The 288,358-nt window shown below is 44.9% G+C and overlaps 9 protein-coding genes and 1 pseudogene across 16 annotated transcripts; 6 read left to right on the top strand and 4 right to left on the bottom strand.

Moving 5' to 3' along the window:
- The first annotated feature begins 23,144 nt into the window (after nucleotides 1-23,144).
- On the top strand, nucleotides 23,145-31,783 carry LOC121567372 (protein fosB). Of its 2 annotated transcripts, XM_041877376.2 has the most exons (6): nucleotides 23,145-23,395; nucleotides 23,612-23,793; nucleotides 25,297-25,683; nucleotides 25,892-25,999; nucleotides 28,648-28,992; nucleotides 30,017-31,783. In XM_041877376.2, exons 1-6 carry the CDS (start codon nucleotides 23,332-23,334, stop codon nucleotides 30,068-30,070), a joined length of 1,140 nt encoding a protein of 379 aa, XP_041733310.2. In that variant the 5' UTR covers nucleotides 23,145-23,331; the 3' UTR covers nucleotides 30,071-31,783. The 2 variants fall into 2 exon arrangements, with proteins under 2 accessions (XP_041733310.2, XP_041733309.2); XM_041877375.2 differs by having other exon boundaries at nucleotides 28,648-31,783.
- A 2,951-nt stretch (nucleotides 31,784-34,734) lies between these two features.
- Nucleotides 34,735-39,199, top strand: c6h19orf47 (chromosome 6 C19orf47 homolog). Of its 2 annotated transcripts, none has more exons than XM_041878792.2 (8): nucleotides 34,735-34,784; nucleotides 36,022-36,109; nucleotides 36,312-36,426; nucleotides 36,746-36,827; nucleotides 37,016-37,141; nucleotides 37,336-37,407; nucleotides 37,738-37,811; nucleotides 37,915-39,199. In XM_041878792.2, the coding sequence occupies exons 1-8, from the start codon at nucleotides 34,766-34,768 to the stop codon at nucleotides 38,431-38,433; spliced, it is 1,095 nt and encodes a 364-aa protein (XP_041734726.1). In that variant the 5' UTR covers nucleotides 34,735-34,765; the 3' UTR covers nucleotides 38,434-39,199. The 2 variants fall into 2 exon arrangements, with proteins under 2 accessions (XP_041734726.1, XP_041734725.1); XM_041878791.2 differs by having other exon boundaries at nucleotides 37,336-37,482.
- A 9,391-nt stretch (nucleotides 39,200-48,590) lies between these two features.
- On the top strand, nucleotides 48,591-80,856 carry ttc9b (tetratricopeptide repeat domain 9B). 2 transcript variants are annotated; one of them, XM_041877377.2, is made up of 4 exons: nucleotides 48,591-48,745; nucleotides 48,871-49,327; nucleotides 79,246-79,428; nucleotides 79,732-80,856. In XM_041877377.2, exons 2-4 carry the CDS (start codon nucleotides 48,946-48,948, stop codon nucleotides 79,824-79,826), a joined length of 660 nt encoding a protein of 219 aa, XP_041733311.1. In that variant the 5' UTR covers nucleotides 48,591-48,745; nucleotides 48,871-48,945; the 3' UTR covers nucleotides 79,827-80,856. The 2 variants fall into 2 exon arrangements, with proteins under 2 accessions (XP_041733311.1, XP_045072958.1); XM_045217023.1 differs by having other exon boundaries at nucleotides 48,591-49,327.
- Nucleotides 80,857-88,390: 7,534 nt separating this feature from the next.
- On the bottom strand, nucleotides 88,391-119,689 carry LOC121568443 (mitogen-activated protein kinase kinase kinase 10-like). Of its 4 annotated transcripts, none has more exons than XM_045217021.1 (13): nucleotides 118,612-119,689; nucleotides 118,224-118,306; nucleotides 116,656-117,684; nucleotides 95,452-95,632; nucleotides 95,057-95,205; nucleotides 94,267-94,442; nucleotides 93,853-94,099; nucleotides 93,442-93,564; nucleotides 93,057-93,195; nucleotides 92,772-92,884; nucleotides 92,374-92,612; nucleotides 91,596-92,133; nucleotides 88,391-91,015 (listed from the first exon to the last, which is right to left on the bottom strand). In XM_045217021.1, the coding sequence occupies exons 2-13, from the start codon at nucleotides 118,282-118,284 to the stop codon at nucleotides 90,615-90,617; spliced, it is 3,396 nt and encodes a 1,131-aa protein (XP_045072956.1). In that variant the 5' UTR covers nucleotides 118,285-118,306; nucleotides 118,612-119,689; the 3' UTR covers nucleotides 88,391-90,614. The 4 variants fall into 4 exon arrangements, with proteins under 4 accessions (XP_045072956.1, XP_045072957.1, XP_045072953.1 ...); XM_045217022.1 differs by having other exon boundaries at nucleotides 119,449-119,689; XM_045217018.1 differs by having other exon boundaries at nucleotides 118,224-119,689.
- Nucleotides 119,690-120,227: 538 nt separating this feature from the next.
- On the bottom strand, nucleotides 120,228-123,791 carry LOC121568236 (WD repeat-containing protein 87-like). Its single transcript, XM_041878793.1, has 5 exons — nucleotides 123,631-123,791; nucleotides 123,035-123,419; nucleotides 121,872-122,840; nucleotides 121,470-121,722; nucleotides 120,228-120,736 (listed from the first exon to the last, which is right to left on the bottom strand). Exons 2-3 carry the CDS (start codon nucleotides 123,290-123,292, stop codon nucleotides 122,538-122,540), a joined length of 561 nt encoding a protein of 186 aa, XP_041734727.1. The 5' UTR covers nucleotides 123,293-123,419; nucleotides 123,631-123,791; the 3' UTR covers nucleotides 120,228-120,736; nucleotides 121,470-121,722; nucleotides 121,872-122,537.
- A 922-nt stretch (nucleotides 123,792-124,713) lies between these two features.
- LOC121567374 (signal-induced proliferation-associated 1-like protein 3) lies at nucleotides 124,714-228,667 on the top strand. Of its 2 annotated transcripts, XM_045217012.1 has the most exons (24): nucleotides 124,714-124,847; nucleotides 142,268-142,392; nucleotides 179,061-179,178; nucleotides 190,617-192,306; nucleotides 193,791-193,921; nucleotides 200,225-200,413; nucleotides 200,605-200,779; nucleotides 201,257-201,360; nucleotides 207,474-207,631; nucleotides 207,724-208,306; nucleotides 208,687-208,785; nucleotides 208,884-209,059; nucleotides 212,288-212,542; nucleotides 218,209-218,367; nucleotides 222,534-222,658; nucleotides 223,929-224,044; nucleotides 224,149-224,603; nucleotides 225,495-225,728; nucleotides 225,915-226,077; nucleotides 226,230-226,413; nucleotides 226,744-226,893; nucleotides 227,226-227,352; nucleotides 227,871-227,952; nucleotides 228,244-228,667. In XM_045217012.1, exons 4-24 carry the CDS (start codon nucleotides 190,707-190,709, stop codon nucleotides 228,385-228,387), a joined length of 5,409 nt encoding a protein of 1,802 aa, XP_045072947.1. In that variant the 5' UTR covers nucleotides 124,714-124,847; nucleotides 142,268-142,392; nucleotides 179,061-179,178; nucleotides 190,617-190,706; the 3' UTR covers nucleotides 228,388-228,667. The 2 variants fall into 2 exon arrangements, with proteins under 2 accessions (XP_045072947.1, XP_041733313.2); XM_041877379.2 differs by lacking the exon at nucleotides 142,268-142,392.
- A 9,370-nt stretch (nucleotides 228,668-238,037) lies between these two features.
- On the top strand, nucleotides 238,038-240,129 carry LOC121568444 (glutaminyl-peptide cyclotransferase-like protein). Its single transcript, XM_045220922.1, has 7 exons — nucleotides 238,038-238,058; nucleotides 238,144-238,263; nucleotides 238,462-238,678; nucleotides 239,375-239,508; nucleotides 239,580-239,672; nucleotides 239,762-239,876; nucleotides 240,008-240,129. Exons 1-7 carry the CDS (start codon nucleotides 238,038-238,040, stop codon nucleotides 240,127-240,129), a joined length of 822 nt encoding a protein of 273 aa, XP_045076857.1.
- Nucleotides 240,130-248,944: 8,815 nt separating this feature from the next.
- On the bottom strand, nucleotides 248,945-249,957 carry LOC121568445 (annotated as a pseudogene).
- A 7,767-nt stretch (nucleotides 249,958-257,724) lies between these two features.
- Nucleotides 257,725-266,957, bottom strand: six5 (SIX homeobox 5). Its single transcript, XM_041877380.2, has 3 exons — nucleotides 266,266-266,957; nucleotides 263,406-264,898; nucleotides 257,725-261,034 (listed from the first exon to the last, which is right to left on the bottom strand). The coding sequence occupies exons 1-3, from the start codon at nucleotides 266,955-266,957 to the stop codon at nucleotides 260,343-260,345; spliced, it is 2,877 nt and encodes a 958-aa protein (XP_041733314.1). The 3' UTR covers nucleotides 257,725-260,342.
- Nucleotides 266,958-274,230: 7,273 nt separating this feature from the next.
- On the top strand, nucleotides 274,231-288,315 carry LOC121567376 (tubulin-folding cofactor B). The gene is made up of 7 exons (XM_041877381.2): nucleotides 274,231-274,408; nucleotides 274,652-274,822; nucleotides 274,972-275,115; nucleotides 275,482-275,578; nucleotides 279,239-279,430; nucleotides 286,232-286,304; nucleotides 286,475-288,315. Exons 2-7 carry the CDS (start codon nucleotides 274,703-274,705, stop codon nucleotides 286,587-286,589), a joined length of 741 nt encoding a protein of 246 aa, XP_041733315.1. The 5' UTR covers nucleotides 274,231-274,408; nucleotides 274,652-274,702; the 3' UTR covers nucleotides 286,590-288,315.
- The last annotated feature ends 43 nt before the right edge of the window (nucleotides 288,316-288,358 follow it).

Below are 288,358 nucleotides of genomic sequence, written 5' to 3'. Positions count from 1 at the left end.
ATCCACACTGATATGTCTGCCAGAAATGCAGAGTTGCGATTCGCCACCTGGTTATCAGAAGGGGGAAAGTAGAAAATGAATTGTGTGTCGTCTGCGTAGCAATGATAGGAGAGACCATGTGAGGATATGACAGAGCCAAGTGACTTGGTGTACAGAGAGAATAGGAGAGGGCCTAGAACTGAGACCTGGGGGACACCAGTGGTGAGAGCACGTGGTGCGGAGACAGATTCTCGCCACGCCACCTGGTAGGAGCGACCTGTCAGGTAGGACGCAATCCCAGAATGAGCAGCGCCGGAGATGCCCAACTCGGAGAGGGTGGAGAGGAGGATCTGATGGTTCACAGTATCAAAGGCAGAGGATAGGTCTAGAAGGATAAGAGCAGAGGAGAGAGAGTTAGCTTTAGCAGTGCGGAGACCCTCCGTGACACAGAGAAGAGCAGTCTCAGTTGAATGACCAGTCTTGAAACCTGACTGGTTTGGATCAAGAAGGTAATTCTGAGAGAGATAGCAGGAGAGTTGGCTAGAGACGGCACGCTCAAGAGTTTTGGAGAAAAAAGAAAGAAGAGATACTGGTCTGTAGTTGTTGACATCGGAGGGATCGAGTGTAGGTTTTTTGAGGAGGGGTGCAACTCTCGCTCTCTTGAAGACGGAAGGGACATGGCCAGCGGTCAAGGATGAGTTGATGAGTGAGGTGAGGTAAGGGAGAAGGTCTCCGGAAATGGTCTGGAGAAGAGAGGAGGGGATAGGGTCAAGCGGGCAGGTTGTTGGGCGGCCGGCCATCACAAGTCGCAAGATTTCATCTGGAGAGGGAGGGGAGAAAGAAGTCAAAGCATAGGGTAGGGCAGTGTGAGCAGGACCAGCGGTGTCATTTGACTTAATAAATGAGGATCGTATGTCGTCAACCTTCTTTTCAAAATGGTTGACGAAGTCATCCACAGAGAGGGAGGAGGGAGGGGGAGGAGGAGCAGGATTCAGCAGGGAGGAGAAGGTGGCAAAGAGCTTCCTAGGGTTAGAGGCAGAGGCTTGAAATTTAGAGTGGTAGAAAGTGGCTTTAGCAGCGGAAACAGAGGAAGAGAATGTAGAGAGGAAAAGATGACAGGTCCACAGGGAGTCTAGTTTTCCTCCATTTCCGCTCAGCTGCCCGGAGCCCTCTTCTGTGAGCTCGCAATGAGTCGTCAAGCCACGGAGCAGGAGGGGAGGACCGAGCCGGCCGGGAGGATAGGGGACATAGAGAGTCAAAAGATGCAGAAAGGGAGAAGAGGAGGGTTGAGGAGGCAGAATCAGGAGATCGGAGGGAGAAGGATTGAGCAGAGGGAAGAGATAATAGGATGGAAGAGGAGAGAGTAGCGGGAGAGAGAAGGCAAAGATTGCGAAGGCACATTACCATCTGAGTAGGGGCAGAGTGAGTAGTGTTTGAGGAGAGCGAGAGAGAAAAAGGATACAAAGTAGTGGTCGGAGACTTGGAGGGGAGTTGCAGTGAGATTAGTAGAAGAACAGCATCTAGTAAAGATGAGGTCAAGCGTATTGCCTGCCTTGTGAGTAGGGGGGGACGGTGAGAGGGTGAGGTCAAAAGAGGAAAGGAGTGGAAAGACGGAGGCAGAGAGAAATGAGTCAAAGGCAGACGTAGGGAGGTTAAAGTCACCCAGAACTGTGAGGGGTGAGCCATCTTCAGGAAAGGAACTTATCAAGGCGTCAAGCTCATTGATGAACTCTCCATGGGAACCTGGAGGGCGATAAATGACAAGGATGTTAAGCTTGAATGGGCTAGTGACTGTGACAGCATGGAATTCAAATGAGGAGATAGACAGATGGGTCAGGGGAAAAAGAGAGAATGTCCACTTGGGAGAGATGAGGATTCCTGTGCCACCGCCGCGCTGACCAGATGCTCTCAGGGTATGCGAGAACACATGGTCAGACGAGTAAAGAGCAGTTGGAGTAGCAGTGTCTTCTGTGGTAATCCATGTTTCCGTCAGCGCCAAGAAGTCAAGGGACTGGAGGGTAGCATAGGCTGAGATGAACTCTGCCTTGTTGGCCGCAGAACGGCAGTTCCAGAGGCTGCCGGAGACCTGGAACTCCACGTGGGTCGTGCGCGCAGGGACCACCAGATTAGAGTGGCAGCAGCCACGCGGTGTGAAACGTTTGTATGGCCTGTGCAGAGAGGAGAGAACAGGGATAGACAGACACATAGTTGACAGGCTACAGAAAAAGGCTACAATAATGCAAAGGAGATCGGAATGAAATTAACTAAACATCTGGGAAAGCGAGAGAGTGGGGCCTCCCTCACGTTTCACTGAAACACTCAAATATAACTCTCCCAACTTCCACTTTAGAAATTATAATTGTTGTAAACTACAGCGGTTCAATGTTTTCTAGGAATAGACTCTAACTTAGTTTATTCAGCTAGCTAACTTGGTACAGTATTCTTCCGTGAAAACGATCCAGGGCACCGAATCCTATGATGCCATAGCCAACTAGCATGCCAGCCTCCAATAACACTGTTTAGCACCAATACTCGGTTACAACAAACCACCAGTGTGTTAACACACCAAACAGATCATTCGTGTCCGTGTCTAACGTTGTGTAAAGTTTTGGGTTAGTTTTGACAGTTTGAGTGAGTACTTCGTCAACTTATTCAGCCAGTTAGTTAGCTAGAATAGTTAGCATACTAGCTAGCCATTGCTCTCTGCCAACGAACCAACCCCTCCTCCCACGGCACGAAACACAGAGAGAGCCAAGCTAACGTTAACTAGTCACCCATGTCCCGAATTCCCTTGAACGACTCTGGTTACCAGTATGTAAAAACAAAACAAAAAGAAATGTAGGTTATAACTTACCCTTAGTAGCTACTGTTAGCCAGTTAAGTGCAAAGCTAGCCACTGAATCGATTCAGACAATTCGCGTCTGTCCCAACGGAGAGAAAGCATCTCCAAATATTACAGCTAGGTCGTTCCAGCTATTGTTTAGTTAGCTATCCAGGTAGCAACAAGCTAGCTACATTTCGAGTACAGTAGCTACTAACTACCTAACGTTAACGCTTCAGATAATGAGGTTAGAAAAACAGCTGAATGGTAGGTAGCTAGCTGGCATAATTACAGGTACTCTTAAGCGTGAAATAACATTGGCAACAACTATCTACAGTTGCTAATAGTTACCAGTAGCTACCCGCTAGCTAGCTAGCTAGCTTTATTGGTCCTGGTAGTAGGTTAGCTAGCCTTGTGCTTCACCGGGCTCAGCCGAATACAATACTTACCTACAATGACTACCTAGATAAACTACCTACAATCTAAATACATGGTTTAAGCTTTACTCGACACCATGTAAGAAGCCAAGCTTACCTCCCGCTAGAGAAACACAACTTCACCCGACCAGTATCCTGTTGATCCATCATTCCTTCAATTCTGACCAGTTTCCCAGTCCCTGCCAATGAAAAAGATCCCCACAGCATGATGCTGGCAACACCATGCTTCACTGTGGGGATGGTGTTCTCGGGGTGATGAGAGGTGTTGGGTTTGCACCAGACATAGCGTTTTCCTTGATGGCCAAAAAGTTCAACTTTAGTCTCATCTGACCAGAGTACCTTGTTCCATATGTTTGGGGAGTCTCCCACATGTCTTTTGGCGAACACCAAACGTGTTTGCTTATTCTTTTCTTAAAGCAATGGCTTTATTCTGGCCACTCTTCCGTAAAGCCCAGTTCTGTGGAGTGTACGGCTTAAAGTGGTCCTATGGACAGATACTCCAATCTCCGCTGTGGAGCTTTGCAGCTCCTTCAGGGTTATCTTTGGTCTCTTTGTTGCCTCTCTGATTAATGCCCTCCTTGCCTGGTCCATGAGTTTTGGTGGGTGGCCCTCTCTTGGCAGGTTTGTTGTGGTGCCATATTCTTTCCTTTTTTAATAATGGATTTAATGGTGCTCCGTGGGATGTTCAAAGTTTTTTTTATAACCCAACCCTAATCTCTACTTCTCCACAACTTTGTCCCTGACCTGTTTGGAGAGATCCTTGGTCTTCATGGTGCCGCTTGCTTGGTGGTGCCCATTGCTTAGTGGTGTTGCAGACTCTGGGGTCTTTCAGAACAGGTGTATATATACTGAGATCATGTGACAGATCATGTGACACTTAGATTGCACACAGGTGGACTTTATTTAACTAATTATGTGACTTCTGAAGGTAATTGGTTGCACCATATCTTATTTAGGGGCTTCATAGCAAAGGGGGTGAATATATACGCACGCACAACTTTTCCGTTATTTATTTTTTTAATTTCACTTAACCAATTTGGACTATTTTGTGTATGTCCATTACATGAAATCCGAATAAAAATCCAATTAAATTAAAGGTTGTAATTTAACAAAATAGGGAAAATGCCTAGAAGGATGAATACTATTGCAAGGCACTGTATGTTTGTGTCTACGTGTGTTTGTAATTCCAGAACCTACCAGAACTCTCTGTCCTCACTCTTTGTGAGATCAATCCTTTTCTTTTCATCACTATCCACATCATCCCAATCTTTACTCCTGCAATTACACACACAGGATTACTCATCAAGATCTCATAATTTCCCTTTGAAATTTGACTTATTGTGGAAGAACGTCTATTTTTGATGCATTCATTCCGTGTTGTTACAGGGTTAATTGCGTGTGGTTACAGGGTTAAAACAGAAACAACTCAAAGGTTAAAAGTTTAGGCATTAATTCCGAGTGGTTAAGGTTAGGGCTTTGGTTTGGGGAAGGCTTAAAACAAAATAATATAAAATGAATTGCTATTACCATCAAGTATTTTCATAGCTTGCTAGAGCATTGTGAACTGCGGTGGCGCAATGGTCCGAGCAGCAAGCTTCAGCACTGAGCATCACGAGTTCGTGCCCGAGGAAGGCATATACAGTGCATTCGGAAAGTATTCAGACCTCTTGACTTTTTCCACATTTTGTTAGACGGAAGCCACTCCTCATTAAAAGGCACATGACAGCCCGCTTGGAGATTGCCAAAAGGCACCTAAAGGACTCTCAGACCATGATAAACAAGATTCTCTGGTCTGATGAAACCAAGATTGAACTCTTTGGCCTGAATGCTAAGCGTCATGCCAGGCACTGCTCATCAACTGACCAATACCATCCCTACGGTGAAGCATGGTGGTGGCAGCATCATGCTGTGGGGATGTTTTTCAGCAGCAGGGAGACTAGTCAGGATCGAGGGAAAGATGAACGGAGAAAAGTACAGAGAGATCCTTGATGAAAGAACCTGCTCCAGAGCGCTCAGGACCTCAGATTGGGCGAAGGTTCACCTTCCACAACGACCCAAAGCACACAGCCAACACAACGCAGGAGCGGCTTCGGGACAAGTCTCTGAATGTCCTTGAGTGGTCCAGCCAGAGGCCGGACTTGAACCCGATCGAACATCCCTGGAGAGACCTGAAAATAGTTGTGCAGTGACACTCCCCATCCAGCCTGACAGAGCTTGAGAGGATCTGCAGAGAAGAATGGGAGAATCTCCCCAAATACAGGTGTGCCAAGCTTGTAGCGTCATACCCAAGAAGACTCGAGGCTGTAATTGCTGCCATAGGTACTTCAACACAGTACTGAGTAAAGGGTCTGAATACTTAGGTAAATGTAATATTTCCGTTTTTTTATTTTTTATAAAAACCTGTTTTTGCTTTGTCATTATGGGGTATTGTGTGTATATTGATGAGGGGGGAAAACAATTTAATCCATTTTAGAATAAGGCTGTAACGTAACAAAATGTGGAAAAAGTCAAGGGGTCTGAATACTTTCTGAATGCACTGTATGCTGGTGACTAGTTTATGCTGGTGATGCCGTTTTACTGGTGACCAGAATACCAGCATAAGCTGGTCACCAGCGTGCCAGCATCAAAGTGCTTAATTTTTAAGACAATACACTACATATATCATAAGGCCTTTATTTGAGGGCCTAGTTTTTCCCTAACACAGTGGCCACATCAGGCCTGCAAGTCACATTATGCTGGCTTGCAAAGTGATGTTTAATTCCTATCGGAATCCAGCCAGACTGGGGATATCCAACAGGAGCTTTTATTCACCCGCAATCTGTATTCAGAATGACTGCCAGGGTTAGAAAGATGAATAAAATAGTCTATCTAAACTGGAACAACTAACAGATTGGATTAGTTTTTGACCAATCACATCAGATCTTTTTCAGATCTGATTGGTCAAAAGACCAAAAAGTGAAAGAAATATCATAATTGGGCTGCCTGTCTAAACGCAGCATATGTTTGAGCCAAATAATGTCCGGTCCGGACCAGACCAAATCTGAACTAAACATAAACGTCTATGATTGGTTCAAAATAAGATGTCCAAAAGATGTCGGCATCAGTCCTGCTAGACCAGGGGTATTCAACTCTTACCCTGTGAGGTCTGGAGCCTGCTGGTTTTCTGTTCTACCTGATAATTAATTACACCCACCTGGTGTCCCAGGTCTAAATCAATGTCTGATTAGAGGGGAACAATGAAAAAACGCAGTGGAACTGGCTTCGAGGTCCAGAGTTAAGTTTGAGGGAGGTAGACCATCCTGGACAGGCATAGACCAGCTTGGTCACCAGCGTACCAGCATCACCAGCATACCAGCATAAACTGGTCACCAGCATACCAGCGTGGTCAGATCAGCTTGACCAGCTAGAACCAGAGATGGGCAACTCCAGTCCTCGGGGGCCGGAGTGGTGTCACACTTTTTCCCCATCCCTAGCAAATACAGCTGAATAAACTAATTGAATTCTAAACTGATTAGTGATTAGTGGATTATAGATCATGATTAGTTGATTGTTGGAGTCAGGTGTGTTCGCTGGGGAAAGAGCGAGACACCAATCAGGCCCCCAAAGACTGGAGTTGCCCATCCCTGAGCTAAACCATACTGGTCAGACCAGCTTGACTAGCATCAGAACAGCACTGACCAGCATGGACCTGATTGAAATGTGTACTGGTCTATACTGTTTTTCTTTCAGCAGGGACTCCCCTCTTGAATGGATAATAACACATTTCTCTCTCCTCCCCTCTCCCTCTTCTTCCTCCCTCCTGCTCGGTGTGCAGTGTGATGGCCAGGTCATACAGGTGCTGTGGGAGAGGTTTGGCTCTGGGGAGCTGCACCTGCCGTTCCATGGCTTTGTGGCCTGTGTCACCAGGCTGCGCAAGCTATTCGGTATGTCAACACACACACGCACATTTCTACACACTTAGGTGAGTTGTGTTTTGTTGCAGGTTTTGATATACAGCCTTCCTATTGTGTCTTTGTGTCCCCTCTCCCCAGCCCTGTATAAATCAGAGAGCAACCCAGAGGTCAAAAACAAATAAATCAATGCTGTGAGTCCTTGACCATTAAATCAACCAAAACCCTGGACCTAACCCTAACCTTAGCTTCATGTCCACAACCCGGAAGCTTGAGACAAGATGGCGCCGGAGGGGATGGCTGCCGTTTTATGGACTCTTAACCAACCGTGCTATTTTCGGTGTTTTTTCGCATTGTTTGTAACTTATTTTGTACATAATGTTGCTGCTACCGTCTCTTATGACCGAAAAGAGATTCTAGACATCAGAACAGCGATCACTCACCTTGAACTGGACAAATAATTTTTCTTTAATGAGTCGGATGAGAGGGATTTGCTCCAGACACCCAACAGGGCCCTCATCCCCGTCATTCGCAGTAGAAAGAAAAGGAGCTATCGCGGAAGGAGATTGGTGTGCTTGGTAAGGAGCCGGCAACAAGTGGCTAATCTGCCTTTGCCATCGATACTATTGGCCAACTTACAATCGCTTGATAATAAAGTGGACGAACTACAGGCACGAATATCCTACCAACGGGACATTAAAAACTGTAATATCTTATGTTTCACCGAGTCGTGGCTGAACGAACACATGAATAACATACAGCTGGTGGGTTATACACTGTATCGGCAGGATAGAACAGCAGCCTCTGGTAAGACAAGGGGTGGCGGTCTATGTATATTTGTAAACAACAGCTGGTGCACGATATCTAAGGAAGTCTCGAGGTTTTGCTCGCCTGAGGTAGAGTATCTCATGATAAGCTGTAGACCTCACTATCTACCAAGAGGGTTTTCATCTATGTTTGTCGTAGCTGTCTATTTACCACCATAAACCGATGCAGGCACTAAGTCGGCACTCAATGAGCTGTATAAGTCCATAAGCATACAGGAAAACGCTCATCCAGAGGCAGCACTCCTAGTGGCCGGGGACTTTAATGCAGGGAAACTTAAATCTGTTTTACCCAATTTCTACCGGCATGTTAAAAGTGCAACCAGAGGGAAAAAAACTCTAGACCACCTTTACTCCACACACAGAGACGCATACAAAGCTCTCCCTCGCCCTCAATTTGGCAAATCTGACCATAATTCTATCCTCCTGATTCCTTCTTACAAGCAAAAACTAAAACAGGAACCACCAGTGACTCGGTCAATATAAAAGTGGTCAGATTAAGCAGATGCTAAGCTACAGGACTGTTTTGCTAGCACAGACCGGAAAATGTTCCGGGATTCTTCCGATGGTATTGAGGAGTACACCACATCAGTCACTGGCTTCATCAATAAGTACATTGATGACGTCATCCCCACAGTGACTGTACGTACATACCCCAACCAGAAGCCATTGATTTCAGGCAACATCCGCACTGACCTAAAGGGTAGAGCTGCTGCTTTCAAGGAGCGGGACTCTAACCTGGACATTTATAAGAAATCCCGAACCATCAAACAGACAAAGCGTCAATAAAGGACTAAGATCGAATCGTACTACACCGGCTCTGACGCTCGTCGGATGTGGCAGAGCTTGCAAACTATTACAGACTACAATGGGAAGCACAGCCGCTAGCTGCCCAGTGACACGAGGCTACCAGACGAGCTAAATTACTTCTATGCTCGCTTCAAGGCAAGTAACACTGAAACATGCATGAGAGCATCAGCTGTTCCGGACGACTGTGTGATCACGCTCTCCGTAGCCAATGTGAGTAAGACCTTTAAACAGGTCAACAATCACAAGGCCGCAGGGCCAGACAGATTACCAGGACGTGTACTCCGAGCACGCGCTGACCAACTGGCAAGTGTCTTCACTGACATTTTCAACCTCTCCCTGTCTGAGTCTGTAATACCAACATGTTTCAAGCAGACCACCATAGTCCCTGTGCCCAAGAACACTAAGGTAACCTGCCTAAATGACTACCGACCCGTAGCACTCACGTCTGTACCCATGAAGTGCTATGAAAGGCTGGTCTTGGCTCACATCAACACCATTATCCCTGAAACCCTAGACCCACTCCAATTTGCATACCGCTCCAGCAGATCCACAGATGATGCAATCTCTATTGCGCTCCACACTGCCCTTTCACACCTGGACAAAAGGAACACCTATGTGAGAATGCTACTCATTGACTACAGCTCAGCGTTCAACACCATAGTGCCCTCAAAGCTCATCACTAAGCTAAGGACCCTGGGACTAAACACCTCCCTCTGCAACTGGATCCTGGACTTCCTGACGGGCCGCCCCCAGGTGGTAAGGGTAGGTGACAACACATCCGCCACGCTGATCCTCAACACGGGGGCCCCTCAGAGGTGCGTGCTCCGTCCCCTCCTGTACTCCCTGTTCACTTATGACTGCATGGCCAGGCACGATTCCAACACCATCATTAAGTTTGCCGATGACACAACAGTGGTAGGCCTGATCTAATCAAATGGCTACCCAGACTATTTCCATGGGAGTATTTGCATTTGCATGGGACACACAGCACATTATATTCTACTATGATAGACAGCGCTGTCACTCTCTACTGCCATATTGTGTTATAGTGCCTTACATTAATTTGCATGGATAGTACCTGTGGAGTTATTCACTTCTAATTGTAATCGATGTGAACGCAGGTACTGTATGTATCTCTCAATGTAAATTTACACTGAGTATACAAAACATTAAGAAGACCTTCATAATATTGAGTTGCACCCCCCAACACTTTTGCCCTCAGAACAGCCTCAATTCATCGGGGCATGGGCTCTACAAAGTGTCGAAAGTGTAACTCAGGGATGCTGGCTCATGTTGACTCAAATGCTTCCCACAGTTGTGTAAAGTTGGCTGGATGTCTTTTGGGTGGTGGACCATTTTTGATTCGCACAGGAAACTGTTGTGTGAAAAACCCAGCAGCGTTGCAGTTCTTGACACAAACCGGTGCGCCTGGCACCTACTACCATACCCTGTTCAAAGGCACTTAAACATTTTGTCTTGCCCATTCACTCTCTGAATGGCAAATATTACACAATCCATGTCTCAACTGTCTCAAGGCTTAAAAATCATTATTTAACCTGTCTCCTCCCCTTCAAGTGACATCAATAAGGGATCATAGCTTCACCTGGATTCACCTGGTCAGTCTGTCATGGAAAGAGCAGGTGTTCTTAATGTTTTGTACACTCAACTATTTCAGCTAAGTATTTTCAGTATTTCAGTTATATATTTTCAGTATTACAGCCAAGTATTTATTTCCCCTCTTTCATTGTTTAACTTTTAAATAGTGAAAATGTAGTTAAACCGTTAGAAATTATAATGAAAAAACGCAAAAAAATGTAATGTATCCCAAAATAAAAATAAATAACAATATGAATCCATTTTGTTTATATTAAATTATTTCTGTGTTTATAAATGCATCCCAGCCTCTCACACACACACGGTGAGTACGGCCTGCCCTGGTGAGGGAGTGAAGGTGTTGTCTTTTTATTAAAATTTTTATTTCACCTTTATTTAACCAGATAAGCCAGTTGAGAACAAGTTCTCATTTACAACTGCGACCTGGCCAAGATAAAGCAAAGCAGTGCGATAAAAACAACAACACAGAGTTACATATGGGGTAAACAAAACATAAAGTCAAAAATACAACAGAAAATATATATACAGTGTGTGCGAATGTAGTAAATTATGGAGGTAAGGCAATAAATAGGCCATAGTGCAAAATAGTTACAATTTCGTATTAACACTGGAATGATAGATGTGCAAAAGATGATGTGCAAATAGAGATACTGGGGTGCAAATTAGCAAAATAAATAACAATATGGGGATGAGGTAATTGGATGGGCTAATTACAGATGGGCTGTGTACAGGTGCAGTGATCGGTAAGCTGCTCTGACAACTGATGCTTAAAGTTAGTGAGGGAGATAAGAGTCTCCAGCTTCAGAGATTTTTGCAGTTCGTTTCAGTCATTGGCAGCAGAGAACTGGATGGAATGGCGGCCAAAGGAGGTGTTGGCTTTGGGGATGGCCAGTGAGATATACCTGCTTGAGCGCAGACTACGGGTGGGTGTTGCTATGGTGACCAGTGAGCTAAGATAAGATGGGGATTTGCCTAGCAGTGATTTATAGATGACCTGGAGCCAGTGGGTTTGGCGACGAATATGTAGTGAGAGCCAGCCAACAAGAGCGTACAGGTCACAATGGTGGGTAGTATATGGGGCTTTGGTGACAAAATGGATGGCACTGTGATAGACTACATCCAAATTGCTGAGTAGAGTGTTGGAGGCTATTTTGTAAATGACATCGCCGAAGTCAAGGATCGGTAGGATAGTCAGTTTTACGAGGGCATGTTTGGCAGCATGAGTGAAGGAGGCTTTGTTGCGAAATAGGAAGCCGGTTCTAGGTCTAACTTTTGATTGGAGATGCTTAATGTGAGTCTGGAAGGAGAGTTTACAGTCTAACCAGACACCTAGGTATTTGTAGTTGTCCACATACTCTAGGTCAGACCCACCGAGAGTAGTGATTCTAGTCGGGTGGGCGGGTGCAAGCAGCGTTCGGTTGAAGAGCATGCATTTAGTTTTACTAGTGTTTAAGAGCAGTTGGAGGCTACGGAAGGAGTGTTGTAATGCGTTGAAGCTCGTTTGGAGGTTTGTTAACAGTGTCCAATGAAAGGCCAGATGTATACAAAATGGTGTCGTCCGCATAGAGGTGGATCCGAGCGTCACCAGCAGCAAGAGCAACATCATTGATATACACCGAGAATAGAGTCGGCCCGAGAATTGAACCCTGTGGCACCCCCACAGAGACTGCCAGAGGTCCAGACAACAGGCCCTCCGATTTGACACATTGAACTCTATCTGAGAAGTAGTTGGTGAACCAGGCGAGGCAGTCATTTGAGAAACCAAGGCTATTTAGTCCGCCAATAAGAATGCGGTGGTTGACAGAGTCGAAAGCCTTGGCCAGGTCGATGAAGACGGCTGCGCAGTACTGTCTTTTATCGATCGCGGTTATAATATCGTTTAAACCTTGAGCGTGGTTGAGGTGCACCCATGACCAGCTCGGAAACCGGATTGCATAGCGGAGAAGGGACGGTGGGATTCGAAATGGTCGGTGATATGTTTGTTAACAGATTGTCTAGCCCAGCTGATTTGTAGGGGTCCAGACTTTTCAGCTCTTTCAGAACATCAGCTGTCTGAATTTGTGTAAAGGAGAAGCGGGGGGGCATGGGCAAGTTGCAGCGGAGGGTGCAGAGCTGGTGGCCGGGGTAGTGGTAGCCAGGTGGAAAGCATGGCCATCCGTAGCAAAATGCTTGTTGAAATTCTCAATTATTGTAGATTTATCGGTGGTGACAGTGTTTCCTAGCCTCAGTGCAGTGGGCAGTTGGGAGGAGGTGCTCTTATTCTCCATGGACAATACAGTGTCCCAAAACTTTTTGGAGTTAGTGCTACAGGATGCAAATTTCTGTTTGAAAAAGCTAGCCTTTGCTTTCCTAACTGATTGTGTATATTGGTTCCTGACTTCCCTGAAAAGTTGCATATCGCGAGGGCTGTTCGATGCTAATGCAGTACGCCACAGGATGTTTTTGTGCTGATCAAGGGCAGTCAAGTCTGAGGAGAACCAGGGGCTATATCTGTTCTTAGTTCTGAATTTTTTGAATGGGGCATGCTTATTAAAGATTGAGAGGAAAGCACTTTTAAAGAACAACCAGGCATCCTCTACTGACGGAATGAGGTCAATATCCATCCAGGATACCCGGGCCAGGTCAATTAGAAAGGCCTGCTCACTAAAGTGTTTTAGGGAGCGTTTGACAGTGATGAGGGGTGGTCGTTTGACCGCGGACCCATTACGGATGCAGGCAATAAGGCAGTGATCGCTGAGATCCTGGTTGAAGACAGCGGAGGTGTATTTAGAGGGTATATTTGTCAGGATGATATCTATGAGGGTGCCCATGTTTACAGATTTTGGGTTGTACCTGGTAGGTTCGTTGATAATTTGTGTGAGATTGAGGGCATCTAGTTTAGATTGTAGGTTGGCCGGGGTGTTAAGCATATCCCAGTTTAGGTCACCAAAGCAGTACGAACTCTGAGGATAGATGGGGGGCAATCAGTTCACATATGGTGTCCAGGGCACAGCTCGGGGCTGAAGGGGGTCTGTAGCAAGCGGCAACAGTGAGAGACTTATTTCTGGAAAGGTGGATTTTTAGAAGTAGAAGCTCAAACTCTTTGGGCACAGACCTGGATAGTATGATAGAGCTCTCCAGCCACGCTGCACTCATCATCTCTATTCTTATCATACTGACGCCACGTACAGCGTCAACACGCACTCACCTCCTCCGCTACGTTCCCTCGCTCCCTCCCTCCTTTGCTCCATCCATCCCTCCCTCCCTCCCTCGTGCTCTCTCTAGTAACTCTGTCTCAGTTTCAAGATCTCTGATACCCTCTGTGCTCTCAGTCACAAACACACAAACATGTACGCTCTTGTCCTTTCTCCTGATGCTCTTATAAATATAATATTTGCTCACACACAGCTTCCTGTTCATCTTTAGGTGACTACACACAGGTTGTCAGGTTGCCCGTGGCAACAGTCCATCCACCTAGGACAGAAAGGGGAGGTAGTAGCCAGATGTGTATGTGACTCTATTTCTCTACTCTACCCCTCCCTTTGCCTCTCTCTCTCTCTCTCTCTCTCTCTGAATTCTGGTTCAGCTGACTGAGTTTTCTGTATGAGGTGAATTAGTGTGACAGCAGTGGTCTCGCCCAGGCTTTTAAAACAGACATCACTGGGCCCAGGAGACATAATACAGATGTACCAGGATGGGGTACTCCTCTCTGTGTCTCTCTTTCCAATAAAAAACAAATACAACACACACACCCTAGGGGCTGTATAAGTTCAACCCAGTGAGATAGCATTACAGGTATTCCCCCCCACCTGCTCCATGCACCAAACCCCCCGGTGAGGTGCTGATTAATGCTATGACATAGGCTTGCCGTCTGTTATTGGAGGTGCTGGTATTGCTGTGCTGTATTGGCAGGGGAGTCTTCAGGAATAGTGCTGGAGTTGTAGTGTAGTGTGGGGGTGTTTTCGGCTGTACAGCCGTGGTGGCTGGGGGGGGTTGCATACGGAGGTTGCCAAGCTGCAAGTTTAGCCCAGGCTCATTCGCTCACGCATAATGTGATGAGGTTAGCACCATCCCAGTCGTCACAGGGAGTTATTTAAAGATGTGTTTGTGTGTCGGCATGGGAGTGCATGATTTACCAGACGAGGTGATTGAGATGTGGAGAGCTGTATTTACATTTACAGTACGCCTCCTCTCTGCCTCCTGCTTCTCATCGCACTGTTGCTATTTATTCGTCAGACTGTCACCTATATCCTTGGCAGTTTACTATAAATTGTGCTGTAATAGTGACAGGTGGGCCTCAGTCACTGACTACTAATTGAAACAACAATTAATTGTGAAATGTGAAGCAGATATAACATGATCTAACAGTGTATTAGTACAGCATGTGGTCATAGATGCTTTCACTTGAGTAAAATTTGTGTAAATATTTTGACAACTAGATTTGAATGAGTAGCTATAGATTAATTTCTTAATCTTCATAGTCAGGATTAGCCCTTATTTTGCATCACAAGCCAAATCAGTTTTAAAACCATGCTAAAGTCATATAATTCACTTCACTGGTATATACAACCCTGTTACAAAGGGATAGTTCACCCAAATTACATATTGGTTTCCTTACCCTGTAAGCAGTCTATGAACAAGGTAAGACAGTAATCCATGCTTTGGTTTTGTTTCGCTGGCAACTGTCTCCAGGGATCATTTAGCCACAAAATGATCCCTTAAGCCTTTGTGGCCCAAAACCAATGCAAGTCAATGGCCTAAATATTAGCATATGAACATCTGTTTTCCCATGTCTCAATCAGTCGGTGTCTAAAAGGTAACGATGGAAGGATTCAGGATGCAGACACTGCAGCCCTCGAGGATTGGAGTCATGTTTCCCTGCTCAGAAGTAACTGCACTGTCACATTAGGTTAACGATTCTAGGTAATTCCTGTGCTGCAATATGATTTCCATGCCCTGGTTTGCCTGGATAGGTTGATGCAGAAGGCAGAAGCAGTGGGGCTGTAGCAGAGGAGGAATGGGGGGAGTGGAGGGAGTGTGGGGGGGGGTGAAGGGTGAGGATCAGAGGTGGGGGGTAAGAATCAAAGATGGAGTAGGTGAGAGGGGGGAGGAGAGGGGTGCTGAGTTGTAGGAGTGGGTGACGGGTGAGTTGTAAAGGAGGTTGGGTGAGGGTTGAAGAGCAGAAGGCAGTGTGTGGGTGAGGGGGTGAGGAGCACAGGGGAGTTTAGGTGAGAGCGGTGAGGAGGAGAGGGGTACACTCACTATTAGCAAAAAGGGTTCCAAAAGGGTTCTTCGGCTTTCCCCATAGGAGAACCCTTTTGGGTTCCAGGTAGGACCCTTTTGGGTTCCAGGTAGGACCCTTTTGGGTTCCATGCAGAATCCTCTGTGGAAAGGGTTCTACCTGGATCCAAAAAGGGTTCATCAAAGGGTTCTCCTATGAGGACAGCTGAATAACCCTTTTAGGTAAAAAAAAATTAAGAGTGTAGGTGCAGAGTTTTAAGAGTGGATAAGAGGGGTGAGTCGTAAAGGAGGTTGGGTGAGTCGTGAAAAGGCAGTGTGTGGGTGAGGAGCAGAGAGGAGTGTGTGGGTGAGGAGCAGAGAGGAGTGTGTGGGTAAGAGGGGTGAGTAGCAGAGAGGAGTGTGTGGGTAAGAGGGGTGAGGAGCAGAGAGGAGTGTGTGGGTAAGAGGGGTGAGGAGCAGAGAGGAGTGTGTGGGTAAAAGGGGTGAGGAGCAGAGGGGAGTGTGTGGGTAAGAGGGGTGAGGAGCAGAGAGGAGTGTGTGGGTAAGAGGGGTGAGGAGCAGAGAGGAGTGTGTGGGTAAGAGGGGTCTGGAGCAGGGGGGAGTGTGTGGGTAAGAGGGGTCTGGAGCAGGGGGGAGTGTGTTGAGGGGTGGGGAGCAGAGAGGAGTGTATGTGGGGTGCGAAACAGAGAGGAGTGTGTGGGTAAGAGGGGTGAGGAGCAGAGAGGAGTGTGTGGGTAAGAGGGGTGAGGAGCAGAGAGGAGTGTGTGGGGTGAGACGGGTAATGACTGGAGATGGGGCGAGGGGGATGATGGGAGCACATGCAGAACTCTGTCTTCACATGTGTTGTGTGAAATCATTCCTACCCCTTGTCTCTCTCTCTCTTTCTCTCTCTCCCATCCATTCGAATTTGATCTTTCTTTCCTCCAATGTCTCTACATTTGTATTTTCTTTATTTCCTTCCCCTCTCTCTCCCACTCACTCACTATCTCCCTCCCTGTAACGTGCCTTGAAAAATAGGGCATCCTTTATATAAGTAAGAAGGGAAGGAGTTAGGGGAATATGGAGGGCAAGAGATAGGTTGAAACAAAGACAGGAGAAAAATAGATGGACGAAGAGATACGGTGAGCGAGAGAAAAGTGAGTGGGGGGAATAATCATGACATTCAACCCTCTCCTCTTCCCTCCCTCTCTCTCTTTCCTGCTCTCTCTTCCTCCCTGTCTGGCAGTTGGCCTGTTGAAAGTAGTCTAGGTTCGACGTGCTGTCTGAGTCATGGAGAGCTGTGGAACACTAAAACCCACTGATTGCATTTAACTTTGGGTACCCAACTCCCATGCAGGGCATGATTCAATAGAACTAGCCATGCTAATTTCTGCTGCTCATCGCTGACGGCTAAGGATTCACGCAGACAAAAAAAAGGAAGGCAATTGAAAAAGGAGAAATTACGCAGTCGACAATTATAGACACAGGAATGTATTGGCAGGCATCCTGTCTATATTTGTTGTGCATGCTCTTACAAATAAAAGGGGGGAAAAAAGGGGGGGGGGATTAGAAATTATGCAAACAATTACATTGATAGAACCTACAAGCTATCTGCAATATTAAAGCTGATCAACCCCCCCACCCCAAAAAATAAAGATTTATCAATTGTTTATGTTATATTGTTTTTGTGCATCTGTCACACCCTGATCTGTTTCACCTGTCTTTGTGATTGTCTCCACCCCCCTCCAGGTGTCGCCCATCTTCCCCATTATCCACAGTGTAGTTACTGTGTTCTCTGTTTGTCTGTTGCCAGTTTATTTTGTTTCATCAAGTCTACCAGCGGTTTTCCCCTTACTCCTGTCTTTCTCAAGTTCCTGTTTTCTAGTTTTCCCGGTTTTGATCATTCTGCATGCCCTGACCCTGAGCCTGCCATTCTGTACCTTGTCACACCACCCTGGATTATTGACCTCTGCCTGCCCTGACCCTGAGACTGCCTGCCGTTCTGTACCTTTTGGACTCTGATCTGGATTACTGACCTCTGCCTGCCATTGACCTGTCGTTTGCCTGCCCCATTTTTGTAATAAACTTGTGTTACTTCTACACTGTCTGCATCTGGGTCTTCTCCTGAAACGTGATAGTCAGTAAGAGTTAATGACTCTGTCTGTCTGTCTGTCTGAACACACTGACCACAGAGAGACGCAGGAGGAGCAGTGGAGGGATAGGCCTAGTTAATCAAGTTATTTCAGTCCTAGCACTTGCAAATCCTGTTTTACACTCCCTGGTCTTTGGTCCAAGTATAACACAACCCAGACAGCTGTAGAGTGAGAGAGAGAGCAGGAGGGAGAGAGAGAGCAGGAGGGAGGTAGTGGGATGACCTCATTCTGCTCCTAGCCGTTCCAGATGTTTCCAGACACGACTGAATGTTTCGCGAGATCCTGCCACACAGCGGAGGGGGACAGGGGTTCCCCTTCTCCTTTCCAAAATAAACAGAGTGCAGAGACATTATACATACTTCACTGTAGTTATGGAAGTGGGAGGTAGAGAGTAGAGACATTACTCTTTCCTGAACTAAGCAATTGTTTTGCTCGGTACATACCTCAGATAGTTGTAAAAATAGGTCTACACTAAACGGGGAGTGTTCAACATAGTGGTAATATATTGTTATTTGACGTACAGTGCCTTCGGAAAGTATTCAGACCCCTTGACTTTTTCCACATTTTGTTAGGTTACAGCCTTATTCTAAAATGTATTTATTTTACATTTAAAAACTTTCCGAAGGCACCATACGTATTAAAGCAACTGTAACCAGAAAAAGGGTGAAGTCAAGAGGTTTTAACAAACAGAAAAAGGAGAAGTCCACAGGTTCAAAAGTTTAAGGGTCATTGTGAGCTCAAAAGAGTTTCGCTCAAGCGGCCAATGTTATTAATTTCAGATCTGCTATATTTCAGTTAATATAACAAATACAAGTCATGTTTGCTTAGGCTGAGGCAACGACCCATCTATGCTGCCAATAAAGAATTACTGGATTTGACGGACTAGGAATGGAGAGAAGGAGAGGTTATAGGGGCTGGCGTTCTCCCTTATATCAGCAACAGCAGCTGTCATACAACTGTGTAGCCAAGAGCTAACCCCATTCCAAGCAATAGCCCCGTAACCTGCCTCAAAGTTATTAACTATTCTGCTGAACTTTTGTATTTTGTCTCGCAAGCTAAGTGAGTAGCTGCAGCAGACAGACAGAAGAGGAAACGGTCGAGAGAGCTTTGGAGATAAAGTCAAATATATTACTGTGGTTAACAAGGGGAGGGGTGGGGGGGATTTTGTGGTGTGTTGGGGAGAAAATAATTCAGGTCAAACTTCTCTCAGTGGGAAAAGTCTGTGAGAAGGGTTATGCAATGTTGTCGGGGTGAGCAGCCAGAAGGGGTGTAAACAACACCATTCTGGAGTGGGACGGGCCTGGCTGTTGCCTGGTAACAAATATTTGGGCAGGAAGACTGGGCCAACATGCCCCGCCCTCCAAGGAAACAAGGGCAGGCCTCACGAGCAGAGTGCGAGTTAGCAGCTTCCCGAAAATACGCAGGGACGAGCAAAACTGAGCACACTCAGGCACAGGACAGATCTACTGGTTCATTCCAAATTCAGTACCTCGGTAATGCAAAATGCATGAACTCACAGACACTGATAGAAAGTGTAAAATCCCAACAGTTACGCAGGTTTATATAGCACTTGTAACACCACTGTGGTGTATATGGCTACACATTTGGCATTTGGGCTACCTGATATCAATGAGACCAATGGGGGCATAGCCAAAGGTACCAAAAGGAGTATACTGTAAAACTATAACGTTAGGAGAATAATAAAAAGTCAAATGCATGGTGGTTCATCCTGCTTTGTTTCCCACATTGCAAGTCTCTAGTGCACACAAACAGGTCATAGCTACAGGTCATATACCCTGATCCAACGTGTGTGTGCTTTAGCAAACTCCTTAGACTAATGTTGTTATGGTGCCATAAAAGAACCATACAAGATCATGGGACCAGGCTAAACAGGTAACACGTTGCAGCTAAATATGGCTTAGGGACCATTATTGTTTTGTTTGCTTATCGTCTACAACACCAGTCACCACATTTCCAGCACCTAAATGAGAGGGGGAAAGTCATGTGATTTCCTGCTTCTGCAGGGTGGTGCATATATGAGAAACAACTAAGCATAATGAGGGTAATTTGCTTATCAAATCTATTTGAGATGTTTATTTGATTAAGAACAACAGTTTCCCTGAGTAGCTTACAATACAATTTCAAAACAACACATTTAGCCTCAGGCATTTGCTTAAGAAAATTATGAATGATAGTCAAATAAATACTATGACCTTGTGGTATAGCAGTATTCATATGGTGAATAATAATATTACACAATAAGTGGCAGTCAATGTTGCAAGCTCATTCATTTTGCACCACATAGACTTCTAGCAGATTTCTGTTCTGCACTTCTCCATGAACTTCAAAGCCAACACATCTCACATCTCTATATCAGGCAGCAAGATAAATGTCCCTAACACATAACTTTTGCATGAAAATGAGCATTAACAACTATTGGATGCAGATGGCAACTGAATGGCTAACTTCCTATGAGGAACAATATACACTATTTTTCAAGAATTTATTCTGACCAAAACATTTAGCCACGAGTCGCAACCAAGTGGAATCTCCTGAAAAGCAAGTTAGTAGACAAGTTAGCTTGCTGTATCTCGGCTACAGGCTGCGCTGTTCTAGCTAGTATCGCCAAACGCTTAGCAAGACTACAAAGTCAGATATATGCATGCAAAATCACACAACGATTAACTTCTATTTGAACGGAGATGGCAGGGCTATAACACCAACTTTAAAACACGCAAAATACGCTGTTAAACGAGAGAATTCGTGGACTTGTGGAATCCATTTCAGTCAGCCATGTTATTCGTGCCTCAACTACGGCTCTGCCCCTGCCCTGTCACTAAAGAACTGGTTACTGCGGAAACTGGTTACCAAGCAACAACAACAAAAAAAGACTAAATTTGTAGCTACGTTTATACGTCAGGCGTGTTGGAACGGTGTCTCCAAGGCAACCTAATGCTGTACTGTATACACATGCAGCAGACTCGTCGTGGTGAGAAAGGGATAGCAAGCACATGGTCGGTCTGTAAAACCGTTCTAGTCTTTTTTTAGCCGTTATATAACATAGACAAGACTCTTTAGAGTGATTATATATGTATGCATGCTATTAAACATGCTGTACACGGCTGGGCGTTCCTTGTGTGTGTCTAGCTAGCCTCAGCTTGCAGTGCAGATCTGTTTACTGACAAGTGAATTGCTGTTTGCCTGATGCAGATGTTAACTTTATTCCTCAATTCAACGACCTTTTCCTTTCTTAAACAGCTTAATGGTGGTCTTGGTTGTTGTCGTTCTTACAGTCAGTGCCGTTAGAATGTGAAACTTTAGGTAGGCTATTGATTTCAAAAATACCTGTGCCCCATTGATGTTGTAGCCCTCCAGCCCTATCTTCTTGATAACTTCCCGGATTATGAACCCCCATCCTCTAATATAATGAAACACTTGCTGCTCTCCTGTGTAGGTAGATAAATGTATTGTCAAAACTCAGTGGTATTGTTATGACCTCAGAGCTTCCCATGAACCATCTGTCCAGATTACTCATTGCGATTGATCACTGACAAAGTACAGAACGTTCCTTGTCGGTGACGTTGTAGTGCTGACTAATTGTTGTTATTCCCACAATTCTCTGTCCTTTTACACACCAATGTATGCTACAGCATGCCTGCCGCCGTGACATTTTACGACATTGCAAAGCGGATCATTTGCACAAACACACACACATATACATACATACATACACACACCTACACCTCCTCCCACCTGCCATATTCCCATTGGCGTCTGTATTTTTATTGATTTATTTTATTTAACCTTTATTTAACTAGTTAAGTCAGTTAAGAACAAATTCTTATTTACAATCACGGCCTACCCCGGACGACGCCTGTAGGTAGGGAGGAGTAGGCTACAGAAAATGAATAATTTTTCTGTACAATTCGACAGAGGATGTTTGCAGTGACAGCAGTGTATGGCGACGATTTCCGTCACTGCTGCCCACTGTCCGTGTCGGAACGCTCTCCATCTCAATCTGTTTACATATTTTCTGGTAAAACGTTTGGAGGCTGTTGAATAAAGAATAGCCCTCGTTGTTATTCTGGGAACTTGTGTGAGAGAAAAAAATTGACAACAGAATCATTGATCAGCGACGCCCTCTGCACATTTTGCACCCCACACTCATGAATAACACGTCTATCTTGCCTACTTCTGCATGAGTGCATAGCTACTCACAGTCCATCGATTAGTTACCTGAAGATACTCAATTCATACAAAAACATGTCGAATGGAAGTCCAAAAACGCTTGCTTATTGCTTCATATGCTTAGGCTCGACCTTCTCCATTTCAGTCTAAAAGACCAGCTCATAAAGAAATGTTAATGATATCTGATGATCCGCCACTTTATGCTATGATAAAGAACAATATATGAATGTGTTCAAACTTGCCAGCGCAAAAACCTTTCAAAATCCCAGCAGCAGATGATCCCGTTCTAGAACGAGGGATTCCACGACCTCTCCAAGAAAGGGAACTCCCGAGGGCGTGTCCGTGAGAAAGTTTACTCTAGGATTTCCTCTCTTTGCCTGGTGGGTTTCCTTCCTCTTGTGAGCGATGTCAAAGCAACATAATTGCGTAAGAAATCGACAATGGAATGTGCATATGTTTACAATGGCCAACCGGTCTAAATAGGCCTACTTGAATATAGTGCCAGTACGAAGTAGCCTGTCCCATAGCCTACTTTTCAATTATGTTGCTCAATAGCCTAGAAGTAATTTCAGTAATTTCCCATTTCATTGTCACAGGGTTATAGCCTACAGTATATACTAGGCTATATATCTGCTAACCTACATGCTAGATCTATATTCATGTATATATTCATTTATCTCTTTAGGCATATGCAAAGAATAATAATATGTATAGGCAGACAGTCTCTTACCTGTCTTATTATTTAACATATTCATTAGGCAATGGGCTAAACTAGCCCTCAAAGTTTTACTTGATCTGGAGCTTAACTCTACAATATTTAGGCTGTTTACTGAGTCTACAAAATAATTATTACGCTACATGAGCAGACACCTCCAAAACACTAAGAACAAGTGCATTTAGATTTTCATTTAATTTGCTTTACAATAAATAATTTGACTAAGTGCACACTAAAATTGTCATAACTTGTTGTTTCATTAAATGTACTATCAGAAATTGTTTCTTGGTTAGAAATATCTCGTGGCTGTGATAGTAACATTTTCTATTCTCCTCTGCTGTACGGTTTCTGTGGGAGAGGGAATCCCTAGCTAAACGTCATTACCAAGGATACCAAACAAAAACACAACCCCATAAATGGGCACGTACGTCAGCGGAACTCCTAGGCGGGACTTCGTATCCTTTACAATGCTTCGCTCGTGCTCCATGGATTCATTCTTAAGATAAGACTCGCTTCTGTGGACTGTGACTCTATATCGCTGATCAGTTTACACATAGTGGACTTTTACATGGATCTATAATTGCACATTGTAAAAAGGGACAAAGGACATATTTTAGCGGATTCTGAATTGAATCAATGAGTTTTTAAAAATCCGGAACGTAAGGACAGTTTCCATAGCAGGGAACTGGATTGCCTTCTTCATGAAACTTTTTTGGAAAGAGACCAAAAGCATCTTACCGGAGCACAGTAAGGAACACATTAACGGTAAAATACTTTCTAAACATGAATGTTAGATAATGCAGCAACGCGGTTCTTATTACGTGATTTCTGATATACATGTAGGCTACACATAAAGCAAGGTTTCCAGTTATGCATATTTACTGTTGACCATATCCTAGATACATGAGACTGCAATTTAATGACATCAAACTGACAGCTGTCTCCCCTCTCCCCCTTGCCCTTGTGTATGCGCTCGAACAGCAGGTGACATCACACTCATTCCGGGAACTGAAGGTTTCTCTCTCGGCTCCGCTCGGGACATTTTCCAAGGGTTCCCCGGTGACTTTGATTCTGTCTCCCGTGGAAGTTCGTCCCCGTCTATTGAGTCTCAGTACCTTTCCTCCGTGGACTCCTTCGGGAGCCCGCCGGCCAGTGCCTCACAGGTAGGTCCAATAAGTCAACCAATGATGAGTATCAGGGGAGAAAGGGAGCTTATGTGTCCTTTTCCCCCACTTTCCGAAGTTGATTATTATAATATTGAGGCAACATTTAATTTGATAGATGTTTATATAATAATGCATGAAGTCTGATTTATGTTGTATATGATGATGTGGCCGTGGGCTGTATTCCAGGAATATAGGTTAAGATTAAAATGGAATGATGCTTTACAGTTCAGTAGCATTTGCAAATGCTGGTGCGGTTATTCCTTGTCGCATTATAGTTATACCATGCAGAGTTTGGATTTATCAACCTGAGTATCATCATAATTATAAGCTTGTTATTACATTGTTTCTATGAAAGGGAAAGGTCCCTTTCACGTCTGATCAACCATGCGAACAAAATGCTGCCGATGTCCTTGAAAACTACAGGCACTTGAATTTTATTGTAGTAAAGGCTGGGCTGCCGGCATGTTCTCTGACTCAGGCTGTGCCACTGCTACTAGCAACGTGTCTTGTCTTTGGTGGTACGTTTACAGCATGCCGCGCAACGGATGACAACGGTTTGGCACTCCTACGTACGCACAAAAAGCTCCGCCTTTGCTCGCTTCTTTCCATGCTCCCTGTTCTCAGGACTCGCTGTGACGTAAATGCGTTCTATTTTGGAGTGTTACGTCGCGTTGCTAAGGGAACGCCGGGGGTGTGACGGGGGAGGACGAAGGAGGAGGGGGGACTTATTCAAGCGAGTTGATTGGTTGAGACGGCCTCTTCAAAGCTGCATGTCCCCTTGCCTTACACTTTTTGATATGCATATTAATGCGACTCCACTATGGGATCACTGCTCGCCTCAGTTCTAATTAAAGCAGAGAGAGCCAGGGATAGATTTGGGTCTATTCTTGCAGTGATCTATTTATAACATCTGTTGTGCAGGAATTTTGGGAGACTCGAACTCTCACTGGCATTCTATCATTCCATAAGAGTGAACTGTACTGATACACTGTATTACTTATTCTAAGCTTGTATGAGCCTTTATGATGTTTTTATAAGGGTTATAAATGTGTTATGTCTCTATATGTAGCAAGTGTTCAACGGACAAATTGGTTTTTATTAAGTTAGGATCATAATGAGATCATGACATTATAAGGGGGACATACATGCTTATGACTAGTCTTACAATGCATTTATAACAGTATCATAATGCATTATACCTGTCAGCTTCTTATCCACATGGTAAATGTTTGCAATGGTGGCAGTTTATTCAACGTTTGTTTATAGATGACTTGTAATTAGAATGGGTGTGTCAAACTGTACCCTGAAAGTGTGTGTCTTATGGACGTCAAGGCTATGCAATCTTTTGCTATGATATCTTATGTTCAAGGAAATCAACATCTAAATAGTTCACAAAGCAATGTTTAAAGAGAAAGTCACTTGTTGTCATTGCATTGTATAGCAGCATCACATTTCTCTGTCTGTGTTCATGCCTAACCCCTCCATCTCTGTGTGTTCCAGGATTGTGTGTCTGCTGGAGGCGGGGTAGGGGTAGGCAGTGGTTCCGGGGGCAGCAGTGGAGGAGTGGATATGCCAGGCTCCTTTGTGCCCACAGTCACAGCCATCACCAGCAGCCAGGACCTGCAGTGGATGGTGCAGCCAACTCTCATCTCGTCCCAGGCCTCTGGCCAGAGTGGGACGGGGACCTCTACTATGACCCAGTCTGTGTCACTGGTAGACCCTTATGATCAGCCAGGGCCCAGTTATTCCTCTGGCTCAGGCTTTACTCCCGCAGGCTCTGATACCCCGGGGCCAGGCCCAGCCCCGGGCCCCATCCGCCAGTCCAGGACCCGTAGCCGCCGCGTACGAGACGAGTCTGTGAGTGACGATGGAGATGTTGATGTGTTTGTAAGTGTGTGCCCTGTGTGTCAATCTTTATTTGTCAAATGGATAGACAGCAAGAATGAACACATTCACCATATTTTTTATGATACTGTATTTGATGATACAGCTGTGTCATTCTAAGCAAGCGAGAGTCAATGCAAATGCATTAGAGAGAAAGCGGCAAAGACCAAGTTTGTGTTTATTTTGATCCCTCCTTGTTATTTTCCTCCAGTTGACTCCAGAGGAGCAGGAGAAGAGGCGTGTTCGACGCGAGAGGAACAAGCTGGCAGCCGCCAAATGCCGAAACCGCCGGCGCGAACTCACTGACAGACTGCAGGGGGTGAGCTTGGCTGGGTTCTTACTGTCAAAATGACTTATGGTGATAATTATATACAGTGTGTTACGCTTCATAACTAGGCTCATGATAATGACTGTGTACGTGAGTAATAGTAACACAATTTTATTTAAGGGGCTGGTTATTAAGAGAAGGGGGTTATTAGTTGAAGAGAGCGAAGATGATTATAGTGCTTGTGACAGTATATTGTGCCTACAGTTGGTATAGTCTAATTTACCAGTCCTATCATGGGCTAAAGTATCTATTTCAAGGGGGAAACATGTACAGTGAGGGAAAAAAGTATTTGATCCCCTGCTGATTTTGTACGTTTGCCCACTGACAAAGAAATGATCAGTCTATAATTTTAATGGTAGGTTTATTTGAACAGTGAGAGACAGAATAACAACAAAAAAATCCAGAGAAACGCATGTCAAAATTGTTATAAATTGATTAGCATTTTAATGAGGGAAATAAGTATTTGACCCCCTCTCAATCAGAAAGATTTCTGGCTCCCAGGTGTCTTTTATACAGGTAACGAGCTGAGATTAGGAGCACACTCTTAAAGGGAGTGCTCCTAATCTCAGTTTGTTACCTGTATAAAAGACACCTGTCCACAGAAGCAATCAATCAATCAGATTCCAAACTCTCCACCATGGCCAAGACCAAAGAGCTCTCCAAGGATGTCAGGGACAAGATTGTAGACCTACACAAGGCTGGAATGGGCTACAACACCATCGCCAAGCAGCTTGGTGAGAAGGTGACAACAGTTGGTGCGATTATTTGTAAATGGAAGAAACACAAAATAACTGTCAATCTCCCTCGGCCTGGGGCTCCATGCAAGATCTCACCTCGTGGAGTTGCAATGATCATGAGAACGGTGAGGGATCAGCCCAGAACTACACGGGAGGATCTTGTCAATGATCTCAAGGCATCTGGGACCATAGTCACCAAGAAAACAATTGGTTACACACTACGCTGTGAAGGACTGAAATCCTGCAGCGCTTGCAAGGTCCCCCTGCTCAAGAAAGCACATATACAGGGTCGTCTGAAATTTGCCAATGAACACCTGAATGATTCAGAGGAGAACTGGGTGAAAGTGTTGTGGTCAGATGAGACCAAAATCGAGCTCTTTGGCATCAACTCAACTCGCCGTGTTTGGAGGAGGAATGCTGCCTATGACCCCAAGAACACCATCCCCACCGTCAAACATGGAGGTGGAAACATTATGCTTTGGGGGTGTTTTTCTGCTAAGGGGACAGGACAACTTCACCGCATCAAAGGGACGATGGACGGGGCCATGTACTGTCAAATCTTGGGTGAGAACCTCCTTCCCTCAGCCAGGGCATTGAAAATGGGTCGTGGATGGGTATTCCAGCATGACAATGACCCAAAACACACGGCCAAGGCAACAAAGGAGTGGCTCAAGAAGAAGTACATTAAGGTCCTGGAGTGGCCTAGCCAGTCTCGAGATCTTAATCCTATAGAAAATCTGTGGAGGGAGCTGAAGGTTCAAGTTGCCAAACGTCAGTCTCGGAACCTTAATGACTTGGAGAAGATGTGCAAAGAAGAGTGGGACAAAATCCCTCCTGAGATGTGTGCAAACCTGGTGGCCAACTACAAGAAACGTCTGACCTCTGTGATTGCCAACAAGGGTTTTGCCACCAAGTACTAAGTAATGTTTTGCAGAGGGGTCAAATACTTATTTCCCTCATTAAAATGCAAATCAATTTATAACAATTTTGACATGCGTTTTTCTGGATTTTTTTGTTGTTATTCTGTCTCTCACTGTTCAAATAAACCTACCATTAAAATTATAGACTGATCATTTCTTTGTCAGTGGGCAAACGTACAAAATCAGCAGGGGATCAAAAACTTTTTTCCCTCACTGTAAGCCTATCTACTGTATATCTACAGAGGGTAGTGCGTACATCACTTCCTGCCATCCAGGACCTCTATACCAGGCGGTGTCAGAGGAAGGCCCTAAAAATTGTCAAAGACCCCAGCCACCCTAGTCATAGAGTGTTCTCTCTGCTACCGCACGGCAAGCGGTACCGGAGCGCCAAGTCTAGGTCCAAAAGGCTTCTCAACAGCTTCTACCCCCAAGCCATAAGACTACTGAACAGCTAATCATGGCTACCCAGACTATTTGCATTGTCCCCCCACCCCACCTCAACCTCCTCTTTTACGCTGCTGCTAATCTGTTTATTATCTATGCATAGTCACTTTAACTCTACCCACATGTACATATTACCTAAATTACCTCGACTAACCGGTGCCCCCGCACATTGACTCTGTACCGGTACCCCCTGTATATAGCCTCCCTACTGTTATTTTATTTTACTGCTGCTCTTTAATTATTAGCTATTTTTATTTTTTACTTATCTATTTTTTACTTAACACTTTTTTTATTTTCTTAAAACTGCATTGTTGGTTAAGGGCTTGTAAGTAAGCATTTCACTGTAAGGTCTACACCTGTTGTATTCGGCGCATGTGGCAAATAAAATTTGATTTGATTTGATCTAGAAAGATAGCCATGCATCCACCTCCACAGACATAGAATTAGAACATCTGTATTGTCTAACCCTCTACCCCCTTTCACTCTCTCTCTCTCTCTCTTTCTCTCTATCTCTCTCCTTTCCTCCCTCCCTCCACAGGAGACTGACATCCTGGAGGAGGAGAAGTCTGAGCTGGAGGCTGAGATCTCTGAGCTGCAGAAGGAGAAGGAGCGCCTGGAGTTTGTCCTGGTGGCTCACCAGCCCAGCTGCAAGATCCCCTACCAGGAGCAGCAGGCCTCTGGCTCCACACAGCTCCAGCATCAGCCCCTACTGCCCCTACAGGACCCCGTCTCCATCGTGGGCTTGACTGTGGAGGACACTTTCTACCTGCCTCCCGCCTACACCTCGCAGCCCTCCTCTTCGCAGCAGCAGCAACAACAGCAGCAGGTTCAACAGCAGCAACAGCAGCAGCAGGTTCATCCGCAGCCGGGGATGATGCAGGAGGTAGCGTTTTCTAGTTCTTTCTATGGCTCAAGCGAGCCTGCGCCGGGTGGGCCGTGCCTGGTGGCCGACGGTGGGGGTGGTGGTCACCATGATGGCGCGGCCGCTGGCAGCTACAACCCTTCATACACATCTTCATTTGTGTTCAGCTACCCAGAGGGAGCCTGCGGGGTCAGCGCTAACCAGAGAAACAGCAGCAGTGAGCAGTCCTCTGATTCCCTGAACTCACCCTCGCTGCTCGCACTCTGACTGACCGACAGACACACACACCACACGCACCCCCCCCCCTGTGTCAATCACTTACATACGGCGAAGACCAGTGGCTCATGGTAGACGAGGTCAACAACATGCACAAACATACATTATATGATGATCCATACAAACTCACACACATTCAGACCAAGTAAACATGAAATCAAACCAAGTTTGGCCACATAGCATTTAGTGCATATAAGCCACTGTTGTCCTTATGAGAAAACTAAACCTAACTAATCAAGTATTTAAAGTGAATTCAAATTTAGTCTAAAATTCTGGGCTCTGAGTTGTCAGTCAATCTGTAAAACATCCTCTGACATCATACCCAGCTTAATTCACAATGAATCTTTCAACGTCTTGTGACGTGCACGTACAGTGCATACGGTAAATAGTAACACGCTCACCTGCGATCCCACAAGCACACTTATCCTCCCCTTCGTTCCCTCTGTAGGTCATCCCTCTCTCACTGCTCCTGCTCTCATCTGTTTCATCCCTCTCTTCATGCTGAATGTATTTGTGCAAGCTGAAATAGGGAAGAAGGACTTAGGTTTGGGTCTTTTTTTGTGAGGCCAGACTGCTGAGCTCTTGCTCTCCCCGCCGCCTTCTTCATCCCCTCGGTTCCTCTCGCTTCTTCGTCATTAGTTGTGACTTGGAAAGGAGAGGGCGTCACAGCCTCCAGCTATCTGGCTCTTTCTCCTTTTATCCTGCCGTCTTCGTCCATCTCTCCATCTTTGTTTCTCTCCTCTGTGTCTCTCTCTCTGTCTCCTTGAAGTATTCGAACCCTGAGAGCACGCCGAGCCCTTCCAGCCCCTGGGACCTTGACTGAGCGCCGGCCCACCTCACACGTCCCCCTCGTCCCCCCACACGGACATGGACGCACCACCCACTGAGGAGCCCTGGAGTGTTCCGCTCAAAGCAGACAAAAGCAATAAAAAAACACACACACATTGAAAAGACACCAAATTTGATGGACACAAATGCAAAAGCTGTCACTATTGTCTTTCTTCTCCTGAGCCATTGTTGGATGTTGAAATGATGGAGATGAAATTAGACTTGTGTTGTGATGGTGAGATGAGGATGGAGGGAGAGTGTGAGAAGAGGCTTTAGCCGAGGTAGAGGTCTAGAGGGAGAGCTGAAACTTTGGCAGAGAGAGGGAGAGGATGAGCCCCATGTACTCTTAAGCCTAAATTGAATTTAAAAAATCCCCAAAACATCCTGCGTTTGCCAACTGTATGGATGGGTTACCTCTTATCTGCCTAGTTCCACTGCCGTACTGCAAAGCCTCTTCACCCTGGGTCCACACAAATACTCATACCATTGGTTTCAAGCATCTGAATTATCCTCCATTTGTTACTGATACTCTTTTGTTTAATGTTCTTCACCCTCCTTTATCACCAAGTATTTTCTGTTGTTGTGTTTAAGTCTTACCTTTGACAGATAAATATGGTGAGAAAAAAAATTTGAGAGAGGAATGTACTTTTTGTAAAGAGCTTTTGTCAGACATGAGTCTGTTGGTAACCAATATGTTTTTAAAAATAGTATTTTTAAGGAATATTCAACCAACCTCTGAACATTGGGATGAGTGGCCTCTGTGCCTCCCCTTGTGGGAGGTGCATTTATTGTGAGTGTATCCCACTCTGAGCCACTTGGCCCGCTTATTTATTTATTGATTGAGGTTGACATGATGAGAGAGCACAATACAGAGCCGGATACACAGAGGAGACAAGACGAGGTGGTGTTAATGAGTATGTGTTCTTCATTTGCCTGTGAATTTTTTCCTTTTATTTTCAAGTGATGTTTGTTATGTTTTATGTTTTTTTAGTTTGTTTTGCTTTGTCCTCCGCTCTTACCTGTGTTGTCGCTGCCAGAGGTTCTTGTTCTTTCAGGGGAGGTTTTTCCCTTAGTGTTACTATTATTATTGCATTGTAACTATTGTGTTATTCTTTAATTTTTTATCTTAGTTTTGGCAACTTCAGAGGCATGTTGTGCACTATAAACATGTTTTTATATGTGTCAAAAGTATACTTAAAAAGCATATGCATATACATACAGAAAATTTATATATTTAAGTGTATGTACAATGATTGTGAAGTATGAATGTTTGAAAATATAAATGGGATATTTTTGTCAATTAAGAAACAGAGGTGCAGTTGTTGAGGCTGGTTTTAAAATTGATATTTTTCTAAAAGAACAAATAATTATAAAAAATGACAATACTTAACCATTCCCTCAACATGACGCACATTATCACTGCCTGTGCTCATATGTTTTATATATAAAGCACATTATTCAGGATAACTATATCTAACACATGATACTGTATGTATTGCAGTCTGTCAATATGATGAGATTATTGAGGTGGTGCTATAGCCTTGGCTTTTACATTTGCCTGTTCGTTTGTTTTTCTCTGTGAGGTTAGTCCCAATACCTACACCGCCAAAGCTTAATGTCACCACTTAGTCCCCTTCGGACACAAAATGAGGAAACTAATATGAATTGAATGTCAAAATACATATTAAAGTATTAATTTTTAATTGAATGTTTTTGCTGAGAACAGTCTGTTAGAGTCCAGTTTGCATTCTTGTTCAATAAAGTAGCTTATTATCATGTGATTCAATCAACATACATTTTTGGAGAGCTTTTCGAGAGTTGCTCTCATAACAAAAATTCACCTCACAGTAGTTATTGTTGCATAACTTTAAATATCAATGGAGGTGTGATAGATACACAATTGTTTTGCTTATCATTAGATGGGCTAAAGTCTTAGTTGTGAATTGAAAAGAGGGCCCATCCATTTTGATTGTGAAGCAAAACATTTGACTTAAGTGCCAGGCTTCAAGTGGTAAGACAAGGAACAGGCCTCATATGCCTTTTTTGAGTGACAAACTTCCATGCCTTTTCATTTCCTTCCATGAACCTACCATGGCATTGTTGATGACGTGTGAAAGTGGTTTACACTGATAGATGGCACGGTCTGGATAAGTATGGCTCATGTACAGAATGGTTTTGTGGTGGTACTTATAGTATATCAGATGAACTTATCATAGAACATCCTGTTCTGGCAGGTTCACTTACAACTTATCAGTGTTGAGGTCCATGGTTCCTGTTCCATCAAAATCATTGGAAGAGTCTCCAGAGTTGGACAAAAATAACAATACCATGGTTCTTCCACTGAACGAGAGCATGTTTGAATATTCATGCCGTTGATATTCTTATTATTTCACACCCTAAACAGTGTTGCATTGATTTCTTGAATCCCAACCATGCATTCTCTCAGAGAATGTTATGTCATTTTTGTCTTACCCTGTAAACCCGGTTACTGGTTTGGAAGAATACGCACCTATGTTAGCATTGGACAGATCAGGAAATGAGGTCCAGTTCACATAGGTCAAGTTTTCTAATCTGTACGATCCAAGAGTGTCTGTCTGCACTGCAGATGCTTGCTCACTGTCAACCCCCCTCCTCTCCTACCCTTCTCTCTTTTCTCATCTCAGGAAGTGGCATTTTCTGCAGTGTCCAGGCTGGTGGCCAATACTGCCCTCACACCACCTCCCTCATGTGATCTGTTTATTCACACCATCACTGGAGGCCTGCTGAGAGAGAGAGAGAGAGAGAGAGAGAGAGAGAGAGAGAGAGAGAGAGAGAGAGAGAGAGAGAGAGAGAGAGAGAGAGAGAGAGAGAGAGAGAGAGAGAGAGAGAGAGAGAGAGAGGAGGATTGAGGTGGCAGAGGGAGAGAACTGAGAGGGTGTCATCTTTGAATTTCCTTTTCTAACAATCAAAGTTGAGATGGGCCATGGACATATGTAGCAATGATGAAATAAACTCTGTAACCTTGTTGTATCAGTGAACCTGCCTCCATACAAATATCTGATATGACTGACTGAAACAGACAAGAGGTATTTTACCATTTGCGTGGTTGACAAATGCTTTATTTTTCCATGAGTTACAAATTTGCAATGTTATGTATTGAAATTGAAACTTTGAAATGCAACACTCATATCCTCTGGGATAGACATGTAGTAAATAATCTGAAGAGCTTCATTTACACAGTGCCGGAAGTCTTCTGGCACTTTCTTTCTTCTATGCTATGTCCAGTGTGCTCATGTTTTGTTGTGATTTTCAACCCCTGTTATAAACTGTACTGTGACGTTTAATTCACATAGCCCAGTATCTATGTTTGGGCCAAGAGGTCTTGACCTAATTGAGTGGAGGTTGAGGGGCAGACCTTGATTATAAATATATGAATCTTAAAGAAATATTTATAACCCCTCAATTTCTTTGCATTTTCCTTTGATGCCTTGTGACTGATATTTTTGTTATTTCCTTCAATAGAACCTTCGTCTTTTCCTCGAATGCCTTCTCTATAAAGTTTATTTCTGACTGTATATGTAAACATATGTTTGTCTTTTTCTGTGAAGCAACGGTTGCATTGTTGTGATCAGCAGTGACTAATGAAAATGGACACAGACATTTTACGGGAATTTATACTCAAGACATTTTGAGACTATTTGTAACAGGTGAGGCCCAAAACTAAATAGGTTTTATTGGAGGATATTGAAAGGGTGCTGCGTCAGTGGTACAAATACCTTTACTCAAGTGATAGATCTAATGATGGTGCATTGATAACTACACATTTGTCCTTGTTCAATGCATAAAATAAGTATAATAATTGATAAAATGTAATGCTCAATAACTTTCTCTTGCATCTGTTTCTGAATTAATTAATTTAACCTCTGACTATATACAGTACTGTCTATCTTTTTCAAATGGACCAAATGTTATGACAGTATATCTGTCATATTTCTCTCTCTCTCTCTCTCTCTCTCTCTCTCTCTCTCTCTCTCTCTCTCTCTCTCTCTCTCTCTCTCTCTCTCTCTCTCTCTCTCTCTCTCTCTGTGTCCACCCCATTCTAACTCCTTTCCCCATTCTCTCTTATTTTACTTGACGGAGGGGAGCTTTACTCATTGTTGTTGTTGATAGACTGTGAAAGCTGAGTGAGCTATCCCCTCCATAACTGTTTATATTACCGTCCAAATCTTTATTGTCGAGAAAATGGCATTCAATAAACAGCAACATATTGTCAAGGTGATTTGTTGTGTATGTGTGTGTGTGTGTGTGTGTGTGTGTGTGTGTGTGTGTGTGTGTGTGGAGGCTGGTGGAAGGAGCTTTGGGAGGATGGGCTCATTGTGGAGGATGGAATGGAATAAATGGAACGGAGTCAAACGTGGTTTCCATATGTTTGATCTGTTTGATACTGTTCAATTTGTTCCATTCCAGCCATTACAATGAGCCCGTCCTCCTATAGCTCCTCCCACCAGCCTCAACTGGTGTGGCCCCATACCTCACCTCTATCATAAAATGTCATGTCACTGAAATGTCTCCAAAAAAGAACGAAAATTTATGGCTGTAGATTGAAGGGTTACACTGCACTCATGTGGTGAAAATATGCCACTTCATAAATGCAACGGAAATTACGTCACAAACGGAGCTTTCTCCTGGATGCAGCTGTTCTTCTGTAAACATGGCGTCCGTAACTACAGGTGAGTGGCATAAAAGGGCCAAGATGACGTGGAAGATTGCTTATAAAGACTCAAAAACATTTAATTGTTAACAATTATTCTTAGGATACGGAGTAAGGATGTTTAGTTATTTTTCGGAATGTAGAGATACCGTTTTCTCAATGTCTACCTAGCAAGCATAGTGTGTACGGTCAAGTGCCGACTAGAATGTAGCTAACGTTAGCCGGTTAGCTAGCTAACGTTAACTATTCAAAATTGCTCGTGCATCATTATTGTTTGTAGTAAAAAATGTTTTACCACGAACATAAGTGGGACTGATTACTAGATAATCATTGGCGCCACCGAGTTGGCTGATGGGTACGAAGTTGTAGCTAATCTAGCTAACATTTTCATTCACAGTAACTAGCTAAATTGGCTAACAAGTCAACTAGTAGTAGCTAGTTAGCTAGCCCACATCCACACACTACACATTTAGCTTGCTGACGTTAGCGTGCTGCAGGGGAGGGTAGGTAGATCGCTAGTCCTAACAACTACCGAAAGGTCGCCTTGTTACATTATCATACGTTTCGTGCAGGCCATCGTGACATTAAACCTAGACAGAACGGTTGGTTAACTAGTTTAGTTAGCAAGTAGTGACATTATGTGTTCCAGACGAGTAGCCCACACACTGCAACCAGGGCCCAAATGTTGGGACTGACTTTAGCTGCCTGTTGTCTCTCCCTCTATTTAGCTAACCAGAGACCACTCAGTTTAATTCAAAAACCATTTTGTTGTCCCTGATACTGTAAAATGAAGTCCTTTCCACCTCACTGACCCGCTTTGACGGGGAAAGTATTGCTCTGGTGGAAACACTGGCAATATCAAATGTGTCTATGAACCCCAGTGTAATTTCGCTCTCACCACAAGAAGCACCATCATGGTTTTATAAATAACACCCAGCTGGCAGGTCAGCATGTGTTGACTGACTTCAGCATGCGGTCCGGTCCCAAGGGTGTCCACTTGGCATTTTCCATTGGATCTCACTGTAAATGGATCTAGCCTAATCAGATGGCTTTAAGTTTGAACTTTGAAGGTCAATACGTTTGATGGTTTTTAGTATTGCCATTAAAAAATATGTTGGTCAAAATACATGTTAAGATGATCACTTTTGTAATATAGCTCTTAAAAGTTAAGACACACTTCAGCAATTCAAGTCAAGGTGTTTGTTTGTATCAGCTACTTGAACTGTTTTTGACACCCCCTCCCTCTGTCTTTTCAGCCACCTCGGAGTGGATCCAGTTCTTCAAGGATGCTGGGATCCCTGCTGGTCTGGCTGTCAACTATGCCGTGTCTTTTGTGGACAACAGGTAATAAAGGCCATCTTAACTCCTTGGCCTGGAACAGTTTACCTCAAAATGAAAGATTGTCAGGCATTTTTATTTGATTATTGGTATCCAAGTCATGAATAATTACCATCAATTTAGAACAAATTCTCGTCCATTCTTTTATTAGTAGGAATGAAATATTTATCTCGCTCTCCCCCCTCTCGTGCGCTCTCTCTCTCTGCAGGATCCAGAAGAACATGCTGATGGACCTCAGTAAGGAGATCATGATGGACCTGGGCATCACTGTCATCGGTGACATTATTGCCATCCTCAAACATGCCAAACAGGTCTACCGACAGGTAAGGAAAAGGCTTATGTAGAGTATGCTCTTATTCAGAGCCACTGGGAATGCCTTGAAGATCGACCAGTCTATTGCGATCGACAGGTTGGTAGACCACCGGTCTAGAGAAATGATGGGCTGAAAGATACCATCACTCCCTGTTGTATCATTAATTTAAAGAGCTTTCGGCACATCCTGGGAGCACTTTCTCCAATGCAGCACTACAGCTCATGCGAGAGAGATATGGTGCTTTGCCAAAAGACTTGCTGCTTTTAATGCAGTTCTGACAGCAGTTACTCCAGTGCTGCCTGTCTCCCCCCTCCCTTTCCCCTCTCCAGGACATGTGCAAAATGGCCACACAGGCCATAACCTCAGGACAGTCCAGCGTTCAGACCGAACTCCGAAGAACTGCCAACACCCGTGAGTATTTTAATTCCAAATCAATGAACCGTTATGAATGTCATACCAGTGATTTGCCTTTTATGTAGAGCTTTTCTCAAAGGGATTAACACTGTGATAAGTCACCCCTTCCACCACCAATGAGTAGCAGCACCCACTTGGGTAATTCTGTCCCAGAATGCTCACCATATGTTTATAATCCTCTGCAGCCGCCACGCGTATGATTGCCAACGCCTTGAGCCACGACTCACCGCCAAGCACACCAGCCCATCACCCTGACAACCGGGCAATCTCTGTGACCGTGTCGAACAAACAGGCCAAGAGTGGCAAAGCAGGTAGCTACCCACCTGTTCCACCCTCTGTGTGGACTGGCCTTCTCTCACTCTATCTGCTGTAGCAGGAGGCGCAAACTTCCTAGCATAGATGTGTCACACTGACTCTCTCCGTCTCCCTCCCACAATATCTCCCTTTTTCTTCTCTGCCTCTCTCTCTCTCCCCCCCATCCCCATCCTTTCTCTCTTTTTCCCAGTGCTGAGCCGGCCTGCTGACGAGGGGAACGGTCTGCCAGTGAAGCGTCGGCGTGTGACTGCAGAGATGGAAGGCAAGTACATCATCAACATGCCCAAAGGCACCACGGCACGCACCGCCCGAATCCTGGCCCAGCAGGCCAAGAAAGGTAGGGCCTCACCTTCTGGCCAGGGTGAACCAAGAAGACTAATCATTCAACCTCCTTTAATGCTCATCCCACTAATATTATGGACAGATGCATCTAAAGGAAATGGGGCTTGGAATGTCTTTCTCTTAACATGATAAAGATTTCCCCTATCCCTCACTAGAACCCACCATCCCCCTTTTTCTGTGTGTCTCTTTACATTTCTGTGTGTGACAGTATATTTCTCTTTTTAACTCTATCTCTCTTACCCATAAAAAGGGAACAAGCGGATGTCTGTGTTTGAGCGACTGGGAGCCGAGTCCAAGGCAGATACCACCACAGGCAGCAGCAAGGTGAGCCCTCTCTTTTGACACGTTACATGTGTGTCTAATGTGAGTGACATTGAGTGTTAGGTAGGGCATGGCCTCTCTGCTCTCATGGTCCGTCTCTCTCCAGGCCACGGGTGTGTTCAGTCGTCTGGGCCGAGCAGACGGAGCGGAGGAGGAGCAGGGAACAGCAGGAAGGGTTGATGGAGACGGAGCAGAGGAAGAGGAGGATGGTAGTGATGGAGAGGGTTCAGTCCTACAGTACGCTGGCGTCCTCAAGCGACTCCCTCCCTCCCAGAAGAAAGAGCCTGTGGCCCCCAGGCTGGCCCCCACCACCCTCCGCCGCCTAGGAGGGAAGTTCAAACTCCCCCCCACTGACTCTCCCTCCTCCTCTTCCTCCCCCGATGGCCTCCCGCCTGCCAAGCTCAGCGTGCTTCAGAGGCTGGGCAAGCCCCCTGCCTCCCCACCGCCCACCGACACCCAGGACAGCCGGGTGACCAGCACCAGAAATAAGGCCCGGCCAGGCCTGGCCCTGGCTAGCCCCAAGGTCAGCAGCAGCACCAGGGCTGGAGGAGGGGAGAGTTTTGGGGCTCAGATGGACGTAGGGTCGGTCAATGTCTTTAAGAGACTGGGCAGCAAGAGGACCTAACGCATATCAGGCCATGTCTAGACCTATACCGTTTTATTATTAGCATCCATCCCCCCTACACGCTGGAGTCATGAAAAGCATTGTGTTATTATATCCAACCTTAGAGGTTTGAGACGACCACTGCAATTGGCCTGGGTGAATGAAAAGTTTGGATGTTGCATCATGTTTTAAGGGAATGTTTTGTACGTTTTTAGTTTCTATAGGCATGAATTGACCCATCCAACCTAGCTACGTTTTTAGGTTAGACACATGCAGACAAAGATAGTCACGCATGGTGCGATATTCAAACTCTGCATTTTCTCCACGCTACTGCTCCTCTCCCTCTGCTAAACAAGGAGATTAAACCCTCTGTACCCATCTCCAGCTTTTTAGTTGTATTGTGGTATTCTATTTTTATGGCATGGCACCAACTAAGCCACCTATAAAAACAAATAGAGAGTTGCACACTATATATATATCTCCCAGTGATTCACTGGGTAAAACACCTATGTTTTGGCATCACTGACCCTGAAGAAGGCACAGTGATGCCAAAACGTTGGTGTTTTACCCAGTGAATGACTGGGTGTTTATATACACTACCGGTCAAAAGTTTTAGAACACCTACTCATTCAAGGGTTTTTCTTTATATATTTTTCTCTACATTGTAGAATAATAGTGAAGATATCAAAACACATATGGTAGTGTTAATCAAAATAGATGTTATATTTGAGATTGTTCAAATCGCCACCCTTTGCCTTGATGACAGCTTTGCACACTCTTGCATTCTCTCAACCAGCTTCACCAGGAATGCTTTTCCAACAATCTTGAAGGAGTTCCCACATATGCTGAGTACTTGTTGGCTGCTTTTCCTTCACTCTGCGGTCCGACTCATCCCAAACTATCTCAATTTGGTTGAGGTCGGGGGATTGTGGAGGCCAGGTCATCTGATGCAGCACTCCATCACTCTCCTTCTTGGTAAAATAGCCCTTACACAGCCTGGAGATGTGTTGGTTCACTGTCCTGTTGAAAAACAAATGATAGTCCCACTAAGCCCAAACCAGATGGGATGGCGTATCACTGCATAATGCTGTGGTAGCCATGCTGGTTAAGTGTGCCTTTAATTCTAAATAAATCACAGACAGTGTCACCAGCAAAGCACCATAACACCACCTCTTCCATGCTTTACGGTGGGGAAATACACATGCAGAGATCATCCGTACAAAGACACGGTGGTTGGAACCAAAAATCTCAAATTTGGACTCCAGAACAAAGGACACATTTCCACCAGTCTAATGTCCATTGCTTGTGTTTCTTGGCCCAAGCAAGTCTCTTATTATTATTGGTGTCCTTTTAGTAGTGGTTTCTTTGCAGCAATTCGACCATGAAGGCCTGATTCACACGGTCCCCTCTGACCAGTTGATGTTGAGATGTCTGTTACTTGAACTCTGTGAAGCATTTCTGAGGCTGGTAACTAATGAACTTATCCTCTGCAGCAGAGGTAACTCTGGGTCTTCCATTCCTGTGGTGGTCCTCATGAGAGCCAGTTTCATCATAGCGCTTGATGGTTTTTGCGACTGCACTTGAAGAAACTTTCTTGAAATGTTCCGTATTGACTGACCTTCATGTCTTAACGTAATGATGGACTGTCGTTTCTTTTTGCTTATTTGAGCTGTTCTTGCCATAATATGGACTTGGTCTTTTACCAAATAGGGCTATCTTCTGTATGTCCCCCCCTACCTTGTCACAACACAACTGATTGGCTCAAATGCATTAAGAAGGAAAGAAATTCCACAAATTAACTTTTAAGAAGGCAAACCTGTTAATTGAAATGCATTCCAGGTGACTACCTCATGAAGCTAGTTGAGAGAATGCCAAGAGTGTGCAAAGCTGTCATCAAGGCAAAGGGTGGCTATTTGAAGAATCTCAAATATAAAATATATTTTGATTTGTTTAACACTTTTATTGGTTACTACATGATTCCATGTGTTATTTCATACTGTTGATGTCTTCACTATTATTCTACAATGTAGAAAATAGTAAAAATAAAGAAAAACCCTTGAATTGAGTAGGGGTTCTAATAATTTTGACTGGTTGTGTGTGTATGTCTATATATATATATATATATATATATATATATATATATATATATATATATGTGTGTGTGTGTGCAACTCTCTATTTGTTTTTATACCTTACAGTTTATTCACAGTTAGTCAGCACCTCTACACAAAATACCTTTCTCTGGGTGTGCGCCAGCTCATGCTTTTTTACCAACTAAGCCACCAACACAGTGGCCTCTTGACCTCATATCCCCCCAGTTGGGGATTACAGCCTTCCATCCTTTACCCCCCTCTGGAAGGCCAGTTATTGTGACATGTTGATAACATCACATAGAGAGCTAGCCTGGGAACGAGTCTGTTTGTGCTAACATTCCACTCCTTGTCATGCTATGTTTATTATATGACACAGAGTACAAGGAGTGGAATGTTAGTACAAAACAGGTCTGTATTTTAGGCTTACGGAGAGCTGCTTCTAGAGAAGTTGGCTCGTGATAAAAGGGATTGTGGGAATGCAGGATGTAATGTTATTCACCATATCACCTCAGCACTCACCTCACCTCCACTGGGCTGTGACTACCAGGTACAGGAGAAGTACAGTCCACTTAAGACCTTAATGCTGTAACTGGTCCTAGACTGGACAACAACAACAACAGGCAAACAGCACACAAAGCAACCTCTTAACCCACAAGCAAGAGCATCTCATCACCTCATTTTAAATATAACTCTATTTGTAGAAACGTGTAAATGCATATTGCGTGATGGTACCTACCTTTGAAGGCTCCACCACCACATTGAACCTCTGTTTGTGTACAACCATCTGCTTGAAAGCCAAGAGATTCAGAGTTGTCTGTTCACAGAATAGGAAGTTACCCACCCTTGACCTGGAAGTAGATGTTATTGTGAGGTTTTTCCCAGGGCTTATTCAGTACATTGCAGATAGAAATGTAACGTATAGAGCTGACATGATGCTTTTATTGACAGAGAATAATGTTAGTTCTGCACCATACATTTCTATCTATACTGAACAAAAATATAAATGCGACATGCAACAATTTCAAGGATTTTACAGAGTTACAGTTCATATAAGGAAATCAGTCAATTGATATAAATGTATTAGTCCCTAATCTATGGATTTCACATGACTGGGCAGGGGCGCAGCCATGGGTGGGCCTGGCTCCGAAGTGGGTGGGCCTATGCCCTCCCAAGCCCACCCACTTGGGAGCCAGGCCCCGGCAATCAGAATGAGTTTTTCCCCACAAAAGGGCTTTATTACAGACAGAAATACTCTCAGTTTCATCAGCTGTCCGTGTGGCTGGTGTCAGACGATCCAGCAGGTGAAGAAGGTGGATGTGGAGGTCCTGGGCTGGCGTGGTTACACGTGGTCTGCGGTTGTGAGGCCGGTTGGTCATACTGCCAAATTCTCTAAAATGACGGAGGCGGCTTATGGTAGAGAAATGAACATGACATTATCTGGCAACAGCTCTGGTGGACATTCCTGCAGTCAGCATGCCAATCGCATGCTCCCTCAAAACTTGAGACATTTGTGGCATTGTGTTGTGACAAAACTGCACATTTTAGTGGCCTTTTATTGTCCCCAGCACAATGTGCACCTGTGTAATGATCATGCCGTTTAATAAGCTTCTTGGTATGCCACACCTGTCAGGTGGATGGATTATCTTGGCAAAGGAGAAATGCTCACTAACAGGGATGTAAACAAATTTGTGCACAACATTTGACAGAAATACGCTTTTTGTGCATATGGAACATTTCTGGGAACTTTTGTTTCAGCTTGTGAAACATGGGACCAACACAAGTTGCATTTATATTTTTCTCAGTATAAATGTGTTATGTTGTGCTTTCCTGAATTAGCCCCTGGTTTGCCATAATTCCGCATGGTAGAGGAACTGATATGTAATGTCCCCTTGATATTAATACAATACTTAGCAGGTGTTCACCCAACTCCATATGTCATTTTGAGACTTTGTATCTTTTCTTTTTTTATTATTAAACTTCACACCTGAACTTTGCTACACTGTATATAGATTTAGAAAATCATGACAAGAAAAACATCCAAGGTTTTATCATTTAAAAGATGTAATGCAACAAGGCACCATGCCTTGAGGAAGTGATCTTAAACATAAACAGGAAAATGGCGGTAAAAGTCTCGCCTGATTTATTTTCCCTCCCTATTTGAGCCAGCTACTTCAAGCAGCTATCCCGTCCTCCAGGATTTCAGTCCTACAGTGTGCTCTTGTACTTTGGACCGTGCTCTTTTAATGAGATACCATGTCATTGAAATTGCTGAGATACCCTGTCATTGAAATTGCTGAGATACCCTGTCATTGAAATTGCTGAGATACCCTGTCATTGAAATTGCAAGTGAGAGACCAGAGTCAATATTTGGCTTCTCGGGGGAATAGACATTGAGCTGATCATTTATCTATTGATGAGTTCAATAATATGTTGTCTGGAGTGGTGTGTGTGTGTGTTAGGGGGGTGAGTCAGGTTGCTCTCCATGTTGTCAGTGTTACCTCCCTGGGTTTTGGCTGTCTTAGCCCCCACCCTCCCCCTCACACATGCAGGAGCACAGCTGGTACCACTAACCAGGCTTTGACAGTGACAGACAAAGAGGAGAGGTGGTGCGAGTGTGACAGCCTGTCCACTCTTCTCCCACTCACAGTTTCAGACAGACAATACTGGAAGAGAGAGAATTCTCATAGACCTTCACTTCATGTGGGGGTTAAGTCACTACTTTCACCTCTGATTTGAAGCACCCACCTGAAATCCAGAACCTGTTTGCTAACATTCCACACCTTGTACGCTGTGTCATGTTTAGCATGACAAGGAGTGGAATGATAAATCAAACTGACTGGTACCCAGGCTAGCACCCACCTAGGTGATGCACAAAAAAAAACATTTTTGTACCAGAGTCCTCACCACTCATCAGCTGTTACATCCCTGTTAGTGGCGCCGACGAAGATGTCGGCCTCGTGACTAGCTCTTAGGAAACTTTGCAGTATTTTGTTTTTTATGTATTATTTTTTACATTATTAGCTCAGACCAGGAATAAGACTTTCCCGAAGCAGATCCTTTCTTTGCTCTCCCCAGGGCAACTAAACTGATTCCAGCGGCTGACCCAAAACATCGTCGGCGGAGGAGAGGCACTCGGAGCGGCCTGCTGGTCTGACTTAGCACACCACCCACCGCTTCCAAGTATTCTACTCGCTAATGTTCAATCTTTGGTTAACAAAGTCGACGAACTACGGGCAAGGATTTCTTTCCAGAGAGACATCAAGGCCTGTAACATACTCTGTTTCACGGAAACATGGCTCTCTTGGGATATTCTGTCGGAATCGGTCCAGCCAGATGGGTTCTCAGGTCATCGCGCAGACAGGAATAAATATCTCTCTGGGAAGCAGAAGGGCGGAGGTGTGTGTTTCATGATTAACGACTCGTGGTGTAATTGTAGTAACATAGAGGAACTCGAGTCCTTCTGTTCACCCGACCTAGAATATCTCACAATCAAATGCCGACCGTATTAAATCCCAAGATAATTTTCTTCGGTTATAGTCACGGCCGTGTATATCCCCCCTCAAGCCGATACCACGACGGCCCTCAAAGAACTTCACTGGACCTTATGCAAACTGGAAACCACATATCCTGAGGCTGCATTTATTGCAGCCGGGGATTTTAACAAAGCAAATTTGAGGACTAGGCTGCCGAAGTTCTATCAACATATCGACTGTTGTACTCGCGCTGCTAAAATCCTCAACCATTGCTATTCAAACTTCCGGGATGGTTATAAGGCCCTCCCCCGCCCTCCGGCAAATCTGACCACGACTCCATTTTGCTTCTCCCTTCCTATAGGCAGAAACTCAAACAGGAAGTACCCGTGCTAAGGACTATTCAACGCTGGTCTGACCAATCGGAATACACGCTTCAAGATTGTTTTGATCACACGGACTGGGATATGTTCCGGGTAGCTTCCGAAAATAATTTTGACATATACACTGAAACAGTGACTGAGCTTATCAGGAAGTGTATAGGTGATGTTGTGCCCACTGTGACTATTAAAACCTACCCTAACCAGAAACCGTGGATAGACGGCAGCAGTCGCGCAAATCTGAAAGCGCGAACCACCGCATTCAACCATGGCAAGGTGACTGGGAATATGGCAGAATACAAACAGTGTAGCTACTCACTCCGCAAGGCAATTAAACTGGCAAAACATCAGTATAGAGACAAAGTGGAGTCGCAATTCAACGGCTCAGACACGAGACGTATGTGGCAGGGTCTACAGACAATCACGGACTACAAAAAGAAAACAAGCCACGTCGCCGACACTGACGTCTCGCTTCCAGACAAGCCAAACACCTTCTTCGCCCGCTTTGAGGATAACACAGTGCCACTGACGAGGCCCACAACCAAGGACTGTGGCCTCTCCTTCTCCATGGCCGACGTGATTAAGACATTTAAGCATGTTAACCCCTGCAAGGCTGCCGGCCCAGACGGCATTCCTAGCCGTGTCCTCAGAGCATGCGCAGACCAGCTGGCCGGTGTGTTCATGGACATATTCAATCTCTCCCTTTCCCAGTCTGCTGTTCCCACATGCTTCAAGATGGCCACCATTGTTCCTGTACCCAAGAAAGCAAAGGTAACTGAACTAAATGACTATCGCCCTGTAGCCCTCACCTCTGTCATCATATGAAGTGCTTTGAGAGACTAGTCAAGGATCATATCACCTCTACCTTACCTGTCACCCTAGACCCACTTCAATTTGCTTACCGCCCCAATAGATCCACAGACGATGCAATTGCCATCACACTGCACACTGCACTATCCCATCTGGACAAGAGGAATACCTATGTAAGAATGCTGTTCATTGACTATAGCTCAGCATTCAACACCATAGTACCCTCCAAGCTCATCATTAAGCTCAAGGCCCTGGGTCTGAACCCCGCCCTGTGCAACTGGGTCCTGGACTTCCTGACAGGCCACCCCCAGGTGGTGAAGGTAGGAAACAACTCCCTGTTCACCCATGACTGTGTGGCCAAACACGCCTCCAACTCAATCATCAAGTTTGCAGAAGACACAACAGTAGTAGGCTTGATTACCAACAATGACGAGACCGCCTACAGGGAGGAGGTGAGGGCTCTGGGAGTGTGGTGCCAGGAAAATAACCTCACTCAACATCAACAAAACAAAGGAGATGATCGTGGACTTCAGGAAACAGCAGAGGGTGCACCCCCCTATCCACATCGACGGGACCGCAGTGGAGAAGGTGGAAAGCTTCAAGTTCCTTGGCGTACACATCACCGACAAACTGAAATGGTCCACCCACGCAGACAGTGTGGTGAAGAAGGCGCAACAGAGCCTCTTCAACCTCAGGAGGCTGAAGAAATTTGGCTTATCACCTAAAACCCTCACAAACTTTTACAGATGCACAATTGAGAGCATCCTGTCGGGCTGTATCACCGCCTGGTATGGCAACTGCACCGCCCACAACCGCAGGGCTCTCCAGAGGGTGGTGCGGTCTGCCGAACGCATTACCGGGGGCAAACTACCCGCCCTCCAAGACACACAGCACCCGATGTCACAGGAAGGCCAAAAAGATCATCAAGGACATCAACCACCCGAGCCACTGCCTGTTCACCCCGCTATCATCCAGAAGGCGAGGTCAGTACAGGTGCATCAAAGCTGGGACCGAGAGAATGAAAAACAGCTTCTATCTCAAGGCCATCAGACTGTTAAATAGCCATCACTAGCACATTAGAGGCTGCTGCTGCCGATTGAAATCATTGGCCACTTTAAGAAATGGAACACTAGTCACTTTAATAATGTTTACATATCTTGCACTACTCATCTCATATGTATATACTGCATTCTATTCTATAATATTATTCTGTATCTTAGTCCATGCCGCTCTGTCATTGCTTGTCCATATATGTATATATTCTTAAATCCCATTCCTTACTTTTTTGTGTGTATTGGGTATATGTTGTGAAATTGTTAGATATTACTGCACTGTCGGAGCTAGAGGCACAAGCATTTCGCTCCACCTGCTATAACATGTGCTAAACACGTGTATGTGACAAATAAAATTTGATTTGATTTGATTTAAATAGAAGGGAGAAGTGATCTTTCGGGGCGTAGGGGACAGAGCAGCTTTGCCAGAGGGGAAGTCCTCTGGGTCACTGCTGCTTAGTAACCAGCACAGTCCCACATCAGTTGATGCTGGTCATTAACATAGGCACAGTACATTCATAATAGATGAGTGTGGCCGAACAACAACAACTATGGATTCTATACCAGTGTAGGTTTGTCTCCTGTGGAATGAATGTAGGCTAGGCTATACAAAAGGGCACAATACTGGTATTTCTGTGGTTCCAATGGAATCTGGTCACAAATCATTGAAATGTACACAATATCCCCTCTCATCCTGCTACCTATCACGGTCTTCAGGAGAAAAATAACAGAAGAGTGGCATGGTGCCACTGAATTAGCATAGGTAGGTACACTACATGACCAAAAGTATGTGGACACCTGCTCGTCCTACATCTCATTCCAAAATCATGGGCATTAATATGGAGTTGGTCTCCCCTTTGCTGCCTCCTCTCTTCTGGGAAAGCTTCCCACTTGATATTGGAACATTGCTGCGGGGACTTGCTTCCATTCAGCCACAAGAGCATTAGTGAGGTCGGGCACTGATGTTGGGCGATTAGGCCTGGCTAACAGTCGGCGTTCCAATTCATCCCAAAGGTGTTCGATGGGTTTGAGGTCAGGGCTCTGTGCAGGCCAGTCAAGTCCTTCCACAGTGATCTCAACAAACCATTTTCTGTATGGACCTCGCTTTGTGCACAGGGCATTGTCATGCTGAAACAGGAAAGGACCTTCCCTAAACTGTTGCCACAAAGTTGGAAGCACAGAATCGTCTAGAATGTCATTGCATGATGTGGCATTAAGATTTCCCTTCACTGGAACTAAGGGGCCAAGCCCGAACCATGAAAAACAGCCCCAGACCATTATTCCTCCTCCACCAAACCTTACAGTTGGCCCTATGCATTCGGGCAGGTAGCATTCTCCTGGCATCCGCCAAACCCAGATTTGTCCTTCGGACTGCCAGATGGTGAACAGTGATTTATCACTCCAGAGAACACGTTTCCACTGCTGTGAGCTTTACACCACTCCAGCAGACGCTTGGCAATTGCGCATGGTGATCTTAGGCTTGTGTGCAGCTGCTCGGCCATGGAAACCAATTCATGAAGCTCCCGACAAACAGTTATTGTGCTGACATTGCTTCCAGAGGCAGTTTGGAATTCAGTAGTAAGTGTTGCAACCGAGGACAGACAGCTTTTACGCGCTTTGCGCTACAGCACTCGGCGGTCCCCTTCTGTGAGCTTGTGTGGCCTACCACTTTGCAGCTGAGCCGTTGTTGCTCCTAGAAGTTTCCACTTCAAAATAACAGCACTTACAGTTGACCTGGACAGCTCTAGCAGCATACATTTGATGAACTGACTTGTTGGAAAGGTGGCATCTTATGGTGGTGCCCCGTTGAAAGTCACTGAGCATTTCAGTATGGTCATTCTACTGTCAATGTTTGTCTATGGAGATTGCATGGCGGTGTGCTTGATTTTATACACCTGTCAGAAACGGGTGTGGCTGAAATAGCCAAATCCACTCATTTGAAGGGGTGTACTCATACTTTTGTATGTATAGTGTATATGGAATAGTCTTGAGTTCATTGATTTCATTTTCTCAATTGACAAATCTTGCCATTTGGATCAGAACCAGAGGGCATAGGCCTACTACAATCAGGTTTTAAAACAACAGATTTGTAGAATAGATTTAGCCTCTACCCGCGACATATTCATACATAGTCATTTCAACTCCTGGTTATAAATGTTGGTGTGCTTTTAGTTTTTATTTTCCGTTTCTTTCCACAAATCCATCGTGACTCTTGAGTGATCATATAAATCCAAGCGAAGATTGCTTACTGCTTTGAGGTGCAAGATCAGATTGAACTTCGCTGGTGGTGCAGGAGCACCGCACGACTCCTCTCTTTCCCACAATTCATCGCGCGCGAGCCTGCGCCGGCTGTCTGTGGTGCTGAAGCGGCGCGTGCCGGGGGTTCGAGCGCAGACACAATCGAGGCATCCTCTCGCGCGATGGTCAGAGGAGCTCCGAAATAGAAGAAGAGTGGTTGTAATTCAGGAATCCAAGCCAATTATTTGTGATTTTTATATAAAATACAATTTACGGTAGTCTGAATTTGTGTAAGCTGTTTTGATTGCTTATAGCCTATTTGCGCGGTACGTGTTAGGTTTTTAGATAGCCCTCACCCTATATTCTCTCGCTCTCATCTTTATTGTTGTTGCCTACGGGCTTTCTTTACGCACAGCTCCAGTCCTCTCCGAGAAAATAGACCCTCGCGTCGGAACAGCATGGCCGGGTCCAGTCGCACCCACTGAGAGAGATGGAAGCCAAGCAGCACTCCATAAAGAGCCTGAAGAGCTACCCAGAGGCGGGGGGCCGGAGCCTGGCGGCGGCGGCGGGAGACGTCGGCGTTGGAGGTGGTGGAGGGTCTCGTGCCGGCTCGGCACAGATGGAGATGGAGGCAAACATACAGAAAGCCATTGACTTCAAGGTGGAGGGCCACCGCTGCTACAAGGAGAAGAAATTCCGGGAAGCGATAGGGAAGTACCACCGGGCTCTGCTGCAGCTGAAAGGGGTACATTTAGTTGATGGAACCTCGGGCTCCGAGGTCAACCTCCTGAGCCAAGCCGCGGTCAAGCTGACGGAGGAGCAGCGGAGAACTGTGGAGATCACGGAGATCGAGTGCTACGACAGCCTGACAGGTGAGTAGGTAGCCTAGTCGGTGTTTTTGATCGGCGTCGCGCGTCCACGCAACGGGAGAGACCCCGGCTCTTGAGGGGCTTGAGCCTGGAAGCTCGTGTTCTGAGATTGAACCACGGCTGCCATTGTTCGTTTCGGTTCACCGGGTTAGGAAGGAACGAGTTTAGACAATTAGCCAGTGTCAAGCATAATTTCCGCTGCTGTGAGGCCTGTATGGGGATAGGTTAATAATAATTGGCTTAATAATACATTCATAGCTCGTGCATTGCACAATGGACAGCGCCATGGTGCTGAATTTAGACGGGTAGATAGCGAATGTGTCCATATTTTTCATTGTGTGATATTCCTGCCATTTCAACGTGAAATGTATGGCCAATCTTGATTAAAGGTCCAATGCAGCCATTTTCATCTCAATATCAAATAATTTCTGGGAAACAATTAAGTACCTTACTGTGATTTTTTTATACATTTTAGTAATTTATCCAGAGCGATTTACATGAGCAATTAGGGTTAAGTGCCTTGCTTAAGGGCACATCGACAGATTTTTCACCTAGTCGGCTCGGGGATTAGAACCGGCAACCTTTCGGTTACTGGCACAACGCTCTTACCCACTAAGCTACCTGCCGTTTTCAATAACAAATGTAAAAAATAAAGAAAAATAGCTTCTTAGCATAGAGCAATTTCTCGAGCAATAATTGTCCTAGGACTGACTGGAATTGGACTGAGTTGGGAGGAAAAAACAGAAAACTAGCTGTTATTGGCAGAGAGTTTTGGAACTCTCTTTGTTATTGGTCTGTTAACTAATGTCACCAGGCAGGCCAAAACTCCAAACAGGCTAAAATTTCAGGCAGTCTTTTCGAACATCTCTTACACTAAAAGGGCATTATCATTTTCACAATTTCACAGTATTATTCCAACCTCATAGTGTGGAAATATATATATAAAACACTGGAAAATCATGTTTTTGACTGCACTGGGCCCTGATGATTCCTTTATTAGTAACTGGCACACAGGTTAATTATAATACCTTATCATTTGTGTGCTAGACTCGTTTTTGCCTCAAGCCATACCTTCCTCTTGCGATTCTTATCAAGTTTTTTTTTTCAATATCAGACTCTCTTTGTTGTGCTCCATTGAAGTTTATTTTTGGTTCACTTGATTCCAAACCTTCTCCCACAGTTAATTCATTTGATAGCCATGGGGGAAACCAGTGATTTGATGGTGATCAGCTGTTAATGTAGTCAGTGGAAAGGCTATATTAACAGGAGTGTACATCCTGTGGAAAAGGGACACAAATACACACAGTGGGAGCCTGGGGTTATATGCTGCCATTTCATCCAACACATGATGTCTCCCACAGTGCCACTGTGTTGTTACAAAAACAGTTCACCTGCTCTGAGGTGAGAAAACATGGTGTGGACAATCCCAGTTTACAGGTGAAATCTGTCTACATGGATCCTAAAATTACCTCACAAATACAAGTAATATGCCACTATGACTGCGTTTACACAGGCAGCCCAATTCTGATATTTTACCCAAATATTGACAAAAGAGCTGATCTGATTGGCCAAAAGACCAATTAGTGAAAAAAATCAGAATTGGGCTGCCTGTGTAAACGCAGCCAATGAATTGAAACTCACAACAATTTGTATGGTTAGAATAATTGACAATATTAGGACTCTTTTCTGGTCAGCATCATCATGTCTGGTCATCAATGTTAATCCCTCTATCAAACCATGCACAAGTGTCAGTTAAATAGGCTATGTATGTGTCATGTAATTAGAAAAGATCAACTGATATCTTACTCAGATAAACTTAATATCTCTAACAATGAGATATGAGTAAAGCTGAGCTTACATATATTTGTTATTGGTAATTCTTTGAATAAGAAATAGGATAATCTATTCAACAGATGTGAGTGTGAGAGAATGTAACCTGCCAGATAATCTATGAAACAGATGTATGAGATGTGATTCTAACAGATACAGTAGTCTGTCTGGCAGATGTGAGTTGGCCTATAGGAGATTAGATGTGTCAGTGGGTCTAATGATGACAGGATAAAATATTGTTTACCACTGTGATAGTAGTCTGTCTACATGAGATTATGGCTAAGGTGTTATATAATGCATTGTGAAATCTATTTGGTGAGTGATATACTTTATGGTGCTGTCTTATTCATTTTGTTGACTATATCTATGAGGATTCAGCACCCTATTATTCAGAATAATCTCTGATTCAGCATGCCATTTTAAGTAAAAGATATTATAACAAACAGTTAACATGAAAATATAGAATGGTTAAAGGCAGGTTGGGTTGCTGTGGTGCTGGCTGTGTCTCTCTGTCCTGGCTCCGCTGGGTCCTGGCTCAGCTGGTGTGACAGGCTGAAGGTTGGCTCTCTCTGCCCCGTCTTATGGCCCTCTGTCTGGGCCCTGTGGGGAAGATACCCTGGCGTGAAGGAGAAAAAGAGTGGGAGGTCGGGGGATGGGAAGAGAGGGTAAAAGAACGAGAGGGAGAGTAAAAGAGAGAGGGGGAGAGAGAAGAAGAGAGGAAGAAAGAGAAAAGGAAGATGGAAAGCGAGGCAGCTACGAAGAGAGGGAGAGAGTGTGAGCGAGCGATAGGCGGCGTATTTTCCATGGCAACCATCACTGGGCTTTTTCCTGTTTTATTCACCTCATTCTGCTCTCACTTCTCACAATAACAAAGACCCATACACACAGGGATTGTTTGATATTTCGTGACCTCTCCCCCAATCTCACAGTGTTGAAAATAACAACAATGATAACAGTAATAGCAGTGATGGTGCTCATAGCCCACATTCTCTCAGTGGTGTACATTTTTCAGATAATGTATTTGTGATTATTTTATTTTAGAATGAATAAAAAGACATTATTCGTACACATTTCATAAGACTGGAGACCTCTCCACCCTACCAACGGTCTGGTTACCCAGAGTCCTGCTGGACAGAAGGTGGCCCCTGTGGTGTTGAGTGAGGCAGTGTTTTGATTGGCCAGCTGTCTTAGTCTCTGACGCATGATACAGAGGCAACAGAGCGGACAGCCTTACCCTCAGCTCCTCTGTGTGTCTATGTATGTGTGTGTGTGTGTGTGGCTGTGTGTGTGGGATTCCGTTTGTCTCAGCAATTGTAGCTCTGAAGAACAGCAGCTAACCAAGGGGGTATCTGATATGGGGGAGGGTGGGGGTGCATAGCTTGCTTCTCGCCCTGTCATTCTCACAGTGCCCATACTGACATTGCTGTGTGTGTGTTGTCTGTTTTTTGTGTAGGGATGTGCAAGCTTATGTTGTTTTTACCAGATTCTGTCTGAGAGAGAGCCATTGAGATGAATGGTCTATTTGCCGTCGTCCTTGTTAAAAGAGCCAAAATCCTGTTTCCCCATGGGTCTGTGGGACTGTGTCTAAGTGGGTTACACCAGGCAGTCTGTCTGTAGCCAGTCTGGAAATGGTGCTGCAACATGTTGGCCAGAGGGAGGTATTTGGGATGAATCATGTTCTGCAGGCAGCACACCCACCCACCCAAACCACATACTGTGCTCACAGATACATGTGATAACAGCAAATATGCGAACATTTTCCACTGTTCTTTTCATACTTGGCACTCAAAGCACTTGAAAAAGACGTTGAAACGACGTTGAAAAGGCGTTTTGAAATACGTATTTTCAATGTCTTGTGCTCACTGGGGAGGAAGAATATTAAAACAGCAGGAAGCAGTTGCTGCATTATTAGATCATTTTAGACAATACAGATTGCTTATTCAGATAAAGAGAGATCTTCTACAGAGCACAGATGTCAATTTAAAAAAATGAGTCAGGTCCAAACTCCTTTTGTGAGGGAGATTGAGCCATCTTTTCCTTGTCTCGTTTCCTCTGATCTCTGACTCAATTATTCCTTTGCTCCCTGTGATTGGCTCGATCGGTGCGTGAGTCATGAGTCACAGCCTTGGGTTGCTGCAGCAGCAGCACAACGTTATGAGCGGAACCACTTGTTACGTAACACCCAACACCTGTTATTCACCCATCAGGACGTTTCGTAACACCCAACACCTTTTATTCACTCATCAGGATGTTTCGTAACACCCAACACCTTTTATTCACCCATCAGGACGTTTCGTAACACCCAACACCTTTTATTCACCCATCAGGATATTTCGTAACACCCAACACCTTTTATTCACCCATCAGGACGTTTCGTAACACCCAACACCTTTTATTCACCCATCAGGATGTTTCGTAACACCCAACACCTTTTATTCACCCATCAGGACGTTTCGTAACACCCAACACCTTTTATTCACCCATCAGGATGTTTCGTAACACCCAACACCTTTTATTCACCCATCAGGACGTTTCGTAACACCCAACACCTTTTATTCACTCATCAGGACGTTTCGTAACACCCAACACCTTTTATTCACCCATCAGGACGTTTCGTAACACCCAACACCTTTTATTCACCCATCAGGACGTTTCGTAACACCCAACACCTTTTATTCACCCATCAGGATGTTTCGTAACACCCAACACCTTTTATGTACTGTTCTCAAATGCTCTTCTTACTGCCATGATGATCCAGCAACATCCACCCACTTGTGTGTGTGTGTGTGTGTGTGAGAGCTCTACTACTGAGCAGCAGATCCACCCATAGCCCTTTCAGGAGACTGGCTTTCTTTTAGACACAATGCATTAAGCCAAAGAGCTGCGATGAGGGCATGATGGACACTTTACAAGGTTTAGGCTGTGCATTATTTCATCGATGTCCATTAACATTTTGCTGCGGTTTGTTTATACTAATCCATCAGGCTCCTAGAATGCTCATGGGGTTCATTTACAACTAACTGGAGGTAGTGGGTGTATCAACATCACCTCCATTAGCTCCATCACTGGCCAGTGTGTGTGTGTGTGTGTGTGTGTGTGTGTACGCATGCTTGTGTGTATCCGTGTCTGATGTAAAGGGTCAATATTTCTCACCACATCCATTTCCACTCAGGGCTATTACATTGAGGTCATCAATGAACTTGTGACTCTTGACTTGCAATTACAGGCCCCCATAGTAACAAGACTTCAATGAGCGTGTAGGTACAGTATCATCAGCATCTGTTTCTCCCCAGACAAGGAATAGACAACCAAGAAATGAGATAAAAGTCAATTTACTGGGAGTTCCATTTGGCTCCCAGTGCCTCTACACATCCCCAACAATCTTGAGATTTATGACATCACTCTCTAATCATTCCAGAAGGGAACAGGGGTATAATACTGTTGGAGGCTGTATCCCAAATGGCACCCTATTCCCTACATAGTGCACTACTTTTGAACAGGCCCTGGTCAAAAGTAGTGCACTATATAGGAAATACAGTGAGGGAAAAAAGTATTTGATCCCCTGCTGATTTTGTACGTTTGCCCACTGACAAAGAAATGATCAGTCTATAATTTTAATGGTAGGTTTATTTGAACAGTGAGAGACAGAATAACAACAAAAAAATCCAGAAAAACACATGTCAAAAATGTTATAAATTGATTTGCATTTTAATGAGGGAAATACGTATTTGACCCCCTCTCAATCAGAAAGATTTCTGGCTCCCAGGTGTATTTTATACAGGTAATGAGCTGAGATTAGGAGCACACTCTTAAAGGGAGTGCTCCTAATCTCAGTTTGTTACCTGTATAAAAGACACCTGTCCACAGAAGCAATCAATCAATCAGATTCCAAACTCTCCACCATGGCCAAGACCAAAGAGCTCTCCAAGGATGTCAGGGGCAAGATTGTAGAACTACACAAGGCTGGAATGGGCTACAAGACCATCGCCAAGCAGCTTGGTGAGAAGGTGACAACAGTTGGTGCGATTATTCGCAAATGGAAGAAACACAAAAGAACTGTCAATCTCCCTCGGCCTGGGGCTCCATGCAAGATCTCACCTCGTGGAGTTGCAATGATCATGAGAATGGTGAGTAATCAGCCCAGAACTACACGGGAGGATCTTGTCAATGATCTCAAGGCAGCTGGGACCATAGTCACCAAGAAAACAATTGGTAACACACTACGCCGCAAGGTCCCCCTGGTCAAGAAAGCACATATACAGGGCCGTCTGAAGTTTGCCAATGAACATCTGAATGATTCAGACGAGAACTGGGTGAAAGTGTTGTGGTCAGATGAGACCAAAATGGAGCTCTTTGGCATCAACTCAACTCGCCGTGTTTGGAGGAGGAGGAATGCTGCCTATGACCCCAAGAACACCATCCCCACCATCAAACATGGAGGTGGAAACATTATGCTTTGGGGGTGTTTTTCTGCTAAGGGGACAGGACAACTTCACTGCATCAAAGGGACGATGGACGGGGCCATGTACCGTCAAATCTTGGGTGAGAACCTCCTTCCCTCAGCCAGGGCATTGAAAATGGGTTGTGGATGGGTATTCCAGCATGACAATGACCCAAAACACACGGCCAAGGCAACAAAGGAGTGGCTCAACTCAAGAAGAAGCACATTAAGGACTTAATGACTTGGAGAAGATCTGCAAAGAGGAGTGGGACAAAATCCCTCCTGAGATGTGTGCAAACCTGGTGGCCAACTACAAGAAACGTCTGACCTCTGTGATTGCCAACAAGGGTTTTGCCACCAAGTACTAAGTCATGTTTTGCAAGTCAAATACTTATTTCCCTCATTAAAATGCAAATCAATTTATAACAATTTTGACATGCGTTTTTCTGGATTTTGTTGCTGTTATTCTGTCTCTCACTGTTCAAATAAACCTACCATTAAAATTATAGACTGATCATTTCTTTGTCAGTGGGCAAATGTACAAAATCAGCAGGGGATCAAATACTTTTTTCCCTCACTGTAGGGTGCCATCTAGGATAGTCCTCGGTGCTATATATTACAGCAGAGGGGGTGCTATCTATCACAAGGCCTAGCCTACTATACAGTCCAGTCAGCCCCCTCTTATGAAACCAGTGTGGAGCATCAAAAGTCCCACTACCAGTAACGTCACTAGAGGAGGAGATGGAGAGGATGAAGTGTATGGAGGAGGAAGAGGAGGTGTTGGAGAGGAAGAGCGAGGGATAGACAGGGTATGAGGTGTATGGAAGAAGAGGAGGAGGGTGGAGGGGAAAGTATAGGGGGAGGGAGAAGGGAAAGAAAGGGTGAATTTTATGGGGGAGGAAGAGGAGGACAGAGGGGGAGAGAGGAAGGTGAGGGTGAAAAGAAGGAATGGGGTCGGGGGGTGTTTTTCCTTGGTTCGTATGTTGGCTGTTCAGGGGTTGCGCGGTTGTATGAGAGCCATGGGCGCGTTGTGCCAGTTCTGCAGATGGCATGGCATCGCTGTGGGGGCTCGACTGGGCACGCTGTACTCTCCTCTTTACCATTCCATTGCAGCCAAGAGAGAGGGAACGAGAGAGAGAGAGACAGAGAGAAGGGGGGAGGGTCAGGGAGCCAAGAGGAAAGGCACTGAGCGTGAAGAGGGGGAGGGTGGGTGAAAGAGAGCGAGAGAAACTGGACAGGGTGTTAAGGGAACTGTTAAATATGAAGGGATTAGAAGAGGGATAGAGATGGAGATGGAGAGAGAGAGAGGGGGAAGAAAAGAGTGAGTTGACTTGGGTGGACCTTTTTGACCTCTGGGAGGAGGAGGGAGTATGTTACGTTGTTCTTCATTGCTACATTTGCATATCATTTTTCATTGTAAGTATGGTGATGAGAAATCCCATCCAAGGCTAACGGTATTATATCATCGCCCTGGCAGAGCTAGAGTGCTCTTGTCATGGCAGTAAATAAGATCCAGTCATCTGCGAAGGAGGGAGGGAGGGAGATAGAGGGAAGGAGGGTGAGAGAGAGAAAGAGAGAGATATTGAGAAAGAGAGAGAGAGATGCAGAGAGTAAAAACATACAGAGTGTTCTTGGTCAACAGCTACCGTAATGAGAATTTTGTAAGAATAATTTGTGCATATCTAACACACTGTGCTCCAGTGGACAGGAGAGACAACTTGGTATTTATCCAGAAAGCTGCATGTTAATATAGGCGGGGTCCACACTATGTTCCCTCAGCCCTAGTTTCCCTCAGCCCTATGTTCCCTCAGCCCTAGTTTCCCTCAGCCCTATGTTCCCTCCGTACCCACTGACCCAATTTCAAATGGCACAAATGATTATTGTTATAAGGTAGAAAATGCGCATTATTTTAGTATCTACATATACAAAACATTAAGAACACCTGCTCTTTCCGTGACATAGACTGACCAGATGAACCCAGGTGAAAGCTATGATCCTTATTGATGTCACTTGTTAAATCCACTTCAATCAGTGTAGATGAAGGGGATGAGACAGGTTAAAGGATTTTTTAGCCTTGAGAATATCGAGACATGGATTGTGTATGTCTGCCATTGCAAGGGTGAATGGGCAAGACAAAAGATTTAAGTGCCTTTGAACGGGTTATGGTAGTAGGTGCCAGGCACACCGGTTTGTGTCAAGAACTGCAATGCTGCTGTCACGACTTCTGCCGAGGCTGCCTCCCCTCCTTGTTCGGGCAGGCTTCGGCATTCGTCGTCACCGGATTACTAACCACTTCCGCCCCAATCATCATATCAATTGTCTTGTCAATCACACACACCTGGTTCTATTCCCCTAATTAGTCCATGTATAAGTGTTCCCTCTGCCCCCTTGTCCTTGTGGGTGATTGTTTGTTGTGGAGGTTAGTAGCTCGGTGGAGCTCTTGTATTTGGTATCGACGGGAGTATTTTTCCCGTGTACCTTGTATTTTCCAGTGCACCTGTTTTGTGCCCTGGAGTGTGTTTGACGCCTTTCTGCATAAACCTGTATTTCTCAGATTAAAGCCTGTTTCTGTGATTTACCCCCCTGCGCCTGACTCCTTCAACACCACCTTATCACAGCTACTGAGTTTTTCACGCTCAACAGTTTCCTGTGTGTATCAAGAATGGTCCACCACCACCCAAAGGACATCCAGCCAACTTGACCCAACTGTGGGAAACATTGGAGTCAACATAGGCCAGAATCCCTGTGGAACGCTTTTGACACCCTGAGGTTGTTCTGAGGGTAAAAAGGGGGGCCCAACTCAATATTAGAAAGGTGTTCCTAATGTTTGGTATACTCAGTGTATATGGAACCTACAGATATGTTCAATTACTATGACATTGACCTTTTGTCAGTATTACAGCATTTTCTGAGATTTTCTTTATTTTTATCTACTCAAGTAATTTTTTATAATGATTGGCTAACATATGTACAATTATATGGCCTACCCACTGGGCAAAACTGGTTAAATCAACGTTGTTTCCACGTCATTTCAACCAAAAAATTCAATGTGATGACGTTGAATCAACCTGGAAAAAGTCATCAATGTAAAGGGAATTTCATATTTTTTTCACCCAACTTTTAACCTAGATCTAATGACAAGGTGAAATGTTTTGTTGATTTCATGTTGCATTCACATTAGTTGACAACTCAACCAAATGTAAATCAAACCTAAACGTTGAACTGACATCTGTGCCCAGTGGATATGACCCACTGAAATATTGAATCATTGGTGAACGGAAACACATTTCTGAGTTGAATAAGTGGTTATTTATCTCTGAATTTACAGAAGCTATTTCAATCATATACAGTGGGGAAAAAAAGTATTTAGTCAGCCACCAATTGTGCAAGTTCTCCCACTTAAAAAGATGAGAGAGGCCTGTAATTTTCATCATAGGTACACGTCAACTATGACAGACAAAATGAGAAAAAAAAATCCAGAAAATCACATTGTAGGATTTTTAATTAATTAGCAAATTATGATGGAAAATAAGTATTTGGTCAATAACAAAAGTTTCTCAATACTTTGTTATATACCCTTTGTTGGCAATGACACAGGTCAAACGTTTTCTGTAAGTCTTCACAAGGTTTTCACACACTGTTGCTGGTATTTTGGCCCATTCCTCCATGCAGATCTCCTCTAGAGCAGTGATGTTTTGGGGCTGTCGCTGGGCAACACGGACTTTCAACTCCCTCCAAAGATTTTCTATGGGGTTGAGATCTGGAGACTGGCTAGGCCACTCCAGGACCTTGAAATGCTTTTACGAAGCCACTCCTTCGTTGCCCGGGCGGTGTGTTTGGGATCATTGTCATGCTGAAAGACCGAGCCACGTTTCATCTTCAATGACCTTGCTGATGGAAAGAGGTTTTCACTCAAAATCTCACGATACATGGCCCCATTCACTTTTCTTTACACGGATCAGTCGTCCTGGTCCCTTTGCAGAAAAACAGCCCCAAAGCATGATGTTTCCACCCCATGCTTCACAGTAGGTATGGTGTTCTTTGGATGCAACTCAGCATTCTTTGTCCTCCAAACACGACGAGTTGAGTTTTTACCAAAAAGTTATATGTTGGTTTCATCTGACCATATGACATTCTCCCAATCCTCTTCTGGATCATCCAAATGCACTCTAGCAAACTTCAGACGGGCCTGGACATGTACTGGCTTAAGCAGGGGGACCCGTCTGGCACTGCAGGATTTGAGTCCCTGGCGGCGTAGTGTGTTACTGATGGTAGGCTTTGTTACTTTGGTCCCAGCTCTCTGCAGGTCATTCACTAGGTCCCCCTGTGTGGTTCTGGGATTTTTGCTCACCGTTCTTGTGATCATTTTGACCCCACGGGGGTGAGATCTTGCGTGGAGCCCCAGATCGAGGGAGATTATCAGTGGTCTTGTATGTCTTCCATTTCCTAATAATTGCTCCCACAGTTGATTTCTTCAAACCAAGCTGCTTACCTATTGCAGATTCAGTCTTCCCAGCCTGGTGCAGGCCTACAATTTTGTTTCTGGTGTCCTTTGACAGCTCTTTGGTCTTGGCCATAGTGGAGTTTGAAGTGTGACTGTTTGAGGTTGTGGACAGGTGTCTTTTATACTGATAACAAGTTCAAACAGGTGCCATTAATACAGGTAACGAGTGGAGGACAGAGGAGCCTCTTAAAGAAGAAGTTACAGGTCTGTGAGAGCCAGAAATCTTGCTTGTTTGTAGGTGACCAAATACTTATTTTCCACCATAATTTGCAAATAAATTCATTAAAAATCCTACAATGTGATTTTCTGGATTTCTTTTTCTCATTTTGTCTGTCATAGTTGACGTGTACCTATGATGAAAATTACAGGCCTCTCTCATCTTTTTAAGTGGGAGAACTTGCACAATTGGTGGCTGACTAAATACTTTTTTCCCCCACTGTATTTGGCACAAATACTGTAAGCAAGGCCATTGGACTGACTAAAAATGTCTAAAGAATATGTCCTTGGCAGAAGGTCAAGGTCATAGTAACCGGAAATGTACAGTTGAAGTCGGAAGTTTACATACACTTAGGTTGGAGTCATTAAAACTCGCTTTTCAACCACTCCACAAATTTCATGTTAACAAACTATAGTTTGGCAAGTCGGTTAGGACATCTACTTTGTGCACAGACAGATTATTTCACTTATAATTCACTGTATCACAATTCCAGTGGGTCAGAAGTGTACATACACTAAGTTGACTGTGCCTTTAAACAGCTTTGAAAATTCCAGAAAATGATGTCATGGCTTTAGAAGCTTCTGGTAGGCTAATTTACATAATTTGAGTCAATTGGAGGTGTACCTGTGGATGTCTTTCAAGGCCTACCTTCAAACTCAGTGCCTCTTTGCTTGACATCATGAGAAAATCAAAAGAAATCAGCCAAGACCTCAGAAAAAATATTGTAGACCTCCACAAGTCTGGTTCATCCTTGGGAGCAATTTCCAAACGCCTGAAGGTACCACGTTAATCTGTACAAACAATAGTACGCAAGTATAAACACCATGGGACCACACAGCCGTCATACCGCTCAGGAAGGAGACGCATTCTGTCTCCTAGAGATGAACGTACTTTGGTGCGAAAAGTGCAAATCAATCCCAGAACAACAGCAAAGGACCTTGTGAAGATGCTGGAGGAAACAGGTACAAATGTATCTATATCCACAGTAAAACAAGTCCTATATCGACATAACCTGAAAGGCCGCTCAGCAAGGAAGAAGCCACTGCTCCAAAACCGCCATAAAAAAGCCAGACTACGGTTTGCAGCTGCACATGGGGACAAAGATTGTACTTTTTGGAGAAATGTCCTCTGGTCTGATGAAACAAAAATAGAACTGTTTGGCCATAATGACCATCGTTATGTTTGGAGGAAAAGGGGGAACACTTGCAAGCCGAAGAACACCCTCCCAACCGTGAAGCACGGGGGTGGCAGCATCATGCTGTGGGGGTGCTTTGCAGGAGGGACTGGTGCACTTCACAAAATAGATGGCATCATGAGGAAGGATATATTGAAGCAACATCTCAAGACATCAGTCAGGAAGTTAAAACTTGGTCGTAAATGGGTCCTCCAAATGGACAATGACCCCAAACATACTTCCAAAGTTGTGGCAAAATGGCTTAAGGACAACAAAGTCAAGGTATTGGAGTGGCCATCACAAAGCCCTGACCTCAATCCTATAGAACGTTTGTGGGCAGAACTGAAAAAGCGTGTGCGAGCAAGGAGGCCTACAAACCTGACTCAGTTACACCAGCTCTGTCAGGAGGAATGGACCAAAATTCACCCAACTTATTGTGGGAATCTTGTGGAAGGCTACCCGAAACGTTTGACCCATGTTAAACAATTTAAAGGCAATGCTACCAAATACTAATTGAGTGTATGTAAACTTCTGACCCACTGGGAATGTGATGAAAGAAATAAAAGCTGAAATAAATCAGTCTCTCTACTATTATTCTGACATTTCACATTCTTAAAATAAAGTGGTGATCCTAACTGACCTAAGACAGGGAATTTTTTACTAGGATTAAATGTCAGGAATTTGAGTTTAAATGTATTTGGCTATGGTGTATGTAAACTTCCGACTTCAACTGTATATTCAAGGTAATGACCTAGAGCCTATTTGGTCGCCATTTTCTCAGGTTAAGCCTAACATTTCACAAAGCTACACACGCAATGCTGCAATTTGTAGACTGCTGGCTGGTGGCAATAATGTCGTTACTTTTTCAGTAATTAAAGTTGGAAATTCAAACATTGCAGATTGTCAAATGAATTTTAGATGCAACAGAATACTATTCAGTGTCACGTTGTATAATGATTAGAAGACATGCCACAGGAATACGTATTAGGGGTTTTATTTACTCCACCCAACACAAGCTACGTCATGAAAAACGACAGGGACGAAGCCCAAAACAAACATGTATATATGTAACAAAGGGATGTAACCCAAACAAAAGAGCGAGGTGTAACCTCTACACAATACACGGGACGAGACCAGTAATAACAGGAGCACAATACACGGTACTCACGAGACCTTGTGGACAATAATCCACAAGGCCAATGGGGAACAGAGGGCACATATACTGTATACACATACCAATCAGGGGGAATGGGAACCAGGTGTGCGTAATGAGACAAGACAGTCCGGGGTTGGTGGTAATGATCCATGTCAGTGACGCCTAGAAAGCCGGTGACGTAAGACCTCCGGAACTGGTGAACGGAATGAGCAGCAGTACCGGGGGGATCCGTGACAATCAGCTACCAATTTTTTATATATAGAATATACAGCTGTCCTGTATAGGCTACCTGAACCTGCATAACATGAGCCGTCCTTGCGGTCTCTCCCATCTTGGATAGAAAGTTGTTGTGGGTAAAACCAGTCTATCAATGCCAAATACACTGAACAAAAATATAAACGCAACATGCAACAATTTGAAAGATTTTACTGAGTTACAGTCCATATAAGGAAATCAGTAAATCGGAATGCATTCATCAGGCCCTAATCTATTCACATGACTGGGAATACAGACACCTTTAAAAAAAGCTAGGAGTGTGGATCAGAAAACCAGTCAGTATCTGGTGTGACCACCATTTGCCTCATGCAGTGCGACACTTCTCCTTCACATAGAGTTGATCAGGCTGTTGATTGTGGAATGTTGTTCCACTCCTCTTCAATGGCTGTGCGAAGTTGCTGGATATTGTCAGGAACTGGAACACGCTGTCGTACACGTCGATCCAGAGCATCCCAAACATGCTCAATGGTTGACATGTCTGGTGAGTATGCAGGCCATGGAAGACCTGGGACATTTTCAGTTTCCAGTTATTCTGTACAGATCCTTTATTTTTATTTTATTTTATTTTTTTAGTCATTTAGCAGACGCTCTTATCCAGAGCGACTTACAGTTTAGTGAGTGCATACATTATTTTATTTTTATTTTTTCATACTGGCCCCCCGTGGGAATCGAACCCACAACCCTGGCGTTGCAAACGCCATGCTCTACCAACTGAGCTACATCCCTGCCGGCCATTCCCTCCCCTACCCTGGGCCAATTGTGCGCCGCCCCATGGGTCTTCCTTGCGACATGGGGCTGTGTATTATCATGCTGAAACATGAGGTGATGACGGCAGATGAATGGCACCACAATGGGCCTCAGGATTTCGTCACGGTATCTATGTGCATTCAAATTGCCATCGATAAAATGCAATTGTGTTCGTTGTCCGTAGCATATGCCTGCCCATACCATAACCCTACCGCCACCATGGGGCACTCTGTTCACAACGTTGACATCAGCAAACCGCTCGTCCACACGACGCCATACACTCTGTCTGCCATCTGCCCAGTACAGTTGAAACCGGGATTCATCCGTGAAGAGCATACTTCTCCAGCGTGCCAGTAGCCATCTAAGGTGAGCAGGTCAAGACCTTGGTGAGGACGACGAGCACGCAGATGAACTTCCATGAGACGGTTTCTGACAGTTTGTGCAGAAATTCTTTGGTTGTGCAAACCCATAGTTTCATCAGCTGTCCGGGTGGCTGGTTTGAAATGATCCCTTAGGTGAAGAAGTCGGATGTGGAGGTCCTGGGCTGGCGAAGTTACACGTGGGTTGCGGTTGTGAGGCCGGTTAGACGTACTGCCAAATTCTCTAAAACAACATTTTAGAGTGGCCTTTTATTGTCCCCAGCACGCTGTGTACCAGTGTGTGTAACGATCATGTTGTTTAATCAGCTCCTTGATGTGCCACACCTGTCAGGACGATGGATTATCTTGGCGAAGGAAAATGCTCACTAACAGGGATGTAAACAAATTTGTGCACAACATTTTAGAGAAATTAGTTTTTGTTGCGTATGGAACATTTCTGGGATCTTTTATTTCAGCTCATGAAACATGGGACCAAGACTTTACATGTTGCGTTTATATTTTTGTTCAGTGTACATAAGAAGCATTAGGCTCTCGGTCTGATATGATATTTTGAACACTTGAGTAAGCTCCACTCATTGCACTGGCGCCGTCCTAGCCTTGACCACGGCACTTGTTCACCGATATCCCCCTTATACTTTCAATCAGTTAAATTTTTTATTTTTCAAGAACTGGGGCCCTTTTTCAGTCACATTTCTGGAGCCCAAGAAACAAACACTTAGCTTCCTTGTACATATGGAAATTAAAAAGGTTTGTGAATGAATTACTTTTTGGAGGGAGACTGTAAAAATTATGTATTACATTAAAGAAAATAGACATGGATGACAGGCGCATGGACAAAACAAAAGGACAAAATGTTAAATAAAAGGAAGAGAATGAATAAGATTGAAAGGTAATATCTACTGTAATCAAAAACGGTTTAATGTTCTTAGGTTAGTGAATGTGTTGGTCTGTGTGTAGAGCTCTGTGTTTACCAGCCAGTGTGGAGTGGGATGCTGCTGAGTCATGTAGTGGACACTTTCTCTTTGTGTGTGTGTGTGTGTCTGTGTGTGTGTGGCCTGGGCCTCAGAGTCCTGGCCTGCTCTCCTCTCCTCTCCTCTCCTCTCCTCTCCTCTCCTCTCCTCTCCTCTCTCTCCTCTCCTCTCCTCTCCTCTCCTCTGCTCTGGCTCTATCCTCATTGGCCTCTCTACCTCCACATGTTTGTCCAGCTGTGTTCAAATCACTTCAGCTTTCCAGTAGTTACTCCAAATGTTTGATTGACAAATCCTGGCCTCTTCAAGTCTTGTAGCTAAAACAAGGCCTTCACCATATTCATGAGTACATTGGGCAGCATGGCTGTATTGTAGTTCAGTGTGAGTGTAAGCTATGGTCCCAGATCTGTTTGTGCATTTGCCTACTCCATTGTCATTGTCAAGCCAAACAAGGAGTGGCAAGGAGTGTCTGTTAGCACAAACAGACTGGTACCCAGGCTAAGTGTAACTGGCCGTGGATCAAACCGCAGTCATTAGTGAGATGCAGGCGCCGCGGCGGCCACCAAGACAGACAGACAGACAGCGTCAACCTGCTGCGCTAAAGGCAAAAGATAGCATCTGTCTGTCTGTCCTCAGAGACGTTATCCACCTAGCCAGGCCAGCCTTCTCTCTCTCTCTCTCTCTCTCTCTCTCTCTCTGCTGCACACTGATGTCCAGTTAATTAGCTTGCTGAAGGCTACAACAACATCACAGTACCACACCAGGGACCCAGACAAATATAGTCCCCTCTGTCTGGACAACAGAGCAACACTTCAACATACACACAAACACACACACACAAAGAAACACTGCATGTAACCACATGCAAATGGGGAAATGGGCAATGAGCATGGCACAGATGTACAGTAAAGGCATATGAGTAGGGCTGTTGCGGTGACCGTATTACCGCCACACCGGCAGTCATGAGTCATGACCGCAGTAAAATTCCACGTGACCGCTGAGTCACGGTAATCTCCTCTAATGTACTCTGGACATGCGTTGGTAGTACCCAACTCGCTAACGACCATCAGGTCGCTAATGGTCTGGTATTTAGGGTTCTATTGTCCCCCTAACCACTCTGACATCAGTGCAAATGCTATCGAAAATCACATCAAACACTTATCATCAAAACAGTATGTGCTTTTAAAACTCACCTCACTGTGATGATCAATTCAATTTGAAGAAAGAAGTTCAATGGGTTGAAACTGAGTGGAAAACATGGTCATTGTGGATGCTGTTTCAAAGCCTAAAGCAAGAAAATGGACAGCACTTTGTAAGGTGAAAAACTCTGAATTAAAATAAGGATTGTGCCGCTATATAATAAATAGCCTACCACATATTACACATGGCAGAAAAACATTTTAAAAATATGATTTAAGATGTCTTTGGTGCATAATTGGTCTAGCCTATACTAGAATTTGTATTTGATTTTTAATAGCCTAGTAACAGGGCATTTTTTATATTTTCATAATTAATAGGCTGACACATTACCTTTAGCTACAGAATATCTCACCACCATGCGTTTCCATCTCCTCCCCTCTCACCTTCATTCCTTTCTCCAGCGTGCAGAGAGAGGGGCTGTCAATAGTTTATTGAAATATGTTTCGTTGTGAAAACATGTTACTATCGATGTTCCCGAACAGATTTTACGTGGTTTCCCAATTTAAGCACTGGGTAGCTGCAGGAACAGGGTTGGAAAGCCCATGGCATACAGAGTTTGGGAGGAATATCACCTGTCACGCAGCGAGAGGCTGCATGCTCCTCAAACAGTGGTTGATGTGTGGAGTGAAATAACCGGAGTAACCTACCCTGGCATGAGTGAAAAACTAACTGGCGGGAAAGTGACCTCCATTCCCTATTCCAGTGTAAACAGATTTCATGAATTTTTTCCCCTGCCCATTTGATAATGGGCCATTCTAAATCAAAACTAATTTTACATATTAGTAAAGACAAGATTACATTTGTATATTGTCTGATGGGTGAAAATATGATCACTTGGGAGAACAGAGCGCAAGTTCTTTTTCTCTCGACTTTCTCAAATCCTTAATAGCCTATAGTCGCGTCATGCAGCCCATATATGTTTTGATTTCAAAGACATTCTAAGGTTTGTATCATTCACAATTAAATTTGCCAAATAACTCTAAATGTAGCATATAGGACCTGTTTCAAATGATCACTTTTATGCTCAACATATAGCCACTTCATATGCGCACTCGCTCTGGAATGGGAAAATATCCTTTCTATTTTATTCAGCCAAGTTCAATTATATTCTTCTTACTATAAAATCAGCAGTCTTTTGTATGACAATAACCGGCTGACAAAATGTCATGACCGCCACAGCCCTACATATGAGAGCACTATTCACATTGGGCATGCTGAGGTCATCTTACTGCTGTTGAAGTCATTACAAGGATAGCTATTTCAATCGTATGAATATTTCAATAGATTAGCTATTAATTGAATCCGCTATTATTATGGGTTATGTACCAATGTAGTGGATAGGTGGTGTGGGTGGGTGAGGGTTGGGGGGTAAGGGAGGGAGAGTGGCAAGAGTGCAGGGTTGTAGGGAGGTTAGGGGGGTTCTTGTATCTGGAAACCAAGCGCAGAGGGAGCCACTGCGTCTGATTTAGGCTAAACCCATCTCTCTCTCGGTGAGGGATCTGACAGAATAATCTGGCTACTTTATTTCCTTTTCACTCCCAGGATTGCTGTTGCTCTGTGGCTAATCTATGTGTCACAATAGCTGATGTGGATGCGGTGTAGGAGTCAGGCGCAGGACACAGAGGCTCAGTCAAAATGACTTGACTCAGACTGAATAGAGAACAAAATCAAACGGCCTCGAAAACACAGGAGGCAAAACGATTACGCAACACAGTGCGTAAAATACTCGTTCCACAATAAGAACGTACAGAGACACCAACGGACAGGGGACAATCACACACAACTGCAAACAAAACTAAAGGAAACTTATAGGTGACCTAATCAATACATAACATGAAACAGGTGCACTAACAAGACAAGACCAAACAAACATTGAGACATCAAGCGGTAGTAGCTAGTACTCCGGGGACGACGAACGCCGAAGCCTGCCCGAACAAGGAGGAGGAGCAGTCTCGGTGGAATTCATGACAATACACCCCCTTGACGCGCGGCTCCAGCCGTGCGCTGACCCCGGGCTCGGGGACGACCAGGAGGACGTGGAGCAGGGCGCGTAGGATGACTACGGTGGAACTCAGTCAGGAGAGATGGATCTAAAATGTCCCTTCTAGGCACCCAGCACAGTTCCTCCGGACCGTACCCCTCCCATTCACGAGATATTGTAGACCCCCCCATCCGACGTCTCGAATCCACGATGGACCGGACTGAGTACGCCGGAGCCCCCTCGATGTCCAGTGAGGGCGGCGGGGTCTCTCTTATCTCACTGTCCTGGAGTGGACCAGCTACCACCGGCCTGAGGAGAGACACATGGAACGAGGGGTTAATGTGATAGTCATTAGGCAGTTGCAACTTGTAACACACCTCGTTCAATCTCCTCAGGACTTTAAATGGCCCCACAAACCGCCGGCCAAGCTTCCGGCAGGGCAGGCGTAGGGGCAGGTTTCGAGTCGAGAGCCAGACTCGATCTCCAGGGGCGTATACTGGACCCTCACTGCGGTGGAGATCGGCGCTCGCCTTCTGCCTGCGGATGGCCCGCTGCAGATGTACGTGTGCAGCGTTCCACGTCTCCTCCGAGCGCCGAAACCACTCATCCACCGCAGGAGCCTCGATCTGGCTCTGATGCCATGGTGCCAGAACCGGCTGATACCCTAACACGCACTGGAAAGGGGTCAGGTTAGTAGAGGAGTGGCGAAGAGAGTTCTGAGCCATCTCTGCCCAGGGGATATACCCCGACCACTCCTCCTGCCGGCCCTGGCAATATGATCTCAGAAACCTACCCACATCCTGGTTCATTCTCTCCACCTGCCCATTACTCTCAAGGGGGGGGTACTGTCACGAATTCCGCCGAGACTGCTCCTCCTCCTTGTTCGGGCAGGCTTCGGCGTTCGTCGTCCCCGGAGTACTAGCTACTACCGCTTGATGTCTCGATGTTTGTTTGGTCTTGTCTTGTTAGTGCACCTGTTTCATGTTATGTATTGATTAGGTCACCTATAAGTTTCCTTTAGTTTTGTTTGCAGTGGTGTGTGATTCTGTCACAATAGCTGATGTGGATGCGGTGTAGGAGTCAGGCGCAGGACACAGAGGCTCAGTCAAAACGACTTTACTCAGACTGAATAGAGAACAAAATCAAACGGCCTCGAAAACACAGGAGGCAAAACGATTACGCAACACAGTGCGTAAAATACTCGTTCCACAATAAAAACGTACAGAGACACCAACGGACAGGCGGAGAATCACACACAACTGCAAACCAAACTAAAGGAAACTTATAGGTGACCTAATCAATACATAACATGAAACAGGTGCACTAACAAGACAAGACCAAACAAACATTGAGACATCAAGCGGTAGTAGCTAGTACTCCGGGGACGACGAACGCCGAAGCCTGCCCGAACAAGGAGGAGGAGCAGTCTCGGCGGAATTCGTGACACCATGCAAATATGTTTGATGTTTGACCGATTTCCAAGGACGAAGGACTGCAGGGATGTAATAAGGGAACCAATGTGCAGTTGTTTTTTTACGGGTGGGGGGGGAAGAGAAGCGCTGTGGCGCCTTCCGGGGATGGCAATTAGAGAAGCATGGAGGAAAACACCTGTTTCTCTGCTTGTTTGGCAGTCTTTAGCACTGCGTAGACGCTGAAGCCTCGCTGTGGATGTCACTGAGGCGTACACGTACACAGAGGCTCACATCGAAGCACTCAGACAAGAACAACAAGAGGGTCTAATGATAAGTGATTATATGTGTGTGGGTGTGTGTGTCTAATGACGATATGGGTCTGCATTAGTCTCACTACTGCAGTGACACAGCAACCCAGGAAGCTCATTGGTATAACTGGAACTAGTGATGTAAATGATGCACCTCGGTCCTCTACTTTGCTTAAAATGTCTTTGCACTCAGAGCTATCAATCAATGAGCATTCAGGACTTGAATAAATTAATTTTAAAAAATTATGTTTAAATTCTTCCTGAATCCTTGACAGGGATGTTGGGGCTTAGATCTGATCGGGGTTTGAATTACGTTTAGAAGTGTAGAAATATCAATGTGATCAACTTCATAGATAATATACCTTATAAGTGGAGGCTCCACCTTTTTAGATAAAACTATACTAAATATAATCACATGTCACCAAATAATTGATTAAAACACATAATTTGGAAAGAAGGTCTACAGTAGCCTCAACAGTTAGCTTCCGTCCTCCTCTGGGTACATTGACTTCAATACAAAACCTAGGACAACTTATGACAACTTCCGGAGGACGTCCTCCAACCTATCAGAGCTCTTGCAGCATGAACTGACATGTTGTCCACCCAATCAAAGGATCAGATAATTAATCTAGTACTGAAAGCATAAGCTACAGCTAGCTAGCACTGCAGTGCATAACATGTGGTGAGTAGTTGACTCAAAGAAAGAGAAAGACAATAGTTGAACAGTTTTGAACAAATTAATTCATTCCTAAATTAAGAAGAAGCACGAGAGAAATATAGTCTTTTTTTTTCACTTACTTAGCTAGCAATTTCAGCTAGCTAGTTCAGCCTACTGAAACACCATGCTCAAACAGAGGAATGCTATGTTAGCTAGCTGGCTATGACTATCCAACACAACACTGGAACTCCAACAAGTCAAGGTAAGCTTTTGGTTTTACTAATTTATTGCAACCGGGGCCTGACGGTGTAACTGCTTACTGACTGTACACAGTAACGTTACTGCATGATTGTAGCAGGTTTGCTAACGCGTTAGTTCTATTAGCTATTATTTATATATTTTTACCTTTATTTAACTAGGCAAGTCAGTTAAGAACAAATTCTTATTACAATGACGGCCTACACCGGCCAAACCCGGACGATGCTGGGCCAATTGTGCGCCACCCTATGGGACTCCCAATCACAGCCGGTTGTGATACAGCCTGGAATCGAACCAGGGGGTCTGTAGTGACGCCTCAAGCACTGAGATGCAGTGCCTTAGACCGCTGCGCCACCCAGGAGCCCAAGAGATTTCGTCATTTTTTTAGCTAGACCGCTGCGCCACCCAGGAGCCCAAGAGATTTCATCATTTATTTTAGCTATGCTAACTATGACGTTACTTTAGCTAATATGGTGACAACGATGTAGGCTTTGTGTAGCGGTTTGGCTTGGAAAGGTTTTTTCGCCTGGTCACATACAGCTGATTTGTTGTGCATTGAAGTCCACAAGCGAAGGGACAAGGTGAGAGGAGGAGAGCGCATAGATACGAGAAGGAATACAACGTGGCTGCTATGAAAGTGAACTGTGTTTACGCGTGATCAGGGGTTTATTCATTCCGCCGATTCTGTTGAAAAAAGTTTCTTAAACGGACGCAAATGGAACAAAACGGGGATAAACATACCAGAATTTGTCCAATAGAAACTATTGTTTGCAACTGTTGGACTAATGATTACACCCTATATCAGCTAGATGCAGGGAAGAGTGTGCAAGGCGGTATTGAATGTCACTGTCCATGTGTCACTGTCTGTCACCTCTCTCGACCTGTGTGCACCTACGTTGTAAACTTTAATTCCTAGGCTAGGTTGTAGCAACCTTATGATAGGTATAGGTAAAATTAGAGTATCATGTAGAAGCCTAAACCTATCGCTGTTACATTGAACTGGGTGAATAAAATATGAATGACAGTCATCCAATATGCTGTAATAGAAATAAGGCCATGCTCATGAAAAAAGAAATCGTCCTCCCTCATCTTAAACGCCGCTGACCGCTGTACTGTATATATTAACGTTGGTGCGGCCAACTATTTTCCACCTCCACGAATCAATGTCTAATTCAAACCCTGCATCTGATGTCAACTTGATTTTCAGATAAGGGAAAGAAACACACTGAATGGAGAACGGAAAAGACACAAAGAAGAGAGGGGTGGAGAGGAGGATAACGCTGTGTCATGTCGGTGGAGCCAGTCTTGTACTGAAGGCAGCCAGCAGCAGCAGCTCCGGCCCGGCCCTGCCCTTCTAAATGACAGAGACACACATTCACAGTAGGCTGGTGCTTAGGGAGCTATTCTTAGTGGGCCTGGAGAGAATCTGCGTATGCAGAGAGTAGCCGTGTTGATTTGTGATAGCATAGTAGGCATTATATTCACTCGTAGGCAAGTGTCTGTGTGTGTGTGTGTGTGTCTGTCTGTCTATGTGTGTGTATGTGTGTGTGTGTGTGTTGATTGGGCTGGTAGGACTTTGAGGGGTGGAGTGGAGTACCCACCCTCTGTACCCCCAGATACCAGATATCCAAACTATTGAACACTGTGTATCAGCTAGGTACTAGATCCTCATGTCTCCCAACATTCTACATTTTCTGACATGCAGATACCAGATACCCAATACTTCAGCATGTTCATTTGGAGTTAAAGTTGGATTGTGTCATGGGTTCAGGGGAAGGCACGTAGTGCTGGGCGGCAGATAGCCTAGCAGTTAGAGTGGTGGGCTATTAACCGAAACGTTACTAGTTTGAATCCCTGAGCCGACAAGGTGAAACATCTGTCGATGTGCCCTTGAGCAAGGCACTGAACCCTAATTGCTCCAGGATTGCAATTGATAATGGCTGACCCCCCACTGGGCACAGACGGAAATTCAATGTCTATTCCCACTCTTGGAGGGAGTCTCAGTGAGAGGGGTATGTGTAAAAAACACATTTCCAATACACACTTGTACAAGTGTGAAATAGGACAAAGCACCCACCAAATTATTCTTATTATATGAGAGAGAGAGAGAGAGAGAGAGAGAGAGAGAGAGAGAGAGAGAGAGAGAGAGAGAGAGAGAGAGAGAGAGAGAGAGAGAGAGAGAGAGAGAGAGAGAGAGAGAGAGAGAGAGAGAGAGAGAGAGAGAGAGAGAGAGAGAGAGAGAGAGAGAGAGAGAGAGAGAGAGAGAGAGAGAGAGAGAGAGAGAGAGAGAGAGAGAGCAACATCTGGTGTCAAGACAGTGTGTCAGTGATGAGCTGAGAGTGATTCAGGGGAGGCAGCGGTCACTGTAGATCTCTGCTCTGGTCAGTGAGTGTCAGTGGTCAATGATGACACAGTAGAGAGGAGATGGGGAAGTGGCGGAATGACAGATAGTTGGAGTCAGAGATTGATGGAGTTAAGGTAGTGTAAAAAAAATAATATGTGTGAGCGAGGAACTAATTATAGAGTGATGGACAGCAAACTAATCACCACCATCAGTGGCTTTAAATTAGCCAGCTCATGATGCCACTGGCCCTGACAGAGAGAGAGACAGAGGGGGGAGAGAGACAGAGGGGGAGAGAGACAGACAGAGAGTGTGAGGGGAGGGAGGAAAAGAGAGAGAGGCCTCTTGGGAAGACAGGAAGAGTGACCGCTGGCAATCGATCGATGCTGAGTTTTCGCTCACTTCTTCATTTGTTTGGCATGTCTGTCGTCCATTTCTTTCTCCACTCATCCTCACTCCTTCATTCATACTACAGTATATCTCCCTATCACTATTAACCCTCAATGTATTTATTTATCTCGTTGATTTTATTACACCAGAGTTTATTTTTCTCTCTTTCTTCTCATACACTCTAAATACTTCTCTCTCTTTCTCTTTCTTTCATGGTCTGATCTTTCTATTTCTATCAGCCTTTGTCCTCTCTCTTTAATCTCTTTCTGACATCTATTCTCCCCGTCGTTGACTCCCCCGCTCGGAGATAAAAGGCAGTCTTCTGTTTTTCAGACAAAATGCTCCAGGCACAGCAGTGTAGTGGATCCTGAGCATGTGTTAAACCACTCACTGCACCTCCCTCCCTCTCTTTCTTTCTTTCTCTCTCTCTCTCTCTCTCTCTCTCTCTCTCGCTCTCTCTCTCTCTCTGTATCTCTCTCTCTCTCTCTCTCTCTCAAACACACACACACACTCACCCACACACTCACTTTCACTCAGCAGCTGTCATTGCACCTGTTAGGTTTCTCCAAAAAGAGATTTAAAAAGCTGGTAAATTCCAGCATTTTCCGAAGTATGTCGCACTATCATCCTCCTCCGTTCTTCTCCTCCTCCCTTCTCCTCCTCCTCCTCCTTTTCCTCCTGCTTTGAGTCCGCTCAGTATCCCAGTGCGGTGTGGTGCTTAGTGATATGAAAGAGAGAATCCTTAGAGAGAGGGTGTTTTCAGATCACTGACACTAACTCAATGTGCACAAGGCCATCACCACACCGCTTAATGACTCAGCTCTTTCCTGGCTTCTCCCTAGATGGCCACTCTCTCACCCTTTCATTTAGGCTCTATTTCACCCTCTCTCCCTCTCTCTCTGTTTTTCCCCTCAACCTGTCTGGCTTCTTTGTCTCTTCTGTCACTACCTCTCTGGTATTCCATGTGATGAGAGATGTGAGAGTGGACGGGCGATGATAACAATGGATGGAAGTGAGAGTTTATTTTGGGTAATGTGTTACTGTGAAAGGGGATCGACTGGGGATGAGGAAAGAGTAGAGGAGGGTAGATGGAAAAGGCCAGTCATGCTGTAATGTGAAGAAGCCTTTTAGCCATCCTAGGCCGGCTCTGATGATGCTACCATTATCACACGCTGTCTGGATGCCGACCTCTATGCGTTTACCCTGACAACCCATCCATCTGTCTAATGGCTCAGTGGGGTGCGGTTAGGGTGCAGTGTGTGTGGGTGTGTGTCTGTGTGTGTTCAGGCCCATTCTTTTACACTCTATGTTTAATGATGTAAATGTCGATACATATTTGTGTGTGCGTGTGCACTCGCGTGCATGCGTTTGTGTGTGTGTGCTTGTGTATTTGTGAGAGAATAGAACACTCTAACAGCGTTAGCCATTACATAGGCCATTATGTGCTGTAACTGAATCCGCTGAAAGCCCTCCCGTACTCTACTGGCTCCCTTACCCCTGGAGGATGATGGATGGACGGGAGAGAAGAGAAGACAGGGAAAATGTCTGTCATGTTTTTATAGTTGGCTGGATGGAAAAACGACTATGGTTCATATCTAGAGTCCACAGAGGGAATCTGATGTGGCTACCTGGCAGGCAGACTGAATAAACCTTTGGCCCCTCTTGTGATCTCGAAGCCTATGACTCATATCCACTTATCAAACGTGAGAGTTCTCCATCACCTACTCCCCCATCTAGTCCCTCCCTACCCTTCTGCTCCCCCATCTAGTCCCTCCCTACCCCTCTGCTCCCCCATCTAGTCCCTCCCTACCCCTCTGCTCCCCCATCTAGTCCCTCCCTACCCCTCTTCTCCCCCATCTAGTCCCTCCCTACCCCTCTTCTCCCCATCTAGTCCCTCCCTACACCCTCTGCTCCCCCATCTAGTCCCTCCCTACCCCTCTGCTCCCCATCTAGTCCCTCCCTACCCCTCTGCTCCCCCATCTAGTCCCTCCCTACCCCTCTGCTCCCCATCTAGTCCCTCCCTACACCCTCTGCTCCCCCATCTAGTCCCTCCCTACCCCTCTGCTCCCCATCTAGTCCCTCCCTACCCCTCTGCTCCCCCATCTAGTCCCTCCCTACCCATCTGCTCCCCCATCTAGTCCCTCCCTACCCCTCTTCTCCCCATCTAGTCCCTCCCTACCCCTCTGCTCCCCCATCTAGTCCCTCCCTACCCCTCTGCTCCCCCATCTAGTCCCTCCCTACCCCTCTGCTCCCCCATCTAGTCCCTCCCTACCCATCTGCTCCCCCATCTAGTCCTTCCCTACCCCTCTTCTCCCCATCTAGTCCCTCCCTACACCCTCTGCTCCCCCATCTAGTCCCTCCCTACCCGTCTGCTCCCCCATCTAGTCCCTCCCTACCCCTCTGCTCCCCCATCTAGTCCCTCCCTACCCCTCTGCTCCCCCATCTAGTCCCTCCTACCCGTCTGCTCCCCCATCTAGTCCCTCCCTACCCTCTGCTCCCCATCTAGTCCCTCCCTACCCCTCTGCTCCCCCATCTAGTCCCACCCTACCCGTCTGCTCCCCATCTAGTCCCTCCCTACACCCTCTGCTCCCCCCATCTAGTCCCTCCCTACCCGTCTGCTCCCCCATCTAGTCCCTCCCCTACCCCTCTGCTCCCCCATCTAGTCCCTCCCTACCCCTCTGCTCCCCCATCTAGTCCCTCCCTACCCGTCTGCTCCCCCATCTAGTCCCTCCCTACACCCTCTGCTCCCCCATCTAGTCCCTCCCTACCCCTCTGCTCCCCCATCTAGTCCCTCCCTACCCGTCTGCTCCCCCATCTAGTCCCTCCCTACCCCTCTGCTCCCCCATCTAGTCCCACCCTACCCCCTCTGCTCCCCCATCTAGTCCCTCCCTACACCCTCTGCTCCCCCCATCTAGTCCCACCCTACCCCTCTGCTCCCCCATCTAGTCCCTCCCTACCCCTCTGCTCCCCCATCTCTCCCTACCCCCCTTCTCATTGCATGCGTAGGAACAAGGTCTAGTGTCACGAAAGTGTAGACATTCATGTCTGGAGGCGTTGTGGGTTTAAAAACAGAGTAGACAAACAGCAGAATGAGAAAGGGAGAAGGGAGGGAGGGATGAAACATTTGAGGGGCAGAGAGGTTTAGTCGACCAGCAGTAATGGGGTCGTTCCACAACTAGTGTACATTTTGCATCCCTTTTATATTTTAAGTAGAAATTGTGCACCAAGATTGCATTTAAAAAGTCTGTAATATTAAATGAAGTGCCCTTTAATATAGACCACATGGAACATTGTATAAATCATGTTTAATATGAATAAAAAATCTGCATTTTGACGTCTCTCGTCATGTTTTTCTGACTTCTAGGAAGATTTGAACCCACTTAACCCCATAATATCTTGAAGTTTTCACCATCATTATTATATATTTCATATGATTAGTGATTCATTTACATCGGTCCCTCATTTTAAGGTCAACCATGTTACGTGAACTGAACTCTCGCTTTAATATGGTGAAACTTGCATTCAATTGCCCCTCGCTGTTGCATAGAACATGCTTTCATTCCCCCTGTCACAAGGGGATTTATGGCTGATTTAAGATGAAAACCTCAACCCTGTTACTTTAATAGCAGTTCATTGGCACTTACTGTATTCATCTTTTTTATTTAACCCCTTGAGATCTGAAAACAGTTGTTTTTAAAGTTGAAATGTGCTCTTTATGACAGAATGTTAAAATTAGGTACAATTAATAGTTCTTTTTACCAAGTTACACTACCCAAAATGTACTACATTCGTGGAATGACCCAGTACTTGATGTCTGTTGACTCTGGAGAGGACTGAAATGAACTGTGTAGCAGGTCTCTACCTAGTCTGTAGACAGTCTCAGAACACAAACAGGGATAGATCTAGTGGATGGGATGTTGCATTACTTAGAGTAATGCATTTGTGTTGCAGTCAGACGCCCAAAGCTAGATGTAATCGACATGGCTCCATTACCTTATCCTATCTTGTTGTCCATTGGCTTATTGGCAGAACACAAACACGTACTGATGCACGCAGGCCATGCTAGCACGCACACAAACACACACACACACACACACACACACACACACACACACACACACACACACACACACACACAATCATGGAGACCTCTGTGAGTTACAGGAAGTTAACCCTCCCCCTCTCATCTTCCCCTCCCCCTGTCCCCCACCCCTCCCTCCTCCCACTGCGGCCCTGTCCCCCTCTCTCTCCCTCCCTCCCTGTCTCGCACTCCTGACTCATCCTGGCTCCCAGCTAATAGACCTTGACTTATGCTATTCACAGAGCTGTCTGTGTCAAGGGCAGAGACAGAGGAGGGAGGGAGGGAGGGAGGGAGGGAGGGAGGGAGGGAGGGAAAGGTTAGAGGAGACTGGAACAAAGGGGTGAAGACAGGGAGAGGTGGACGATCAAGTGAAACGTATGAAGAGGAGTTTAATTATCATGAGAGTGTAGGAGATAAAGAGAGGCACAGAGAGCGTGAGGGAGGGAGGGAGGGAGGGAGGGAGGTGTAAATAGAAAGGTACAGATGGAAAGAGGATATAAGAGATATCAGAGAAAATACAGAGATTTTATTGTACTGATACAGGCTTCAGTATGACGGGGGGTATAAGTATGAAGGGAGGAGAGGAGGAGAGGAGCAGAGGAGGGGAGTAGTAATTGTCAACTAAAGGTATAGGCTAAAACCAGCCAAGAGCTTTTGGGCGCTGGACTGAGTGATCAGAAAGCCCTGAGATGACCCATCGTCAAAAATGTAAAAGCTTCACTGGACTAAAAGCTGCAATAAAGTGTGTGTGTGTGTGTGTGTGTGTATGTATGTACTAATGAAGGTACAGACATTAGCTGGTGAAAAGTGCTGCTGTAAGGCACACCCATATGATGAATGACCTCAATGAAACACAGTGTCTCCAAAGTGATGCTCTCTAAACTCTACCCTTCCCTATCTCAATAGTGTCATCACTATCTCCTGCCACGTAGCACCTGTATCTTTATTCTGTTGGTGCCCTTCAGACATTCACTGTGTGCCTATCAGCTCTCTACCCCCCTCTCCCTCTCTCCCTCTCCCTCTCTCCCTCTCTCTCTCTCTCTCCCCCCTCTCTCTCTTTCTTATCTCATCCCCCTCTCCCCACTTCATGTCTGCCCCGTCAGGAAAATAAAGCTGTACAGTAATAATCCTTCACTCTAAAGGTGTGCCAAGTTAGCTAGATTCCTCCCTCGTTTTCCGGGGCTAGTTCAACAGCAGTACTCTCTTTTTAAATGTACTGAACAGCATAAGCTAAATTCTCTATTTGAATGTGTAATACATTGACCAGATATTTTTTGCAGCGACCTAGCTTCTAGCTATTTATATCTCCCTCTCATCCTGAAGAAGTAGTGCGGGAGCTGAATTGTACTCTGTTTAAAAGGCGTGGCACGTCAGCTATCTCTCTTTCGCTCTCTCTCGCTCTCTCTCGCCAACCTGTCCAAACTCATTTTTTTTCGACCCCTTCACCACCACTTCTCTCTCAATTCAGTTCGATACCGACAAGCTATACTGGCACAAAAAGAGCAAACCAAACTACATTTTCTAAGCAATACACAACAGTACAGAAATTACTGACATTACTTTCTCTCTCCCTCTCCCTCCATCCCTCTCTATGTGCAGCTTGCCTCTTGCAGTCGGAGCTGGTGAACTATGAGCGTGTGAAGGAGTACTGTCTGAAGGTGCTGGGCCACCAGAGGGACCACTTCAAGGCCATGTACCGCGCTGGCATCGCCTGCTACCACCTGGGCGACTACGAATGTGCCCTGCGCTACCTGCGTGACGCCAAGAACCGCGAGCCCTCAGGTAGGATGAGACAGTACTGCCAGTCAGTGTTTTTCAAAGTGTGTCAATAAAGAGAGAATCTGGTTTACTCATGCCATCTTATCAGGACATGTCACCTAATGCCAGCTACAACACTAACAATAATCTCCCTCTATCTTTATTTCTCTCTCACTCTCCTTCTCTCTTTCTCGTTCTCCTTCTCTCTGTCTCTGTCTCTGTCTCTGTCTCTGTCTCTCTCTCTCTCTCTCTCTCTCTCTCTCTCTCTCTCTCTCTCTCTCTCTCTCTCTCTCTCTCTCTTCCTCTCCCTCCCTCTCTGTGACACAGACACAAACGTGCTGCGGTACATCCAGTTGACTGAGATGAAGATGAGTAGGGAGGGCCAGCGGGAGCGAGAGAGCGGCAAAGAGGCCCTGGGTTAACCTTTGACCTTTTGGCCTCTGTCGCTATGGCCTACGCTACGACCCATCCTTCATCACCTCTCTTCTCTGACCTCCTCTCCTCCTTTATCGAGCCCAGTCTCATTGATGACTAGCCCCAGCGATGCGCTACAACCATCTAAAAGAACAGGGCAGAAAAAGCCCTGTCTCTCCCTCTCTCTTCCCCTCCTTTTCTCCCTTCTTCCCCCAGGTGCTGTTGTTCTGTCCCCCAGATGCAGACTGCCAAGCCAACAAAGAAAAAACGAAGCAAAGGGAAATACTGTACTATACTCATACAAAACAGTCATGGTTGTCCGAATGAAAAAAAAAAGCTTCAAAAATTAGATGAACAAAGAACATTGCATAATTTAGTAAAGGTGTAATTTTTTTTAATAAAGTATAATTTCTTTTTTTCTTTCTCTTTCGATGTGAGGACTGAGGAGAGGTCCAGGGTTGGGAAGGTACCAGGGGAGGGCAATGGAAGGAGTTTGGGAGAAAGGATGAAGTGTGACACTTATCAAGACCTTAGGCCATTTCAACTGTACACCCTGCCCCTGCCCTATTACAATGGAGGTCTGAAAGCCACTGACCCAGACTGTCCCTGAGAGAGACTGTCCCCCCAGCCTCAGCCCGGCTAAAGTACAGATCAGGCTAGCTAGCGCGCTACATCTCTGTCTTTTTAATATGGAATAATCTTCAGACAAGCCTGCCTTTGCGTTCAATCTATCTTCTTTTTCGTTTTCAGCTCTTAGTATCTTGTCTCAGTTTCTGGACTGTTTTGAATTCAAGGGCTAATTCAAGTGTTTTTAATTTGTCCTATGATCGTTTTTTATTTTGCTGTTGATATTCATTGTACTTACTACTATCAGTTGTTATGAAGCTAAATGTGTGACCTTTCTCTTTCTAAAGAACAAAACAAAACAAACTCCCCAACAGGCTCGCTGTTCTGCTGTTAACAGGTGTATTTTTGTGAACTGGTGTCTTGAATCTGTTGTCCAATCCCCCCTGGAATGTGTTGTGTTGTCACACTGTTACCCCCCCACCCCCCACCCTCTCCAGCTTTCTAGCTAATGATGTCACTATGGAAAATAGCCAGTGGGATTGAGGTTCCAACAAGCATCCTTGGCTGCACAGAGTTCTCTTCTGAGTTCTACTTCCAAGCCCTTTATCGCTAATGCTGAATCCTCCCAGACATCAGTGACATCACAAGACACTCTGGTCAGTGTAAGTGCAGGGAATCCGATCACAGATACTGTATCCGTCTGAAGTGTCTCAACTATCAACAAGAGTGTGCCATTTGAGATTCCCATTTAATTGTGTATATTTTAATAGATATCAGTGTTGCAACAAAAAAAAAAATCTGTTCAGAAAAAAGATTATTACAAAAATCGCTGTCTCTGAAGGCAGATTACACAACAGTAGTAATAGACCAAGACAAGTGAAGGATTGTGGTTGGGGCAAGGCCAGCTAATGACATATTACATATACAGATCATCATGCCACTGCATACTTTCTAAAGACCAATCCCAGTGATGTTGATAAAGCCTATAGTGTTGCTAGAATTTCTAGAAATACTTAGAAGTACCTGCCCTGTTCTAAGGAGAGGTTTGAGTTGACCAATGTTAAAGCATGAACTTAATTCCTCCATCTAAAACCATGGAACCCTGTGTCCTTCACCCTATGTGCAAGCCAAGCCCCAGCATGGTAATGTGTGGCTCAAGAGGAAGCCATTTTGAATCCAGATGCCAGGGATCATGTCTTGTTTGTTGCTTTCTTTAACATTGCATGTTGCTCCCCCTTTCCCATTTACCCCACTAATACCCTCTATGCTCCCTAGACACTTAGAATTGGTTAATGGAGTAGTCAGCAGTATAGCCTGAAAAGGACCTCTGTATCTTGTATCTTGCATAGGTTGATTTTATGAGACTTATATGGTCCCATACAGAAAGGAATTAGGGTCAGCAGCAGTCTTCTGCCTTGGCCAAGGTAAGCCATGAGAAGAAGAATTCCAAAAGAACTTCAGAGGAGTGGATAATACAATATCAAAACGATAACAGATCTCCTCATTTTCCTGTGACCTAATATGAGGGAAATTGTGACCAAAGTGTGTCAATGAGACTCTGGAGAGGCAGCAGCACGGTGCCTGGAGCAAACTTGTATGAGCCAGAGAGGCTCCACTGGAGAGAGAAATGGGCCAGCAGCACCACTAACACAACAGGAGTGCCATGTCGCTCTGAAACTGTAGAGAAGGGATAATGTTAAAGCAGCGTTGTGAAGAGGTTGTGGGGAGGTTAACACCTTGGTAGCAGGGTAACAGCAACATGGTGTGGAAGAACCTAGATCCACCAATAACTATTTTTCTCTCCCTCTCTTTATCTCTTTCTTTCTCTCTCTCTGATTCTCATTCCCTCCACCTCTTCCCCCCTCTCTCTCCCTCTCTCTCTCGCTCTCTCATCTCTCTCTCATCTCCCTACTTCGATCTCAATTAAATTAAATTCAACTTGCTTTATTGGCCCAACGTAACAATGTTCATATTGCCAAAGCCTATTTTGGAAATGGAAATACTTAATTAACATCATTAAAAAAAAAGTATAATAATAATCAGGATTGTCAATGAAACAGAACAATCAGTAACAACAATAAGGGTGGGGTGGGTTGGTGGGGGGTATTTGAAATATACACTGAGTATACCAAACATTAATAACACTGTTCTAATATTGAGTTGCAACTATATATACAAAAGTATGTGGACACCCCTTCAAATTAGTGGATTCGGCTATTTCAGCCACACCCGTTGCTGACAGGTGTATAAAATCGAGCACTCAGCCATGCAATCTCCATAGACAAACAATGGCAGTAGAATGGCCTTACTGAAGAGCTCAGTGACTTACAACGTGGCACCGTCATAGGATGCCACCTTTCCAACAAGTCAGTTAATCAAATGCCCTGCTAGAGCTGCCCAGGTCAACTGTAAGTGTTGTTATTGTGAAGAGGAAACGTCTAGGAGTAAATGGATTGCCGAATGCTGAAGCACATAGCGTGTAGAAATCGTCTGGTTGCAAGACTTACTACCGAGTTCCAAACTGCCTCTGGAAGCAACGTCAGCACAAGAACTGTTCGTCTGGAGCTTCATGAAATGGGTTTCCATGGCCGAGCAGCCACACACACATTTACATTTACATTTACGTCATTTAGCAGACGCTCTTATCCAGAGCGACTTACAGTTAGTGAATACATCTTTTTTTTATACTGGCCCCCCGTGGGATTTGGACCCACAACCCTGGCATTGCAAACGCCATGCTCTATCAACTGAGCTACATCCCTGCCGGCCATTCCCTCCCATACCCTGGACGACGCTGGGCCAATTGTGCGCCGCCCATGAGTCTCCCGGTCGCGGCCGGCTGCGACAGAGCCTGGATTCGAACCAGGATCTCTAGTGGCACAGTTAGCACTGCGATGCAGTGCCTTAGACCACTGTGCCACACAAGCCTAAGATTACCATACGCAATGCCAAGCGTCGGCAGGAGTGGTATAAAGCTCGCCGCCATTGGACTCTGAAGCAGTGGAAATGCGTTCTCTGGAGTGAAATTATCACGCTTCACCATCTGGCAGTCCGACAGACAAATCTGGGTTTGGAGGATGCCAGGAGAATGCTGCCTGCCCGAATGCATAGTGCCAACTGTAAAATTTGGTGGAGGAAGAATAATGATCTGGGGCTATTTTTCATGGTTCGGGCTAGGCCCCTTAGTTCCAGTGAAGGGAAATCTTAACGCTTTGGTGGAGGAAGAATAATGATCTGGGGCTGTTTTTCATGGTTTGGGCTAGGCCCCTTAGTTCCAGTGAAGGGAAATCTTTAACTTAACGCTACAGCATACAATTACATTCTAGACGATTCTGTGCTTCCAACTTTGTGGCAACAGTTTGGGGAAGGCCCTTTCCTGTTTCAGCATGACAATGCCCCCATGCACAAAGCGAGGTCCATACAGAAATGGTTTGTCGAGATCGGTGTGGAAGAACTTGACTGGCCTGCACAGAGCCCTGACCTCAACCCCATTGAACACCTTTGGGATGAATTGGAACGCCGACTGCGAGCCAGGCCTAATCGCCCAACATTAGTGCCCGACCTCACTAATGCGATTGTGGCATCTAGTGGAAAGCCTTCCCAGAAGAGTGGAGGCTGTTAAAGCAGCAAAGGGGGATCAACTCCATATTAATACCCATGATTTTAGAATGAGATGTTCGACAAGCAGGAGTCCACATACTTTTGGTAATGTAGTGTTTCTCTCTCTCTTACTCTCTCAACCTCACCACTGTCTCTCCAAAACAGAACAGGAAAGCAGTAGTGTTGTATTGGTCCCTATGGTTGGCTACTCATCCATGGCCCTCTTGGGAATAGGTTTTCTCCCCATGGTCCTATCTCCAGCATCCTGTTATTGTCCCAATGTGCTGAGTCATTCTCACTCCATGTTTATGGTTACTGTTTACACATAAAAACAGGTCAGGCATAAGTTCTTCCCACCACTGCCCTAACATGACCCATTATGAGATAAACAATGGAATGACCCTGGACCAGTTATTGTGGGCATAATGTTACAACATGCTGTCTGTGCAAATATAGATAGAGAGAGACATCCTCTCTATAGCAGCCTAGTTCTGAAAACAAACGGCAAAAGCACAAACTAAAAAGAGGAGTGGGAAAGTAAATACTGGCTGTTTTTTTCTCTTTCCTTTGATGTCATTTGAGGTACATGTTTGTCAAATGTCAAAGTCGTTTTTGTGATTATGAAACAATTGTGGAAAAAATACAAAACTGGAAGAAAAAAACGAATGGCTGTTAAAAGCTTTACTTTATTGAGTTATTTTATCAATTGATGAGAACGCAAGTGAAGGGGAAAGTGAGTTTTGTGGAGTGACACCACAGGCTCTCTGTCACTGTGTCTGTGTGTGTCGATGTTTCAGTAGGAGTTGGTGTCCCCTGTTTTGGGAAGGTCCATACCCTACACCAGGAGTCTGTGAACCCCACAAAGTGACAGTTGATCTCGTTGAAGAAGTGGGCATTGGAGAACCGAAGCAGTTACACAGTAGGGGCCATTATGAGCTGTAGCTTAACTCTTCTAATCGGTTCCCTTTATTTTTTCTTGTTTGCTTGTACCAGAGAGTAGGACTTGGAAGCTGAGTACATCACGGTTATAAGTACATTTTCCCATTGGACCATGTGAGGAAATGTCCATTCAATATTCCAAATCAAAACATTGGAGGACATGATAACTGGTTACATTGAACTGCTAGCCCAGGAATGCACTATTGATTGGTAAATGAAGACTATAAATAAAGTTTAAAAGGAAAATGAATTGTGCTGCGTGATTGTCTTCAGGGTTGTCTGAGTGCATGGTGATACCTCACTGTAGAAGGTAAACAACAACACACAGCCACACACACACACACACACACACACTTATCTCTGCCCACCCCTCTCCCTCCCTTCTCCCTCCAAAGGTAATAATATGTCTGTTACTCCTGACTGCCCTGCTTAATGGCTCCCTGAGCTCCAGAGAGAGAGGGAGGAAGGGGGGGGAGAGCGATGCTGAGAAAGGCATTGGAGGAAAGCTGGAGGGGGAGAAAAGAGGGAAGAGATATCCCACTGGGTACACACAGGTTGAAACAACATTGGAATAGACGTTGAATGGACATCTGTGCCCAGTGGGATAGAGCTGCTGAAAGGTGCTAGTGGAAAGATGGAGGGAGAGAAAAGGAGGAGGAAAGGAGGAGAGATATGCTGAGATATACACAGCGAGAAAAGAGCAAGAAATGGAGGAAGCAAGAAAGCACATCAAAAGACAACACAAATATGAACAGACACAATGTGTGTGTCTCACTAGGTTTCAGACAGGGACAGAGAAGCATTGTGATGCAGCTACCTCAGCACAGCTGAAACCCAGACTAGTGTCTGTAGGTGATTTGAGGATACATTTTACTCATTTAGCAGACACTATTATCCAGAGCAACTTACAGGCAGTGAGTGCATACATTTTCATACTGGCCCCCCGTGGGAAACGAACCCACAACCCTGGCATTGCAAGCGCCATGCTCTACCAACTGAGCTACAGGGGACTATACATGAGACCTTTCTAAACAAATCCTTATTGAGTCTAAATTTCCTCCATCATCCCTTTTCCTCTTTTCTTTGTTGTTGCTTTTAATAGCATTGCCATGGATGTGAAGAGTGGTTGCTAGGCAACTGGCTGGCGTCTGGAACGTGTTTGATCGGCGGCTAGCACTGACAGACATAGCAGTGAAGTGGATCAGGACTGTGTGTGTGTGTGTGCGTGAGTTGACTGGCACTCCATCTTGCATCGTTATTTGTGCCTTCTAATGAAAACGTCTCATTTAGTTTTTCAGTTTCGATGCATTTATTCATGAGTTCCATGTTTTTCTTCATTTATTCCATGTTACAGATTAGCTGAATGAACAGCTGATGTTCTTTCATACTCCTCCCTGCTTGTTGCCATGAGCCCTGTTTATACCTGGTGTAACATATGTCCTGATCTTGTCCACATTTTGATTGTCCCCACATTTTTAAACAGGTTTAGACCATTAAAAGACTCATTGTGGTCTGATTGTGATCAGGTCTTCCGGACCACTTCCTGAGGTAGTCAGGGATGCATTGTGTCTGGATATCTTACAAGTGTAGATGGACCGTGCTTCTACATCTGCATTGCTTGCTTTTGGGGTTTTAGGCTGGGTTTCTGTATAGCACTTTGTGACTGCTGCTGATATAAAATTGATTTGATCTGGACAGTGAAACAACTTAAATCATCATTATCCATCCCTCTAAAACCATTGACAGGTGGCACCATTGACTTATGGCATCAGTATTTTTTTAAATAAATTAATAAATATTATTTTGAAACAATATCTGTTAAATGATTTGCGTACAGGGAAATCTGGTGACAATGCAGACACAGTGGATGGGTAAGAGACACATGTTAATACCATGTGTAGCTGCCAAGGCTAATATGTGGACACAATTAGAGCGTGGACAAGATCAGGACAAAGCACGCACGTTAGCACCAGGTACAAACTGGGCTATGAATGCATCTCTATTAGCCTGTTAGATTAAGTCAGGTGCCTGAGATATTGAGATGTAAAGTAAAGATATCAGGTATGTTTCATTGATAACACGATGCTGGTATCACACAACAGACACGTTTCCTAAAGGTCACCTACACAATTCTGTCACAAAGGCAAAAGATCCTGCAGGGATCCTGTAGGACTTTCTAGTAAGGGTGGTCTCATGCTCAAGGGGGCCCCATCTCTTAATACTCATAACAATAAGACATAGGATAATGTCAGAGGATACAACTCCACAGAAGGAAACCTGAAAGATACCTGTGAACAACTAAATGATTATCAAAATGCACAACCTGTACCAGACTTGTCCTAGTATATTTGGCAAAGTAAAGGACACAAGTGACATATCATGATCCGCTTTGATGACATCTAGAGGATGTTCACTGTTATTGCAGCCAGGCCTTTGTCCTGGTCACAGAGATCAAATCAAATTGTATTTGTTACATGTGCCAAATACAACAGCTGTAGACCTTACCGTGAAATGCTTACTTACAAGCCCTTAACCAACAATGCAGTTTAAGAAATAGAGTTAAGAAAATATTTACTAAATAAACTAAAGTAAAAAATAAAATAAAAAATAACCGAGGGGTACTGGTACCGAGTCAATTTGCGGGGGTACAGGTTAGTCAAGGTAATTTGTACATGTAGGTAGGGGTAAAGTGGCTATGCATAGATAATAAACAGCGAGTAGTATATAGGTCCTGGATGGCAGGAAGCTCGGCCCCAGTGATGTACTGGGCCGTACGCACTACCCTCTGTAGCGCCTTACGGTCGGATGCCGAGCAGTTGCCATACCAGGCGGTGATGCAACCGGTTAGGATGCTATCGATGGTGCAGCTATAGAACTTCTTGAGGATCTGGGGACCCATGCCAAATATTTTCAATCTCCTGAAGGGGATGTGTTCGGCCCTCCTTTTCCTGTAGTCCACGATTAGCTCCTTTGCCTTGCTGACGTTGTGGGAGAGGTTATTGTCCTGGCACCACACTGCCAGGTCTCTGACCTCCTCCCTATAGGCTGTCTTAACGTTGTGGCTGATCAGGCCTACCACTGTTGTGTCGTCAGCAAACTTAATGATGGCGGTGTAGTTGCGGTCTTCGGCCACGCAGTCGTGGGTGAACAGGGAGTACCCCTGAGGGGCCCCCGTGTTGAGGATCAGCGTGGCAGATGTGTTGTCGCCTACCCTTACCACCTGGGGACGGCCCGTCAGGAAGTCCAGGATCCAGTTGCAGAGGGAGGTGTTTAGTCCCAGGGTCCTTAGTTTAGTGATGAGCTTTGTGGGCACTAAGGTGTTGACCGCTGTATAATAAGTGCTGTAAATGTTCAACTATTACAAACACTAGACCTTATGGTAGAATATAACTGAATATAAAGAGAGTCAACCTTATGGATATAACTCCACAGTGAGAGAGAGAGACAGGAATGGCAGAGACACAGCAAGCATCCCTCTTCCTCTTTTATTTTGCTGTTCATTAAATCATTCATCATCACCCCTCAACAGTCAACAACACGTCACTCTTTCCTCACGTATCCCAGAACATCACAGGTTGAGACAGATCGAAGACATCCTCCCATCCACACTGTACATGAACGTCAGTCTGCAGTTTGCTTGGTTGGTCTGTGTTATATTAACAAATATATATACAGATATTCCGGAAAGAGAATCATAATAACAATAATTAATCATTATTTCAATTATAACAATCATTTTAATAAATACTCTGAGCGTTCTTAACCACACAAGGAGAATAAGGGTGGGTTTGGCTCACCCCTCTACCTATGGGATTGTCACCATCCCATACAAATAATAACACTAAATACACACACACACACAAACACCCACACTTGCACACACGCATACACACACATACATACAAACACTCCTGCACACATAGTCAAGTAAATACTTGTGTCAAGTCCTTCACAATCTGCACTCTTGTGACACGGACAAATCAATGTCAATATCATGGCTCTTTAACCAAAGAGTGTGCCCCTTTTTCCCTTCAATGGTGCTGTATCACTCTCCAGTAGGTGAGAGAAGGAAGTCAGGGGTATGGAATGTGGGAATTCGTTTTTTGTAGAAAACGGGTAGTATTCATTAACCATTTATTGCAAGTGGATTAACCCTCATTTCCCATGGTTCTCTTCTGCTCTCAGAGGACCTGCTGTTGTTGTAGTAAACTATCCATATAACAGAGTGTATGAGAGGCTCTATACAGAGCAGTGATGATGTTGAGCGAGAGGACGTTTGCTGAGAAACTCCAGGTTATGAGGACATAGAGTTTCACATTTACCGTAACTTTCCCCAAATTCCTTGGTTTTCCAGAAATCCTGGTTCGAGAATTCACGTATATCCTGCTTATTCCAGGAATCTTTCAACCAGGGTTTCTGGTAAACCAAGGAATTTTGGAAAAGTTATCGGACATTTTGCAACCCTATGATTACATAAAGAATGAGGGAGAAAAACATAATGTTTCTGCTCTCTTATAACGGATGTGCTACTTCTACACTACATCATTCACACTAAATAACATGCGTTAACAAAACGCAAGCACACACGTGCACGCACGTGCGCACCCACACAGACACACAATTCGCCAAACCAATAGAAAATTCTGTGCTAAACAGGTTATGGCTGGAATGGTTCAAGCATTGAGATAAATACAACTCATTCGCTATACAGAGCTGAGGAAATAAAGTCCTGTCCATTGTGCTGTGGAGCTTAAAATGGCTTCCCTGTTCCAGTCTTTGGGGAGAGGGGGCAGGATAGAGACCATTCCTATACAGGAAGATGCTATGTGGATGTGAGGGAGTTGGACATTAGTTCTATAGAAGGGGATACACAATAAGAGTGCAGCTTACGCACTGATTTGGAAGTCGCTCAGGATTTGAGCATCTACCTACCATGACTACATGTAAATATGAAGGAGGGGCAGCAGGGTTCACATGAGGGGACACCCAGAGGTCTCTCATAACAAATCAGGTCACCCCCACAATAAAACTATTAACATGGACACTTCAAGGGCACTCCCAAGAGTCAATGTGTACAATGATTCCAACCCTGATGAGAGGTGTGAATTGTCTACGGCTGGCAAAGCTTCAGCCCTAGTCTTTGGGGAAGGAGTGAGCAGAGACAGACATGACACCTGTGTAGAGAGAGGCAGAGAGTCAATGGAGTGGTTTAGCAGAATGAGTGCTACTATAGTAAATGATGAACAGGGATGAGCACTTAGAAGTGTCTGTCTGGAAGTGTAATGGCTTACATGTTCCTTCCTTTTAGAGGACGGGTAATATGTGGAAGGTTAGGAGGGCACACTGGTCACTAGGGCACTAAAGGTTAGAACTCTAGGGGCTGCAGAGTGGTCACTCAGAGGAATGTTGTCCCACACTAGGCGGCTTTGGAAGGGACACTAAGACAAGTGCTGTCCCGGATTCTGGGTGAGTACTAGGAGCACTAGGAGACTAGCGGGCATACTACAAGGCTTAGGAGTGACCACCAGGAGAGAGGTACAGCCCGCAAAAGTGGGCTTCTGAGTGGGGAATAGGTGAAGTACTGTTCGCAAAGGGATTGTGTACCAGGAATAAAGCGTGCACACTAGGAGTCTTTGAAGTGTGCACTAGGAGTAGTGTTGCCCATATACAGTAATGTGGCAGAGTGTGGCTTAACCATAGTTCTGTCCACAGAGCTGTGTGGCCTGGTGCTGTTCACACAGGGGCACAGTGCCGTCCAGATCCTGTCCATCCACGTCCATGTCCATGAGGTTGGGCCTGGCTGCGCTGGTGCTGCTGTCCCCAGAGCCCAGGGGACTGTCACAGCTGCTGCCCGGCGATGAGCTCAGGGTCCTGGACAGGGAGCCCAGCTTCCAGGGGTCTGGTCGCACCTTGGCTGGGGTGGGCCGAGGCCGGGGGGCGAACTCCAGGGTCTTGGGCCTCTCCAAGGGGCTGATGATGGTTAGGGGCTCCAGGACGGGGACAGGCGGAGCGGGGGCCTTGCGGCGAAGGACCCTTGGGAAGAGGCTGGAGGGGTCAGAGAATCGGGGGATATCCAGGGTCTCCCTGTAACCTGAGAGAACAGAGAGAAATACAGAGACCAGAGGGAGAGCAGAGAGAGAGAATAGATGGAGGGAACAGAGAGAGAACAATATGAACACTTTGTTGACAGGGATGGGCCATGCCATGAGTGTACAAACCCCCCAGTTGTGTCAAATAGGCTGGATGTCCTTTGGGAGGGTGGACCATTCTTGATATACACAGGAAACTGTTGAGCATGAAAACCCCTGCAGAGTTGCAGTTCTTGATACAAACCGGTGCGCCTGGCACCTACTACCATACCCCATTCAAAGGCACTTAAATATTTTGTCTTACCCATTCACCCTCTGAATGGCACATATACACAATCCATGTCTCAATGGTCTCAAGGCTTAAAAATCCTTCTTTAACCTGTCTCCTTCCCTTCATCTACACTGATTTGAAGTGGATTTAACAAGTGACATCAATATGGGATCATAGCTTTCACCTAGATTCACCTGGTCAGTCTATGTCATGGAAAGAGCAGGTGTCCTTAATGTTTTGTACACAGTGTATTGCTTCCTTTTCTTCAATTAAAAGCTCATAGTGACATCATGCTTTCCCAACACACTCACCTGCATGTAGGGGAAGGGTGGGTGGCCCTGGCGGGGGTGGCATGGGCATGCTGCCGTCCGAGGGGGTCCTGCGGTGCCCTAGGGTTTGGGCACGGGGGCGTATTGCCCCATCAGAGGGGGTGCGTCTGTGCCCCCTGTTCATTGTTGCAGACACGTGGGTGGGCGTGAGTGACTGGTTGGGCTCCCTCTTGAAGCTCTCTGCCCTCAGATCCAGGAGGGGGTTAACAGAGGGGACGGGGGGGACGGGGGGCGCCACGGTGAGGGAGGCGCCCACTCCAGGGGTCAACGCTAAGTCCTCAAGGTCCGAGGGAAGGAGGGATTTGGTGGAGTTACAGTCTGAGAGGGAGGAGAGGGAGAGGAGGGTGACGGAGGGAGAGGGGTCCGTGCAGGGTAGAGTAGAGTCATGGTGGCGGGACAGAGAGAGGGACAGGGTGCGGCTCGGAGGAGAGGTGCTGCGGCGGAAGCGACCCGTTCGCTGGAAAATGCTGTCCTTTTTCTTGCGTTGCTCCTCTCTAAGGTCCTGCTCGTCCTGTTGTACCTAGACACACATGGAAACGGGTCAGTTCTTACTGGCATCTACTGTACAATCTAACGTTGTATAATGTAGTAGACCTTGTCAACACTCAGGTGTAGCGTATAAACCATTATTAAATGTATTAAGAGAATCTCTACAGCAGGAGGCAGGATAGAGGTGTTTTCCCATGGTTTGGGTCATTTTGTCCATCTGGGTGTGTTACAGACCCTTCTCCCTCCCTCCCTCCCTCCCTCCCTCCCGTACCTGTAGTCTCCCCAGCTGTAGCAGGTCCAGTCCCAGGCCTACAGAGGCCAGTAGGGAGGCACAGCCCAGCAGCAGCAGGTCGCTCTTCTTCCTCTGGCTGCAGCGCCGCAGAGAGTCCTGGTAACTCATCCCGTTCCCCATCCCGGGCCCCACCCCGCCTCCCTCCTCCACAGACCCGTTACTGCTGGGCTCTGGGGGCATCAGAGACCCGGGCGACTCCTCCAACTCACAGTGCTCCTCTGTCAGAGAGAGAGAGAGACAGAAAGATAGAGAAAGAGAGAGCATGAGAGGGAGAACAAAGCATTTCATTCAGTGAAGAATCGGACTCATTTTGTATCCATAGTATGTTCTACAATCTCTTTTCTGTTGCAGAAATGGCGATAAACGAAGAGACCCACCCATTTCATTGAGGCTGGAGAAGCCAGCGGTCATGGGGGCGTGTTTGGGAGATTTGCCCAGATTCGGGGCACTAGAAGACCACACCTTGCATCCGTCGCCCAGCGACTTCAACCTGCAAAACGAAGAAGATTGGGTCAATACTATTAACTGATACCATACACCAAACATTCACCAGAATAATGTTCAGAGATGATTCTGATATGCAAATGAAAAAATCAGAAAGGGTAGCAGGCAGGTAGGGGAATGGGCTAAGAAGGGGTTGTTTTTCGGACCATGACAGTTACCTGTCCTCTCCGCCCAGTCTCTCTCTCTGGAGGGTGGAGCTGGGGCCCCAGGTGCGTCCCTTCTTTTTGCTAGCTGCCAGGTCCTCCTTCTTACACACAGCACTGCGGCCCCATGTCTTGCTGCCATCGCTGGGTGTCACTGAGGGGCACAATAACACAGGTATTATCATTACAACAAATCATCAACAAGTTCCTGTTGTGCAGTGAGCAGAACAAAATGTAGTTCTATTCACTTGATCTAGGTAGGGAATACACAATATTGGTTAGGATTATATTGACACAATAGCGTCCCCCACAATTGAATAACTGGTATTAACTTTTGGTGTGTCCTCTGTCCTCCAGTCCCCCTCTACCCTGTCTCTGTCTCCCCCACAGATCAACTCACGTCGTATGGCCCTGAGGCGGGGTATGACCCCTGGGCTGGCTGGAGGTGTGGTGCTCTCACTGCCCTGGGGTTTCCTCTTATCCACGCTCGGAGACGCTTGCACTGTGATCTTATGCTCAAAACCTGTGTGCATACAAAACAGGGAGGAATTACAGTCAAATGATTGGCAGCAAAATTCCGGTAACTTTCCCCACATTGCTTGGTTTCACAGAAATCCTGGTTGAAAGATTCCCGGAATCAGAAGGGAATAAGCAGAAAATATGTGAACCCTCCAACTGGTATTTCTTAAAAACCTGTGGATTTTGGGAAAGTTACTGGAATTTTGCAATCCTAATAAGGATAGAAAGAAATAATGATGCCCTATTAAAGTAATAGGATAAATGTTTGGGTGCAATACCCTCCACCACCCACCAGAGGGCAGACTGATGCTGTTGCTGTCTCTGCCCAGCTTGAGCAGTCTGCTCTTCTTGAAGTGGCCCTTGCGCTTCTTGACCCTGGGCTTCTCCTGGTACATCTGGTGGATGATGATGTTTAGTTCACGCTCCACGATATCGATCTCTCTCTCAGCCAGCTCCTGCTCTCTCCTCTTCAGCTGCTCCTCCTGTTCCCTCTGCTCCTCGGCTGCACGAGCCAACGCCTCCTCCCAGGAACGCAACTCCTACAGGAGAGGAGAGGGACATATGGAACAAGAATGTTGATGTAGTGTTACAGCAACATAACACCCTATCGAGGATCTTCACGTTGCCAAGGCAACAGCACTTTCCCACTTGCACTTTGAGGGGGATGTTCACAACATTCCCACATGACCGTGGGGGCTCCTCTCACCTTCTCCTTGGCCCTGAGCTCGTCAAACATCTGCTGGATCTCCAGCCTCCAGTCCTCCTGCAGAGAGTGGAAGGACTCCAGGGGCATCTGAAACATGGCCGACTGTTCGATGGCCAGCAGTCGCATTAGGATACTCGTGAAGGACGGGCGACTGTGGGGGTTAGGGCTCCAGCATTCTGGGGATGGGGATAGGAGGTTGAGTCAATATGACTTTAATGTAAATTCTCAAACAACAAAGTACAGTGGTTGTCTTTTAGATGTACATGTCTCCCCACCACCTCCACCACTGAACAGACCGCAATGCTCTGTAGCACCAATTGCCCTCAGATCCCAAACAATTGTTTATAGACAGACAGATAATATTTCAAGTCCAAGGATGGGCAAAGGAAAAAGAAAGAGGAGAGGAAAGAGGGGAGAGAGGACACAGTAGAGAGGGGTGACAAAGGAGAGATTAAAGGATGACCAGGGATAAGACGGAGGATAGGGAGAGAGGGATGAAGAGAGAGAGAGCATTAGGGATGCATGGATATAGTGGCGAGAGAAGTGGAGCAAGAGACTATGAAATCACCAGTTGGCTGACTGGGAGGTGAACCTACAGTACTCTCACTCTGACCACCAACAATAATAGACGTGAAGCTGGGCTGACAGGAAGCCATCTTGGCTCTCGTCAATAAGTGAAACTGGGCTGACAGGCGACCATCTTGGTTCTAATCAATAAGTGAAACTGGGTTGACGGGCAACCATCTTTGTAAGTGAAATTGGCCTGACAGGCAACCATCTTGGTTCTTACCCGCCAGCAGGAGTGCGAAGGGCTCGGGGCAGGTGGAGGGGATGGGCAGGGTCAGTTTGTTCATGGCCACTCCGTACGCCACGGCCAGCGCATCTATCTCACGGTACGGAACCTCTCCTGTTAGCAGCTCCCATAGCAGCACCCCGAAACTGAGGAGAGAGAGAGGGGGGAGAGGTACAGCTTAAAATCACAGGCACATGTCATGAATGTACAGGCTATTCATATATTAACTTAACACACCCTTTATGTTACCTACTATATATGGAGGGTGTAAATTGCCCCTGAGGGTATGAATAGTTGAATTATTGAAAGAACAAGGACACTAGCTACTGACTGTGGGTGTTGCATGTGCACCATACTGTCCCACAGTAAAACACCTGTACAGAGTGTTGTACCTCCAGACGTCGCTGCTCTTGGAGAACAGGGAGAGTTTGATGACCTCGGGGGCCATCCAGGCGTAGGTGCCGGCCGCGCTCATCTTGGTGGTCTGATGCCACTCCCGTGCCAGGCCAAAATCTGTAATCTTCAAGGTCCTCCCACCCAGATCCTCCCTCTCAATGGGCTCCAGGATCAAGACTGAGGAGAAGAGGAAAGAAGATGGCAAGAGAAGGGTGGGGGGGTAGGGTTAAAGGGGTGAGGGGAAAGAGCAATGGAGAGAAGGGAGAGAGAAACAGGAAGAGAGAGATAGATTGAGTTTGATTGGAGGAGTAAAGGTACAGTGCATACCACTAGCTCTATTACTATCTGTCCTCCAACAGAGGACCTTATCCAAAGCACTTTACACAGCACACCCCACCATCACATACATAGATAGGTGTGGTTATTGACAAAAGCAATTCAGGTTAAGTGTGTGATTCAAGGGCAGTACAACCTGGGGATTATCAGCCAGTGTCTGACCCTAGTCACCTGGCCATATTCCTATAATAGGCTATATCTGTCATGAACCTGTATTTTCCTCAGGTCTACACTCAACATATAGCACCATTGGCTAAAGGTGTGGTCAGACCAGTGTTCAGGTCTCTGCCTCACCGACATTATGCACTGCACCCAGCACCTCAGTTTTGAGAATTTCCATACAATGAAGCAATCATTTCAAAGTCTCTAGGTGACAGAGGTGAGTTGGCTTTTCCTGTTGGACGCCCAGCACTGGCCTTTCAACTCTCTCCTGTCCTCTCTTCTCCATGCACTTCCTCCTTCATTTCCGCATGAGGGCTGGCTATGGAAATATTTGGAGTGTACACAGTCCACGGTGCTGGGAGGGAGGAGGGGTTGTACTCACTTATCTCCAGGCGTATGCAAAGGGAGGCGGGGAGAGCACACAGCCAAGTCTTTGTTTACACACACGCACGCACACACAGAGAGACCTGGCTCATGTGACACAGGTGTGTCTCTGAGACTCTTTATTATGCTGATATGTAGCTAATGTCCACACATACACAGTTAAAAGGTCATGTCAAGTACAGTACATACTGTGTATATTGAGTCTTCAATTGATCAAGATTTGACTATATGATGTGCTTTTCTTAATCTTCCGATGCCTCCACTATCCATCAAATACCATTCTCACATTTCATTTTAGGTCAATCAACAATGTTCTGGGTTCAGTGGCATGATAACATACTGTATATGTCACAAGAGCACTTAGGCAATATTGCCTGTCTGTTGGTCAACATGCACATTTGTGTTTGTTTGTGTACGAGTGTGTGTATGTTTATTCATGTGTTTGTATGTTTCACATGCGTGTGTGTGTATGTGTGTATAGCCTCCACCCAAGTCTCATCTGAGGGACAGGGAATAGGGGACCGCTGCTGACAATAAGAAGCCATTGTCATCCCCCAGCTCTCTTTCTCTATTTCAATACCAACTATCTCTCTCCCTGAGAGGGACAGCTGTCTCCCAGGGCTGGCTGGGCCCTGTGTGTGTGTGTGTGTCTGTGAGTGCCTATGAAAGATGGAGAGAGAGTAAAAGAGAGAAAGAGAGAGAAGGCAGAGAGAGGGAGAGAGAGAGTGAATGAGTGAGAGAGCGAGAGGGAGGCAGAGAGAGAGAGAGAGAGAGAGAGAGAGAGAGAGAGAGAGAGAGAGAGGAGGCAGAGAGGCATGAATGTTGTGTGTCTGTTTGCATGCGAAACTGAGGGTGTGTCTGTGTCTGTCAGAGTCCATAAATGTGTGTGTTTGAGTTAATACAACTTTGCTTTTGGTGTTTGACTACAGTATGTGCGTTGTACATAGCAGTGTGCGTATATATGGGGCGTGCTAGTGTTTGGGTCTGTGTATCTCAGTGAGCTTGAGAGAGAGAGAGAGAGAGAGAGAGAGAGAGAGAGAGAGAGAGAGAGAGAGAGAGAGAGAGGGAGAGGGGGGAGAGAGAGAGAGAGAGAGAGAGAGAGAGAGAGAGAGAGAGAGAGAGAGAGAGAGAGAGAATGTTTACAGATATCTGTGATCAAAGCAGAGGCACCTGCTCTCCACTAGCTCTCATGTTGTCACCATTTTTCAGCTCCAGCACAACATTTCACAGCGTAACCATACTGATAGCTTATACAATATGAACTCATATTTAAAACTCCAGCACAACATTTCACAGCGTAACCATACTGATAGCTTATACAATATGAACTCATATTTAAAACTCCTTGCACACAGAACACCCAGCTGGTGATGGTGATAACTGAGTAGAACAATCCTTTTACACCAGACTGACACATTACCTACATCCTTCATTCCTATACATTTCAAAGCAATAAAATGCCAAATAATATTTATGCAACACGGAAATATTTACACATCTACTGTAGCTAAACTTGAAAAACAACACATCACTGTTTCAGTTCATACATATTATTCACAAAGTGGTAAAGCCACTGGACCCTGACCCTCATAGGAAAGCAGAGGAATGTTGTGAGTCACTCTTTACACAGAGGCCTGATAAAGACTAACCATGGATATTTAACCTTAGTGATTAGCCTTTAAAGGGGCAATCTGCAATTTCTACATCCATTTTGCAATTTGCTACATCCATCATTTTGATATCATGGATGGGCATTATTTGTATCCATAGCTCTGTCTATGAATTTGAGAGTGGTTACATTTCTCCAGCCCCATCCCTCAGCTGTTTACCGAAACGGGGTGACGGCTTTGTTAAGGTTAGTCATGACAACAGGTTATGTTAAGTACAGGTGGCTGATACACATTGGAGGTGGAGGGGCGTTTGAGGAAAGTCTAAACACTTATTACTGTGCAATTATATGCAGCAATGTACTTGAGTTACTACTACTATTAAATGGGATTGACAGTGGTGAGTGCTACACAGCTTAACCAGTTAGTTTACTTCACTTTAGTGTGGGGTGACATGTGCAGTGTCATCAACCTCAGTTGTTATGGTAACCAGAGCAGAGGTCGCGCTCTGTCAGACAGGACGCTAAGGAGCTGAGACTGAGACAGAGAGACGAGCCTGGGAGAACTGGGTAGAGTTGACAACACAGTCAGTAAACAAGCATAGTGGCCTCACTAACACCCCTATACTCCTCTTCCCTCCATTCCTCTCTTTCGATCTTTCCCTCCAACCTCTCTTTCACTTCTACCTTCCTCCCCATCCCTTCCTGTCCTTGTTACTGACAAGGAGCGTATGGCTGAGCTCTTTAATCACCACTTCTTTAAGTCAGGATTCTTATTTAACTCAGCCATGCATCTTTTATTTTATTTTTTGGGGGGGTGGGGTAGATCAGCTTTAATATTGCAGATAGAATATGGCTTCTATCCATGTAATTGTCTGCATCATTTCCATCATTTCCCTCGTTTTTCCCTGCTACACAGCTTCTCCCTGCAGGCGGTCACTGAATCTGAGGTGCTAAAGGAGCTCCTTAGACTTGACCCCCAAAAAACATCTGGGTCAGATGGTTTAGATCCTTTCTTCTTTAAGGTTGCAGCACCTCATCATCGCCAAGCCTGTCTCTGACCTTTTTAACCTGTCTCTCCTCTCTGGGGAGGTTCCAAGTTCTTGGAAGGCAGCCACGGTGCATCCTTTATTTAAAGGGGGAGATCAAACTGATCCTAACTGTTATAGGCCAATTTCTATCTTGCTCTGTTTATCAAAAGTGTTGGAAAAACTTGTAAATAATTAACTGACTGGCTTTCTTGATGTCTATCGTATTCTCTCTGGTATGCAATCTGGTTTCCGCTCAGGTTATAGATGTGTCACTGCAATCTTAAAGGTCCTAAATTATGTCACCATTGCCCTTGATTCTAAGCAATGTTGTGCTGCTATTTTTATTGACTTGGCCAAAGCTTTTGATACGGTAGACCATTCCATTCTTGTGGATCGGCTAAGGAGTATGGGTGTCTCTGAGGGGTTTTTGGCCTGGTTTGCTAAATCAAATCAAATCAAATTGTAGTTGTCACATGCGCCAAATACAACAGGTGTAAACCTTACCATGAAATGCTTACTTACAAGCCCTTAACCAACAATGCAGTTTTAAGAAAAATAAGAGTTAAGAAAATATTAACTAAATAAACTAAAGTAAAAAACAAAAGTTACACAATAAAATAACAATAACGAGGCTAAATACAGGGGGTACCCGTACCGAGTCAATGTGCGGGGGTACAGGTCTTATGGCTTGGGGTAGAAGCTGTTAAGGAGCCTTTTGGACCTAGACTAGGCGCTCCAGTACCGCTAGCCGTGCGGTAGCAGAGAGAACAGTCTATGACTAGAGTGGCTGGAGTCTTTGACAATTTTTAGGGCCTTCCTCTTCCATTCATCCCAAAGGTGTTCAATGGGGTTGAGGTCAGAGCTCTGTGCAGGCCAGTCAAGTTCTTCCACACCGATCTCGACAAAACACTTCTGTATGGACCTCGCTTTGTGCACGGGGGCATTGTAATGCTGAAACAGGAAAGGGCCTTCCCCAAACTGTTGCCACAAAGTTGGAAGCACAGAATCGTCGTCTAGAATGTCATTGTCTGCTGCAGCGTTAAGATTTCCCTTCACACCATTATTCCACATCCACCAAACTTTACAGTTGGTACTATGCATTGGGCAGGTAGCGTTCTCCTGGCATCCTCCAAACCCAGATTCGTCCGTCGGACTGCCAAATGGGGAAGTGTGATTCATCACTCCAGAGAACGTGTTTCCACTGCTCCAGAGTCCAATGGCGGCGAGCATAGTGATATTAGGCTTATGTGCAGCTGCTCGAACAGTTATTGTGCTGACGTTGCTTCCAGAGGCAGTTTGGAAATAGGTAGTGAGTGTTGCAACCGAGGACAGATGATTTTTACGCGCTACGTGCTTCAGCACTCGACAGTCCCGTTCTGTGAGCTTGTGTGGCTTATCACTTCGCGGCTGAGCCGTTGTTGCTCCTAGACGTTTCCACTTCACAACAACAACACTTACAGTTGACCAGGGCAGCTCTAGCAGGGCAGAAATTTTACGAACTGATTTGTTGGAAAGGTGGCATCCTGTGACGGTGCCACGTTAAAGTCACTGAGCTCTTCAGTAAGGCCATTCTACTGCCAATGTTTGTCTTTGGAGATTGCATCGCTGTGTGATCAATTTTATACACCTGTCAGCAAACGGTGTGGCTGAAATAGCCGAATCCACTAACTTGAAGAGGTGTCCACATACTTTTGTATATATAGTGTAGCTCAGGCAGTAGGATGCTCTCTCATCCATTTATATGCAGATGATACAGTCTTATACTCAGCTGGTCCCTCCTCTGATTTTGTGCTAAACGCTCTACAACAAAGCTTTCTTAGTGTCCAACAAGCTTTACATTTACATTTACATTTTAGTCATTTAGCAGACGCTCTTATCCAGAGCGACTTACAGTTAGTGAATACATATTTTTTTATACTGGCCCCCCGTGGGAATCGAACCCACAACCCTGGCGTTGCAAACGCCATGCTCTATCAACTGAGCTACATCCCTGCCGGCCATTCCCTCCCCTACCCTGGACGACGCTGGGCCAATTGTGCGCCGCCCATGAGTCTCCCGGTCGCGGCCGGCAGCGACAGAGCCTGGATTCGAACCAGGATCTCTAGTGGCACAGTTAGCACTGCTATGCAGTGCCTTAGACCACTGCGCTTTCTCTGCCCTTAACCTTGTTCTGAACACCTCCAAAACAAAGGTCATGTGGTTCACCCCCCTCCCCTCCCCCCCACCCCCACCGGTGTGATTACTACCTCTGAGGGTTTAGAGCTTGACGTAGTCACCTCATACAAGTACTTGGGAGTATGGCTAGACGGTACACTGTCCTTCTCCCAGCACATATCAAAGCTGCAGGCTAAAGTTAAATATAGACATGGTTTCCTCTATCGTAATCGCTCCTCTTTCACCCCAGCTGCCAAACTAACCCTGATTCAGATGACCATCCTACCCATGCTAGATTACGGAGATGTAATTTATAGATCGGCAGGTAAGGGTGCTCTCGAGCGGCTAGATGTTCTTTACCATTCGGCCATCAGATGTGCCACCAATGCTCCTTATATGACACATCACTGCACTCTATACTCCTCTGTAAACTGCTCATCTCTGTATACCCGACGCAAGACCCACTGGTTGATGCTTATTTATAAAAAACCCTTAGGTCTCACTCCCCCCTATCTGAGATACCTACTGTAACCCTCATCCTCTACATACAACACCCGTTCTGCCAGACACATTCTGTTAAAGGTCCCCAAAGCACACACATCCCTGGGTCGCTCCTCTTTTCAGTTCGCTGCAGCTAGCGACTGGAACGAACTTTTTAAAAGAAACACTAAAACTGGACAGTTTTATCTCCATCTCTACATTCAAAGACTCAATCATGGACACTATTACTGACACTTGTGGCTGCTTCGCGTGATGTATTGTTGTCTCTACCTTTTTGCCCTTTGTGATGTTGTCTGTGCCTAACAATGTTTGTACCATGTTGTGCTGCTGCCATGTTGTGGTTTTTTTTTGGGGGGGTAAGCATCCCCAAACCATCACACCACCACCACCATGCTTGACCTTTGGTATGATGTTCTTACTGTGGAATGCAGAGTTCGGTTTTCGCCAGGCATTACTGGAACCATGTCGTCCAAAAAGTTATACTTTTGAATCATCTGTCCATAGAATGTTCTTCCAAGAGTCTTGATGATCATCCAGGTGCTTTTTTGGCAAACTTGAGTCAACTTTTTGGACGAGATGGGTCCCATTATGCCTGGCGAAAACCAAACACTGCATTCCACAGTAAGAACATCATACCAAAGGTCAAGCATGGTGGTGGTGGTGTGATGGTTTGGGGATGCTTTGCTGCCTCAGGACCTGGACGACTTGCCTTAATAGAAGGAACCATGAATTCTGCTCTGTATCAGAGAATTCTACAGGAGAATGTCAGACCATCCGTCTGTGAGCTGAAGCTGAAGTGTAGCTGGGTCATACAGCAAGAATGATCCAAAGCACACAATCAAGTCTACATGAAAATTGCTAAAAAGCAACAAATTGGAAGTTTTGGAATGGCCTGGTCAATGTCCAAGACCTAATCCCAATTGAGATGTTATGGCAGGACTTGAAACGAGCAGTTCATGCTTGAAAACCCACACATCACTGAGTTAAAGCAGTTCTGCATGGAAGAGTGGGCCATAATTCCTCCACAGCGACGTGAGAGACTGATCAACAACTACAGGAAGCATTTGGTTGGAGTCATTGCAGCTAAAGGTGGCACAACCAGTTATTGAGTGTAAGGAGGCAATTACTTTTTCACACAGGGAAATTGGGTGTTGCGTAACTTTGTTTATGAAATAAATATGTAATTGTTGTGTTATTTGTTCACTTATGTTCCCTTTATCTAATATTAGGTTTTGGTTGAAGATCTGATAACATTCAGTATCACAAATATGTAAAAGTAGAGAAAATTAGAAAGGGGGCAAATACTTTTTCATAGCACTGTATATATACACACATACAGTGAGGGAAAAAAGTATTTGATCCCCTGCTGATTTTGTAGGCTTGCCCACTGACAAAGAAATGATCAGTCTATAATTTTAATGGTAGGTTTATTTGAACAGTGAGAGACAGAATAACAACAAAAAAATCCAGAAAAACGCATGTCAAAAATGTTATAAATTGATTTGCATTTTAATGAGGGAAATAAGTATTTGACCCCTCTGCAAAACATGACTTAGTACTTGGTGGCAAAACCCTTGTTGGCAATCACAGAGGTCAGACATTTCTTGTAGTTGGCCACCAGGTTTGCACACATCTCAGGAGGGATTTTGTCCCACTCCTCTTTGCAGATCTTCTCCAAGTCATTAAGGTTTCGAGGCTGATGTTTGGCAACTCGAACCTTCAGCTCCCTCCACAGATTTTCTATGGGATTAAGGTCTGGAGACTGGCTAGGCCACTCCAGGACCTTAATGTGCTTCTTCTTGAGCCACTCCTTTGTTGCCTTGGCCGTGTGTTTTGGGTCATTGTCATGCGACCCATTTTCAATGCCCTGGCTGAGGGAAGGAGGTTCTCACCCAAGATTTGACGGTACATGGCCCCGTCCATCGTCCCTTTGATGCGGTGAAGTTGTCCTGTCCCCTTAGCAGAAAAACACCCCCAAAGCATAATGTTTCCACCTCCATGTTTGACGGTGGGGATGGTGTTCTTGGGGTCATAGGCAGCATTCCTCCTCCTCCAAACACGGCGAGTTGAGTTGATGCCAAAGAGCTCGATTTTGGTCTCATCTGACCACAACACTTTCACCCAGTTCTCCTCTGAATCATTCAGATGTTCATTGGCAAACTTCAGACGGGCCTGTATATGTGCTTTCTTGAGCAGGGGGACCTTGCGGGCGCTGCAGGATTTCAGTCCTTCACGGCGTAGTGTGTTACCAATTGTTTTCTTGGTGACTATGGTCCCAGCTACCTTGAGATCATTGACAAGATCCTCCCGTGTAGTTCTGGGCTGATTCCTCACCGTTCTCATGATCATTGCAACTCCACGAGGTGAGATCTTGCATGGAGCCCCAGGCCGAGGGTGATTGACAGTTATTTTGTGTTTCTTCCATTTGCGAACAATCTCACCAACTGTTGTCACCTTTCACCAAACTGCTTGGCGATGGTCTTGTAGCCCATTCCAGCCTTGTGTAGGTCTACAATCTTGTCCATGACATCATTGGAGAGCTCTTTGGTCTTGGCCATGGTGGAGAGTTTGGAATCTGATTGATTGATTGCTTCTGTGGACAGGTTTCTTTTATACAGGTAACAAACTGAGATTAGGAGCACTCCCTTTAAGAGTATGCTCCTAATCTAAGCTTGTTACCTGTATAAAAGACACCCGGGAGCCAGAAATCTTTCTGATTGAGAGGGGGTCAAATACTTATTTCCCTCGTTGAAATGCAAATCAATTTATTACATTTTTGACATGCGTTTTTCTGGATTTTTTTGTTGTTATTCTGTCTCTCACTGTTCAAATAAACCTACCATTAAAATTGTAGACTGATCATTTATTTGTCAGTGGGCAAACGTACAAAATCAGCAGGGGATCAAATACTTTTTTCTCTCACTGTACATACACATACAAATACACATACATACATATATTGTCATGTTGTGTTGCTACCATGCTGTGTTGTCATGTGTTGCTGCCATGTTGTGTTGTTGTCTTAGGTCTCTCTTGTCGTGATGTGTGTTTTGTCCTACATTTGTATTTTAATCCCAGCCCCCGTCCATGCAGGAGGCCTTCTGCCTCTTGGTAGGCCGTCATTGTAAATAAGAATGTGTTCTTAATTGACTTGCCTAGTTAAATAAAGGTTAAATAAAAATAAATGTAGTCTCTCCCACTCTTTCTCTTAGTTAATCTCTCCCGCCCCCTCTTTCCCTTTCCCTCTCTCTCTCTACCCCTCCCACTCACTCCTTCTCCTCTCTCTCTCGCTCTGTTTCTCGCTACAGAGGAACAGGTGTAGCCTGCAGGGTGGAACTCCCCCCAGAGTAAACGCTATACAGCCCCCCACTCCCCAGCATCCCTACCAGCCCTCCACACACACAGACACCACACTGATACCTGCTGGGTCTACAAGTCTAACAGTGCAGAACACAATCCACCGCCGTCCTGCAGATTAAACAGCCTCAGTGACGAAGCTGCTCAGGCAGCGTGGCATGTTTTAACTGTCCTCCTCCTCACTAGGGGCAGGAGCTTCTGACTGGAGCGTATTCTACCTGCGATTGCTCACCTCAGTTGAATTTCCAGACCGAAAAACATCCTTCAAGAAATAGGGTGCCAGATTTTCTCTGTTGGAATTTCTATATGGTGGCAAGGGGGATTTCTGAGACAAGGGTTTTGGGCTGGCTAAAAGTGTAGGTGACAGACGTGGCTGTGAGCCAACCAGGTAGAATGATTGGCATGGCTGTGAGTCAATGTGAGAGTGCGAAGGGCTCTATTATCCTTGTAATCCAATAGAGGTCTTTGATACAGTCACTTCCCCCGCCCCTCAGGGCCAGTCTGTGGGACTCCATTTCACTTCACCGCAGATCACAGCCCTGCTGACAAAGCCCCCCACCCCACCACCACACCACACCATGTACGCACCCAGCCATCCCCTACTCACCCCCTTATCTCCACCCCTCACCCCCTCGCCCATGTCTGTCTGCCATTCCAGCTGTCGCCCGCCTGGGATCAACTCAGACTACCCACATTGGGGAGGTTTGATGGAGAGAAAGAAAGAGAGAGAGAGAGTGAGAGAGCGATGGGTATGGGAGGGAGAGTAAAGGCGTCCGCATTCTTCCCATCTGAAACAGTTCGTGCATACAGTGAGGGAAAAAGGTATTTGATCCCCTGCTGATTTTGTACGTTTGCCCACTGACAAAGAAATGATCAGTCTATAATTTTAATGGTATGTTTATTTGAACAGTGAGAGACAGAATAACAACAACAAAATCCAGAAAAACGCATGTCAAAAATGTTATAAATGGATTTGCATTTTAATGAGGGAAATAAGTATTTGACCCCTCTGCAAAACATGACTTAGTACTTGATGGCAAAACCCTTTTTGGCAATCACAGAGGTCAGACGTTTCTTGTAGTTGGCCACCAGGTTTGCACACATCTCAGGAGGGATTTTGTCCCACTCCTCTTTGCAGATCTTCTCCAAGTCATTAAGGTTTCGAGGCTGACGTTTTGCAACTCAAACCTTCAGCTCCCTCCACAGATTTTCTATGGGATTAAGGTCTGGAGACTGGCTAGGCCACTCCAGGACCTTAATGTGCTTCTTCTTGAGCCACTCCTTTATTGCCTTGGCCGTGTGTTTTGGGTCATTGTCATGCTGGAATACCCATCCACGACACATTTTCAATGCCCTGGCTGAGGGAAGGAGGTTCTCACCCAAGATTTGACGGTACATGGCCCCGTCCATCGTCCCTTTGATGCAGTGAAGTTGTCCTGTCCCCTTAGCAGAAAAACACCCCCAAAGCATAATGTTTCCACCTCCATGTTTGACGGTGGAGATGGTGTTCTTGGGGTCATAGGCAGCATTCCTCCTCCTCCAAACACGGCGAGTTGAGTTGATGCCAAAGAGCTCCATTTTGGTCTCATCTGACCACAACACTTTCACCCAGTTCTCCTCTGAATCATTCAGATGTTCATTGGCAAACTTCAGACGGGCCTGTATATGTGCTTTCTTGAGCAGGGGGACCTTGCGGGCGCTGCAGGATTTCAGTCCTTCACGGCGTAGTGTGCTACCAATTGTTTTCTTGGTGACTATGGTCCCAGCTGCCGTGTAGTTCTGGGCTGATTCCTCACCGTTCTCATGATCATTGCAACTCCAAGAGGTAAGATCTTGCATGGAGCCCCAGGCCGAGGGAGATTTACAGTTATTTTTTGTTTCTTCCATTTGCAAATAATCGCACCAACTGTTGTCACCTTCTCACCAAGCTGCTTGGCGATGGTCTTGTAGCCCATTCCAGCCTTGTGTAGGTCTACAATCTTGTCCCTGACATCCTTGGAGAGCTCTTTGGTCTTGGCCATGGTGGAGAGTTTGGAATCTGATTGATTGATTGCTTCTGTGGACATATGTCTTTTATACAGGTAACAAGCTGAGATTAGGAGCACTCCCTGTGCTCCTAATCTCAGCTCGTTACCTGTATAAAAGACACCTGGGAGCCAGAAATCTTTCTGATTGAGAGGTGGTCAAATACTTATTTCCCTCATTAAAATGCAAATCAATTTATAACATTTTTGACATGCGTTTTTCTGGATTTTATTGTTGTTATTCTGTCTCTCACTGTTCAAATAAACCTACCAATAAAATTATAGACTGATCATTTCTTTGTCAGTGGGCAAACGTACAAAATCAGCAGGGGATCAAATACTTTTTTCCCTCACTGTATATTGTGACAACATTTCGTGACGTTTTGGTCTATGGTAAGGTTTGTTTTGGCTGTTCGTGCACATAAAACATTTTCTCGAGGTAAGCCGAAGTTCGGTAGTTGAAGTCTACACCTCTTCGTCAGTGATTGGTCAACAGTAGGGATTCTTCAATGAAGTGTTTGTTGTCATTCAATGATAATAAAGACGTCTCCAGACTAGGTTTTGTTTGCTCCTAGCAGAACTCAGCTAGGCGGAGTGAACGTCTGTGCCTCACATACTCCCTTAAAAGACCTCCGCTTGAAAGAAATCTTGAGATGCCATAGCCAGTATACACTTCCTCAAAATAGTCTGAATTGATCTAAGATAACTCAAGAAATCTGTAATTAATTTAGATGTTTTTGCCGAGGATGTCTTAGTCGCTCAATTTGACATTTATCTAAGATTTTTGGTGCAGTATTTCTCAAAAAGGTTGCATGAAAACGAATCTTCTCTCGTTGAATGACAACAAACACTTCATTGAAGAATTCCTACTTTTGACCAATCGCTGACGAAGGGACGTAGACTTCGGCTACCGAACTACGGCTTGCCTCAGGAAAAAAAATTGTGTGCACGAACAGCCGAAAAAGACCTTGCCGAAGACCAAAAAACATAAAAAATAAAATGCACAAACTGTTTCGGATGGGAAGCATGCGGACGCCTTTAAGGGAGAGGGACAGAAGAAAGGGACAGAGAGTCTGAGGAGATGTGGGGGAGGGGATGGAGATAAGAGTGAAGGAAGGAGGCAAGAAAGAGAGAAAATGACAAGAGAGAGACAGGAATGAGGACAAGGGCAGAGCAATGGGAATAAACTGGCAGACAGGGTGGTGGGGAAAGGAGGGTTGAGAAAGCGAGGGCAATTAGAGAGCAAGATGGAGAGGAAAATGGAGTGAGATGGGTGGAGGATTAGTGGCAGAAAGAGAGAAGTAGAGTCTCACGGGATATTAGCCTAAAATGTAAATGTAGAGTCGATGAAAAGGGTGAAGGAGTGAAAGAGATGACTGGGGAGAAGCTTTTTCTTAATCTTGCTGGTAGGATATTCTTTATGTCTTGATGTCTCTCTCTTTCTTTCCCTCTTTCTTTCATTCACACGTTCCTGTTCTGACGCTCTCTAAAGAGAAACCCTACACCAGTCAAGAACACAAAACACTGCACTGGGATACAAGTACAGTATACAGCACTGCTCTTAATTGTTTATGGTACCATAGGTGGCACGTCCATAAGGCTAGGAGAAGCTTTCCCTAAAGTAAATTAAGTTGCCAAAATGATATAGCCTAATTAGCCTACTCCTGTTTATACAGAAATACATTTAATCATTGAAAATAGGCTACTAAAGCATGATTTGGCCAAGTTCGGTAGCTTCTTAAAAAAAAAAAAAGGTGGATTGTTTTAAATCGCATTGCCTACAGTCAGAAGGAAAGAGCATCGGCCATATCCCCGGTGAGTACACTGCGCATATTCACTCTTTAGCATTGTTGAGTCAGTGCCACTTAAAAGTGTGTTTTTGGACAATCATTTCCTCCTGTAGTTTAGGTGGACGTCATATTCTACTTGTGTCTCCCCTTCTCGTAGGCCTATTATATAGATCAGACAACATTGTTTTTATTGATCTGTTTGTCAGTGTCAGCAGAGTAGCGTAGGCTACCATGTAATTTGTAGTATTTTAAAAAGGTTCTGCTAATATCTCCAGTTTTATAAAGTGTATTATAAACTGGGTGGTTCGAGCCCTGAATGCTGATTAGCCGAAAGCATTGCTTCGTGCCTAAGAACAGCCCTTAGCCGTAGTATATTGGCCATATAGCACACCCCCTCGGGCCTTATTGCTTAAGTAGAATTGCATGAGATGTGTTTTTTAAAAGACAAACATTTTCCTGTGCAAAGAAAGAAGAAATGTATCTGATAGAGTCTATAGCCTATAGCCTACTCTACGCTATATGCATCTTGTTTGCGAACAGTGATTGAATTATATTATTAGCCTAAATTATGATTACAGAATCTACTCATCACATTACATAAGTCTTCAAATGCGACGATGCATGGAACGCTTTATTTTAAAATTAGCTTCCCCAAACTCGAAACTCACCCGCTGCCTATGTATGGTACTTTACATTAAGCCAGTAACAACATCAGCATAATGGATGCTGCACCCACAGTATCGCAGCCAGAATTGCTGCACTTTGCCTGCTTGGATATGGATGTTGTACCGAGTCTGCTCCCATGTCATTGATACCCCTGGTTGGCTCCATTCGTATATAACCAGAGGCCATTTGGGCTCTAATCCTGAGCCGTGCAGTGGCACAGTTTCACCCTGGAGGCATTCACTTTGTCTCCACACAAATGCAGCTGCCAAATTCGTGTGACCAGGCAGCCTGGCTCTCATAAATGATTGAGGTATTGAGACTGTTTTCCCCCAAGTATGTGGAGTAGGACTGTTAGTTCACTATCAATATTTGTACAATTGGGTTTTGAATTCAAGCCATATTTCACTCACCACCTCAAACATATTGACATGGTTTTACCAAAGAAAATACATCTCTTAGCATTTGGGCGATCCATTTAAACCTTTTTGTACCATCTATATATACAAACCATCGACACCAGGAAATCCATATAAATTTGCCTGGACTGAGAGTCTTAGATCCACCAAGCTCTGTAATGGATCAGGATCAACACACAAACACACTGACATACAAACACAGTCCAATGTTCATTTCACATATTGATATTAGCCTTTATTTCTCTAACAGCCTGTCTTTTTATACCTTTCGTAGGTCGACATGTAGTTCTAGTTGTTGGTCCCGTGTGGCTCAGTTGGTAGTGCATGGTGCTTGCAACGCCAGGGTTGTGGGTTCGATTCCCATGGGGGACCAGTACAGAAAATAAGTATGAAAATGTATGCATTCACTACTGTAAGTCACTCTGGATAAGAGGGTCTGCTAAATGACTATATTGTAGTTTATCCCTGTGAGGCCTACTCTAACTGCATCATGGAGTCAGTGCAGCAGTCGTCCCCTGCTTACGACTTTTCCATGGGGCCCAGAGTTCCATGACCCCAGAGTTGCTTTGCTTGTCAGTCAATATCCATGCATACCCTCTCAGCCTAGCTAGGCCACTGTCTCACGGGACACAGGCAAAAACATGAACAGGCCATGTTTCTGACCAGTAATCCTAGTCCAAGGGAAATCATAACACATAGGATGTTAACATTCTCCCTTGTTTTCAAAGAGCACACACAGTATAGCACACTCAGTGTGTACTGACTATGGTTCGTCAAGGACTCTGGCTCAGGGGACACCCAGTGCAAGGCCCCCTGTGTCGGGCCTGCCTTCTCTCAGTCTCCCCCTCACCCCCCAGTCCCCTGGAGCTGTAGGCCCAGTGCAAGCCTGGCCAGCAACAATGCCCTTCTAACAGCAGTCCCAACACACAGCCTGGCCAATGTGCATTGTGCCATCTTTATGGCACGAGCGTCTGTGTGTGGCCAAAGTACATTGTGCCTGCTTCATGGAATGAGCGTGCGAATGTCTGTACGTGTGCATGCATTCGTACGTGCGTGCATCTGTGTGCAGCTTATGCTCTCTGTTGTCACATGAGGCTAGCAGAGGGAGGCTGGGTGCCATGATTGCCCTGTTAACTGGGTACTGTACAGTATGTATGCTAGCATTCTGGGAAAGTTATGAATGCAGGGAAATTAGCAACTAGGATGTACCTGAATACATGCCAAATTCCTCAAATCAGTGAATGAGCGGAAACTCTAGAGAAAGCCATGGGGTTGAGAAGGCCCTGTGTCCTCACTATTTTACTGGCAGCCATTGGCCTCATCTCTTATCTGTTTATTGACCTGTGTAGACAGTACCAGTGTGTGTGTATGTGTGTTTGTGTGTGTGTGTGTGTGTGTGTGTGTGTGTGTGTTTGTGTGTGTGTTGCAATCTGACTGACCATTGATCGGTGTCATTTCAGACACACTGAGCTATTCTACTTTCCCCTCTATATCCCTCTCTCCCCTCTCTCCCCCTCTATACCTCTATATCCCTCTCCCCTCTCTCCCCCTCTATACCTCTATATCCCTCTCCCTCTCTATCCCTCTCTCCCCCTCTATCCCTCTCTCCCCTCTCTATCCCTCTTCCCTCTCTATCCCCCTCTATCCCTCTATATCCCTCTTCCCCCTCTCCCCCCCTCTATCCCTCTATCCCTCTCTATCCCTTTTCCCCCTCTATCCCTCTCTCCCCTCTCTATCCCTCTATCCCTCTCTCCCCTCTCTATCCCTCTTCCACTCTCTATCCCTCTCCCCTGTTCTCTCTGTGGGCGCTTTCATCATGTTTATCAACTCAAGGGGTCTAACTGAGCTTAACAGAGAAGGAATACAAACATCTGTTTGCAGTATGCACCTGTTCTCACGGTGCCTGTGCTGAGTCCAAGGCCTTACTGAGAGCCAAAACAGTAGTAAGACAGAACACACTGACACTACTACTCACAGGATAGGCCTTATTTGACCTTATTGGAGACCATTCATTCATCTGTCAGCTAGTTCTCTTTACAACCAATTACTATGTTAAACTAATTAGTTCACCACCAGAGGTTGATTGGTGATGTGTTTTGGTTGGGAATGTACAGATGTGTGGAGTATAATGAGGGGTACTAGAGGAACTGTATGACGTTGATTCTGTAGAACACTGACCGCGTCTCCAACTGACCCCATCCCCACCACTTTCTCCCTCCCTCCCTCCCTCCCTCCCTCCCTCCCTCCCTCCCTCCCTCCCTCCCTCCCTCCCTCCACCAACCTAGCCCGCAGGGCCTTTCTACAGAAAGCACATTCCTTCTCCTTTTCTCTATCATCCATCCCTCCATCCTGTCATTCAAGGTCTACAGTCGACCTCACTCCCTCCATCTCTGTGTCGTCCGTCCTCTCTGCGCCCCCTCCCCCTCAGTGACTCCTGTCATTGTGAGCCCAGCTCTTGTCTTGGCTTGTTGTGTGAGAATGGGGTCATTGTTGCTGCACTCCCAGTGAGTGTTCCCTGCCCTAGCTAGCGAGCACCACCGTGTCCCTCTGTCCCACCTCCATAGACACACACACACATACAGACACAGTATATGCAATTGCGCACACATACACATGCATGTAACACATGCACATATAAAGACATGCATGCACAAACATACTACTCTCAGTGATACATTCAAGGAGGAGGGGAGGATGCATTTTGAAAGCATTCGAACAGGGCCCTTGAGAGATTAATTCATTGATTGAATCAGGTGTTCTAGTGCTGGCCAGTATTTTCCTACTCCTGCCATGATGAGGAATCAAGTCAATCTGTGATGGCTCTTCTAGCTGCAACATCCCTTTTCTGTGTGTGGGAGAGAAGCCAGAAAGACAGGCTACTCAGGAAGTCCAGCCCAGTTATCCACCGACCGTCAGCTAGGCTACTTTATCTCTGATAGGGATTAGTAGCTACTGCTAGCCATAACGCTAATCCTTTTCTAAACAGACACACATTCAAACGCTTTTCAGTGGCATGCTATGCACTAATCCGATAAGTAGCAATTATGGAGCATGTATTACATTTACATTTACATCATTTAGCAGACACTTTTATCCAGAGCGACTTACAAATTGGTGCATTCAACTTATGATAGCCAGTGGGACAACCACTTTTTTATTTTTTTTATTTTTTTATGGGGGGGGGGGGGGGTGTAGAAGGATTGCTTTATACTATTCCAGGTATTCCTTAAAGAGGTAGGGTTTCAAGTGTCTCCGGAAGGTGGTCAGTGACTCCGCTGTCCTGGCATCGTGGGGGAGCTTGTTCCACCATTGGGGTGCCAGAGCAGCAAATAGCTTTGACTGGGCTGAGCGGGAACTGTGCTTTCGTAGAGGTAGGGGAGCTAGCAGGCCAGAGGTGGATGAACGTAATGCCCTCGTTTGGGTGTAGGGTCTGATCAGAGCCTGAAGGTAAGGAGGTGCCGTTCCCCTCACAGCTCCGTAGGCAAGCACCATGGTCTTGTAGTAGATGCGAGCCTCAACTGGAAGACAGTGGAGTGTGCGGAGGAGCGGGGTGACATGAGAGAACTTGGGAAGGTCGAACACCAGACGGGCTGCAGCGTTCTGGATAAGTTGTAGGGGTTTAATGGCACAGGCAGGGAGCCCAGTCAACAGCAAGTTGCAGTAATCCAGACGGGAGATGACAAGTGCCTGGATTAGGACCTGTGCCGCTTTCTGTGTAAGGTAGGGTATTCATATCATAATTGAAGGATACCTAAATGTAAGATGATGATACTCAATATTTCAGTCCAACTCACACCATCTAACCGAGTAATATCCAAGTTACTAGCTCCTGTAATAAATGCTGAATTATCCAGTGGAGGAAAAAACTATTAAAGACTGGACAGGCCAGCTTGCAGACACAAGGCCCCACTATTCAGGTGACTGTTGAACGTGTCAACTCGCTTTCCATTTGAAGTGACAGCACTCAAAACAGCACCAGGTAATGTCAACCACCCACCCCATCTTTATGATGCCTATATACAGTATAATAGCCTCTTGTTCAGTATCTTAATGCTCAAACAGCTTTCACAAAAACTCCCAACAGTGGCTACAAACTTGGTTTTTGATGGAATTCCCTTGGTTGCTTTCCTTGGTTCCTTTCCTTCATATCGACTCATCTATAAAAGGACTTGATAGGTGAATTCTCAGAGATGGGTATCTATCCAGTCCTTTCACCTATCAGTGGTTGTGCAGGAAACTGGGTCATGGGACAGAAGCAACCATATATATCTGTATACAGTAAGACTATTGGGAAACAGTCATGTAGGTTATATAACACACCTACCTCTGCAGTATAGAAGGGTCTATCTGACCAGTGTGTGTCCATAGAAACAGAATCTATAGAAAGGGCTTAGAACCTCTAACCCTGGCAATTTGACTGGTAAACTCATGGGTACACTCGCTGCCAGTCCACCCATTATACCATCATTGACTTGAATGGGGAGGTCTGTTCTATAGATTATATTTCTATGTGTGTTACAGTAGCCAGGTGATCAGTGGTACAGTATTTTGTTACCTGATGCTGAGTCATGCCAATATACTGTTCAACTCAATGCAGTGGCTGCAGACACGTTAGCCATCACAGGGTAGAGTTTCCAAGACCGCTTTCTGAAGACCCATTATCTAGGGCAAGTTGGATTTCATCTTGGTCAAATCACCTGATCAATAATGTTTTTAATTGAATGGCTATCAACTAGGGCCATGTTTTTGAGAATTGTGTTGTTAATGACGTGATTGTTCACATGACCATATTCTTAGGGCTTCTCTGAGTCAGCCTACTGTATGTGCTTATAAACTGTTATAACACTTATATTCATATTTATTTAGATTTTGCTGCTGGTGTGAGAGCCAGCACACTCTTGCCCTGAATAATATGGCCCAAGGAGGATTGGGCACCACTGAGAGAGTGGGCTGATTCTGGATCAGTGTGACAGGTACAGCTAAAGGGACCACGGGACAGTGACCTGCCAACCCACAAACACTGCTGTCACATCACTCTAAGGAGGTCACCGTAATCAGATTATCCTGGTTACACAGTCAGACTCACTACTCTAGCCTCAGCCTGGCAAACAACAACACAGAGAGAAAGGCAGAAACACGCAGAAACACACACACACACACTACAAATACAGTGAGTGTGTAGAGGAGAGGTTGGCGGACCAGCCAGGGTGGCGGGGAAGATAAAGAGGAGAAGCTTCTCCGTAACCGCAGTGATGCCAAACGGGCGGCGGTTTGAAGAGGATATCTGAGACCTGTACACCTGGACAATGAGCTGAGGTGTAACCCTAAACTAAGATGAACCACTGTTTATCCCCCTCTCTCTCTCTCTCGCTCTCTCTCCTTCTACCTCCCCAATCTCTCTCACCTTCTATTTCTCTATCTTTCGTCTCCCTCTGTCCCTCTTTTTCCTCCCTTATCTTTGTAACCTTTCCTCTCTCACCATCTCTTTCGCTTCCTTCCTTCTCTCTCTCTCTTCCTTTCCTTTCTCCTCTCTTCATCTCTCTCTCCCTCCGGGCTTCACCGGGGTAATGTAAACATTCATCTTTAAGTCGTCGTCTGATCACATACTTGAATACTTTATCGTTTTCAAATGGGCCACAGGGAAAGAAGACAGCTTGGCAGACTGAGACACTCCTTAGAATTCTTCCGTGTGAAAAGATGATGTCAAAGTGAAATAATTGACATTTGCGCAGAGGCTGACAGCTCGATGACTCGACACAGCCCAGTGTCGTGAAGGCAGCTCTGCGTTGTTGCCAAGGCTTCACCGTCCAATTCCCATCTGATCCCTATCGTTACGGTTACTGAGGGAGGGGCAGCTTTTTATATGGCGGCTCTCTCTACATCACAGCTTCACAAACCAGGGAGAGATTAGGAACATTTTGGAAGATCTGTGAGCAGGGTGTTTTTAAGCTACAGATACTCCAGATTGTCGCTCTCCTTCAAAAAGCCCTGTACTCAGCATCCTGTAGCCTCAACTCGTATCTCTACACCCCATCCCCCATGCTCACGTCTCACACACACACACAGACAGACCCACGCACACACACAAACACACACAGTGTATTTCCCCCCAATACACCAACAACTGCAACTGTGTCTTTAAAACAGCAAGTAGCACAAAGGACCAAAAATAGCTTGGCGAGTTGCAGAGCAGAACTGCTCTCCTTGAGGAGGGGTGGTAGAAAGAGGAGGATGAGAGGAGAGGATCGGAGGAGGAGGAGAGAAATGACAGGGGAAAGATTGCAGAGAGAGACAGCTCTCCAGGTCTGATCTTACCCTCTAAGGCTCAACTCAACTGTCTGTGTCAAACAGAAAACCTCTCTATTTCATTTCATCCACACATTACTTAAATTAACCCATCAACACAAGGGTTAACAGTACGTACTGTACTGTACATTCTCTAAGTGTCCGCTCATCCATCCTCTGTTAAATGAATTTCATATACTATACTGCCCTTAACTGGAGACTGTGACTAAAATAGGCATGAATACAGTCTGTCTACGGCCTTTGTGGCAATTAAGTGTGTATGCATGGCTGATTCAACATGCAAACAAACCAAAGGAAAGAATTAACGTATTCCCATTCTGAGTGTGATTTGCCCCCAAATGTTTTATATTTTACATGAAATAGTAAAGGACTAATTTGGAGCGAATGGGTCAGAAATTAAATATTTGAGACAGCTGTACACAAACTGTGGTATGAGTGGAGTGGGAGGCGAGTGTTGGTATACTCACTGTTGCTAGACTTGAGGTCTCTGTGTATAACCGGTACAAAGGTCTGATTGTGCAGGTAGTCCATCCCTGTGGCGATCTGCACGGCCCAGTTCACCAGCACCCTGGGGGGCACCTTCTTCCCAGCTAGGGCTCTGTTCAGGGCCCCCCCGCGGGCATACTCCATCACCAGGCAGAGGTTGGGCTCTCGCAGGCACACCCCTATCAGGTTGATGATGTTGGGGTGTCTGAGCATCCAGAAAAGTCTGGCCTCTTGTCGTACGCTTTCAGCTGTGGCGCTAATGTCCTCGTCAGGGTCCTGCCTGGCAGCTTTAACTGCCACCTCCTCCCCTTGCCACATCCCCCTATACACCTTCCCAAACCCCCCCGCCCCGATCACCTCCTCCAGCACCAGCTCCGTGAAGTCGATCTCCAGGGGGCACCCCTCAGGCACCCCACCCGCCACCAGCCCTCCTGGGGTTAGCTGCGGGTAGCTGCCCGCGTCCCTCCGAGTAACGTAGTTGCATGGGAAGATGCCCACCTTGTCTTGGATCTTTCCCGTCCACCAGCCCTCGTCCCCGGACACTTTGGAGTCCTTGGAGAGGACCTCCAGGAGGTCCCCGCGCCGCAGGGTCAGCTCCTCGTCTGCCGTGGCCTCGTAGTCAAACACGGCCGTCCAGTAGGGTATGGAGGTGGTAGAGCCGCCCTGATGGCCGGGGTGGGAGTCTGAAGAACCAGAGGAGGAGTTCCAGCTGCTGCCATTCTCAGCCTGGACAGCTGTAGCAGCACACACCGGGGGAGCAGGGGTCATGTGTGGGGGCATGGAGGAGAGAGGGGGGCCATAAGGGGGGCCAAGGGGACCAGCGAGCACGAGGCCAGGGGGAGGAGGGTCGCAGCAGCCCCCACAGCTGGTGCAGGGCAGGGGGGCTGCTGTGCTGCTCGCTCTGGCACACGGGTCCATGGCTTCCCGGCTGCTGGTCAGCGATGTGGGCCTGCCCTCTGTCAACTCACGCACAAAATCCATGCAGGGCCCATCAGCCGAATCCAGGCCTCCTTAACCAGAGGAGAGACAGATCAGTGGACAGGCAGGCCAAAGCTCCACTGTCCCATCACTTTCCCCTTCTACTGGGCTAGTTCCAGTTCCTGTCACCAATAATGTGTGTGTGTAGCAGTCTGTATTACCATGTATAATGCAGTGTGTATTTAACATGTATTCCTACTAGTTCACTCTGGGGTGTGTTTCTAAAGGGGAAAAGCACTCAGGGCAGATCCATGGCTTTCCCCGAGAGAGGCTACTGATTATTCTCCAATGTATGTTCTAGAAAGCTAACAGAAGTAGACCATGTGTTCCCTCTTCAGTACTGTGAGATGAGGTCCTTGTGGATGAGATTGCTTTGTGCTGCTCAGGAGAGCATGGTCAGGATCTGAACACGGGTCTCTGTAACATCCCACTACTGTATCTCTGTGGGGGGCTTATGATCCTCAAAGCATCTATTGCTATTTCATATTAGACTACTGATTTTATTTACTGTCTCCCTTGAGCTGGATGGTCTGAGTGGACCACAAAAGTTGAGTTTATTATGGTGTCTTACCATTTGTAGTTCCTTTAATTCTTGCCCTGATGAATAATACATGGCCAACGCTGCACTTCATTTCGCCTCATCGAGAACAGATCCTGACACAGAGATTTAAAGAGGCAGTGATGAAGCTACACGACAATTAAAGGAGATTGCGCATCTAAATAGGCTATTTATAGATCAATTGCACCACATGTAACAAAACACAAAATAGTTTAATCTGTATAGTTTAACATCCTCTGAACAAGGATCGTTGTTATTTCCAACCAAGCACAGCGCAGAAGAATATCGCTTGTCTAACATCTCGTCATTACAGGGTCATTGGCTTTTTGAATGCGATGAAATACTGCAATTTGTCTTGACCTCGTATTTTGTTTTAATATCAATTGAAATATTTCCTTACTTTGCTGCTGCCTCGTCTAAATCCTGTAGGACTACATCGATAAACGTGTACGCCAGTGTAATGTCCTTAAATAGCCTAGTCCTCCATTTTTAGATGAGGAATTACCGCAGACAGCATTCAGGCAAACACAATTGAGTGACTGTACATTTTGCGTCTTTGTAGTCAGCGAACTTCAATTATTGATCGTTCGTCGTTACATTGTCCGACCTACGTTCTGCGCACTGTAATGTTTCAATAAACGCCATACAGTGAGCATTCACGAATGCGCGAGTCCTCTCGACAGAGATATACCATGGGTACAGAACGGTCTGTTTTAGCCATTATTATCTAACGTTCATTTTGTAGGCTATAAAACGATGCTCATTCATAACATCTGATACATTTGTAATCATAAGCAATAGCCTTGTCTAGTTATATGGATACAATGTTGTACATTTAAGTTATTTGTGAGCAAAGGTCCCGCACCTGCTAGCTCTTAAGGAATCACACGCTAGGTTAGAGAACGAAATAGCCTACAATAATAATACATTATGGGTTTTGTGAAGGCATTTGGCTGTAATTCCAATTGCAAATATTTGTGTATCTCTGATCCGAGTTGACGTGATAAAAATGAGGCGATTAATCCTCTACCGTAACGTGTTTTCTTTGGCTATGATAGACAGATGCACCATCCTCGAGGCAATAATAATAACAATAATAATAATAGTAATGTAACAGGCCTAATAAAATCATAATCCTCCCTTTTAGTGCAACATTAAAATAGAATCCACTCTTTATGTGTACATTGCGTCTTGTCTTCTGGTTAAATAAACCAAATGTGAAAAATCAAATATTTACGGATAAAAAGCCTGGCCACTGTGCATCACAACATCCATTGACATTGTCGCATGGGCGTGTGATCGCATCCAAATATCCACCATCAGATTCCATAATCCAATTCCACAAAATGAATAGGCTTGGAGTCCTTGCTCATCTGGGTCAGTCGGTTGGCCAGTTGTCTTTCACAATCAAATAGCTTTTTTCTCCAAAAGACGTGCCATTTCTAGGACGAGCTGTCAGTCTCTAGGCTGACTTTGTATCCAAATACACCGGCTGGACTGGGGGTGGAATACGCCGTTGTATTCTGGGTAGTGTAGTTTCTTGAGTAGCCTACATCCACATATGCCTTAATATCTCATAATTTGGACATAGCTTGGATGACCAAATTAACTTTTGCTTCATTTTAATTATAACAAATCAGGGATTTAAAATAGTATATATATTTATCTATCTATCTATGACTTATTTTTATGGGTATCGCTTTAAAGTCAAGGCATTGCTTAACAGCCTATACTGGTAATTGTCAAGTAGCCTAGGTCATTAGGCTGATGCTTTGTGGATCAGTGGATTTAAATAGTTTTTTATGTGTATAAAACTGTGTAGCCTGTGTATGTCATGTGTGCATGTGTTTGTGTGCTAGACCATGCATGTGTGTGTGTGTGTCTCCAATTATCACACAACATACTCTCTAGGAAAGTATACAGCTGCATTTTATTGCAACTTACAACAACAAGCTTAATGCGTTACAATTCCATCACAATTTGGTAGATGTTTATCAAGCAGATATCTGGAGACAATACAACATAACACTGCCTAAATGGAACCTTAGCACCACACTGTCCCCTGGTGGTTAGGATGGATGACACTTAGACATTATCGGGGAAGCTTCACTTTCTGCACCTTCCCTCTCTGGGGCTCCATTGGCTCCCTCACCCAGTCCACCTCCAGCCTCCCATACATGCTCTCTCCAGAGGGGTCCATGGTGTGGCTGTTGAGCTGCCAGGGAAGGGGCAGCCCATGGTGGAACTGGGAGGGGGGCCTCTCCAACGACGACTCCCTCAACTGGATCTTCCGCACCACCCTCTGGCCCAGGGACACCTGGCTGGCCTTCCTGGTCTGAAGAGGGGACAGGGTGCAGGGGTAGCAATGGGCAGCCCCCAGGACATCCAGAGGGCCAAGAGCGGTCGGTCTGGCCCTTGGGGAGCGGAAGCCATATTGGGATTCAAGCTTGTACAGGCTCTCCCTCCAGTTGGGGTCCCCCTCCGCCTTACCCTCATAAGAGGGAGGTCAGGAGTCCACATGTGATCTATTTACAGAGAGCGAGAGACAGAAATAGACAGTAAAATAGAAAAAAGAGAGGAGAGCGAAAGGGAGAAATAGGGGAGAGACTGATAATGATTGAGCTAAAAAATAATATATTAAATAAATATACGAAAATAAACAATTATTTGATGAATCGTGTCTTGCCACACCACCACCCACCACATCTAAAGACTTCCAGGGTTTCTCTCCATGAAACACGGCGATTACTAATTAGGGCAGAAAATCAGCATTTGCCTCCCCCTGATTAAAATCAGAAGTTTTCCATTGGCAGACGCTGCCTGTTTAGTTAGCACCAGCAATACTGCCCTGGAGAGCAGAGGTCTGATTGGGTACTGAGGGATGAGAGTGGTAGCTAAGCGCACTGGGTACAAGAAGAGAAGACCAATGACGCTTGGGAACCAGTCAGTCACTACTTTGAAAGGGACTGGTCATTCGCTAGTAATATTACATAGCAAAAAGACCCAAAACAGAATGGCATCAATGCTAGGTTGTTTTTACAGATTGGCATTCACAATATCAATTGTATCCAATGATCACATCATGTCAACAGATGATGCTTTCATTGAGGAACTAGTTTGAAAATAATAGTGTATGTTTGTAATACAGTACAACGCCATCATGTAAAATGATGAACATTGCCATTGTGCACTGGAAGTAACGTGTTGACAATAATATATGCAATTAAACAAATGCACTGATTATGACACAAATTGTACCTTGCTCTGGGCTTGAAGTGCCTGTCCTTTGAACTCCAAGAAGGGCCCTGAGAAGAGAGAGAAGAAAAGGGCGGTATAACCCAAATGATTAGTATCAAAATGACACTACTCTGGGAAACAAAGCAAACTGTACTGGAGTCCCTGTGTACATATCGCCTGGACAGCCTTCTGCCGATGGGTTTGGTGGGAGCATCTGTAGATCTTTTGTGCTCCAGATCATCAACACAGTTTTCTATCCAGCTGTTTATGGAGCCTGTAGTTGTGAGAAGGGGTTGGGAGGGGAAATACATAAACAAATAATAAATAAATAAGACTCTTGCTAACAAAAGTGGTTGATTTGTGACAGATTTTTTTACAGAAATGTCAATCACCCTTAGTTCCTTTGATTTGAACACTACTCACTTCTTGGATACGTCTTCATTGGCCTGCATTCTATTCAGCAGGCTGATCTTGTTCTCAATGCCGTAGACCTGGCTCAGGATGTACTTGGCCATCTTCCGCAGGTCCATCGCTGGGTCTAGGAGAACCTCCGCCAGCAAGTACAGGTACTTGTCCTGGAAGTGATCTAGCTGATCCAGGTTCTTCATGGCCCCCAGGCGATTCCAGTGGGGGTTCCCCTTCTGGATATGTTTCAGGAGGCAGAAGGTGAGGTTATTTATGATCTCTGGAGGGATGTCGTAGGTCTCGAACATGCTGAGCAGGACCTATGTGCAGTTCTGAACACCAGGCAGGGTAGGGCGCTGACCCCGGCCCACTCCACCCCACCCACCATCACCGCCTCCAGGCACATCACACTGTCATCCAGGTCCTGGTCCCTGGAGGTCCGGATGATCCGCCTAGCTGTGCAAGGGCACACAGCCATGTCTATCACAAGGACCTCTGGACTACCACTGGCCACAAACAGTTCCTTCTGACCAGGGTTGTAGGCAAACCCCAGGGCCTGGTCCAGGAGGAGGAAGGGGCCAGGAGAGAAGTAGCAACTCCCCGCTGGCAGAGAGATCAATCTGGCGATACTATCCTGCGACACAGCCAGGAGCTGTGCCCGGCCCTGACTGCTCTCGACCCGCCTCAGGAGCTGTATCCCATCCCATTAAACAGCCTGTACAGGTTCTGGAGCCTCCAGATGGAGAATGACGAAGGGGAGTGGCACATGATGCTGTGCTTGCCCAGCGGCCACAGGTTGCGTACCCCCCAAGGGCCATCCAGGAACAGCTTGAGGAGGAGGTCCCCACTGCAGCTCCACTCCTTCACCCAGCCGTCCGGGGAGGAGGTGAGCAGCGTGTGGATGCTGGGCCTCATGACGACCGTGGAAACAGAGCGGGCGTGGGCCCTGAACTCCTGCAGCAGGCTCCTAGTATCCCAGCTCCACACCTGAATGGAGAGGAGATTAATGACACACATCCAAGCATCTCAGTTTATTTTAGTCATGTCAGCCTTGCTGATTTAACAATAAAACTTTCAGAACGTTTACTCTTTAGGAACATACAGTATATAATGGTGTGGGTATCCTTTCTGCATAAGACATTGTTGAATTTGTTTCTCCTCTTTATTCTCTTCCTTCATACCTGCACAAATCCAATCATGTCGCCCGTATAGAGGTACGTCTGCAGCCTGTCGGGCGACACACAGCGCAGAGTACCCTGACCAGGGCTCCTGAGAGCCCTGTACTTTTTCTTCCCCACAAAGTCAAAGCTCTTGATGCCGCAGTTGCAGAGCGCATAAAACGTGGACGCCTGTCTCTCCGTCACCAGGCCACACAGCACAGAGCCCAGGCAATTGGCCTGGTACAGGACCGCCATGCCCTGAGTTGGGTCAGAGAACATCGCAGGCCCCAACGAAGACCCGCTGGCTAGGCACAGAGACCAGGTGCTCCACCCGGTAGCCTCTGTCCAGGGGCAGGCTCAGGTTGTGCCTCAGATCCCCTCGCAGGTTCTCTGTCCACACCTCCATCTGACAGAGGGAGGTAAGGGTTCAGGGTTTTTCCGTTTTGAGGTTTGTGCTAATTCTATTTGAGCATCATGCAATGGCATACCGCCCTGGAACTAATTGCCCTGGCCTAACAGGATCAATCAAATGTTAATGTTAGGCACTGCATTTTATTATACACAGTATTGTCTTTAAATGTACATATGTAAATCCCCATTTAATGCCCCCTTCTCACCCAATACGAGGTCATGGAGTGTCCCCATTGGAAGCCCACCACCACAGTGCCACTGAGGCTTGAGTTGGCGGTGAGGCACTCTATGTAGTTCTGTGCACAGGAGTATCGGAACTGCATTGCGGGAGTAGCATCCAGATACAGGGCTGTCTCTTCCTCCACACACTTCCTATTAAATAGAATGGTAAAGTTCTTGTAATGTCGACGATGATGATGATGAGATCATGATCATAAATTAGATTTGAATGAAGATGATGAAGAAGAATGGGAGTTCCAATTCGTTTCTTATGGAATAGTAAAACAATTCCTATGACGTCAGAACTAGTCAAGTATGATAAACGTCAAAATGTCAAATCAAGAGTGAGTTAGGCCATACCTTTAAAGTTTGTTTCAGCTGCGGAAGAAAATATTTCCATTCTGGAACTATCCCTCTCATTGACGTCATGCTGCACCTTATCCCTTTTTCACTTAGACTACATTATTCTATTTCCTTGAAAAACTGGACTTATATATTTATTCTGGCACGACTATTATGACGTTGCAATAATGTAATGCAGCTTAATAGTAAAACGAGACTTTTGCGTCATAGTGGCCGCAGCATATAAGGTGCAGATGATGGGATATGTTTTCAGTAATGTCCAAAAGAAAATAATAAAACGCTGTATGCCTCTATTTGTATTGACGTGTAAAAATGCTTTGATTATAATTGACTACCACAAGGTTACGCTATTTACCAATAAGTAGGCTCCAACTCTATGACAACAACCCAAAATAGACTATTAACGTGGTGCAAAATGATTAACAGGCACAATGTAGCTAGCTACCTTTATACCCCCAAAATGTAACTGCGTATTTCTGAATAGCGCTGTTGTTTTTTCGAGACATTATTGCAACAGCACTCATTGCATTTTTGCAATGACCATACTAACATGTCTATGTTCAATGCAATTAATATGTGGTTGTAGAATACTGCCCTTCATATGTTACTATCGGTACTACAACAAACATGCTCGCACAGGCGCATTGCGGCGTGAGATCGTGTGCTAGCGCAGAACCGTGGTTTCGGCTGGCTTGTGTGATCGGACTCAGAGAGAGCATTCCTGGCAACGTCGCAAGCCGGATAGAAACAAGCTGTCCACTATTGGTCAATTAATGTTTCTCCTAAGATTGGGGATTTCTAAAGGGATATAAGTTCGTCGAAAGTACGAGAACGTCTGTAGGTAAGAAACATTCCCAAGTCGTATTTCAAAAGTAGTTTTAGTAATAGTTAAGGCTCCTCAACAACATTGAAAAGTGGCGAGTCAACTAGCTAGCGAGGTAATGGTAGCTACCATTGCTCACTACTTGCAACTGGACAGCGCGAGCTAACTTCACAAGCCTGCTATACAGTCAACAACTTGCATACTACGGGTTCTTTTTTGATCGTTGTTGCACATATCTAAACATGCAGTGAATATACGTCTCACCTAGACGCATATTATACAGTAACCAGTTAAAAAGATGGTATATCTGTCTCAGAAATAATGTTTTATTAACAAAAAAATGCCCGATCCTTCCCTGTCCGCGGTGTTTCAATACGCATGCGCATAGTATTGTGCATACTCAGGGTTTGTAATTATTTTACTTGAGTTAATCACAAGCGACAATGGTAAAACTACAAGTTCCAGACAATGGCATCATTGTCTCGTTAAGTGAAACACAACAACAGTTGGGAATGTAACCAAGCCAGCTAGCTTGAACGAGCTTTGAATTTTGAAAAGTGCTGCAGTAGGAAGTTGCTAATGTGGGTTGGTTTAGTTTTGACTGAATTGTCCATAAAATGTTTGATGTAAACACACTGTTTTCTTTAAGGGATTTGTGTTGGGTAGTTACACGTTTCGTGTTTGGCAGCCTAGGACAATGTGTTCGGTGATTCATGGGTAAAATCTTACAAACTAGCTAGTTAACTAACTTGGTCACTGAAAATTGGTGTTCCTTGTATGGGTGACTCTGGCTAGCATACCAACTAGTTAGCTAGCTAGATAATTTTATTAACTAAATCCCTCATAAGTGGTTTTACTGATTTCATTCAATCATATTTCATTCAGTCATGGAAACTTAAACCTCAAATAAGTGCTCCAATATTTTTTTGTAATTGAACAGAATGCTAGTTAAGCAGGCCATGCAGACCTGTTTTTACACATTAGTGTCAATGTTGATCAGCTGTCATTGTGACATGTTAAGATCAGTTGTGTCTGCCACCTAACCCATCTTATCTGCTAGGCAGTTGTAGTTTACCCATATCTCTGGAATGGAGTTTGTTTGTGATGTTAAAATATCCTCTTGATTCAAAGTTATCTGCTTTGTTCAAAGTAATCTGGTGGGTGGGTGGGTGTGTGTGCGGTGCAGTGGGAAAGGGGAGTGAAGCTTCTGCGTGTCTTCGTATATTAGTCCAAATGCCTGTGCACTGAATGCCGCAGGAAATAACACATCAAATATTAGGATAGACCTTTCATGCAGGGGGCAGCATAGATATGACAGCGCGTAACAATTTATTTTGGTTGCTTTCTCCGTAATTATTAGAATGACGATAATGCCAGTACCTGCAAGAAAAGGTCAAGTCCACTAACTTCCCTGCTTCTGAGAACAGAGGGTGTTTCAGATCAGCTCATTGATGTTACACTAATCACGTCTGCAGTTTCCTCAGGGATGAAAATAGGAGCCTATTCGATTAATTTGAAGGTAATTACATTAGAAAGGCAGTGCATACTTGTGATGTTCTGAATACCACAGGTAATGTTGAATAACCACAGCCAGGTGCCTCAGATTCCAACTTCAGATCCCCTCATTCATCCCTACTGCTTCAACTTTACAGGCGCTTATCTATGAAAGATAGAAGTGCTTAATTGAAACACTTAGTTTTGGATCATTTCCATCAGGGAATTTCTATCAATGTCTCATGTTTGATCAAAATATTTGACAAATGTTCTCAAATCAAAACCAAAACTAAGAGGTGTTATGTTTGGTAAACAGAGAAGCAAAGTCTTGAAACAGTAGGGCAGGCTATGACCTGGTTGATACTGCTTCATGGAATTCTCATGTCGTCATCAGTGGTCTCACCGGTTGGTGACCTGCTGGAGGGTTGATCATGCTTAGGTCATAGGGTAGGCTGCTGTTTGGGTCAACAAGTGAAGTTATGCACTGCAGTGAAATGCACTCCCTAAAATGCACTCGCTAAAATGTGACATTATGCCATTTACATGTTTCTGGATATTTATTTCCATGACTACTTATTGTTGCCAGTTGCTGAATTGCTAAATTTGATAGTTTTATTTAGGTTTAGTCCATTTCATATACAGTGCCTTGCAAAGGTATTCATCCCCCTTGGCGTTTTTCCTATTTTGTTGCATTACAACCTGTAATTTAAATTGATTTTTATTTGGATTTAATGTAATGGACATTCACAAAATAGTCCAAATTGGGGAAGTGAAATGGAAAAAATAACTTGTTTCTAAAAACTAAATAACAGAAAAGTGGTGCGTGCATATGCATTCACCCCCTTTGCTATGAAGCCCCCAAATAGGATCTGGTGCAACCAATTACCTTCAAAAGTCACATAATTAGTTAGATTGCACACAGGTGGACTTTATTTAAGTGTCACATGATCTCAGTATATATACACCTGTTCTGAAAGGCCTCAGAGTCTGCAACACCAGACAAGGGGCACCACTAAGCAAGGGGCACCACCAAGCAAGCGGCACCATGAAGACATAGGAGCTCTCCAAACAGGCCAGGGACAAAGTTGTGGAGAAGTACAGATCAGGGTTGGTTATTAAAAAAATATTTAAAACTTTGAACATCCCACGGAGCGCCATTTAAATCCATTATTAAAAAATGGAAAGAATATGGCACCGCAACAAACCTGCCAAGAGAGGGCCGCCACCAAAACGCACGGACCAGGCAAGGAGGGCATTAATCAGAGAGGCAACAAAAATACCAAAGATAACCCTGAAGGAGCTGCAAAGCTCCACAGCGGAGATTGGAGTATCTGTCCATAGGATACAAAACAGCGCCGGAAGAAGATGGCTGCCGTTTTACAGCCCTCTAACCAATTGTACTATTATGTGTGTTTTTCCGCGTTATTTGTAATTTATTTTGTACATAATGTTTCTGCCATCGTCTCTTATAACCAAAGAGAGCTTCTGGATATCAGGACAGCGATTACTCACCTCGCATTGGACGAATACTTTTTCTTCAACGAGGCGTTCGCGAAGGATATTCTTCAGACACCCAACAAGGCCCAGATCCCCGTCATTCGCGTGAGGAAGAGACGGAGATATCGTGGACGCAGATCCGGGTGCCTTGTAAGGATCCGACGGCGAGCGAGTAAACTGCCTCTCCCATCAATCCTATTAGCCAACGTTCAATCTTTTGAGAATAAAATTGACGATTTAAGATTACGGTTATCCTACCAACGGGACATTAAAAACTGTAATATCTTATGTTTCACGGAGTCGTGGCTGAACGACAACAATGACAACATTCAGCTAGCAGGCTATACGCTACATCGGCAGGACAGAACGTCTGACTCTGGTAAGACAAGGGGCGGCGGTCTGTGTATATTTGTAAACAACAGCTGGTGCACAAAATCAAATACTAAGGAAGTCTCGAGGTTTTGCTCGCCTGAGGTAGAGTATCTTATGATAAGCTGTAGACCACACTATTTACCAAGAGAGTTTTCATCTATATTTTTCATAGCTGTCTATTTACCACCACAAACCAATGCTGGCATTAAGATTGCACTGAATGAGTTGTACAAGGCCATTAATCAACAGGAAAACGCTCATCCAGATGCAGCGCTCCTAGTAGCCGGGGACTTTAATGCAGGGAAACTTAAATCCGTTCTACCTAATTTCTACCAGCATGTTAAATGTGCAACCAGAGGGGAAAAAACTCTAGACCACCTTTACTCCACACACAGAGACGCATACAAAGCTCTCCCTCGCCCTCCATTTGGCAAATCTGACCATAACTCTATCCTCCTGATTCCTGCTTATAAGCAAAAACTGAAGCAGGAAGCACCAGTGATTCGGTTAATAAAAAAGTGGTCAGATGACGCAGATGCTAAGCTACAGGACTGTTTTGCTAGCACAGACTGGAACATGTTCCGGGATTCTTCAGACAGCATTGAGGAGTACACCACATCAGTCACTGGCTTCATCAATAAGTGCATCGATGATGTCGTCCCCACAGTGACCGTACGTACATACCCCAACCAGAAGCCATGGATTACAGGAAACATCCGCACTGAGCTAAAGGGTAGAGCTGCCGCTTTCAAGGAACGGGACTCTAACCCGGACGCTTATAAGAAATCCCGCTATGACCTCCGACGAACCATCAAACAGGCAAAGAGTCAATACAGGTCTAAGATTGAATCATACTACACTGGCTCTGACGCTCGTCGGATGTGGCAGGGCTTGAAAACTATTACAGACTACAAAGGGAAGCACAGCCGCGAGCTGCCCAGTGACACAAGCCTACCAGACGAGCTAAACAACTTCTATGCTCGCTTCGAGGCAAGCAACACTGAAGCATGCACGAGAGCACCAGCTGTTCCGGACGACTATGTGATCACGCTCTCCGTAGCCGATGTGAGTAAGACTTTTAAGCAGGTCAACATTCACAAGGCCGCAGGGCCAGACGGATTACCAGGACGTGTACTCCGAGCATGTGCTGACCAACTGGCAAGTGTCTTCACTGACATTTTCAACATGTCCCTGACTGAGTCTGTAATACCAACATGTTTCAAGCAGACCACCATAGTCCCCGTGCCCAAGAACTCTAAGATAACCTGCCTAAATGACTACCGACCCGTAGCACTGACGTCTGTAGCCATGAAGTGCTTTGAAAGACTGGTCATGGCTCACATCAACAGCATAATCCCAGAAACCCTAGACCCACTCCAATTTGCATACCGCCCCAACAGATCCACAGATGATGCAATCTCTATCGCACTCCACACTGCCCTTTCCCACCTGGACAAGAGGAACACCTACGTGAGAATGCTATTCATTGACTACAGCTCAGCATTCAACACCATAGTGCCCTCTAAGCTCATCACTAAGCTAAGGATCCTGGGACTAAACACCTCCCTCTGCAACTGGATCCTGGACTTCCTGACGGGCCGCCCCCAGGTGGTAAGGGTAGGTAACAACACATCTGCCACACTGATCCTCAACACGGGGGGCCCCTCAGGGGTGCGTGCTCAGTCCCCCTCCTGTACTCTCTGTTCACCCATGACTGCATGGCCAGGCACGACTCCAACACCATCATTAAGTTTGCCGACGACACAACAGTGGTAGGCCTGATCACCGACAACGATGAGACAGCCTATAGGGAGGAGGTCAGAGATCTGGCCGTGTGGTGCCAGGACAACAACCTCTCCCTCAACGTGACCAAGACAAAGGAGATGATTGTGGACTACAGGAAAAAAAGAGGACTGAGCACGCCCCCATTCTCATCGACGGGGCTGTAGTGGAACAGGTTGAGAGCTTCAAGTTCCTTGGTGTCCACATCACCAACGAACTATCATGGTCCAAACACACCAAGACAGTCGTGAAGAGGGCACGACAAAGCCTATTCCCCCTCAGGAGACTAAAAAGATTTGGCATGGGTCCTCAGATCCTCAAAAAATTCTACAGCTGCACCATCGAGAGCATCCTGACTGGTTGCATCACCGCCTGGTATGGCAACTGCTTGGCCTCCGACCGCAAGGCACTACAGAGGGTAGTGCGTACGGCCCAGTACATCACTGGGGCAAAGCTCCCTGCCATCCAGGACCTCTATACCAGGCGGTGTCAGAGGAAGGCCCTCAAAATTGTCAAAGACTCCAGCCACCCTAGTCATAGACTGTTCTCTCTGCTACCGCACGGCAAGCGGTACCGGAGTGCCAAGTCTAGGTCCAAAAGACTTCTCAACAGCTTCTACCCCCAAGCCATAAGACTCCTGAACAGCTAATCATGGCTACCCGGACTATTTGCACTGCCCCCCCACCCCATCCTTTTTACGCAGCTGCTACTCTGTTAAGTATTTATGCATAGTCACTTTAACTCTACCCACATGTACATATTACCTCAACTACCTCAACTAGCCGGTGCCCCCACACATTGACTATGCAACGGTACCCCCCTGTATATATAGCCTCCCTACTGTCACTTTATTTTACTGTATATATAGCCTCCCTACTGTCACTTTATGTCACTTTATTTTACTTCTGCTCTTTTTTTCTCAACACTTTTTTGTTGTTGTTTTATTCTTACTTTTTTTGTTTAAAATAAATGCACTGTTGGTTAAGGGCTGTAAGTAAGCATTTCACTGTAATGTCTGCACCTGTTGTATTCGGCGCATGTGACCAATACAATTTGATTTGATTTGATTTGACCACTTTAAGCCGTACACTCCACAGAGCTGGGCTTTACGGAAGAGTGGCCAGAAAAAAGCTATTGCTTAAAGAAAAATATAAGCAAACACGTTTGGTGTTTGCCGAAAGTCATGTGGGAGACTCCCCAAACATATGGAAGAAGGTGCTCTGGTCAGATGAGACTAAAGTTACGCTTTTTCGCCATCAAGGAAAACGCTATGTCTGGCGCAAACCCAAGACCTCTCATCACCCCGAGAACACCATCCCCACATTGAAGCATGGTGGTGGCAGCATCATGCTGTGGGGATGTTTTTCATCAGCAGGGACTGGGAAACTGGTCAGAATTGAAGGAATGATGGATGGCGCTAAATACAGGGAAATTCTTGAGGGAAACCTGTTTGTCTTCCAGAGATTTGAGACTGGGACAAAGGTTCACCTTCCAGCAGGACAATGACCCTAAGCATACTGCTAAAGCAACACTCGAGTGGTTTAAGAGGAAACAGTTAAATGTCTAGGAATGGCCTAGTCAAAGCCCAGACCTCAATCCAATTGAGAATCTGTGGTATGACTTAAAGATTGCTGTACATCCAACTTGAAGGAGCTGGAGCAGTTTTGCCTTGATGAATGGGCAAAAATCCCAGTGGCAAGCTTATAGAGACATACCCCAATAGACTTGCAGCTGTAATTGCTGCAAAAGATGGCTCTACAAAGTATTGACTTTGGGGGGGTGAATAGTTATGCACGCTCAGGTTTCTTTTTTTTTGGTCTTATTTGTGGTTTGTTTCACAAGAAAAAAATATTTTTGCATCTTGAAAGTGGTAGGCATGTTGTGTAAATCAGATGATACAAACCCCAACAAAATAGGAAAAATGCCAAGGGGGTGAATACTTTTGCAAGCCACTGTATGCTGCCTTTATTGCCTTTCAAAGTTAAAATATCTGTGCGGCTTTAAAATGATTGACTTAAATCACCTCTGGAGATAAAAAGCTTGCCTATTTCAAAATAATGCTTGCCTCTGTGGTCACTTGGGACCCCGTAGTAGTGCTTCTCATTGTAGTTCCATAAGGAACCGTTCTAAATGATCTCGAGGAATATGCCGTAGTTTCTTGCTCTCTGAGTAGGCCTACATTATAAAAAAAAGAATTTACAGTACAAAGGGGATTGTATCTGGGCCACCCCAGTTGCATGCTCCCTGTAAACTTTGTGATTCACGCCCCTCTCATTAATGACTCATCGAAGTCTGTGCTTTTTGAAGAACAGACTGGTTCTCAAGTGTACACTCTTACTCAGCTGTTGAGTTAAGAAAACCATTTTCATAAAATGTATCAAACATGGATTGAGTGTCAGGTGTCTTCTAAAAAAACTAGACTATACAAGCCCTATAGATTATTTATTTTTCTTCCACTTAGTATTTTTCAGTTTCAGCTATTCCAACAGCACAGTTTGAGTCCTAACCACCACACTGGCAGTCCTCCCAATGTTTGTAATTTTAGATCTAGACTGTTTCTTGCCAGGTTTTTCCCTAACCCCTGGGGACTTTCTGGTTAAATAAAGGTTAATAGAAATAAACAATATACTGCACAGCTTTACATAAGATGCGGCAGACAGACGGATCCATCATGCTCATTAGTGTAGCATCACAGCTCAGAGAGGAGGAAGCAGCCTCAGGCTAGGGATACCATCTGGCCCTCGTCATGCTGGAGAGAGCGTCATACATTTGTGCATTGTTTTTAATTTGAGCACATCCCTCTCACATCCTGAGTAAATAAATAGTGTTTATAGCTGCTATTGATGTTGTAATCTTAAAATATAAATACATGGCATGCACATGCAATTGGCATTAACCCACCTGCACCAGTGTTGCTCACAGAATCTCTTTGAAGTATTGGCCTCCCTTGAAGCCTGTCTGTGACTCAGCATGTATGACAGTTTCAACAGTTTGAGTTACAGAAAAAGGAGCAGGATGTTCGTTAAAATGAGGATCTACTTTATGGCTCCTCTACTGTCATAAAACATCATCCCTTCTCCTCACTCCCTCTGGCATGAACCCCCTAGGTGTTAATAAAGCTATCTGATTCACTTTTCAGCCGGGAGGGAGAGCGAGCACATCTCCCAGACCCAGTGTTTCTTCCCCTGCAGGCTTCCCCAGGCTGTTTGACTGGGGTAAATATAGCCTGTTGGTTTTAGCTGGAGGATAAACACAGATGTTGAGTAGCCCTTCCTCGCCACAGACCAGCATCCTCCTTGCACTGAGGGAGAAATGCCCCACTGTCCACAAAGGTTTTAAACAGGGTTATAGGACTTAGTAAGGTTACTGTTAGGGCTATAAGTCTCAATACAACAGGGGTTTTTCTGCATAAAAAAGGTGCATAGGTGGTGGTCGTGGCAGGGGGTGTGGCAGTGGGCAGGCGGCGAGGCTGAATTTTAGATAATTATTATTATTTTATTTTTTCTAACCAATTTCCTGCAATTCTACAAAAGTCCAGGTAGCAGATAATGGACCCTAACCGATATTTATACAAAAATATAAACGCAACATGCAATAATTTCAAAGATTTTACTGAGTTACAGTTCATATAAGGAAATCAGTAAATGTATTAGGCTTTAATCCATGGATTTCACATGACTGGGAATATACAGTGAGGGGGAAAAAAGTATTTGATCCCCTGCTGATTTTGTACGTTTGCCCACTGACAAAGAAATGATCAGTCTATAATTTTAATGGTAGGTTTATTTGAACAGTGAGAGACAGAATAACAACAAAAAAATCCAGAAAAACACATGTCAAAAATGATATAAATTGATTTGCATTTTAATGAGGGAAATAAGTATTTGACCCCCTCTCAATCAGAAAGATTTCTGGCTCCCAGGTGTCTTTTATACAGGTAACGAGCTGAGATTAGGAGCACACTCTTAAAGGGAGTGCTCCTAATCTCAGCTTGTTACCTGTATAAAAGACACCTGTCCACAGAAGCAATCAATCAGATTCCAAACTCTCCACCATGGCCAAGACCAAAGAGCTCTCCAAGGATGTCAGGGACAAGATTGTAGACCTACACAAGGTTGGAATGGGCTACAAGACCATTGCCAAGCAGCTTGGTGAGAAGGTGACAACAGTTGGTGCGATTATTCGCAAATGGAAGAAACACAAAATAACTGTCAATCTCCCTCAGCCTGGGGCTCCATGCAAGATCTCACCTCGTGGAGTTACAATGATCATGAAAACGGTGAGGAATCAGCACAGAACTACACGGGAGGATCTTGTCAATGATCTCAAGGCAGCTGGGACCATAGTCACTAAGAAAACAATTGGTAACACACTACGCCGTGAAGGACTGAAATCCTGCAGCGCCAGCAAGGTCCCCCTGCTCAAGAAAGCACATATACAGGCCCGTCTGAAGTTTGCCAATGAACATCTGAATGATTCAGAGGAGAACTGGGTGAAAGTGTTGTGGTCAGATGAGACCAAAATCGAGCTCTTTGGCATCAACTCAACTCGCTGTGTTTGGAGGAGGAGGAATGCTGCCTATGACCCCAAGAACACCCTCCCCACCGTCAAACATGGAGGTGGAAACATTATGCTTTGGGGGTGTTTTTCTGCTAAGGAGACAGGACAACTTCACTGCATCAAAGGGACGATGGACGGGGCCATGTACCGTCAAATCTTGGGTGAGAACCTCCTTCCCTCAGCCAGGGCATTGAAAATGTGTCGTGGATGGGTATTCCAGCATGACAATGACCCAAAACACACGGCCAAGGCAACAAAGGAGTGGCTCAAGAAGAAGCACATTAAGGTCCTGGAGTGGCCTAGCCAGTCTCCAGACCTTAATCCCATAGAAAATCTGTGGAGGGAGCTGAAGGTTCGATTTGCCAAACGTTAGGCTCGAAACCTTAATGACTTGGAGAAGATCTGCAAAGAGGAGTGGGACAAAATCCCTCCTGAGATGTGTGCAAACCTGGTGGCCAACTACAAGAAACGTCTGACCTCTGTGATTGCCAACAAGGGTTTTGCCACCAAGTACTAAGTAATGTTTTGCAGAGGGGTCAAATACTTATTTCCCTCATTAAAATGCAAATCAATTCATAACATTTTTGACATGCGTTTTTCTGGATTTTTTTGTTATTCTGTCTCTCACTGTTCAAATAAACCTACCATTAAAATTATAGACTGATCTTTTCTTTGTCAGTGGGCAAATGTACAAAATCAGCAAGGGATCAAATACTTTTTACCCTCACTGTACTTTATCCGGTTTTAGTAGTTGAAGTTTACACTGAAAGCATTTTTCCATCCTGTAAATGTATTTTAAAAAACACACTGTTTGGATTTAGGCGTCCCGAAAAAACGCTTAGGTGGCCCGCCCAATGTATTCAATGGCAGAAAAATCCCAGCACAAAGCATTTAGACACGGCTACAAAGGTACATAGTGTGATTTAAACAGGACTGTTGCATATGGCTGTCCATTTAGTGATGTACAGATGGCAGAGCACTGAAATGTCAAGGCAATGGAGAACATTATGTACACAGGTCGCAGTGGAGTTCAGAAATCTGCATTTTCAAAATGCAGACCATCAAAAAATCTGTGTTTGAAACCATTTCACCTATGTTTTATATTGAAAGTCAACAGTGTTATTTTGCTTCAATAGAGTGATCAGGGGCGTGCAACTATGTTTTTTCTTCACAGAAAATACACTATATATACAAAAGTGTGTGGACACCCCTTCAAATGAGTGGATGCGGCTATTTCAGCCACACCTATTGCTGACAGATGTATAAAATCAGCACACAGCCATGCAATCTCCGTAGACAAACATTGGCAGTAGAATGGCCTTACTGAAGAGCTCAGTGACTTTCAACGTGGCACTGTCATAGGATGCCACCTTTCCAACAAGTCAGTTCATCAAATTTCTGCCCTGCTAGAGCTGCCCCGGTCAACTGTAAGTGCTGTTATTGTGAAGTGGAAACGTCTAGGAACAACAACGTCTCAGCTGCGACGTGGTAGGCCGTACAAAATCAAATCACATTTTATTGGTCACACACACATATTTAGCAGATGTTATTGCGGGTCTAGCGAATTTCTTGTTCCTAGCTCCATCAGTATCTAACAATTCACAACAATACACACATCTACAAAAGCTCACAAAACGGGACCGCCGAGTGCTGAAGCGCGTAGCCTGTAAAAATCCTCTGTCTTCAATTGCAACACTCACTACCGAGTTCCAAACTGCCTCTGGAAGCAACATCAGCACAAGAACTGTTCGCCGGGAGCTTCATGAAATGGGTTTCCATGGCCGAGCAGCCGCACACAGGCCTAAGATCACCATGCACAATGCCAAGCGTCGGGTAAAGGGGTGTAAAGCTCGCCGCCATTGGACTCTGGAGCAGTGGAAACTCGTTCTCTGGGGTGTTGAATCATTCAATCATTCACTACACTGACCTCAAGCCCATAGAACACCTTGATGAATTGGAACGCCGACTGCGAGCCTGGCCTAATCGTCTAACATCAGTTCCCGACCTCACTAATGCTCTTGTGGCTGAATGGAAGCAAGTCTCCACAGCAATGTTCTAACATCTAACATCTCGCCTTCCCAGAAGAGTGGAGGCTGTTATAGCAGCAAAGGGGGGACCAACTGTATATTAATGCGCATGATTTTGGAATTAGATGTTCAATGAGCAGGTGTCCACATACTTTTGGTAATATAGTGTATATTAGTGCAACACATTGGGCAGAAAATAGCTTCGTTCATCAGATGGCAACAGAAGTGCAACATTATTTGGCTAGCAGCCACACAATGCAATTAGCCTACAATGAAAAAGCAAGGTATTTTTTGCAGAAACGATGCATGGCCATCATATTTCTAATGTTTATCATAGAAAGAAGGTAGCCAGATACATTTCCTAATGTTTTGCTTGAAGTTAAAAAGAAACTTCAGAATTGTTCTACTTCATATTCATCATCTCCAGCAATCCGTTCTACCTAATTTCTACCAGCATGTTAAATGTGCAACCAGAGGGAAAAAAACTCTGGACCACCTTTACTCCACACACAGAGACGCATAGAAAGCTCTCCCTCGCCCTCCATTTGGCAAATCTGACCATAACTCTATCCTCCTGATTCCTGCTTATAAGCAAAAACTAAAGCAGGAAGCCCCAGTGACTCGGTTAATAAAAAAGTGGTCAGATGACGCAGATGCTAAGCTACAGGACTGTTTTGCCAGCACAGACTGGAACATGTTCCGGGATTTTTCAGACAGCATTGATGAGTACACCACATCAGTCACTGGCTTCATCAATAAGTGCATTGATGATGTCGTCCCCACAGTGACCGTACGTACATACACCAACCAGAAGCCATGGATTACAGGAAACATCCGCACTGAGCTAAAGGGTAGAGCTGCCGCTTTCAAGGAGCGGGACTCTAACCCGGACGCTTATAAGAAATCCCGCTATGCCCTCCGACGAACCATCAAACAGGCAAAGAGTCAATACAGGACTAAGATTGAATCATACTACACTGGCTCTGACGCTCGTCGGATGTGGCAGGGCTTGAAAACTATTACAGACTACAAAGGGAAGCACAGCCGCGAGCTGCCCAGTGACACAAGCCTACCAGACGAGCTAAACCACTTCTATGCTCGCTTTCGAGGCAAGCAACACTGAAGCATGCATGAGAGCACCAGCTGTTCCGGATGACTATGTGATCACGCTCTCCGTAGCCAATGTGAGTAAGACTTTTAAGCAGGTCAACATTCACAAGGCCGCAGGGCCAGACGGATAACCAGGACGTGTACTCCGAGCATGTGCTGACCAACTGGCAAGTGTCTTCACTGACATTTTCAACATGTCCCTGACTGAGTCTGTAATACCAACATGTTTCAAGCAGACCACCATAGTCCCCGTGCCCAAGGACTCTAAGATAACCTGCCTAAATGACTACCGACCCGTAGCACTGACGTCTGTAGCCATGAAGTGCTTTGAAAGGCTGGTCATGGCTCACATCAACAGCATTATCCCAGAAACCCTAGACCCACTCCAATTTGCATACCGCCCCAACAGATCCACAGATGATGCAATCTCTATTGCACTCCACACTGCCCTTTCCCACCTGGACAAGAGGAACACCTACGTGAGAATGCTATTCATTGACTACAGCTCAGCATTCAACACCATAGTGCCCTCTAAGCTCATCACTAAGCTAAGGATCCTGGGACTAAACACCTCCCTCTGCAACTGGATCCTGGACTTCCTGATGGGCCGCCCCCAGGTGGTAAGGGTAGGTAACAACACATCTGCCACACTGATCCTCAACACGGGGGCCCCTCAGGGGTGCGTGCTCAGTCCCCTCCTGTACTCCCTGTTCACCCATGACTGCATGGCCAGGCACGACTCCAACACCATCATTAAGTTTGCCGACGACACAACAGTGGTAGGCCTGATCACCGACAACGATGAGACAGCCTATAGGGAGGAGGTCAGAGACCTGGCTGTGTGGTGCCAGGACAACAACCTCTCCCTCAACGTGACCAAGACAAAGGAGATGATTGTGGACTACAGGAAAAAAAATAGGACTGAGCATGCCCCCATTCTCATCGACGGGGCTGTAGTGGAACAGGTTGAGAGCTTCAAGTTCCTTGGTGTCCACATCACCAACGAACTATCATGGTCCAAACACACCAAGACAGTCGTGAAGAGGGCACGACAAAGCCTATTCCCCCTCAGGAGACTGAAAAGATTTGGCATGGGTCCTCAGATCCTCAAAAAATTCTACAGCTGCACCATCGAGAGCATCCTGACTGGTTGCATCACCGCCTGGTATGGCAACTGCTTGGCCTCCGACCGCAAGGCACTACAGAGGGTAGTGCGTACGGCCCAGTACATCACTGGGGCCAAGCTTCCTGCCATCCAGGACCTCTATACCAGGCGGTGTCAGAGGAAGGCCCTCAAAATTGTCAAAGACTCCAGCCACCCTAGTCATAGACTGTTCTCTCTGCTACCGCATGGCAAGCGGTACCGGAGTGCCAAGTCTAGGTCCAAAATACTTCTCAACAGCTTCTACCCCCAAGCCATAAGACTCCTGAACAGCTAATCATGGCTACCCAGACTATTTGCACTGCCCCCCCACCCCCACCCCATCTTTTTACGCTGCTGCTACTCTGTTAATTATTTATGCATAGTCACTTTAACTCTACCCACATGTACATATTACTTCAACTACCTCAACTAGCCGGTGCCCCCGCACATTGACTCTGCACCGGTACCCCCCTGTATATATAGCCTCCCTACTGTTATTTTATTTTACTTCTGCTCTTTTTTTCTCAACACTTTTTTTGTTGTTGTTTTATTTTTACTTTTTTTGTTAAAAATAAATGCACTGTTGGTTAAGGGCTGTAAGTAAGCATTTCACTGTAATGTCTGCACCTGTTGTATTCGGCGCATGTGGCCAATAAAATTTGATTTGATTTGAACAGCAACATATGTGAAAATGGTGCGTTTCTGTGATTTGTAGTAAAAAAGATAGAAGGATGTTTCCAATGACATCATGTGATTCTTGTGATTTTGACCAATTGTGAGTAGGCATTGCCTACTAATTGGTTGATGTCATTGAAAACACTTATCTTTCTCTATCTTTTTTTACTACAAAACATAGAAACGTGCCATTTCCACATGTTGATGTTGGGGTGGTGCTGGAGATGATGGATATGAAGTTTGACATTTCCCTTTAATCTTTCATTTTACCGAGAAAAGTACCGGAGAAAAGTAGCTACACATCAGTCAGTGCGTGGTCTGCTGATAGAATGCCCGTTGGTGAATTCTGTGCACAATGGCAACTGAAGCACAAAATTAGTCTGAGCAGATATTGCAACAAGAAGCATTTTAGATCTGCGTTTAGAAAACACAGCAAGATATTTCTGCGTGGAAAAACGCAGAATTCTGCGTTAACGCGACCCCTGCGTTGGTTAGACACAGTAAGACTGGGAAAAACATTTTCACACCCCGAGAGCCATATGAAAGGATAGGTCTGCCTCTTGAGGTTATCTCCGAGTTCTCACGCTGTAGTCAAGGCCAAACATGTAGGAGTAACTCCGTCAGATAAAGCTATAGCCTAGGCCTGGAACAACAAATGTCAAGCTAAAATGTCCTAAGCCCTTACTGGTGTGCAGATTTTAACATGAACCGATTTTTGCCCCGTTATATCCTCCTTGGTTCTAATTAGGTAATTCACATTTCAAAACCGATGCTATGCTGAATCAATAGAAGAGGCAGATGTACAAATCATGCATGCAGATCTCCAGGGAATGCATTTCCCCAATCCATTAGGATATGTTACGCAGCTGAGGCAACTTGCTTTGTGATTCTTCACTTTTTTATTTTCTTCTGTATTTGCCTTGCCTTTTGAATGGGTTCCTCTGCTGTTTCCAAGGAGAAGAGCTAGCAAGCCTAGCTGTCTTGTTATTTCACCTGTTTCATGTCTGTCTCAAACCGTGTTCTTGCACATGGAGCCTTAACGGACAGACAGTGTGAGAGTTAAGACGTAAAGGGACTTCCACAAAGAGCCCTTTCATGCAGAGAGTGAAATATTAGAGAGAGGAGGAAATCCTGGATGAAGGGAAAAGGAAACAGCTGATTCTCTCTCTCTTTTATGGCTTGAGGAGGGGTTGAATTAGACTTGTACACCCCCACACAAGGTCGGGATCATCATGTCATCACTTATTGGTAGAGCTTTGACAACAAAAGCACCAGGAAAGCTGTGGTCATTTGCATGATTCCACTTCCTCTGTCTCTGAGGATGTTTGGGAGCTGGCCAGTCACACCCATGTCTGTCTGTGTGTCTGTCTGTCTCTACTAGTTTTTTTTTCTCCCTTGTTCATTCTTTATTTTCCCTCTCTCTCTTTATTTTGCTCTGGAATGTGTCTAGAGTCATGCGAAGGTCCCTCCCACCCTGTATGCGTTTGTGCAGTCCAGTCCACTTCCCCATAGGTCAGATTCTGTCTCAACTGTAGTGTCATTCTTTTAATGTGAATTGGGTGTAGCATGTGGTCATTCCATGAATGACATTTGGTAGAGCTTTGAGAAGTGCAAAGCTGCTTCAACCGGGTTACTTGAGTGAATGACTGACAGCGTATGATGGAGCTTCCCATGATTGTGTTCTGGAGCATTGAAGTGACACGTGTGTGTGTGTGTGTGTGTGTGCTTGCATGCTGGTTTGCTTACTGGATGAGGAGGGGGCAGCAGGACATTTGATCTTTGCTTGGTTCCATCTGTGTTTCATTGGGAGATGAGTTGTTGGGCTCTTGCTTACCCTCGCCCTGGCCCTTCCCATTGCGTGAGTGGAGGTCCGGCTTTAGGACAGGATGTGAGTGTGCTCAGCAGGAAGTAGTGAGTGTGTACTGGTCTGTGTGGTCAGGGAGATGACTGTCGCGGTGAATCAGACAGTAGGCATGACTAGAATCCACCAGGTCAGGATATAATAAAAGACAACATCAACTGTTCCAGTTATGGTTCAAGCTATGTTTTTAAGTATGCATTGATAACATATTGGAATGGATGAATGGGTACAACCCAACAGCACCAGGAAGCTGTGGTCATTTGCATGATTCCACTTCCTCTGTCTCTGAGGATGTTTCCGTTTGGGAGCTGGCCAGTCACACCCATGTCTGTCTGTCTGTCTGTCTCTACTAGTTTTTTTTTCTCCCTTGTTCATTCTTTATTTTCCCTCTCTCTTTCTTTTGCTCTGGAATGTGTCTAGAGGCATGCAAAGGTCTCTCCCACCCTGTATGCGTTTGTGCAGTCCAGTCCACTTCCCTATAGGTCAGATTCTGTCTCAACTGTAGTGTCATTCTTTTAATGTGAATTGGGTGTAGCATGTGGTCATTCCATGAATGCCATTTGGCCAGATTTTATGGTACTGTATCAGTATGTGCATTTTTCTTCCCCATTTTTTTTCTTCCCCATTTCTAAATCCGATTTGGTGGGATGGAGCTGCTGCTATGTGGATATAAGACCACTGTGTGTTCAGGAGAGAGAAGGGGGTTTCTGAGGGAGACATAGGCTAATTGTTGTTGTTTTGGCGGGTGGGGCTGTTGTCTCTCCTAATGATGTGTGTTTGTTTGTTTGTGTGCATGTCTCTCTGGGCCAGTGGCGCTACACTAATGATGACAAATGTTTAGGTGTGTGTCTATGAATGTGTATGAGAGAAAGATACATAATTGTGCACTGTTGACAACTTTGTTCCTGTCCCCTAGGAGTGGGCCTGAGAGTGATGGAGAGAGGAAAGTGAGGGAAGTTGTGATTTCTCTCTGGAACAGTAGGCCCTGTTATCATCGTGGGAGGGGGAGAGATGGATTGGCTAATAACTCCAGAAAGAGAGGTGAGAGGGTGGATGAAAGGAGGTGAAAAGGATGTCTGTAGCCAGCCCAGAGGCCAAACTGGCCCATACAGTAGGGGTGGAATGGTACACGGATTCGTACCGAACGGGGACCTCGGTTTGATCCACACTGTGAACCAGAATGAATACAAAAAACAAACAAAAATTACAAAATAAAAACACTAGGCCTATAGCTATGCCTACGTTGTATGGCATTGCCTGTTGATTAAATCTGATCTGAAAAAACATTGTAGGTTATTCCGTTAAAACAACTACAGCCTATACACATGTTGTAATCAAAATTCTAATCTTAACTGGCACATTTCAAACTATCCTTTCGTGAGGCGCAGGCGGGAACTAGTTCTGTACGATGGCGAGTGGGGGTGTCGAGAAACCAGAATAGGAGGATCCTCCATCATCGTTTAACTCTCCAGTTTGGAAACATTTTGGCTTCATTGTAGATTAGAACGGCGATGGACAGAGAGTTGTCGATAAAACATTAACAGTATGTCGCCACTGCTCAACGAGAGTAGCCTATACAGAGTGGCTCGTGTAGCTTGTTGTTGGCCAATCATAAGTCATTTAAGCGGCGCTACAGTCATAGAGCCTCCGTGTGTGGCAAAGCAAGTTAGGAGATGATCTAATCAATGGAAGATGGAATTAAAAGTTAAATGAGAAGGATATGCTACAACGACCAAGAGCCAACAGGTAGGCTGCTACTTAATCATCTGAATGAAGGTGTTGTTATTTGTAACTGTAGGACAGGGAGAAAGCGCACGCGGCCTTAATTAGCGTAGCTAGTTAGCTAATTTAGCTAGCTTAGCTAACTAGCTTCTCTCAGTTTGATGCAGTCAAGACAGGTACTACACTATATATACAAAAGTATGTGGACACCCCTTCAAATGAGTGGATTCAGTTATTTCAACCACACCTGTTGCTGACAGATGTATAAAATCGAGCACACAGCCATGCAATCTCCATAGACAAACATTGTAGAAGGGCCTTACTGAAGAGCTCATTGACTTTCAACGTGGCACCATCATAGGATGCCACCTTTCCAACAAGTCAGTTTGTAAAATGTCTGCCCTGGTAGAGCTGCCCTGGTCAACTGTAAGTGTTGTTATTGTGAAGTAGAAATGTCTAGGAGCAACAACGCCCAGCCGTGAAATGGTAGGCCACACAAGCTCACAGAACGGGACCACCGAGTGCTGAAGCGGGTAGCGTGTAAAAATAATCTGTCCTCGGTTGCAACACTCACTACAGAGTTCCAAAGTGCCTCTGTAAGCAACGTCAGCACAAGAACTGTTCGTCGTGAGCTTCATGAAATGGGTTTCCATGGCCGAGCTCTTCTGGCTGAATGGAAGCAAGTCCTGGCAGCAATGTTCCAACATCTAGTGGAAATCCTTCCCAGAAGAGTGGAGGCTGTTATAGCAGCAAAGGAATGTGATGTTTGACGAGCAGGTGTCCACATACTTTTGGTCATGTATGGTTGGTAATCATATTGGATAATAAATAACCTAGCTATAACAAGCTAGAAGTTAGTCTATGGTTGGTTGCTGTCTCTCCCTCCCTCCTTGCACCACGTCACTCACACTCAGTACACGCACCGCAAGGCCCCTCCACCTGTTAGAGCGTCTCGCCCCTGGTTAACAAAGTAGCTTACAAATTGACTTCTGCTGCTTCACTCACTCTGACTTGACCGGGTCTGGATCTGACCAGATCTATAAGGAACAGGTCTAGTTATCCTTGGGTCTGTTCAAATAAATAAAATAAAATTGTATTTGTCACATGCGCCGAATACAACAGGTGTAGACCTTACAGTGAAATGCTTACTTACAAGCCCTTAACCAACAATGCAGTTCAAGAAATAGAGTTAAATATACTAAAGTAAAAAATAAAATGAAAAGTAACACAATAAAATAACAATAACGAGGCTATATACAGGGCGTACCGGTAACAGATTAGTCGAGGTTTAGAACAGGTCTATATATTTAACAATTAATTTATGCATATCGGGTCCAGGTGGGAAAGCCCCATGTCCATTTCGGAATGGGTCCAGACCTTTGGTACATCTACATTTAAAAAAGTGTAATAAATCCATGTAATATAGCCTACACCTTCACAATAAATCAAAAAAAAAATTGACGGGTCTAAAGAAGCATGATATGAAGAAAATGTAGTCTTATTTCAGAAGAACAGAATAACATACTCTGAGATGTCCTTATGTTAGGTCCTGATCTGGCTATGCAAAATGGCTGTGGGCTACACTAGTTCATTTAGCAGACAAGATTTGCTTAGAATTCCGTGGCATTATTTTATAGTATGAAGAATACAATTGAACAAAGTTGAATAAATAGAATAGAAAGGATATTTTATCCAAACTATTTGATTGAGTGCGGCTATTCTGTGTTGAGCGGTTAACAAAGAAATAGGTATTCCTATATGCTTAATTTAGAGTTATTAATGTAACTTTAGTTGTTCTAAAAACGTTGGGCTATATGTTTAGATTTTTACTACATTGTAAGGCTGCATAATGCGACTCTGATAATTTGAAAAAAGTTGCTTGAAAGGCATGAGCTCTGCTTTGTTTTTTGCGCAGGCTGTACACACTACATCAGTCACTCATTCACAATTTGACAAGGACTTGATAAGCCTAAAGTTTCATGGCGGCTTCCCCTTTGTGTGGCCGTAATGCACCCTAAAAAAATCCATGCCTTTTGCGGCCAGTGGCCATTGTGCCCTTATACCTGAGTGCTGCGCGCTCCGAATCACCTCTCACTCACATGGCTCTCCATCCCGGGATCGGGTCTTTCTCACAGGCTACAAGTGAAGACAGACACATCGGGGATGCAACTGCGCGCGTCCTTATCCAATTCCGAGGTGCATATTGAAGATATTGGAAGAACTGTCCACATTTACTTTTCGTCAGCCAACAAGATGAGTAGGCATAATGAACAGCAAAAGTACTAACCTATGTTAATCTGCTATCCCGCATAGTACAAAAGTTGAACTATTCTGTGCGAGAAATAAATATAGTCTGGGACAGTTGTCGGATGCGATAGATCCCAAATGAATACAACCACTAGCATCAAAAAACCTTTTTTACACAATGGGGCTGACGCAACAGATCAGAACGTTTAGCTTAAAATGTTGATAGCCTAATAGTTTATTTCTTCACAGTATAAGCGCAGCAATGCGCACATGGTAGTAGGCTATAAGCGTGAATGTTCCATTAGCGGAAAACACCATTATCAAAAGTGATCGCAAATGCAATTATGCTTTTATTGTAAAGGTGTATTTTTATGGTGATAATGATCTTCCCCAAACTTGAAACTCACGCGCTGCTTATGTATGCCAGTTAGGCTCTACACCCCTTGTAAAGCGGATTAATGTGCTTCATTTTTTATTTGTTTATTTTACCCACTTTTTCTCCCCAATTTCGATCTTGTCTCATCGCTCCCAAACGGGCTCAGGAGTTGAAGGTTGAGTCATGCGTCCTCCGAAACATGATCCGCCAAACCGCGCTTCTTAACACCTGCCCGCTTAACCCGGACGCCAGCCGCACCAATGTGTCGGAGGAAACACAGTTCAACTGACTACCGAGGTCAGCCTGCAGGCGCCCGGTCTGCCACAAGGAGTCGCTAGAGCGCAATTAGCCAAGTAAAGCCCCCCGGCCAAACCCTCCCCTAACCCGGACGACGCTGGGCCAATTGTGCGCCGCCCTATGGGTCTCCCGATCATGGCCAGTTGTGACACAGCCCGGGATCAAACCCGGGTCTGTAGTGACGCCTCTAGCACTGCGATGCAGTGCCTTAGACCGCTGCGCCACTCAGGAGGCCCCAATGTGCTTAATTTTAAGAAGTTATTTGGCCACACTCACACATGCACACACACTCACACTCTGTTGTGTTTTTCCAGTGGTTCCCATGTCTGGATTTTCCAGGAATGTTGGCAGCCCCATGGGGAGTCTCTAGGCACTGTCTTTCTTTCTCTTGTTTTCTCTCTTTCTCTGGCCTTTCCCCCCTCTCTTCACTCTCTTTTTCTCACTCAGTAGTCACATAGTTTCACTGAGGTCAGGCTACATGCTGCTGTCTGTTCAGTGGGATGTGTACCTGTGTCTTTGCAAGTGTATGTTGTGTGCTCATGAGTGTGGTACCACCACGCCCTAGGCTCACGCTATATTTTAAACTTAACATGTTCTACATTTGTATTGGGTAACTTTGAGTGTGGAGCATACTCTGATAAATAGTATGGTCCCCCACTGTATCTATCCTGCCTGCCGGAAAACCCTTGGTTAAAGAAACCGGTTTATTGCACACCTTTGCTGGGCTATTACTGACCGAATTCCATTTCAGAGATGCCCGAGATGGCTCTGGGAGGCTGGGATTTCTTGCAGGACTTAGAACGTTCCCTTTGATTGATGCTGCGAGCTTAGAATCAACAAGCAGACATAAATAATCCTGGTTACTCTGTATTAGAAACACATGTTGCAGAGAGGACATTTTCATTTTAAAGGGGGATCGACCCTTTGACACTGAAGGTTAGATTTTGACAGCTCTGGGTGGGAGTTCTTCCTACATTAGCCTGCCAGAGAAGGGCTTTGTAAGAGCATACAAGCTAGAAGTACACACACACACACACACACACACACCACAATGCTGCTCTGCATTGGAAAAAGCCACACCTTGCTCCTGTGTGTCTTTTACCATAGACTTCCTTTATAACACCGTCTGAATAGACTGTGACCATTCACCTTAGTTCACTACCTGCCTCTGTTCACTTGGCCAGGATAAGGGAGTGGTGTGTGTGTGTGTGTGTGTGTGTGTGTGTGTGTGTGTGTGTATACAGTTGAAGTTGGAAGTTTACATACACCTTAGCCAAATACATTGAAACTCAGTTTTTCACAATTCCTGACATTTTATCCTAGTAAAAATTCCCTGTCTTAGGTCAGTTAGGATCACCACTTTATTTTAAGAATGTGAAATGTCAGAATAATAGTAGAGAGACTGATTTATTTCAGCTTTTATTTCTTTCATCACATTCCCAGTGGGTCAGAAGTTTACATACACTCAATTAGTATTTGGTAGCATTGCCTTTAAATTGTTTAACTTGGGTCAAACGTTTCGGGTAGCCTTCCACAAGCTTCCCACAATAAGTTGGGTGAATTTTTGCCCATTCCTCCTGACAGAACTGGTGTAACTGAGTCAGGTTTGTAGGCCTCCTTGCTCGCACATGCTTTTTCAGTTCTGCCCACAAATGTTCTATAGGATTGAGGTCAGGGCTTTGTGATGGCCACTCCAATACCTTGACTTTGTTGTCCTTAAACCATTTTGCTACAACTTTGGAAGTATGCATTGTCTATTTGGAAGACCCATTTGCGACCAAGCTTTAACTTCCTGACTGATGTCTTGAGATGTTGTTTCAATGTATCCACATAATTTTCCTTCCTCATGATGCCATCTATTTTGTGAAGTGCACCAGTCCCTCCTGCAGCAAAGCACCCCCACAGCATGATGCTGCCACCCCCGTGCTTCACGGTTGGGATGGTGTTCTTCGGCTTGCAAGCATTCCCCCTTTTCCTCCAAACATAACGATGGTCATTATGGCCAAACAGTTCTATTTTTGTTTCATCAGACCAGAGGACATTTCTCCAAAACGTACGATCTTTCTCCTCATGTGCAGTTGCAAACCGTAGTCTGGCTTTTTTGTGACGGTTTTGGAGCAGTGGCTTCTTCCTTGCTGAGCGGCCTTTCAATTTATGTCAATATAGGACTCGTTTTACTGTGGATATAGATACCTTTGTACCCGTTTCCTCCAGTATCTTCACAAGGTCCTTTGCTGCTGTTCTGGGATTGATTTGCACTTTTCGCACCAAAGTACGTTCATCTCTAGGAGACAGAAGGCGTCTCTTTCCTGAGTGGTATGACGGCTGTGTGGTCCCATGGTGTTTATACTTGTGTACTATTGTTTGTACAGATGAACGTGGTACCTTCAGGCGTTTGGAAATTGCTCCCAAGGATGAACTAGACTTGTGGAGGTCTACAATTGTTTTTCTGAGGTCTTGGCTGATTTCTTTTGATTTTCTCATGATGTCAAGCAAAGAGGCACTGAGTTTGAAGGTAGGCCTTGAAATACATCCACAGGTACACTTCCAATTGACTCAAATTGTCAATTAGCCTATAAGAAGCTTCTAAAGCCAACTAGGTGAAAAATCTGTCGATGTGCCCTTGAGCAAGGCACTTAACCCTAATTGCTCCTGTAAGTCGCTCTGGATAAGAGCGTCTGCTAAATGACTAAAATAAATAAAATAATGCCATGACATCATTTTCTGGAATTTTCCAAGCTGTTTAAAGGCACAGTCAACTTAGTGTATGTAAACTTCTGACCCACTGGAATTGTGATACAGTGAATTATAAGTGAAATAATCTGTCTAAACAATTGTTGGAGAAATTACCTGTGTCATTCACAAAGTAGATGTCCTAAACGACTTGCCAAAACTATAGTTTGTTAACAAGAAATTTGTGGAGTGGTTGAAAAACGAGTTTTAATGAGTCCAACCTAAATGTATGTAAACTTCCGACTTCAACTGTAACTGTCCTAAAGCTGTGCTGTGCCAGAGGAGTGCTTTTAACGCTGTTTGCTTGGTTGAATGCCCACACTGCATTCTTCATCTCTTTCCCTATAGTTTCCGTTTGTACAGTCTTTTTCTCTAGTGATTCAGTTCAGTCTCAGTAGTGCCACTGTACTCAGTTTGCCTTGCTTTGGCAGGCAAGCCCAGGCTTCTGCTCTGTGCTCAGGGGTTTTGTACATGTAACCAAGGCAGCTGTACAGTTACAGTATATCCTCATGTTGCCAAGCTGTCTTAGAAACAGCAGGAAAGCAGTCTGTGTGTGTGTGTCTGTGTTGTGTGATTAGTCTCTCACACACTTGTCTACAAAGACTAAGTTGGTGTGTCTGTACAGTGTGTGTGTTTTGCCTTGGGAGCTGCGCTGGCACAGAGTGTTTGTACCCAGTGATGATAACACACAGAGAGGTTAGAAGTAGAACGGTACACAGTCAGCATTACTCTGGTCCTTGGGACTGGGAACAGGCAGATTGGGGAGGGTGAAGGTCTCACTGGGCCAGCCTTACCCAGCTTCCACACATTAGGCTAGGTATGAGAGAGGAAGAGCAGGACCCTGTAAAACCCGTAACACCTCGGGGCAAGGCAGAGTGTGCCCATGTTTTTCTGTGTGTTTCTCTGTATGTGTGCATGTCAAAGTGTGTAGCTAGGTGTCTTTACACATAATTAATCAAAACCGGACCCCATGTAGTCGCATTCCTTCACTGGACTCCTATGGTAGGTAAGGCCTGGCAGACACAGAGGAGGAGGGCAAGGGCAGAGAGCTTATGAAGCTAGGGATCTGCTTTAACCCACTTAGAACACTGTCAGGGGCTGCTGCCAAAATGCCTAGCTTAGTGCTTTTAATCCTCTTCCCCAAGCCAACGTTTTTTTGCTTACCGACGCGCTCTTGTCTAACTTCCTTTTAGTCCGTTTGTGTGCGTTGTTTGTGGCCGTGTTTTTGTGTGTGTTCGTAATATGTTATGTGCACAGCTTGTCTGGTTGTTTCCTGGTCGTAAACACACTAGGGAAGAGCCCCCCTGTGGTTTGGAGTGAACCTCCCCGTTGGTTCCTCTACACACCCAGGCAGCAGGCGTGTTTATTTACCCTGGACCCTGCTGGGCTTGCATCTGCCCTGGGAGCCAGGATACAGCATGGAGCCCCAGCCCCATCTCTTCACTGGTTTTACCACTGTGTGTCTGTTTTTTCCTCGCTGTGCTGGGCTCACAGTTAATAAATGCAATGCTCATTCCACATTTAGACCACTCCCTTGCACGGGTGCCAGGGTAACGAGTGGTAGTGCTGTACACAAACTGAACCGCACACATATTATGTTAGGACTGCCTATGATTATTGCCAAAGAAGTTGGCCTACCCAACCCAACCCAGCATTGATAGCCCAATCCGACATTGTGGGAGTGGAGTGCTCACAGTGGAGATCTGATGGAAGGAGCAGAGGCTTGGAGGGTGATTCAGTAACAGGGGCCTGTCACTGTGTGTTACATCTTAGCCTGGCGTAGCACTGCTCCTCTGTAGAGTCATGCCAGAATCCGGGTCAGCCCTGTTTCCTGAGCAGCCTCGTGGCCCGGCACGTGCTTCATATCGCTCTCTTTCTCCACATCTATCTCGGCTCCACTCCCACCGATGCTAATGAGGTGCTCATAACAAGCCCAACGAGGGATAATCTGACGAGAGCGAGAAATAATGGGAGGGAGAGAGAATGGGGAGGAGGAGGGGAGAGAGAGAAAGAGAGACTGGGAACGAGGGAGAAAGATCTGCTTGTTTAGTCATGCCAAACCTCTGTTTTGAAAGTGGGGCTGGGGAGAGAGTACTGTGGACAGCCTAGCATTCTACAGACTGATAGGTTTGGGCAGGCGTGAACGTTCGTCAGCATCTATAGCAATGTCTCCTCAGTTTACTTCTTACACCAATTTCTAACATTGAGCAAGCGATTGAAGCAAGAGAGCTATAAAAGTTAGTATGTGGGCCGGGGTGTGAACTTCAGTTGGAGAGGAGGTCATATTAGGACCTGGGTTCCCTGTCATTGCCCTGTCTGTTGCTCCAGGTTGGCATGGCTCGGTTGGCCAGACAGATGGCCTGGTGCTGGGCACTTCAGAGATGGACTGTCCAGACAGACCCTATTACCATCTGGGGTGTCTACGCCATGGCAGCTTCACCATACCTGGAACTGATGCCCAATTTCAGATCTACCACAACCGCCCTAACCCTAGCTCTGCAAGGACTGAATGGCTATTAGGCTCTTTGGAAGTTTCACCTTGCTGCTTACACCCATGGCTGTCTCTATTAAAGAAACATGGAACTCACAGTTTAGCTAAAAAGATTTGGGGCTGTCTTGCCATAGCAGTGATTTTTGGTTCTACACAGAGTGAGTAACAGGCTGGACGGGTTGCACTGTGGCTTTGGTCACTGGGTCCAGCCTTTGAGTTGGAGTCCAAGGTGATGTGGTCTAGCAGCACAGAGGCTGGGCCCAGGCTGCCCACAGTCAATATTTGCTTTTGTGAGTTCCTGGCTTCTGGCGTGAGAACAAACAAAACCTGGCAAATGTCTTTGAGAGAAAAAGGGGAGGGAGATATGGATTTTCTTTAATTCTTTCCCAAAGTGAAGCTTTTCTCTCTAGTATTCTGTCTCCTTGCTGCAGCTGTCACCCTGCCTCTGGAAAGGGCCGCTTCAAGACCTACTGTGTGCGTGCGTGTGTGCGTGTGTGTACCACTCTCCACCTGAGATGTGACACCTGTTCCTAATGTTCTCCAGGTCTGCGTTTATAAAGCCCTTGATGCTAACCACAGCACCAAGTGGTGAGTGGGTGGTTTTAGGTGGGTGTTGATTGCATTCATCTACAGCTCTAACAGGTTTTCCTGTGTACGTGCATGAATGTGTGTGTGGTTAAAATGTTTGCGTCGTGAGCTGCTGCTAATTAAATGCGACACACCAACGGCCACCCGTTGAGCCCTGGCACTGTTTTGTTTCTCTCTCTCTCACTTTGTCCATCTGACTGCCCGAGAGAGGGAAAGAGGTAGAGAGACTGTACAGCAGAGTCAAGGAGGTGTAGAGAAAGCAGGGGAGGGAAGAGAGATGACGAGTGGAGGAAAGGGGAGAGTGTGGGGGATACAGAGAGGGTAAAGGTTGTGGGGGTGAAAGTGTGTCTTGGTTTCCACAACAAATCAAAAGACACGCCAGTCTCATAAACAACAAGTGCCACAGATGCTTTGAAGGGAACCGCTTCACTGCAAACCCCTACTCTGCCTGGGCGTGCTTGTCAGGCCGCAAGTAATGAGCGTCTTGCCCTCTGAGGCTATCAGAAGGGCATGCCTGAGCCAAATGCTTCTCACACCTATAAGCCAGTGGAAAACTTGTAATGTTGTATAGTTTTGTGCCTGTCTGTGTCACAGCCAGAAATGAACGCGTTCTCCCACCGTAGAGATTTAACCTTGTGTGGTTGAACTTAATAGCCTTATTTACTCCCAGAATAGTTTAGGCTCTTGTGTGTACACTGGTGTTTTAGAGTTGTATTTCCTGTTTTTTCATCAGTTAGAGCAAACCGGTGGCATTGTTTGGAGACGAGTACTTGGTCTGTTTGAACATGTTTACATGGGGGTGATCCCACAGTGGTAGGGGTGGAGAACACAGAGACGGAGACGGACACGGACGGACAGAGACGGACAGACGGGCAGAGACGGGCAGACGCAGGCAGGCAGACGCAGGCAGGCAGACGCAGGCAGGCAGACGCAGGCAGGCAGACGCAGGCAGGCAGACGCAGGCAGACGCAGGCAGGCAGGCAGACGCAGGCAGGCAGGCAGACGCAGGCAGACGCAGGCAGGCAGACGCAGGCAGACAGACAGACAGACGCAGGCAGGCAGACAGACAGACAGACGCAGGCAGGCAGACAGACAGACAGACGCAGGCAGGCAGACAGACAGACAGACGCAGGCAGGCAGACAGACAGACAGACGCAGGCAGGCAGGCAGGCAGACGCAGGCAGGCAGACGCACGCAGGCAGACACGCAGGCAGGCAGACGCAGGCAGACAGACAGACAGACGCAGGCAGGCAGACAGACGCAGGCAGGCAGACAGACAGACTGACGCAGACAGACAGACACACAGACGCAGGCAGGCAGACAGACAGACTGACGCAGACAGACTGGCGCAGGCAGACAGACAGACTGACGCACGCAGGCGCACGCACGCAGGCGCACGCACGCAGGCAGACGCACGCAGGCAGACGCACGCACGCAGGCAGACGCACGCACGCAGGCAGACGCACGCACGCAGACGCACGCAGACAGACAGACGCACGCAGACGCACGCAGACGCACGCAGACAGACAGACGCACGCAGACGCACGCAGACGCACGCAGACAGACAGACGCACGCAGACAGACGCGCACGCAGACAGACGCAGACAGACAGACGCAGACAGACAGACGCAGACAGACAGACGCAGACAGACAGACGCAGACAGACAGACGCAGACAGACAGACGCAGACAGACAGACGCAGACAGACAGACGCACGCAGACAGACGTAGACAGACGCACGCAGACGCACGCACGCAGATGCACGCAGACGCACGGACGCACAGACGCACGCAGACGCACGCAGACAGACAGACGCACGCAGACAGACGCACGCAGACAGACGCACGCAGACAGACGCACGCACGCAGACAGACAGACAGACGCACAAGGCAGACAGACAGACAGACAGACGCACAAGGCAGACAGACAGACAGACAGACAGACGCACAAGGCAGACAGACAGACAGACGCACAAGGCAGACAGACAGACAGACGCACAAGGCAGACATATAGGCAGACGCACAAGGCAGACAGATAGGCAGACGCACAAGGCAGACAGACAGACACACAAGACAGACAGACACACAAGGCAGACAGACACTCAAGGCAGACAGACAAAAGACACAGACAGACAGACACAGCCCATCAGCTGTCTGACTGTTGCAGTAACAATGCAGAGGCTTACCTCAGTGTTTTCATGTTCTCATCCCTATCTGTGATTACCCTCTGTGCTTGGTCATGATGTGGTGGCCTGCTGCCACAGAGCACTGCAATTGTCTCCCCCTCTGTTGGGTCAGGGTGGAGGTGTTAACGGGCTGCCAAGTCGTTTGTGTAGTGACAGCGTTTGCGTACTGGCTTGAATAGGTAGCTTGGGAGTGAGTGGGATGCCAGAAGCCTTTGAATCAATACAATACCACATGTTCTTAGCTGTTTTGAGATTGACTATGAAAACGTAGAGGATCATATTTCGCGCTTCCCCTTCCCTCTATTTTCCATTTCTCTGGCCTGTCCTCTCCCTTCATCTCAATCTCTCCACCCTGTATGTGGTTTAGCCCCCTTCCTTAAGCTTTTTTTTCTCTCTCTCTCTCTTTTCCTTCCTTCTCCATTCTGGCAAGCCGAGACCTGAGGCTGAATACCATCTGATCCCATAATACATACTGAACCGACCACAGAAGGAGAGAGAAGAGGCATAAGGGTTCAAGGGAAAGAAGGGGAAGGGCAGAGCAAATGATTTCGGGGGGTTCAGTCTAGGGGCCAGTTTGTTTTGGTAGCTAACAGAAAGGAAGAGGGAACATATCCAGAAGCAACGCTTAAAAGGAAGTAGTAGTAGTTGGGTTACACAGAAGGGAGGGAGGTGGGAGTGGTGGGGATGGGTTTTTAATTTCCTCCAGCTCTACGCTTCTCTCTCTCTGTCTGTCCCTCTCTCTCTCTCTGTCTCTCTCTCTCTCTGTCCCTCTCTCTCTCTCTCCCCCCCTGTGGTGGTGCGAAAAGAACCAGGTTAGAATCACTCAAGTACAGGGAGGAGGGTGTGATGGGCAGCTACAACAGCACGATACTCACTGACTACCTCTCCCCTGGGACAAAGCTCCACGCGACAGGCTGGGTTCGCCTGCCTCACCACAGGCTCTCAGTGTGCAGATTAATGTATTCCACCAGGCTGACTGTTATGCACCCTTGACGGAGTCCACCTGAGTTGCTGCTATGTGAACCTAGACTGCACTCTCCTCACGACACTGCCACAGTGAACTGTTAACCCACTGATGATGAGGTCACAGTGGAGGGTCACTCAAAGGCCTTGTCTAGTGTCATGACTGATCCCCCCCCCCCTCTCTTTCATGACCATTGGTACAAGTAGGCCTACTTCTACAGCTCTTTCAGATCCAAGGTCATGAAGGAAAGATAATGAGAACAAAGGTCTACGTAGGCCAGCCTACTAGGTAGTGGATGTTGTTGTGTCAGATTAGTCTTGTTCTGTTCAAAGCAGAGAAAGCAAGGATCCCACTCAGATGCATGCAACCTGCTTAGAGAGCTGCTCCTCCAGGAGAGCTGAGTGAGTAGTCATGCTCCTGCCGGGTTAGCTCGCTACACCCACCGCATCCCAGAGACCATTAGGCAGAGTCATGACAAGAACCATCTTAGAGGCATTCTTTTTTCATTTTTGTAAAAGTACAGCCCCCCCAGTCTCGCAGTCAGTGGTTCTGAAACCTTTTTTGCCCTGTGACCTAGTTATAGCTTTTAAAGTTGTTTTGTGACATACCAGTTGAACAAAGAAAGTTTTCTTGACACAACAAAAAAAATTCTGGCAACCCACAAAATGCCAACCTACCTAGTTTGCTGTGCATTGCACTTGTCCGTGAGCCATGAGCTGAATTTTGTGATCGTGATTTTATCATCCGGGCCAGTAACCCTGTCTCTTCTTATTCCAATGCAAAACGAGTCAACTCCAGGTGGTGTGTGTGAAATGTTTCTCTGGCAGTGAAAAGTTCATTAAAAGGTGCACCACTGCTCCCTCGTCGTCTATTTCACTGGATTGATGTGAAGGGTGCTTTGATTTGAGCGGTTGGTGCCCCATGATGCCTCCCCATAACCTCACGCCCAGTCTGACCTGCATTCCAACCTCTGTATGCCAATGCTTCCCACAAAAGTCCATGCATGCACAGCACACTGCTCTCCAGTACTGTACAGAGAAGTACAGTAGAGCGGTTCACAGAGGAATCCTCAAAAGAATACATCATTTCACAGGCATCAGAAGAACAGTCGGGCATTATTGTCACTATCTCTGAGCACTATCTCCCGGCCCCCACTGGCTGCCTGGCTTATCTAGGCCACATGACTACTAGATGCAGCGTAGCTCTCTATGGAGAGCCCAAACCCTCCAGAGGACAGCCTGACTGACCGACTGGGGAAAGCGATCTGGGACAGGGGGGTCTATGGAGCTCACTCCTCAGGGAGCACACTTAGTCCTCACAGGATCCCAACGGCCTCCACTCTCAATGGCGCCATTGAGGAGAGAGCGTGAGAAAAGGAGTCGAGAGAGAGACTGTCTGAAACTGTGTCACAAGCCCTCTTTGTCTGGCTGTACTGTAACCCCCCAACACACACACACTCTGCCCCTTGACCCTGTTAATAGTGTGGCTTTTTGTTGGTGCATCAGTATGAGCCAGTTGGTGGGGAAAAAAGAGCTCCGTGTAAGTCCGTTTTTCAACAAAAAACACTAACTGGCAACAAAACCAAAAATCTTGTCACTGCATTTTGTTTTTCAATTTAGTGGCCTTTTTTAAATATTCAACAGCTCTTTTCCAACTGTTTGTGTCTGTGATTGAAAATCAATCACTGATTAAGGAGTAAAACAACGAAGATGCGAGTGTCATCAGAGTTGACCTTTTGTACCGCATGTATGGACCATTGACTTATTAATGCATTGACGTCTAGGGTAATGATCATGTTATCAGGCATCACCATTGACGTATTCATGTATTGACGTCTGTCATTAATTATGTGCCCATCTCACCACCCATATAGCAATAGTCAGCCACAATATTCCTCTTTCTCACTGACCCAAAATATTTATTCCAAAATCCAATCTGTGTTTCCAGAAAGCAGTGTTTATTTTGTTTACTTCCTGATTGCCGGATTCTGCTCTTAGCTCTAAACTATTTTTGTCTATGGTCCACTGGTGGTGGTGTTTTTAATCTGTTTTAAATGTGCTGGAGGATGTGTTTAAGGGTTTTTTGATGGAGGCATTTTAATCTGTGATTGACCCCACTGATCTGGTCCGTGCTGCTGGGAGGACAGCATGGCCTCGCTCCTACAGTCTGCCTCTGGGGCTGGACAAACAGCGTTTCCAAATAATTACATTGTTTTAAGCGAATAGGCTAATTGTTTGAAAGCTAAACATCCCTTTTAGATGGTTCAAATGAAACTCCAGCACTTTGCTCTTTTTCTCTGGGTCCCTTGAGAAACAACACTGATGCCACTGACTAGATAGACATCATGTTAGAATGGGCCATGCCATGGGTAACAACTGACTGTGTGACTATTCTATGTCATTGTATATCTTTTTTGGGGTCTGTCCTCCTCTCCCTGCAGGACACCCTTTGCTCCTAAAGCCTCATTATTTAGCCTCATTAGCCTGTCACTGAGGTGATAAGGTTACAGGAAGCGCCTCTAAAAGACCCCCGGACCTCCACTTCCTACCATGTCGCTTATGTAAACATGATGGCTGTACTCACTACTCAGTCAGAGCAGAGTGCAGTGTAACACCAGAAATGTCCCCTTTAAGGAGATTCAGCAGCCACTGCTCCTACTCATCCGAGTGGACTACTGTTTGTCACTGTGTTGTATTTAACCTATGAACTGGATCTGTGCTGGAGGATTCTCCTAAATATGTTTGTGTTTTGTTGACGGACGGTAAAGATTGTTTTCCAAAGCTAGGCCAGAGGGAGAAGATGGCACCTGCCGGAAATACAGATAAATCCCCACATTTTTGCCATGCATTTTTTCAGGCCTAGTAGTCAGCTATGCGTGTTGGCTGAGAGTAGCCTAGATGTGCTGAGGGGCTAATCCGCGTGGCGCAGCACTATCCCCCTGTTCTCTCCTGGGACGCACGCCTCCATGGGAGCAGCAGCAGCTGTGGGGGTCTAACGCACCCCTCTGGCCCGTCATTACCAGACCGCCGTGGGGCGGCAGACGGGGAGGACCTCAGGCCAAGAGCACAGGGGCGGAGAAGCTACACAATTATTTCACAACCATTACTTAAGTAAGCTAGTTGGCTACTGTTATGTCTACCTAGCGGATCCTTATGCTTTCCTGACCTAGCCTAAATAATGGTTTGTCTTCATGACTCATGACTGTGTAAAGACAGTTGTTATAATCAGACTGACAACAGCTGACATTAATGTTAATGGCATCTGCTACAGTACGTAGTCTTTATGGCAGGGGAGGGGTTCAAGAAAAGTGTAACCTCCACTTCTACCACGGGCAACCAGAATAAAGTATCACAGTTTTGCTATGACAGCTCAGCTCACCACTGTAAAGTTCTTCCTCTGAATGTGTGTGGGTTTTTGTGTGTGTGTCACCTCACAGGAATGTGGGTCAGTCGGTCTGTCTGCTGGCTCCTCAAGCAGCATGTGTAGATGGTAATCAGTCCTGTGTGTTGACACCTACAGTTGAAGTTGGAAGTTTAAATACACTTAGGTTGTAGTCATTAAAACTTGTTTTTCAACCACTCCACAAATTTCTTGTTAACAAACTATAGTTTTGGCAAGTCAGTTAGGACATCTACTTTGTGCATGACACAAGTAATTTTTCCAACAATTGTTTACCGACAGATTATTTCACTTATTCACTGTATCACTATTCCAGTGGGTCAGAAGTTTACATACACTAAGTTGACTGTGCCTTTTAAACAGCTTTAGAAGCTTCTGGTAGGCTAATTGACATAATTTGAGTCAATTGGAGGTGTACCTGTGGATGTATTTCAAGGCCTACCTTCAAACTCAGTGCCTCTTTGCTTGACATCATGGGAAAATCAAAAGAAATCAGCCAAAAATGGTAGACCTCCACAAGTCTGGTTCATCCTTGGGAGCAATTTCCAAACGCATGTGGTTGTTAACCTTTTCACATGTGAGTTCCAAATATCTCTTAACAGTCGCCCGAGCGTGAGTTATTTTTTATGCACTTGATGTCAGAATGCACTCACTGTTCCAAAATGTGATTGTTACGCAACAGGACAGTTAACCCGCGCTTCCCTCAAACCAAGACACGCTGCCTGCTAATTATCTATAGGCTATGTTTCCACAAATTATTTTCTAACAAGTTTTATTTTCTAACAACAGTTTGAAGTGAGGTGTGTTCCGCCTTCGCAGTAAATCACATAGAAGTAGCGGACAATTTATGTTTGAGGCTTTACTGAGCCGGACAAACTTCTCTGTGCAAGGAGAGCCCAAGCACTTCCCCAGTGTTTCCGCAGCTCAAGTATGCAGACATTTGCGCAGTCATGAACAAACTTTTCCCCCCTGGCACATTTTCTGGCTGGCGCCCGCATTGCCTTCATTGTTGTTTTCCTTACAAATAATAACTTTGGACGTGTGCGTTCCTATCAAAGTAAGTGCCTTATTTTCTGTATATCGTGTTGTCGTTTCTACAGTAGCATACAGTATTTATGTATAGAGCATAATGTATTTACAGTTTTATTCATGTTTTCAAGTACTGGTGACATCATGTATTCCAATTATTGCATACATTTACATTACATTTTAGTCATTTAGCAGACGCTCTTATCCAGAGCGACTTACAGTTAGTGAATACATTTTTTTTATTTTTTATTTTATTTTATTTTTTTCATTATTATAATTTTTTTTTTTATACTGGCCCCCCATGGGAAACGAACCCACAACCCTGGCGTTGCAAACGCCATGCTCTATCAACTGAGCTACATCCCTGCCGGCCATTCCCTCCCCTACCCTGGACGACGCTGGGCCAATTGTGCGCCGCCCATGAGTCTCCCGGTCGCGGCCGGCTGCGACAGAGCCTGGATTCGAACCAGGATCTCTAGTAGCACAGTTAGCACTGCGATGCAGTGCCTTAGACCACTGCGCCACTCAGGAGCTAGGGAGCATAGATTGGAGCTCAGGAGCATAGATTGTAATGGACACCTATTATGTGATTATGATGAGCTAATGCTATGCAATTTGCCAGCTATGTGTGGCACCATGTTTGTTGACTTTATACAATGCATTCTGGGTGTCACATAAACATCTGTCAGACCAAAGATGTTATAACAAAATGAGGTCAAGGAATGGTTCTCATCTTTCGGGTAAACTTCCAGAAGGGAATGAAGGTAAGTGCATTATTGTAGACGACACACCCCCTTCAACATGCATACTGCAAACACACCAAACTCATCTTGTCTCCTCTTATCTTTTGTTGAAGCGAAAAAACAAACATGGCGGCGCGCACAAAATACCCATCGTCGGATTACTTTCGATTTTTGGAAAGTGTTTTACTCAATTATTTTGATCAATGGTGAGCTCACCCGTGATGTGATGAATTGTAAATAGTAGCTAATTGCTATTAGCTAATTCATATTGTGGTTTCTGTCAGCCGAGAGTTAGCTAAATATGACCTCTTGTGTTACGTCAATCTTTCCTCAGTTAGCGCTAGGACTAATGTAGCCTACATTTTATGGTTTGGATGATTGTGTTATGCTGTCACTACTTCTGTGAATGTCTGAACAAAAAAAAGTACCTAAAATAAAATGGTCACATTGAGGACATAACATTGTAAAGACTTTGTGCAAAACGTTTCTGTGGAAAGTGTGGCCAGCTCAAATGCTGACTGTTGCATCAATCGAATCTGGACGTTCTAATCACACCTGTTTTAAGCGTATGCTGCAGGGACCACTGTAGAATGATCACACATTTTGTTGGTACGTGTCAAAGGGTTAAAGAAGCATTCTCACACAGAGAGAACAAGGAGCAATCCAGCGGTGAGCGGACAGCTTTCCCCAACCTCACCCACCCTGAGATGCTCAAGGTAGATGGTGGCGGTGCCCCTTACCACAGATCTAGGATCAGATAGATTTACCCCCCCTCCATTTCCAACCTTAGAGGGATGACTAAATACCTGACCCTGCATCAGTGGGTAAGGGCTTCCATCTACTCCTTGAAATTCAGATATTACCTTTCACCCACTTTTCATGTGATTAGTCTGGTACTTCTCACAGTAGTAACCCCCACCATACTGTGTAGGCAGAGAGACAGCACAGCGCCACGCGTCACACACTGGAGAGACATCCAGCAGAGGTAGGGGTTCTCTCATGCAGATCCGATCAACCCTCCTATTTCCATTCAAATAGAGTCGGAGGGGGAAAGAGGAGAGCGAGAGAGAGGGAATAGGAGGAAGAAAAGGATGAAAGCGTGGCAATCCCACCTCCCCTTGTTTGAGTATGAATGGGGCTGCACACCCCTCTCTGCAGGGGGTCCCTCCCTGCCTGCAGCACACTTTCGGGGTTAATAGCGACGGCTGCTCGATGGAGGTGCTATTAGAGAAAGAGATGGTTTTAGATGCACTACAAAGCCTTTTAACACGCCTCTCTGTTGCTGATAAAGGTTTGATCCAGGGCGGTGTTCCTTATCGCTGGTTCTATAGAGGGATATGCAGGTGCTTTGAACCAACCACTTTATAACTGACCACCAGTGTCATCGTTGACTTTTCGATGCATTCTTTAATGGTGTTGGGAACATAAATATAATCTAGATGTATTTCTATGGTTGGGAATCAGGGAAAAGAGTGGTGGTTGTGCAGAAATTAGGGATGCGCATTTTAAATGTTTTATCTATTTGAATAATTCGATTTTTTTTAGGATATCCGGATAGTCGAAATACATGTTTTAACATATATTTTTCATTCTTCAATCGAGACTAGCTCCTGCGACTCGATAGAGAGAGCTGTGCGTTCTACGTTTTGGGGGGGAGGGGAGGGCGAGAGAGGAGCAGGGGCCGTGTGTGACAGTCTGTGTGTGGCACGGAGAGAGAGAAAGTAGCCAAACTGACTCGTGCTAGTTAGAAAAACTTGTTGCTGCAGTATGATATCTATCATACCATCTGGCAGTGCCTGTCTTGACTGCATCAAATTGTTGTGAAGAAGCTAGCTAGCTACAGTAGCCAGCTAAGTTAGCCAGCTAGCTAGTTAAAGACTAGCAAGGCTAATTGAGGCAATTTTGTTGTTAAACGTGTGTAGTAGTGTTGTCACGTTACCAGAATTTTGACTTTGATACTGATACCAGGTTTGGTATCACGATACTCGATACCATCACGATACCACAAATAAAAAGAGTATTAGCCAAAGTCGCAGAATGGCACTTGATCCAAACAGAAACTCAGCTACTGCTCTGTTGAATCGTTAAACAGCTTTTGAGTTCAATATCATTACATTTTAACAATTGTATGTAAAAAAAAATATTTTTAAAAAAATAGAGACAGCCATTTATGCATTAATGAATCAATTATACAATAATACAATCCATTTTACTTTGTTTTGACCAATCTCACTACAAAACAACATAATGGTAATAATTTATGGTAAATCTATTTATAAACTGGGCAACTCCAGATGTCGCCAAGGTCTATTCACAATACAGGGACAGTGGGGAGAACAAGTATTTGATACACTGCCGATTTTGCAGGTTTTCCTACTTACAAAGCATGTAGATGTCTGTAATTTTTATCATAGGTACACTTCAACTGTGAGAGACGGAATCTAAAACAAAAATCCAGAAAATCACATTGTATGATTTTTAAGTAATTCATTTGCATTTTATTGCATGACATAAGTATTTGATACATCAGAAAAGCAGAACTTAATATTTGGTACAGAAACCTTTGTTTGCAATTACAGAGATCATACATTTCCTGTAGGTCTTGACCAGGTTTGCACACACTGCAGCAGGGATTTTGGCCCACTCCTCCATACAGACCTTCTCCAGATCCTTCAGGTTTCGGGGCTGTCGCTGGGCAATACGGACTTTCAGCTCCCTCCAAAGATTTTCTATTGGGTTCAGGTCTGGAGACTGGCTAGGCCACTCCAGGACCTTGCGATGCTTCTTACGGAGCCACTCCTTAGTTGCCCTGGCTGTGTGTTTCGGGTTGTTGTCATGCTGGAAGACCCAGCCACGACCCATCTTCAATGCTCTTACTGAGGGAAGGAGGTTGTTGGCCAAGATCTCGCGATACATGGCCCCATCCATCCTCCCCTCAATACGGTGCAGTCGCCCTGTCCCCTTTGCAGAAAAGCATCCCCAAAGAATGATGCTTCCACCTCCATGCTTCACAGTTGGGATGGTGTTCTTGGGGTTGTACTCATCCTTCTTCTTCCTCCAAACACGGCGAGTGGAGTTTAGACCAAAAAGCTATATTTTTGTCTCATCAGACCACATGACCTTCTCCCATTCCTCCTCTGGATCATCCAGATGGTCATTGGCAAACTTCAGAAGGGCCTGGACATGCGCTGGCTTGAGCAGGGGGACCTTGCGTGCGCTGCAGGATTTTAATCCATGACGCCGTAGTGTGTTACTAATGGTTTTCTTTGAGACTGTGGTCCCAGCTCTCTTCAGGTCATTGACCAGGTCCTGCCGTGTAGTTCTGGGCTGATCCCTCACCTTCCTCATGATCATTGATGCCCCACGAGGTGAGATCTTGCATGGAGCCCCAGACCGAGGGTGATTGACCGTCATCTTGAACTTCTTCAATTTTCTAATAATTGCGGCAACAGTTGTTGCCTTCTCACCAAGCTGCTTGCCTATTGTCCTGTAGCCCATCCCAGCCTTGTGCAGGTCTACAATTTTATCCCTGATGTTCTTACACAGCTCTCTGATCTTGGCCATTGTGGAGAGGTTGTAGTCTGTTTGATTGAGTGTGTGGACAGGTGTCTTGTATACAGATAACGAGTACAAACAGGTGCAGTTAATACAGGTAATGAGTGGAGAACAGGAGGGCTTCTTAAAGAAAAACTAACAGGTCTGTGAGAGCCGGAATTCTTACTGGTTGGTAGGTGATCAAATACTTATGTCATGCAAATTAATTACTTAAAAATCATACAATGTGATTTTCTGGATTTTTGTTTTAGATTCCATCTCTCACAGTTGAAGTGTACCTATGATAATAATTACAGACCTCTACATGCTTTGTAAGTAGGAAAACCTGCAAAATCGGCAGTGTATCAAATACTTGTTCTCCCCACTGTAAATGCATATTATTCAATAGGAGTGTGTGCATGCATTGAGTTATTGAGGTTGTTTTAGCTGATTTCATAGGGCTACAGATTATAAACAATCCCTTCCATTTAGGACTTATTTTATTGGCTAGGAGAACATATTATTTTATTCTATTGATCAACAATATATTTTATAATAGTGTGTGCTGTCTCTAAGAAAGTAATGACTAGGGCTGTTACGGTGACCTTATTACCGATGATGGCAGTCAAATTCCATGTGACCGTTTAGTCATGGTAATTGAGCTTCTCCAAGCTCTGATGCTGCTGATGGTCATTAGTAGCCTACAGAACTTGCTAACTGCCTGGGACTCAGCACTCTATTGTCCCTCTAATCACTCTGACATCAATGCAAATGTCATCAAAAATCTAATCAAACTCTTCAAGAGAGCCCATGAGCTCATGTTGCGCAACATTTCTATAGGCTATGCAATTTCGTGAGAAAACAGTTTTGATGGCTTCTATTAAAAAGAGGAGCAATCCCATCAGCTTTCTATAGGCTAGGCCTACTATATTTATCAACTTTCCTAATATTAAGCACATTGCTTCGCTTTACTACAGGAGTATAGCCTACCTGGCTGGCATGACAATGAACTACGGGTAAAGCATCCTCCCTTCGCTATTTAAGTGCATAGATTACGTATTTTTTCCCTGTTCCGAGACAGGTGCATGATAATGGTTCATTCGAAATCAAAACTAATTTCACATATATATTATTTAGTATACAGTGGGGAGAACAAGTATTTGATACACTGCTGATTTTGCAGGTTTTCCTACTTACAAAGCATGTAGAGGTCTGTATAATTTTTATCATAGGTACACTTCAACTGTGAGAGACGGAATCTAAAACAAAAATCCAGAAAATCACATTGTATGATTTTTAAGTAATTCATTTGCATTTTATTGCAAGACATAAGTATTTGATCACCTACCAACCAGTAAGAATTCCGGCTCTCACAGACCTGTTAGTTTTTTTAAGAAGCCCTCCTGTTCTCCACTCATTACCTGTATTAACTGCACCTGTTTGAACTCGTTACCTGTATAAAAGACACCTGTCCACACACTTAATCAAACAGACTCCAACCTCTCCACAATGGCCAAGACCAGAGAGCTGTGTAAGGACATCAGGGATAAAATTGTAAACCTGCACAAGGCTGGGATGGGCTACAGGACAATAGGCAAGCAGCTTGGTGAGAAGGCAACAACTGTTGGCGCAATTATTAAAAAATTGAAGAAGTTCAAGATGACGGTCAATCACCCTCGGTCTGGGGCTCCATGCAAGATCTCACCTCGTGGGGCATCAATGATCATGAGGAAGGTGAGGGATCAGCCCAGAACTACACGGCAGGACCTGGTCAATGACCTGAAGAAAGCTGTGACCACAGTCTCAAAGAAAACCATTAGTAACACACTACACCGTCATGGATTAAAATCCTGCAGCACACGCAAGGTCCCCCTGCTCAAGCCAGCGCATGTCCAGGCCCGTCTGAAGTTTGCCAATGACCATCTGGATGATCCAGAGGAGGAATGGGAGAAGGTCATGTGGTCTGATTAGACAAAAATAGAGCTTTTTCTTCTAAACTCCACCCGCCGTGTTTGGAGGAAGAAGAAGGATGAGTACAACCCCAAGAACACCATCCCAACCGTGAAGCATGGAGGTGGAAACATCATTCTTTGGGGATGCTTTTCTGCAAAGGGGACTGGACGACTGCACCGTATTGAGGGGAGGATGGATGGGGCCATGTATCGCGAGATCTTGGCCAACAACCTCCTTCCCTCAGTAAGAGCATTGAAGATGGGTCGTGGCTGGGTCTTCCAGCATGACAACGACCCAAAACACACCGCCAGGGCAACTAAGGAGTGGCTCCATAAGAAGCATCTCAAGGTCCTGGAGTGGCCTAGCCAGTCTCCAGACCTGAACCCAATAGAAAATCTTTGGAGGGAGCTGAAAGTCCGTATTGCCCAGCGACAGCCCCGAAAGTTGAAGGATCTGGAGAAGGTCTGTATGGAGGTGTGGGCCAAAATCCCTTCTGCAGTGTGTGCAAACCTGGTCAAGACCTACAGGAAACGTATGATCTCTGTAATTGCAAACAAAGGTTTCTGTACCAAATATTAAGTTCTGCTTTTCTGATGTATCAAATACTTATGTCATGCAATAAAATGCAAATTAATTACTTAAAAATCATACAATGTGATTTTCTGGATTTTTGTTTTAGATTCCGTCTCTCACAGTTGAAGTGTACCTATGATAAAAATTGCAGACCTCTACATGCTTTGTAAGTAGGAAAACCTGAAAAATCTGCAGTGTATCAAATACTTGTTCTCCCCACTGTATGTAAAGACAAGAATAGTCTGATGGGTGACAATATTAGCCTATCACTTGAATGATGTGTTATCACTTGTGAATGATGCCCAACTTGTGCAGTAAGGAAAGAAACATCTTGCCTTTTTTTGCGACCTTTTTCAAATTGTAGTTGCCTCATGTAGCCTAGCCCATAGACCTATATGTTTTAATAAGGTTTGTATCACAACTAAAGTGGCCAAATAACTTATTCGAATTAACTGGTGTAGAGCCTAACTGGCATACATAGGCTGCGCGTGAGTTTCAAGTTTGGGGAAGATAATGTTCACCATACAAATGTACCTTTATAATAAAGCATTACATGCATAATCGCATTTGTCGTCACTTTTGAGAACAGCGCAAATGCAATGGAAAATCACGTCAAACACATCATCAAAACAGCCTATCATACTTTTAAACTCACCTCACTGGGATGATCAATTTGAAGAAAGAGGTTCAACAGCAGGTTGAAACAGTGTAAAATAAATGGACAGAGCTTTCCAAGGTGATGATTAATTCAAAACACCCATATGCATATTAGAGTTTATGCATAGGCTTATGAGCCCAAGCCCCCCAAAAAACTGAATTAAAATTATGATTGTGCCATTATACAATATATAGCCTGCCGCAGCATTTCCCATACTCGGGACCCCAAGGGGTGCACATTTTGGTTTTTGCCTTAACACCACAGAGTTGATTCAAATTATCAAAGCTTGATGAATAGTTGATTATTTGAATCAGCTGTGTAGTGCTAGGGCAAACACCAAAACGTGCACTCCTTGGGATCCCGAGGACAGAGTTTGGGAAACCTTGGCCTACCGCATATTACGCCTGGTAGAAAAACATAAAACCAAACTGATTTAAGATGTCTTTGATACAGAATTGGTCTAGCCTTTGAGTGTGGACTGTTGTTATGCATACTGGATGGACTGGTTACCTTATGCTACGCTCCAAAATGTATGAGTCTAAGAGAGAACGTATAGCCCTAGGTGATGCTGTTGGTTCATTGATTGTGCAGGGTGGTTTGCAGTTAGCCTACAATTAATTTGTATTTGATTTTGAATAGCCTAGTAATAGGGATTAATTAGGTGACACATTACCTTTAGCTATACAGCATATCTCACCACCATGCGTTTCCATCTCCTCCTCTCTCTCTCTCCTTTCTCGGGCGCGCAGACAGCCTGTCAACAGTTTAGTGAAATGTGTTTGTTTTTTTTGAAAACATGTTACTATCGATGTTCCCGAACAGATTTTAACTTTTCCCAAATTAAGCACTGGGTAGCTGCAGGAACAAAGTTGGAGAGCTCATGGCATACAGAGTTTGGGTGGATATAACCTGTCGGGCAGCGAGAGCATGCTCCTCAAACAGTGGTTGATGAGTGGAGTGAAATAAGTGTTGTTATATTTATTTCTCAGCTGCTCATATTATGCCCCGCTATAAAACCGAAGTAACAAAACGGACCTGCAGGAAAGCTGGCGGCCTTGGAGTGCATACAGATGACATGTCTTTGTTTTCCCCTGCCCCTCTTCCTGCCCATTTTGATAATGGCCCATTCTAAATCGAAATAAATTTGATATATTAGTAAAGACAAGATTCAATTGAGAATAGTCTGATGGGTGAAAATCAATTGATGAGAGAACAGCTGTGCAGCCTGAGGCAAGGAACAGAGCGCAAGCTTTTTTGCTTATTTCTCATATCATCAATAGCCTATAGTCGCACCATGCAGCCCATATATGTTTTGATTTCTAAGCCTTTTTAAGGTTTGTATCGTTCACAACTAAAGTTGCCTAATAACTCTAAACCTAGCATATTGGACCTGTTTCAAGTGATCACTTTTACACTCAATATAGCCACGTCATATGCACACTCGCTCTGTAATGGGAAAAATATCCTTAATTTTTTTCAGCTAAGTTCAATTTTATTCTTCTTACTATAAAATCATATACAATAGTGGCACAGGACATAAGCATATCTTGTCAGCTAAAGGAACAAGCCTACAGCCTATTGCATGGAGCATAGACCGATAACATACTGTAGGCCAACTCGTATTCTGTTCTTCTGAAATACATTTTCTTCATATCATGTATCTTTAGATCCGACTAAAATAAATAATGGATTTATTGTGATGGTGTATATTAGATTTATTAGACTATTTTTTGATATAGATGTTCCAAAGGCACACATCAGCGGTTTGTTTGTGTGGAGGCCTGGAGATGCTAAATGTGTTATGTTAATACAAATTATAGTATCAAACAGTTTGTTTTTTGTTTAGAAAAAGTACAGTACAGTTTTGGTATACTGTGCAACACTAATGTGTAGGCTACCGGTGCTTCTTTTTATGTGGCGCACTCATAAAAACTGCCAACTGTTGTTTTATTAAAATGTTGAATGTAATGGTCTATCCTTGTAGGCTTATGTAGCAAAGCCTTTTCATTGTTAACCTTTACGGGATCGGTGTCCCGTATACGGGACGGTTGAGCTAACGTGCGCTAATGTGATTAGCATGACTGTTGTAAGTAACAGCAAACTTTCCAGGACATAGACATGTCTTATATGGGCAGAAAGCTTAAATTCTTGTTAATCTAACTGCACTGTCCAATTTAGAGTAGCTATTACAGTGAAGAAATACCATGCTATTGTTTGAGGAGACTGCACAACAACAAAAAACGTATCACGGCAACTGGTTTGATACATTCACCTCTGAAGGTAAATAATGTACTTACATTCAGTAATCTTGCTCTGATTTGTCATCCTAAGGGTCCCAGAGATAAAATGTAGCATAGTTTTGTTTGATAAAATCCATTTTTATATTCAAATGTAGGAACTGGGTTCAACCGTTTCAACTCCTGCTGTCTCTGGCTCCACACCCACCCCGCCCGGTCATCTAGATGTGTGAAAGTTAGTGTATAAGCTAGTGATCCATCATGTATGACATTCCTGGGAGTGTGTAAACTTACATTTTGTATTACTATATCATTTGTGTATGTTCTCTGTATTTATGTACTTGAAAATGTACAGTTGAAGTCGGAAGTTTACATACACCTTAGCCAAATACATTGAAACTCAGTTTTTCACAATTCCTGACATTTAATCCTAGTAAAAATTCCCTGGCTTATGTCAGTTAAGATCACCACTGTAATTTAAGAATGTGAAATGTCAGAATAATAGTAGAGTGACTGATTTATTTCAGCTTTTATTTCTTTCATCACATTCCCATTGGGTCAGAAGTTTACATACACTCAATTAGTATTTGGTTTCATTGCCTTTAAATTGTTTAACTTGGGTCAAACATTTCAGGTCGCCTTCCACAAGCTTCCCACAATAAGTTGGGTGAATTTTGGCCCATTCCTCCTGACAGAGCTGGTGTAACTGAGTCAGGTTTGTAGGCCTCCTTGCTCGCACATGCTTTTTCAGTTCTGCCCACAAATTTTCTATAGGATTGAGGTCAAGGCCTTGTGATGGCCACTCCAATACCTTGACTTTGTTGTCCTTAAGCCATTTTGCCACAACTTTGGAAGTATGCTTGGGGTCATTGTCCATTTGGAAGACCCAGTCACTTCCTGACTGCTGTCTTGAGATGTTGCTTCAATATATCCACATCATTTTCCTTCCTCATGATGCCATCTATTTTGTGAAATGCACCAGTCCCTCCTGCAGCAAAGCACCCCCACAGCATGATGCTGCCACCCCCGTGCTTCACGGTTGGGATGGTGTTCTTCGGCTTGCAAGCATTCCCCTTTTTCCTCCAAACATAACGATGGTCATTATGGCCAGACAGTTCTGTTTTTGTTTCATCAGACCAGAGGACATTTCTCCAAAATGTACGATCTTTGTTTCATCAGACCAGAGGACATTTCTCCAAAAAGTACGATCTTTGTCCCCATGTGCAGTTGCAAACCGTATTCTGGCGGTTTTGGAGCAGTGGCTTCTTCCTTGCTGAGCGGCCTTTCAGGTTATGTCGATATAGGACTCGTTTTACTGTGGATATAGATACTTTTGTACCTGTTTCCTCCAGCATCTTCACAAGGTCCTTTGCTATTGTTCTGGGATTGATTTGCACTTCTCGCACCAAAGTACGTTCATCTCTAGGAGACAGAACGCGTCTCCTTCGTGAGCGGTATGACGGCTCCGTGGTCCCATGGTGTTTGTACTTGCGTACTATTGTTTGTACAGATGAACGTGGTACCTTCAGGCGTTTGGAAATTGCTTCCAAGGATGGACCAGACTTGTAGAGGTCTACAATAATTTTTCTGAGGCCTTGGCTGATTTTCCCATGATGTCAAGCAAAGAGGCACTGAGTTTGAAGGTAGGCCTTGAAATACATCCACAGGTACACCTCCAATGATGTATGTTAGCCTATCAGAAGCTCCTAAAGCCATGGCATCATTTTCTGGAATTTTCCAAGCTGTTTAAAGGCACAGTCAACTTAGTGTATGTAAAATTCTGACCCACTGGAATTGTGATACAGTGAATTTTAAGTGAAATAATCTGTCTGTAAACAATTTTTGGAAAAATGACTTGTGTCATGCACAAAGTAAATGTCCTAACCGACTTGCCAAAACTATAGTTTGTTAACAAGACATTTGTGGAGTGGTTGAAAAACGAGTTTTAATGACTCCAACCTAAGTGTATGTACATTTCTGACTTCAACTGTATCAATTGACCAATTCGGCACATTTGGGCAGACTTTATACAAAATAGTCCAGTATTGCAATGCTTCACTTGATCAATCTGAAACTTTGCACACACACTGCTGCCATCTAGTGGCCAAAATCTAAATTGCACCTAAACTGCAATATTATATTGTGGCCTTTCTCTTAAATTTCAAATAATAATAAATAATAATATGCCATTTAGCAGACGCTTTTATCCAAAGCGACTTACAGTCATGCGTGCATACATTTTTGTGTATGGGTGGTCCCGGGGCTCGAACCCACTACCTTGGCGTTTCAAGCGCCGTGCTCTACCAGTTGAGCTACAGAGAACAAAAAAATAAATAGAAAACGCATGTTTTTTTGTTTGTATTTTCCTTTACCAGATCTAATGTGTTATATTCTCCTACATTAATGTAACATTTCCACAAACGTAAGTGTTTCCTTTCAAATGGTATCAAGAATATGCATATCCTTGCTTCAGGTCCTGAGCTACAGGCAGTTAGATTTGGGTATGTCATTTTAGGCGAAAATTGAAAAAAAGGTTCCGATCCTTAAGAGCTTAAATTAGGCCTACATTTTTTTCAAAAAAATGGAATACTTTCCGAAGTAATCGAATACTAACGTCCATTCGGATATTCAAATAACCGTGCCCATCCCTAGCAGAAATTAATTCATATAATACAATGGCAGTGACATCATACAGCTGAAAAATTATACCCATTCTAACAGGGTAAAGAACAGCATATATTGTATAGGCCACGTCAGCCAGGGTATGATCACACCAACACTTCCATGTGTCTTACATGGCTTTCACACCGAATTGGTTTGGAGCGTTTTCCCCCAACTCTGGCACGTTTTCCCCCTTTGTTCAGTTAGTTTGGACTGGTGTGAAGTGTGAACACTATCCGCACTCGGGAGTGCACTAAAAAACGCACCATGGTTCGTTCAAAAAGAGTGGTCTCGGTCCGATTCCATTCGTACTGTGGTTGGGTTCGCTGCTGGTGAGAATGCAGTCCAGACCAAACGAGCGTTTGATAAAATGCACACAGTACTATAACTTCATATTTTCATGCAGAATCTCAAATTATTATTATTATTATTACTACTATGTTACATTTATTGATTTGGGGAGATGGGGGGCTATACTGGGGATATAGGCTGCTGAATATAGCCTATTCACGTTGCAACTGCTATTGCGCTGCTTCCTCCCGCATGTTGTTGGAAGACCAAAGCGAAAGTAAAATGACGTTTGGGATACACGTGTTATGCCTCTTGATAATCATAGATGGATTTAATTTGAGCATTTTTCTCCAATAAACAAATGACTGCATGAACATGGGGTTTTGTTTAGGCATTTTAGTTTGTTTGACATTTGGCAATGTGAAACCAACCAGACAAAAAAATAAAAAAACTATATAACAAATAATTGAACTCTGATTCGACCTGTAGCTCAGAATTGTGTGAAAACGCCCTTACGGTTGCATTGACAAACCCATTAGCTGACTATAACAGCTCCTCTTCAAACTGGTTTAAGAAGAAAAATATGGAACCACTTTAAGTAGCACTTTCAGTAGCACTCTCACACGTCAAACTTTCTAAAATATGAATGCAGTCGGAGTTTGGAGTAATCCATTTAAATGGCAACACAATGCGTATGACAGGCTGGCGGAAGGAAGCCAGCTCATGCTCCTCTCCTCTGTGGCTCACCATGGAGCAGAGCAGCACTGGATCAACCACCTAATGATATGTGAAGTACCATTTGCATGTCCTCTTTGAAATGAGTCTTGTTTCTAATTCAGGCCGGCACAGTCACACTGTTCAGCGTACTGAGAGAGATTTTTCATTACCCTGCTCTGCTGTATGAGATGATGATTACTGAGCGCTCTCTAGCTCTAGCATGCAGGGACATAACTGACCATATTCCTGTTCTCTGAGCCTACTGTACAGCCATATACAGCAAGGCACACACACGCACGTTCATATTACACAGTACACACAGACAGGTGTAAACACGCTCATTCACGCTCATACATACACACCCTTGGAAGCATAGCTACAGCCCACTTCACAGATCACGGGTACCAAGAAGCCCAGTCATCATACTCATAAGTCAAGAACATGCACTCGATTTCCTGATTGATCCAGCGCCACACACACACACACACACACACACACACACACACACACACACACACACACACACACACAATATCTCTCCCTTTGCACTGGGCTTAACTTTCTTTTCTCTTTGTTTGATGGTCATTCTGTCTGGCGGGCACTGCAACTCCAGTACTAAATATACAGCTGCTGTACTATTCAAACATGCACGCACAAGAGGCTATATGGAGTGTCTTCATTTGTTTGTGTTTATTATAATGGAATGTAGGCTAGGCTATTAGCCTACATACCTGTAAACCCCATGGCCTAGGTAGGTAGGTAGGCCTAGGTGTTGCATTTATCGATTTCAACCCTAATAGGCTTACCAGTGACCTTACTCTATGTTAGCCATGGCTGGAAAGTTTTCACTGTTTCTTTTATTTTGGAAGTAGGGGAGGTCTAAGCTGTAAATCCATGCTGACTCTGCAGGCTATATTCAGGACTGGCTCTTGGCTCTGGAGACTGTACTCTCCAGTAGTTTAGTCGATACACACACACTCATGGCACGCACACATAGACACACACACAATGTCTCTCCCCACCCCCACACACACTTTTACTAAGAGATTGTTATTATGCTGTGCGTCAGGGAGTAAGTGGACCTGAATTGATCAGTATTGATTGGCACTGTATTGTCAGACAGTAGTGGTGTCTGACCCCCTCCCCTCTCAGCGCAATCAACCTCACTAAGGTTGGGCGATATTACAATAGTATCGTCTATCGATGATGATTGACAGCCATCGTTGATGGTGAAGACATCGTGATGTGACAGACGATGGTTTAGCCTATTTGAACTTGACTGGAGCCGCATAATAATGAACGGAGTCATACAGCGCACAGCAGGGCAGCACACAAGCGACGTTCAGAGTAATCTTATTTTCTATATAGCCTATTTGTTTGAATAAATATGTTAAAGAAAGCAAGAGAGGAATGCAGGCTAGACAGTAGGGCCGGGACGATACCAGTACCGCGATACACGTAAGTATCGTGGCAAGGAAACAAAACACAAAGCGGATTTAACTTATTTAGGAGAACAGCCCTAATGTTGGAAACAAACATTCATTATGTTGTCATCCAGAGTCACATTTATGTATTTCCCTAGCTATAGCACACAATATTTTACATACAGCGGATCAAAGAGTTAGTTCTGCTTTGTGTTTTCATTTTTGAAAAATATCGCAATACTGGTATCGTCCCGGCCCTGCTAGACCGAGCGGAGAATTCCACCAAAGCCGTGGAAAATGTCCATTCAGAAAATATTGTTATCTTTTTCTCTATCGGAAGACCTGTAGCCTTCACGTGAAGCTTGTTGTTTTTGTCAGCCAATCAGAGCATCACTACAGTCAAAGAAGCTCCATGTGAGGCAAGTGAAGTGAGAGCTCATTAATACAATGCAAGATGGAATTAAAATTATAGAATTAAACGTTGGCGAAGTGAGAAAGACGAGCAACCAACAGGCTGTTGTTTATTCAGAATGGAGTTGGGGGAAAGTGCAGCAAGTAGACTCAATTGGCTAGCTAGATAGCTAGCTGGCTACGTTAGCTTAGCTAGCCTCTCTAGGCTACTCAGACTTAATAGAGGGTCAATCCATTTGAATTCAATCACTTTTTGACAGCATCCCTTTTGATTTGAACAGAACTGTCCATACATGCCCATGGAAGAAGTGGTGAGAAAGTGATTTTTTTGGAGATAAAGGTGCTTAAAGTTTACCCATTTTGCATCACTGGAAAAGATAAACGGTTGAGTTTGATAGAATTTAAAAACTTACAAACAGGGTTGACAATTTTTTTTTTTTTTTACCTTTTAACGTCAATTGTTAAAAAAAAAATGTCAACCCGATTTTCTTTGCATATTCGCATACAGTGCATTCGGAAAGTATTCAGACCCCTTCACTTTTTACACATTTTGTTATGTTACAGCCTTATTCTAAAATGGATTAAATCGTTTTTTTCCCCTCATCCATCTACACACAATACCCCATAATGACAAAGCGAAAACAGGTCTTTAGAAATGTTTGCAAATGTATTAAACATAAAAACAGATACCTTATTTATTTAAGTTTTCAGACCCTTTGCTATGAGACTAGAAGTTGAGCTCAGGTGCATCCTGTTTCCATTGATCATCCTTGAGATGTTTATACAAATTGATTGGAGTCCACCTGTGGTAAATTCAATTGATTGGACATTATTTGGAAAGGCACACACCTGTCTATATAAGGTCCCACAGTTGACAGTGCATGTCAGAGCAAAAACCAAGCCATGAGGTCGAAGGAATTGTCCGTAGAGCTCCGAGACAGGATTGTGTCGAGGCACAGATCTGGGGAAGGGTACCAAAAAATTTCTGCAGCATTGAAGGTCCCCAAGAACACAGTGGCCTCCATCATTCTTAAATGGAAGTTTCGAACCACCAAGACTTTTCCAAACTGAGCAGTCGGGGGAGAAGGGCCTTGGTCAGGGAGGGGACCAAAAACCGATGGTCACTCTGACAGAGCTCCAGAGTTCCTCTGTGGAGATGGGAGAACCTTCCAGAAGGACAACCATATCTGCAATACTCCACCAATCAGGCCTTTATGGTAGAGTGGACAGAAGCCATTCCTCAGTAAAAGGCACATGACAGCCCGCTTGGAGTTTTCCAAAAGACTCTTAGACCATGAGAAACAAGATTCTCTGGGCTTGAGAGGATCTGCAGAGAAGAATGGGAGAAACTCCACAAATACAGGTGTGCCAAGCTTGTAGCATCATACCCAAGAAGACTCTAGGCTGTAATCGCTGCCAAAGGTGCTTCAACAAAGTATTGAGTAAAGGGTCTGAATACTTATGTAAATGAAATATTTCATAGGTTATGTTTATACATTTGCAAAAATTTATAAAAACCTGTTTTTGCTTTGTCATTATGGGGTATTGTGTGTAGATTGATGAGGGGGAAAAAAACTATTTAATCAATTTTAGAATAAGGCTGTAACATAACAAAATGTGGAAAAAGTGAACGGGTCTGAATACTTTCTGGATGCACTGTATGTTGTAGCGTAGACCCTACGTTAAATCATCCTTGGTTTTTGTGTTGAGCCTGCCATCGGTTGAGACACAACATAGGGTGGGTGTCATTTCAATCATAGGTCCATTCTATGAATTCTGTTTATCACTTCAGACCACTGCAATTTATCTGGTAAACCATAGCTGGTACACTATTAAATTAATATAAAATAATTAACTATTTACTACCACAAAGATGGCCGCTGGTCTACCCACCATTAACTTGTCTATCCTATGATCTATATTCTTATGACTTCAATAGGTTTCCTATGAAGGATTGACAGTATAATTAAAAACAACAGATATTCCCATTCTCTTAATGTGTGGACCTCCAACCATCTTTGTGGTACCATTTGGAAGTGATTTTAAATTTGATTCCCATTTTAGTACATTTATTAGCCAAAACATGACACCCACCCTGTATTCAAGAGCTTGTTGTCTCAACCGATGGCAGGCACAACATAAAAACCTCTGATTATCTAAAATAGGGGTCTAAGCTACAATATATGCAACTTTTTACATTTGTTAAAACATTTCAATTTTTATTTAATGTTTTTTTTTTTTCAAGAAATTATAAGATGGTTTGACAATTTCTTTTAAATTATATAAATCTCAACCGTTTATGCAAAATAGGTCAACTTTGAGCACATGTTTTGTGTTTAGTGTGTTTAATGTGTTTAGTCCAAAAAGTCACTTTCTGCGTACTTCTACAATGGGCAAATATGTATGGAAGGTTTTGTTCAAATCAAAAGGGGTTCTGTCAAAAAGTGATTGAATTCAAATGGTTTTAGGCAACCCTGTAGTCAAGACAGGCACTGTCAGACGGGATGATAAATGATGCTTCTCTCTCTCCTATCTGCTCTGCTCCTATCTCGCACACCCCGCTCATCCATCTTTGCTCCATGTGCGTGCTACACAGCCACAGACACACACCCACCTGTTACATACTCAAGCTGCCTCCACCAGGAAGGATATTAGAAAAGATTTGCCCATTTGAACAACATTATCTTTTGTCATGATTTCACGCTATAGCCTAATGGTGGTTATAGGAGGGTTTTGTTTTTCCCCCAATTATGATAATTTTGGGGGTTTACCAAGAGGGGCGATAACATTGTATATTAGTGTTTTATTAGTACATAATCACGATAGGACAAAAGTTGACATTGCCCAACTGTAAACCTCACCTGATCACCCTGTCGTCCCCCTGCCCTCACCCATATTTGATCACCCCACCCTCTTACATAACCTTTCACATCACTCACTCCGGTTCTGAGAAACCCAACACCATTTTTTACTGAGCCTACATCAACCCTATTCCTCATCCCACTACTCTGTAGCCTACCCTCGGCTTGCCCCCAATCCGACAACCTCCACCGACACACCACACACACCGACCTCACATGCACTGGCACTAGCACGTTGAGTGCAATAGTCACCTGGCTCACCCTGCTGCTGTCGTGTTGTTCAGGAGAACATTCCGGTGCACAGGAAGAGGAAATCAGGAAGTACAGAGGGGCAGGGCATTGGCACGGTGGGGGAGGTCAAGGATACAGAGGGATAGTCATCAAAGACAAGGTAGAGGGTGAGTGAGAGAAATACAGACAACAGAGAGACATGGGAAGAAAGGAGGGAAAGATAGAGAGAGAGGAAAGGAATAAAGGTGTCTCCGCGTGCTTCCCAGCCAAAACAGTTCGGAAGAGTTTTGTTAATTTTCGACTTCGGTAAGGTTCTTTTCGGCTGTTCCGGCACACATTTATTTCTCGGGGCAAGCCGAAGTCTACGCGTAAGGATTCTTCAATTAAGTCTTTGTTGTCATTCAATGAGAGACAACTCGTTTTCATGCACATTCTTTCATTGAGAAATACTGCACCAAACATCTTAGTTAGATGTAAAATTTCACGACTAAATGGACAAACACTATTGCTGCTTTTTTCATTTTTCCAAGCGATGGTCTTTTAAGGGACTATGCAAACAGTTGTTCGGTTCACCTAGCTGAGTTCGGCTAGGTGCCAGCCGAACTGAAGCATGTTGATGCCTTAAGAGGAAGAGAGAGGGAGAAAGAAAGAGAGATTGGGGAAAGAGGGAGAGAAAAGCCAGAGGATTTATCTGTTCAATAAAAGTTTTGTTTGACTTCAGTATAAAGTCTGACATTTATAGTGTCGTAGCTACATGAAAATAGGTCAATGAACAGAGGCTTTATCTGAGTAGTTAAATCCGTGGAGGATCAGAAGATCTTAATAGTTTGCTCTATTTAACTGGTGAGTTTGTGTGTTTAGGAGACTATGGTGTGTGCCACTGAGTGATTGGATTTAGGCCTTGTGTGTGTTTGTAAGACACAGACCGAGCCCCTGGCATCCACGTCTCCTCATCACACAATAGATTCACTGCTGGATTGATGAGCCTGTAACTGACAGCAGCTACACACACACACACACACACCCCTCTGGCGGACTGTACACACTCATAACACCTCCTCACACATCTTCCATCCCTATCAGAGCTCAGTCAGCCTACTTGGAATGTTATTACTGGTTAACAAATTAACCTTATGACTCAGCTAAAGTAAAGTAGCAAAATGAACGTTTTGATATGTGTTTCTGTCTTTTGGCCTAGTTCTTCTCAATTGTGGCAGTGTAGTTTTCCTCTGGCTACCTGGAGGCTTTGTTAAGGTTCTCTCTGATGTTTCACTCAAAATGTCACCCATTGAACTTTTAAACAATTGGTAGTTGTCTCATCGGTTCCCTAATAACAGAGAACAGTGGTTCTAACTTCTTACCATTTGTTCCTCTTGTGTTCCAGGCAGCAGAACTGTGCTAGACTTCCCCCGTCCCCGCGTCACTGATTCCCCTGCTCACCTGTGAGTCAACACACACACGGACCACGCCCGATTCACCTGCACAGCTGACGCCTGGAGGAGGTAGGCTAAATGAGTAACAACAGTGTGTGTGTGTGTGTTTGCATGTATGTGTTAGTATCACTGTTATTTTACAGCAGCAGGGCAATACGTGGTTGGCTGTAAAAGTGAAGGAAGTCATGCCAAGTGTGTTGCATGCTTGTCTCTATCTACAGTTTTATTGCCTTCAGATGACAGCTTGAAAGACTGGTTGACAATACTCAGTGAAACACCCCACCTCCCACCAGTAGAGTTTGGGGTTTCATTTGCGTAGTCGACACGGGACTCTTGATTTATTTGTGCCTGCCTCTATCTATGCATATGTTTGTTGTAGTTTAAATGTTGCCAACATTTTTATGTGGTTCTACTCTTATTGAGAGATTGAATGTGGGTGTAAGTGTATATGCTCGTACACGTACCCATTAGGGATACTGAAAGTATTCTGTGCGACCAGCCTTAACCTTGGGGCATCACCTGATCCTCTGTTTGGTATGTAACAGCCGTCCTGTGTGTTGTCAATGTTAACCCCCCTGGCTGTTAAGGGGTGTGTTTGATGTCTGTGGCTGTGTCTTAGGTCCTATTCCCACTATGAGTGAGGAGCGGAGTGGCGAATGAGATTTCTACTTTTCAATTCACATTACATCCTTGCCTTACCTTTCGTTGTGGCTGGCAAAGCGACATTCTTGGTCAAATTGACCCTAAATATCACAGTAGCCACTAGCCGTAAGCACAAACTATTTAACAATCCGAGCAACTTTTCTTCTAAAATATATTACACTATTAAATAATGCAACAATTGACAAGCATGGTTTCTTTTCTCATCCGTACACATTCAATTAGCTGAAAATACACAGCTAACTCCTGTTAGCTAGCTATCTAACAAACAACATTCTTCATGATCAAGTGACGTCAGCATATCAATAATGAACGTTTACCCCTCCCATACGAACAAAAGTACAGTAACGTTATGTCACGATTTTGTTATCTCAATGGTTGAACTCAACTATCACTTGAGCTTTGAATAATTCCCAGAGGTTGTAAGGCTCTGGTTAACGAAGAATTAAACAAATTCCCAGTCTGCAATTGATCAGTCCTTTTATTCAGAGAGCGCTCTGCCGCTAAAAAGAACAGTCTTTTTATATGCGTTCACACAAAGGAACTTGCTCCGCCCACCTTTAGGCGGCCTGTGACTTTCCACAGTATAGAATGTTTAAGTTTAACAGTTTCTAGGTCTCCTTCCCTGTTGGAATGTTTATGTTTGACAGTTTCCAGGTCTCCTTCCCTATTGGAATGTTTTATTGTCTTATAACTCTAACACAGTTTGCACAGTTATACAGTATCGGGGTGGAATATTTTAGTCATTACAATAAACATACAAATTCATCTATCACGTTATCATACAGTGTCATTCATATTATAATGTAGGCTACACAGCTAGGTAACGTTAGCTAGCAAGCTAGTTAGCTAGCTAAACAAAATCATTTCTGCATCTTCACATCAACGTGCTGTCTGAACCATAGCTAGAGAGGAGCTCTTAGTCTTACACTAGCGTATTAGAGTTACCTTAGAACAAACCAGGCTTCATTATCATGGAAGTCATTATGAGGTAAAAGCAAATTGCGACTGACATTGATCATTCCTTGTGGAATTGCTTCTTGCCTGGATGTCGGTGGCTCAGTGCAGTCAAGCAGCGACAATTTCAGAATGTAACAGGCTGTTTCTACAATTTCAGAATGTAACAGGCTATTTCTACAATTTCAGGTAAAAAAAATAATGGAGTTTTTTTTTCTCCAAAAGTCTTAAGACCTTACGGCTGCCTCTACCTCTTACTCCTATGAAATGGATCTACACTTATCCATATAGTCCTGGTTTTACTGTACTGGTAATATTCACTTAAATGCAGTACGTCCAATAGGGGTGGGAATTGCTAGGGACCTCACAGTACGATATTATCACGATGCTTAGGTGTCGATACGATATGTATTGCGATTCTCACGATTCTATATGTATTGCAATTCAATACTGTGATTTTATTGAGAGTCCATGTTCGAAACATATTGCTCACCATGCTGCAGAGGGACAAGAGAGAGCCATGAGAAAACACGTTTTGGTCAGTCATGGAAATAAAAGTGCTGTAAACAAATTGGCTTCCTATTTGGGCAGCAGGTAGCTTAGTGGTTAAGAGCGTTGTGCCAGTAACCAAAAGGTCGCTGGTTCTAATCCCAGAGCCGACTAGGTGAAAAATCTGTCGGTGCCCTTGAGCAAGGCACTTAACCCTAATTGCTCCTGTAAGTCGCTCTGGATAAGAGCGTCTGCTAAATGACTAAAATGTAAATGTAAAAATGTATTTAAAAAGATGGAGAACAAGCTATGAAGGAAAAAATACTGGAGTTTTGGTACAGCCAACCAGCCCCCCCATCACTAATGACCAATGTGAGTCATGTTTAAAGTCCAGTACTGTCTGAATCCACTGTAGTCCTACTAAGCTACACCACAGGCTTTTAGAGGTAGTAATGCAGTTGGCTGCTATTAGCTTTCCCTCTTTCTGAGTCGGAGCATTCCCCCTGTTCTCTAAAGTGGCTGTCTACCCCAGGGGAAAGGCCCAGTGCTAGATTGCACCACAGCAGTAGATTAAAGTGGTAGTAAATTGAAGTCGATGCAAAGGTCTCAGTGAAATGATGATGAATACTTTATATGCATAGCTGATTCTGATTGGGGTTAAAAGTACCACTGCTCAGCATGACGGCCTAGTGTCAGGCTTTAGAAATTAGCTGTAACAGTAAGCCTCATGAAAGCTGACTCAATGGTGTGTAGATGAGGGTTCATCTCATCCAGTCAGAAAGGAGAAGTGCAGATGTCGCATTGCCTTCTGCTGATGTGTAAACCTTACTACCTCCTAATGTTATTCATGTAAAGATTTGTGTAAGCCTATGTCATGGCAGAGAAGAACAAGGCGTCTATAGCGACCTTCACCGTATCGCCACCTCCCCTCGCACCAACTCCCCAAACTTCCACTGCCCTTCACCCTACTTCAGATCACAGGCAACCAAGTGGAGGAGAAGAAGGTAGGTCGCCCCTTATACCTTGCCCGTGCACCCTTCTCCTACGTGTGTGTGCATGATGCAAATGCGTGCGTTTTCGCAGTGCACATGTCTGCAAGCATATGTGTGGGTTTGCGGCTGTGTGTGTAGCACTCCCTGCCCATGCTTCTCCTCCAGGCTAGCGTTCTGTCTGTATGACGGAGTAGACCACAGCAGTGACAGTAGAGGTTATCAGGGATAGAGTGCAAAACAATGTCACAGGAAATCAATGGAGACAATCACAGCAGGGCCAGGAGAGGCAGCACAGAGACGCTGCGCCTGACAAGATCTGTCACTGCCAGGTATAATAGGGAAGCACAGCAGACCTGGAGGACACACCAACACAGGGGTGAAAAGCAAGGGCTGCAGTGTGTGTGCAAGCTTTTCCAAGCCTCCACTTTATCTCAAACACTGCAGCCCTTCAGGACCGGAGTCAGGCTAAGTTGGTCAAATCCATCACACAACAGTCCCGGGAAAACCATAGATAGGCCGTTATCATATTCATGTGGCCCATGGGTTTGGTTAGGGTCAGAGCTGTGGTCAGGTTGCAGGGAAAGCCAGTGGGGTGAGATCAGGTAGACGTAGAGACGGTCATCCTGGAATAGCTTGAGACAGACTCAGCACAAGAACCCTTCAACAACCAGAGTATAATAGAGCTGAACTTTCTGCATCGTTACACATTCACAGCCCACTGAAGCGACAGTAAGGTCCTAGTCATCTCCACCACTCACTAATCATCTATTCATTCATTAGAAGGTCACAGTTTTCACTCATTACAACAATTTTGTCTCATTAGGATGCTAACATTTTGGCAAACTGAACAGACATTAAGGGTTGTGTGTGATCTCCTTCAGTCACTCTCTATCAGTTTGCAAAGTACCGTTTGGCTACATTTATTTCAGCACTTAATTCTAGTCTTCATGTATATTTTACCTCGGCCCTGGGGGTTGTGCATGAAGAACACACAGCCCAGTCTCTGTTGTAGTCTATCTATACCAGGGCTGTTATTCATAAAGCAGCTCAGAGTAGGAATGATGATCTAGGATCAGGTCCCCCTGTCTACATAGTCTTATTCAATATGACCTAAAAGCCAGAAGTGGTCATAGATCAGCACTCCTACTCTGAGACTCTTTATGAATACGGGCCCAAGCCCTGTATGTCTGAGCTATAGTCCCAGAGAGCAGGGTTGCCGTCCTGTCAGGGTGTGTTGTCCCACAGTGCTGTGAAGTGATGCCCTATCGCTGCCGGCTGTCTGCCAGTCATATGCGTCACCATATGCTCCCAACACAACCGACTGCCCCATCTTACCGTCACCACAGCTAATATTAGACTATTCATGTTATATTACTGTAGAATCCCTCCTCGGGTCACTCACCACTGCCTGCCACCCTCTCAAGTTGTCAATGTCGTCTTTGTACGACTTAGCCTACATTTGCGTATGCCTAATAGTAGTATGGTCGTGGATTGTGTGTGTAGTCCTTTGTGTCTTTGATCAAAGTATCTGAAAGCAGCTGAAGTTGTGTATGGGTTTCTCACCTCTGTCCTAATGTGTATTCCATGTGTTATATCATTAATTATAAACTGGGGGGTTCGAGCCCTGAATGCTGATTGGCTGACAGCCGTGGTATATCAGCCGGGTATGACAAAACATTTATTTGTACTGCTCTAATTATGTTGGTAACCAGTTTATAATAGGAATAAGGCACCTCTGGGGTTTGTGGTATATGGCCAATATACCACGGCTAAGGTCTGTATCCAGCACTCCGTGTTGCGTCGTGCATAAGAACAGCCCTTAGCCGTGGTATATTGGCCATAAACCACAGCCCCTTGGGCCTTATTGCTTAATTATGTATATTCTATGCGTAGGCTACCTCTATCTCAAATGCATTATTATCCTGTGTGGCGGTCTGTTCCACAAGTGACTTATTCTTGACCTTGGTCACTTGGCATTGTCACGATACAGTAACCGCTCTCTCCATCTGGAGCGTGTGTTGTGTACAATAATTCCTCTGGTAGCTGTAGCTCTCTCGTTGCTCTCTCTGTGATTATGATTTGCGAGTAGTGTAATTACCAGCTCCAGTGTGTGTTTGCATTGTGTGGGCCAGGGCTGCACGGTGCACAGGCACTCCGAGAGGGAGTTGGCTGGGGAAGCATCTTCAGAGGCCTCAGTAATTGCTATGGGAGTAATTAAAAGGCATTAAATTCCTGCTTTACATCTTCTGTAGTTGGGGCCAGAGCTGTGTCTTCCTGGGGGCCTCAAAACCCGTCATGTTCCTGTGGCTCCTATGTTTCCTATGGCCCTTGCCATTTTCTGCCTCTCCTACTTAATTCTATTTAGCGCTTCACATTGTTTGGGGATAAACCTCATCCCTTTCACCTATGTGTGCCATCCTCCGTGCCTTGGGTTGCGATGGGTCTGTCTGGAAGGGTTTTCTTGCAGCTGCTATTTTGGGCTGTGGCAGCCCATCTCTTTCCGTTTTGGAAAGGTTCTGTGAACTGTGAAGGCTAGCGAAGACATCAAATAACATTTCACATTTAGTTGAATTAGAAACGTGTCAGTGCACTGCATAACAAGATGTGTTTGCCAAACACGTCCTGTTTTAGTTGTGTGGCTGTGGTAGTCTGTGTCGGTCTGTCCTCCCTCCAGCTTGTGCATAATAGTTGTGGCCCAGTTCTACTGTGTCTGTCGGCCTTGGCTCAGTGTTGTGGACACCCAGAGACATGACAGAACTTCCACTCTCTCCTGACTGGCGTTCAGCTAAATAAAGGGCCCTTTCTCCAGCTGCTGCAGCTGGGACCTATCTGGGATTGGGACTGATAGCGTATCGCGACCAACGCGCCGGATGAGGAAAGATGTTGTGCAGGATCAGAGCAGGACCCTTCGGAGGTGGCCTTGGAATTGCCTGTATTTCTCCAAAACAAAGACATTATACATTTGTGTGGTTGACTGGTGCTCAACTGACTGTGGGTTTTTGTTCACTGTGAATGAGTTTTGTACACGGTGTGTGTGTGTGTGTGTGTGTGTGTGTGTGTGTGTGTGTGTGTGTGTGTGTGTGTGTGTGTGTGTGTGTGTGTGTAATGCTGTCTTATGCCAAAAGTGAATCACAGAGGATTGTTCAGAATGTACAGAAGTTTCATTCACTCTCTGCCTTGTGAAATGTAACACTCAATATTATTCAAATTCAGCTGAATAGAATGATGAATAGAAGCTGTGTGGAAATGATTGCGATCCACACAAAACATATTTTTCCTCATACCAGTAGCTAACATCATTAAACAATGTCATACTGAGAAATTGCCTGGATCATAAGCTTACTGGAGACAGATGTTGGGATGGAATGAGAAGGCGAGATACAGAAACACAGGGATAAAGCAAAAGAAGCCGATGGCGATGAAGGAGAGGAGAGCGTTTGAGCGGAGAAGAGACTGAATAAAATGGAGATAGATTAGCCTAGGTATAGAGGGACAGAAAAAGGGAGAGTAAAACATTAGAGCGAGAGTTTGAGCGGAGAAAAGAAGACTCTGAATAAAGTAGGGGTAGATTAGGAGTCTAGGGAGGCTTTTTATAGTGAGAGGGCAGTGGTGAAGCCTGATTCTTTGTGACTGTCATATTAAGGCGCGTCATTTTGGTTCAGTGGACATGTTCCTGCTTTCTTCCCTCAACTCCGTCACTCTCTCCCTCTTTCGGTTCCCCCCTAGCGTTCTACTGTTATGTCGCTTGACATTCTCTCCCCATTTCTCAATTTTCTATTCCCCCTTCCCCTCCTTAGCTGAGTATAACGTAGCCTAGTTGTGTGTATCCTCGTTTGTTTCTCTCTGATAACGCCATGGCGAGGGAGGGTGAGAATGGACAGAAGGAGGGGTAGAGTAGGGTTGGGCGATATTACGATAGTATCTGAAATCGAAGATGATTGACAGCCATCGTCGATGGTGACGACATTGTGATGTAACAGACTATGTATAGCCTATTTCAACTTGACTGGCACCACGCCGTAAGGAGCTGACCGGGCAGCCCACAGCAGGGCCATGCCAAGTGGTCTATTCCTTTGCTGTAGCCTGCATAACCTATTTCAATAAATATGCTATTAACAATTTAAAGAATGCAAGAGAACAATGGAGACAGAGTTCAGATTTTCACCAAAGCAGCGCAAAATGTCCAGTCAGAAAATGATTTTTTTTCTATCTCAATTTTAGATGATCTGGGCAGTATAGCCGACACCTATTTAATTTTTTATAGCAGACACTTCAGTGTCTTAATTATTTTGAAAATGTTGTATTTTCTCTCCGTTTGATATGAGAATGACCAGTTTTTATGCATGCTGGCTTTCTCTGGCCACGCTACTTCATGATCAAACAATGATTTTATCTAACGGAGTTCTCCGAAAGGTTTAAGTTGTTTTGAATAACCTAACCTAACCACTGCATGATATGGCAACTGCACCACCCTCGATCGCATGACGCTACAGGGGATGTTGCGGACAGCCCAGTACATCACTAGGGCCGAGCTCCCTGCCATCCAGGACCTCTATATCAGGCAGTGTGAAAGGAAGGCCCGGAAAATTGTTAGACTCCAGCCAACCAAGCCATAGACTGTCAAGTCTGACATCAACAGGCTCCTGAACAGCTTCTATCCCCAAGCCATAAGACTGCTAAATAGCTAGCAAAATGGCTACACGGACTATCTGCATTGACCGTTCTATTTTATTTTATCTCTATACACACTCACATATTCACTCTATGCACACTCTACACACTCCAACACACACAATTTGCTCACACACATAACACGCACATACATTCATACTGACTCTACACACACTAGGCTTGTCACGATACCAACATTTTACTAACGATACCAGGCCAAGTATCACGATACCGAGTAGTATCGTAATACCACGATGGTATTGCCCGTCCCCCAGACGCTTGTTCACGTCTTTTTAAACGTTCTCCACACTTCTACTCAATACAACACATTGATTTTAACTTCACCCTGTCCAGTGTATAATAGAATACTGCATAGAATGGCTGATTCGCTAATATTTGCAAAGGCCTACCTGTGATTTGGTTGCAAGACTGAGAGGAAGGAATATACATCAGTGTGGAGGCTGCTGAAGGATGGCTCATAATATTGGCTGAAACGGCGCAAATGGAATGGCATCAAACACATAGAAACCATGTGATACCATTCCACTAATTCCGCAACAGCCATTAAGACGAGCCCGTCCTCCCAAATTAAGGTGCCACCAACCTCCTGCGAAATACATGCAGATCATTATGCATGTATATCACAGGAGGTTGGTGGCACCTTAATTTGGGAGGACGGGCTTGTCTTAATGGCACATTGTAAATATGGTATTGGCACTGACCCTGGAACTGACCCTGTATATACAGTTGAAGTCGGAAGTTTACATACAAATATGTTTAAACTCACTTTTTCACAATTCCTGACATTTAATCATAGTAAAAATTCCCTGTCTTAGGTCAGTTAGGATCACCACTTTATTTTAAGAATGTATAATGTCAGAATAATAGTAGAGTGATTGATTTATTTCAGTTTTTATTTCTTTCATCACATTCCCAGTGGGTCAGAAGTTTACATACACTCAATTAGTATTTGGTAGCGTTGCCTTTAAATTGTTTAACTTGGGTCAAACGTTTCGGGTAGCCTTCCACAAGCTTCCCACAATAGGTTGGGTGAATTTTGGGCCATTCCTCCTGACAGAGCTGGTGTAACTGAGTCAGGTTTGTAGGCCTCCTTGCTCGCACATGCTTTTTCAGTTCTACCCACACATTTTCTATAGGATTGAGGTCAGGGCTTTGTGATGGCCACTCCAATAACTTGACATTGTTGTCCTTAAGCCATTTTGCCACAACTTTGGAAGTATGCTTTGTCCATTTGGAAGACCCATTTGTGACCAAGCTTTAACTTCCTGACTGATGTCTTGAGATGTTGCTTCAATATATCCACATCATTTTACTTCCTCATGATGCCATCTATTTTGTGAAGTGCACCAGTCCCTCCTGCAGCAAAGCACCCCCACAGCATGATGCTGCCACCCCCGTGCTTCACGGTTGGGATGGTGTTCTTCGGCTTGCAAGCCCCCCCAGTTTCCTCCAAACATAACGATGGTCATTATGGCCAAACAGTTATATTTTTGTTTCATCAGAAAAAGATCCTCCAAAAAGTATGATCTTTGTCCCCATGTGCAGTTGCAAACCGTAGTCTGGCTTTTTTATGGCGGTTTTGGAGCAGTGGCTTCTTCCTTGCTGAGCGGCCTTTCAGGTTATGTCGATATAGGACTAGTTTTACTGTGGATATTAGATACTTTTGTACCTGTTTCCTCCAGCATCTTCACAAGGTCCTTTGCTGTTGTTCTGGGATTGATTTGCACTTTTTGCACCAAAGTACGTTCATCTCTAGGAGACAGAACGCGTCTCCTTCCTGAGCGGTATGACGGCTGCGTGGTGCCATGGTGTTTATACTTGCGTACTATTGTTTGTACAGATGAACGTGGTACATTCAGGCGTTTGGAAATTGCTCCCAAGGATGAACCAGACTTGTGGAGGTCTAAAATTTTATTTCTGAGGTCTTGGCTGATTTCTTTTGATTTTCCCATGATGTCAAGCAAAGAGGCACTGAGTTTGAAGGTAGGCCTTGAAATACATCCACAGGTACACCTCCAATTGACTCAAATTATGTCAATTAGCCTGTCAGAAGCTTCTAAAGCCCTGACATCATTTTTTGGAATTTTCCAAGCTGTTTAAAGGCACAGTCAAGTTAGTGTATGTAAACTTCTGACCCACTGGAATTGTGATACAGTGAATTATAAGTGAAATAATCTGTCTGTAAACAATTGTTGGAAAAATTACCTTATTTCCATAAGTATTCAGACCCTTTGCAATGAGACTCGAAATTGAGTTTCTACAACTTGATTGGAGTCTACCTATGGTGAATTCAATTGATTAGACATGATTTGGAAAGGCACACACCTGTCTTTGAAAGGTATTCAGACCCTTTGCTATGAGACACGAAATTGAGCGATGGTGCATCCTGTTTCCATTGATCATCCTTGAGATGTTTCTACAACTTGATTGGAGTCCACCTGTGGTAAATTAAATTGATTGGACATGAAGTCCCACAGTTGACAGTGCATGTCAGAGCAAAAACCAAGCCATGAGGTCGAAGGAATTGTCCGTAGGGCTCCAAGACAGGATTGTGTCGAGGCACAGATCTAGGGAAGGGTACCAAAACATTTCTGTGTGGAAAATGTGAAATACCTACATACCTACTCACACACACCTCACATACCTACTCACACACACTAATGCGTATGACCTCTCACGGCCTGACACCAGTTGTAATGCATAGTGTGCTCACACACACACACACACACACACACACACGTACACACACGTACCTCTCACAGGCTGGTACCAGGTGCATAGCATAGATACTGTCATAAATGTATCATCACCCTGGGCTAAGTACCAGCTGAGAGAAGGAGCTAAATGAGGAACCATACATACTGCTGTAAGTTAAATTAACTTAAAGATGACACTGCAGCAGCAACCCAACGTGTGTGTGTGTGTGTGTGTGTGCATATTCTGTCTCCATGTGAATATCCAGTCAGATTATATCTATTCTTTATGAAGTGCGGTTTAGCTGGGATTTTGATGTCCTAGCACTTTCAGCATTGCTTTATGATGCAGGAGTTTGATTTGGTGTAATGAAAATGTATAGTGCGTGCCTGTGTGGGTGTGGGTGTGTGTGTGTGTGTGTGTATTGCTGCTGAAATATGACACTAGTATAATAACCCTGCTTGTCAGGCATTCTGAAGATTAGTCTCAACAGGAGAAATCCTCAGTCAAATCCCCTCACCTCACCTCTCTCGCTCTCAAATCCTCCTCTCTCTCTCTCTCTCTCTCTCTCATATCCTCCTCTCTCTCTCTCTCTCTCTCATATCCTCCTCTCTCTCTCATATCCTCCTCTCTCTCTCTCTCGCTCTCTCATATCCTCCTCTCTCTCTCTCGCTCTCTCATATCCTCCTCTCTCTCATATCCTCCTCTCTCTCTCTCTCTCTCTCTCATATCCTCCTCTCTCTCTCATATCCTCCTCTCTCTCTCTCTCTCTCTCTCATATCCTCCTCTCTCTCGCTCATATCCTCCACTCTCCCTTAATCACTCTCTCACACTCTAGTGCAGATGAGTTGCTGTAGTCACAGTTTTCGTGGTGTCATTTAATTGGATAGGAGGGGTGAATCTGGGTCAGTGTATGTTAGTGTTTGGGTGTGCATGTTAAGAAACAGCGTATTACTGTATGCCATGTATGCATGTTTTGTTGTGGTCGTCAGCATATCAATGTGTGTTTTGTCTCCTCCCCAGATCTGCCCAGAGCCTGAGAGAAGAGAGAGAGCCTACTGTGTAACTGGGCATATGACAAGCAGTGTCCCACCCTCCCAGTGAAAGCGATGTATGTGGGAGGTGGAGGCCACAGCATCAGCAGAGTGTGTGTGGGGTTCCTCTCCCTCTCCCCTACCCCCAACTCTGGCCCGGGATGCCAGCCCCCTTCCCCCCTGCCTTCTGTCCTGCCCTGAGCTCTCCTGGGGCACCATGAACACTTACAGAGATAGAGGGGTCACCTGCACCACCTCAGACCTGCTGGAGGGGGGCGGAGGGGGAGGGCCTGGACCCCTCCTCACACAACATGCCACCTTCCACCTCACCCCCAACGGCCACCCTGCCCCCTTTTCTGACCCGGCCACCCAATCCCGTGTCTCCGTTCCCAAGATGGGCGTCCGCGCCCGTATTGCTGAGTGGCCGCCGCGCCATGCGCAATCGAGGGAGTCGCTCCTGGAGAACGGGCAAGGTGGTAATCCCCATGGAGACGACCCCTCCACGACGACCTCCTCCGCATCTTTCCCCATCTCCGAGGTCGGGCTGGTGCGGGGAGGAGTGGCTCGTTTACCAAGGCGACGCACGAAGGACGTGGAGTTCCGTGGTGGGTACAGGGGTGAAAGAGGGTCTCCCATAGGCCTGCGTGCCTTCCCCCCGTTACGGCAGCGCTCCAACAGTGAGGTAACTCTGAGCGAGCAGGATGAGAACGAGGTGGAAGGTCGTGGAGGTGCTAATCTGTTCCGGGAGTACGGCAGCACCTCCTCCATCGACGTGCAGGGCATTACCGAGCAGAGCTTCTTTGACATGCTCAGCCAGTTCCACCAGGAGAGGCCCGACCAGCGCAGCACTGCCCACGTACGCCTGGGGGAGCTACTGCACACCCCCAACTGCCCTCCCTCTGCACCCCTCCCCACTGGCCACTCCCCCACACCCAGGGGGGAGGATGGAGGGATGGGACGGTCAGAGAACAGGGTGAGGAAGAAGAGTGGGGGGACAGAGTCGTCTCTGGGGACGTCCTCGCTGTTCCGGAAGCTCCGCAGCTCCAGCAGAGGGGAGCTGGACAGAGGGGAGGTGGGGGAGGACGGGGGAGGCCGTAACTCTACAGATACCCCCTACAAACCCTGGTTGTGTCCCAAGAGCTTTGTCCACTACGACGCCCAGAGCATCCTTTTTGACCTCCATGAGGCGGCTGCTCATCGCACGTACGTATCCCAGCGGAGGAACACTGCAACAGGGGCATCGGCGGCCTCCGTCTCCCTTGCTGTGTCACGGTCCTCAACTCTGAGTGGGTTGGACGCCACCTACTCCAGCGTTGAGGACCTGACGCTAGGACTCGACCCCACCGCGCCCGCACCCTCCCTGGGCATGGACCCTCTGGACGGCCCCCCCGGAGGCCCCAGCTCCAGTTCGCTCCTCCTCAGCTGCCCCCACTTCCGCAACGAGACGGGGGGCCACGGGGAGCGCAACATCAGCTTCCTGAGCTCCTCGGCCGAGCGGGGAGGAGAGGGGGGCGCGGGTGACATAGTGAGGGGCAGCCTTCGGCGTAGCAACGCCAGTGTGTCGGTGGTGGAGGTGCCCATAGAGCAGCAAGTCACCAGAATGGACAGGCTGAAACTCTATAGCATAGAGCACGTGGACCTGGGGGCGCGGTACTACCGAGACTACTTCCACGGGAAAGGTAAGAACTGATCTGATCTTACCACTCAATCCAGCCTACCTATCCTACCTAACTTTGACTACTTTTAGTATTCACTCTCCCTATGATATCTGCTGTCAATAAAAGTCTAGCATATCACTAGTGTTGTCAACTGGCAGTACTCTCTCCTCCTCCATCCAGCTGCCCCTGTACAGTCAGCCAACCTGGCAGCGGTCCCAGAGGATAATATGTACCTGCCTCTGTCTGTTGGCAAACTGAGCTCATAGCTCTGAGAAGAATTAACTTACTCCCTCACACACACGTTGACCTCTCTGCCTCTGCACATTAATCCTGACACTGGTTGTCTCTTCCTATTAAAACTCCTCCCCCCCGATCCTGCAGAACAGCTGTGTGTGTGTGTGTGCTCCCAGCATCACCTTTCTAGACCCTGGAAAAATAGATAGCTGCCCCCGAGGACATAATCATCTGCTAAGAGCCTAACCACAGAGATAAAGGTAACCGCTCCAAAAATACTGTTGCCTGTCCCCCTGAATGCTGTGTGGAACATGAGACTGCTCCGGTGCTGTAACTGTAATGCCCTGCATGCATGTCAAAAAGCCTAATCCAAAAAGCTGACATTTATACTGCAGGACAAAGTGGGAATGCTAAACAGGGCTGAGCCTCTTCAATTATGCAGAGATGAAACAAGATGAAAAATAGATTCTTCCATGAGTTTCTTCCTCCTCCACTCACAAATAGGAGAAGTCGCTCTCAGTTTGAGGAGTAAGCTGTTAATGAATCATATGGATATGTTTATAGCCTTTTACTTTAGGAATGTGTCTTATCAGAGATTTCCACTTATTCATCAAACTTTAGATAAGCAGAAAGGCTACTCAGTCTTCAGTGTGTCACACAGTTATAATAAAATGTAATAAAATGTCCTGTGGAATGATCTGTTTATGAAACCAACATTTCTGGCTATGGTAGGCCTATAACATGCAAAGCAATACGGCTAGTACGTCAAAGCAAACGATTGTATTGTTGTGGATAAAATAACAAATATAATTGAATTTTGTCATTTGTAGATTATTATTGTGTTCTCTACTCTACCGAGGTTACTCAAGCATGTGACTTCATCTGAAAAAGTAGAACCTGTTCCGAGCAAGCCGTGCCGCCACACCACAGGCTCAGCTGCACAATCATTGTTTGTCATTTGTAGCTCTAATCAATGTCCTCAGGTTCCTTGATGAGCTGATTAATTCAATGTGTAATTGAACATGGATTGACACCACATACAAGCACTGCAAGTGCTGTTGTTATCTCACAATATCCTTCAATCTCTTCTCTTTCCCTCCTCCGCTCTGAGCCTGTTCTCTCTCTCCATCTCCTTTTATTCAACCTCCTACTTTCCTCCATTTTTCCATATCCAAAGGCTGTTATTGAAATGATCAATACACGTGTTCAACAGGACCAAAGGCATGTTCAGACATGTTGTGAATACACTCTCTCCCTGTGTGTCACTGCAGAGCACTCTAACTACTTTGGGACGGACGAGAAGCTGGGTCCGGTGGCTGTGAGTATCCGCAGGGAGAAACTGGACGACACTAAAGACCTGAAAGACCAGTACCTGTACCGCATCATTGCCAGAACTAGCGAGGTACTAACACCCACCCCACCTCCCACTGCCTGCCTACACACAGCTAGATGGAACACTGAGTAGGCTGAATACTGACGCTGCCAAATGTATGTGTTGTTTGAGTAGGCAGTGTGTGCGTGAGACATAGTGTGTGGGAATGTGCGTTTTTGGACGCTGTTATTTATGCCTGGACTGAACCTCATTGAGTCCCCACGGCTCATGCTGGCTCCACACACACTACCCCCTCCCTCCACACCTTCCCCTCTCTCGCTTACCTCCCCTCCTCCCTCCAGTCCCTCCATTCTCTGCCAGTGGAAATTTCCACCTGACCAGGCCCTGCTCAGAACAGCTAAGCCAAACACTGCCCCGGCCCTGGTCCACTGGTAGGCCTCCCTCCACTAATACCCCAGCTAGTGATAGGTCAAACCTCCTCATTCAAGCAAAGATGTAGCCTGACACTAAATTCTTCCGTTGTTCTGTCATTCGCTACATACTTTAGTCTGAGACTGCCATCATTGAAGTCGTTTGTGGTGAAGAGTTGCATTGTACAAAACAAAGTCATCAGCGATTAGATCGTCTTTAACCGATCAGAGTATCAAAGCCAATGACGCATTTTCAAACCGCCGCTTTACCCATGTGTGTTCTGGCTCTGGCCCAACCCATTGGTTTCTGGACCTATCAGACAGCCCCGAATGTGTTCGCATTCGGCGAAGGGTCGGTGAGCTACTCAGATTCTCGCTCATTGCGGAGAAGAAACTAACATCCGTAAGTGTGGCATAGCGTTTGGCCGGAGCAAGGAGTCTGGGTAGCCAGGCACAGATGTGCTCTGATTGGATCACCACCACTCCAGCCCTGGGACAGGGCATTCTCTATGATTGGCCAATCACCCGTCTAGCTTTACCAAAGTCCTCTTTAGTAGGTTATAAATACCAACAAGTATGGACACTTTCTCCTTGAACAGGGTTTTGAATAACGGGTGACCCGGGGTGCAGAGATCTCCCATTAACAAAATAGGGCACCACCTGAAGCACTGAAATATTCACATGGAAAACCCCATAAGCAATCCAGGCCACTATTTTTAGGGCACTCAAGAGTCCACATGTACCTGGCACTACCTTTCCTGCACACACACGTTTTCTCAGGATGTTTCTTATACAGTGCATTCGGAAAGTATTCAGACCCTTGACTTTTTCCACATTTTGTTACGGTACAGCCTTATTCAATTATTTTTTTTTTTATCCTCATCAATCTACACACATTACCCCATAATGACAAAGCGAAAACAGGTTTTTAGATTTTTTTGGCAGGAAAGAAAACATACCTTATTTACATAAGTATTCAGACCCTTTGCTATGAGGCTCGAAATTGAGCTCCGGTGCATCCTATTTCCATTGCATCCTTTTTCCATAAGGACAACCATCTCTGCAGCACTCCACCAATCAGGCCTTTATGGTAGAGTAGCCAGACGGAAGCCACTCCTCAATAAAAGACACATGACAGTCTGCTTGGAGTTTGCCAAAAGGCACCTAAAGGACTCTCAGACCATGAGAAACAATATTCTCTGGTCTGATAAAACCAAGATTGAACTATTTGGCCTGAATGCCAAGCGTCACATCTGGAGGAAACCTGGCACCATCCCTACTGTGAAGCATGGTGGTGGCAGCATCATGCAGTGGGGATTTTTCAGTGGCAGGGACTGGGAGACTAGTCAGGATTGAGGGAGCAAAGTACAGAGATTCTTGATGAAAACTTGCTCCAGAGCGCTCAGGAACTCAGACTGGGGCGAAGGTTCACCTTCCAACAGGACAACGACCCTAAGCACACAGCCAAGACAACGCAGGAGTGGCTTCGTTACAAGTCTCTGAATGTCCTTGAGTGGCCCAGCCAGAGCACAGACTTGAACCCGATCGAACGTCTCTGGAGAGACCTGAAAATAGCTGTGCAGCAACGCTCCCCATCCAACCTGACAGAGCTTGAGAGGATCTGCAGAGAAGAATGGTAAAAACTCCCCAAATACAGGTGTGCCAAGCTTGTAGTGTCATACTTAAGAAGACTCAAGGCTGTAATCACTGCCAAAGGTGCTTCAACAAAGTACTGAGTAAAGAGTCTGAATACTTGTAAATGTGATATGCCCCCCCGCTCTTCCGTTTTTGCTTTGTCATTATGTGGTATTGTTATGTAGATTGATGAGGGGAAAAAAAACTATTTAATCAGTTTTAGAATAAGCCTGTAACGTAACAAAATGTGGAAAAAGTCAAGGGATCTGAATGCTTTCCGAATGCACTATATACCCGGTACGCGACGTAACATACTCTGAGACTGATTGACAGATTGACTGACCACTGCACAAATAGCTATCCTAATAGAGACTGGGTGTACATAGCACTTCTGCTTGCTCCCTGTCTAGTACATGTGCTTTCCAATAGTGTCCAGTGAATCCTGTGGCTGTGCCCTCTGGCTGGCTGGCTGCCCTCCCTCTTGTTGTTTTTAGCTGGATTACATGGCAGCCTGGCCTCATCACCTTAGCCCATATTGAACAATGGGCCGCTCCGCCGCCTGTGTCTACAGAGCTCATACAGACACTCCACTCAGGCCTGCCCTGAGAGAGCGAACGCTACAATGCTCACATCCCCTCCTCCTCCTCTCAAACCCCCCCCTCCCTCCCCCATACTCTCTCATTGAAGTCTGAACGATGCTGACACCAGCATGCTGTAACCACACGTTACACACTTACACACTCAATCACACACATCCACGTGCACACACATTCTTACTCACACCCCACAGATGCCCCAGATTGGCACAGTCAGTCACTACTTGACGCCAACGTAGGGTTTCCCACCCTGCTTCCCAGGGTTAGAGATGGAGTGGAGGCACTTGTCAGAGGTTAGAGGTCACCGGGGGAAATACGGTATGAATAGTTAGACGACAGGTTATTGGCAACTATTGGCTCAGCATCTGAAAAACGACTTATAAAGTCCAGTGTCGGAGGAGTTCTATATTGTGCCAGAAGGTAATCTGAATAGCTGGAATTTAAGCTGCATTGTTTAGGGGTTTCTTTTCCCCCACGCCAAACCCTTGACTTTGTTAAGGTGAAGCACTCTCGCGCCCCCTCCACCTCCTCAGCAGTGTGTTGCAGTTTTAATGAAGCACGGTGCCGTGGTCAGTGTTGCCAACTCATTTTCAGGGGAAGTTGCTAGAGGCAGGTCGATTTGTCGCTAAAAGTTGCTAAATGACATTGTGATGTCATTGTGATACGTAATAACGTAAAATTGACTGGCTATCTCAGCGAAAAATATGATTTGACATTTGGTAGTTTAGATTTGTTTGTTTATTATCACATCTTTTTTTTGTAAAAGTAATATAAACACAACACATTTTATATGATCAGATATTTTTTTTTTTTACAATTACACATTACACATTATTGAACAATTACATTTTATTTATTTTATTTTTAACTAGTAAACCTTCACATTATGAACAATTTATAGTTTTAAGCAGTGTATTGGTAGTTAGTTAACAGGCTACCTAACTGATCAACAATTATAGGTACAAGCTAATAACAAGGTATATATGCTATCTTATTGAACAAACAACTTAACACAAATAATGATGTGTGCGCTAGGCATCTCTCTCCAGCTCTCTCCAGGTTGTTGTGCTGCTTGGCTGGCTAGCTGCTCAATGGTTTCCTCCAGATATTGCCACTGTTCTCGCTCACACTGCAGTGCACACTACCACCATCAGCTTTGTGTCTCCGCTAGTTCCAGAAAGTCCACCCCTTGCATACGCACTGTAAATATGATGAATCATAGATTGGCAAGGAAATCCTCTTCATCTTCTCTGTCCGACTGCATTGTCACGGAGCTGGATCCAGCAGAAGAGGATGGAGTGGCCTTGAAGCTGTATGCTGCTGTGGTGCCAAACTGCTGCAGAACTTCACTTGGTAGTTTATGCTGGTAACAGGTATCACCAGCCAGCTTCAGTCCACACCGCACCAGGAGTATGAAGTTGAGAGTGTGCAGTGACATTCTATTTCTTAACTTTGACTTGACCACACTCATTTGGCTGAGCAGCCGTTCAACCTCCGCATTTGAGTGTGGCAAGGAGAGGCCAGCGAGTGCAGCTTTGCACAGTTCTTCAAATGGATTTGACCCAGAAGAGTCCGTGTAGTTATTCACTTCACTCCAAAACTTTTCAGTTGAGTCCCACCTAAACAGATGGATGTTTCTCCATTGGGGAACAATTGTATCAATTGTTTGGGGCTGGTACCCCAGTAGCTCAGCTACTTTAATCATTTCAGCGGGGCCTTTATTATGCTTTAGTGTTTCCTTAACACTGAACAAGGCCATGGTTCGCAAGGCTTCTAGGTTGTCTGGGGGCCTTGCAGCTCCTTGCTTAAAGCAACAATGTAGTTGATGCACTGTCTCCGAATGACCTTTTCGTCTTCTGGCGCAAGACTGAGTTGGTACATAGTGCTCTCGAAAAGGTACCCAAGGTATGGTGATGGACTGAGATGTCCATCAATGGCATCCTTCAGGACATCAATATTTGCCATAGGGTTGACTACTCTGCTGCAAATTGATGTTAAGAGGTGTACCAGATTGTCCAAACGCTTGACAGGATCTGTTTGCTCTCCCTCAAATGACTTCACTGCAACTTGTCGGACAGGATTGATTTCAAGAATGTCAGGTAGACATAGCTGGTCTTGTACATGGCGTGGAGCACATCCGCCATGTAGCAATGCTCACTGGCCTTGGTCAACTCAAAGTGGAGTTTCAGTTCTTTCCACTGGCTCAATATACGAGTTACCGCAGGCTCAATCGATAGCCAACACACTTTGGTGACACAGCGGATGAGTACCAAATTGGGCAATGCACATTCTTCCTTTAAAATCTTGCGCACCTTTTTGTGCACCCCAGTCTTCACGGACGCATTATCACTGCCAATCCCCTGAAGATTCAATTTTTTAAGGTTACACTTCTCAAGAAACTCAACTACCGCCTTTGCTATTGATCTGGCATCGCCCCCCTCCAATTCAACCAGCCCGAGAAATGTGGACACAATGGTTCTTTTTTTAGCACTGAAATACCGAATCACCACACCCAGGTATTTTGAGACACTGACATCAGTGGACTCATCCAAAAGGAGGCTGAACTTCTCATCCCCCACATCTGATGTTACCCTTTTGAGAAAATAAGGAGCCAGTACTCCCCTAATCATTTCACATGGTGCATTTGGAGGTTTGTTGCTGCCACAGTATCTGAAAAGGCAGCTTTGCAAGCCATGCCTAAATGGTCTCATGCTAGCAGCGAACAATGCTCCGCAATGGCCATTGCAAAAGCGCAGAAGCTACTATGGCAGTTATCCACTTTCTTAACCAACTGTGGTAATGTAGACTGTGTTGCGGGGTTGTACGTTTTTTTGATGTCATACATTTTTGCAAGCATATCTGATTTGCAGTATGCACAGTATGCCCGACAATCATCCCCAATTACTGGCTTCAGCCACCCTTTAAATTCAGGTACAGACTCCCACTCTTTTCTGTACTTCTGGCTGTACAATTTTGATTGAGACATGTTGATTGATGTTGTAAGTTCTGTTCAAGATCCAACATTCGTGACCAACTATATTCATTGGGTTTGTCTCGTCGAACACATACTACTGCTGCTGCAGTCAGCCAACAATGATTTGCAATTTGCTGAAATTGCTGCTGGCCTGCTGCTGCCTGTGCACGAGCTGAGCGCATGCTGCTGACGTCACTCACAATGCACTTTTGCAGCCAGGAACGTGTGTTGTGACTGAGTGTGTGACAGGGAAAATCGTTTTTGTGTAATTTAGCGGGAAAATGCGTGCATTTTAGCATTTGAGTCACTTTTCAAAAGTTGCTACATTTGTTGCTAGGTGCTGATTATTATTATTTTTTTGCCAGGGTAGTCTGAAAAGTTGCTAAATCTAGCAACAAAATTGCTAAGTTGGCATCACTGGCCGTGGTCTCCCTGAATACATTGAATAAAATACAGCTCTCTCAGCACCTGAGATTATTATAGCCCCCTGCTGTCTGGAAACACCCCAAGTACAGGTCTCCCCTCTAGGGATCACTCCGGTGCATGGCACTATGGGCAGTAAGAAGCTTTCAAAGATTGCAGATATGCACCTACTGAAGACATTTGTCCTATTTCTCAATGTCTCTAAAAACTCCCAGAGACATAGATGTGAGCAAGTTCTCTGCAAGTTAATGGACAATAAAGTACATCTCATCTAACCTTTGTGTGTGTGTGTTTTACATCTCTAATCACTCCCATGTCCTCTGTGTGTGTGTAGCTGGTGACGTTGCGGGGGTCCATCCTGGAGGATGCAGTGGCCTCCACGGGGAGGCACGGCACGGTGCGCGGTCTCCCCCTGAAGGAGGTGCTGGAGCAGGTGGTCCCGGAGCTCAGTGTGTCCTGCCTGCGCCTGGCTCTCAGCACGCCCAAGGTCACCGAGCAGCTCCTCAAACTGGACGAACAGGGGGTGAGTCCGCGGGCCGTGGTCTCAGCCACAAGTTATATGATATCTCTGTGTGTCTGTCTCTGTCTTTTATCACCTCTGATATCACCTCCTATAGCTACAGTCAAAAACACTAGATAGGTGTGTCTCTGTTTGAGCCAGGACATGGCAGCCGTGTGTGAATGCAGTCTGATATTGTTTATTCTCCGGTGTAGCTGAGTCAGAAGCACAAGGTGGGGGTGCTGCTGTGTCGGGCAGGGCAGAGCACCGAAGAAGAGATGTATAACAACGAAGAGGCCACGCCCACCTTCTCCGCCTTCATGGACCTGCTGGGGGAGCAGGTGTGCCTCCGAGGCTTCCCCAACTACGCCGCCCAGCTGGACACCAAGAGTACGTGTCTGTGTGTGTGTGGGAGGGTGGGTGGGTAGGGTGTGTGTGTATATGTGTTCGTCGGTGTGTGTCTTGTTTGTGTGAGGGGGTGCGTAGTAGGGTGTTTGTGTGCAGGCGAATGTGCGTGCCTAATATCAGCACAGAGTTTTCTGCATCCCTTCCTAGTGGTTACATTTAGTTTTTGAGTCATAGAATGATAGACTAAAGGCCCGGGTGTGAACACTGAGTAAAATTAGTGATTCCTGTCAAATGGTGCATGAATATAAAAACACTTGCTACATAACTGCCTATGAAGTCAACCGTTTAGAAAAAGAGTCTCTACAGACTATTGTTTTTGATGTGGTGTTCCTTTATTTGTTGAGCTCATGCCCTGGTGCTGAACTGGGACTGGATAACGGAATGTTAACCGTGTGTTTGCTTATGCATATGTTTGTGTGTGTGTGTGTGTTTCTCTCTCTCTCTCTCGGTTTCCCCCAGCTGACTCGACAGGCACCCACTCCCTGTACACCACCTACCAGGGCTATGAGGTCATGTTCCACGTGTCCACCATGCTGCCCTACATGCCCAACAACCCCCAGCAGGTGAGACCAACACTCACACAGCACAGTCTACCACAGCCCACCCCAAACACCTTCAACTACTCTTCTATCTAGTATTGTTGTCTGTTCAATCCCACAGGTGTAGTTACAGAGGTCAGGCACTCTTCCTGATTCTTAAGGGTGCTCAGGGTAGCATGGCCATTGCCGTAGTAGTCTCACAAAAATCCTTTGGAAGTCCGTCTGAGTGTCACCATTGAGTGTCATATCTCAGATTCAGAAGACACATGGCGGACAGAGACAGAAAGGTTGAACTATTTTGTGTTTGTGTATGTGGTTTGTTATACCTCTGTTCTATAGTTTATCTGGCTCAGACATGGACAATTGCAGCTGCTCATGAAATAGAAATATAACTTCTCTCTGCCGCTCTCCCTCTCTTTTAGAGTGTTCCTCTTCAATTCTGTGCCTGTAGTATTTTTATGGATTCTTTGTTCTCTTTGAATGGGCTTTTCAGTCCTGCTAACAGTATCTATGTTCATTGAATACATGCCAACTGTACAGTAACTTTTGCTTGCACCTACTCTACATTACCAAAAGTATGTGGACACATGCTGGTCGAACATCTCATTCCAAAATCATGGGCATTCATATGGAGTTGGTCCCCCCTTTGCCTGTTCCTCTGTTCAGGGAAGGCTTTCCACTAGATGTTGGAACATTGCTGCGGGGACTTGCTTCCATTCAGCCATGAGCATTAGTGAGGTTGGGCACTGATGTTGGGCGATTAGGTCTGGCTTGCAGTCGGCGTTCCAATTCATCTCAAACGTATTCGATGGGGTTGAGATCAGGGTTCTGTGCAGGCCAGTCAAGTTCTTCCACACCGATCTCAACAAACCATTTCTGTATGGACCTCGCTTTGTGCACGGGGGAATTGTCATGCTGAAACAGGAAAGGGCCTTTCCCAAACTGTTGCCACAAAGTTGGAAGCACAGAATTGTCTAGAATGTCATTGTATGCTGTAGCATTAAGATTTCCCTTCACTAGATCTAAGGGGCCTAGCCCGAACCATGAAAAGCAGCTCCATCCCCATGTTCCTCCTCCACCAAACTTTACAGTTGGCACTATGCATTCGGGCAGGTAGCGTTCTAGTGTTGCAACCGAGGACAGACAATTTTTATGCGCTTCAGCGCTCGGCGGTCCCGTTCTGTGAGCTTGTGTAGCCTACCACTTTGCGGCTGAGCCGTTGTTGCTCCTAGATGTTTCCACTTCACAATAACAGCACTTACCGGGGCAGCTCTAGCAGGGCAGAAATTTGACAAACTGACTTGTTGGAAAGGTGACATCCTATGACGGTGCCACGTTGAAAGTCACTGAGCTCTTCAGTAAGGCCATTCTACTGCCAATGTTTGTCTATAGAGATTGCATGGCTGTCTGCTCGATGTTATACACCTGTCAGCAGCGGGTGTGGCTGAAATGGCCAAATCCACTAATTTGAAGGGGTGTCCACATACAGAGCATTCGGAAAGTATTCAGACCCCTTGACTTTTTCCACATTTTGTTACGTTACAGCCTTATTCTAAAATGGATTAAATAGTTTTTCCCCCTCATCAATCTACACACAATAACACATAATGACAAAGCAAAAACAGGTTTTTAGAAATGTTTACACATTTATTAAAAATTAAAAACGTAAATATGACATTTACATAAGTATTCAGACTCTTTACTCATTACTTTGTTGAAGCACCTTTGGCAGCGATTACAGCCTTGACTCTTCTTGGGTATGACGCTACAAGCTTGGTACACCTGTATTTGAGAAATTTCTCCCATTCTTCTCTGCAGATCCTCTCAAGCTCTGTCAGGTTGGATGGGGAGCGTCACTGCACAGCTATTTTCAGGTTTCTCCAGAGTTGTTCGATCGGGTTCAAGTCCGGGCTCTGGCTGGGCCACTCAAGGACATTCAGAGACTTTTCCCAAAGCCACCCCTGCGTTGTCTTGGCTGTGTGCTTAGGGTCATTGTCCTGTTGGAAGGTGAACCTTCGCCCCAGTCTGAGGTCCTGAGTGCTCTGGAGCAGGTTTTCATTAAGGATCTCTCTGTACTTTGCTCCGTTCATCTTTCCCTCGATCCTGACTAGTCTCCCAGTCCCTGCTGCTGAAAAACATCCCCACAGCATAATGCTGCCACCACCATGCTTCACCATAAGGATGGTGCCAGGTTTCCTCCAGATGTGACGCTTGGCATTCAGGCCAACGAGTTTAATCTTGGTTTCATCAGACAAGAGCATCATGTTTCTCATGGTCTGAGAGTCCTTTAGGTGCTTTTCAGCAAAATCCAAGTGGGCTGTCATGTGCCTTTTATTGAGGAGTGGTTTCCTTCTGGCCACTTTATCATAAAGGCCTGATTGGTGGAGTGCTGCAGATGGTTGTCCTTCTGGAAGGTTCTCCCATCTCCACAGAGGAACTCTGGAACTCTGTCAGAGTGACCATCGGGTTCTTGGTCACCTCCCTGACCAAGGCCCTTATCCCCCGATTGCTTAGTTTGGCCGGGCGGCCAGCTCTAGGAAGAGTCTTGGTGGTTCCGAACTTCTTCCATTGAAGAAAGATGGAGGCCACTGTGTTCGTGGGGACCTTCAATTCTGCAGAAATGTTCCCCAGATCTGTGCCTTGACAGAATCCTGTCTCTGAGCTCTACGGACAATTACTTCGACCTCATGGCTTGGTTTTTTCTCTGACATGCACTGTCAACTGTGGAACCTTGTATAGACAGGTGTGTGCCTTTCCAAATCATGTCCAATCAATTTAATTTTGCACAGGTGGACTTCAATCAATTGTAGAAACATCTCAAGGATCATCAATGGAAACAGGATGCACCTGAGCTAAAAAAAAAAATCTCATAGCAAAAGGGTCTGAATACTTACAGTACCAGTCAAAAGTTTGGACACACCTACTCATTCAAGGGTTTTTCTTTATATTTTAGTATTTTCTACATTGTAGAATAATAGTGAAGACATCAAAACTATGAAATAACACATATGGAATCATGTAGTAACCAAAAAAGTGTTAAACAAATCAAAATGTATGTTATATTTTAGATTCTTCAAAGTAGCCACCCTTTGCCTTGAAGACAGCTTTGCACACTCTTGGCATTCTCTCAACCAGCTTCATGAGGAATGCTTTTCCAACAGTCTTGAAGGAGTTCCCACATATGCTGATCACTTGTTGGCTGCTTTTCCTTCACTCTGCGGTCCAACTCATCCCAAACCATCTCAGTTGGGTTGAGGTCGGGGGATTGTGGAGGCCAGGTCATCTGATGCAGCACTCCATCACTCTCCTTGGTCAAATAGCCCTTACACAGCCTGGAGGTCTGTTTTGGGTCATTGTCCTGTTGAAAAACCTATTATAGTCCCACTAAGCGCAAACCAGAGGGGATGGCGTATCGTTGCAGAATGCTGTGGTAGCCATGCTGGTTAAGTGTGCCTTGAATTCTAAATAAATCACTGACAGTGTCACCAGCAAAGCACCATCACACCTCCTCCTCCCGGTGGGAACCACACGCACACACCACACCACACATGCAGAGATCATCCGTTCACCTACTCTGCGTCTCACAAAGACACGGCGGTTGGAACCAAAAATCTCAAATTTGGACTCATCAGACCAAAGGATAGATTTCCACCAGTCTAATGTCCATTGCTCGTGTTTCTTGGCCCAAGCAAGTCTCTTCTTCTTATTGGTGTCCTTTAGTAGTGGTTTATTTGCAGCAATTCGACCATGAAGGCCTGATTCACGCAGTCTCCTCTGAACAGTTGATGTTGAGATGTGTCTGTTACTTGAACTCTGAAGCGTTTATTTGGGCTACAATCTGAGGTGCAGTTAACTCTAATGAACTTATCCTCTGCAGCAAACTCTGGGTCTTCCTTTCCTGTGGCGGTCCTCATGAGAGCCAGTTTCATCATAGGGTTGGTTTTTGCGACTGCACTTGAAGAAACTTTCAAAGTTCTTGACATTTTCCGGATTGACTGACCTTCATGCCTTAAAGTAATGATGGACTGTCGTTTCTCTTTGCTTATTTGAGGTGTTCTTACCATAATATGGACTTGGTCTTTTACCAAATAGGGCTATCTTCTGTCTACCACACCTACCTTGTCAAAACACAACTGATTGGCTCAAACGCATTAAGAAGGAAAGAAATTCCACAAATTAACATTTAACAAGGCACACCTGTTAATTGAAATGCATTCCAGGTGACTACCTCATGAAGCTGGTTGAGAGAATGCCAAGAGTGTGCAAAGCTGTCATCAAGGCAAAGGGTGGCTACTTTGAAGAATCAAAAATCAAAAATATATTTTGATTTTAACACTTTTCTAGTTACTACATGGTTTCATATGTGTTATTTCATAGTTTTGATGTCTTCACTATTATTCTACAATGTAGAAAGTAGTAGAAAATAAAGAAAAACCCTGGAATGAGTAAGTGTGTCCAAAGTTTTTACTGGTACTGTATGTAAATAAGCCATTTCTAAAAACCTGTTTTCGCTTTGTCATTATGGGGTATTGTGTGTAGAAAGAAAATAATGTAATACATTTTAGAATAAGGCTGTAACGTAACAAAATGTGGAAAAAGTCATGGGGGCTGAATACTTTCCAAATGCACTGTGTGTGAATGGGTAGGTTATGGATATATCTACAGAGATTCCAAGGCTATCACTCTTAATGAGCATTGGTTCTCAGTTGACCAGCCTGGTTAATTAAATAATGAGTTAGAGGAATAAAATATAAACGATATATGAAAGGTTACACCAAAGACAGTACAGTATGAAGATGGGCAGAAACTGCTTCTACAGTAGAAATCCCCGGTCACACTTGAAGGTGACGTCATGGCGACGTTAGCTAGCATAGCTCATGCACAAAAACACGCCATCATGTCTTGCCGAACTGCGCATGTGCAGACCGTCAAATGAAAGGCACTCCTTCGATATAAAGTTGTTTTTGAAAATAATTCAAACCTGTCACTTTCACAAGGTTGTAGTAATGACAGGTTCAGCTAATTAAGACATTGGCTCCAATCTAGGTTTTGCCTTTACAATTCTAGAAAATGAACAACTAAGGATGAATTTTTCACTTCTCCCACTGTCTGCCAAACCCTGGTCTGTCACGTTTACTTCCAGATGCATTCCCAGAAGTATCGCGATGTTGTGTCTCTGGGTTTGTGGGTGTGTAAACGGTAGAATGGGAGAGAATAGATTAATATTCAGCACACTGACTCCATCCAGAGGCGCAAAGGCCACAGCAGCGACATTTTAACTTCTGCCATGCAACCTCTAGGTGTCAGTGTTGATCACCAATAAACCCTCACTCTGAGAGAGGAGAGGGAGAGAGCTATTAGAAAGTCAGGTAGTCAATATAGAGGAATGGTATGTGCCAGAGACAGGAGGAAGAGAGTCAAAAAGAGAGAAAGAGAAGAGGTGACTGTGACTAAGGGCAAGGACGTAGAGAGGAGAGGAGGACATCCAATTAAATCCGGATCGCAGGGGCCTTTAGCAGTTGTCCAGCCCCAGGCAGAACTCGTGTCTCATGCATACAGAGCTCCAGCAGTACCCCCTAGGGTGTGCGTGTGTAAGCTTTACGCTGTCATATTTAATTGACTCTTTCACACTGCTGCAGAAAGAGTGGGTTGGCAAGCACCGCAATAGACACAGCATGGATTCTGTCACTGTGTGACTGACATTCACACATATTCAATCAAATTCTCAATAGCTACACTCATTGGGAGAAAAATGTAGCATTAGATAAAGATCTGTTTGTTTGCCTCAGCTGTTCTCTCACTGTCTGTATCTGCATCACAATCTCAGACCTACATCCACATAGACTGGGACCAATCTCTATCTCTCTCGCTCTGTCTCTCGCTGACTTTTCTCTAACAATATACTGGTGCGATAGTGAGTCAAGTGAGCTTGTGTGCCAATTCTGTCTGGCTCATGTTAATTTGTGCTCGTTCTGTCTCCCCCGCTCACTCTCTTTCCCTCCCTCCCTCTGCTTCTGTTTGTTTCTCCCTCTGCCAACTGTGTCTTTTCCTCCACACTCGCTCACACACCTTTCTGTCTCCCTCTTCACACTTTCCTTTTTCCTCCCTCCCTCCCTCCCTCCCTTTTTCTCTCTCAGCTCCTGAGGAAGAGGCACATAGGGAACGACATCGTCACTATAATCTTCCAGGAGCCGGGAGCGCTGCCCTTCACCCCTCAGAACATCCGCTCCCACTTCCAGCACGTGTTCGTCATCGTCCGCGTGCACAACCCCTGCTCCGACAACACCTGCTACAGGTAGGACACACACACACCAACTCTCACCATGGCGTCCATTATGCCGTTGTTATTGGTCGATTGTTGATGGTTGTTTTTTCTCTTCTCCTCAGTGTGGCTGTGACGCGTATGAAGGACGTGCCTCCCTTCGGCCCACCCATCCCCAGCGGGGTGACGTTCCGTGACCCTGAAGCCTTCCGCAACTTCCTCTTGGCCAAGGTCATCAATGCAGAGAGCGCTGCGCACAAGTCTGAGAAGTTCCACACCATGGCCACGCGCACGCGACAGGAGTACCTCAGAGACTTAGCCGAGAATTGTGTGAGCAGTACGGCGCTCGACTCCGCGGGCAAACTCAACAACCTCATCTCGCTGGCGTCGAAGAAGAGAGAGCGGGCGCGGGCGAGAGAGGGGGCGGAGTTGGGAGCGGCCGGGGCGGTGGCGTGGCGGGTGCTGGCCCAGGACTTCAGTGGCGGCGGGACGGAGATCTCTTGCGCTCTGGGCGTGTCAGCAGAGTACGTCCTCCTGGCAGACTGCAACACCAAGGAAGTGGTGTTCAACTGCTTCTGCGCCGACGTGATTGGCTGGACGCCAGAGAGGCTGGCGCTGAAGATCTTCTACGGGAGAGGAGACCACATCGCCGTCAGAGTCCCCGAGGGCTTTGCTCAGGACATCAGGGAGGTGGTGCAGAGGTTAAAGGTGTGGGCAGAGGTCACAGAGCTGGGGAAGGTTTAACAGATGTATGGGGGTGGAAGAGGCAGAGGGGCAGGGATGAGAGTTCAACTGGATTTTTTTGTAGAAGAAATAGCCTGGGTACCACTTCCCTACATTGTTGCGTAAGACAATTTAAAAGTTTGCTAAAGCAGACAGACAGGCACCCAGACTAAGATGACCGTGATTCTTGCCAAGAGGAGGCTCAAAACTGATTCTGAAACTAAAAACCATGAAAATAGCATGTTTGGCTGTTGGTATATGGCAGTATAATTATGTATTTAATGATGCATTTAAAACCACCAGCCTTTTGAAGCCCTTTTATTTGCTGAAAGCTCCTAAGCTCTCCTCCCTCCCTCCCTCCCCAGGCGCTAACGGTGGGCTGTGAGACGGTGGATATGACTCTGAGGAGGAACGGCCTGGGACAGCTGGGGTTCCACGTCAGGCTGGACGGCACCGTGGCTGAGGTACTTTTCCATACCTTAGAAAAATATTTTTCTGTAAACTCATGTAAAATCCATAAAAATTATTATTTTTCAAATTATTTTTATTTGACCTGCTTTAGGTAGAGGAGTACGGATTCGCCTGGCAGGCAGGGCTGAGGCAGGGCAGCCGGTTGGTGGAGATCTGCAAGGTTGCCGCCGTAACCCTGACACACGAGCAGATGATCGACCTACTGAGGACGTCGGTCACCGTTAAAGTGGTGATCATACCGCCCTATGAGGAGGGAGGGCCCCGCAGGTTAGTGTGTGTGGGTGTGTTTGTGTCTATGTGTTTGAGTGTGTGTGTGTGAAAATGAATGTGTTTCTGTGTTAGATGTCAAAGCATCATCCTGCCTCTAAGGATGTGTTGTAGAGAGAGAAGATTCACAACACACAGCAACACCAACAGAGCTGAGATATGCTGGCCAGACGTCTCTGTTCCGAGGAGAGTTTTGAGTGGGAGTGTGTGAGAGAGAGAGGCGAGAGGCACATGGTCTGAACACGTGTGAATTCCTGGAGGTGCTGAAAGAGGAGAGGGAAAGAAAGAGATGGATAGAACGACGTAACAATCAATAGAATTAATACGCTATTTCCTTTCAAGCTTTCTTATTCCCCTACTGTCTGTCCGTCTTGCCTGTGTTTTTCACATCCATTTCCCTCAGCCTCTCATTCTTTATCGCTCTCTTGCTATCTCCCCTTCCCCCATCTCTTTTTTGGCTCCGTTCCTCATCTGAGTATGGGCCTTGAGTACAGTGGGATAATGAGGCTCTGTTAAACACTGTGGGTTTGAATGTTACTGAGATGAATACGCACTGACTACACAGTGTGACTAGTCTCTACTCGATATATAGCCTAGCTTGGTTGCGTCCCAAATGGCACCCTTTTCCCCATTTAGTGCACTACTTTTTGATCAGGGCCCACAGGGCTCTGGTTAAAAGTAGTGCATTATGTAGGGAATAGGGTGCCAGTTGGGACGCAGACCGAGTGTGCTGCTCCGTAGTCGGGGTCACACAGAGCAAGCAGGATGTCTGTTCTTGATTGAGTGGGGGTTCCTAAATACAGTAATTGTGCTGCCAGGGCTGTGTGATTGCACAGTGGTTGGATTTCTTTAATGTGTAAGGCAGTTTAATTGTATGACTTAAACCCCTTTGATACACACACACTCTTACGCGCACACACACGCTCACTCCTCCACACACACTACATAATTAGTCTTGTATTTCACTCTTTCTGTTCCTCCCTCTCCCTCCCCCTCTCTCTCTAGCACACTCATTTGCTAGAGTGTGCCAGGAAAACAGATTGCATGAGATTAAGGCCTGGAATCTGCAGAAAGAGGGAAAATAAATAAATATAAAGAGGCGATTAATTAAAAGTGCATGCTCTGTGTGAATGAAAAGGGTAGAAAAGGAGGGAGGAGGGAGAGAGGTAGTGTGGGTACAGTAGGATAGAGGAGCTTGGATGGGAAGACGTGTCTGAACACCTCTTAGGTGGGAGAAGCCAAGTGGGTGGGAAAGAGAAACTGCCTTCACTTCTTCCTCTTTCTCTCCCAATCCCTGTTGGTGCTGTGAACAGGAGAGAGATATAGAGATGCAGTAGAGAGAGAGAGTGTGTGTGTTTGCTCGCGGAATGTGTGTGTGAGAGAGAGCCCCAGCTGTCAGGCCGGCCATTGCGATGGAGAGGTCTCTGGAAGTAGGCACTGGTGTTTTCTCTCTAAGGTTGGTACACTGGTGTGTGTGTGTGTGTGTGCCGTACGTGTTCTTATCGAGTGTCTGTATGTGTGAGGGTTGTTTTGTGACTTGACATTGGCAGTTATATTTGTGTGTTTGTGTGGGATCTAGGTTTTTCCTTCCAAGGTTGGTTATTACACTCACTGGTATATATGTATGAGAGTGATAGCGAGACTGTCATGAGCATCATTCTACTCATACAGGGTCTCCTGGTATCTTTCACACAGACAGAGCATGTGATGTTGCCATGTCCACCTCTGTGCTCTGTTTACCTTAGCCTGCAGCGGTAGTAATGGGGTTTGTTTGTTGTTTTCTAAAGCAGTCTGGGGCTTAGTGTGGCCAGACCAGTGTGATTGAGCTTAATCCAGGTCAAATAGTAGGGGACAGATCACACACAGAGACACAGACAGGACAATCTGCTCCTGTCCAGCTCTTCTTTCATTCTCTGCTCCTCCACTCCTCTCTTGTCCTCTTCTTGTCCATTACCTAGGCTGTATTCATATTTTGTTTCACTTTCTCCACTTCTCATCTCTTTTCCTCCTTGTCCTCTAATTTATTCATTTATCCTGTCCCTTCACTTCTATTTACCCCCCCCCCTCTTTCTTTCTCCTCTCTTCCCTTCCCCCCGTCCTCTCCTCGTCTCTATTTTCCCTCCCTCCCTTTCACTAGTCTGTCCCTCTTCCCTTCTCACCTCTCTGCTCCCTCTCTGTTGCAGCGATGTACATTGTCTTATGTCTGAGGCACCCTTTGCTGTGGCGGTGTGATGCCTCTTTTACCTCCAATAATAGACTTTAGTGATGAAAGATGTATGTGCTGTTTCTGCTCAATGGTTTAGTGAGGATGTTGAGAGGGTAAGCCTGTCATGCTGTGCTGGGGGAAACAGGGATCTATTGCTATTGGTCTCTTGAGTAGAAAATGAGAAGAACACCCCACTGAAACTGATGTTGGTCATTTTTACATCATTGAGGGTGTTCCTTTGAGTTTGCTAATGATTTTCATGTACACTTCATTGTATTTGGTAGTGCAGTGACTACTAGAAAGGGTCCAGGTCATGACTGTTTAGGGGAAGTTGAAGAAAAGCCTGACATCTTACAGGATCTAATACAATTATTTAACTAGAGTAGTCTAGCCTAAAACAACCATTTCCACATGCCTTGCTTGTATAAACTCAATGCAAATTGACACATCTAGGCTACATACACACAAATAAAAGGCTGACAGAGAGAATCTTTATGAGATTAGAGGTTTATCTTCATGTGTTTCTGTCCAAATGAATACTTCAGCGACAACTGGGTGACTAAAAGGGTCAGGGCTTGGGTTCTATCTGCACACATGCTCAAAGAAACACACACTCACACACTTGACCGAGGCCTCACAGTAGGGGATAGAGTCCTGATGTTGCAGTAATCTGTGTCCCCCCCCATTTCCATGCTGAGGTATCAAGGGAGCTCATTAGTGTTTGTGTGTGTATGCTGTTGGAGGGGGATGCTAAAGGGAATATGCTGAGGGAGAGTATGGAGGAGTTCAGGGTTTTCAACTTTAGTTTGACTGCATTTCCTGTGAGCAAGGTGGACCTCTTATCTGAGTGCTGTGCTTGTGTGTGTGCACGTGTGCGTGCATAGCCACTGACATTTTGTAAGCAGCTATGACATCTTTCTAGTTGTTGTCTGGTGTTCATGTGTAATCTTCTATGTGAAGGGTGTAGTCTTGCAATACCACTGCAGTACCACTGACTCTCCATTCCCCCTCTTGGTCTGTAGGGGCTGTACAGAGGAGTATGAGATGAAGACCATGGAGCAGAAGCCAGAGCCTGAGCCTGTGGCAGCAGGGTACCGGCCCTCCCCTCGTCCCCCTGCCTGGCGCTGGGACAGCCCCCCCGGCCCTCCGGGCCTGCACAGCGCTCCCACCCCTCAGCGCTGGACTCTTATGGTCCCCCCACCACCCCAACCCCTTTCACACAAAGCCATGGTCATGCCCGTCCCATACAGGGAGCCCCAGCACCTCTCCAACAAGAGGTGAGACACTGACGTTTGTTTGGGATTGTTTGCCTTGTGCTTAGGCCCTGGTGTAGTTGCTTCAGTGTCTTGAGCAAAATCGGCAGTGTATCAAATACTTGTTCTCCCCACTGTAAATGCAACGACAATGAGGTTGTCCTATTAAAAACGTAAAGCGTCGCTGTAGGTGCAGAACATATAAGTGATTCCGCATGAAACCAGGACAAAAAATACCATGATTTGGGGGATTTTCACGAAATGTAACACAGAATGGTTCTTTGGGGGAAGAATTGTTTACATATATTGTACATTTGTATCTAAAAGCATAATTGAGAAATAATCAATAATGGCATTTTTATGACATTTTGGCCTTACCCAGGCCTCCTTTAAGACTCCATAATGTTTCATCTGTAGATGCTACAAAGCAAAAATGTGTGTCAAATGAAGCTTTACCGGTTTACTTACCGGTAATATGAGTAGTATTTTCATTCCAAAAAATATATATACTGTACCAGTCAAAAGTTTGGACACACCTACTCATTCTAGGGTTTTTCTTTATTTTTACTATTTTCTCATTGTAGAATAATAGTGAAGACATCGAAACAATGAAATAACACATATGGAATCATGTAGGAACCAAAGAAGTGTTAAACAAATCAAAATATATTTTAGATTTTAGATTCTTCAAAGTAGCCACCCTTTGCCTTGATGACAGCTTTGCACACTCTTGGCATTCTCTCAACCAGCTTCACCTGGAATGCTTTTCCAACATTTACATTTTACATTTACGTCATTTAGCAGACGCTCTTATCCAGAGCGACTTACAAATTGGTGCATTCACCCTATAACCAGTGGGATAACCACTTTACAATATTTATTTATTTATTTATTTATTTATTTTTTAAGGGGGGGGTAGAAGGATTACTATATCCTATCCCAGGTATTCCTTAAAGAGGTGGGGTTTCAAATGTCTCCGGAAGGTGGTGAGTGACTCCGCTGTCCTGGCGTCGTGAGGGAGCTTGTTCCACCATTGGGGTGCCAGAGCAGCGAACAGTTTTGACTGGGCTGAGCGGGAACTATGCTTCCGCAGAGGAAGGGGAGCCAGCAGGCCAGAGGTGGATGAACGCAATGCCCTCGTTTGGGTGTAGGGACTGATCAGAGCCTGAAGGTACGGAGGTGCCGTTCCCCTCACAGCTCCATAGGCAAGCACCATGGTCTTGTAACAGATGCGAGCTTCAACTGGAAGCCAGTGGAGTGTGAGTCTTGAAGGAGTTCCCAGATATTCTGAGCACTTGTTGGCTGCTTTTCCTTCACTCTGCAATCCGACTCATCCCAAAGCGTCTCAATTGGGTTGAGGTCGGGGGATTGTGGAGGCCAGGTCATCTGATGCAACACTCCATCACTCTCCTTCTTGGTCAAATAGCCCTTAAACAGCCTGGAAGTGTGTTGGGTCATTGTCCTGTTGAAAAACAAATGATAGTTCCACTAAGCCCAACCCAGAGGGGATGGCGTATCGCTGCAGAATGCTGTGGTAGCCATGCTGGTTAAGTGTGCCTTGAATTTTAAATAAATCACAGACAATGTCACCAGCAAAGCACCCCCACACCATAACACCTCCTCCTCCTTGCTTTACGGTGGGAACTACACATGCGGCGATCACCCGTTCACCCACACAGCGTCTCACAAAGACACGGCGGTTGGAACCAAAAATCTCAAATTTGGACTCCAGACCAAAGGACAAATTTCCACCGGTCTAATGTCCATTGCTCGTGTTTCTTGGCCCAAGCAAGTCTCTTCTTCATAATGGTGTCCTTTAGTAGTGGTTTCTTTGTAGCAATTCGACCATGAAGGCCTGATTCACACAGTCCCCTCTGAACAGTTGATGTTGAGATGTGTCTGTTACTTGAACTCTGTGAAGCATTTATTTGGGCTGCAATTTCTGAGGCTGGTAACTCTAATGAATTTATCCTCTGCAGCAGAGGTAACTCTGGGTCTTCCATTCCTGTGGCGGTCCTCATGAGAGCCAGTTTCATCATAGCGTTTGATGGTTTTTGCGACTGCACATGAAGAAACGTTCAAAGTTCTTGAAATGTTCCGTATTGACTGACCTTCATGTCTTAAAGTAATGTTGGACTGTTGTTTCTCTTTGCTTATTTGAGCTGTTCTTGCCATAATATGGACTTTTACCAAATAGGGCTATCTTCTGTATACCCCCCCCCTACCTTGTCACAACACAACTGATGGGCTCAAACCCATTAAGAAGGAAAGAAATTCCACAAATGAACTTTTAACAAGGCACACCTGTTCATTGAAAAGCATTCCAGGTGACTACTTCATGAAGCTGGTTGAGAGAATGCCAAGAGTGTGCAAAGCTGTCTTCGAGGCAAAGGATGGCTACTTTGAAGAATCTCAAATGTAAAATATATTTTTGATTTGTTTAACACTTTTTTGGTTACTACATGATTCCATATGTGTTATTTCATAGTTTTGATGTCTTCACTATTATTCTACAATGTAGAAAATAGTAAAAATATAGAAAACCCTGGAATGAGTAGGTGTGTCCAAACCTTTGACTGGTACTGTAATTAAATCAGTCAATTGAAATAAATTCATTAGGCCCTAATCTATGGATTTCACATGACTGGGAATACAGATAAGCATCTGTTGGTCACAGATACCTTTCAAAGAAGAAGTAGGGCCGTGGATCAGAAAACCAGTCAGTATCTGGTGTGACCACCATTTGCCTAATGCAGTGCAACACATCTCCTTCACATAGAGTTGATCAGGCTGTTGCTGGATATTGGCGGGAACTGGAACACGCTGTCGTACACGTCGATCCAGAGCATCCCAAACATGCTCAGTGGTTGACATGTCTGGTGAGTATGCAGGCCATGGAAGAACTGGGACATTTTCAGCTTCCAGGAATTGTGTATAGATCCTTGTGACATGGGGCCGTGCATTATCATGCTGAAACATTAGGTGATGGCAGCGGATGAATGGCACGACAATGGGTCTCAGGATCTCGTCATGGTTTCTCTGTGCATTCAAATTGCCATTGATAAAATGCCATTTTGTTCGTTGTCGGTAGCTTATGCCTGCCCATAACTTAACCCCACCGCCACCATAGGGCACTCTGTTCACAACGTTGACATCAGCAAACCGTTCGCCCACACGACTCCATGCACGTTGTCTGCCATCTGCCTGGTGCAGTTGAAACCGGGATTCATCCATGAAGAGCACTCTTCTCCAGCATGCCAGTGGCCATCGAAGGTGAGCATTTGACCACTGAAGTCAGTTACGACGCAGAACTGCAGTCAGTTGTGCAGAAATCCTTCGGTTGTGCAAAACCACAGTTTCATTAGCTGTCCGGGTGGCTGGTCTCAGACAATGTGGAGGTCCTGGGCTGGCGTGTTTATACGTGGTCTGCGGTTGTGAGGCCGGTTGGACGTATTGCCAAATTCTCTAAAATGACGTTGGAGGCAGCTTATGGTAGAGAAATTAACATTCAATTCTCTGGCAACAGCTCTGGAGGACATTCCAGCAGTCAGCATGCCAATTGCACGCTGCCTCAAAACTTGAGACATCTGTGGCAGTGTGTGGCAAAGCTGCATATTTTAGAGTGGACTTTTATTGTCCCCAGCACAAGGTGCACCTGTGTAATGATCATGCTGTTTAATCAGCTTCTTGATATGCCACACCTGTCAGGTGGATGAATTTTCTTGGCAAAGGAGAAATTCTCACTAACAGGGATGTAAACAAATTTGTGCACCAAATTGTAGAGAAATAAGCTTTTTGTGCGGATGGAAAATGTCTGGGATCTTTTATTTCAGCTCATGAAACATGGGACCAACACTTTACATGTTGCGTTTATATATATTTTTCAGTATAGAAACCTAATATTCCACAAATTACTTTGTCATTTCCATGACAGGGATTCGTATCAACATTTTAGCTTTTATAATAAATGAATGTATTTATAGTGTTACATATTAGTTTCTAGGGCACAACATGTGCTTCAAAAGTAGCTAGAATTCATATAGGCCCAAAATAGGCTGTATCTCAATCAATTTAAAAGATATATATATATTTTCTGGTGCTACTAAATTTCATGTGGTGCTCCTAACTTTTTGAAGTTGGGAGCACCAGTGCTACCAATAACAAATGTTAATTTAGAGCCCGGCCTTAGAGTATATTATGCTCAAAATATATTTAATTTTTTTTAATATTTTCATTAATTAATGTAAATGTGGTTATTGAAATCAAAATACTACTCATTACAGTGCACGTGGTAAAGCTTTGTTTGACACAGACTTTTGCTTTGTAGAATTTACAGATTAAACATTATGGAGTAATTAAGGAGGGTAAGGCAAAATGTCATAAATATGTCAGCTTTGATAAAATATTTCTCAAGTAGACTTTTAGAGACATACACTATACATACAAAAGTATGTGGACGCTCCTTCAAATTAGTGGTTTCGGCTACATGGCACACAGCCATGCAGTCTCCATAGACAAACATTGGCAGTAGAAGGGCCTTACTGAAGAGCTCAGTGACTTTCAACGTGGCACCGTCATAGGAGGCCACCTTTCCAACAAGTCCATTTTTAAAATTTCTGCCCTGCTAGAGCTGCCCCGGTCAACTGTAAGTGCTGTTATTGTGAAATGGAAATGTCTAGGAGCAACAGCGGCTCAGCCGCGAAGCGGTAGGCCACACAAGCTCACAGAACAGGACCGCCGAGTGCTGAAGCGCTCACTACCGAGTTCCAAACTGCCTCTGGAAGCAGCGTCAGCACAATAACTGTTTCCATGGCCGAGCAGCCGCACACAAGCCTAAGATCACCAAGCGTGATGCCAAGCGTCGGCTGGAGTGGTGTAAAGCTCGCCACCATTGGACTCAGTGGAAACGCGTTCTCTGGAGTGATGAATCTGGCAGTCCGACAGACGAATCTGGGTTTGGCGGATGCCAGGAGAACGCTACCTGCCCTAATGCATAGTGCCAACTGTAAAGTTTGGTGGAGGGTAATAATGGTCTGGGGCTGTTTTTCATGGTTCGGGCTTGACCCCTTAATTCCAGTGAAGGGAAATCTTAACGCTACAGCATACAATGACATTCTAGACGATTCTGTGCTTCCAACTATGTGGCAACAGATTGGGGAAGGCCCTTTCCTGTTTCAGCATGACAATGCCCCCGTGCACAAAGCGAGGTCCATACAGAAATGGTTTGTTGAGATCGATGTGGAAGAACTTGATTGGCCTGCACAGAGCCCTGACCTCAACCCCATCAAACACCTTTGGGATGAATTGGAACACCGACTGCAAGCCAGGCCTAATCGCCCAACATCAGTGCCTGACCTCACTAATGCTGTTGTGGCTGAATGGAAGCAAGTCCCCCGCAATGTTCCAACATCTAGTGGAAAGCCTTCCCAGAAGAGTGGAGGCTGTTATAGCAGCAAAGGGGGGACCAACTCCATATTAATGCCCATGATTTTGGAATGAGAGTTTTGGCAAGCAGGTGTCCACATACTTTTGGTGGATCAGGATCAGGTCCTCTCTATCCATATAACCTTATTAATAATGATCTAAAAGGCAAAACTGATCATAGATTAGCACTCATACTCTACAACGCTTTATGAATATAGGTACTGACTTGTGATTAAACTCCACTGTCCCCTCTGTGCTCCCTGCAGGCCAGTGAGTTTCCCTGAGAACCACTACAGCCTGTCGCCAGCGGGGGGCGACAGAGTGCTGCCCTACAGGAACCCCTCAGCCAGCTTCTCCTCCCCCTCTGGCCTGGGGGGCCCTGTACTCAGCGGGCCCTTCATACGCTACAAACCCTCACCTGACAGGTCAGTCAGCGGAAGTGTGTGTGTTAGTGTCTTTGTGTGGTGGGTGGGTTAGTGTCTTTGTGTGTGTATCTCTGGGGTTGTCTCTGACTGGCTCTGTGGTTGTCTCATTGAGGTCTTCATTTGTTTGTATTGGAGGAGAATGTCACTCCTTCCTGTTCCCTGGCGTTTCCTTTGTATGATACTTGACAGGCCTTTGGCAGTTGTTGCTAGGAGTGGTAGCTAACTTGCTGCAGACCTTTGACTGATTTGACTGTCGCTCTTCTGTCAATGAGACATGTACGAACACACTATTGGATTAAGACTCCATTGTGTGGTTTTACCTGTGTGTGTTCTGATTAGTTTCATCCTGCCCAACCAACATGTATGAAATAAGCGCCACCGGGGAGCATAGCAACAACAGAATCTTAAACTTATTTGTGTATGTTAGAGCTGTCCTCTACCAAAAAAAAAATCTTAGTCGACGAGAGTAGTTCTTTCGACCAATCGATTGGTTGACATTTTAAAACTTGTATCTTTCCAAATAGACACACCCTATGTGCTTGAATAAAATCAACTATATGCAGTGAGCTTGTCTGATGCTTTAAGCGCACTGTTTTATTAAATAATTAAGACACACAAATGACTCGAGGGAGCACGATGGCCACGCTGTGTTAGAAAAAATGACAGTGAGTTCCTGTGTGACTGGCGCACGTTGTCTCGCTTTCCTCCCTGCTGCAACGAAAAGGCACCACATCACAGCAAGTGTTTATCGCACTGTCTGTGCTGAAGCTGCAACATCATTTCAGCCATTCCGTTTCTTACTTGTTTCTCTGACTGAAAAGTTATGTTACCCAAAATCTCTCATTTGTTTAGATTCCCTATTCCCCCTCTTTATGTGAAACATGTGACCAATATGGCCTGACCTATAGCCTATCATAATCACATCAATACATTGGTAATAACCAACTCCTAACACGTGACAGTAAAATGGATGTGGAGGACGTGAAAAAGGAACTCAAAACGGGCAAATGTTTACTGGTTGCTCAGTAGGGAAAGGGGAAGTCAGGTCTATGGAAGAAATTTGACTTAGTTGTGGAAACTACTGGAGATCAAGTAAAAGGAGGGTATAGGAGCAAGCATTGCGTGAGTATTATGTGTGCCAAACAGGTGCTGTTAGATTACAATATAATTTTTTCTGATCCTTTGGAACATTGTAAACAACACTAAATATATTGAGATATATATAGGCCTAAGTAAGTTACGGTATTGACTAAACAGGATGCGCTCTTAGGCCTACAGCTCGATGGTGGTTAAACAAGGCTACCACTATATGAAGCCTACTAATGATATTGACATTACGTATTATTATATAATGATGATCATAATAATAATTGTAATAACAAGAAGGAGAACAGTGTAAACAAAACTAAATAAATTATAAGTAATACCAGAGAGTCTGTTCTAACAGGCTTGGTGCTCACGGTATAAGTAGGCTATTAAACAAGCACTCACAGGCAACAGAAACAGGATCTGTCTGTCTTCTGTAGATCTATGTGGATGATTTATAAAGCCAGGCACATTTAATTTAGGCTATTGATTATAGACCTAATTAAGTTCCTCTCTCCTCAATTTTCTTAGACAATTAAGGCAAAGGCTGTTTCCCCGTCTCCTCACTCCGCTGCTGCCTCCGCCACATTTTCTCAACACCAATATGGTGGTTAACTTTGGTATTATGCACTAAAGATTGTTTCAGAACCACGGACAGCGACCGCTATCCAATGCGTCAGAAAGCTAATTTGTTATAAAATAATAGTACCATTATTTTTACATATAACCATATACAATTTCAGGATCACGTCTTAGAGAAGTGGTCGCCAACCAGTCGATCACGATTGACTGGTTGATCTTCAAGGCATTCCTAGTCGATCACCAAACATTTCTGTAGAAAAGCCAACGACAAAGGCCTGCGCTCCTTTTTTTTATTTTATTTTCGCTGTTGTCGGTAGGTGCACTTGATTCAGAAGTCCTGCGCACCGGGTAAGCAAAGTGTTCACATTTTGAACCATTTAATTTGTCTGAAAATACAAACTCCGGCGTACCCGGAGGACCCGGAGATCTGTGGCTAAATTGAGTATGCCTACTGCGCTGGCCAATCGGATAGCTCAAATCACCGTGCCTACAGAGCTTCCACGACCACGGCTACAGCAAAGTTTGATACTAACCTACGTAATATTTCATAACTTTTAAAACCATGACCACAGAGAGACTGTCAAAGAATACAGCAAAGAGCTGCTGTTTTTAATATGTGAGTTAATGTTAAAGTTATTATTCAGCACTAAAACATAAAATGTGCTTCTCCGTACATCCACTCGCGATGCAGTTGGAATGAATGAGTATCCAAGTGTATCGTTAGCCCTGCGTTTTAATTATTATTAGCAGCTCGTCATAGGAACAACATGGTCATAGGAACAACATGAATTTGTGGATGAGGCAGATGCTGTGCGACTCGAGTTTAGCCATCAGGTGGAAGACGGTGTCCCCTCTCTCTGGTCAGTCTCACCAGAGGAAAGGAAGGAGAGTGTAGGGACCATGAGATGCGGACTCTAATGCCGTGTTCAAAACAAGTGGAAACTCAGAAATCTCCAACTTCCGACTTCAGTTCGTTCAAGACAACTGGGAACTTGGGTAAAAAAAATCCAACTTGGAATTTCCAGAGTTCCCAGTTGTCTTGAAAGCACCATGACCATCAGATGCAGGTACCATCAGTCCAGTAAAATAAAAAAATCTAATTATTTCAATTTATGCGCCGCAGTGCCTCTCAAGTGCTACACCAACTGATCAATTTTTTTGATCAAAGCTCGAGTTTTGAAATATAGTATGGTCTGAGAATAACAATATTGGCAGGCCAGGCATATAGCCAGTATACTGCAATAATGTATTAGGCCTACTGCCCAAACCTCATTCCTACAGAACTGCTATTATTAGGTTAATGTTACTTTTTTGGGGGGGAACGGTAGATTTCGGCTTGCTTTTTGATTGCGAAATTGATCTTGACTCAAAAGGTTGGTGACCACTGTCTTAGAGTGATGGACTGTGCCATCCCTGTGGCCTCGGCAATGGATTAGTCCACTGAGACAGGCACGAATCAGACAGGTGTTTTGTGCACCATGGGAAAATATATCAATATGCGACTGCTCGACTACAGAAATCTCGGTGGACAAACATCCTATCGACCAAATAATGGACCAGTCGACTTAATGGGGTCAGCCTTAGTGTGTGTGTGTGTCCTGTACACTTTTTTTGTCTGCCTAAATCAGAGTTTGCCAAAGTCTGTGTGTAAGTTAGGGCTGGGCGGTATGGCCAAAATATCATATCCCAATATTTTTTACCAGGCTTGGGTGGTATACTGTATATACCGGGGTATTTTGAAGTACAGACTGTATGATTTTCAATACCACAACCCAAAAAAAAATATTCAAATAATTCAATTGAGTTTCTTTGTTAAGGAGCACGTGGAGAAAACGTGTCGATCTACTGTTGAGAAGCACAAGAGAGGTGATCAAGTTACACTTGAAATTCACTAATAATGTTTGCCAGCTAAATATCTTAGAACTATAAGTTAACTATTTAAGAGGTGCCAAATACATTTTCTCCTGCTCAGGGCTCCAGCTATGCATTTGGTTTGCTAATTTGCTAGCTATAACGTTAGGTGGCTAGCTTGCAATATCAAGCTTCTTGGTTACAGCAGAGACAATCAATCCCCTTCTGGATCAAGTGTGAGTAGCTTTTTGAGATAGTTCTACAACTTTATGACCTTTTCTGTCCTTGCATTTAGCTTATGTTTGCTTGCCCTTGTTAGCATTTAGCTAGCATCTGCCATGGAAATTCGCTAGTACTTTGTTAGCATAAAAAAAAACATTTGCAGGAGGAGAGGGAGAGACGACTCAAGTAGCAAACTGAGTAAATTATAAAAACACTGGAGTGGCGTTAACACATTTAACAAACCAAACATTGAAATACCGTTGTAGAAGGTAAAGTAAAAACCCAAACCGGTCCGTGCATCAATACCGGTATATAGTAAAATACGGTATACCGCCCAGCCCTAGCGTGAGTGCAAGTGTGTGCGCATGCGAGTGTGAGAGTGTGCATGCGTGTGTAACCTCTCTGTTCCTCTTGTATCTGTATAGGTACGGTTCAGCCCAGCATCCCCTGCTGACCTACGAACCTCATCTCAGTCTGGACATAACCTCTAGTGGAGAGTCCTCTTCGGGCTTCACCAGCCAGGACAGCACTATGGAGCGCTGCAAGACAGGTACACACACCCGCTTCCCTTGAAAAACAGTTAGCCCTACAGCCAATTCTGTCTAACCAAAAGAATTAGCAAAAAAACAGTCAGATTTCGACAGAAATATGGCTGAGACGCAAAGAACATTCAAGAAGAGGGGGTACAAAAATGGTCAGATGAATACTGCCATTGGGAAAATCCAAAACAAATCGAGACATGATCTCCTGCGTTCTTACTACCCGCTATTCAAAGTGCTCTGAACAAATTAAGGGAATCGTTCTCAAACATTGGCACATTCTAAGATCCGATGACAGTATCGGTAATGTGTTTTCGGACCCTCCCTTGGTCGTATTCTCGCGGGGCAGAAACTCAGAGATCAATTGGTAAACTCTGATTTACCACCCCAAAATACCCCTGCACACCTTCTATTTGCGCCTCTACCGGTTGGAAACTACAAGTGTAATGGCTGCGCTCAATGCAATGGCACTTACAAATGTAGATCCTTCAAACACCCCCAAACAGGGAAACAGACCCCAATCAAAGGTGTTATCACGTGCTCAACTAAGGCAGTTATTTATCTTATAACTTGTCCTTGTGGTAAAAATGATGTGGGTAAAATGTAGCGCAAACTAAAAGTACGAATCTCGGAGCATCGTACCACCATTAGGTGCAAAAACTCCACGTACCCAATTGCGGCCCACTTTTTGGAAGCGAACCACTCGATTTCGTCCCTACGTTATATCGTCATCGAACACGTCACCCTCACTAGGAGAGGGGGTGACCTCGACAATTTATTGTTAAAACGAGAGGCTGCCTGGATCTTTAATTTAAAGACCCTTGCTCCCTTCGGTCTCAACGTAGACTTTGACCTGAAGCCATTCTTGTGATTATTGTGATTTTGCTATTCATTGTAAATGTTTGTAGGCCTATGTAGCCAAATTGTATCTATGATCGTATGCTATCCATTTATGTTTTTTATATGTTTTATTTATATCTGTAAATTAACCAATGATATGAAGCCACACCCGGCCATGATTACAGACACCTGTGTGTGTGTCCTTTGAAACTATTTGGAGTGGCTCCAAATCGAACTGAGTTAGACATCCATCACCATCAGAAAAGGGGCTTAAATACTGACTACCCCAATACACTAACCAGTGACCACACACACACACACACACACACACACAGAGTGAACACGTAAAACATAGTGATGACCTACATACCACACCTGTCACTACAGTAGACCTGTGATGGGTTATGTGTAATGGTGTTTGTGTGTGTGTTCTCTGCCCAGAGCCCCTATGGCATGTCCCAGTGTCATCGTCTCGGGGGCCAGGAGGAGGAGGGGGACAGAGGAGACCCACCCGACAGGACGTCCCAGGGAAAGACTCCCCCAACAGACACTCAAAGGTCAGATATAACTGTCCTCTTTTGTTTAGAGAGATTTTCTGCCTGTTGCTTTTCTGTGGATCTACCGTTTCTTTCTCTCTCCCACCTCATCCCGCTCTTTGTAGGGTGAGACCCAGTACTCCAGCCACTCCAGCAGTAACACTCTCTCCAGTAACGCATCCAGCAGCCACAGTGACGAGCGCTGGTTCGACGGGGCTGGGGGGGAGAGAGGAGGCCCGGGGGGGTCCGGGTGTTGCCTAGGCGACCTGGCTGAACCTGACCCCGACCCCCCCAGTAAGGGCGGATCCAGTGACAGCGGCATCGACGCCCCCACCCTCTACAACACCAAGCCCGGCGGTCGCCACGGAAACCAGTCCAGCCAATCACAGAAGCCCCTGCACTGTTCGGCAACCTATAATAGCGGGCTGCAGCAGCTCTCTGGGGTGAGGGTCAACGGAGTCGAGGGGCGGAGACTAGAGTCATCACCTGTATTACCTGCCAATCAGAACAAAGGATACCGCACGCGCACCTTCCCCCCTCCTGGATCCAACGTGGAGAAGCCAGACTCATTTAAACCCAGGTACAAGAGAGTGACACACACACACTGCTAGCGCTTATACACTCCAACTCAGGTTAGCTTTTAGTAGTGGTAAGAGAGTGGAAGGGGAGGACAAAGAACTGTGTGTTTTGTCCACACAGGCATCCCATACTGAACGTACTGAAACACGTCAGTGTTTAATCCCTATGGGGGGCATGTATGGGCCAGATGTACCACCCCTGCCCTACATACATGTAGACACACGTATTTAGAGAGTCCAGCTACTCTTAGAGGGGGATTAAAGGATTGGGGGTTTAGACCCCCAGTTCCATCACTCCAGTCCCCCAGTCTATACCCAGTCACTCAGGGAACAGGACAGCACTCTGACACACAGAGGCACCCAACACACAGTGGGACACAACAAATAACATACAGGTATGTAGTCTAAACTGTGGTACAGGAGCTTAGGAAATGGGGATAGAGACGTGTGAGTGGTAAGATGGATGGGTGTAGGTATTGAGTGATGGTGGGTTGGATGGACATTTGTAGCTGAATGGTTGCTTGAGTGATTGGGTGGATGGTTTGCTGGATGTATGATGTCCAGAGAAAGCCATGATAGCTGGTCAGGGATATTCACAGATGTTACTGCTGGTTGGATGAGGTGGCTTTTGGTGGAATTGGGTCGGGAGACAAAGGGGATTTGAGATGTGAATTCCACCAGCAGCTGTTCTGCATGATGTGTGGTTTATTGTGTCTGTGTTGTGCATGTGCTACGTATCCCACCCTGAATGGATCCATCAACTCAAGCATATGTTTATCTCTAAACCTATGCATGTAGATGGATAGATAGAGATCGATTTATGGATTTGAGCATGTGTTCCTCTGTATATTAATGCCGTGTGTCTGTGTGTGTGTGTGTGTGTGGCGTCACAGGGCCTGCTACACACCCCAGGGTTACAAGACCCCTTCAGCAGAGAAATCGCAGCCGGTACGAGCCGCCACAGTCACGCCCAACTCTGCTCTACTCAGCTCCACCCCTCTCTCCAGCTCCGCCCCCAAGGCCTTATACAGCAAGAGTAGACTGGGCGCCTGGCAACCGGACGACAACGCCCCCTCCCCTTCAAACACACCCACTACCTACAGCTCTGACAGCAACAGCAGCAAGAAGTAAGAGAGAGAGAGAGAGAGAGTGTGTGTGCGTGCACATTGAGATGCACTGGTCTACCGAGGCACCAGTGTGCTACACTACCAACACAAAAGTCAAGCATTACACTACTGAGTTAATCCATGCTCAGTGTGATAAGTTGTGTTACTGTATTTAACCTACAGTATATTCCTGCTGTGTGTGTTCAGGCAGGTGGACGTGAATTCTAAGAACGTGTTCGGACAGCCCCGTCTTCGAGCGTCGCTAAGGGACCTGCGTTCTCCACGGAGATCCCACAAGAGCACCGTCGAGGACGACCTGAAGAAACTCATCATCATGGACAACCCTGGCGAGATGCCACAAAGAGACATGGTGAGGGACACACACACAAACCCAGTACATATACACACACACACACACGCATACACTACACACTATTTTACACATACACACCCCAAACCTTACCACTTGCTCACACACTAACATACTACCCCACAACTAACCTCCCTCCCTTCTCTTTTCAGTCTCCTCGGTGCACTCTTCAGCGCACGTTCTCAGACGAGTCTCTGTGCAGCGGGCGCAGGGATGCCAGCTATGCCAACTCTGCCCCCCTGTTTGACCAGGGCACTCCCAGCGACCTGCTGTTCACTTGCACCCTGCCCACCCGGCGCCACGCACACACTGCCAACCACATGCCCAACAAGAAGGGTGAGTGGGGCCACCGCTTGATGTTATTACCTTCTCACTTCATTGCATCCATACCTAATTATGGCATAACAAGAAGGCACAGGGCTCAGTTATAGTCAGATAAAGAATTGTTTATGTGCTACTTTTAAAGGAGTAGTCCACTCAAAAATGATATTTTGGTATTTATTTCATTAGTTCACTTTTGATACAGTCCCAAAATGTTTTGCATGACAGCAATCAAGTTTTCAAGATACATGACTTTCAAGAAGCGAAGGTTATCATGTGACATCATCATGAATACTAATCTGCTAAGACTTATTTGACCTCCTTGCCCCCCTCCTGCTTGGCCAGTCCCTCTGTCTGCGTCGGAGCTGTCTCTGACAGAGGTGAGGGATAAGGTTCCCCCCCTGAGGAGGCTGGACCCGGGGCTCATGCCCCTGCCTGACACTGCCTGTGGCCTGGAGTGGGCCAGCCTGGTCAACGCTGCCAAGGCCTACGAGGGTGAGTTTGAGTATTCTGTGTGTGTGTTCAGATATTTGCTAGAGAGATTTTGTTTGTGTGTACATGCTGTGTATTTGTGTGTCAGTAGCCTAAGCTGAGAGAGAGACCTGGTCTCACAATACTCTGATCCCCTGCCACCACAAAGCTTCTCAAAGCAGCTCCAGCAAACACACAAGGCCCTTACTGACACATGATCCTGGGCCTCAATTACAGCCCAGCTAGGCTGCTCCTGGATGGGCTTGATCGTGTGAAATGTCCCTGGAGACCTTGTGAAGATATAGCTGATTGTGAAGGGGAAAATGCTGCATTGTAACTGTGTGTGTGTTTTACAGTGCAAAGGGCAGTGTCTCTCTTCTCGCTCACTGAGCCTCAAGTTGGGGTTCCAGACATGCGGCCGATCATCAGTCCAATCCAGTTCCAAACACCTCAGACTCCACGCACTACCCCCACCTTCAGCGGGTAAGTCTCTGACCCACACACACCTCGCATAAATTCACAAATATTCCCACACAAGACACAAACTCACACACCCAAGATCAAACAATCACGATCCATAGACACTGCCACAGACGCACAATGGAAGATCATGGCAGTTACAGCAGATTAGGATCGTTTCGTCTATTTGACACAAATCCTAAACACAATATTTGCGTATATAAAAGCACCGCCTATGCTTGGACTTCTCATTTCCTTTTGTCAGGTCAACCAGTTACCAAGGATCTCTGAACACCTGCTGTAGTAAACTAACAGTGGAGTGTTTGAGTTACAGCAGTCTGGCCGGTCAGCTTGTGATGTCTCAGGGCATAACTACAACCAGCCTATCACTGAAACGACCTCTTGTTTACCAAACTAACATACTGCGTTGTACGGTCCTGGTAAACTCTGTTGTTCTGTTGAACACACCTGTTAAACCTGTCTGCCCTACCTGCTACGTAACCCATATGACAGTGTGAGTTAATGTCTTTGTGTGTTTTCAGGGATGAAGTCCCCAACGACCTCTCGGGGCGACTGTTTAGCCTAGAGGTGATGCTGAAGCAGCTCAACACTGACCTGGAGAAGGTACCGTTTACACCAGAGAGACATTTTGCCTCTATACTACTTTATATGGCTGTACCACTGACACAGCAAGAACTGAAACTGAAAATGAATAAACTCTCTCTCTCTCTCTCTCTCTCTCTCTCTCTCTCTCTCTCTCTCTCTCTCTCTCTCTCTCTCTCCTCTCTCTCTCTCTCTCTCTCTCTCTCTCTCTCTCTCTCTCTCTCTCTCTCTCTCTCTCTCTCTCTCTCTCTCTCTCCTCTCTCCTCTCTCCTCTCTCTCTCTCCCTGCCTTCCCTCTCTTTCTGTCCCTCAGGAGAAGAAGGACAAAGTGCACCTGTTGGCTGAGATGGCTAACCTGCGGCAGAATAACCAGCGGCTGCAGGAAGAGAGCCACTCGGCCAGCGAGCAGCTCCGCAAGTTCAGCATGCTCTTCACAGACACCCCGCAGAAGAAGTGAGCTCACACCAAACACAGGAAATGACGTCGGAGAGGGCGTGTGACCTAAGCTAGAGAACGATGAAGAGGGGGGAAGAGGTTAGTTAGGATAAACGTGAATTAGTGAGGCCACAGTGAGTTTCATGCTGTTGGAATTGAGTGGGGAATAGATGTATTATTGGGTCTGGTTAGGCACTGTGGAATACATGGGCAGTAGAAAATAGAATGAATGCAAGTAAGTTAGGGTGTGACATTATGTACAAGAAAATTAGTCGCTTTTAAGCATAAGAGAGGGAAAGAACCCCCCCTATATTCTCACGTTCTATCCATCACCTGCTGCTTCTGTCACATTCCAACCACACCGTCTCCCTCCGGCCTCTTCTAGAGGGGTGGGATGGTAGGGGAGAAGAGGAGGACTACCCCTCCACCACTCTGACCTGCTCTGTGGAGAGAGACCTGCCGTTACGCCACCACCCTCTCTGTGGTGCACCACCTACCCCAGAAACCCTGCCACGCTCTGGGCTGGACAGACACAGGGACTGCAGAGAACCAATGGATCCCCGTTGGCTCATCTGAAACCGAATTGCCTAGACAGAAGAGCCTCCAAGTAGACACGCCTATTTTTAAAAACTCAGATAAGAGAGTCCAACACAGCACAAGCCGACTCTCCCTCAGCCTGTGCACCCAGAGTGAATCCCTCTCTGTCCCTGCTTGTAGGTTTTTATTTTTGTAACTAAAGTCTTATACACTCCTGCGTCAGAGCAAAGCCAATAAAGAGGAGACATTTTATGAACTGTAGAACACTAGATCACACGGAGAGGCCTAATACTGTTCCTGAAGCGAATCAGCCAAAAACAAACACGAGCTCTGGCTCAAAAAGACTCCAACTCCCAGAATGCTCTGGGAGACCTGTGTTCTAAAAGACATGGTACTGTAGTTTTGCCTGTATGAGTCAACATATCGCTTGAACACATGTATATTGTACTGATATAACTGACGTAAAGAGGTGGGTGTGTAACTCATGAAGGTGTGTAGGGTACAGCAAATACTCAGACAATGCATTATCGCACAAAATAGAGAGCTCTCGTGATGTGTTTTTACCCTTTGTTGAGTGTGTGATAGGCTGGCTGGCACAGGGCATTTCAGTTATAAGCAAGCTGTAATATGTTACGCTAGTGATATGAGACAAGCCATCTCGTTCAGTTTATGAGACCGAATATATTGTCTAACTCAATGATAGTATCTCAATGTCACTGTTTGGTTAACGATCAATTTTAAAGGTATTTACAAATATCTAAGCAGTTTTTTTTTTTTTACAATATGTAGAATTATCATATTTAGTGGTTTTTGTTTTGGGTACCAACAGCTACTACACACATCTTTGTGCATTTAGAAAATACATGGAAATGATCTCTTAAACACTGTAGTCACCTGTGTCATATCAGTACCTGTGTCATGGTGTGTGTGTGTGTACTAGAAAGAAGGGGTATTATACATTAATTTAGCTAACAGACAGTCCTAGTGTCTGCAGAATCAAACTCAACAATTTATACACAACTGTGAGACATAGCTAAATGACTTTAAACTTAAGTAACTTAGCTTGTGGTGATGGGTCTGTGTGAAACGTGTGGCCATTTTGTAAAATTGTCCATCTGACAGGAATACACTGAACTAAATCAACACAAATACACTTTCTTCTAACTAGCTTGGTTATATTCTTTACAGAAACTATTTTTCTTACAGATTTGTGTCTTTGTGTCCATTGTTTGTAATGAATGTGGGATAAATGGAGGGGAGCATGGAGCTGGCTAAACCAACGGTGTGGATTCCAATTCTCATTTGGGCCACATCCATTCAATAAATTATTAAAGTGTCTGCTGAAGGACCATATTACTATTTTCGTTCCAGTAAACGTAAGCCCCTAGCACAGATAGGTACCCTGTCATCATAGACCCCCTTTTCAGGAACCCCCTGCCCTGCCTCAACTGGAATCCTGTCTTCCCCTCACGATTCTCAGGACCTTTTACAGACACCCCCTTTAAGAACTGTACTATGTATTTATAGTTTTGTGTGTGGGAATGTACCTGTATGGTGTAAACCCTTTTGAGGCTGGATCGGTGGACATTCACACGCATATGGCACACACATACTCAACACACTACTCAACACTGCCCTCACTCTTTCAAAAACATCTGTACATTGTTGAGAGACATTACATTTAGATAAGAGCAAAATAAACAGGCATCTCGGTCTCCATTTCTCTTCATCTCACTCTTTGCTCGTCACTGCCCTTCTAAAGACACTGTTGTAGTCTGCCTCTGTGCATCCTCCTCCAGCCAGTTCAATCATCTCATCTTGGGAAAAACCAAGAGGAACTCAAACAACCCTAAACACTCATGTTATCACTGAAGCTCAGCAAATGTGCTGTGATGTTGATATCTCCAATGTCTTTATCTGTATTTTGTTTATTTGTGTGTGGAGGGGTATGGGTGTTGTTAAGGATTTAGTTTCGATATATTTGATTTTAAGCAAACTGCAGTTATATACATGTTGAACATAGCTCGATGCATCAATGTTGCATGTGCACAAATCACAAATGGTCATACCGAAACTTGGTAAATGGATCAATTGTATGAATTTTTTTTTTTATGTTTCATATTTGTATAATTTATTTCTGGAAAACATTGGCCACTTTTGCAACCTGAAAAAGACAAAATAGTGAAATTAAGAGGGTACTGTGTTTTTATTTCTATGTATGCTGTTTGATTTTAAATCTTTGTACAAAGCTGATTTGTATGATTCTGTATTGTTTTTATAATTTAAATAGTTTTTCTTACTTTACTTGTTAGTGCATTCTGCATGAGGCAGGGGTGCTTTATGCATCGACGAAAACGTACGGTTGAACATTGTTTTTCTTGGGGATGTATCAATGACTGTACATTTAAGTGTAAATTGTTTTCATTATTTTATAAGAACATATATAAAGAATCTTTCATAATGATGGAATAATGTTTTATCTTTCTGGCAATTGTATTTAACTATTTGATCACATAAACAGGTTTCTGTTGTACGTCTGCTAGAGTTGCTGGCATGTGACCTGAGGCATACAATGTATCGACTGAATCCTCAAATTAAACACTGAATGGAACCAAATGGAACAGTAATGTCAGTGGATAGAAGTGGCAACAATGTAACGGTCGCGTTCCTCTGGCTCAGACGTTGCATGCATCAACCAATGGTTGCGTGCTATGTAATCGACTGACAGATTGCTATAACATGTATACTGAACAAAAATAAACGCAACATGCAACAACTTCAAAGATTTTACTGAGTTAGTTCATGTAAGGCAATCAGTCAATTGAAATAAATAAATTAGGCCCTAATCTATGGATTTCACATGACTGAGAATACGGATATGCATCTGTTGGTCACAGATACCTTTAAAAAAAGTGTGGATCAGAAAACCAGTCAGTATCTGGTGTGACCACAACTTGCCTCAACACATCTCCTTTACATAGAGTTGATCAGGCTGTTGATTGTGGCCTGTGGAATGTTGTCCCACTCCTCTTCAGTGGCTGTGCGAAGTTGCTGGATATTGCCGGTAACAGGAACACGCTGTCATACGTTGATCCAGAGCATCCCAAACATGCTCAAAGGGTTACATGTCTGAGTATGCAGGACATGGAAGAACTGGGACATTTTCAGCTTCCAGGAATTGTGTACAGATCCTTGCGACAAGGGGCCGTGCATTATCATGCTGAAACATGAAGTGATGGCGGCGGATAAATGGCAAGACAATGGGGCTCAGGATCTCGTCATGATATCTCTGTGCATTCAAATTGCCATCGATAAAATGCTATTGTGTTCGTGTCCGTAACTTATGCCTGCCCATACCATAACCCCACTGCGGGGCACTCTGTTCACAACTTTGAGAGCAAACCACTTGCCCACACAACGCCATACTCGTGGTCTACGGTTGTGAGGCCGGTTGGACGTGCTGCCAAATTCTATAGAAATTAACATAACATCATCTGGCAACTGCTCTGGTGGGCATTCCTGCAGTCAGCATGCCAATTGCACGGCCCCTCAAAACTTGAGACATCTGTGGCATTGTATGACAAAACTGCACATTTTAGAGTGGCCGTTTATTGTCCCCAGCACAAGGTGCACCTGTGTATTGATCAAGCTATTTTAATCAGCTTCTTGATATGCCACACCTGTCAGCCGTGGTGTAACGTACTTAAGTAAAAATATTTTAAAGTACTAATTAAGTCGTTTTTTGGGGTATCTGTACTTTACTTTATATATTGTTGACAACTTTTACTTTTACTTCACTACATTCCTATAGAAAATTAGGTACTTTTTACTCCATACATTTTCCCTGACACCCAAAAGTACTCGTTACATTTTTAATTCTTAGCAGGACAGAAAATTGTCCAATTCGCACACTTATCAAGAGAACATCCCTGGTCATCCCCACTGCCTCTGATATGGCGGACTCACTAATCACAAATGCTTTGTTTTTAAATGATGTCTGAGTGTTGGAGTGTGACCCTGGCTATCCGTAAATAAATAAAAACAAGAAAATTGTGCCGTCTGGTTTGCTTAATATAAGGAATTTTAAATTATTCGTACTTTTGATACTTAAGTATCAAAAGTAAATGTAGTTGCTAAAATATACTTAAGTATATTTAAAACCAAATACTTTTACTCAAGTAGTATTTTACTGGGTGACTTTCACTTTTACTTGAGTCATTTTCTATTCAGGTATATTTACTTTTACTCAAGAATGAGAATTGAGTACTTTTTCCACCACTGCCTGTCAGGTGATGGATTATCTTGGCAAAGGAGAAATGTTCACTAACAGGGATGTGAACAAATATGTACACAACATTTAAGAGAAATAAGCTTTTTGTGGGTATGGAAAATGTGGGATATTTTATTTCAGCACATGAAAGATGTTGCGTTTATATTTATGTTCAGTAGTTGTCTGACACGTTAAATACCTATCACGGCTTTGTAAGATCTGTCAGGCGGGGACTGCGCCTATAAAATAAACCCTTGCGTTGTCACCGTCAACGAAAACCCGGTGCCAAAAAAGCAAGTTGTGATGTGAGTAAGAGTTAGGCCAGACAACAAAGGACAAGGAGAACTGTCTACAGGCAACTGAGAAACCAAGATAACTGAGGAATTTAGGGAGCAGAGAAACTGTTAGGCGTGTGTGTGTGTGTGTGTGTGAACTGATGGTCAGGAGAGCAATTATAAAGTGGAAAACTACAGCCTGCCTACAGAGGGGAGGGATCTTTTCTCTGACGTGTGCATATAAAAATATTGTACGACCATTTTGTTTTAGAACGTTCTCATGAATAAACCCTGATGATTGTATGCTGGGCTGCTTGGTCTGATTATTAGAGATTTACAACCTCTGGGATACAGACTGAGTAATAAGTTCATTTTTGAAGCATTGGGATAGAAATTCTCATAACATTTACATTTTAGTCATTTAGCAGACGCTCTTATCCAGAGCGACTTACAGTTAGTGAATACATTTTTTTTTTATACTAGCCCCCCGTGGGAAGTGAACCCACAACCCTGGCGTTGCAAACGCCATGCTCTATCAACTGAGCTACATCCCTGCCGGCCATTCCCTCCCCTACCCTGGACGACGCTGGGCCAATTGTGCGCCGCCCATGAGTCTCCTGGTCGCGGCCGGCTGCGACAGAGCCTGGATTCGAACCAGGATCTCTAGTGGCACAGTTAGCACTGCGATGCAGTGCCTTAGACCACTGCGCCACTGCGCCACTCATAACAGCTATATAAATTACAAACCATGGCAGTTACTGCATTAACCTATTGAAATAACAGCCGAAAGTAGTAGGAAGATATTTGAGAACAAAGAATTTTAGATAAGGACGAGTAGCCTAACCATCGATAGATAAATTATATAGATAAATGTTCATCTCCAATAAAGCAAACCCAAGTATGACACTAGACTGATCGGAGACCGGGGATGAATCCATAAAAGGCTTAATTGAAAGATGGGTTTGGCACGTAGAAGTTCATGTTACCATGAAAGAGTCGAGTATAAATGCCAAGGGAGACAGGTTTAGGGTAGCCTAGAGACTATTATTTAGGAATCGGAGTAGGGCGATGCAAATATAGGCTATTACAATACCTATTATAATAAATACATGTGCAACGTCCTGTGCAGTGCTGCGAGAACTTCAAAATGAGACGCTTCGCGGGAAATGCAGCCTCTATCTAACCCTATAATAGGTGCAGTTTCACTACAAATTCAGTTCACGCACTGACACGTAGCTGTAGATGGGGCCAACAGGGAACGAGCAGCTGCCGTCAGTTTCAGCTATAGAGATACTGGACTTTTTCGTTCTAGCCCTGGTTTTTAGAAAACGTTGATGTCGAGAACTAGTCGATGGCACAAGCCTTTGCAGGCGAATAACAGTGCTCTCCCTGGTTGCAACTCGGTTCGGGTGCCCGGTTACTGGTCTTCTGTCTCTTGGGTGTGCTGACTATTGCTATGTTCACTGTCAACTGCGTTTATTTTCAGCAAACTTAACATGTGTAAATATTTGTATGATTATAAGATTCAACAACTGAGACATAAACTGAACAAGTTCCACTGACGCTCTCCGTAGCCGATGTGAGTAAGACTTTTAAGCAGGTCAACATTCACAAGGCCGCAGGGCCAGACGGATTACCAGGACGTGTACTCCGAGCATGTGCACTCCAATTTGCATACCGCCCCAACAGATCCACAGATGATGCAATCTCTATTGCACTCCACACTGCCCTTTCCCACCTGGACAAGAGGAACACCTACGTGAGAATGCTATTCATTGACTACAGCTCAGTATTCAACACCATAGTGCCCTCAAAGCTCATCACTAAGCTAAGGATCCTGGGACTAAACACCTCCCTCTGCAACTGGATCCTGGACTTCCTGACGGGCCGCCCCCAGGTGGTAAGGGTAGGTAACAACACATCTGCCACACTGATCCTCAACACGGGGGCCCCTCAGGGGTGCGTGCTCAGTCCCCTCCTGTACTCCCTGTTCACCCATGACTGCATGGCCAGGCATGACTCCAACACCATCATTAAGTTTGCAGACGACACAACAGTGGTAGGCCTGATCACCGACAACGATGAGACAGCCTATAGGGAGGAGGTCAGAGACCTGGCCGTGTGGTGCCAGGACAACAACCTCTCCCTCAACGTGACCAAGACAAAGGAGATGATTGTGGACTACAGGAAAAAAAAGAGGACTGAGCACGCCCCCATTCTCATCGACAGGGCTGTAGTGGAACAGGTTGAGAGCTTCAAGTTCCTTGGTGTCCACATCACCAACGAACTATCATGGTCCAAACACACCAAGACAGTCGTGAAGAGGGCACGACAAAGCCTATTCCCCAGGAGACTGAAAAGATTTGGCATGGGTCCTCAGATCCTCAAAAAATTATACAGCTGCACCATCGAGAGCATCCTGATTGGTTGCATCACCGCCTGGTATGGCAACTGCTTGGCCTCCGACCGCAAGGCACTACAGAGGGTAGTGCGTACGGCCCAGTACATCACTGGGGCCAAGCTTCCTGCCATCCAGGACCTCTATACCAGGCGGTGTCAGAGGAAGGCCCTCAAAATTGTCAAAGACTCCAGCCACCCTAGTCATAGACTGTTCTCTCTGCTACCGCATGGCAAGCGGTACCGGAGTGCCAAGTCTAGGTCCAAAATACTTCTCAACAGCTTCTACCCCCAAGCCATAAGACTCCTGAACAGCTAATCATGGCTACCCGGACTATTTGCACTGCCCCCCCTCCCCCACCCCATCTTTTTACGCTGCTGCTACTCTATTAATTATTTATGCATAGTCACTTTAACTCTACCCACATGTACATATTACTTCAACTACCTCAACTAGCCGGTGCCCCCGCACATTGACTCTGCACCGGTACCCCCCTGTATATATAGCCTCCCTACTGTTATTTTATTTTACTTCTGCTCTTTTTTTCTCAAAACGTTTTTGTTGTTGTTTTATTTTACTTTTTTATTTAAAATAATGCACTGTTGGTTAAGGGCTGTAAGTAAGCATTTCACTGTAATATCTGCACCTGTTGTATTCGGCACATGTGGCCAATAAAATTTGATTTGATTTGATATGACTAACAGCAATGGAATAATGTGTCCCTGAACAAAGGGGGGGTCAAAATCAAAAGTAACAGTCAGTATCTGGTGTGGCCACCAGCTGCATTAAGTACTGCAGTGCATCTCCTCATGGACTGCACCAGATTTGCCAGTTCTTGCTGTGAGATTTTACCCCACTCTTCCACCAAGGCACCTGCAAGTTCCCGGATATTTCTGGGGGGAATGGCCCTAGCCCTCACCCTCCGATCCAACAGGTCCCAGATGTGCTCAATGGGATTGAGATCCGGGCTCTTCGCTGGCCATGGCAGAACACTGACATTCCTGTCTTGTAGGAAATCATGCACAGAACGAGCAGTATGGCTGGTGGCATTGTCATGCTGCAGGGTCATGTCAGGATGAGCCTGCAGGAAGAGTACCACATGAGGGAGGAGGATTTCTTCTCTGTAATGCACAGCGTTGAGATTGCCTGCAATGACAACAAGCTCAGTCCGATGATGCTGTGACACACCGCCCCAGACCATGATGGCCCTCCACCTTCAAATCGATCCCGCTCCAGAGTACAGGCCTCGGTGTAATGCTCATTCCATCGACGATAAACTCGAATCCGACCATCACCCCTGGCGAGACAAAACCGCGACTCGTCAGTGAAGAGCACTTTTTGCCAGTCCTGTCTGGTCCAGCGACGGTGGGTTTGTGCCCATAGGCGATGTTGTTGCCGGTGATGTCTGCCTTATAACAGGCCTACAAGCCCTCAGTTCCGCCTCTCTCAGCCTATAGCGGACAGTCTGAGCACTGATGGAGGGATTGTGCGTTCCTGGTGTAACTCGGGCAGTTGTTGTTGCCATCCTGTACCTGTCCCGCAGGTGTGATGTTTGGATGTACTGATCCTGTGCAGGTGTTGTTACACGTAGTCTGCCACTGTGAGGACGATCAGCTGTCCGTCCTGTCTCCCTGTAGCGCTGTCTTAGGCGTCTCACAGTACGGAAATTGCAATTTATTTCCCTGGCCACATCTGCAGTCCTCATGCCTCCTTGCAGCATGCCTAAGGCACATTCACGCAGATGAGCAGGGACCCTGGGCATCTTTCTTTTGGTGTTTTTCAGAGTCAATAGAAAGGCCTCTTTTAGTGTCCTAAGTTTTCATAACTGTGACCTTAATTGCCTACCGTCTGTAAGCTGTTAGTGTCTTAGCGACCGTTTTACAGGTGCATGTTCATTAATTGTTTATGGTTCGTTGAACAAGCATGGGAAACAGTGTTTAAACCCTTTACAATGAAGATCTGTGAAGTTATTTTGATTTTTATGAATTATCTTTTAAAGACAGGGTCCTGAAAAAGGGATGTTTCTTTTTTTGCTGAGTTTATTTGTCTAACGACACAAGCAGAAACCACAACAACAGAATCCCCGTCGTAGATTTGGCAAAAGATAGGGTAAGGAACTAAACTCAATCAATTACTGTACTGTTTACAGTTGCGGAAGTAATTGTTGTTCTAGTACAGTTGGCACACTGATAATGGTATCGCTGAGGGCTTCAGTGATTTGAGGTTTGGTATTGTGTTCTATTCCAGTTGTGTTCAGCGCTCGCTCTCTACCACCCACCCATTCCTCTGCTTCTCCAGTTATCCCGTAAGACCAGTAAGTCTTCTCCATCCCAGGTGCGGCTGCTGGCATCCCAGGTAGATGGGACACGTCTGTGGGAAACTCACCTTAGGCCCATCCTCAGCCAGGCCGTACGCCAGGTGAGTGGATTAGGTAGACTAGGTGACAATAATGATGATGCATTTAAATGGTGCCTTTCTCACACCACTTTCAGGTAGGAAAGAGTATATCATTTCCTTTTAAAGATCAATCGAAATACCTCTAGTTCACACCCTTCTCTCTCATGTCTTTCTCTCAACACATCTCCTCCACCTTATCCTCCCTTTCCTCGGAGTCAGGCCACCTTCTCCAACATCATCACGACCCTTGACCCCGGGACCCCTCGCAGGCTGCTGCTGACCTACCACTACGACTCCAAAGTCCTGCCCCCGGACACCCGCGTCCCAGAGAGGGTGTTCCTGGGGGCCAGCGACTCAGCAGTGCCATGTGCCATGATCCTGGAGCTGGCTTCTGCTTTGGACACCCAGCTCAAAGCTCTCAATCAGCGGGTACCGTGTCCTGTTTTGTCCGTCAATTTATTTCCAGGGACTGCATTTTATATGTATTTATCAGTTTAGTCGGTATAGGAGATTTTGTTGAGATAAACAGTCAAATATTCAAAGCAGACCCGTCCCAAGTTGGCAGCAAACAAAATGCAGTAGCACAATGAGCCTAACATTGGGTTACCAGGCATTGTGGTCATAACCTTACATCAGTGTCTGATTTCCCTGGGGACATTTACTTAGAATAAACTGATTTTGACATGGGCAGGGTTATTATCATGTTACACAGAATAAAGACTGCAAGGGAAAGAACAAAGAGAGCTGCTGGGATGCTGGGTGTCTCTCACTACTCTCTATCTCCTCTCTCTGCAGTGTAGAGTATAAGGTGCTGACTGTAGCCTTGCAGAGAGAAGTGCTGTTTTTAGCAGCAGACTCCTCTGTTTAGCAGTGTCCCCCAGAGACTGATCTTGGCAGTCAGAAATACACTCACACAGCCAAACTGCGACATCCCTGCAGCCTCACACGAAAAGGAAAATCAACTGCAAGAGTGACGTTGTTGCTGGGAAATGAGAATTGAGATGTGATGAAATGACATTGCCTTGGCCTTTACTTGGCTACCAGTTGGCACAGAGCAGAACATTCTCACCACTCTCTTTCTCCATCTTCTGCTATTGAACACTACCTCCTCCCCCCTCCCTCTCTCTGTAAGCATCTACTGTAACCCTCCAGCGAGTGTTTTTTGATGGAGAGGAGTCATTTGAGGAGTGGACAGCCACAGACTCTCTGCGGATCAATGCACCTGGCAGAGCGCATGACACACACACCAACCTGCTGCAGGCTGTGGTGAGACACCTTTGTGTGTGTGTTTATTAAAATATGGCATATCCACTCACTCTCAGCTCCCTCCATTTTAGGACCTATTTGTTCTACTGGACCTGCTTGGTGGTCCAGACCCTTTGATTGTAAATCACTTTGACAACACTGCCCGCTGGTTTGACTGTCTGCAGGTAACACAGGGAGGGTCACTTCCCTTATTGTCGTTGTCTTTCTACACTGCTTTAACTCTCCTCCATCCATCTCTCTCTCTCTCTCTGAGAAGAGGCTGCACAGGCAGGGTCTGTTGACCTCTCACCCCTCTGAGCAGACCTACTTCAGGAAGGACGTGTACCTGGGCCCTGTGCAGGAAGACCACATCCCCTTCCTACATAAAGGTGAGTGAGAGGGTGTGCTCATATACAAACTGACATACTATCACGACACTACTTCGCCTCGGCTGATGGAATGTTGTCTTATGAAATAATTTAAATCCTGCATTTCTTCTGTTTCTTTCACACCAACTCAGGTGTACCTGTGTTTCATGACATTGCCACCCCATTCCCCCTGTTCTGGCACACGCTGGATGGCACTGAGGAGAACCTCACCAAGGTTCTGGCTGTGTTCCTGGCTGAGTACCTGGGCTTCTAACCACACCTGGACTCACCATTGGACTGGTCCCATAAACCAGAACCGGGACACCTTTTAACCTCAGTGTAGGAAATACACAGATGGGATTGGGGGCAATTTTGCCATGACATTGCAAAAGACTAGGGCAGATGGATGTTCCTCTGTCACTGGACCCACTGGACAGGTTCCATCCACCGAAGCCAACAGACTCATAGACACATTGATCGGAGAGCAGAACTACCATGAAGTTACATTGCTAGATTTGGCAGCTTGTATCATAGAAAACCCTTGATGTACACGTTCATGAAAAAGAACTGGAAGAGTCCTTTCTGTGAATTGTTATATTCTCATTGATTGTTTTAAGTCTTAAGGAAAAAGACAACGCTAACTGAATCCTTTCTTTATGCTGTATAATCATGATCATCAATTGTGATTTGCCAACACTTGATTTCTGTGAATATCAAATTTGAGACTTTTGATTTCATGCAATAAGCTCACAGCCGACATTTAAGGTTATATTCACGGAGTATGACAGTGACCGAAAACTTGAAATGAATAATGAATGGCACTAAAATGGTTGTCAGTGCTTTTGATTTTACTATCACTGTATATCTTCTGTATGCATTACCTTTCCCCAAGGGGATTCAGGCATGTCTTGGTTTAGCCATGGAGTTGTATTTAATCTCTCAATGTGTTAGATTAATTTGTATTTTAAGAATAATGACTAAAGGATTTCACCCCAAATACAGTATAAATGTGTGAACTGTGTTAGAATTATAATGTATTGTCAACCTACTAACAGAGGGGGGCGGGGACTGAGAAAACGGGTTACAGGGGGCCTCCTAGAGGTGGGCAGAGCAGGGTGCCTTTGTGTCGAGGTATAAAACAGGAGTGTATGGGTTTTGGCGCCAGAGCTCTCCATGAATAAAGATACAGATAATCCTTGTTGGTTGTGGACCTTGAATCATTTATGATTAAAACCAGAGCCTTACAACCTCTGGTAATGATTCAAGCTTAGGGTTGAATTAGAGATAGAAATTCTCTTAACAGAGTGGTCCTTCGAGCCGGATCTTAAATACGTCTTTGTCGTTCTAGAAACACCGAAACCGTGCACGGGCGGATGATTGCATCCGTGGAGAATAGTCCTGGCCTTCGACGTTAAGGTTATAAACAGGCCGGTGATGACTCTTATGAACGATAAAGACGTTAACGAGTTTGAAAAAGCATTTAAATCCAAACTGCAAGGAAAAGGTCAGTAATTTTTATTCATGGATTTTGGTGAAATTATTTGAACTTGTATAAGAATAAACAATTCTTGTGAAGGGCAGAGAAAGTTACCAAAATCGCAAAGGAAGTAATAATTATTACTAAACGGGGAGGGTCCGAAATTGACCCTAGGTAAATAGCTATTACCAAAATAATCTAGTCCGAAATGACACGGGGTTAAAGGCCATCACCAATGTAAACTAGTTTTTATTGAGATTGTACTGGGTACAGTGTTACGATAAACAGGGAAAGGGATGATTTTTGTCGTGTGCTATGGATACATAAAACAGGTCAAAAGTCGCGTAAACAACTGGGGATTTGCTATAACTGTCTGTTTCATGAAACTGGAGCAGTTACAACCTCTAGGTTACAAATAGGTTTGGAAAATGATTGTTTAATGTTGTATACGTGTGAGATTTGAGAATCCATTGGAATACGTGATAATTGTTTCAAGGAAGGAGCTAAAAATAAGTCGCGTGAGAAAAAATGGTTTTCTGACTCTTTTCATGAAACCGGAGTTTTAAATAAAACATTCTGGGTTAAGGGTTAAATAATTTTAAATGGTTAATTACAAAAGCAGATCATAACATTGGCTCGAGAGACGCACTGATAATAGCTCCTAAGAGAATAATTCTGGATTGAATTATTACTAAACGGGGGGATTTCTTATTTTTCCACCATGGGAAATAAATCTTCTAAAGAGGTCCGAGAATTAACGGGGGATGAAAGATATATGTTAGGAAGAGATCGAATAAATATGTTTTATGGATCCATTTGGGAGAAGAGGTATAGATTTATTGGGCATCTAGATTAAAAATTAGAAGTTATGATTGCATGTAAACTGTGGAACGGATTTGAAAAAACAGCGAGGGGAGGGGCTAGAGACAGCGAGGGTCTTTTTTAAGCGCGAAAGTACTTTAACGGTAACAAAGGAATATTTAACCATCGTGACTGCAGGGGTAAAGGAAAGGGCAGTGTCGGAGATAGGACAGTTTATCTTTTGGTTCAACGGGTAACATTTTTGAAAAAATGATTCGTGTCGATTAAGAATTGGCTAAAAACACCACGAAGCGATTATTTGAGAGGTACCTATAAAATTCCAACGATGCATATGTATGAACTTTCTCACTCAAACGTAGACGTACGTCATGAGTGAGAAAGTAGAGAATATTTACATTTGCATTTTTGGTCATTTGGCAGACGCTCTGGTCCGGAGCGACTTGCAGGAGCAGTGGGGGTTGGGTGCCTTGCTTGGGGGCACATCAGCGGATTTTTCGCCTGGTTGGCTCGGGAGTTGGAGCCGGCGACCTCGGTTACTGAGACGGTGCTCTTGGTTACTGGGCTACCAGCCGGCGGAGATGAGTTTAAGGTTGTGCCGTTGTTTGATTAGGTGATAAGGTTATGTGATAAGGTTTAATGGGTAATCGGACCATAACTAAAGTGGTTATAGAAGTAATGTATAAATAGTAGATAGCCAATAGAGGGTTCTATTGAACTAGTATGTTGTGTTGGGCATTTGAATGGCATAAGGTGAAATATGTGTGTATGAGGGAATTCAACGGCGAGTATGAATGATAACCGGATACTACTTAGTATTTGGTTGGTTAAATGCTGAATAAAAGATTTGAGGCGTGGTTATGGGGTAACTAGGAAGACACACTTATTCAATGGGGAATGGGTGTAGGGAGAGAGAGTTTTTACGTGTATTAAAAGTTGCATTAGATAGCTTTAGTAGTATTCTAGATAGGTCTATGAAAATATGTTACAAGTACGAATGAAATTATTTCCTAAGAGGGAAGATTGTAGGGAAGGTCCCGCGCCTCCCCCATAATGTAGGAAGGAGCAGGAGAGGGGGGGGAGAGGTGAGAGACAGTACATAGTTCAGATGGTAGGAATGTCATTAAGTGTATGCTTATCAACGATATCAAGTATTTGTTTTATTGATTGGGGCCGAATCAGAGAGAACGGTTAAAGAGATTGAATAGCGAACTGAAATGGGTTAGCGGGAAAATACAAATAGTTGGTACATTTTAAAACGATAATTTATTTTCGTTACGGGGAAGCAAGTGGCATTGGCTGTTGTGCTGGGGAAATAGCGCCAGCCTGTGGTGGGTTCTGGATTTGTTATAAAGAAACGTATATTTTAAACTAAAGTGATGGAATAGGCTACAATTATAACATTATCAGAAAAAGGGCACAATATAATTCGTAATAGTTATTACAATTATTATTGATAGTTATTGCAGTTATCATTGATTCAGTAATGATAGAAGGATAGTAGAGGAAAGGCAAGGGATTAAATCTCATTTAGGGAAATAAGAAGAGTATGAAATATTAGGGGGAAAATACCATTAACTGAGGGAACATTTGATGTAACCGTGATTGTATTGGCTAAAAACTGAAATATGACATTTACAAGGGGGACAGGAACAATAGAAGGGGAGACAGATTTTCCTAGGGGGTTGAACAAATAATTGATAATGGATCATTTGAAATGAGATCACATGTAGCAGTTTTAGGGTAATCCATTAAATAATCATTGGATACTCGATGAATTTTTTGTGGTTTTATGGATTAGTTATGAGGAATTAGATTGATACAAACATTATTGATGGGTTAGGACTGGGGATATCTGTGTCATGTTTTGTGTGTACTACCATCTTTAGATTACTGATGGTAATTGAAGGTTAACAAAATGTATAACCAGGAGAAAGAGATTAGCTTATCTTATTGGAATGTTGCTAAGGGGAAGCAGTAGTGAAGTTAGGCAGTACTTAGGTCATAAAAGGGAGCTACCAAATTAAGTTGAGCCTGGCTATCTTTGATTGTTGTTTTTCAATTGGGTTTTTCAAATAAAAAACAACACACCCAGCATGATGTTTATAAAGGGTTGTTATGTTGAATTTAGGGGATTTTCAGCAGTTCATGGGTGGTGTTTACTATGCTGTAGGATGGAACGGTTTGTTGGGGGATATTTGAACCTAAATTAATGGAATAAGCTGCAGTAATCAGAGGAATGTACAATCTAAGGCGAGACAGCTATTGCCTAGATCATATATTTAGCAATAGGATCAGGTAGATAGGGACTAGAGAAAAAAAATAGATGAAGAATGATGAGCTTTTTGGTAAGGATAGACTGCTGTAAAGCTTGGGTACTCCATTATGTACTGCATACGGGTAAATTGAGTGATCTTATCTATGGGAAGGCAATGGCAGCCCATGGTAAAATCATTTGGAACTCTAAGGAGGCATACATATATCAGGGATGTTACCCAAATGGTAGAGAGTAAAGAGGGATATGACATTGGTCGTGATTTAAAGATGATGATGTTTTTTTTGGTGGGCTATTAGAGATAACTGGGTTAATCACGAACATAGAGGTTTTTATTCTTTGTTGCTAGGCAGAAGACTTAGGTGACCTAAATATGGACTTGTCATGTCCAACAATCAGTCTTCAGGTCAAGCCCGGGAGAGCCTGGGTAGAACAGAGTTTGAACTAAACATAAGTGTTTTTACAAGATAAGAGATTGATGATTGGATTACTAATTGATTCTGAACTGGATGAAAGTCGAATTTAGCTGCCATAAAAGACAAAGGAAGTGGGAGGAGCAATAAAGAAGCAAAAGACAATCTCAAAAATGAAAGGCATGGCAATTGGTTGATAAATTACCTAAGGGATTGTTTAGGTAGGTGGTAATATTGACACATGAGCAGAACTATGTGTCAAGAGGGGGGAAGAGGCTAATTGTAGGATTAAATAATATACGAAGGAGAGGACAAAATACTTTAAAAAAAACATTTTTTTAGATACAGTCTAGAAAGAGAATGCAGTCAGAAATTGTTAGATTAATCTGAACATGTGTGAAGATAGTTTATTAACCACACCCGTATGTCAGAGGTTTTGTGCCCCACAGGTGAACTAAAGGAGAAGGTGACCCACACTATCTAACCAGGTGACTGGTGAGCATCCAGTCACTAGAAGGAAAACTGGAAGCAGGCCTGTTGGGAAGGGCCCTATCAGGTTATATTGGTCACCGCCTTGGCCATTAGAATAGCAGAGAAAGGAACCTGGGTCCATGTTACCCACTGCAAGAGGTAAGACCACATACAAGCACCACTTAGCACACACAGAGTTGGAGAGCAGAACTAGACCAATAGGGTCCGGGGATCACCTCTGTCAACGAAGATCTCCTACCCCGACCTATCATCACTGTAGTGTGTTCTTAGGGTGTGAGTATGGGGTGGTACCAAGCAGAAGGACTAAAGGCAGGAGAATGTTGGCGGTTTTTGGGAATATGGGGGACCCTGAGCTGCATCATAGTCTCGGCAATAGTCGTAGTATGTCAAGATCCACCACCACCTCGCACCAATTACGCTATGGCCTTACCATTATTAAGAAATAAAAGGGAAGCGACCCGACATACTGACCGTCAAGGACGAGTGATCTACAAAATAGGAGTCAGAGAAGGGTGGGGAGTAAGATTCAAAATTAGGATTAGGGATCTTATCAGGACGGATAAGCAAGCAACGTGGGATTATAAGATCCCATTGTATTTATGTTCAGCTCCCTCGGCGGATTGTTCCTGGGCTCAGGTATTTAGACATACTGGGGGACGGAGGTATGAGACGGGGGGGCTGGACGTCCAGATGGAGGATAAGAAGGTATAACGACATCCCCACAGAGATGGTAGTAACAATAGTAAAGGTCACTAAAAGGACATGAAAATAACTTACTGGGCTTGCGCAGACGAATACGGATGGGATACTTGTCTAAGATTACATTTGATGGAGTCAAAAGATATGGAGGGCACAGGTACTGTCATTAATAGCAATAGACAGAGTAGATCAGTCAAGGGATGACGGAGTCAATTCGACTAACCCGTCCACTATGAAAGATTTTCTCCTCCAAGAATGGAACCAAGGGGAAGTGGAGGGGGTCCCTGATGAGAATCTCTGGTTAAAGTGGATGAAGTACACCGCTAGGGCCTTGGGGGAGACCAATTGTTATGCATGCTCCATTGGGCGACCGACAATGTTGACCGCCCCAATGCCAAAGGCAATGTTTCCCTGTGTATTAGACCTGGGGTCCAATCAAAAAGAGCCACATTGCACAGGGATTGGGCTGGCAAAATTGACATACTCGGCCAGCCCACCTAGATTCACTTTAACTCCTGGCGAATACCAGTGTTACAGACATAGAAATGGCACCCGTAAATTGGGTGATTTTGATGGCTGTAAGGAGATAATTAATGTGACTGATTTAGATAAGGAAGGGAGGGGAAAAATTAGGAACCGTACCATCCCTCTGACTGATGTGTGGTGGGCATGTACTAACAAAGGGAGCATTCAACAGACATTACCAGAAGGATGGGTGGGTACTTGTGCACCAGTATTGTTGGTCCAAACCTGTAAGAATTAGTCATCAAAGACCAGTGACAGGAAGAATAATCAGGAGGAGGAGAAATATAGGTCAGGAAGGAAGTAGCCCAATTTGGATAGATGGTATAGGCATCCCCAGGGGTGTTCCAGACGAATACAAAGCTATGAATCAAATATGGGAGGGTTTTACTACAACATTTTTCTGGTGGGTGACAATAAACAAAAATATGGATTGGATAAATTATATCTATTACAACCAACAACGATTCATTGACCAGACTAGAGATGCAGTAAAGGGGATCTCAGAGCGATTATCCGCCATCCCGCTCATAACTTAGTAGAGGTTGGTTCTAGATCAGGCAGAAAGGGCCGGTGTCTATAGAATGATAAGCCATTGTTGCACATTTATCCCTAACAACACCACACTGGATGGGACAGTCACCAGAGCTCTTACAGAATTAACTGCACTAAGTGAAGAGTGAGCTGAGAGCTCAGAGGTTAGTACATCGTGGATAGGGTGGTTTGATGAAATGTTTGGTAAATGGAAAACCATGGCGGCCACCGTCTTGGGAGCGGTCAGTGTTTGTATGGGTATTCTTGTATTATGTGGTTGTTGTCTTGTTCCCTGTGTCTGAGGATTGGTGAATCAGGCGTTGTTGAGGTGCAGTATCTGAACAATGATGAGAGATGGACTGACTCCGGACTCTGACCAGGGGAATGTGAAAAAAAAACAATCCTCCAGGCTTGGTGGATGACGAGGATTTGGACCCTGAAAGACCGCAATTGGATGAAATGTTTATTAGTTCTGACGTGATCTCTGAGATTAATCATGCTTGTAAAATACATTTATCCTGAAGGTGAAGATATTTAGTCAAAGGGGTGGATTGTTAGATTAATTTGTATTTTAAGAATAATGACTAAAGGATTTCACCCCAAATACAGTATAAATGTGTGAACTGTGTTAGAATTATAATGTATTGTCAACCTACTAACAGAGGGGGGCGGGGACTGAGAAAACGGGTTACAGGGGGCCTCCTAGAGGTGGGCGGAGCAGGGTGCCTTTGTGTCGAGGTATAAAACAGGAGTGTATGGGTTTTGGCGCCAGAGCTCTCCATGAATAAAGATACAGATAATCCTTGTTGGTTGTGGACCTTGAATCATTTATGATTAAAACCAGAGCCTTACAACCTCTGGTAATGATTCAAGCTTAGGGTTGAATTAGAGATAGAAATTCTCTTAACACAATGTCAGGTAGAATCTAATAGGCCAGATTGCCTCTGCGGCAGGCAGGCAGTTTTATTGGTTCAGTGGAGAGAATATGATGTGAATCCATGTGCACACACTGGATGATGTTTAAACTCAGTCAATAGGAATCATCTCAGAGCCGTCCCTATGGGACATACAGACAGGAGACTACACTGGGAGAGGCTGTGTGCTTGTCCTGGCTGCACTAACATTTGGCCGTGGTTTCTCTCAGCCGCAACCTGGATCTTGTTCAGTAAGCATGATATAAGTTGAATGCACCAATTTGTAAGTCGCTCTGGGTAAGAGCGTCTGCTAAATGACGTAAACGTAAATGATATGGGAGCACATTTTTTAAAACACATTGTTTTACTCACAAATGTCATGATTAGGTCTGATGACACATTTCTGTTTTCTATTAAACTGCATTTATTTTTTTGCTTTTGTCTTTTGAGATTATTTAACACTTAACATACAAGTTTTGGTACAGGGTGTCACGAATCTAAGTTACTAAAAAGATTGAATATTCTCACATACATTTCTAGACAACTGAATATTATTGCCTATGAAGTGAACATACTATACATGATGTCTCAGGTAGTGGAGAGATTCAGAGTTGTCCCCCACCCACATGGCTCAGAGGTGGGGGTTGGGGGCAGGAGAAGAGGGGACTGGGGCTGCCTGGAGGTGAAAGGTCATTGTCAGAAGAGGGGTAGGCCTCTGGGTATGCTGAACCTTCCTGTTCCATGAGAGGAGAGAGCACATGTCAGTTCCCTGGTTGTGCCAGAAGAGGGCAGTGGTAGTCCATTGCAAAGCTGTTAGCAAAATGAGATATAGTGCAGTCCTAAAGCAAAAACAGGATTGACTGCCAGACAAACATTAGAAATTAAAGGAGGGATGAAAATCTTCTCATGAAACATATAAGAGGGAGATCAGAGAAAGTGAAGACTCACTCGGTAGTACGGTGAGCTGCTCGCTCCCGTTGCCGTCTGTTCTTGAACCAGTTGCTCACCTGGGTGGTGGAGAGACCGGTGGCGGCCGCAAGCGCTTGTTTTTCACGTGGTGAAGGGTAGGGTTTACGGTAATAACACTCCCGCAGCACACTCCGGGATTTCTCCTGTGAAGAGCAACATTAACTTCAGATTTATGAAACAAGTAGGTTCATGATTTAAAGTTAATGGTAGCAGTAAGATACCTCTGCTCCTCATTTCCTGTCCTTCATCTGCACTGATATGAGGGAGTTTACATCCATCATATTGCTTTCAGGTGTTCAGTGCATTTGAAGCAGACAGAGTAAGACACTTCAGACTTCAGTTCCAGGTAGAAAGTCCCTTTTGTCTTGACATACACCATCTTGACTCCACAAGGGCCTTCCTCCCCTCATCTTTTTTGTCTAGTCTAAACTCAGATGAAACACCTAATACATTATAGACAGCTTAATTATGGACCAAGACCTAGGGCCCTAGGGACATTTTGTTTTACAGAAGCAAAAATGTTCTGAGGCAGTATAATATTAAATATAACAGTAATATTAACTCAAACAAACCTAGTAGGTTTATTCACTGTACCTTGAAGCAGTAGCTGGTCTCCTCTCCATCCCAGATGGTTCTTGGCAGGGGAAACTTACGGCGCACACGGTACTTCCCCACAATCCCAAGGGGGCGCCCTCTCTGGCACTCGGCCTCCAGGTAGTGTGCCCTCAGCTAGAGCTGCTGTAGCAGTGGGTGGCTGCGATTGGAGAAGAGGAAGCCCTCCAGGAGGGCGTAGAGGTCGGAGAAGCGCCCCAGATGGAAGGCCACCGCAGCCCTTGCCTTCCGGCCGCTCTCCAGACCCCCCAGGCAAGAGTGGCGCAGTGGTCTAAGGAAGAGTGCGGATGAAGCCAGTCAAGCGCTCCATGCGTCCGCTCTGCAGAAGGACCTCGCACACACACGCCACCTGCTCTGCGGAGAAGACCATCGCCATGGAGATGGAGCGCACGCCCGACAAGAAAGGTTCAATCAAATGAAATGTTATTTGTCACATGCGCCGAATACAACAGGTGTAGACCTTACAGTGAAATGCTTACTTACAAGCCCTTAACCAACAATGCAGTTAAGAAAGAATACCACAAAAAAATCACACTAAAATACAATATAAAATAATACGAAATAAAAGTAACAAATAATTAATGAGCAGCAGTAAAAATAACAATAGCGAGGCTATATACAGGGGGTACTGGTACCAAGTCAATGTGGGGGGGCACCAGTTAGTCAAGGGTTAGTGGAGGTAATTGAGGTAATATGTATAAGTAGGTAGAGTTATTAAAGTGACTGTGCATAGATAATAAACAGAGAGTAGCAGTGTGATTGGACCATGTTAGTTTGTTGGTGATGTGGACACAAAGGAACTTGAAGATCTCAACCTGCTCCACTACAGCCCCATCGATGAGAATGGGGGCGTGCTCGGTCCTCTTCTTTTTCCTGTAGTCCACAATCATCTCTTAGTTGGCCTACCTCTGTGACCTTTCACAACTCTCTCAGTGAAGGGAAATGTTTTAGAGATAGCTTGAGAGTCTGTAGAGAACGTTAGCGGCTGTCGGGTGAATAAGTCTGTTTGAATGTCTGTGAACTTGTGTGTATGTATATATATATATATATATATATATATATATACAGCTCTGGAAAATATTAAGAGACCACTGCAAATATTTCTTAAATCAGCATCTCTACATATATGACAGCCATTCCATTCCAGTGTCTGTTGAATTCCAACACAGGCACACCTCATTCTACTGAATTAGGTACTGATTCGGTGATCACATGAACCAAATCTTACTTAACGAGGAAAAGTATAAAAACCACTGCTGTGGTCATCACTATCCTCTTGCAATAGGACCAGCTGGATGGCAAAAACAGTGGTAATAGTACCTCAAAAGTAATATTAATAAAAAATAATAACTGTTGACCATGCCAAAAGAGTTGAAAAGGAAAGTTTTGAGTGAGGAAAAGAAGGGTTAAATTCTGGCTTTACAAGCAGAGGGATACAGTGAGCGTCAGGTTGCTTCCATCCTTAAAATGTAAATGACGGCGGTTCATAAGAACAAGTTCAAGCAGCAGACATTGGGGACAACAAAGCTACAGACTGACAGAGGGCGAAAACGACTCTCTACTGACCGGGATGACCGCCAACTCATTCGAATGTCACTCAACAACCGTAGGATGACATCAAGTGACCTACAAAAAGAATGGCAAACGGCAGCTGGGGTGAAGTGCACGGCGAGGACGGTTCAAAACAGGCTCCTAGGGGCAGGGCTGAAGTCATGCAAAGCTAGAAAAAAGCCCTTAATCAATGAGAAGCAAAGAAGAGCCAGGCTGAGGTTTGCAAAAGACCATAAGGATTGGACCGTAGAGGACTGGAGTAAGGTCATCTTCTCTGATGAGTCCAATTTTCAGCTTTGCCCAACACCTGGTCGTCTAATGGTTAGACGGAGACCTGGAGAGGCCTACAAGCCACAATGTCTCGCACCCACTGTGAAATTTGGTGGAGGATCGGTGATGATCTGGGGGTGCTTCAGCAAGGATGGAATCGGGCAGATTTGTCTTTGTGAAGGACGCATGAATCAAGCCACGTACAAGGTTGTCCTGGAAGAAAACTTGCTTCCTTTTGCTCTGACATTGTTCCCCAACTCTGAGGATTGGTTTTTCCAGCAGGACAATGCACCATGCCACACAGCCAGGTCAATCAAAGTGTGGATGGAGGACCACCAGATCAAGACCCTGTCACGGCCATCCCAATCTCCAGACCTGAACCCCATTGAAAACGTCTGGAATGTGATCAAGAGGAAGATGGATGGTCACAAGCCATCAAACAACACCGAGCAGCTTGAATTTTTTTGCCAGGAGTGGCATAAAGTCACCCAACATCAATGTGAAAGACTTGTGGAGAGCATGCCAAGATGCATGAAAGCTGTGATTCAAAATCAGGGTTATTCCACCAAATATTGATTTCTGAACTCTTCTTAAGTTAAAACATTAGTTTTGTGTTGTTTAAAAATGAACATGAACTTATTTTCTTTGCATTATTCAAGGTCTGACAACACTGCATCTTTTTTTGTTATTTTGACCAGTTGTCATTTTCTGCAAATAAATGCTCTAAATTACAATATTTTTATTTGGAATTTGGAAGAAATGTTGTCAGTAGTTTATAAAATAAAACAAAAATGTTATTTTTACACAAACACATACCTATAAATAGTAAAACCAGAGAAACTGATAGTTTTGCAGTGGTCTCTTAATTTTTTCCAAAGCTGTATATACAGTGGGGAGAACAAGTATTTGATACACTGCCGATTTTGCAGGTTTTCCTACTTACAAAGCATGAAGAGGTCTGTAATTTTTATCATAGGTACACTTCAACTGTGAGAGACGGAATCTAAAACAAAAATCCAGAAAATCACATTGTATGATTTTTAAGTAATTCATTTGCATTTTATTGCATGACATAAGTATTTGATACATCAGAAAAGCAAAACTTAATATTTGGTACAGAAACCTTTCTTTGCAATTACAGAGATCATACGTTTCCTGTAGGTCTTGACCAGGTTTGCACACACTGCAGCAGGGATTTTGGCCCACTCCTCCATACAGACCTTCTCCAGATCCTTCAGGTTTCGGGACTTTCAGCTCCCTCCAAAGATTTTAAATTGGGTTCATGTCTGGAGACTGGCTAGGCCACTCCAGGACCTTGAGATGCTCCTTAGTTGCCCTGGCTGTGTGTTTCGGGTCGTTGTCATGCTGGAAGACCCAGCCACGACCCATCTTCAATGCTCTTACTGAGGGAATGAGGTTGTTGGCCAAGATCTCGCGATACATGGCCCCATCCATCCTCCCCTCAATATGGTGCAGTCGTCCTGTCCCCTTTGCAGAAAAGCATCCCCAAAGAATGATGTTTCCACCTCCATGCTTCACGGTTGGGATGGTGTTCTTGGGGATGTACTCATCCTTCTTCTTCCTCCAAACACGGCGAGTGGAGTTTAGACCAAAAAGCTCTATTTTTGTCTCATCAGACCACATGACCTTCTCCCATTCCTCCTCTGGATCATCCAGATGGTCATTGGCAAACTTCAGACGGGCCTGGACATGCGCTGGCTTGAGCAGGGGGACCTTGCGTGTGCTGCAGGATTTTAATCCATGACGGCGTAGTGTGTTACTAATGGTTTTCTTTGAGACTATGGTCCCAGCTCTCTTCAGGTCATTGACCAGGTCCTGCCGTGTAGTTCTGGGCTGATCCCTCACCTTCCTCATGATCATTGATGCCCCACGAGGTGAGATCTTGCATGGAGCCCCAGACCGAGGGTGATTGACCGTCATCTTGAACTTCTTCCATTTTCTAATAATTGCGCCAACAGTTGTTGCCTTCTCACCAAGCTGCTTGCCTATTGTCCTGTAGCCCATCCCAGCCTTGTGCAGGTCTACAATTTTATCCCTGATGTCCTTACACAGCTCTCTGGTCTTGGCCATTGTGGAGAGGTTGGAGTCTGTTTAATTGAGTGTGTGGACAGGTGTCTTTTATACAGGTAACGAGTTCAAACAGGTGCAGTTAATACAGGTAATGAGTGGAGAACAGGAGGGCTTCTTAAAGAAAAACTAACAGGTCTGTGAGAGCCTGAATTCTTACTGGTTGGTAGGTGATCAGATACTTACAGTGGGGGGGAAAAGTATTTAGTCAGCCACCAATTGTGCAAGTTCTCCCACTTAAAAAGATGAGAGAGGCCTGTAATTTTCATCATAGGTACACGTCAACTATGACAGACAAATTGAGAAAATAAAATCCAGAAAATCACATTGTAGGATTTTTCATGACTTTATTTGCAAATTATGGTGGAAAATAAGTATTTGGTCACCTACAAACAAGCAAGATTTCTGGCTCTCACAGACCTGTAACTTCTTCTTTAAGAGGCTCCTCTGTCCTCCACTCGTTACCTGTATTAATGGCACCTGTTTGAACTTGTTATCAGTATAAAAGACACCTGTCCACAACCTCAAACAGTCACACTCCAAACTCCACTATGGCCAAGACCAAAGAGCTGTCAAAGGACACCAGAAACAAAATTGTAGACCTGCACCAGGCTGGGAAGTCTGAATCTGCAATAGGTAAGCAGCTTGGTTTGAAGAAATCAACTGTGGGAGCAATTATTAGGAAATGGAAGACATACAAGACCACTGATAATCTCCCTCGATCTGGGGCTCCACGCAAGATCTCACCCTGTTGGGTCAAAATGATCACAAGAACGGTGAGCAAAAATCCCAGAACCACACGGGGGGACCTAGTGAATGACCTGCAGAGAGCTGGGACCAAAGTAACAAAGCCTACCATCAGTAACACACTACGCCGCCAGGGACTCAAATCCTGCAGTGCCAGACGTGTCCCCCTGCATAAGCCAGTACATGTCCAGGCCTGTCTGAAGTTTGCTAGAGTGCATTTGGATGATCCAGAAGAGGATTGGGAGAATGTCATATGGTCAGATGAAACCAAAATAGAACTTTTTGGTAAAAACTCAACTCGACGTGTTTGAAGGACAAAGAATGCTGAGTTGCATCCAAAGAACACCATACCTACTGTGAAGCATGGGGGTGGAAACATCATGCTTTGGGGCTGTTTTTCTGCAAAGGGACCAGGACGACTGATCCGTGAAAGGAAAGAATGAATGGGGCCATGTATCGTGAGATTTTGAGTGAAAACCTCCTTCCATCAGCAAGGGCATTGAAGATGAAACGTGGCTGGGTCTTTCAGCATGACAATGATCCCAAACACACTGCCCGGGCAACGAAGGAGTGGCTTCGTAAGAAGCATTTCAAGGTCCTGGAGTGGCCTAGCCAGCCTCCAAATCTCAACCCCATAGAAAATCTTTGGAGGGAGTTGAAAGTCTGTGTTGCCCAGCGACAGCCCCAAAACATCACTGCTCTAGAGGAGATCTGCATGGAGGAATGGGCCAAAATACCAGCAACAGTGTGTGAAAACCTTGTGAAGACTTACAGAAAACATTTGACCTGTGTCATTGCCAACAAAGGGTATATAACAAAGTATTGAGAAACTTTTGTTATTGACCAAATACTTATTTTCCACCATAATTTGCAAATAAATTCATTAAAAATCCTACAATGTGATTTTCTGGAAAAAAAATTATAATTTTGTCTGTCATAGTTGACGTGTACCTATGATGAAAATCACAGGCCTCATCTTTTTAAGTGTGAGAACTTGCACAATTGGTGGCTGACTAAATACTTTTTTCCCCCACTGTATGTCATGCAATAAAATGCAAATTAATTACTTAAAAATCATACAATGAGATTTTCTGGATTTTTGTTTTAGATTCTGTCTCTCACAGTTGAAGTGTACCTATGATAAAAAAATACAGACCTCTACATGCTTTGTAAGTAGGAAAACCTGCAAAATCGGCAGTGTATCAAATACTTGTTCTCCCCACTGCATATATATATACAGTAAGGGAAAAAAGTATTTGATCCCCTGCTGATTTTGTACATTTGCCCACTGACAAATAAATGATCAGTCTGTAATTTTAATGGTAGGTTTATTTGAACAGTGAGAGACAGAATAACAACAACAAAATCCAGAAAAACGCATGTCAAAAATGTTATAAATTAATTTGCATTTTAATGAGGGAAATAAGTATTTGACCCCCTCTCAATCAGAAAGATTTCTGGCTCCCAGGTGTCTTTTATACAGGTAACAAGCAGAGATTAGGAGCACACTCTTAAAGGAGGTGCTCCTAATCGCAGCTTGTTACCTGTATAAAAGACACCTGTCCACAGAAGCAATCAATCAATCAGATTCCAAACTCTCCACCATAGCCAAGACCAAAGAGCTCTCCAAGGATGTCAGGGACAAGATTCTAGACCTACACAAGGCTGGAATGGGCTACAAGACCATCGCCAAGCAGCTTGGTGAGAAGGTGACAACAATTGGTGCGATTATTCGCAAAAGGAAGAAACACAAAATAACTGTCAATCTCCCTCGGCCTGGGGCTCCATGCAAGATCTCACCTCGTGGAGTTGCAATGATCATGAGAACGGTGAGGAATCAGCCCAGAACTACACGGGAGGATCTTGTCAATGATCTCAAGGCAGCTGGGACCATAGTCACCAAGAAAACAATTGGTAGCACACTACACCGTGAAGGACTGAAATCCTGCAGCGCCCGCAAGGTCCCCCTGCTCAAGAAAGCACATATGCTGAAGTTTGCCAATTAACATCTGAATGATTCAGAGGAGAACTGGGTGAAAGTGTTGTGGTCAGATGAGACCAAAATCGAGCTCTTTGGTATCAACTCAACTCGCAGTGTTTGGAGGAGGAGGAATGCTGCCTATGACCCGAAGAACACCATCCCCACCGTCAAACATGGAGGTGGAAACATTATGCTTTGGGGGTGTTTTTCTGCTAAGGGGACAGGACAACTTCACTGCATCAAAGGGACGATGGACGGGGCCATGTACCGTCAAATCTTTGGTGAGAACCTCCTTCCCTCAGCCAGGGCATTGAAAATGGGTCGTGGATGGGTATTCCAGCATGACAATGATGGGTATTCCAGCATGACAACACACGGCCAACGCAACAAAGGAGTGGCTTAAGAAGAAGCACATTAAGGTCCTGGAGTGGCCTAGCCAGTCTCCAGACCTTAATCCCATAGAAAATCTGTGGAGGGAGCTGAAGGTTCGAGTTGGCAAACGTCAGCCTCGAAACCTTAATGACTTGGAGAAGATCTGCAAAGAGGAGTGGAACAAAATCCCCCCTGAGATGTGTGCAAACCTGGTGGCCAACTACAAGAAACATCTGACCTCTGTGATTGCCAACAAGGGTTTTGCCACCAAGTACTAAGTCATGTTTTGTAGAGGGGTCAAATACTTGTTTCCCTCATAAAAATGCAAATCAATTTATAACATTGTTGACATGCGTTTTTCTGGATTTTTTTGTTGTTATTCTGTCTCTCACTGTTCAAATAAACCTACCATTAAAATTATAGACTGATCATGTCTTTGTCAGTGGGCAAATGTACAAAATCAGCAAGGGATCAAATACTTTTTACCCTCACTGTACTTTATCCGGTTTTAGTAGTTGAAGTTTACACTGAAAGCATTTTTCCATCCCGTAAATGTATTTTAAAAAACACACTGTTTGGATTTAGGCGTCCCGAAAAAACGCTTAGGTGGCCCGCCCAATGTATTCAATGGCAGAAAAATCCCAGCACAAAGCATTTAGACACGGCTACAAAGGTACATAGTGTGATTTAAACAGGACTGTTGCATATGGCTGTCCATTTAGTGATGTACAGATGGCAGAGCACTGAAATGTCAAGGCAATGGAGAACATTATGTACACAGGTCGCGGTATATTATGTACACAGGTATATATATCTCCTTATTCATACCCTGTCCCCACCCTGGCATTGTTGAAATCACAGGTAACCTGAGAGCATGGGGGTTACAGAAACAGTCACACACACACACACCTGATTGTCCTTTCTCGGTTGTATACTCATTCATCCAGAGAGAAAGCATGATTGTGTTTTTCAAACAAGAGTATTTAAATCTAATTTACTAACCAAATTGCAAAAGCGCTTCTAATGTGATTTGATAGTGTAGACACTCCTCAATAGTTTGTTCCCCATGACCCATAAATCTCACATGGAAATTTAAAGAGAGAAGCATTCACAAAATCACCCCAAACAAAAATGTATTCTAAAATGTAGTTTATTAGAATATCACAGTAAAACTGTATATAAAAAATAAAATACCTTTAAGTACAAAACCAACCCCTCAAAAGGACAAAACAGATGTTAAAAAAAAAAAAATCATCAAATAATCCCTTTACTCGCTATTAAAAAGTACATAAAAAATACATATCTTTGGATAACTCAGCTGGAGGTTGTGTGTCAGCACATCTTTCTTTGTGTGTGCATGCGTGTGTGTTAGATTGTGCACAAACTACTGCACCTGACACTGTAACAGCCTTTGGAGCACCACACACTGAAAGAGTAAAACCACTACATGTAGACAAGGGTTGGTTGGGCTCATGGATACACAAACACAATTTCCCTTAGCCTCCAACTCATGCACAGTATTGTATGGGAAAAAACACTCAGAACCAACAAAAAATGTCCAAACACCCACAAAAACAACTTGCAACATTCCTTTGGCAAGTGAATGGTACAGGTATTAACATCCTATTCAGATTGTAAAAGTGTATAATATCATTTGAGAAGTGGTGATTATCATTATCTACACATATTCTGAGACTGTACAACCAGCCATCCTCTGGGAAGGTCCATTGATGCTTTTTCCTATGTCCATTTTCCTCATGGACTGCTTGTTTTTTACTACAAGAAGTTACTACAAGAAAATGATTGATACATGCTTTAAATACACATAGAAAAGAAACAAACAAATATAAACACACAGAGCTGCGAGTGACACTGAAGTGTAGCGTTGTTTTAACATTGGCCAGAGAACTAACTGCCATCTGTGCTTTGGTTATGGAGAGATGGTGAGTACTGTAAGTTTATGGAGAGAACTGCACCACATCTCGCTGGATACCATTCCATTCTAGGAGACATATCACCTGCTCTCAGGGCTTCATGACTCACTGTTGCTGATATCAGGACAGACAGAGGCTGTCTGAAACTCAACCTAACCAGCTGATTCGACCTATCCCGTCCCTTCAGATCAGTGAGTGCAATTCATCAAGAACAGAGACAAGGCAGCAGGTTTTCACAATAGAATCTGGCCATCACCAAAGATGTAAACATGACATGGACGAAATGTGCAAAACGTATAACGAGGAGGGAGTTCTCAATGGTGATTATATCATGGTAGGTGTTAGTGATGCAAAAAGAGCAACGGCCTGCAACCAAGAGTATCATATTACGTTTCTCTAGAGTTCAAGAGGGATAAGGGTTATTACAAAACTCATATTCAAAGTTAATGTGGGAAGTTGCTTGTTTCAATGGTGCTTAACTTTGTGAAGAGGTGAACACATTCTTCACTTTGAAGATACAAAGGCAAGAAAACAACAGCAACTGGATAATAAAAGCCCTTACTAGGTTCAACTCAAACCCATACAAGTAATATAAAAACACATAATAACAAACATCTTCATTCATAGACACAATATACCATTTGTAGTGTACAATTGTGGCGCACTCAATGTGATCAAGCAGAGTTTGTAGTGTACGCGCATTAGACTTCAAAGTGTATAAAAACTCAGTCTTTACTAAAGCTTGGTCTATCCCAATTAGACTGGCTTACATATGTAATACATGTCATATCTGTGTCACATGGTCATATTTACAAAGGAACATACATCGATTGCATAGAGTAAAAAAGTGATTTAACAAATCCCAGGTGAATCCATTTCCTCCTACAGACCTCAGATGTGACAGAGCTTAACATGTATGCCAACCTGTAGTTAAATGATGAGCCTGCGCCCTTGATGCTGTGACACTGCTGACTAGTTTTGAGAGAGAGGAGTACACAGTCCATCTCAATGATAGAGGTCCGGGGTCTCTGGTGTCACTGTCAGCCCACTTTCTGTTCCGTTCACAGAGGCTAAACTGTGCAATACTCAGCAGCACTCAAACTACACCAGCACCAGAGTGAACCATTCAGAACCACCCAGACCAACAACAGGACTGAACGCTTGACTGCGTCTGCATTTGGCTGTGTTTAGAGACTTAAAAAAGACAGACAGCCTGGCCGTGGAGTACTGCTCAACCAACGGCAACTAAAACCCAAGGCATTCATTCCCTTGTAGTACAAATAGTCTTGGCTGAAACGGGACGTCTGTGCATAAAAGCAGCAGAATGTCCTTAGAAATAAACGTTATGCAGAGAGAAAAAGGAACCACGCCTTGCATGGAGAGTTTTAGGAATTTTACTCCCACAGTTGACTCAGTAGATGGGCTCCTCCATTTTGGCTCTGACTGGATTTTGTGACACAGGAAGGGCTCTAGGCTTATGGGAGGCAGATGATGACAGTAAAGGAGTGCTAAAATTGTGGAGACCAAGCAGTGGACAGTTGTGTTACAGAAATCAGGGAATAGGCCATCCTCCAGGTCATTCCATGTTGCATAAAATCAGCCTATCCCATGATGGTTTATCCAAAAGGATCATCGGCAGAGGATTTATTGAGTCAAAGCACCTTTCTCATACGAGTCAAAGCCAGTCCACTCCTCAATGCAAACCTATCCAGGGGAGCACTGAGGATGGAAAACAAAACCTCCCAGATTGTTCCGTAACATATAGACATATAGTCTTGCTGACTGAGTTTATGGCGATGTGGGCTGGGGGAGACTGGATTACAGCCCCAACTCGTCATCCACAGGGACTGATTGTAGCTGGGTGAGGATCTTGGGGTCTCCATCCATCTCCTCTGGGTCCCCCAATGGCGACACCCTGTCCACATCCTGTTCCGGAGAGGGGTTCCCCAGTAGCAGGGCCTCGCCTCCAGGTAGGCCCAGCAGAGCCGGGTCCTCGGGTAGATCCCCCTTCCCACGGACGTCAAACATAGTCAGGCTGGCGGAGGTGGAGAGGGGGACGGGGCTCCAGGTGGTCTGGGAGAGCTGAGTGGTGGGGGTCACTACACTGCACATGGGGCTGAGGGAGAGCATGCTCTCTAGGGTGAGGGCATTGGGAGGGGTGTGGGTGGCAGAGAGGTCCAGGGTATGTGGGGAGGTGGTGGAGAGGGGCTGGTTGGTGGGGACACCCGTCTCAGGAGTGCAGTAGAGCGGAGAGGAGTTGATGAAGCAGAGGGGGGACGTCTGGAGGGTGTTGGAGGTTGAGATGGATGTGGAGACTGGTATGAGGGTAGGTGTAGTGTGGATGACAGGGTTGAGAGTGAGTCCGGGGCCTACTCCGTTGGTGGGGTAGGTAGAAGCCTCAGGGACGGATTTCATAGGCAGGCTGCCAAACTGGATGCCAGCTGGGACAGTTAGGATCAGCTTGCCATTCTGGTAACTCAGGATGGGGCTTCCACCATAGAGGAGATTTCCTACAGGACAAAGGAGAGGTGGAAGTGGAGAGGAAGTAGAAGGGGAAAATATTTTTTGTTAGCAGTTCATCACCAAAATTGATATAGCTACATTTTCCCTAAAAAGCAAATGACTTAGTAATATGTCAGACACACAGAGAAGACTGACTGTCGATAGGTACTTAGCACAGTGGGAGGCTTTTCTTATCTCGGTAGATCAAAAAAGACACCCCCTGTTGCATACCAACCTGGTACTGATGAACCTGCCCTTTCTTCACAACTTGAATCTGAGCCAATCAGAGAGCACGGACCCCCTGCGGGGGATCCGAAAAGGCAACTATGGTTAGCTGCAGCCCAATATGGCGACCGGAGTATGGGCGAGTGGATGTGTCGAAAGGAGTGGGTGTATGGAAAGCGAATCAGATAATTGGGCAGATTTGTTGCCACTCAAGACCATTTTGCATGGCTGATTGGGCTGCATGACGAGTCGATAAGCCGGCGATCAGGGCACCAGTGTTGTATGGACTTGCCTGCCGACCTGAGACCTGCCCATGATACCACGGTCGTGTCACCGGTGTTAGCTAACATGGCCATTTTTTTCCCTCCTATGATTTTATTTCAAGTAGGATAGCAACCTACACAATAAATAACTAATATTGATACATGCACATAAAGTCTATGCAATGGGGAGGGCATGAATGGAAACAAAACCGGGACACAGTGCCCTTCGCTCCCGCTTGACAAGCACTACTATCCGGCAATGGCGTGGGAAGAAGCTACCTAGTATCAGGGGGACAGTCACAGTAAGCACACACATACAGACGCATGAAGCAACAGTACACCCATCATCAGTACTTTTAAATAAACAATCTTCAGTTATAACTTAAAATGTACAATTATTTATGTAAACCTAACAGTGAAATACGACTCACACTCATCCTCTGGCTTCAAAACAGAAGTCGAAACTCTTGCGATTGGTAGCTCAAATGTACAGTAGTTGCGTGGTAAGAAACGGGACAAAGAAAAAAAAACATCACTCAATCAAAACCGCCTAACCTATAGCAGAGCACTTGACACACCCATACTCCAGTCGCCATATTGGGATGCAGCTACCATCTTCTCCGAAAAGGAGTGTCAACAGAAGGAAAAAAAGGCACTTGACATCCACCCCACGTTAGCTTGCCAACTGAGCCAGGCAGTCACACAACACTTCATACAAAACACATGGGGTGATAAGTGCAGCACAATGCACATAACACTATTTGCTTTACCAAGCTAGCTCTCCCTTGATCATGACTCTCAGTTCCATTACATTACACATAAGAGTCATTGGATGAAGGCGTCTTCTGTACGGGGGAGTTTTGTTAAGAGCCCCGTCGCTCAATCTAAACATTAAAACTCATCACTTGTGGTACGGTTTTGGAAGCATAAGGACCTTATATTTCATATCGGCGAGAAATAATTTTCAAAAAACAAAAAGGTTAAATCGATACACAACTTGATAGGGTTAAAGTTAGTGTTCCCACACGGTCATATCTCCATGTTACAACGCTTGTTTACGGAACACGAGGTGACCACCTGTGCTAATTAGCTCTCTAGCATGCTCCGAACACCTGTGTGTAAGCATAACTCGGGAAGTGTAGCGGAAATGTAGTTTCATCGGATGGAGGCACCCATAGCTGTATGAATCTGTACAAAACTGCTACAGTAAGTATATTTTTTTATTTGAAGGATTCTTTCTCGCTGATGAAATATAAGGGACATATGTTTAGAAAAGCCGCATTGCAAGCAATGATTATTGACATTTCAAAACGTTAAAACACAGCGTCGGGATTGTAGTTCACATGAGGTAGTCGTGGGCGAAGCGAATGGCTGAAAACTGGAGGGAGAAGGCAGAATGCCGCCTAGAGTTTGTGACCTAGCCATCTAGCAAGATGATGAATAAATAAATGTTATTCACTCTCCAATATCCCATACTGCCAGTGCCAGTTACCTTGCTAGCTAACATTAGCTAAACAGTTAGCATCACCATTTGCCAGTTAGCACAACAAAGTTAGCTAGCTACTCCACTGACTCTTGGCAGCTAACAGTCAGTTGCATCATTCAAAAACAAATCAATTTTGATTTAATTAGCTATAATGTTGCTTGCTACTCAAGTTATCTAGTTGTGGCTAGTAACAACATGGGCTTACTACAAATTCTAGCTAGCTAGCAACAACATTAGCAGACCTTGCTAGTTAGCTAACATTAGCTATCAGGCAAAAGCCAAACAAAGCTTAAAAAAGCGACTGCCACCTTGTGGTATGGAGTGTTTCAGCGGTTGATCTGTATGATGTGAACAACAAAAAGTTGTTCACATCATACTTCTCTGTGTGTCCGAGCCTTTAGTTACCTGGCGAGGCGGAGGGGAGCTGAATGACCCCAGAGTTGAGGAGCTGGACACCAGGAGCCATGCTGGTCGGGGGGCCTACAGTCTGGAGGGGTCCCAGCTGGTTTATCCTGAAGGGCCCCTGAGTCATCCCACCTCCAGGGGCCGAGGTTAGGATCTGGAAGGCCCCTCCAGATAGAGACGGGGTGGCCGGGCCCACCTGAGGGAAGGAGAGTTGTCCCGTGGAGGAGACAGGCACCAGCTGGGGCAGGGAAAGGGGAACCAACTGGGCTGGGGTTGTCTCTTTGGACTGGGAGACGGGAACCACTTGGGTAGGGGAGGAAATTATCTTGGGATGGCCTAGTGGGGACTGGATCTGTGTCAGAGTGGGGATGGTAGCTGAGGTCTGGTCTCCCAACTGGAGTGTGAGTCCCTGGGGGAGCTGTCCGTTGGTGAGCTGGGACAGGGAGAGGATGGTGGTTCCCGCTCCCAATGTAGAGGAACCAGTATGATGCTGGGGGAGGGGTTGGGCGAGGCAGGGGGCGATGTTCAGACTCTGGTGGCCCTGGAACTGGGAGAGGGTGCGCTGGGGGAGAGAGGAGGTGAGAGGGGACACAGGGACTAACTGGGGACACTGGGACACCTGGCCTCCAGGGGTATGTTGGACCAGTTGGGATACAGGGATACCCTGGATGGAGGGCACCACCTGGGGCAAGGAGAAGACCTGTGGGCTGGAGTAGCTGTAGGAGGACACCACCTGGCAGATGGAGCTGGAGGGGGTGAGCTGAGAACCAGCCGTGGCAAACACCACATACTCCCCCTGCTGGTTGGGGAGGCCCACTACAGGGCTGGAGATGACCACGCCCGGGGAGGACATAGAGACCGGGAGGGTGTCAGAGAGGTTGCCATTTTGAGTCAGAACCAGGGAGGGGAGGGAGGTGGGGGAGAATGTTGAGGGGGAAGACAAGGAGGAAGAGGAGGGGGAAGGAGAGACTGTCTGGATGTCCTCTGCTTTGAGAACCATCCCCTCTGGGACATTAATGAAGTCCAGGATGGGGATAGTCGAGGGGTTTGTCAGGCTAACATTGTCCGTCTTAAGGTCCTCTGTCAGGGGGAGGGAGATGGCAGAGCTGGGCTGGGCCTCCATGGCCATAACCCCCTGGCCCTCCAGACCCATATCCTGCACAACCTCACTGCTCTTGGATATGACCTGCGCTCCATTGAAGAGCAGAGGTGAGTTAGCCGATACGGGGCTGAGGGTAACCGTGTGACCATCGCTCAGGGTCAGCCCGTTGATGATGACGCCACCCCCTGCCCCGGAGATCAGGGATCCCCTGTTGAGGAGTAAGGGGTGGGAGGCGGTGAGGAACCCACCAGCCCCGTTGAGGAAGATCTGGCCTCCAGTGCTGCAGGGGGTGCCAGAGAGGGAGATGATGGAGGCTGTGGAGCCCACAACGTCCTCTGGTTTGTCTGAGATGTCAGCCTCATCGTCTGTGCTATGGTTGCCATCGGACTCACTGAGAAAACACAGGAGGAGGGGAGGAGCAGGGGAGAAAGATAGGGTGAGTGAACCGTGGAGGGAGTGAAACAATGAACAGAGACAGCGTATGGAAGAAGAAGGGGGAGTAGAGGGCAAGGATTGCATGATAGATGGAGTGGAAAAGAGGAGAAAGGAATGAGAATGTTACAATACACATAACATATGGTAAGTCAATAACAGTCAGTGACAATCTCCTTTGATCCTATGGTTTACACAGTGTGTGATGTGTATGTCCTGAACTATCCTGGTGCACTGAAGCAGTGTGGTTAACGCAGAGAACAATGGACAACTGATTTACTGTCCCCAGCCACCACAGCCCCTTGAGATAAGATAAAGACTTGACTGCATGCGGGATGATCGGCACTCTTTTTATTTCTCCACACACCTTCCTCTCTACACATGGGAATAAAGGACATCAACAACTGACACATGAAAAACCCAATTTCCTGTGTAGCTTTGTTGTATTTGTATTTAAGCTGTCAAAACTAGCATACTGTAGCCTATACACCTACAGTAAATGTGCACTCCAAAGGGGGCACAGGAGAGCTTAAGACATTTGAAAGGTTTTAAATCTAATATTTCCTCCTTTTGTTTCCCAACACCCACACCATTTCCTCTCTCTTTCGGTCTCTGTTTCTCGCTGCTCTACCAGCGGTGCAGGGCTTCGGGAGCGCGCCGAGGTCCGTAGGGAGACTTTGCGGTGCAGAATTTCAGGAAACTTGAGCCACAATGGGCGCCTGGATCTCACATTTCACAACATGCTCTTGCTCCCAGTCGTGCTCTCTAAGACGTGTGACGTTATCACTGTCAAAAAGTTCATGCATTCTGTCATTCATAAACATGAGCAGGTTGATGTAGTTATTGCAGGGATTGATGGAATTTGATTGAAATATGTTCAACATGAACCATACAGTTGAGATAAACCACAAAGTCGAGCCCATGGTTCAGAAAAGTCTGCATTACATAAAATATATGTTTGGAGCACTAAAATAATATTGCAGTTGACAGATCCAGGTATGTAACAACTGGTTACAGCCTACTTTCTAGCGCTCACTCCTACCCATCTGATCAGGAGAATTTCGGTGAACATTGTTTATTTGTGTCAAATGAATCAACAATATCTTAGAACTGCGTGTGTGCCGTGTGCTGCAGTATAGGCTATATTTACCCCCATAGTCTGCCTGCCTCTAGCAATAAACAACTCTGCAAATGACACTGTACATACAAACAATTGTATTCATTATAAGAGGAACATTATTTACATAGATGTTTGACATGCAATCGTGAATGAAAGGTTTTAATGGGGTATTTGGTTACAAATGTAGAAAGGAATGTATAGCCTACCTTTTGCTGTTGGTACCGGACGGGGTTCGGTGTCTCTGCCGTCGGTTCTTGAACCAATTGCTGACTTGCGTGAGGGAGAGTCCAGTCATTTTGGCCAAGTTTTTCTTCTCGTCTGGAGTGGGGTACCTGTTGCTTTTGTAACACTCTTTCAGTGCATTGCGAGACTTCTCCTTGAAACAATACACAGTTTCCTCTCCATCCCAGATTGTTTTAGGCAGGGGAAACTTCTTCCGAAGCCGATACTTGTCCACGGCGCCCAGACTACGACCTCGAGACCTCTCCGCCTCCTTGTAGCGCGCCTGCAAGTAGAGGTCCTGCAGGAACCCATGGTTGCTCGGGTGGAAGTCGTGGCCTTCCAATATTGCGTACAGCTCCTTGAATTCTTCCCGGTGGAAAGCGACCAGTGCCTGGGCCTTGAGCAGCGTCTCGTTGCCACGTAGCAGTTCCGCGGAAGGAGGGATGGTTGACAGGAATCTCCACAGGCGATCCACATTGCCTGCCTGTAGAAGGGCTTCGCACAGACATGCTACTTGATCGGTCGAAAAGCTGAGCGCCGAGTTCTGAAAAGTTTTTAGCAATTGTTCCGAAACTTCATCTGGATCCGTCTCGTCTTTTACCGGAGCGGCCTCTTCGGTAGACTTCTCCGTGCTATTCTCAGATTGTTCTGCAGACTCCAAAGACAAGGAAGCCATTTTTAGTTTAACTTTTTTCATTTAGTTCCTCCTCCCTCCCTGGCGCTCTCGCTCTCGCCCATTCAATTCAATTCAATTCAATTGAAGGGCTTTATTGGCATGGGAAACATATGTTTACATTGCCAAAGCAAGTGAAATAGATAATAAACAAAAGTGAAATAAACAACAACAAAAAAATATCAGTAAACATTACACTCACAAAAGTTCCAAAATAATAAAGACATTTCAAGTGTCATATTATGTATATATACAGTGTTCTAATGATGTGCAAATAGTTAAAGTACGAAAGGGAAAATAAATAAATATAGGTTGTATTTACAATGGTGTTTGTTCTTCACTGGTTGCCCTTTTCTTGTGGCAACAGGTCACAAATATTGCTGCTGTGTTTGCACACTGTGGTATTTCACCCAATAGATATGGGAGTTTATCAAAATTTGATTTGTTTTCGAATTCTTTGTGGGTCTGTGTAATCTGAGGGAAATATGTGTCTCTAATATGGTCATACATTTGGCAGGAAGTTAGGAAGTGCAGCTCAGTTTCCACCTCATTTTGTGGGCGGTGTGCACATAGCCTGTCTTCTCTTGAGAACCAGGTCTGCCTTCGGCAGCCTTTCTCAATAGCAAGGCTATGCTCACTGAGTCTGTACATAGTCAAAGATTTCCTTAATTTTGGGTCAGTCACAGTGGTCAGGTATTCTGCCACTGTGTACTCTCTGCTTAGGGCCAAATAGCATTATAGTTTGCTCTGTTTTTTTGTAAATTCTTTCCAATGTGTCAAGTAATTATCTTTTTGTTTTCTCATGGGTCTAAATGTGTTGCTGTCCTGTGGCTCTGTGGGGTCTGTTTGTGTTTGTGAACAGAGCCCCAGGACAAGCTTGCTTAGGGGGTTCTTCTCCAGGTTCATTTCTCTGTAGGTGATGGCTTTGTTATGGAAGGTTTGGGAATCGCTTCCTTTTAGGTGGTTGTAGAATTTAATGGCTCTTTTCTGAATTTTGATAATTAGCGGGTATCGGCCTAATTCTGCTCTGCATGCATTATTTGGTGTTTTACGTTGTACACTGAGGATATTTTAGCAGAATTCTGCATGCAGAGTCTCAATTTGGTGTTTGTCCCATTTTGTGAATTCTTGGTTGGTGAGCGGACCCCAGACCTCACAACCATAAAGGGCAATAGGTTCTAAAACTGATTCAAGTATTTTTAGCCAGATCCTAATTGGTATGTCGAATTTTATGTTCCTTTTGATGGCATAGAAGGCCCTTCTTGCCTTGTCTTTCAGATCGTTCACAGCTTTGTGGAAGTTACCTGTGGCGCTGATGTTTAGGCCAAGGTATGTATCGTTTTTTTTGTGTGCTCTAGGGCAACGGTGTCAAGATGGAATTTGTGGTCCTGGCAACTGGACCTTTTTTGGAACAGCATTATTTTTGTCTTACTGAAATGTACTGTCAGGGCCCAGGTCTGTCAGAATCTGTGCAGAAGATCTAGGTGCTGCTGTAGGCCCTCCTTGGTTGGGGACAGAAGCACCAGATCATCAGCAAACAGTACAAATTTGACTTCAGATTCTAGTAGGGTGAGGCCGGGTGCTGCAGACCCTCGCCAATTCGTTGATATATATGTTGAAGAGGGTGGGGCTTAAGCTGCATCCCTGTCTCACCCCCCTGCCCTGTGGAAAGACATGTGTGTGTTTTTTACCAATTTTAACCGCACACTTGTGGTTTGTATACATGGATTTTATAATGTCGTATGTTTTCCCCCCAACACCACTTTCCATCAATTTGTATAGCAGGCCCTAATGCCAAATTGAGTCAAAAGCTTTTTTGAAATCAACAAAGCATGAGAAGACTTTGCCTTTGTTTTGGTTTGTTTGTTTGTCAATTAGGGTGTGCAGGGTGAATACGTGGTCAGTCGTATGGTAATTTGGTAAAAAGCCAATTTGACATTTGCTCAGTACATTGTTTTCGCTGAGGAAATGTACGAGTCTGCTGTTAATGATAATGCAGAGGATTTCCCCAAGGTTGCTGTTGACACATATTCCACGGTAGTTATTGGGGTCAAATGTATCTCCACTTTTGTAGATTGGGGTGATAAGTCCTTGGTTCCAAATCTTGGGAAATATGCCAGAGCTGAGGATGATGTTAAAGAGTTTAAGTATAGCCAATTGGAATTTGTGGTCTGTATATTTTGTCATTTCATTTAGGATACCATCAACCCCACAGGCCTTTTTGGGTTGGAGGGTTTGTATTTTGTCCTGTAGTTCATTCAATGTAATTGGAGAATCCAGTGGGTTCTGGTAGTCTTTAATAGTTGATTCTAAGATTGTTATTTGATCATGTAAATGTTTTTGCTGTTTGTTCTTTGTTATATGACCAAAAAGATTGGAGAAGTGGTTTATCCATACATCTCCGTTTTGGATAGATAACTCTTTGTGTTGTTGTTCTCCATTGACAAGTGTCTGCCACAGCTACACGTGTCACGCACTCCCCTAACCTCGTCAATCTCCCATTCAAAGATTCATTATAGCGAGGCCTGTTCAATACCTTTTATTAGGCTATTGGTAGATAAAGGTTATTGTTTAATTCCAGATTGAATAACCACATTATTTTGTTGACAATTTGATGTTATAATCAGATTGTACTAAATAGGCCTACTGCCTTAAAAAAAAAAATATCTGTATACACTTTTCAGCCTGTCTAATGAGGATCAGGATATGCTAGGGCCAGGCTATGTGGTTTGGAACTATTCCAGATGAGATGATGTACATTATAACGTCACATTACCGGGGCAATGCATTACCGGGGGCAAACTACCCGCCCTCCAGGACACCTACAGCACCCGATGTCACAGGAAGGCTAAAAAGATCATCAAGGACATCATCCACCCGAGCCACTGCCTGTTCACCCCGCTATCATCCAGAAGGCAAGGTCAGTACAGGTGCATCAAAGCTGGGACCGAGAGAATGAAAAACAGCTTCTATCTCAAGGCCATTAGACTGTTAAATAGCCATCACTAGCACATTAGAGGCTGCTGCTGCCTATTGAAATCACTGGCCACTTTAAGAAATGGAACACTAGTCACTTTAATAATGTTTATATATCTTGCATTACTCATCTCATATGAATATACTGTATTCTATAATATTCTACTGTATCTTAGTCCATGCCGCTCTGTCATTGCTTGTCCATATATGTACAGTCGTGGTCAAAAGTTTTGAGAATGACACAAATACTAATTTTCACAATGTCTGCTGCCTCAGTTTTGATTATGGCAATTTGCATATACTCCAGAATGTCATGAAGAGTGATCAGATGAATTGCAATTAATTGCAAAGTCCCTCTTTGCCATGAAAATGAACTTAATCCCCAAAAAACATTTCCACTGCATTTCAGCCCTGCCACAAAAGGACCAGCTGCCGTCATGTCAGTGATTCTCTCGTTAAAACAGGTGAGAGTGTTGACGAGGACAAGGCTGGAGATCACTCTATCATGCTGATTGAGTTAGAATAACAGACTGGAAGCTTTAAAAGGAGGGTGGTGCTTTAAATCATTGTTCTTCCTCTGTTAACCATGGTTACCTGCAAGGAAACACGTGCCGTCATCATTGCTTTGCACAAAAAGGGCTTCACAGGCAAGGATATTGCTGCTAGTAAGATTGCACCTAAATCAACCATTTATCGGTTAATTAAGAACTTCAAGGAGAGAGGTTCAATTGTTGTGAAGAAGGCGTCAGGGTGCCCAAGAAAGTCCAGCAAGCGCCAGGACCGTCTCCTAATGTTGATTCAGCTGCGGGATCGGGGCACCACCAGTGCAGAGCTTGCTCAGGAAAGGCAGCAGGCAGGTGTGAGTGCATCTGCACGCACAGTGAGGCGAAGACTTTTGGAGGATGGCCTGGTGTCAAGAAGGACAGCAAAGAAGCCACTTCTCTCCAGGAAAAACATCAGGGACAGACTGATATTCTGCAAAAGGTACAGGGATTGGACTGCTGAGGACTGGGGTAAAGTCATTTTCTCTGATGAATCCCCTTTCCGATTGTTTGGGGCATCCGGAAAACACCCTGTCCGGAGAAGACAAGGTGAGCGCTACCATCAGTCCTGTGTCATGCCACCAGTAAAGCATCCTGAGACCATTCATGTGTGGGTGTCACGCCCTGGCTCTGGGGACTCTTAAATGTTGAGCCAGGGTGTGGACTTGTTATGTTTAGTTTTCTATGGGTTGTGTTCTAGATCGTTTATTTCTATGTTGGCCAGGGTCCGGCCCGTTCCTGCTCCCCGCACCAGGCCAGTGGTGCGCGTCGTCAGCCCGGTCCGGCCCGTTCCTGCTCCCCGCACCAAGCCAGTGGTGCGCGTCGCCAGCCCGGTCCGGTCCGTTCCTGCTCCCTGCACCAAGCCAGTGGTGCGCGTCGTCAGTCCGGCACGGTCCGTGCCTGTTCCACCGGTGCCTGGTCCGGCACCGGTCAGCTGCTCCACTCCGGAGCCAGAGCAATCCGCTCCAACGGTGTCCAGTCCAGCTCCGGCCAGCGGGGCCAGACCAGACCAGGGGCGCTACGGGGGGGGGGTAGAGGGAGAGTGGTGGTCACGCCCAGAGCCGGATCCGCCTCCGAGGCGGAATGCCCACCCGGCCCCTCCCCTGTTGTGTTTGGTTGGCGCGGTCGCAGTCCGCGCCTTTGGGGGGGGTACTGTCATGCCCTGGCTCTGGGGACTCTTAAATGTTGAGCCAGGGTGTGGACTTGTTATGTTTAGTTTTCTATGGGTTGTGTTCTAGATCGTTTATTTCTGTTGGCCAGGGTGGTTCCCAATCAGAGACAGCTGTAGCTCGTTGTCTCTGATTGGGGACCATACTTAGGCAGCCTTTTGGCATTTTAGTTTTGTGGGATCTTGTTCCCTAAGGTTTTGTGTATAACCTAGGACTTCACGTATCGTTTCGTTTGTTGTTTTGGTTCGTGTGTGTACTTAATAAAGAATGTACGCTTATCACGCTGTGCCTTGGTCCGCTTCATCTGTCGACGATCGTGACAGTGGGGTTGCTTCTCAGCCAAGGGAGTGGGCTCACTCACAATTTTGCCTAAGAACACAGCCATGAATAAAGAATAGTACCAACACATCCTCCGAGAGCAACTTCTCCCAACCATCCAAGAACAGTTTGGTGACGAACAATGCCTTTTCCAGCATGGTGGAGCACATTGCCACAAGGCAAAAGTGATAACTAAGTGGCTCGGGGAACAAAAAATCAACATTTTGGGTCCATGGCCAGGAAACTCCCCAGACCTTAATCCCATTGAGAACTTGTGGTCGATCCTCAAGAGGCGGGTGTACAAACAAAACCCCACAAATTCTGACAAACTCCAAGCATTGATTATGCAAGAATGGGCTGCCATCAGTCAGAATGTGGCCCAGAAGTTAATTGACAGCATGCCAGGGCGGATTGCAGAGATCTTGAAAAAGAAGGGTCAACACTGCAAATATTGACTCTTTGTATAAACTTAATGTAATTGTCAATAAAAGCCTTTGACACTTATGGAATGCTTGTAATTATACTTCAGTATACCATAGTAACATCTGACAAAAATATCTCGCAACACTGAAGCAGCGAACTTTGTGAAGACCAATACTTGTGTCATTCTCAAAACTTTTGACCACGACTATATATATTCGTAAATTCCATTCCTTACTTAGATTTGTGTGTATTGGGTATATTTGTGAAATTGTTAGATATTACTTGTTAGATATTACTGCACTGTAGGAGCTAGAAGCACAAGCATTTCGCTACACCCGCAATAACATCAGCTAAACACGTGTATGTGACAAATAAAATTTGATTTGATTTGTCCATTTGTTTACTGATCTCAAAGACTGTTGATTTCACATGAACAGTTGAATTGAGCAGGATCAGCTCTTGCCATCTGTGCGATAGGCGTACTGGTGAACTAACCCCTGCACTGCCTCTGTCTGTGTAATGTGTGTTCTTTCTCTGCTGTCTGTTTAGACTTTAGATGGTTGATTGTTGTCTCTCCAGTTCCTCAGCTGGCATCTGAATGAGCACCTGGTGTGGTTTCTCTATCCAAATGCTCTCAGTGCAACACACACACACACACACACAGTGCCATGATTTGAATGTTGTTTTATAATTAAAATGTGCAGAATTTTCCCCTTATGTTAATTGAAAAGCGTGGGGTTGGTACAAGAGCTGGTTTGATTGGTTTGTGTAAATATAAGAATGACAGACAATGTGCGAATTTGTGACTTGATTTTGCGTGTCTGTTAGAATAAACAAATGCAGATGATTGTGTGTGTTATTATGAGTTCCCTGGAGAATGAAGAGTATGACCAAGTGAGAGAGATGGTATGTGTGTGTGTGTGACAGAGAGAGTTTTACTTTATGAATGAGAGAGAGCTGTGGCCTACTGTGAACAGCAGCACGTACACCTGGATGTGCAGACAGACAGAGTGTGATGAGGCAAGGCCAAACACCACCATCTCAACTTGAAACAGGAATGTAAACTTTTCCTCTAGGGGTGGGGGTAGTGGGGTGGTGGTCTGGCTTCTGGCTGCACCCCATACTCCTTTCTTTGATCTTGTATTTTCTGACCATACAAGCTCTCAAACTCCCACTCTCAGGCCTAAATTCTACTTTGATGCACAGATGTTATTTTATGTTCCTGTCTGATCTGTTTATTTCCATCTCATAAATCAACGAGTAGATATTGGAGTAGACAACCATTATATGTCAAAGACAGGGCCTGGTAATAACTTTTCAAAGTTAACCATGTGTCTCTTTTTCACTGTGATTAATATGTCATAAAGCAGTGAGCACCTTCGCAAGGAATTAAATGATTATCTTATTCTGCACTTGACAACATGAATTCAATCAACAGACTAACTTCAAAATTATTCAATGCACTGATAAAAAATGTGCTTTTATCGCAATTCAACATTGTTTGTAACAATGTAGCTAACATTGCATGACTTTGTTACAAAACTAACAATTTGGTCGTTATACCATGGTTTATAGCGCTACTACGTGAATACAAATGATACTTCCATAATTTGGGCGTGGCACTTTCACCCAAAACCCCGCATTGATTCCCACATTGATGATTGGTGACTTACATCATGAAAGGCCACTTCTATCAACATGATTGACGTGCCTACGTAGGCATCCCAAAGGCTTTCTTTCTGTTACGACATATTAGAAATGTGCTACCCATTGGTCAACGTAAATACCCACCCGACATTTTAATGACACGACTGGTTCCCTGCGGTTGTGGGAGGGTAGAAGGTTCCAGAACTGGGCGTTGCAGGATCTGTGGGTTGTGTCTTTGAGGTGAACAACACATCCGCCAGTCACCCATTCACTGAGGTTACAGCACATGGTACCTGGATTGTTTTCGTCTAAAAACACCCAGTGATTTGATAGTTGCTACTTATTTATAGAGATCGTCAAGAAAAGCGCAGAAGGACAGGTAACTATTTGTGAGCGACCAAGCTGGAAGGACACGTTAGCTAGCTAACTTTCTGAAGCTTGCTGAGTGCGTGCTAGCTAGCTACTGTAACGTTAGCTAGCTAACGTTAGTTTTCTTTGTCTAAACTGTAAACGTTATATCTAACTAGCTAGCCATGTTGAAAGCCATTTGCAACTGTTGTGTACTATTTCATTAGGTAAGAATGTTAGCTAGCTGACTAACTATTATTTGAATTTTATGCAGTGGTCGTTGTTACCTAAATAAGTTAAATACCGGCGAAACGAAAGCTTGAAAATGGACGGTGGCGTGACAGTGATCACCAATCCCACGGTGTCGGTGCGGCTGACCAGTACCATCAGTTCGTTCGAGGTGAATAAACGATACAACAGGGGAATCACCATCGCCGAATTCAAGGTAATTTATGTTGGTAATTTGCTCTTCGTGCCTCTAAAACTTAATAATGTAGCAATTGCTCCTCTGTCTGCAGACACTTCGACCGCAGGTGCAGCACAGCCTGTGGCCATGTGATGCAGTTTCTCATGGTCCATTTTTCCCCCCTCCAGGGTAAATTGGAGATGGTTGTGGGTACCCCGGCCTCCAGCATGGAACTGCAGCTTTTCAGTACCACTGACAAGTTCATGCAGAAACTGGACGACAACGAGGCCCTGCTAGGTTCCTACCCTGTGGATGATGACTGCAAAATTCACGTATGTACTTCTGTGCTCAGAAACACTGCTCACATGACACCCACATGGTATGTCCCCTGTTTACCTTTATTCACATTAGTCATGTGTAAGATGGGACCTACTGTTAGATCTGTTGATGGGGGTCTCTTAACCTACAAGCAATTTCAAAGCTCACAAGATTGCTGACCACAGCATGACTTTGCTAGCTTGAGTGCCAGTCTCTTTCTGCATTCAACAAGGTTATATTGTTGCCTTGTCTTACTGGGCTAAACAACGACCAGTTGGCGAAAAGCAGAAACTGACTGGCACCGGTACAATGACTGAGCCGTTCTGTTATTTTTTATTCAATATGCTGAGTCAGGGTGATAGTGAATTCTGTGTGCTTAGGTGATCGACCGCAGTGGAGCCCAGAGCGGAGAGTTCAGTGATCTGTCTAAAGTGGAGAAATTTGAGATTCCAGATGAGGTCTATGAGAAGAGGACAGGTACTGTGAGCTTGCACTATCATCCATCATTCACAGCAGTGTTTCATTTGTAACAGTGAGGGGAAAAGGTTGCGAAGTGAGGGGTCCCTCTACTCCAAAATGAATTAAAATAAGTATGCTGACACCATCTAAAATATAATTTTCGCCTCCAGAAATTAGCCCAATAACAGTAAATACAGTAAATAGCCTATGCATGGTCCACATTATCAGGTATGCTATTAGCAATAAACATTATCACCTTTAGACCAACTGATGCAGCGAAGTACAAATAAATAGGCTGAAGCATGCGGTTGCCTATCTGCATTTACCCTATTGGGCTAATCGTTAGCCAGATCTCAAATGTGATCTTTTAACTAGTTATCATATTGACGAATTTGATGTCCCAAAAAACTTGCATAAACACTGAATATAAAGCAGGCCTACCTGTTAGGGTAACTCGCCACCCGGGGTAAAATGCCCCCTGCCTGTACTAATCACAAACACCACTTCATGTCACAATTTCCCCCCCAAAACATTCCCTGGGTTCCACTACTCTTGCTCAACATTAAGATGATCTGTCTCATCACAATTTTTTAAAGTCATTCCAAAGAAATTATTTTGAGGTAGAGGCGTTGTACCCCAAGTCACCCTACAATTGACCGGTGTTACATTTAGCCCCAATCTCCCTTATGCACTCACTGCAAATTGCTGAGGGGTAATGTGCTTAACCATGCTTCTGCTAAAAGCCCCGGGTTTAAAATGGCACAGGTCGCGCATATTTAGGAGTTTAGACATAAATAAAGTAGGAATGGAAAGCTGGGATTCCCCGCTTTTTAACATATATAGTGGACTACCTTGTTTAACTCCTCTTGACAGTTTAAAACTTTCTGAGAAGTAGCCATTATTTACTATTTTACACCTAGGGTTACTATACATAATTTTAACCCATTTTTTATAAGAGATTCTCCAAAATTGAAATATTCCATGCATTTATATATAAACTCCAGTCGTACTTTATCAAAAGCCTTTTCAAAGTCTGCTATGAATACCAGGCCTTGTTTCCCTGATTTTTCATAGTGTTCTATTGTTTCCAGTACTTGTCTTATATTATCTCCAATGTATCGTCCATGTAAAAATCGTGTCTGATTAGTTTGAATAATATCCGACAATACCATTTTAAATTCTATGCTTTTTTCTATAATTTTTGCATCACAACACTGAGGGTAAGAGGCCAATTTCTTTGATGTGACTGGATCTTTATATTTACCTCTTGGATCCTGTTTCAGTAATAATGAAATCAGACCTTCTTGTTGAGTGGTTTAAACATGCTAATAATGATCCTCTGAGTATATCAAAAAGGTTTGGTATGCCATCCAGCCCTGGAGTTTTCCCGGACTTAAAGGCTTTAATTGCATCAAGAAGTTCTTCCTCTGTAATTTGGCCTTCACATTAGTCTTTCTGTACAGCTGTTAATTTTCCATTATTCATAGAAAGAAAATCCATACAATTAGCTTTGGTTAGTGGAGATGGAGACTGAAACGAAAACCATATGCTTAAAGTACTTAACTTCCTCTTTCAAAATATTGTTTGGTGAATCATGAGTTAATCTGTAATTTGTTTCAGTAAATTATTTTTGAATTTGGTGCATTTTCCCCCATATTCCATCCAGTTTGCTTAATTTTTATAATATGTTACACTTGATCTTTCTTGAATAAGTTCCTCCATTTATTTTTTGTTTTTCCTCTAACTTATTCTGTGCCTCTATGGTACAGTTTTTTATCGCTATCTGTACTGTTAGTCCCTCCATTGCATTTGTTAATATGGATTCTTTTGACCTAAATTGCTTTTGTCTTAGAGATGAGTACTGAATTGCATGGCCTCTAAAGGCACATTTTAAAAGTGTCCCATTCAATAAGGGGATCTGCTGGACATTTATGTCGGAAAAAGTTGGTTATAAATTATTCTGTCCTAGTTAAAAACAAGTTATCATCCAATAGGCTGTGATTACATTTCCAATATCCTCGACCATGTGGAAATTCTGTAAGAGTAATATAAACGTCCTTTCACTGTCAACTGCGTTTATTTTCAGCAAACTTAACATGTGTAAATATTTGTATGAACATAAGATTCAACAACTGAGACATAAACTGAACAAGTTCCACAGACATGTGACTAACATAAATGGAATAATGTGTCCCTGAACAAAGTGGGGGTCAAAATCAAAAGTAAGTATGTATCTGGTGTGGCCACCAGCTGCATTAAGTACTGCAGTGCATCATCTCCTCATGGACTGCACCAGATTAGCCAGTTCTTGCTGTGAGATGTTACCCCACTCTTCCACCAAGGCACCTGCAAGTTCCCGGACATTTCTGGGGGGGAATGGCCCTAGCCCTCATCCTCCGATCCAACAGGTCCCAGGCGTGCTCAATGTGATTGAGATCCGGGCTCTTCGCTGGCCGTGGCAGAACACTGAAATTTCTGTCTTGCAGGAAATCACGCACAGAACGAGCAGAATGGCTGGTGGCATTGTCATGCTGGAGGGTCATGTCAGGATAAGCCTGCAGGAAGGGTACGACATGAGGGAGGAGGATGTCTTCCCTGTAACGCACAGCGTTGAGATTGCCTGCAATGACAACAAGCTCAGTCCGATGATGCTGTGACACACCGCCCCAGACCATGACGGACCCTCCACCTCCAAATCGATCCCGCTCCAGAGTACAGGCCTCGGTGTAACGCTCATTCCTTCGACGATAAACGCGAATCCGACCATCACCCCTGTTGAGACAAAACCGCGACTCGTCAATGAAGAGCACTTTTTGCCAGTCCTGTCTGGTCCAGCGACGGTGGGTTTGTGCCCATAGGCGATGTTGTTGCCGGTGATGTCTGCCTTACAACAGGCCTACAAGCCCTCAGTTCCACCTCTCTCAGCCTATTGCGAACAGTCTGAGCACTGATGGCGGGATTGTGCGTTCCTGGTGTAACTTGGGCAGTTGTTGTTGCCATCCTGTACCTGTCCCGCAGGTGTGATGTACTGCGAGGACGGTCAGCTGTCCATCCTGTCTCCCTGTAGCGCTGTCTTAGGCGCCTCACAGTACGGACATTGCAATTTATTGCCCTGGCCACATCTGCAGTCCTCATGCCTCCTTGCAGCAAGCCTAAGGCCTGAAAAAGGGATGTTTCTTTTTTAACTGAGTTTATTTGCCAAATATTTGATGGTCCGACCGCATTTTGACCCCATCAACACTTTTTGAACTTTTGGTGCCAGAGAGAATGACATAAAGTAGTCAAGAGAACTAGCTTGATTGAGCCCCCTCCATGTATATCTCACTAGGTCAGGATTGTGAGCTTGCACTATCGTCCATCATTCACAGATTGTGAGCTTGCACTATCGTCCATCATTCACAGCTAAAGCGTATGCCTACATTCCTTCACTTCTGTATTTGAGGAATTTGAAATTGAATCAGAAGCAGTGAAGAAAAGACTTGTTGAAAGCCACTTACCACTTTTTGTGCCACAACAGAGTGTTAGTGATACTTAGCACAACTGCTCTCATCCTGTTACCTTTCAGTTTGAGGTTCCATGGCAAAACTTTTCCTTAGCACATTACGTAATGATTGATTGACAAACTATTACCATTGTAATACAGGAATTTCATAGTGAATTGTCCATCTTCTTCCTCAGACTCTGTAAGGTCATTCATGAAGAAGCAACGTGTTGGTCGCTTCAATGAAGAAGAGACGGCTAAAAAGGAGGCGGAGCTTGCAGCTCGCGAGGCCGAGGAGGAGGCTGCTGCTTCCGCCATCGACGTTGGCAACCGCTGCCAAGTGCAGGTTGTTGGGCTACCCACCAAGATTGGCACCGTTATGTATGTTGGTGAGTGAGGTTGAAGCTTATGCTTATTTTCCACAAAAGGATTTAGGCTTGTCTAAACATCAGACTGTTACCATGGTTACTCAATGGCTTATCAGTCTGACTGAAGTCGCCCTAAAAATACGCCGGTAGGTTCTGTCACTTATATTTTCATTCTCTTCACGCAACGCACGTGATGTACAATATGTCAACAATGGCCGAATGTAGTCGACCGAAGCATGTTTCCTCGCAATCAGCTGTGGTTCGGTTAGGCTCTGCCATATTGTGCAAGTGTTTGTCACGTGCGAATTGCATCAGTATTGAAAATAAAAACCGGAAATACCAACCATCTTCAGACCAGCGCACTGAAAGTCGGGCTAATAACACATCCCTGTGGATATTTTGTCTCATGACCACCTACATAAGGACAAAATCAGCAGACAACACGTAAAGTACGTTCAAATTAAGTTTATTCAACAGTCTGAGTTGTGATTGGACTGTTCACAAAAAGTGAGCCTACATGAGAGAGCCCCCCGTATAGCTCAGTTGGTAGAGCATGGCGCTTGCAACGCCAGGGTCGTTTCCCACGGGGGGCCAGTATGAAAATGTATGCACTCACTAACTGTAAGTCGCTCTGGATAAGAGCGTCTGCTAAATGACTAAAATGTAGAAAGGAGTCTTCCCCTCTCGGATTCGTGGCTAGATTTAGGCCTGTGCTAGTGAGGATTGTCATTTGAACAGGGCAACCGTAATTTTTTGTTTAGGTCAACACAATAGTTTTCCCACGCATTGATAATTGCTCACTAAACCATTTTATGTTCACTCTTACAAATAAATATATACAGTGAGGGAAAAAAGTATTTGATCCCCTGCTGATTTTGTAAATTTGCCCACTGACAAAGACATGATCAGTCTATAATTTTAATGGAAGGTTTATTTGAACAGTGAGAGACAGAGTAACAACAAAAAAATCCAGAATAATGCATGTCAAAAATGTTATAAATTGATTTGCATTTTAATGAGGGAAATAAGTATTTGACCCCTCTGTAAACATGACTTAGTACTTGGTGGCAAAACCCTTGTTGGCAATCACAGAGGTCAGACGTTTCTTTTAGTTGGCCACCAGGTTTTCACACATCTCAGGAGGGATTTTGTTCCACTCCTCTTTGCAGATCTTCTCCAAGTCATTAAGGTTTCAAGGCTGACGTTTGGCAACTCGAACCTTCAGCTCCCTCCACAGATTTTCTATGCGATTAAGGTCCGGAGACTGGCTAGGCCACTCCAGGACCTTAATGTGCTTCTTCTTGAGCCACTCCTTTGTTGCCTTGGCTGTGTGTTTTGGGTCATTGTCATGCTGGAATACCCATCCACGACCCATTTTCAATGCCCTGGCTGAGGGAAGGAGGTTCTCACCCAAAATTTGATGGTACATGGCCCCGTCCATCGTCCCTTTGATGCGGTGAAGTTGTCCTGTCCCCTTAGCAGAAAAACACCCCCAAAGCTTAATGTTTCCACCTTTATGTTTGACGGTGGGGATGGTGTTCTTGAGGTCATAGGCAGAATTCCTCCTCCTCCAAACACGGCGAGTTGAGTTGATGCCAAGAGCTCAATTTTGGTCTCATCTGACCACAACACTTTCACCCAGTTCTCCTCTGAATCATTCAGATGTTTCATTGGCAAACTTCAGATGTCCCTGTATATGTGCTTTCTTGAGCAGGGGGACCTTGCAGGCGCTGCAAGATTTCAGTCCTTCACGGCGTAGTGTGTTACCAATTGTTTTCTTGGTGACTATGGTCCCAGCTGCTTTGAGATCATTGACAAGATCCTTGCGTGTAGTTCTGGGCTGTAGTTCACCGTTTTCATGATCATTGCAACTCCACGAGGTGAGATCTTGCATGGAGCCCCAGGCCGAGGGAGATTGACAGTTCTTTTGTGTTTCTTCCATTTGCGAATATTCGCACCAACTGTTGTCACCTTCTCACCAAGCTGCTTGGCGATGGTCTTGTAGCCCTTTCCAGCCCTGTGTAGGTCTACAATCTTGTCCCTGACATCCTTGGAGAGCTCTTTGGTCTTGGCCATGGTGGAGAGTTTGGAATCTGATTGATTGATTGCTTCTGTGGACAGGTGTCTTTTATACAGGTAACAAACTGAGATTAGGAGCACCCCCTTTAAGAGTGTGCTCCTAATCTCAGCTCGTTACCTGTATAAAAGACACCTGGGAGCCAGAAATCTTTCTGATTGAGAGGGGGTCAAATACTTATTTCCCTCAATAAAATGCAAATCAATTTATAAAAAAATTTACATGCGTTTTTCTGGATTTTTTTGTTGTTATTCTGTCTCTCACTGTTCAAATAAATCTACCATTCAAATTATAGACTGATAATTTCTTTGTCAGTGGGCAAACGTACAAAATCAGCAGGGGATCAAATAATTCTTTCGCTCACTGTATGTGTGTATGTATATATATATTAATTAATTAATTAATTAATTAATTATACTGCTCAAAAAAATAAAGGGAACACTTAAACAACACAATGTAACTCCAAGTCAATCACACTTCTGTGAAATCAAACTGTCCACTTAGGAAGCAACACTGATTGACAATAAATTTCACATGCTGTTGTGCAAATGGAATAGACAACAGGTGGAAATTATAGGCAATTAGTAAGACACCCCTAATAAAGGACTGGTTTTGCAGGTGGTGACCACAGACCACTTCTCAGTTCCTATGCTTCCTGGCTGATGTTTTGGTCACTTTTGAATGCTGGCAGTGCTTTCACTCTAGTGGTAGCATGAGACGGCGTCTACAACCCACACAAGTTGCTCAGGTAGTGCAGCTCATCCAGGATGGCACATCAATGCGAGCTGTGGCAAGAAGGTTTGCTGTGTCTGTCAGCGTAGTGTCCAGAGCATGGAGGCGCTACCAGGAGACAGGCCAGTACATCAGGAGACGTGGAGGAGGCCGTAGGGGGGCAACAACCCAGCAGCAGGACTGCTACCTCCACCTTTGTGCAAGGAGGAGCAGGAGGAGCACTGCCAGAGCCCTGCAAAATGACCTCCAGCAGGCCACAAATGTGCATGTGTCTGCTCAAACAGTCAGAAACAGACTCCATGAGTGTGGTATGAGGGCCCAATGTCCACAGGTGGGGGTTGTGCTTACAGCCCAACACTGTGCAGGAGGTTTGGCATTTGCCAGAGAACACCAAGATTGGCAAATTCGCCACTGGCGCACTGTGCTCTTCACAGATGAAAGCAGGTTCACACTGAGCACATGTGACAGACGTGACAGAGTCTGGAGATGCCGTGGAGAACGTTCTGCTGCCTGCAACATCCTCCAGCATGACCGGTTTGGCGGTGGGTCAGTCATGGTGTGGGGTGGCATTTCTTTGGGGGGCTGCACAGCCCTCCATGTGCTCGCCAGAGGTAGCCTGACTGCCATTAGGTACCGAGATGAGATCCTCAGACCCCTTGTGAGACCATATGCTGGTGCGGTTGGCCCTGGGTTCCTCCTAATGCAAGACAATGCTAGACCTCATGTGGCTGGAGTGTGTCAGCAGTTCCTGCAAGAGGAAGGCATTGATGCTATGGACTGGCCCGCCCGTTCCCCAGACCTGAATCCAATCGAGCACATCTGGGACATCATGTCTCGCTCCATCCACCAACGCCACGTTGCACCACAGTCCAGGAGTTGGCGGATGCTTTAGTCCAGGTCTAGGAGGAGATCCCTCAGGAGACCATCCGCCACCTCATCAGGAGCATGCCCAGGTGTTGTAGGGAGGTCATACAGGCATGTGGAGGCCACACACACTACTGAGCCTCATTTTGACTTGTTTTAAGGACATTACATCAAAGTTGGATCAGCCTGTGGTGTGGTTTTCCACTTTAATTTTGAGGGTGACTCCAAATCCAGACCTCCGTGGGTTGATACATTTGATTTCCATTGATAATTTTTGTGTGATTTTGTTGTCAGCACATTCAACTATGTAAAGAAAAAAGTATTTATTAAGATTATTTCATTCATTCAGATCTAGGATGTGTTATTTTAGTGTTCCCTTTATTTTTTTGAGCAGTGTATGTGTGTGTGTGTGTATATGTATATGTGTATATGGATCATATATGGATCATATCTCCTCTGTCCAAGGGACAGTCAAGCAGTAGTGGATTACCATTTTGGGTGGTTGACAGCAAAGTTAATAACTGATTTCACTCCCATTAAGTAATTTGAAAGGAGTTTTGTTTTGTCCTCTCTCAGCCACAGATTCCAGGTTTAACTACCGTTTTATGAATAATTTTTTGTCTAAAAGACCAAGCCAATGCTATATACAGTGCATTCGGAAAGTATTCAGACCCCTTGACTTTTTCCACATTTTGTTCAGTTACAGCCTTATTCTAAAATTGATTTAAAAAAATTATTTCCTCATCTAATTTTTGCAAATGTATTACAAATAAAAAACGGAAATATCACATTTACATAGGTATTCAGACCCTTTACTAAGTACTTTGTTGAAGCACCTTTGGCAGCGATTACAGCCTCAAGTCTTCTTGGGTATGACGCTACAAGCTTGACACCTGTATTTGGGGAGTTTCTCCCATTCTCTGCAGATCCTCTCAAGCGCTGTCAGGTTGGATGGGGAGCGTTGCTGCACAGCTATTTTCAGAACTCTCCAGAGATGTTAGATCGGGTTCAAGTCCGGGCTCTGGCTGGGCCACTCAAGGACAATCAGAGACTTGTCCCGAAGCCACACCTGCGTTGTCTTGGCTGTTTGCTTAGGGTCGTTGTCCTGTTGGAAGGTGAACCTTAGCCCCAGTCTGAGAACCTGCTCCAGAGCGCTCAGGACTTCATCAAGGATTTCTCTGTACTTTGCTCCGTTCATCTTTCCCTCGATCCTGACTGGTCTGCCAGTCCCTGCCGCTGAAAAACATCCCCACAGCATGATGCTGCCGCCACCATGCTTCACCGTAGGGATGGTGCCAGGTTTCCTCCAGACATGACACTTGGCATTCAGGCCAACGAGTTCAATCTTGGTTTCATCAGACCAGAGAATCTTGTTTCCTCATGATCTTGAGTCTTTAGGTGCCTTTTGGCAAACTCCAAGCAGGCTGTCATGTGCCTTTTGCTGAGGAGTGGCTTCCATCTGGCCACTCTACCATAAAGGCCTGATTGGTGGAGTGCTGCAGAGATGGTTGTTCTTCTGGAAGGTTCTCCCATCTCCACTGAGGAACTCTGGAGCTCTCTGAGTGACAATCAGGTTCTTGGCCACCTCCCTGACCAAGGCCCTTTTCCCCCGATTGCTCAGTTTGGCTGGGCGGCAAGCTCTAGGAAGGGTCTTGTTGGTTCCAAACTTCTTCCATTTAAGAATGATGGAGGCCACTGTGTTCTTGGGGACCTTCAATGCTGCAGACATTTTTTGGTAACCTTCCCCAGATCTTTGCCTCAACACAATCCTGTCTCGGAGCTCTACGGACAATTCCTTCGACCTCATGGCTTGGTTTTTGCTCTGACATGCACTGTCAACGGTGGGACCTTATATAGACAAGTGTGTGTCTTTCCAAATCATGTCCAATCAATTGAATTGACCACAGGTGGACTCCAATCAAGCTGTAGAAACATCACAAGGATGATCAATGGAAACAGGATGCACATGAGCTCAATTTCGAGTCTCATAGCAAAGGGTCTGAATACTTATGTAAATAAGGTTTTTCTGTTTCACTTTCACAACTTTTCGCTTTGTTATTATGGGGAATTGTGTGTAGATTGAGAAATGTTTTATTGAATCCATTTTAGAATAAGGCTGTAACGTAACAATGTGGAAAAGGTCAAGGGGTCTGAATACTTTCAGAAAGTATTCACACCTCTTGACTGTTTCAGATTTTTGGTTACAGCCTGATTTTAAAATGGATTAAATTGGGGAGTTTTTTTTGTCACTGGCCTACACACACTACCCTATTATGTCAAAGTGGAATTGAAAAGCTGAAATGTCTTTGTTATGGCAAGCCTAAATAAGTTTGAGTAAAAAGTTGCTTAACAAGTCACATAAGTTGTCCTGAATACAAAGTGTGATGTTTGGGGAAAATCCACTCCAGATTTTCAAGCATAGTGGTGGCTGCAGGATGTTTTGGGTATGCTTGTAATTGTTAAGGACTGGGGAGTTTTTCCGGATAAAAAAGAAACGGAATGGAGCTAAGCACAGGCAAAATCCTAGAGGAAGATTTGGTTGTCTGCTTTCCACCAGACACTGGGAGCTTAATTCACCTTTCAGCAGGACATTAACCTAAAACACAAGGCCAAATCTACACTGGAGTTGCTTACCAAGAAGACGGTGAATGTTCCTGAGTGGCCGAGTTACAGTTTTGAGTTAAATCTACTTGAAAATATATGGCAAGACCTGAAAATGGTTGTCCAGCAATGATCAACAACCAATTTGACAGCGCTTGAAGAATAAAAAAAAAAGATGAATGGGCAAATGTTGCACAATCCATTTGTGGAAAGCTCTTAAGAGACTTACCCAGAAAGACTCACAGCTGTAATCACTGCCAAAGGTGCTTCTACAAAGTATTGACTCAGGGTTGTGTATACTTATGTAATTGAAATATTTCTGTATTTCATTTTCAATAAATGTGCGAACATTTCTAAAAACCAGTTTTCACTGTCAGTATGGGGTATTGTGTATAGATGGTTGAACTTGTGTGTAGATGGTTTTTTAATTTTTTTATACATTTTGTATTCTGAATAATGTAACAACAAATGTGGAATAAGTCAAGGGGTATGAATACTTAAGGCACTCTTTATTCCAACAGAAAACACTGTTATTTTATGTCTTGCAGGTACAGTAGATTTCAAGCCAGGTCATTGGGTGGGAGTGAAGTATGACGAGCCTCTTGGGAAACATGACGGCAGGTGAGGGCAACTGGCATAATTTTGTGACATCACATGGTGTCTGAGAATGTTCACTGTTAAGATCTACCTTGCATCTTGACTTGTTTTTCTGGTATTAGACCTATGGAGAGGACAGAGAAACTCATCCGGTCTGCACAAATGTACTTGATGTCTCCTCTCTTTCCTTACAGTGTGAAGGAGAAGCGATACTTTGAATGTGAGAACAAGTACGGTGCGTTTGTCAGGCCCCTGACGGTGACTGTGGGGGACTTCCCAGAGGAAGACTACGGTCTGGATGAGATGTAGGACTGTGATGCTGTCACCCAGTCAAAGGGTGTGGGCAGATGGGTTCAACAAAAGTTCAACTTTGACCTCCAGTCCGATTTCGAACCCAGGGCGAGGGACAGTGTCATTGCGATTTAATAACTTTCTTTTGTTTTGCGCTGGTCAGGGAGGTATGGGTTGGACTATAGAGAGCTGCAACTGGGGGAGGAGGCAGTATCACCTAGGACCAAATCTAATGTAGGACCTCTCTTGTGGTGTTTGATATCAGAATTGAAATTCAGTGCAGAAAGTGCGTAAACCATCATGGGAGGATCTAACCTAGTCAACGTTTCATGTGAATGCTGTCGAAGGGTATGAAGTGGACCTCTTATGCATTACTTTCCCTTCATAAGTACCCGCTGCCCCCACTCAATTACACTGCTCAATGATGAGTTGTTCCAAGATGGAAGACGACTACTAATATTCATCACTAGCATTCTGTATCAGATCAGACTGTTGGGTTCCAAATCATATTCAAGTGTGTCTGCTAAATGACTAAAATGTAAATGTAAGTGATCTATGTTTTATTCAATCTGTACAGTGCATTTGGAAAGTATTCAGACCCCTTGATTTTTAGTCATTTACAGATACCTTGTTTACATAAGTAATTTCACAGTAGTTTTGAAAGTGGCGCTCATGAGCTGAAACTGGTCCCTGTTTTTTGTGTACTATATCATCCAATTGTGTACTATGTCTTTCATTTTGTGTGATATGATACGAATTTGGCAATTTGTATGATATGTATTTTGCAATTCATGTGTTACAAATCCAATTCGTGCCATATTTTACAAATTTGTTGTGTAAGATCCAGGACTGCATCTTTAAATGTGGAATTTACTGTATATTGAATGAGGATAGTTGAGAAAAGCTCTCGAATTAAAGTACAAAGTCTTTGATGCCTTATTACAACTACATTGTTGGATATATTTAATGTAAATGATAACCATGTGGTCCTACTGGTTCCTTTGATCCAGTGGATGTAGAAAGCAAGCATTCCTAAATTGATGTCCTCAGACTTTTGAGTTAAACCTTGAATTGCCCATCACATCCTAGATTCTAAATGGATAATGGGCAGTCATAAAAAGCACCACAATGTTCATCAAATGTCAATTATCAACCCAGGCCAGGGTTCTATCAAACTTTAATAAATCCCATGCTTTGGAATGCAATAATTAAATAATAAAAGTAACAAAATATCTAGTTTTACTGACTAGAGGCAAAATGTTAAGTTTATTTAATATTCAATGGTTATTGTACCATAAAGCCCTTTGTTGTTGTAGGTCATGTCCCTGTTCTAGATTCTGGAAACTGCTTCTAACACTCAACACTTCAAATGTCTGAACACCAGCTATGCACATTGACAGCATGCAGTTCAGCTGAGCGCTCAGCTGACGACAATGCACTTTTGATATGGATGACACATCTTATACTTGCTTCTACTGAGCTTCATTGTACAGCTCCTCATCGCCACTTCAGAGTTGACTCATGAAAGCATGTGATCTGTCATTTGTTTTGTCACTTGTGGTTGAGTGAGTTTTTGAAGAGAAAATGAATATTTTTCCCGGACATTGTCAGCAACTGACAGGCCCTGATTTGTCCAAGAATTGCAATCTGTTCTTATGAAATCTCAAAGGTGCTGGTGTTATTTTTGATGTGCCAAAGTGTAATGGTATCTTATGCACAATAAAAAATAAAAAACATACCCGCAGATGTGATGATCAAGGTGTATTTGACTGAATCTTACTCTGATT

Source organism: Coregonus clupeaformis, chromosome 6 (genome assembly GCF_020615455.1).
Source record: "Coregonus clupeaformis isolate EN_2021a chromosome 6, ASM2061545v1, whole genome shotgun sequence".
Lineage (NCBI taxonomy): Eukaryota > Metazoa > Chordata > Actinopteri > Salmoniformes > Salmonidae > Coregonus > Coregonus clupeaformis.
This window is presented reverse-complemented; position numbering and strand designations above follow the sequence as displayed.

Excerpts from the sequence above, each read along its gene's own strand:
- LOC121568444 (XM_045220922.1), top strand. The coding sequence starts at position 238,038 with ATGGTATCGCTGAGGGCTTCA. Across the intron at positions 238,059-238,143 it reads TGGTATCGCTGAGGGCTTCA|TTATCCCGTAAGACCAGTAA; the intron begins GTGATTTGAGGT and ends CTGCTTCTCCAG. Across the intron at positions 239,877-240,007 it reads CATCCCCTTCCTACATAAAG|GTGTACCTGTGTTTCATGAC; the intron begins GTGAGTGAGAGG and ends ACACCAACTCAG.
- ttc9b (XM_041877377.2), top strand. The coding sequence starts at position 48,946 with ATGGAAGCCAAGCAGCACTCCATAAAGAGCCTGAAGAGCTACCCAGAG. Across the intron at positions 49,328-79,245 it reads GTGCTACGACAGCCTGACAG|CTTGCCTCTTGCAGTCGGAG; the intron begins GTGAGTAGGTAG and ends CTCTATGTGCAG. Across the intron at positions 79,429-79,731 it reads CAAGAACCGCGAGCCCTCAG|ACACAAACGTGCTGCGGTAC; the intron begins GTAGGATGAGAC and ends TCTGTGACACAG.
- LOC121568236 (XM_041878793.1), bottom strand. The coding sequence starts at position 123,292 with ATGTTCTCTGACCCAACTCAGGGCATGGCGGTCCTGTACCAGGCCAAT. Across the intron at positions 122,841-123,034 it reads ACATGATTGGATTTGTGCAG|GTGTGGAGCTGGGATACTAG; the intron begins GTATGAAGGAAG and ends CTCTCCATTCAG.
- c6h19orf47 (XM_041878791.2), top strand. Across the intron at positions 36,427-36,745 it reads CCAAACAGGTCTACCGACAG|GACATGTGCAAAATGGCCAC; the intron begins GTAAGGAAAAGG and ends TCCCCTCTCCAG. Across the intron at positions 37,812-37,914 it reads CCACCACAGGCAGCAGCAAG|GCCACGGGTGTGTTCAGTCG; the intron begins GTGAGCCCTCTC and ends GTCTCTCTCCAG.
- LOC121568443 (XM_045217018.1), bottom strand. The coding sequence starts at position 118,284 with ATGAAGTGCAGCGTTGGCCATGTATTATTCATCAGGGCAAGAATTAAA. Across the intron at positions 92,134-92,373 it reads TACAGCTGGGGAGACTACAG|GTACAACAGGACGAGCAGGA; the intron begins GTACGGGAGGGA and ends ATGTGTGTCTAG. Across the intron at positions 91,016-91,595 it reads CACCCTTCCCCTACATGCAG|GTTACAGGGAGACCCTGGAT; the intron begins GTGAGTGTGTTG and ends CTGTTCTCTCAG.
- LOC121567376 (XM_041877381.2), top strand. The coding sequence starts at position 274,703 with ATGGACGGTGGCGTGACAGTGATCACCAATCCCACGGTGTCGGTGCGG. Across the intron at positions 274,823-274,971 it reads TCACCATCGCCGAATTCAAG|GGTAAATTGGAGATGGTTGT; the intron begins GTAATTTATGTT and ends TCCCCCCTCCAG. Across the intron at positions 279,431-286,231 it reads TGGCACCGTTATGTATGTTG|GTACAGTAGATTTCAAGCCA; the intron begins GTGAGTGAGGTT and ends TATGTCTTGCAG.
- LOC121567374 (XM_041877379.2), top strand. The coding sequence starts at position 190,707 with ATGTGGGAGGTGGAGGCCACAGCATCAGCAGAGTGTGTGTGGGGTTCC. Across the intron at positions 193,922-200,224 it reads TCATTGCCAGAACTAGCGAG|CTGGTGACGTTGCGGGGGTC; the intron begins GTACTAACACCC and ends GTGTGTGTGTAG. Across the intron at positions 209,060-212,287 it reads GAGGAGGGAGGGCCCCGCAG|GGGCTGTACAGAGGAGTATG; the intron begins GTTAGTGTGTGT and ends CTTGGTCTGTAG.
- LOC121567372 (XM_041877375.2), top strand. The coding sequence starts at position 23,332 with ATGAAACTTTTTTGGAAAGAGACCAAAAGCATCTTACCGGAGCACAGT. Across the intron at positions 23,396-23,611 it reads CAGTAAGGAACACATTAACG|CAGGTGACATCACACTCATT; the intron begins GTAAAATACTTT and ends GCGCTCGAACAG. Across the intron at positions 26,000-28,647 it reads TCACTGACAGACTGCAGGGG|GAGACTGACATCCTGGAGGA; the intron begins GTGAGCTTGGCT and ends CTCCCTCCACAG.
- six5 (XM_041877380.2), bottom strand. The coding sequence starts at position 266,957 with ATGGCTTCCTTGTCTTTGGAGTCTGCAGAACAATCTGAGAATAGCACG. Across the intron at positions 264,899-266,265 it reads TCCGGTACCAACAGCAAAAG|TGAGTCCGATGGCAACCATA; the intron begins GTAGGCTATACA and ends GTGTTTTCTCAG. Across the intron at positions 261,035-263,405 it reads GCTCCCCTCCGCCTCGCCAG|GAAATCTCCTCTATGGTGGA; the intron begins GTAACTAAAGGC and ends TTTGTCCTGTAG.